The sequence below is a fragment of the Athene noctua genome, chromosome 24 (genome assembly GCF_965140245.1).
Source record: "Athene noctua chromosome 24, bAthNoc1.hap1.1, whole genome shotgun sequence".
In the NCBI taxonomy this organism is placed as follows: Eukaryota; Metazoa; Chordata; class Aves; order Strigiformes; family Strigidae; genus Athene; species Athene noctua.
Genome location: NC_134060.1, coordinates 1090687 through 1325072, shown reverse-complemented (window position 1 = coordinate 1325072; position 234386 = coordinate 1090687). Strand labels below are relative to the sequence as shown.

The 234386-nt window shown below is 57.9% G+C and overlaps 14 protein-coding genes across 23 annotated transcripts; 6 read left to right on the top strand and 8 right to left on the bottom strand.

The window, feature by feature from the left end:
- The first annotated feature begins 5582 nt into the window (after positions 1-5582).
- Positions 5583-11123, top strand: TEKT2 (tektin 2). The gene is made up of 9 exons (XM_074926184.1): positions 5583-5747; positions 6091-6216; positions 6822-7027; positions 7480-7623; positions 8191-8305; positions 8666-8773; positions 9191-9334; positions 9595-9674; positions 10236-11123. The coding sequence occupies exons 1-9, from the start codon at positions 5592-5594 to the stop codon at positions 10447-10449; spliced, it is 1293 nt and encodes a 430-aa protein (XP_074782285.1). The 5' UTR covers positions 5583-5591; the 3' UTR covers positions 10450-11123.
- Positions 11124-11210: 87 nt separating this feature from the next.
- On the top strand, positions 11211-16735 carry ADPRS (ADP-ribosylserine hydrolase). The gene is made up of 6 exons (XM_074926342.1): positions 11211-11463; positions 12512-12608; positions 13444-13651; positions 13753-13937; positions 14030-14130; positions 14620-16735. Exons 1-6 carry the CDS (start codon positions 11232-11234, stop codon positions 14910-14912), a joined length of 1116 nt encoding a protein of 371 aa, XP_074782443.1. The 5' UTR covers positions 11211-11231; the 3' UTR covers positions 14913-16735.
- Positions 16736-17187: 452 nt separating this feature from the next.
- Positions 17188-51473, bottom strand: COL8A2 (collagen type VIII alpha 2 chain). 3 transcript variants are annotated; one of them, XM_074926052.1, is made up of 4 exons: positions 51226-51473; positions 49814-50143; positions 27925-28110; positions 17188-22860 (listed from the first exon to the last, which is right to left on the bottom strand). In XM_074926052.1, the coding sequence occupies exons 3-4, from the start codon at positions 28091-28093 to the stop codon at positions 20939-20941; spliced, it is 2091 nt and encodes a 696-aa protein (XP_074782153.1). In that variant the 5' UTR covers positions 28094-28110; positions 49814-50143; positions 51226-51473; the 3' UTR covers positions 17188-20938. The 3 variants fall into 3 exon arrangements, with proteins under 3 accessions (XP_074782153.1, XP_074782152.1, XP_074782155.1); XM_074926051.1 differs by lacking the exon at positions 49814-50143; XM_074926054.1 differs by lacking the exon at positions 51226-51473 and having other exon boundaries at positions 49814-50224.
- Positions 51474-66638: 15165 nt separating this feature from the next.
- On the bottom strand, positions 66639-71640 carry TRAPPC3 (trafficking protein particle complex subunit 3). 3 transcript variants are annotated; one of them, XM_074926250.1, is made up of 6 exons: positions 71534-71622; positions 69793-69840; positions 68627-68724; positions 68307-68406; positions 67878-68060; positions 66639-67212 (listed from the first exon to the last, which is right to left on the bottom strand). In XM_074926250.1, exons 1-6 carry the CDS (start codon positions 71573-71575, stop codon positions 67093-67095), a joined length of 591 nt encoding a protein of 196 aa, XP_074782351.1. In that variant the 5' UTR covers positions 71576-71622; the 3' UTR covers positions 66639-67092. The 3 variants fall into 3 exon arrangements, with proteins under 3 accessions (XP_074782351.1, XP_074782352.1, XP_074782353.1); XM_074926251.1 differs by lacking the exon at positions 69793-69840 and having other exon boundaries at positions 71534-71640; XM_074926252.1 differs by lacking the exons at positions 68307-68406; positions 68627-68724; positions 69793-69840 and having other exon boundaries at positions 71534-71590.
- Positions 71641-73918: 2278 nt separating this feature from the next.
- Positions 73919-78030, top strand: LOC141969898 (uncharacterized). Its single transcript, XM_074926105.1, has 14 exons — positions 73919-74285; positions 74359-74519; positions 74647-74806; positions 74937-75107; positions 75185-75276; positions 75368-75525; positions 75606-75709; positions 75789-76013; positions 76148-76233; positions 76392-76528; positions 76708-76797; positions 76977-77185; positions 77308-77514; positions 77634-78030. The coding sequence occupies exons 1-14, from the start codon at positions 74061-74063 to the stop codon at positions 77919-77921; spliced, it is 2313 nt and encodes a 770-aa protein (XP_074782206.1). The 5' UTR covers positions 73919-74060; the 3' UTR covers positions 77922-78030.
- Positions 78031-81304: 3274 nt separating this feature from the next.
- Positions 81305-95365, top strand: MAP7D1 (MAP7 domain containing 1). Its single transcript, XM_074926126.1, has 17 exons — positions 81305-81458; positions 87117-87752; positions 87881-87949; positions 88591-88754; positions 89052-89166; positions 91989-92111; positions 92236-92378; positions 92501-92634; positions 92715-92974; positions 93052-93226; positions 93301-93460; positions 93672-93776; positions 93881-93934; positions 94049-94106; positions 94240-94357; positions 94433-94638; positions 94727-95365. The coding sequence occupies exons 1-17, from the start codon at positions 81404-81406 to the stop codon at positions 94735-94737; spliced, it is 2586 nt and encodes an 861-aa protein (XP_074782227.1). The 5' UTR covers positions 81305-81403; the 3' UTR covers positions 94738-95365.
- Positions 95366-96106: 741 nt separating this feature from the next.
- On the top strand, positions 96107-130888 carry THRAP3 (thyroid hormone receptor associated protein 3). Of its 3 annotated transcripts, none has more exons than XM_074926139.1 (13): positions 96107-96173; positions 100586-100651; positions 106426-106511; positions 114043-114204; positions 117884-118789; positions 120206-120946; positions 121845-122017; positions 122458-122569; positions 122807-122891; positions 125252-125436; positions 126045-126237; positions 126849-126995; positions 128162-130888. In XM_074926139.1, exons 4-13 carry the CDS (start codon positions 114068-114070, stop codon positions 128381-128383), a joined length of 2901 nt encoding a protein of 966 aa, XP_074782240.1. In that variant the 5' UTR covers positions 96107-96173; positions 100586-100651; positions 106426-106511; positions 114043-114067; the 3' UTR covers positions 128384-130888. The 3 variants fall into 3 exon arrangements, with proteins under 3 accessions (XP_074782240.1, XP_074782236.1, XP_074782237.1); XM_074926135.1 differs by having other exon boundaries at positions 126846-126995; positions 128162-130886; XM_074926136.1 differs by lacking the exon at positions 100586-100651 and having other exon boundaries at positions 96155-96173; positions 126846-126995; positions 128162-130886.
- Positions 130889-131077: 189 nt separating this feature from the next.
- Positions 131078-134449, top strand: SH3D21 (SH3 domain containing 21). The gene is made up of 11 exons (XM_074926140.1): positions 131078-131236; positions 131356-131410; positions 131506-131606; positions 131677-131775; positions 131898-132918; positions 133158-133196; positions 133300-133411; positions 133551-133612; positions 133684-133996; positions 134111-134174; positions 134250-134449. Exons 1-11 carry the CDS (start codon positions 131204-131206, stop codon positions 134286-134288), a joined length of 1938 nt encoding a protein of 645 aa, XP_074782241.1. The 5' UTR covers positions 131078-131203; the 3' UTR covers positions 134289-134449.
- Positions 134450-134568: 119 nt separating this feature from the next.
- On the bottom strand, positions 134569-137840 carry EVA1B (eva-1 homolog B). The gene is made up of 3 exons (XM_074926141.1): positions 137704-137840; positions 136058-136174; positions 134569-135959 (listed from the first exon to the last, which is right to left on the bottom strand). Exons 2-3 carry the CDS (start codon positions 136122-136124, stop codon positions 135547-135549), a joined length of 480 nt encoding a protein of 159 aa, XP_074782242.1. The 5' UTR covers positions 136125-136174; positions 137704-137840; the 3' UTR covers positions 134569-135546.
- A 267-nt stretch (positions 137841-138107) lies between these two features.
- STK40 (serine/threonine kinase 40) lies at positions 138108-160976 on the bottom strand. Of its 2 annotated transcripts, XM_074926013.1 has the most exons (12): positions 160872-160976; positions 154786-154898; positions 152655-152774; positions 151591-151676; positions 150943-151086; positions 149802-150029; positions 148923-148975; positions 145899-146014; positions 142620-142764; positions 142150-142269; positions 141112-141196; positions 138108-140467 (listed from the first exon to the last, which is right to left on the bottom strand). In XM_074926013.1, exons 3-12 carry the CDS (start codon positions 152764-152766, stop codon positions 140249-140251), a joined length of 1308 nt encoding a protein of 435 aa, XP_074782114.1. In that variant the 5' UTR covers positions 152767-152774; positions 154786-154898; positions 160872-160976; the 3' UTR covers positions 138108-140248. The 2 variants fall into 2 exon arrangements, with proteins under 2 accessions (XP_074782114.1, XP_074782113.1); XM_074926012.1 differs by lacking the exons at positions 154786-154898; positions 160872-160976 and adding an exon at positions 154389-154703.
- A 908-nt stretch (positions 160977-161884) lies between these two features.
- On the bottom strand, positions 161885-162436 carry LSM10 (LSM10, U7 small nuclear RNA associated). The gene has a single exon (XM_074926193.1). It carries the CDS (start codon positions 162434-162436, stop codon positions 162065-162067), a length of 372 nt encoding a protein of 123 aa, XP_074782294.1. The 3' UTR covers positions 161885-162064.
- Positions 162437-163127: 691 nt separating this feature from the next.
- On the bottom strand, positions 163128-174615 carry OSCP1 (organic solute carrier partner 1). 2 transcript variants are annotated; one of them, XM_074926191.1, is made up of 11 exons: positions 174488-174615; positions 172829-172858; positions 169102-169256; positions 168287-168454; positions 167590-167670; positions 166934-167037; positions 166425-166553; positions 165833-165902; positions 164998-165137; positions 164261-164324; positions 163128-163263 (listed from the first exon to the last, which is right to left on the bottom strand). In XM_074926191.1, the coding sequence occupies exons 1-11, from the start codon at positions 174597-174599 to the stop codon at positions 163147-163149; spliced, it is 1170 nt and encodes a 389-aa protein (XP_074782292.1). In that variant the 5' UTR covers positions 174600-174615; the 3' UTR covers positions 163128-163146. The 2 variants fall into 2 exon arrangements, with proteins under 2 accessions (XP_074782292.1, XP_074782293.1); XM_074926192.1 differs by lacking the exon at positions 172829-172858.
- An 825-nt stretch (positions 174616-175440) lies between these two features.
- Positions 175441-183304, bottom strand: MRPS15 (mitochondrial ribosomal protein S15). 2 transcript variants are annotated; one of them, XM_074926319.1, is made up of 8 exons: positions 183156-183255; positions 181924-181983; positions 180554-180629; positions 179665-179713; positions 178763-178847; positions 177858-177916; positions 176456-176647; positions 175441-175615 (listed from the first exon to the last, which is right to left on the bottom strand). In XM_074926319.1, exons 1-8 carry the CDS (start codon positions 183238-183240, stop codon positions 175502-175504), a joined length of 720 nt encoding a protein of 239 aa, XP_074782420.1. In that variant the 5' UTR covers positions 183241-183255; the 3' UTR covers positions 175441-175501. The 2 variants fall into 2 exon arrangements, with proteins under 2 accessions (XP_074782420.1, XP_074782419.1); XM_074926318.1 differs by having other exon boundaries at positions 175442-175615; positions 183144-183304.
- Positions 183305-183436: 132 nt separating this feature from the next.
- On the bottom strand, positions 183437-190380 carry CSF3R (colony stimulating factor 3 receptor). Its single transcript, XM_074926317.1, has 16 exons — positions 190268-190380; positions 189359-189454; positions 188787-189086; positions 188331-188454; positions 188022-188191; positions 187150-187304; positions 186809-186962; positions 186608-186690; positions 186287-186500; positions 185860-186048; positions 185512-185613; positions 185086-185232; positions 184782-184922; positions 184561-184651; positions 184262-184343; positions 183437-184103 (listed from the first exon to the last, which is right to left on the bottom strand). The coding sequence occupies exons 2-16, from the start codon at positions 189426-189428 to the stop codon at positions 183594-183596; spliced, it is 2532 nt and encodes an 843-aa protein (XP_074782418.1). The 5' UTR covers positions 189429-189454; positions 190268-190380; the 3' UTR covers positions 183437-183593.
- Positions 190381-234386: the final 44006 nt, after the last annotated feature.

The following is a 234386-nucleotide window of genomic DNA, read 5'->3' as shown; positions in this document are numbered from 1 at the left end:
AATAAAATGCAAGGAGGAAACTTGTCTTAATATTGAAAAAGCTGAATATACTGAAAAAATCTCATGCTGCTAGAACCTCGTGAGCCTGTATCTTCGCATCCACAGTTTACCCCAAAAGACCCCAAATGACTACTTCAAAAAGTAATATATAGAGGGGAAAAGCATTTCCCTGTGGGTTTTTTTTGAGTGCCTGTTCACCTCCTAAAAGGACCGTGCTGAGAAGCGGGTGGCAGTGCCTGTAACAACCGTTCCACCAGACTGTTTTGTATCTCAGCCTTGAAGCCACCTTACTTGCCCGCAGCAGACAGAGGTTCCAGTAGATCGGTGCTATTTGAAACAACGGAGCCAAAGGGGTTTGTCAGCAATATCTGACCCCTCCATAAAACACCGACGCTCTGATAGATTTCTGGTTGCAATTTTCACGCAGTTCACACTGTCGAGTGCCTGGCTACCAAGAAAAACAGCAGCGGGCAGTTGTAGAGTTCGTTTTGCTGTAGCGCTACACTTGCTCTGCTCTTCAGCTCTCGCCTACCTCCCTGTGTCCTCCCGCAGGATCGCTCTCCCTCTGCTGCCAGGCTGCAACCAGCCACGCTGAGGCTGTGGCTGTGTGGGAGGTGAACCGGCTCTGGGTGTGAGGGGTGGTGGTAGTGCGATGGTGATGAAAGCAACCTGTAGAAATCAAGGACTGGGTGGGAGCTGGGTGATGCCGGGCCAGCTGTGCTCGGCTCGAGCCCTTCAGGGAGATTGATGGGAACATCAAACATTAGCTTAGGTGTCCTGAACTGTTTGTGTTGGACTTGACCTTCCTGAGAGCAAGCATGTGCCTTTTTCTGATCAAGAACAGAGCTGGAAAAAGCTTGGGTTTGTGTTGGTTGTATGGTTAGTATTTTTCTTGAACTGTTTTTAAACTTGAAGTCCTTGGTCAGAGTGGAGTTGGTTTTGCGTTGAATCACTTAGTCAAAGCGAGCCCTGAATTATTTGGAGTTAGAACTACCCGGAGAGGAGAAGCTTTTGAAATAAGTGGTTTCTGGAGAGTAACGTCATCAAATAAACATACTTCCTGATAGACTTGCAATTTTTTAAAATAAAATTTAACCTTGATACGTTTCTCTGTTTAATGAGAATCACTAATTCTGCCTTTATTTGAATGTTGCCTGTCCAGTAATGTCTTCACTCTTCACTGTGCTCCTGCAGCTTTCCATACACTCCATCGCTTCTTCCCCCCTACCCCCCTTTGGTGGCTGTAAGGACATGAGGAATGTTGTCCAGGGAATGTCAGGGAGCAGTGCAGAGGTCTGGTTAAGTGGGAACGTGGAGGTGAGGATTAAACATCACAGATAATTCTTTGAGAAGCAGCTTGCCAGCAGCTGAGGGTAGTGATGTCTGCGTACAAAATGGTGTGGTCTCGTGGGTGTGGAAAGAGTTAGCGAAGTGGTACGAGGGGGGGAAATATTCCCCATCCTCTGATATCGAGGTACGAGTAGAGGGAAGGTTGTTGTAGACTGTGTGCTGCGCAAAAGCAGGCACCTGTGTCCTTAGATGCTAGTTGGGGCTTAAAGCTGCTTAAAAAAAAAGGATTTTCAGACTGAAATGGGAGAGCTTTTTAAATAGGTTTTATTTTGTGGAGTTTTGAGATATTGCTGAGTTATCCAGCCAGGGACTCTGGTGTCAACGCTGGCTCTGAAATGGGTTCCCTCTCTGACCTTGGGGAAACGATTCTGCCTCATTTCTCACCCTACCTTGCAAATGTGTTAACGATGATTCACATCGCCTTACAAGAGCTCGCTATTAGGTGTTCTGAGGATGAACCGTATCGTGGAAGTGCTAACTTCTTGACACGAACCTGTGCACCTTCTTGCAAGTTTTCATCTTCAGTTCATGCCGTTCTGTTTGGAGCCTGTCTTTGACCTGAGCCTGTGCTCCACTGGCATCGCAGCTCTGCCCGCGCAAGGCCGTGGGGACTGCTCCCATGACGTTTGCCTGTTGCTTGCTTTTAAGGTAATCCATTTGTTGCAAAACAGACTGTCAGAGGGCAAGTTTATTTAAATGAGAGGATTTTTTTTTTTCATTGCTGAGAATCGTGTAGGTCTTTCAAACACATTTGGCAGTTGGAAAATTAATACCTGCTGTAATACTATCTAGCAACACAAAAATATGACTGTATGTTGAGTTTAGGGCTATACTAACCCACAAATCATAGGTCCACAACCCATTTAAGTACAGGTGTGCAAAAATTAGCTATTAAAATAGTTACTAATACATTCTCATTATGCTTACACTTGCGAATCTCTTAAATATATTCAAAACCGGTTTCTTTGATAGAAAATCCATGTCTCGCCGGTTAGTGTTCACTCAGACGTAATAACAAATAATAATACCCACTGGAGCAATGCTAAATTTAAAGAACTTGAAGTTTTTTGAACCTGGTGGTGTGCCAGCAAAGTGGAAACTTCAGTAGTGCTCTTTAACCGGTGAGGAAAATTGCACGCCAAAAAAACCTTGGTGAGAGGAGGACTGCTAGAGATGAAGTTTGTCTCCTGACTTCGGGCAACTTTGCAGTGAAGAATGGCTTCTTTTGGGTACTCGGTTTTGTGCATCACTTTCCTCCTGTGGCTATAGTTTTTAGTTTTCTTTGGGCTTAATTTCTATTCTTCAGTGAAATGTTCTCATTTCTACAGTTTTCAAGTGTTGAATCTAGCCTTGAGACAACTAAATGTTTTCCTGTAGAAAAACCTGCATTTTGTGTCTGTTTTGCAGGCAGTTTCGAAAAGCTAGCCTCAGCACAGCAATAGAGTTGGCAGAACGAGGTTTTTTTGATCCGAAACGTTGATTTTACAGGCTCGTTGCCCAGCCCCTGCTGCCATGACCAGCGACGCTGGTGTACGGATCCTGCGTTTCACAGGTTAGGTGACACGCTTTGGGCTCACAGGGTACAGATCGTCCTGTCGTATTCTTGTTTCTTCCCTTGGTGTAAGCAGTTAAGCTTCCCCAGGTAGCTTATTGGTGGATAAATAGTGTTGTTGCTTGTCATGGGGGAAAAACTAGGCTGTTTTTTGGCCTGGAGGTGTCTGATTATAGATAAGAACGTTGTTTATCAGCAGGTATTACGTTAAAGCTTTCACAGTAATTGGTAGCATTCGGTTATGAGCCAATATGGGTATTAAAGTATCTTCAGGAGAAGGTGGCTCAGGTGGCATAGTGTGTGCCATAAACATTGCTAGTGATCAAGCTGTATTTGTTTAGGAGACTGCTGGAAGCAATGTCGTGCATATAAATTTTGCGTATTTAATACCATATGTTTAAATTGAAAAAAAAAAAAATTATTGTGCTGTTTGGGATTCCTTTTCAGAATAAAATTCTAATAAACCAGTCCAGTGGATTGCACTTCCCTTCTATGTGTACGTCTTGCTCTTTCTCATATGCTGGTAACTGCTCCCCTCTCGTTTTGGTGTTACCGTTGCTTAAGCAGGAACTTGAAAGTGTTCCCACCGTGATGGTACTGAGAGTTTTCAAAGCAAAAGGGAATTGTTTCAAGAATAAAGTAGAGCTGTGACTCGAGACATTGCACAAATAGATCGTAGGTGGATGGCAAACAAACTGGTAAAAGCCTTTATTTTTACTTAACCATCTTGACCATGTGTGCCTATTTGTATTGCGGATGTGGGCTGCAACCATGCGGGGTGGGAGGGAAACCACGTGTCGGGTGTGTTTTGAGATGTACTTGCTAAGCAGAAGCGGTGTCCTCTGCCCGTTCTCCCTTTCCAGACAAATTGTTCTTGCCAAAATTTTCTACCTGTTGCAAAAGTTGCTTTCTTTCCAGCACAGTAAAATGTCAACTTCTTTCACTGTTCCTTCCCTCTCGTAGGCATCTGTAACCTCTGTACGACTGTGTATAGTACACAACAGTCATCAGATCTCTACTGGCTTTAGATACCATCAAGCTGGGTGTATTGTAAACGAACCGTATTCATTTGAAAAATAAAATTTTTTTGAAATGCGTATCTGATACTTTTTTTTTTTAAATACTTGCATCATTTTAATTTATTTCCAAAGCCATGTCCGCAGGAGTGGATGGAGATGGAGGCGTTGATCTGAGCCGTGAGGCCAGGAGCCAGGTGGCATCTGGAGGGAGGTACCAGGCGTGGTTGCCACACCTTTTGCCAGAAAAGGATTTTACTTTCAGCCTTTTCTGTTTGATTTAATGTCTTTTTTTTTTTTTTTTTTAAATAAAAGGGAAGAACTTCTGAGCAGCAGTTTAAATCTTCCCGCTGCCCACAAAACCAGAGCTGGCGTGGGAGCGCGATGGTCTCCGCGGGTCCGTGTCGGGGTGAGGAGGGGTTTGGGGGGTACTGGAGTGCTGTGATCCTCGGTCTGGGACCCCCGACTGCTCCCCACCACCAGGACGCCCTGCCCGCTTGCCTTTAGTGGTTATTTTCTTGGGATTTTTTTTTTTTTAATACCAACAACAACTGGGTTTGTTGCTCTGGCTTCAGTTTGCAGCGTAACTTTCCCTGATAACTGTAGCAGAGACAAGCGGTGCTGTAGCCCCTCTCACCCCCCTGGACCCCGGGCCTCCCTGCGCCGCCGCTTCCCCGCTGCCGCCCGGCAACGGGCCGTGTGTGCCTGGCGACGGGCCCGGCGGCGGCACTGGCCCTGAGGCGGGGCCGGGAGCCCGGGGCCGGGCCTGGCGGCGAGGGGAGCCCAGCAGCCGGTGAGGGGACGGGACGGGAGGCAGGGGGGGGGAGCAGGGCTGAGCGCAGGATGGGCCCCGAACGAGCAGCAGGGCCCTGGCACGGCGGAGCTGCCTGTGCCCTGCCAGGGTGAGAGTCCCCCTACCTGGGGGCTGAGCCCCTTCCCTCTGGGGGTCGGGCCCCTGTGCCCCGCAGCCCCGGGTGCCGCCTGCCCTGGAGCAGGACTCCCTCCCCGGGGGGCTCCTTTCCCTCGAGGGTTCCCCAGCGGCTGGCCCAAGGAGCTCTGTCCCAGCTCCCTGTGCCCGGGAGGACCGGGGGACAGGCCCGGGGCTGTACTGGAGCCGGGGGGGTCTGTCTGCCCCACAGCTCCACCTGACTGGGGTTTTTTGGGGCCTGCAGTCTCTCGGGAGCTGCTCTGATCCTGCCGCGGTCTCTGCAGTTCCTGCCTGTTTCCCAGGGTTGTGCTGGGTGGTGGGGAAGACGGCTGCAAACCTGATACGGATCCTGCACAGCCTTCAGGTCCCCTGGGGCTGTAGCCCTGGGCCGAGCCTACGCAGCTGTAACAAAAGTAGAATCAGTAATTGTAATCAGCCATTTTGTCCAAGCTCAGTAACCACCGTGTGGGAGATGGTGCTGTGAGCGGCCCCGTTCCCTGCTCTGGGGACAGGCGGGCCGACAGGGCTTTGCTCCAGGCCCAGGGGCAGAGGGTGGCCCCGATCCCCAACGTGCTTCCCCGTTGTGTGGACGCGTGTGCCCGCGCTGGGCAAGATGCCAGGTTGGAGCTTGCTGCTGCTTGTCTCTGGAAGAGCTTTCCAGTCCGTGGGTGCGTCTCCGTTTCGGGTATATTCCCATGAATAAACACAGAAATCTCCCGCTCCTTTTAGCCACGTGTTTAGGGAGATGGCTGCGCTGCGCGCGAAGCCAGGACAGCGGTTCAGCGTGCGGGACTGGCACAGCAGCTCCCGTCTCATCTCGGCTGACGCCGAACGCCAGCGTTCTGCTTCCCACCGAGTCCGGCAGGAAGCCCGAGCTCTCCGCAACGAAACCAACAACCAGGTGGGTCTTCTGGCAGGGCGGCTCTGCCAGGTTTGTCAGGATAGCGGGCTGAGTCTAGATCTAGGACGAGGCTTTACCTCCATGGAACCTGCTAAATATGTACATTTACTTCTGTAAACCCGTGTGCAATGATGCGTGTGTACTGTGAAACCCCTGGGCGTGATTCTTGCCTCCATTGCACCTCGTGGGGTTTTCTGTGCTCTCCGTTCGTGTCGAGGACTATTAGACCAGCTGGCAACGTGTTGAACCCTTCTGCGGGGATACTGAAAACCAGGGACAGGCTTCTGCAAGATTCATAATTGTAATTTAAAAAAGAGTAATGGCATTTCTCCTCTAATTCCAGACGAAATGGGATGAACGTGACAACCAAACCCGCCTGGCCGAACGTATCAGCAGCGTGAACAGATGGAAGGAGACCCTGGACAAATGCCTCGCAGACATCGATGCGGAAATCGATGCCTTAGCCAAAGTATGTTGGGAAGGCAGATGGCTGGAAAGCAGCTTACACGCTCAACGTGGGATGTTAAATAATTGAGGCTTGTCTTCTGCAACGGGCAGGCCCATACGGAGTCCAGGGGGGGCTGATCGCAGGTGTACTGAGATCTGCACCTGATGAAATGGCTTCCTGGAAAGCAAACCCCTGTGTTCTTGGCTGAGCTGAGCCATTTTATGGAGCCGTGCATTGCCTGCTCATGTTTGGGAGTTTGGGTGGTTTTCGCTGGTTTTTTTTTTAAAGCTCTGACAAATAATGAGAAATACGTTCACACCATCATTCAGAAATCTTTGATTTTAGATGGAGAATAGCAGTGGGAGGTCTCTGATTCTTTTACTTACAAAGCCGGAGGCTGCTGCTCCTGGAGTCGTCAGCCCCCAGCAAGGTGTGATTCCCAATGCAGAGAGCAGATGTAGAGGACTAACGTGTTTGGCTCTCACATTTTTCATTCCAGACTTACTAAAAGGTTTCAGAACTGCACAGACGGGCAGTGCGAGGGTATCAGTGGGTTCCCCTTCCTTCCCTCCTTCCTCCCCCCCCGAAGGACACCCCACACACACCCAGCTGGCTGCTTCTTCCAGGTGAAGGAAGCAGCAGAACGTGCCCTCCAGGCAAAGAACTTGCCTTTGGACGTTGCCGTTGAGTGCCTGACGCTCCGCGAGAGCCGCCGCGCCGTCGACGTGGTGAGGGACCCTGTGGAGGAGGAGCTGCACAAGGAGGTGAAGGGCATCGAGAAAGCCAAGAGAGAACTGCAGCAGCGAGTCAACGAAGCCTTCGAACAGCTCTGGTGAGGCGCATGATACAGCTTTTGTCTGGCCTCTGCCCTCCCTCCTTGGCCCCAGCAGTTTAAAGACCACGCTGAGATGGGCAAGCAGGCCAGAGGCGGTGAACCACTCTGGTGGTCAAGGTCTCTGGGGGTTTGTAGGAGAGAGCATGTCAAGGGAGGCTTCATAAGCATCCGCAGAAGGTTTTGACAGATCTCTTGTGCCTGTGACCTGGAGGTGCTAAAGCTCCCCGGCACTAATCCCTCTGGGTCGCTGCCGCAGGGGATGCCAGAGCAGACACGGGCAGGCGGTAAGAGGTGCGCTGCCTCATCGGGGTGGGCCCAGCTCCGTGGGAGGGCAGGAGCTCATCGCTCCTTCCCCAAAGATGACTGACGTGGTGATAAAAGCTCTGGAAATCACAAGCTGCCTCTCACCTCTGCGTGCTCGCCGCTGACTCCAACCCTGCTCTCTGCAGCCGCTTGCAGGAAACTCGCCAGCAGCTGAGCTGCGACCACCGGCGCAAGGTGGAAGCCCTGGAAATAGATTGTGTCTGCTTATCCCTCAGCGTAAACTCTCCCAACATCTCCTTCAAGGTCAACCCAACGCGGGTCCCCGACAGGTAAGGAAAGAGCCTGCCCTTGTGTGGCCAAATCCGTGCTGGTGCTTGAAAGAGCCCTGAAGTGCTTTTTCCTTCCGTGCTTTATCCTGGCTTGATGGGTGCAGTTTTCGAGAGAGCTCGGAGCAGGAGTTGGCTTCTGGGATTTGTTGTGGCTCTTGAATTGTGAAGCTACAGACTTCTGGGAGTTACCTAAACTGTGAGCGCAAAGCCAGAGAAGCTGGCTGCCCTGCCCTGCCTCCCTGGCGCTGGGCTGTGGGTGACAGAGAGTAGCGTGGTGTCGGCCTTTGGCACAGCTGCTGGGGGAGCTGCTGCACATCCTCCCCGGCTTGGCACCTCGCAGCACGCTTTGGCGGTGTCCCCGCTCCGAGCAGATGTTGGGCCTCGGCGCGGGAGCCGCGGGGTCCCGATCTCCAGCTGGTGCGGGGAGGAGATCAGATGGGATGTGACCTCCAGAATTCCTGAACGGTTTTGTACTGCGCGAAGCCGCCTTGGCCTGCAGCAGGTGGTTCCTTTTGAACTGTCTTGCAAACACTCAACTTATTTTCATAACTGGTGATTTGTTCACAGATCAACTTCAGTTGATGAGTGGGAACAGACCAGCCAGTTCAACAAGGAGCGTGCTGAAGCGGAAATGAAAGCCGCGACGGGGCTCCGGGAAGCAGCGGCGCTTGCCATTGCGCAGGTGAACGAGTCCCTTGGCCGGGGCTCGGTGGGGCAGGAGTTCGGGATCCCGTGTGGGAGAAGGGCCCGGCTGTGGCCAGGGGAGGGGGGTCTCTGGTCCTCTGAGAGCACCTGCCCTCCGGGTTTAAACGGGGAGCTTGGTTCCGCTGCGCAGCTGGCAGCAGCCTCAGGCCCCCGGAGGTTGCGTTACCTGGCCACCGCTCGCTGCCTTTTGGCTACCAGGGGGAGCGTGACCCGCACAGGCGTGGCAGCTGCCAGAACCCGCCTGGTTCTGCCCATGGGCTTGTCCCAACCTCCCAGGCAGCAGCCGGGAGGGTGACGCCACCTAGATGTGTGTGACAGGGGCCTGTTCTCTCTTCAGACAGACAACGAGCTGGAGGCTCAGCGTGTCGCTACGGAGTTTGCCTTGCGCAAGAGGATTAGAGACCTGGAAAGAGCCTGTGATGAACTGAAATGGCAGGAGCAGAATGTAAACGTCGCTTTTTTGGTTATTGACCACAAGCTTGGGTGGGAATTGAATCCAAGAGGCTGTTTGTTTTGTGGAAAGCTACTTGGCCTGAGCATGGTTGCCACATGAGAACTGTTAAGTGGCACATGTATGATCCCTGCAACACCCTACCTCCTCCTGCTATCGCAACTCCTGCTCTGGCATTTCTCAGTAGCAGTGCCATGTTTTGCCCTTTTTATTTCATCCCTGTTCTCTGCTGTGGCCATAAAACACCAGCAGCACCATCCCTGATCTATGTGCAGAGGGGTTCAGCACTCGGAAGCCCAGCAGCCCTTGTTTAAAATCCTTTGCCAGCACAGCAAAAGCCCGGGATGCCCAGGGACTGTTGTCCAGTCCGTATCCCTGGGTCTCCCTCCTGATATGTGGCTTTATCCTTAGACCTTGGAGGAAACTGCTGAGATGGAGGAGGACATCCGATGCTTGGAGGAAGATCTTCAGAGAAAAACGCAGGATCTGAAAGTGGCCCACACCCGCCTGGAGACCCGCAGCTCTCGTCCCGGTGTGGAGCGCTGCTGGGATCAGGTACCGGCCTCGCCTGGTGCATTCCCTGCCCCGAGGGACTGGGGGAACTGGCCGGGGTGGGGGCTCACGTGGGTCTGGAAAACGTTGGATGAGTGTTGGAGAAAACTACAGAGGGTCTGAGCAATGGATCCTACAGTCACCTGGCAAAGCGAGGAAAAAAATGTCAGAGCTGGGCTAGAAGGGGAACGAGGGAACCGTGGCCTTTGGAAAACACCCCGTCAGCCCTGTTAACTGGTGTCACCTCCCTCCCCACTGCACAGGTCCAGTACGGGCTAACGGCCGAGGTCCAGCAGCTGGGGGCCACGATCCAAGCGCTCGGGCAGAAGCTGGCGGAGTCGCGGTGAGTCTCCTGCTCGCTGGAGCAGGGCAGCGGCCCCGCGTCGAGGGAGGGTGGTGGCGATGCGTGGCCCCAGACCTGGCCACGCTTCCAGAAGCTGCGCTTTGAGCTCATGTCTGTTGAGATTGGGAGTGGAAATAGGTCTTTGGGCTTGGGGGGGGAGCTGGGCTGGGCAGCGGGGTGCAGGCAGGGCAGGGTTTGTGTGCTGGGAAGGCAAATGGGGCTCCCACAGTCCCTGCTCGACCGACTTCAGCCAGGCACGGACAGTTCTAAAAGGGGGGAGGGGGAAAATTGGGTGAAAAGTAAAGGAAAAAATAGAATTTCTGGGCTAGTGCGGGCTCCCAGGGCGCACATCTCCAGGAGCAGCGTGTGGGTTTGCTGAGACAGACCCGAAGTGCTGCTGCTGAGCATGGGGAGTGTCTGATGTGTTCGGCCTTTGTGCAAGGGCAAACGCTGCCCGGAGGCTTCTGCCGCCAGAAAGCGAGAGGTGGGATGTTTCCAGTCCGATTTGGGAAGGGAATGCAGTGCCTGAACCCGGCTTCTCTCGCTTCTGCTTGTTCCCAGGGAGGCCTTGGATGCTCTTTACAGACAACTTCACCGCATTCAGACAGATATGGGCTACAAAGCCAATTCCCTAGTGCTGGACAACAAGTGCATGGCCAGCCGGAGAAAACTCGTGGTCCCGGCTGAGAAATTTCCCCGAGAGCTCGACACCTTCAACCGGACCACGAACCGCGCGCCCTCCCCGCTGAAGAACGGGCAGCTGGACTCGGCTTAGCGCGCCGGGGAGCGTTGTGCAAGGAGGAAGAAAAGCTACCAGTGACTCAGTTCCGTAGTAGGGAAAGCGGACATCTGTGTCTTGTTAGGATAATGTAATTCTCTTCCCTCCTCCTAGTTTGTTATATAACTGTCTGTCCCCTTCTATGATGTTTATAGCCTCTTGCGCTGCAAGGAGCATCATAAAGAGTCTGTCCCCAAGAGCAGTTGTCATCCGACAGCGTTGGAAGCATTTCGCCGCGATTGAATCCATCTGGGCTCTCGAGTGTTTTTAAGTCTTTAAAAGAGCAAAGCGGCGCTCTGGAGGAAAAAAATAAAGTAAAATAAAATGGACGGCGTAACGATGGCGGCGGGCCAGATCCGCTCCGTGGGGGCGCGGACTCGACTCTGTTCGCTTGAACGATTGAAAAAAGTAAAAAGTTTCGGCTGGGATTTCCCTGCGACTGCTAGCCCGGCGGCTACAAAGGAGCGCTTTGGTTTTGGCTTTTTGTGTTTAAAAATGTTAAAAAAATAAATAAATAAAAAAAAAAAGCGGGAGGTGATTCGTTTCTCTCCCGCCTGGTGTGAGTGTGCCTTGGGAGTTAAGGGGAGATGGCTCTCGGTTGAATGAGAAATTGAGGGGAGGGGAAAATTTATTTTAAAAAATTTAAAAAAAAAAAAATAAAAAATTTCTCTAAGCGGGGAAATGAGGCAACTTCTTCCCGCCGCCGCTCTCCTCCGGGCCGCCAGGGGGCGCTGCAGCGCCCCCTGGCGGCCCGGAGGAGAACGGCGGCGGCGGAGAAAATGGCGGCGGCGGGTTCGGCCTCAGGAACTGGGCGGGCGGCGGCTCGGCCTCGGCCTGGAGCCGGTCGATTCCGAGGTTGTTTGGCCGGGGCGTTGTTGGGTGATTGTTTGGGGGCCGTCTTTGAAGGCAGGAGCGTTGTGAAGTTACCCGACTTGTTAAACTTTCTCCGAGGCCTTGAACCGATTCCCGGGCCGCCTGAGGACGGGGAAACGACCGGCAGCGCCCGTAGAGGTGGGTGGGGAAACTCCTGGGAAGCGGAATGGGGCGGGGGGGTGGTGGTGTCGGGGCAAAGCACATCCCCTTTCCCATATTTATATTTTTTTCCCCCCCTATTCCCATATTCGGCTCCCAACACCCCACAGATTTCAGGCCTGGCCCTCAACACCCCCAGGATCAGGCTTTAGGGGGAGTGTGTGTCTCCCCCCCCCCGCCCCGCCCCGGCCACTTCTTGCACCCCCAGACCCGCTGTCCCCCAAGTCCTGCTCCTCACCACAACAAGTGGCATCTCCCCTGGGACACCCGTGGCTGCCCCCCAGCCCTGCCCTGGCGTGTGACCCCGTGCTGTGGGGTTTGGGGGTCCCCTTTCTCCCTCCCCCCCCCCCGGGGTGAGTGTGACCTTGCTGCAGCAGCTTCTGGCTCCCCCAGGGCAGCTCCTGAACTCACAGGGCTGGTGGGGAGGGATCTGGGGTTTGCTGTGCTCAGCCTGTGCTGCTCCAGTGAAGTTGGGGAACTGGGGTGTCACAGTGCAGGGGTGCCAGCAAGGAACAGTTGTACCGAAAATAGATAAGGAGTAGAGTAAGAGAAGCACAAAATCGGTGATTTAACTCTTGGCTTCTGAGCTGTGCAGCAAGCCCTGTAAACCCTTCCCGTAGGACCTTAAAGGCACCTGATGCTCTTGCAGTCCTGGCCAGAAATGCAGCTGTGCTCTCTCTTCTCTGCTTGTGCTGTTCGCTGTAAACTCCTTGAGAAAGAGACTTGTCTCGTTTGTCCGTACGTGCCTCTGGGTATCAAACGCTTTCTCTTGGCTCTTACTACTCTTGAAATGCCTTCTGTCTCATTCTTGCTGTGGATGCATCTCTCTTGCTCTGTGTCTTCTTACTCTGATGACCGTGGCTAGTGACAAGCTGCAGGTGCTAGCCAGGAGCTCCCGGTAATGTTTTAATCCAGCTACGCAGGTAACTAGGCAGTTACCTGGAGAGGAGGGAAGTGCTGACAGGGGAGGACAGGAGGAGAGTTTGTCTCTGGATGGTCGCGTTATGTTTTTCATCTTCTGTTTTAGAAACACTTTCGTACACGGACGACACAGCCATGAGCAGGTCGGTGGTGCAGTCCCTGCTGGCCAAGCGGGAGTTTGATGAAGTTGATATGGCCAAGAGGTAAGGCCTGCAGCCCCCCTTCGGGGGCCAGGCTGTTGATGTTTGCTAGCGCAGGCAAAACTTCCTTAAGATTTCTGCAATCTCTGTCATTTCCTGTGAAAAGGGACAGCAGCTGTAGCAAAGTTGCTGTTGTGAAGGGAAAAAAGAAAAAAAAAAAAAAAGCGATGGCTAATTTTGTCATTTGTTGTGTGCTTTGTGCTGCGCTGGAACACGCGGCGCCGTTAGCTTTCGTGGGGGCTCAGAGCTGCTCAGAGTGCAGCAGGATGGGACGTGCTGTATCGCAGCCGTGTGTGCAGGCTCACCTTTGTGGAAGACGGGGCTCAGAAATGTCAGAAGCATTGCCCTTCGTGTTTATTTGTTGCTATTTGTTTGTATTTCCCTTACTTTAGTTAGTGAATATTAGTGAGGTCAGCTTCAGGTTTTTTTATGATCTATTTTCCTTCTGAATCCACAGCCCGGGTAGCATTTGGTTCCACTTAAGGGAGAACATTTATTTGTTTAGAAAGCTCTTCCGCTGAACTCAAACAAAAGAGTTTCTTTGTGGTTGTGACCCATGGAAATGTTTCTAGTTTGCTTCTATTTCAAGGCAAAGCTGAGAGGGAAACAAGTGGGTTGTGAAAGGTGATGTTTATACACCTTTTCCTCCTTTCACACCGGTTTTTGGCAATTGGATTCTTTCCTGCAGGACTGAGTCACTTGAACCCTGATTGTCACTGGGTTACCCGTCTGTTAATTCGCTTTATCAAGTGGCTTCACTTCAGGAACTTCAGGAACAGGCCGACTACCCTGTGCCTTTTTCTCACCTGTGTAACTGCTGCTCTCCTGCCCACGCCAGGTTTGCTGAGGAGTACAAGAAGGAGCCCAACAGAGGTTATGGGATGGCCGTTGTCAATGTCTTCAAGAAGCTCCTGAGCCCCAAGTGCAACGATGTGTTTGAGCCAGCAAGAGCCCAGTTTAACGGGAAAGGCTCCTACGGCAACGGCGGCGCCATGAGGGTGGCCGGCATCCCCCTCGTGTATTCTGACGTCCAGGACGTGAAGAAGGTACCGGAGTTCTCGGCTCCTTTGGGCACCCGGGCTGCGGGCGTCCTGCTGCCAGGGCAGCCTCGCGGGTGGGTTTGCTGACGACGTGTTTGCGTTCGCAGTTTGCCAGGCTGAGCGCTGAGGTGACCCACGCCAACTCCCTGGGCTACAACGGGGCCATCCTGCAGGCCCTGGCCGTGCACCTCGCCCTGCAGGGAGAGCTCAGCAAGGAGACCTTCCTGGAGCAGCTCATCAGCCACATGGAAGACGTCGAGGCAGATGATAAGTCTCTTACTGACGCCCGAGCGTAAGTAGCTGCGAGGAGCACCAGCTCGGCTGTGTACAGTTTACTCTGGCTCTTAACATTCTTTGCTTCTTCATCGTACTCTTTGTTTCCAGGCTGGGATTTGAGGATTTACCGTTTTCGAGGCGTCTAAAGAAAATAAAGGAATTTTTGGAGCTCAGCAGTGTTCCCAAAGCAGATGTGTTGTTTGAGTTAGGTAAGTACCTTCCGTACCAGGAACGAGCTGGCAGCAGGACTGACTCCACACGCCCCGTTGCTGTGTCCTCCCCCCGTCACCCCTTCGGCCTGTGCTGCCGTCGGGCACAGAGCGTGCTGGGAGGGCTGCCTGTGCTCAGTCGGTGGTTCTCGGAGCCTGACCTAGTGATTCCCCCTCTGTATTGCTGGGAATGTCTTGCTAAGAAAAGCTTACTGTGAATAATGTTTCTTAATATTCTGAGATCTCTTGTCTTAATGGCTGTCGGATCTCCAGCCGGATGGGAGCGGGTAGGGGTGTGTTGCTGGTCTGTACTGGGGTAGTGGGAAGCTGGTCTCCAGGACGTGAGCAGTTCTGGGGAGGTTTCTGAGGTGCCTTTTGCACTTTGTCAGGATAAAATCAGTGATGCCGCTGTTGGAGGTAACGGGCGGTGGGAAGTTGCAGAGGACGCGAGTGTTCTGCAGCGCTGAAGGGGATGGGTTTCCTCAACAGGCAACGGCATTGCTGCTTTGCGGTCTGTCCCCACTGCAATTTACTCCTTCCTGCGCTGTATGGAGGCTGACCCCGACATTCCTGGTCACTACAACAACCTGCAGAGGACCATCATCTACTGTATCTCTCTGGGTGGAGACACAGACACCATTGCCACCATGGCCGGAGCCATTGCGGGGGCTTATTACGGGGAGGAGCAGATACCCCCGAGCTGGGAGCAGAGCTGTGAAGCTTTCCAAGAGACACAGAAGCTGGCCAACAGCTTGTACGAACTCTACTGCCAGCGGCTCTGAGCTCCGAGGGGGAGCGTGTTTTCTGAAGGCGAAGCGAGTGGTCACCTCGGCTGGTCAGGAATGTGGTGGTGGGGCCGCGCCGCGTGCAGACCCCGGCGAGCCTCCACCCGAGCCGCTGTGAGTTGAGAGCTGGAAGCACGAGCTGCTTTGGCGAGGGGGGGCACGGCCTTGGGTGACAGCACAGCTGGGGGGTGGCTGCCCGCGGCGCCTCGGACAGTGGGGGCAGCTGGAGCCTACGGGAGCGTTTGCTTGTTCATGAGACTTCTGCTTCTTGCTTTGACCGCCGTTGTGCCATCTTGTCATTACACTTGCAGGGTGGGTGTATGAATTCTCTGACTTTCTTGCTGTGTGCCGTGGCCTTTATTTCAGTTGTTAGGGGCCTGTCCTGCAGCGGCTCTGGGAGGCTCCACGCCCTCTCAGATCACCAGTTCCCACTCAGCTGACCGGGACGGAGACAGGAGTCATCGGAGAGGCTCAGCCCTGCCGAGCCTGGAGGACGTCCCGCGGGTGGGACGGGTCCTGTGCTGAGTGAGGACGCTGCAGGGCAGAGAGTCTCTCCTTCAAGGCAGAATGAAAAGTGCCGGAGGTCAGAGAGGGGGTTCCTTTGCGCGGCCAGTGGCGCTGTCAGAAGCGCCCTTGGTGCGTGCAGACGGAATCCCAGCCGGCTCGTCATCGCTGCTGGGAGAGGGTGTGACAAATTCCTGCTCCCTTGGTGCCCTCCCCTCTGCCGTCCACCTGGCTCCGTCCTGACCTGTTGTGCTCTGTGTTCCCTCATGTGACTGGCTTCACATTGCTGCAGCTGCTCTAGCTGCTCCTTTGTTCCTAACCCGTGCATCCTGCATTTTTAAGGCTGTCCTACGTATGTCCAGAGCACCAAGGGGGATTGCTGTTTAAATCTGAGGGGGAGATAGCTGTGAAACCTGGTGTTAGACAAGGACTGGATTCCTGGTTCTGCTGCAGTCAGTGACAAAAATGACTTCAGCGGGACGCAGGAGTTACTTCTCACAGCTTTAAAACTCTGTACTTGGCAAGAATGATCTGAAAATAAAGGGAAAAGTAGGTTAATTGGGGGAGAATTTATCAGCGCTTAAGAGTTTGTGCATTTGAAGCTGGTACTGGTGGCCAAGAATATTCTAGTAAATGTTGTTCCAGAGTTGTAAGTTTAAAACTTTGGCCCGGTGGAGCTGGTCAAAAAGGGGGGGTGACAGCTGGGGTATGGCATGTCTAGAAAGGGTTGAAAACTTTTTAATAATTGAAAACAACAAGAAAGAGGCAAGCAGTCATCATACGGAAGTGTTTATGAATTTGAATGTGACCGTTCTCTCCTACTTCTCTGGTATTTCTTGTGCCATGGGGAAGTGCCCGTTCCCTCAGGCACACGTGGTGGCTGCGTGCGTGCACGCGTGGAAAATCTGGCTGCCGGGCCTCCTCCCAGTTTTCCCCGTAGTCTGCATCCTTCAGGTGCCACTCTTCTGTGTGATGCTTTAATGGGGTTTTCTTCTATAACTGGATTCTTGTCCTGAGAACACGTGGAATTTTGCTCTCTTGTATGTTTGTGTTGTGCTGTGGATCTCACATGTACAGTGTCAGGTTTTTCACGTTACTCTGCCAGAGGTGTGAACGTATTCACAGAATTATTTAAAAGAAGATATTTTCCTTTCGAAGCAGCTTTATAATTTAAACATTTGGAACTCGTGAAAAGCAGAAGAGCTCCTGTTTAAAACATCTACCTTGTTTTAGGCCAGAATTTAAATGTGTACCAAAACATTTAGCTCTGACTTTCTTGGAAAGAAATAAAATCACTCAGTTCCCTTTGTTAATGAGCTGCTGCTCCTGTCTTTTCATTCCAACCGTAAAGTTGTGCTTCCATACTAAATGACAGGAGGAGCCGTATGAGAACCTCTGGGCTGTTTCTCCTCACCCCGTACTTCACTTTAAGACTCAACCTGAAACTGCTTTTTTATGGCTTCTTGAAATCTTTCTGTAGAGAGCAGAGTGGCAGTTGTTTGGCGCTGGGTAGAGACACCTTGCGTGTAGCCCAGCCTCTTGCTTCGTTCGGGGTGAGCTTTAGCACTGGGAATCCGCTGAAAAATCAGCTTTCAGGTGGCCACTCCTGCCTGCGAGCGGGCAGGGGCGGCTGCAGCTTGTGGGAGCCCAGGAGTGGTTCCAGTTAGCAGCGGGGCGAGCCGGAAGCATCGCTGGGTGTTGTGGGATGGTTTGGAGAGGCCCTTTCCCTTCGCAGGCGCTTTGCAGCGAGGAGCAGCACGTGGAGCTTCTGCTGGAGTCTGGTGACAGGCCCGGTGCTGGGTGCCCGGTGCTGGGTGCCCGGTGCTGGGAGCCCGGTGCTGGGAGCCCCTGCAGCGTGCAGCAGAATTGTTCTTCAGAGTCAGCTTATGAAGAATCCTGCCCGCGTGGCAGCCAGCCTGCTTGGGGGGCACCTCTAAGGAACGTCTCCTCTTCCAGATGAGAGATCTGGTAGGAAAACATATTTTCTTCTCTTTATTCTTCATACTTTCAGGCTCCAAGAGCGATTCCCTTGCAGGTGATTCACCGTCTCCTCTGCGCGCCGCTGAACTGTTTGCAGCCGGGGACGCCGAGGTTGGCTGGAGACACGGTTGTGTAACGGAGCAAAAAAAAAGCATCGTGGGAAAAACAGAAGGGAAAGGGAATCCCTGACACTTTGACTTAAATTCCTCAAATTAATAACTACCAGTCTGGAAGGGTCTGGATTTCATCCTTTTTTTAAAAATGAACTTCTGGAGACAGGAGTCTTTTCCTTAATGACAAGAGACGCGCGATACCTTCTTACCTAAATATCAATAACAAATCTGCCGGAGTGCTGGGAACAAGGGAGCTGGCTCTGAGAAGGAAAAACAGTGCGAGAGGTCTGCGTGCGTGGTCTAGAGCCAGGCTGGGCAAGCCCGTTCGTAGCAGGACAGAGGCACAGCTGAGCCCACCTTTTATACAATAAGTTTTATTGATGTTTTGTCAATACAATCAAGTACTGTAGTTTTAGTTCTGAAGAGAAGGCCAGTTTTCTGATCACAAAGAGAGTGCATTTTAAACCAACTTTTTACTATGACAGACAGTGCATGTAATAAGTATTTACAAAACTAAAAACCTCTATATACTAGGTTAGAAATGAAGATACTAGAGGCAAATTTAAAAAAAATAGTAAGAATTTGTATATAAAAATGCACATTGTAATGCAGTTTTCATAATTAAAAATAGACATACTTCATCCAACCCAACCTTTTTTATTATTGTGATTGAAACCAAAATCCCATGCGCTCACACACACGACAGAAAATAATCCTTTCTGCTGGCGAATATCACGTACTCAGTACTCCAGAAAAAAAAAATTCTTCCTGACAGTGTCCGGTTTAGTGAACAGCCTCCCTCATCCTGTGCATCGTTTTTTTTTTTCTTTTTTTTCCCCTAGCCTAACTCTATGTGCGTGTAATATCTTTGCCTTTCCATTACTGTGTAAGTAAGAGGTTATATAGCTGCGGAAGGTTGATTATGGGTTACGCTCTGCACGTGAAGGGAAAGTGAAATTGCAAATCAATATCTACAGCACTGCACGAGTTAATGTCTCGGCGCGGTTATAGTGAGTATTTTTGTCGTTGCGTTTTGCCAGCTAGGACAAGAAGTTTCGGGTAAGACAGAACAAGAAGAGATGGGATGGAGGTTAGGACACGGTATAAATAAGTCGCTTTGAGTAACAGGATGAAGGTTCGGCCCCGGCGCGTGCCTGGGGCGCGAGAGGCACCAGCTCCAGTTCATCGCTGCTCTCCTCCCCGGGAAAGACAATTCAGTAAAGGAGACACGGGCCCCGTGCTCACACCCTCCCCTCCCAAGCCTTGAAGAAAACATCTGAGCTTCCACTTCTAATTTTAGGGACTCTTTTTTTTTTTTGTACGGCCCCTGTTCCTGCTGGGAAATAACCTGTTACGATCAAAACCCGCACAGCCCTGACACCCCTCCGCCTTCAGGAGCTAAAACCGTCCAGTGGGATCGGCCCCGGGGCAGCCTCTCGCTTGAGGTGGTTTCATCTTGACATGAAACTTGCAGCTTTGGGTGGGGTGAGGTCCCCGGGAAGGGGACAGGCCAGTCCCAGCGGGGCCGTGCCTCAAGCACTCGCCTTCCAACTCAATCTCCTTTTCGTGTTTCTTAATTTCAGGGATAAGTGTGTTTTTACGAGGAAGCCCTGGATGGCAAGAGGCAGAAACACAGGACAGGCTTAAGGAGAAAAACAAACAAACAAACAAAACAGAGAAAGAAAATCTGTTTAAATATCTTGTACAGTCCGTCTGGAGAACAATCCCAAGTCCCGTTCTTGCTACATTTCTCATCTTTGGCCATAGAACAGGCTTTAGGAATATTTAAGGGTAATAGTTGCTCAGCTGGTGACCAAATTGTTGCTGTTTTCTCAGGGAGGTGCCTTTGCGGAGGGACATGCAGCGTAACGCGTGTGGATTCACTTCAGCAGCGGGCTGCTCGCCTGGGATGGGACGAATGGCTTTACTGTAAGTGCAAGTGGCCGTGACTGTTCTACCGCGAGAAAATCTGCAAAGCGACAGGGTTCAGGCGCTGCCTTAGCGAAGGACAGAGCAGCCGAGTGGTCAGGATCCGTGCGCACCTTCCCCAGAACCTTGTAGCTCATACTCAGGTCAGTAACATTTCAAGCATTAGTGAGACAAAGTGGTAACGACAGACAAATGTGGTTTGTTTTTTGTTTTCTTTTTTAACCTAAGTCACAGATTGGCACCTGAAATGGTGCACTTTTACAGGTACATATTGCACTAGACTTGTCAATAACATTGTTAAGTAGATAATAGCACCGTTGTAAAATGACTGAAGGGAAAGTTAGACCTAACGCTATTTTTTTCTTAATTAAAAGGTCCCCAGAGAAAGGGGGGATACCAATGCAAAAGTTTACACATCCCGAAATAGTGAGACAGTAAAAGCAAGTTGTCCATAAGTGGCACTTTCAAGAAAGCACAACTAAACCTTCTATCAAACCAGGCTAGAAGCACCGTAAGCCGGGCTTGCAGTGCCATCCTTGTGTGGCCAAGGACTAAGATGCTCCCAAGGCCAAGCAAGTCTTTGGGCTGCAGAGAAACAGGCAGGACAGAACTAGCCCTTGGACTTGCCAGTAGATGAATTAACCCGAGAGAGAGGAATCGTCGTTCATCCCAGGGGTCCCAGCTTCCCTCAGCGGCTCCGGAACAGGTCATCTGTCATCCTCCCCCATAGCAGTGCCTGGATGTGTTTATTCCTAAAGGTGCTGGGGGGGGAGGGTTAAAAATAATATTTACTTCTTATAAGAAGGTGCTTATGCAAAGTGTTCCACTTTTTATGATTGCAAATCCAACCGCACTGAATCCGGGGTGAATCCGGGAGATGGCCTCAAAGTCCAGTCTGAAAAAAACCAGGCATCAGTGAGACTGAAACTCGGGCGTCTGATGGTTTGGGAAGGGAATTTCTCAATCCATCATGGATCTTTGCTGCTGTGCAGGTTTGTGTTAGGTGCCTAGGGCCCCTGTGCTGGTTAGCAAATACACCACCCATGACAACAGCTGTATTTATTTAACTAGTACTCAGAATGGGAAACAAGGGCACTTGATTGCAGACCAGAAGGGTCTGGTCTTCCAGACGACCCTCTCTGGATCACAGAGTAGTTGACTGCGGAGCCAGATCCTTGCTGTCCCAAGCGTGTTCCTGCGTTTGATGTACAGTCACTAGGGTAAAACTTGTTCCAAATACGCTTTGCTGAGGAAGTCGCTCCCCTCCCTCCCTTCTCCCTCCCTCAAAAAAGAAAGAAAGATAGACGTCTCCTTTCTAGTTACCCTCTTGACTCATGGATCAAACAGCGTGAAGCAAGGTCCCACGACAACGGCTTGCGTGTTCTTCCCAGTGATTTTTCTTTTTTGTATTAATTTTAAAAAAACCTTTTTTATCAAAAAAAAAAAAAAGACAGTTTATGGCTAAAGTGGGTGAAAAGGAAACGTGCCCAACAGCTGTTATGTGGGGCAAAGCAGGAACCCAGAGAAGGAGGAGTGGATGTATTCCGTGGAGTACAACCCGTTGGCCTGGTCCGAGGGCATTTGTACCCAGACTTGGTCGTTCTCCTTGAGTTCAAGCACGGCGCTGCCCGAGGCCTGGTCCAGGTACCCCTTTTTGTACTCGTCGTAGGTGTAGGTGGCGGGCACGTTGTTCTTATAAAGCGCCACCCAAACGTTAGTCCCTTTGACATGCACGTGGTAGGCAAAGTAGTAGATGCCGGATACGGGGCAGGTGAATATCCCGGTGACTGGGTTGTAGCCGTTGTGCCCGTTATACAAAGTCCGGTCAAATTTGACCGGCATGCCGGACGCCGGGAAGGGCGAGGTGAGGATGGCGGTGAAGGCCGGGGCGATACGGGCGGAGAGCTCTCCTCGCCCGTACTGCGGCTTCCCCGGCTTGCCGTTGCCCAGCACGGCCCCCTCCACGCCTCCGTCGGGCAGGTGCAGCCCCGCGATGCCCGTCTCATCGAACACCCCAGGTGCTCCCGGTGGCCCAGGTGGTCCCGGTGGCCCCGGCGGCCCGTTCAGCCCCGGCGTTCCCGGCATTCCCGGAGGGCCGATGGGTCCAGCCAGGCCGGGCTCACCGGTCTTCCCCTCACCGGGAACCCCAGGGAGCCCGGGCTCCCCTTTCAGCCCCGGGAGCCCCTGAGGCCCCATGGGACCCGCGGGTCCTTGCAAGCCCGGGATGCCAGAGGGGCCCCTCAGCCCCGGCTGCCCCGGGATCCCGCCATCCCCTTTCGGCCCAGGGCCGCCCGTTAATCCTGGCACCCCCGGGAGGCCGATGAACCCCGGTTCTCCTTTGGGGCCCGTTGGGCCGGGGGGTCCCAGTGACCCAGGCAGGCCCCTTTCTCCTGGCACCCCCGGCTTCCCCGCGAAGCCGTTCGGGCCCTGGTCGCCACGCATCCCCGGCATGCCCGGGGGCCCGCTCGGCCCCACGTCCCCTTTGGAGCCGGGTAGCCCGTGCTTGCCTGGCAGGCCCATGGACCCCGGCAGGCCCGGTGGCCCGATGATGCCGGCAGGGCCCGGCTCTCCCGGCTCCCCATCAACACCGGGTTCCCCCTTATCGCCGATGGCTCCCGGCACCCCGGGCTGCCCGCGGTCTCCTTTTAGGCCGGGCAGGCCTGGCTTCCCATAGCCCGTCGGGCCCGGTAAACCAGGGAGGCCGCGGATGCCCGGCTCTCCCTTCGGTCCCATGGGGCCCTGTATCCCCGGCACCCCCGCGGCGCCCGGGACACCGATCCCATCGATGCCGGGGGGGCCCCGGGGCCCCACGGGGCCAGGCTCCCCGTTGACGCCAGGCCCGCCCGGAGGGCCCATGTCGCCCTTCTCCCCCGGCGCACCCGGCAGGCCGTCAAGGCCAGGTTTTCCAACGCCGACAGGCCCCGGGGGCCCTGCAGGGCCGGGAGGGCCCCCGTTCCCCCGCGGTCCTGGTAACCCTGGTTTCCCCACGCCGTTTTCACCCTTCATCCCGCGCTCTCCGCGGGGTCCTGGCTCTCCTTTCGGACCAGGCTCGCCCCGGAAGCCGGGCAGGCCAGGGCCGCCCTGCGGGCCCGGCTTCCCGTTGACTGAGATGCCGGCAGGCCCCGGCAGTCCCGGGGGGCCGGGCAGTCCTCTTGGCCCTTGCTCTCCTCTCATGCCAGGCTCGCCCTTGGCTCCGGGCATCCCTTTCATGCCCGCCTTCCCGGGGAGTCCTGGGATGCCAGGTTTCCCGATGCCTGAGAAGCCGGGGGGCCCGGCAGGCCCGGGCTGGCCGTGCATTCCCGGTTTTCCTGTGCCTGGCTTCCCTGGGTAGCCGGGGGGCCCAGGGGGTCCGCGTGGTCCGGGCTTTCCTGGCGGTCCTGGCTCCCCTTTGAGGTCCATCGGCAGCAGCGGTGGCATGTCTGTGGAGAGAGGAGACACGGAGCTTTACTGGGGCTGGCGGAGCTTTACTGGGGCCGGTGGTGGCCGGCAGAGCGAGCCTGGCGCGTGATGCCCTCAGAGTGTTAAAGCCAGGGCCTTCAGCACTCCCTGGCTCTGGACTCACAAGAGTGCCCTTCTCTAGAAATGGTTTTATTGAAACAGCCACAGTGGCTTCCTGGGCCACCACATCAGCAGGACTGTTTTTAGGCAAGACCTTGGCCAGAGCCCAGGGTGTTAATCCAAGCTTTACTCCATCCATCCCTCCACAGAGGGTGTCAACAAGACCAGAGACCGCCATCGGCCCTGGCGGTGGTGTTTTGTCATGACCTACTGCAGGGGGGTGGTTTTTAGGAGCTGGATTCAAACCTCCCAGCAGCCACGAAAGCACCGTGGGATTCAGTCACTCCTGCCTGGGCTCAGCCGAGAGGATGGCGACAGAGTGAGCCAAGACTGAGGATAATCTCTCCACCCCATCCCTCGAGTCCAGGGCCTCGGGAGACCTTTAATCCTTTTGGATTAAAAAGAAAACTCTTGGACTTGTACTTGAGAGACCGAAGAGGTGACTGGTGTATGGGTTAAGACATGCCCATGGTGCTGGCTGGCTCAGCTCCTGAGTCCAGCAAGGCAGAGAAAAACTCACCAAAAAGAAAAAAAAAAAAGCGCTGAGGGTGGAGGAAAAGCCAATAGCTGCAAGGGAAACGCAACCTCAGTTACGTTCAAATGAGTCAGCCCAGCTGGGAATAGGCCGTAACCACTTGACATTTAAAGAATTTATAGAGGTCTTTTGCAAACGGATATAAGAAAGAAACTAATGGGCTGAGAGACTACAAAGCTGAGGAGAGCCAGATTACATGCCCACCGCAGCTCGGTACTTAAAGCACAGACGTGAGCATAAATAACTCCTTGAGGCAGGCCCAGGCAGGGTGTTGCTTCCCACGTGACACCGAGAAGTGGGTGAGAAAGAATAAATCAGACAAACTCTTTTTTTGCGAAGCTTAAAATGAAGGAAATACTTGGCAGTTGCACAGAGATGGGACTGCGATGAGAAATACGAAGGGTGGAGGAAAGGGCCTTGACATCTTGGGCAAACTTGAACCAAATCTGCCCAAGGTAGATCGTTCCAGTTGGGAAAAGATCCGTGCGGGCAAGTTCCTGGGCTGGGCATGGATCCTGTCTGGGAGCAGAACACGGGGCAGGGGGGTCCCCGCGCTCGGCGAGCTGAGCCGGGCCTTGGGAGCACGGACACCCGCAGCGCCAGGATCCGCCACCGCAGAGATTTTCTCAGTCAACGGGAAAAGATTAGGGGAGATTTGAGACACGTGAAAAGAATAACCGTGGCGGCGGCCGGCACCGTTCCCGGTGCATCGGAGGTGGCTTTACCTTTCCTAAGCACAGCAATTAGCCCTGGCCATTCCCAGGCCTGGTGCCTGCTTGTTTTTCTTTTGGCAATGGAAACATTTTCAGAGCTTATCTATATATCAAAGCCTGGCCCACATCCTAGGCTGTAACAGAGGTCACTTGGCTGTCTTGACAAAGGAAATACTTGTCTGTCATGACATTGCCACTGGATTTCTGCAAACCTCCTGCTCCTCACCCCAGAAAACGGTGTGGGAAAGAAAGGCAAGGGAGATGTGAAGTGTTGCACTAAAGCAGATTTCTGGGGTTTGAATTCTGGAAAAAATTCTCTCCAGAAAATTATTTCAATGTGTTTTCTCCCCTAACCACCCCCCCCCCCCTTTTTTTTTTTCTTGCAATGGTTTGAAAAGAATTAGTTTTCTAGGTCATTTTGCATGGAATCAGAACAAGGATCTACAGCTGAGCCCACGAAGGAAGGAAAAAGCACACACACTCTCACACAAGGCAGCGAAGAGAAACGCCAGGCGAGAGCTGCCAACTTGCAGGCGGCCAAAAAAGCAGACGGGAAAACCAAACCGGGGACGTTAGCGGAGAGAAACTGGGACATTGCAGCCCCAGCGGTATCCAATTTCAAAAGACCATGTCTTACCACAGGCGCATGTCTCGGAGCTCTGCGTTTCACAGCAGCAGCATGGGGTTATGTGTTCCCCTCGAAGCATGAACAAAGCTGCCATGAATGCTAACGCGGAGCCAGCTGGGGCAGCGGGAAGGGGAAGGAGCGCGGCCCCTGTGAGCTCCGCCTGGGCACCACGGAGCTTTTCACCTCCTGAGGAGCGCGGACGTGCCCAGGTGGATCCTGCGGCCCCTCTGGAGCTGCCTCCAGGTAAGGCCCTGGAGGAGGGAGGCGGCAGCGCGGGCTGGCCCGCAGAGGGATAATCCGGCCCGGTGAAGGATAATCCGGCCCGCTGGGAAGCGGTTCCCACCACGAGCAGGCAGCAGCGGGTCTGGCCGACGCTGCAGGAAGCAGGGGTTGGCTGCTCCATGGCAGAGCCCGGCCGAGCTCGTTCCAGCACTGCTGCCAAGCCCTGTCTCGTGAGAGTGAGTTCCACACGGGGACGCGGTGTGGGACCAGGGTTACTGCATCCCTCGTCCCGTCCGCCCGGAGCTGCGCGGGGAGGCTCAGGGCAGGCCCTGGCAGCTGGAGCTGCCGTGCCAGGGGGTGGCAGCGAGATGGGGGCAGAGTGCAGAAAGCAGCCGAGTCTCTCCATGAGCAGGAGCTGAGGGACCTGGAGGCCTCCCGGCCGCAAGCGGCAGCCCCACGGGGTTCACAGCTCGGAGTCGCTTTTAAAAGCAGCAGGACACGGGGGTCACCTGCTCGGGGGCTGCTGGGCAGCCCCTGCCCGCTCCCACCTCCTGGGCAGCGCAGCCACGGGCAGGGGCAGGGGCTGGGCCTGGGCTCCCGGCTGGGCTCCCCCACACCTGGGGAGGTGAAAAGCTCATCTCCCCCCTGGGGCCGAGGCTGGCGCCAGAGGGGAAACACCCCCCTCACCTGGCAGAAACCCCCACCCCGGGCATGGCCGGTGCCTCATCGCTGCCCCGAGCTGGGGTGTCTCTGGCTCAGCACCGAGGCAGAATAAAACCCAACTGCACACACCTGCTTAAATGCTGCCAGTGTTGTAGTGTTTAGCAGCATCTGCCCAGAGCTGCCTCCGTGCTCCTGGGGAATCTATTTTGGGGTCAGAAAAGGTGCCTGGCACCCTGAGGGAGCCAGCCCTGTCTCTCACTGGATGGTACCCGCAGCCCGGCGCAGCCCTGGGGTCTGGCCTGGGCCCCCATGTCGGGGTCCCAGCCCCAGGGCCAGGCTGGGGCAGCCCAGGGGGGGCCCCCACAGAGCTCCCCACCGGCTCAGGGGTAACCCACAGGGGCAAGGCACGGCCTGCGCCGGCACGGTGAGTCAGCTGAGCTCCCCGAGCAGGGCAGCAGGCCAGCGGGGATTTTTCTTGCCAAATGAGAGGGAAGCAGAGATGGGAGCTCAGTGGGATCCACGAGGCACCGGCTGCCTCCGCGTGGTCCCGCAGCTGGTGGCTTAAACTGCAGCTGCCCCCCTGCCTGCATCCCCCTGCCTGTCCTCTCTTTCCCAGGGGTTTTAGGAGAGTGATGTCCGGGGGACTCTCCTGTTCTGCCCTGCCTCAGCGTCTCCTCAAACCCGTGCCTGGGGCGACCCAGCAAATCTCACACCCAACCACCTTGCAAAGAGCCTGGCACACTTGCTTCTCTCTCCGCCACGGTCAGCAAGCAGCGCAGCTCAGAGGTAGCGCAAGCTGCTCCGATGCATGGGAGGAATGGGAAAAAAAGAAGGAAAAACAGCAGGGAGATATTTGAATCCTGTCCCACCAGCAGCTGAAACGTTCCTGCACTACGCTGGAAGGTTTTGTCTCTGGCTGGGGTTCAGGGAGCAGCTTTACAACAGCTGGGAAGGGGGCAGGGAGGCGGGGGGGCTCGCAGTGTGCTTCGGCTCCAGGTTTTGCTGTGTGTTTTCTGACATATGTGCTGAGCTGAACTCCTGATAAGCCGTTCAGCCCAGCAGTAAATCAGGCACCGGCAGCCAAGACTTCTCCAGTTTCTCCACTCAGAGCCAAGACTTGGGCTCCCCGGAGGGTCCGGCTCTGTGTGAACCCGCAGGGAGGGCTCCGGCGGCTCTTCCCGAGGGCCGAGCACCGGGCTGGCGGGTCCGGGCGGCCGCGCCCCAGCCCTGCCCCGTCCCACAGCGCTGCCAGCGCGGCTGCCTCGGGGAGAGCGGCGGGGACCCCGGGGCTTGGGGTCAAGGAGAGGGCTCAGGCCCTCCCCGCCGGCCCCCTCTTGAAGATGTGTTGGTGCTGCTGCCCTGGGTGCACCTCGGGGGGGTTGGTGTGGCAGAGGGACCCCCTGAAGAGCCAAGACGTGCCGGAGAAATTCGGTCACACTCAACACTGGCTGTTTGCAAAGGCCCCGAGTTCCTGAGCGGTTCTGGGGTGTGTGCAATTAACGGACACTAATGAGCCCCCGGTGCAGGACACTGCGGGACCCTCCTGGGCATCCCGACGTGACTGGGCAGGCGCGTGGGGCTGCGGGCAGGGGATGGGGTGTAGGCAGGGCAGCTGGGGGAAGGCGGTTCCGAGAGGCGGCACAGAGCAGGGACCCCTCTGTGCGGCACCCGGCGCTCGCTGGGGAGCGGTTTGGCACGTGGGAAGTTCCTGGTCGCTGCTCTCCGAGGGAGGAAACATCTCTCTCCTGCTCATCCCTCCCTCAGCTCTGGCCTTGGCCCTTTTGCCTTTCCCAGCTGGTGCAAAACACAGACTGGGCAAACGGAAGAGGTGGAGGAGTGGCAGAAGCCTCTCAGGGAGGGTTCGGGGTTAGCAGCAGCGAGGGGCGAGATGGCAAGTGCCGGGGCTCCTGCGCCCGGGCTGCGCCTCAGAGCTCCGGCGAACGTGCAGGAGGGTGGGAGCAAAAGGCTCGGGGTCTCCTTTGTGCACCCGCTCCCAGAGGGAGAGCAAAGGGCTCTACTCCTCTGCTCAGCCTCTCCGTGCCCATCCTTGTCCTCCTGCGCTGGGTTAAGGAGATGTGAACGTGCTCTGGGCAGCAGCGCCCTCGGCCACGGCCACTCCCCAGTGTCCCGTGTCCTCCCACCCGCCGCAGAGCGCGTCCCTTACCCAGGTACTGCCCTTTGCCCTCGCGGAAGGGGGGTCCCAGGGGTCCCTTCACCATGGGCTGCATGTACTTCACTTGGGCGTAGCCCGCCGCGCCTCCTCCCGCTGCCGAGCGAAGGCCAACCGCCATCATCATCACCACCACCAGCAGCGCCGCGGCGTCCGGCAGCATCCTGCTCCCCACGGCTCCTGCGGAGGAAGCGACAGTGAGAGCGGGCACCCGCGCCCCCCGTCCCCACCCTCCGTCCCGCGAGGGTCAGCCGGGACCCCGGGAAGGATCCCGGTGGGAGCGGGGGCTCCCTCCAATTCACATTTTTCTGGACCGCGGCTGCCCTGAACCCTTTGCCCTCCCGACACGCGCCAGCTGGGAGACGCACAATAAATACACGGTTTGTGAGCACCCATTAACCACGGGCACCCAGCGGAGCCTCTCGGCGGCTGCCTCAGCACCTGTTTGTCTGGGGTTATGCCCGTGTCAGGCTTCCCTTCTGTATTTTTAACATATATAAGAGGGGGGAAAAAAAGGCAGGGTGAAAACCACAGCGCTGCTGTCGCATCCTCTAACAAAAGCCGTGTCCGCTCCGGCTGCCCCCGCTGAGCCCTGCCTGCCCCGGGAGCAGCTGGGTGGGTGCTGCACCTCCCAGGCGGGTGCTGGACCAAACGCCCCGCCGGGGAGCAGGGGCAGGGCTGCTGCGCGCCGGGATTTGATCGGAATTTCCTGAATCGCTTTTGCTGAAGCAGCAGTGAAAAATAAGCTGCAGCCTGGAGAAAAAACACCCCCCCACACACCCCCCAAATTAAAACAAAATTAAAGCAAATTAAGGGAAGAGGGGAGCCCTGGTGTGGGATTGTTCCTGATGCTACAAGTGCTTGGCAGGTTGTCAGAGGTCTCCGGGGATGAGGCAGCCTCGACCTCCTGCCCAGTAAATGCCCCCGGAGCCGGGTCCCCCCCGTGCTGCCTGCGCCGCGCCGGGGCGGGAGGCACCGGGGCCTGGCTCTGCCGCTGGCGGCACGCAGGAGCCCAGAGCTGGGAGGAGGCCGGTGGCCGCGGCGGATGCTGGCACAGGAGCTCTGCTCTGCCCGCCGTACCCACCGCGGGCACGGCCAGGGACACGTGTGACAGCCACCGTCAGCCTCCTCGCGGTGCCGAGAGGGACTTGCCGGCGTTTGTGTTTTTCTGTCTTCAGGGTCGAGAAGAGGAACGCTTATTTTTATGAAGCATTATTTGACAAGGATTTGTTTAAGGGAAAAAGAATCCCGTTTTAAGGGATTGCAGCTGTAAAAATACATTTTCTGCTAAATAAAAGAGAAGAACAAACCCCTGAATCAGCTATTTATTTGTTTTCCTTACCTGGTGTGACCCCCTGTGCCTCCATCTCTACCTCCCTCCCTTCCCAGCTCCCACCTGGGCCTTATTCACCCCGGCTCCTCTCCTCCACTGGTGCGTTTTCACGGGATGCTGCTCATTGCTCTGAGCCCCCACCACGGCAGCAGCACCCTGGGGTGCCTCAGCCCCTCGCTGCTGGGTGCTGCCCAGCGTTTGCAAATGTCCCCCCTGTCCTTCTGCGAGACCTCAGCCCTCAGAGGGACGTGGGACTGGGGGGACACCGGGGCCAGCGGGAAGGGAGAGGGAGGGCAAGGTGATGCGTCTGCTTTGGCTCCGGCCGCGATTTCGCCGCGCAACCGCGTCCCCCCCGCTCCGCGCCGAGGCGGCCGCCTGCGACCCGGCGTCTCCAGACACAGGCTCAGCTCCTGCACGTTCTCCCTGGGTCCGGACGGGTCGTTCCGCCTGTCCCTGTTCTCCCAAGGGGCCATGGGGACAATTTGGGGGAGTCTGAGACCCCCAGGCACGTGTCTCCATCCCCCAAGGAAAAGGTGTCTCTGGTGCTTTGCTGTCCCCCGCCGCGGTGCCCGGCACTGGGGCAGGAGGCCTCACGTTACCCGGGCTCTCCAGGCGGTGATTTAATAAGAATAAAATGGAAACATCTGGAGTCTCATATGATGGATAAAGTGTGCACGACGTGTCTGTGAAGAGGCTCTTTCATGCCTGAAATCTCCTGCGTTATGAAATGATAATTAATCACAACGAGCAGCCGTGCAATGTTCTCATCTCCCAGGGCAGGTTGCAAACATCGGCTGGTTCATGGTGCGGCCGGGTGACGCCTGCCCACCCCCCCTGCAGGGCCGGGGGCTGCTCCGCTACAGCCAAGCAGAAATCCCACAAGGAGCCACTTTTTTCCTGCCTGGAGCAGGGGAGATGCTTCAGGGGTTCCCGAGCGCAGCCCCCCGGCGCTGCGGGATTTCCTTCCCCCCCACCCCGAGATGCCGGAGCAGGGATGGGGCTGGGCAGCACCGCACGGCTCGGCTCCGGGGGGAGCGGGGGCCCGACCCGGGTGCAGCCGGTGCGGCACGGAGAGCCCTGGCACGGCTTCAGAGCGCGGCGCCGCCGCGCTAACGGCGTGAGTGCCTGCTCCCCTGGCAGTCGGTGAGCAGACGTGTTAAAAACCCCTGGCACGCAATGAAAGCTCCGGGAGAAGGAAAAAAAATCTCACACTTAAAGCATGAGAAAGGAGACAAGAAATGTCACCTTGTTCTCGCAGGACCGCGGGGGCTCGGGCAGCCGGAGCCTGCGCCACCCCGGTCGCTCCAGAAACGGTCTGTGGCTTGTGCTGCTCGGCCTGGCGCGCTCCCGGCGCCCTCCTGGCACTCAGCTCCCGGCCGTTCCCAGCAGAAGGGGGCTGCTGCCGCCCCACACCGTCCCCCCCTCCCCGGACTGTCCATGTCACACTCCCAGGCCTGGCCCAGCGACTTCCCCGTGAGCAACACGGCCGCACGCTTCCCCCGCACACACAACCGGGCGCTTGTTCGCTGAGCTGCAGCTGATTTATGGCCCCTGTTATTTAAATATTAATTACGGGCCTGGCAGGCAAGCACCGCGCCTGCTCCCTTCAAGGCTAACTATTTTTTAAGTCAATATATGTGATCCGCGGGGGATCTGCGATTGTGGTTGAAGGTCAGTAAAATGGAGAACTTGTTTAAACCCGGCCATAAAAGCGCGATCCGTGCGGGGCGCGGCGTGCTGCTCGCTGGCCCTCGCCCCGGCTCCGTCCCCAGCACAACCCTGCGGCCGCACCAGCCCCCACGGAGGTTTTCTGGGGCGCGGGAATGAGCCAGGACGGGACCTCCGATGCGCTCACTGCCATGGCGCACCCCGGGAGCGTGGGGCACGGGCACCTCCGCTGCGAACCGTGGCAGAAGCTGCCCCGGGGCTGTGGCGAGCGGTGAGCAGTGAGCACATTGCCCAGCGCGGGTGGAAGCAGCCGACGCGTGTGGGTGGGCTGGAGCAGCGCGGGCTTGGACGCCGCCGTGTCCCATCGAGCCGCTCCATCCTCCGGTCATTTACAATAAAAAATAAAGCAGGGAGGTTTTCCAAGCTCAACACGGGGCTGGACTGACTCCAGCGGGAGGTAGATGATTTGGTTTGCGCTACACATGCTTTAAAAATAATAATAAAACGAGTCAAAAACGAAAAGTGAGCTATTGAAACGGAGAGCGAGCACGTTGTTTCCGTAGGCCGGGCCGTGAAAGCCAAAGGCATCAGGCAGCAGCTCGGCCGAGCAGCGCCGGAGCGCGCCGGGAGAGTCTTGGCACGAGCCCGTCCTTAAATGCATGACACCTGATCCGATCCAAAAGCTGCTGTACGCGCCGCCGGACCCGGAGCCTCGCCCACCCGTCAGCAGAGGGAACAAGAAAACATTTTCCTTGACGAAAGAAAAACACCCCACCCCATCTGCAGGCAACCTCCTGCCACCCTGCAGCGCCCGCGCCTGGCCCCCGCGCAGCGCTGGGACGGCCCCGCACGGCCCCGCGCTGCAGGTGGTGGCCGCGTCCATCTGTACCGCTGCAAAGGTTGCAGCAAAATTAACTCCGAGGCCGGGTGCTCCACGCTAATTAACTCCCGCTGCATTAGTAACTGCTGTGGAGACAGGCGGGGTGGAGGGCTGACGGAGTGGCACGTGCGAAGCTCGGGGCACCCAGCGCACTGGGGGGGCTGCGCGGGGGGGACGGGTGGCAGCGGGACGCCGGGCCCTGCTCAAACAGCTGTTTGCGGGCAGCTGCTAAAGAGCTCGCTGCAAACCCGACCCGGGTATGTCTGCTCCCTGTCTTGACTCGCCTCCCGCCACGCCGGAGCCATCTGAGATGTGCCGAGAGCGAGAGCCGCGGGAACCGCACCCCGCCACACCGCACCGCGCTGGCGGGCCGGCACTGGGCCACGGCGGGGCCTGGGTGGAGCAGCCTGCCCGTGGGTCACACTGCCCTCAGGTCACACTGCCCTCAGGTCACACTGCCCTCGGGTCACCCTGCCCTCGGGTCACACTGCCCTCGGGTCACACTGCCCGCGGGTCACCCTGCCCGCGGGTCACACTGCCCGCGGGTCACCCTGCCCGCGGGTCACACTGCCCTCGGGTCACCCTGCCCGCGGGTCACCCTGCCCGCGGGTCACACTGCCCTCGGGTCACCCTGCCCTCGGGTCACCCTGCCCTCGGGTCACACTGCCCTCGGGTCACCCTGCCCGCGGGTCACCCTGCCCGCGGGTCACACTGCCCTCGGGTCACACTGCCCGCGGGTCACATTACCCGCGGGTCACGCTGCCCACAGTTCATGATGCCCACGGGTCACACTGCCCATGTGTCACACTGCCCTCAGGTCACACTGCCCACGGGTCACACTGCCCGTGGCTCACACTGCCTGCAGTTCACACTGCCCACGGGTCACATTGCCCGCGGGTCATGCTGCCCTCGGGTCACGCTGCCCACAGTTCATGATGCCCACGGGTCACACTGCCCAAAGCCAAGAAGCCCAGTCGGGGTCCAGCAGTGGTGCTGACACCAGGGTCGGTGCCACCGCTTGATCCCGCAGCCGCCGGGTCAGGGATCAGCTAAGGCGGATTAACGACCCTCCGCGTGTGCGTGCCGGGAGCACAGCAAGGCCTGAGCTCGCCGCAGGTCACAGCTCAGGGCTTAATCCCTCACCTCCAGCTGTCAAAACTCCTCGGCCGCGCGCGGGCGAGCCCTGCCTGAGCGCTGCCGACACGCCCGGCCGCGGCCAGAGCCGAGGGCGCACACGGGGGCGAAGCCAACCCCGGGGAACGGCCGGTACCGTGGGATGGGGAGACCTGGACGGGGGTCTCCGGCCCCGCACTGGCTCGGGCCCAGGTCTGGGTGGAAAACCCTGGCCCGAAGCTGCAGAAGCGCCGGGTTTCTGCCGGTGGCGCGAGGCTCAGCCCAGCTCACCGCACCCCCGGGCACCGTGGTCCCCTCACCAGGGCTGGGGTGTCCCTCTGGGCGCACACGGAGGCGAGCGAGACCCAGGGGACGTGTGTGTCCCCCACCCCAGCCCTGACGGAGGGTTTCTGCGCCCTGAGCTCCCCGATCCCGTCCTCTCCCCCCGCCAGCCCCAGCTCCACCGAAATACCAGACCGCGCAGCATTAATAGCAGGGTTGCCTGCCAGGTGCATAGTTTGACCAGTCGGATCACACATGCCAAACCACAGGTATTTTATGAGACGTTTCCTGTTATGAAGACATTTTTGTGGGGATTCATTTTTTTTTTCTTCCTTTCTTCTTCCCCTCTCCTCCTCGTCCTCCTCCCGGCGGGATGGTGGCCTTGCCCAGGGGGGCTGCAGGGACCTGTCTCTGGTAGCCAAAAGCTGGAGCAGAGCAAGAGCCGAGTGCCGGAGCTGGGGGCACAGCGAGGACGGTGGTGCCGGAGGGTCCCGTGCCCGGTGCCGCCCCGGCAGCCTCTGGGCAGGTCCGAAGCCCCTTTCCTGGGCTCTGCGCAGGCGACCAGGCTCACGCGTGAGCCCCGGTTCATGCCACGACCTGAGCTCAGCCTCTTGCGCCCGGATCCTGGTGTGAGATGGGGAGCATCTGCCCAGACACCCCGGGGAGGGCCGCGGGCTGCGGGCGCCTCAGGGCATCGCTCCCCGAGGGCCGCGGGCCGGCTCGCTCGGCCGGAGCAGCCCCGCTCCGGGGCCACACGAGCTGTGTCGGGAAGCAGCCGGTGGTGACCTGGGGTCCGTGGGCCAGGCGCCGCTTTGCCCTCGCAGCTCCTGCGCAGGAACAGCGTTTCCTGATGCAACGGGTTTTTTGCAAAGAAATCTGCTAAGCCTGGAGGGACCCGCAGAGAGCGATTCCCATCTCGGGGAATTCGCAGGCAAGTGGCCATCAACCGCAGACATTTAAACTTCCAGCCTCGTGCTGGGGTCACCGGCTTAATTATAACAAGCTGTGATCCGGGCCGGAGCCTTCTGGGGCAGGGGTGCTCCGAGCGGGCAGGATCGCTCGTGGGGGGCTGCTGCCCGCGCCGCGGGCTGGGATGTGCGTGGCAGGGATGTCCCGGCGACCTCCCGTGTCCCCATCCACGCTGTCCCCGCCGGGCGCTGGCGCGGCACGGAGCAGCCCGGTGCTGCTGGAGCCCGTTGCACCCGCGTGAGCATCGCCCCAGCGAGGGGGACACCCTGAGAAGGGGGATGCGGGTGATCGAGGAGCAGCGGGAGCTGTGACAGCACAAGGGGACCTGCTGCCGTGCGAGGTCGGGAGCCCTGCGGCGGCTTCAAAGCTCGGTCAGGAGGACCTTGCCCTAAGCTGGGCATCTCTTCCCTCTCCTCCAAGGCCTCCATGGTGAGCACAGCAGCATCTTCAGCCTCTTCCTTGGCACTTAACGATCCATCACAGGGGCAAAATTTGGGAGCTGGGATGGAGAGGGCCAGAAATGCCCGAGCGCACAGGGGGAGAGGCCAGGTCTGAACCCACGGGCGTTCACTCCTCAGGTTTTAAACAGCGAGCGGCTGCTCTGCAGGACCCGTCCTTGTGACCGTGTCCAGGAGCTTCTCCAGCCCCAGACCCCAATGCCATCGTCCCAGCCCGCAGCCCCAGCACCCGGCTCTCCTCTCCGAACCTGCCAGGATCCCCGCGGCGGCTCCGGTTGCAACAAGGACCCTCAACGGCAGCCCCTGCCCTGCCACAGGACGGACACGCTCCGTCCAGCGCGGCCTCGCGCCACGATGGAAACAGGCTCCAGAGCAGCACACGGGGACAGCAGCTCCAGACCCCGCTCCCAGTGCCCCGGGACAGCTGGTGGCACTGGCCGGTAGCTTGATCCCGGCACAGCGTTGCCACCACGGTGTCCCCTGTGCCGTTGCTTTCCCGGGCTGAGCACCGCCGCTTCTCGCCAGCGCCGCCCTCCGCCGCGCTCCCAGCTGCCCAGATACGGCGGCAAATTTGTGAGCTGCTGCGAAAACTTCTGGTGTGCAGAGCGCCAAGGAACGTCCCCCCAGCCTCCGCCCGCCAGCGAGCCTGGCTGCCCGGCACGGGGAGCTGCCTTCCAGTGTTTATCCTAACAGTCATTTTATTTTAATGTCAGGGGTTGAAATCCTGTCTCCCTGCTTTTGCTGGGTGCTTTGATCTCCATTTCCTCTCCTCTTCCAGCTTTTTCTCACCCCTCCAGGTGAGCCTGTGTGTGCCTGGCTGCTGCCCGCGCTGCTGCCTGCACCCTGCCCGGCCGGGCAGCCCGCGCTGCCGCACATCCTTCGCCGTGCGTGTCCTCCGCTGAACCCCTCCGCGACAACACGCCGGTGACACCAGCTTCACCCTCGGAGCGGGGCTCCAGCTTTTGGGGAGCGATCCCCGAGCCTGGCTCAAGAGGGCAAAACCCCGGTGGGGGCACCCCCGGCTGCACCAGCCTCCCCCCGACCCACTGCAAACCCTCCCGGTGCGCCCGCTCCTCGGCTGCCACCGCTCCCCGTCCCAGCGGGTCGGTCACAGCCCTTGGGGACCAGGTTGTCCTCGTGTCTCTGCACAGGGGACAGGGACCTGCCCGGGCACGGGGCCGGGGGGGCCGCGCTCCGCCTGTGCCCTGGGGGTCAACCCCGGCAGGTGCTGTGCCGCTGGTGGGGTCCGGGCGCGGGGCCCCCCCACCGCCGCGTCGCCCAGCCGGCTGCTGCGCCGCTTCTGGGGTTAGCAGGGGGAAAATATTGTTTATTCTTCTCTAATATCTGCCTTCTGTTTTGCATTTGCCGTTTCTTCAAAGATAGGGAGCCGCCTCTGCCAAGATTCCTGAGGAGATATCCTCAGCAATGCCGACCACGCTCCCCACCGCACTCAAAGAAAACAAATGTCAGGCCAAGAATTGATATGAAATAGTTTAAAAATGAGAAAAAGCTGCCTTAGAGCTAGGTTTACATTAAAATAAATTTCAGGAGCGGGAGCCTCGGCTGGGTCCCTCCCTGGCGGGCGGCGGCGCGGGGGGATAGTGTTACCTGGCGGGGCGGTGCCGCGGCCCTGCCCGCTCCGAAAGCTGCCCTGGCCGCGGTGGCACGTGGCCCGGCACCGGCTGCTCCCTGCCCGCGCCGCGGCGGCACGTGGGATGGCGTGGTGGGGAGGAGAGGGGGGGCTGCACCCCTGGGGCTGGCAAGGCCCCTCGCCTCCTTGCCCTCCCCGTGCCCGAGAGCGGCGCTGCCAAGCCCGGCCTGGGCTCGGGGCTGTCAGAGGGGTCCAGCGTGTGACTTTGCCGCGCTCTCAGTTGGGCCCGTGAAGAAAATGAGCGGCGGCTTCTCTCTGGATGGGGATGGCCGGGCTGCTACGGCAGCCTCAACCCTCCCCATCCCATCCCATCCCATCCCACCCCATCCCATCCCACCCCATCCCGTCCCATCCCGTCCCATCCCGTCCCACCCCATCCCACCCCATCCCATCCCGTCCCACCCCATCCCATCCCATCCCACCCCATCCCACCCCATCCCATCCCATCCCGTCCCATCCCGTCCCACCCCATCCCACCCCACCCCATCCCACCCCATCCCACCCCATCCCATCCCATCCCGTCCCACCCCCAGCTGCCTCCAGACCCAGGCCCCACAGAGGAGCTTTCCTGGCGCAGCAGCAGCGGAGCCGCTCACACATATTCACACCCCGGCGAGGGGATGGAGCGCACGCTTTTCGGGCAGTATTTTAGTTTATGTGATTTAATTTAATTTACGTGAGCTGATGCGAGAGCCCAGCAAGCCTGAGGTGTTCAGTGGAAACTCTGACCAGACGCTACCACAAACCGTGCCCCCGCCGCCGGGTTGGGTTTCGGCTGCCCCTCCGCGCTCTGTAACGACCGTTCCGGCGGGTACAAGAGCCTCTGCGGGGCTGCCGAGCCCCGGGGCTCCGCGTACCGATCCCGGCAGCCCCCACGCCGCCCCCCCAGCACGTGCCTTTCCATCGGGACAGATAGGGGTTTTGTGTAAAATCAGGCTGATTTTTTTTTTCCCGGAATTTTGTTTGGAAAAAATTCGTTCGACGCTGTCACAAGACGTTTCAACATCGCTGAATCAGCTGCTTTGATTTTTCAATTTGAAATTTTTTTAAAAATTTTTTTTTTCCTCCAGTTTCCACATTTCCTTTGTCTCGGAGCCGAAAGCCTTACAGGGAATTCCAGTGGCCCCGCTTTCCTGGGGATTACGCCAAAAGCCCCGTTTCCCGCGAGCCCTGTGGCAGCCAGTCCCATGGGGCAGCCCCGCTCCCCTCCTGCCCCGGGGTTCCCAGGTCTTGGCCAGCCGGGGGACACGGGGAGCCGCTCACCACCCCCACGTGCACCCCCTCTATTTGTCATAAACAAAGAGTTTTTGACCTCAAGTAACACCAACGTGCTGCTATAATCTTATTACCAGGCTCCTAATTTCCAGTGTAATCGAGTAGCTCATTTAATTTGCTTTAAAGGGTTCCAGATCCCCCTCGGCTGTGCCTGGCTGGACCCCTGTGCCCACAAACCGCGTTCATCTCCCGCTGCTTCTGCTTCTCCAGACGCGGCACCATCCGACAGACCCACCCAGCCTGGGGCACCCAAACCACACCGGGGCAGCCCAGAGGGAAATGGGATGGATTTTGTGTGCCCCAGACCGTCCCAGGGGAAAAAAAAATGCTTCTGGACCCAGGTCGGAGCAGCAGGAGCAGCCGGGATGGTGCCGGGAGTGACGGTTGGGGAAGGGACGGAGCAGCCGGTGGCTCCGGGGCTTGGGAGCAGCGGGGCCGGCCCTGCCTCGCCGTGGGGCGCAGAGCGTCTGCTTGGGCATCTCTGTCACCACCGACCCTTCACCGAGCAAAACCGGGGACCCGGGGTTCAAGCACCGGTGGAAATCAGTGCGGAATATACTGAATATTTTCTTAGTGGAACTCACTTATTTCTGTTAGAGACGCCAGCCCTTGGACAGACGCGCAGCCGGTGGCACTCAGGGTTGTCCCCTCGTCCCCGCGGTCTCCTGGGGACACGTTTTGCCGAGTGGGGGATGGACCCTGCGGTGGTGACGGCACAAGGGGAGCACCGGGGTGCGAAGCCGAGGACTGATGGGGAGGGCTGTGCCGGGCACTGTGGCCGGCTGAGCCGGGTGCTGAGCCGAGGCCAGGGGACACACTTATTACAAAACCTTTTGTTTAGGCTTCAAGCTGGAAAAACATTCAGCTCCTCTTTTCCAGACAGTTTTCCTCTGGGCTGTGTCATGCGAAAACCTCCCTCTGTCCCTGCTCAGGACCTGTTGCCCAAAGGGGGGCTCATCCTGCCCAAGGCTACGTGGCCCAGTGGTGGCATGACGCTGAGCCCGGCCAGGACCCCCCACCTCTGCACAGGGGCACCCCCGTGTTTGGGCACTGGGAGGCTGCCAAGGCGCTCGGGAGGGGACTGGCACCCGCTCCCACACCTGAGGGACCCCAACGCCGATCTCGATTGTCCCTCCACGCTGGGGAGGTGACCTGACCCGGGGAGCAGAGCCAACCGGGGAGCCGACCCGACCCGGGGAGCAGACCCGACCCAGGGCAGGCGCTGGCGTGTTGCTGCCTTCTAGGAAATGGTGGGTGCATGGCAGCCCCGGCTCGGGCACCAGCTGTGGGTGCCACACTGCCACGCTCGCCGGGCAGTCATGAGCTTTCACATGTGGCAATGAGACATGGGGAAAAAATTAAATCGACCTATTCATCCCATTTTTCTAGAGGACAATTATTTAAAAAAAAAAAAAACAAAAAAACAACCAAAAAGAAGAAAGAAAGCCTTCAGCTTGGGAGCTCTTGTGCGGGAACGGAGCAGGGAAAGGTCTCGGAGGCACCAGCCGGGCTGGCGCGATGTCCCCCGGTCCCTGCTCGGGGAGGGGGGACGGGCCCCCGGCCGCGCTCGCTGCGGGAAGGTTGGGGTGCACCCCGAGTCTTGGCACCGAGAGGCTGGGGGGACCCAGCTGCAGTGGAAATAACTGTTAAAGGGGGGGAGTGAGTAAAGGGGGGGCAAGTAAAGGGGGGGGCAAGGAAACAGTGGAGAGTAAGAGGGGGTGAGTAAAAGGGGTGAGTAAAGGGCAGGTGAGTAAACAGTGGAGAGTAAGGGGGGATGAGTAAATGGGGTGCAAATAAATGGTGGGGAGTAAGGGGGTGTAAGGGAGGAGCAAGTAAAGGGGGGGTGAGTAAAAGGGGCAGAGTGGAGCTGGCCAGGAACTGCAGAAGTCTGGGGGAGCCGTGGGGCTCCGCAGGGTCCCAGCCCGGCCCCCCCCAGGGCTCAGCTCGGCCCCCACCCTGGGAGAGCCGGGCTCGGGGAACCTTCCTGCACCAGCCCACGGACATTTTCCACCTCACTTACAGCAAGAGCAGTAAATCGCTGCTTTCCAAAGGCACATTGAGATGCCAGGCCGGGGGTGGAATTTGGCAGGGCCTGGGTGGGAGGACTGGGCTGGGTGCCGGGACCCCCCCGCCCCGCTCTGCGCTGGCCCTGGGCACGCTGCGGCCGGCCCCCAACGGAGGCACCAGGAGCTCGAGGTCACGGCCACCTCTGTCCCCCCCACGGCCACCCCCACCCCCCGGCAGGCCGCAGGCAGCGTCGAGCGGAGGCGGCGGGTGCGAGGAGCCCTGGGCCGGGTCCTGCCCTTCGCTCACCCGCGGCGCCGGCTCCTGCCCGCTCCCGGGCTCCTTTCGTCAGGATGTTGCGGCTGCCCCGTCCCACGGCCCCCGCAGGGCTCGGCCAGGGTCAGGCCATGGCGCGGGCGAGCCAGGCTTCCCCTGCCAGCAGGAAACAACACGCCACACAAGGCCGGTGTCCCACGGCCCCCGACCATCCCTCCGGCCTGGGCCAGCACTGCGGGCCAGCATGTGGCCAGGAGGCGAAGCCGTGAAGCCGGGGCTCTCCTCCCAGCTCGCCGCCCCGCACTGGAGCTGCCCAAGGGGCTGTTTCGGCGCAGGCAACGTCCCCTCCGCGCGGTGCGCGGCACGCAGCGTGCCCAGGGCTGCTCTGCACCCCTCGCTGGAGCGCAGCATCGGGGCCCTGCCCGCGCTGACCCCCCTCTCCCATGACACCACGTGCCTGCGCTGTGCCGGGAACATTTTGGCAACCACCCAGCCCCTGCGGCAAACCCTGGGCACGGCTGGTGCCCGCTGCCCGCTCCTGGGGCACCCGCCACACCGGGGGACAGCCAGCTCTGGGGGACACGTCCCAGACGTCCCGGTGCTGCAGGAGCGGCGGGGGCCTGCCCGGCTGAGGGGAGAGACCCGGGGGGGCCGGGATGGGAGCTGGGGAGTGGGGAGCCCTGCTCCCACACCCAGCCCCGGGGCTGCCGCTGTGAACATCCTTGGCATGGCAGCAGGGCTATTTTGGGAGCTTTCAGCACCACCCAGAGAGGTGTCCGATGCTTTTATTTATAAACCCGCTGGCTCTTGCCCAGCTCCAGCCGGCTCACATGCAGGAAAAAGCCCAATGGAGCCAAGACAAACAGAGCCAGCAGCATCCCCGCACGGTAGGAGGTAACGGCGAGCGGGCCAAGGATGCTCCAGCTGAACCACCCGGCCCTGGGCTGCCCGGCGGGACGGACACGACTCGGCCCCGCAGCCGGGCTTCGACCGCACAAGGCGGCCGCTCTGTCTGCGCAGCCGCTCCGGGCGGGCCCACGTGTACCAGGGCTGCCGCGGAGCAGGGGGGGCTGCTCTGAACTCCCACAGCCCCCTCCGAGCTTGGGTGGCCAGGGGTGAGGGTTCAGCTCCATCTGAGGGGGCAAAGGGGCTGCCCCACAGATGGGCTCCCCCCTGGCACTGGCTCCAGCCCCCAGCAGCGCGGCAACAATCAGGTCATTGTCAGCGTGCCACCGGGGAAACAAGTGTGCCAGGGAATTCAACCAACCTGGCGCTTTCCGTCCGTCCCGCTCGCTTTCCCAGCCCCGGCTAATCCCAACAGATGCCCCGTCAGCAGAGCTGTGGCCCCGCAGCCTGCAAGGAGGGACAGCAGCTCCCCGCCCCCCATCTCCCCCCGGCACCGTCCGGGGGCAAAGGTGCTGCGGTAACGCGGCCCCAGCAGCTCCCTCGGGCCCGCGGTGGGCACAGACAAAGGCACCACGAGCACCAGCTCCAGCTGCTCCGGGGACTCAGCTAATGGGGTCCATTTGCTGGGTAGTTCTTGGAATAACAAATTGTATCATCCAAAAAAGCGAAACCACAAAAGGGGATCGGCTTGCAGCCCGGCTCACAAAAACCCCTTGTCTGGAGGCCCCCTGCACCCCCCAGTCTCCCGGAGAAAACTCAATTTAACCAAAATAAACAGCACGCCCAGCCCTGCGCTCTCCCCAGCAAACCGCGGAGCGACGCGGCTCAACCCGACACCGCGGCTGGCAAACTCCTCTGCCTGGCTCACCCGGGCATCCCCGCCGGCCCCGGCCCTTCGGTGCCGGGCAGCTGCCAACCTCTCCTCCTCCTCAGGAGCTACATCCAGCCAGCAAAAACATCCCGCTCAAAGCGGGACGGTGCCCGGAGGGCTCCGAGACGGTGCCACAGCCCGGGTGGCCACCAGCGGGGAGAAGGGAAGTGCGGGAGCAGGGAAGAGCGAGCCGCAGAACTTCCCCGCAGCGGGATGAAAGATGGGGCTTGACACCTGCTAAACCCTCTAATCCTCCTCCTCTTCATCACCCTCCGCAATCCAGCGGGCTCGGAGCCCAACGGCCGGGATTCCGAGCTGGTGAGTGCGGCACGGAGCGATCCCGGCCCGGCCAGACGGACCCGTCGGCTGCCTCCAGTTTCTAACCCCCGTGGGTACGTCCCACGCCAGCGCTCGTGGCCCAAGGTCACGAGCACCCGTTTGCATCCTACGAGGACTCGTTCCATGAGACGCCCACCTGGGTCCTGTCCGGGGAGGCTGCGAGGGGGAAAGGGCTGAGGGGAGGCGCGTTAAACCCCTTTCCCGTGGGGCTGCGCTCCAGAATTACGGGGTTTTGGGGCTGTTCCTCTCACTGAGATTGGACCCCAGGGATCAATCCGCATCCCGTGCCAAGGGCCCCCCAGCAGCTGGCCCCAGGGGGGTCTTGCCGTTGGAGGGAGTGCCCTGCCCTGTCGCCAGCAGCCCGGCAGTGAGGCAGAGGTTTGCTCCTCCCTGCAGGCGCAGGGCAGGAGCGCTGGCTGCCAGCCCCGTCTGGGAGCTCCGCTCCAGCCCCCAGCACTGCTCAGGTACCCCCAGCCCCCAGACTCACTTGAATTCTTTGCAACCCGTCACCTGAGCAAGTCTGCTTGGGATTCAGGCCAACGTTCATCCCCGGACCAGCAGCCAGGGGACTCAAATGGCGGATTTGTGACGCCCCATCCCACCCGTGCAGTGCCGGGCTGGGAAACGGCCACGCTGGCCCTGCCTGACTTTTGGGGATAAATACGCCTGAACTCCCACCTCCCCTGGGAGCACCGGGACGGGACGGGGCTGCTGGAGTCCCGCACCCAGCTGTGTCCAGGACGGTCACTCCGGCATCTCCCTCCCCCCAGCCGGACGCCCGCAGGAAGCCGAGGCCAGCGCGGGTCCGGGCCACGGGCGACCCCACCGTCACGGCTCATCTGCCGCGGGTAATTCACTGCCTGCCCCGCAGCTCCCTCGCTGCATTCCTGCCCTAAGTACCGCGGATTTGCCGTGCTTTATGAAAAACGAAAAGAATGTTTTAAATGAAATTAATTCTTACGAACCCAAGATTTCATAAAAGCGCTGCCTGGGCACGGTTTGGCACAGGCCTGCTCTTGTTCGCTCTACTGGCCTTCCCCTGAGGGGAGGAAAATGCTGGGTTTGGTATAAAATAATTACAAACTCATTGTATAGCTCTGCTTATAACTGCTCGGAGGAGCTCTGGGTCTCATCCTAGCTCAGTTTATGTTCAGCAATAACATCACACGTGGTCTTTAAGAAACAGCTACAGGAGAACACGTAATGGAAAAAAAGCATCGGTGGATGTGCCGAGCAGCACCCAACACCTGAGCGTTTGGGGCAGCGTTGGGCACGAGCAAGGTCTGTTTGTGGCACAGACGTTTCTGTGCCGGCGGTGGGAAGAAGCGGGCACAGAGCTGCTGGATCTCAGCGCGGCCCCGCCAGCTTCCTCTGGAAGCAGATGAGGGAACTGATACGACGCTGCCCAGCTCTCCCTTTCATCTGTACTTTAAAAAGCCACTAAATTAAAACCACAAAGCCACCCAAGCCCTGGAGCAACTCTCCACTGTCCGGCCCCTGCACCAGGGGATGCTCGGCAGGACGCAGCACTCGCTCGTGGCCGGAGCAGCTCGCAGCCGCCCTGACCTTGTTATTTACGTAACACAAAGCGCTATTTTCTTCTGTTCACGTGTTGTCCGGGAGCCGGCAGCCGAGACTCCCCCAACGTGACCCTCAGAAGTCCGTGGGCACACAGCAGTCGCTGGGCTGCGGGACCCTGGTGCTGCTGCGGGGAGGGGGACGCCCCATCCCCAGCTGCGCCCGAGGTGCCCCGGCACGGCCCCGCGTCACCCGCGCTGGCCTGGTTTGGGATCTGCTCTCCATGCCCGGGAGCTCACCCGGGGGGCTGCAGTTTATCCGCCTGACCCTTCAGGGCCCAAGGGATCTGAAATTAAAGGCAAAGAAAAGACAAAAGTATCGCCACTGTAATCCAAACCCAGGACCTTCAGGGATCTGCCTGTGGGTTGTGAGTGCCAGACTGGCAATATCAGGAAATATGAAGAAATAGCAATAAAAGTAGGCTTGTTTCTCTCCGCTGGCTGGCTGGCTGACAGGACACTGGAGCAGCTGAGAAATACCTTTCCGCAGTCATTGACAATGCATGTTTGAGGCTGAAAATATGCTTCTCTGGCAAGAGCCCACATATTTAACCCCGGTGGGCACCAGCAGCTCGCCCCACGGGTCCGGGATCGGGGCTCGGGGGGGAGCAGCGGGACGTCCCACCCTCCCCGGGCACGCAGGCGCGGCGGGGCCGCTGCCACCGAGCTGCTGAGCAGCGAGCAGGATGCAGGGGCGATAAGTGGCAAGTGTTGAAATTAAAGCTACGCTGAAAGCAAAGGAACTGTTGCAGGTCCCCTCCGTGCCAAGCCTCCCGCCGCCTTATCGGTGCTTCCCTGAAAAAGATGGCTGTGTTGTCCTGACATTAAATATTCTCTTTGCAGCCATCCGTATCTCCTCCATTTCACTTGCAGCACCCCAACGCTCCAGCCCTGATGCACACCCTGGATTCACGCTCTCGCCCCTCGGAGCTGAGCCTGGAGAAAAGCCAAAATCTCCAAAGAAAAAATGCAGCCAGAGTTTCCAAGTTTCGTGGTAAAACCACATGATTTTGATGGGAAGCCATAAATCAGTCCCAGGCTCTCTCAGCCTCCGGTAACTTCTTAAAACAAACCTGGGCTGAATTTTAGGGCTTGTAATGAAATCTGAAAGCAGGTGAATTGGCCGCAGGCTTTAAGCATCACTGCAAGCTCTGTGCACAGAGCGGATCCTTGGCTGAATGGGCTCAGCTCTCCCTTAAAGATGGGGCAAAGCCAAAGCAGCTTCCCCCTTTCTGCAGGTGTCACCTTATGTCTTAGGGCAGAAGAGCCCCGAGCACTGCTCCATCCCTGCAGCAGCACCGAGACCTGCCCGGCCCGGGGGGCACCGACCCACTCCCCAAAGGAAACACCCTCACAATGCAACGGGCAGGACCCACCTGCCCTGGCTCCCTGCAGCCTGGGCATGGGGGATTTTGCAGCAAAACGGGTAAATCCTCGTGTGGCTGCAGGGGTCGGGGCAGCTACGCGAGGTGGTCCGGCCACAGGGTCTTGGGTTTCGGTACAAAACAAAGAGAAGGCTCTTATTTGGCTAATGTGCCTCCAAAGAAAGGCTGTATCCTTGTTTGCTCCCACTGCTGCATTGTCTGCGGATAAAGACAGGGGATAGATCTCATCTGATACCAGCAATATCATCTCATCCATCTGGACGGGGCTCTTTACAAGACCCTGCTTTAGAATTTAGATCCCTGGGAACTTGGAAGGCAGCAGTGAAACAAAAACCCTCCACAAGAACAATAAAGAGGCTCTCGGCGACGGCCAGAGAGATCTGCAGGGCAGGCACAGGCAGCGCTGGGAGATCCCAGGGGTCCGGCATCGCTGGGCCGCTGGGGTCTGCAGCAACTTTGCAGAGTCTGCTGGTGTGGGGGGCTCCTGGGGCCGCATCCTGCCCAGGGAAGGCAGAGCTTGTGCTGGGAGCGCTGCACTTCGATGCAGGAAACAGGGACTCAGTTTCTGGGTGCAAAACATCCAAGCTGGGAAAGCCCTCACCTCCGCCTCTGCCTCCACAGCAGGTGGACGCTGAGATCAGTGTCTTCCTCCCTGGCTGCTTCTTGCCAAGCCCTGTCCTGGACAGAGGCGCCTGAAGAGCCTCTGAGGACAAACATCTCCAGATGGGCCCACGGGACGGGCTCGGCCCCAGGGAAGGTCGCGGAGACGAGACCCGGCTGCTCTGCAGATTTTGGCTGCGGTTTCTGCCTGTGATCTGCAGCTTTTGTTCCGTGAACTCGACTGACACCGGGGCTGGGGGCCATGGGAGTGCTCGGGGTACAGCAGAAACCCTCGTGTAGCCTTCGGCTCCTTCTTTCTCCCACCTCATTTCTGGTAGCACCCATCTCCCACCTGCAGCCCCCAGGCTGAGCTTGGCAGCTCTGCAGGGAGGCGGCAGCCAGCGGGAGCCGTGGGGTCCCCGATGGGACGCTCCCACGAGGGCACGGGGCTACAGAGCAGAGGGTGGCCCTGACGAAGGATCCAGCTCCCGCAGCTCCTCGGGAGCAGCCGCGCGATGCCCGCGGGTGAGCCGGGCTGGGCAGAGCAGAGCAGAGCATCCCGCCGGGCACGCCGGCCCCTGCACCCCCAGACCCCGCGCAGATGCTTCCCCGGAGCGCTGCCATGCACCCGGCCGGCCAGGACGGCCCTTCTCGCCCGGATTGGATCTCAGCCCTTTGAAGTTCACGGCCGACGCGCAGGGTTGCGCAGCCGGAGCAGACAGCCCTGGGGAAGAAGCCAGGCAGCCAGGGATGTGACTCAGGAACGGCTCCGGCGACAAGAGGAAAAGGAAAAGTGGTTTATTATGTCTGTGTCGGCGTCCAAGTCACCACGCACGGGAAGCAATGGGCGGTTGAGCCCTGCCCGGGAGGGGAGAGCCCGGGGGCCGGCGGCGTGGGGCGACAGCCCTGGCTTCGCTTGCCACCCCGAGGGCTCCGCTCCCACGGGAGTGCTGCAGCACCCAGCCCCTCTCCCCAAAATGTCCGCACAGGGAACCCCTCAGTGCGGAGGAGGGAATTGCCATGAGTCAACGCTCCACTTCATCTTTGTTAAGGCGGTTAATTCGCCTCTCTAATTATCCAGTGACTGAGCGCAGGGGGGGAGCACCCAGCGCGTGCCCAGCACAGCCGAGGGAAGGGGCTGGGAGGGAGAAACCAGGGGAAGACAAACGCAGTTCGGTGTCTTTTTATCCCTCCCTCTCCTGAACTACTAGGTTTCATTGTCACAGACGTTTTCTTTCGCACGGGGGAATGGAAACTCTGCTCCTTCCCAGGCTGTGGACAAGCTGAAATAGGAGAGAATGACAGAGGGAGTGTGTGAGGACGGGAAGGGACCGGCCCCGCGCGCCCTCTCCGACGGGGTTAATGCCTTTTGCAGGTGCCGTTGCCCAAATCCCCTCAATCTGCCGCTCCCCCGGCTTGCGAGGAGCCCGGCTGCTGCACGGGGCCCACAGAGGCAGTTTTGTCACTCACATCACAGATCCCAAGAGCAGACAGAACATTAAAACCAGGCGGTTTTATCTCAACCTTCACAGGAAAGGCTGCGCCGCCCGCCAGCAGCCGAGCGCTCGGATGCACCACGCAGCGCCCGCGTCCCGTGATGGATCAGCTCTGAAAACAACACCCTGCTAATCTTCCACCCCAGCAGCCATAAAACTGTCTTCCCAGTTCCTTCGGGGAGGATTTACAGCAGCTCAAAGCATCCCGGAGTGGCTGGCGGAGGCGAGAGCCCCCCGCGGGCGCTGACCCCGCACCTGGGGCGCATCCTGGCAGCGGGGCAGTGCCCCCGCGCCTCTCGGCCCCCAGCCACCCTGTCCCATCTCCCTCAAAACTAACACGCCCCAGCAGGACCTGGCAGCCCCCCCCGAGCAGGTTGGTGCTGCCAGGGCCATCCCTGACTCCTGGAGCCTCTTGCTGAGTCCCAGCCAGGCTGCTCCGGGGCAGCACCCCCCGAAAGGCCCAGGAGGGGAAGGGGGTTCTCGACGCCGAAACGGGCTCAGCACCACGGAGCAGTCGCCGGAGGGACACCCGCTTGTGCCGGGCGTGTGAAGTCTTCCCGCAGCTCCCGCGAGGCCGGGATGCTCACACAGCCCGTCCCTTCGCTGGGCTGGCTCACGGCCCCCGGGATGGGGGGCAGACGGGGCAGAGCCCTGCCCCGACGGGGACAACCGGCCTGTAGCTTTGGTCACGGCCTCGGTGGGGAGTGGGAAAACATGAGCCCCAGGCTCACGGAGACGCGGCTGCTCTCCAGCCCCGGGGGCTTTCTGGGCATGTGGCCCACGGGGGTCCAAACCGCTGCGGGGCCGAGAGCTGGGGGCTGCCCCCTGACTCCCGGGCCCAGCCCGTGCTGGTCCCCTCCCAGGGGCTGAGAAAGCACCGAGAAACGCTTCCAGCACTGGGCAGCGGGAGCGAGAGGGCTGCCCCCGCACTCCCCCCGCACCGTATCCAAGTGGGAAACCGAAAACCCGACACAAGGCGAGCTGTGCTGAGCCCCTGCCAAGAGCCACGGACAGAAATATCCTTGATTTCACCAAGGTGTGAATAACTTTTGACACTTCTAGGGCTTATTGCCTTAAAAAAAATCCCCCAGCAGTCCCCATTCACACTCCGCAGGACTGTGTTTCATATGAATGGAATATATGAATCACTGTAAAGAATTTAAATGCTTCCCTGTACAAAGAAAAGCTCCCTCCCCGCCTCTGCTATTGCGGCCGGGCTCCGCGCAGCCTAAAACAAAGGCATGGCAGGAGACGGGGACAAACCCGCATCCCAGACCGGGCGGCCGCGGGCAGACGGGGCTGTTGGTTCGAGACGGCACATTTGGGGCAGAGCCGGGCGCCCTCCACCACCCACTTCAACCCATAACCAGCTCCCCCGGCCGTGGCGCGCGCGTTTGCCAAAATCCCGATGAGCTCCTGACAGCTCCCGGGTTCACGTCTCCCCGTGCCTTTCACGCTTCGGCTCAGCTCCTGCCTCTAAACCCCAGTTTTCAGGAACAAGCAAATAAAGAAAATCGCTTTATTTCCATTCCTCTGCCCAAACTCGCCGGGGCAATCCGCCGCCCCGCCGTTGGGGGGATCAAGTCAGCCTGGCTGATGGAAACCGGCTGATTCTTCCTGCGGGACTCTCTCTCTTTTTTTTAGCAGTTTGGGGTTTGCTGCTTCTTTTCCCCTTGGGCAATAGGGCGAGGAGGAAAAATGCCACTGGAAGCCTGGCGCAGCCTCGCTGGGTTCCCGGCGGCGACGCTTCCCCTGGCACTGCCGTCACAGCTCTGGGCACGCGGTCACGGCCGCAGCCCCGGCAGCGCGAGGGAAGCCAAGACGGGGCTCCAGGCACCCCCCGGGTTGTGTTCGGTCCCTCACAGAGCAGCGGCAGAAAACACGAGCGTGGCTGGGACCTGCCCCGGGAGCTCTCGTCTCCCACCACAGCGCTGCCCCAGCCCTGGGGGGGGGGGGGGCTCACAGCCGCCAGCCCCGCCGCCAGCTCGGTGTCCTAAATTCAGAGGATCCGGCTCTGAAAGGAGCAGCTTTGTTTCCCAGTATCCCTCTCAGACGGATCAAAACTGCATTTTTACAGAAGCAATAAAAATCCCAGGAATTCACCGGCCTTATGATTTATTAAACATGTTCCTTATAGCAAAGCTGCCCATAGATGAGAAAATATCTCCGGTAGGTTATTGCCTCGCCTGGGGCTACCGTACAGGGGGGATCTTTCCTGGCTTATTGGGAACGGTCAACCAAAAACCTGGTAGATTAACAGCAACGCTCTTAAAAAATAAATAACTAAATAAACAAATAAAATAAGCACCTTGTATTTCTCAAGGTGTTTGTGGCAGGAGCTGCGGTGACCTGCCGTGCCCGCGAATGCAGCCGCGGGCCGGGGCGTCGAGCCGCGGCCGTCCCAAAGGTCACAGCGCTCTCCCCGAACCGCTTCTGCTCTCGCAACCGTTATTTCCTAACAGCAGAAAGAAAGGTCCGGACGATGGGCTACGGCTCGGTCCGCCCGGTCCCCAACGGCGGCAAAGCCTCCCGGGGCGGCGGAGGGGGGTCGGGGAAGGGGGGGATGCCAAAAGGGAGAAAACAACCAAAGCGGAGCTGGGACCTGGCCTGGCGAGAGGGACGCGCCCTTCAGAGCTCCCCTCCGCACGGGGAAAAGCCATCCGAATTCCCGGGACTCGTGACTGAGAAATTCAAGAGATTTTTTTTCTCCACGCGTCCGAGCCCGGCGCGACCCGCGGGGGCCGCCCAGGTGCGCGCAGGGACCGCGGGCGCGGAGCGGGGGCGCGGGGGGGGCGCTTACCTCGGCGGAGCGCGGCTCAGGCGGGCCGGGGAGCGGCCGCGACGGGACGGGCCGGGCCGGGCCGGGCACCCCCACGGCGGAGCGGGGCGGAGCGGGGCGGAGCGGAGCCGGGAGATGCGGGGGGATGCGGAGCGGGGCGCGCAGCGCTGCCGGAGCGGGGCGGGCGGGCGGCGGGGCCGGGCTGGGCTGGGCTGGGCTGGGCCGGGCTGGCTGCTGCGATTTCGTCTTTTTCTTTTTTTTTTTTTTTTTCCTTTTTTTCTTTCTTTCCCCCCTCCTCCCGGAGGTCCCAGCCCGGCAGCGCTTCTCCGTTCCTCTGTCGCAGGAGGGAGACTGCGCGCAAAATAAATTAAGAAAAGTGCGGATCCCCCCCCCTCCCCCGGCCCCCGGCATGCCGGCGGGGCGGGGGGGGGAGCAGGGGTCACTCTGCCCCTTCCTTACCATCCCGGGGGGTGCATAGGGCCGGCAGACACCCCCGGACCCACCCTGCCCGCCCCGGTGGAGGGGTGCCCGGTGCTCTGGGGGTGCTGGTGCCAGCCCCACCAGCCACAGGGGTGGGAGAAGAGCCCCCTTGGCCTTCAGAGCGCCCACAATGGGGTGCTGCCCCCCCCTCTGGCACTGCCCCGGGACAGGGGTTCAACCCTTTTTCCCCTTCTTGGCCCCTCTGGCAGCCCAGGACTGGAGCAGCCAGCCCGAGCAGGAGGTGCCCCCCCCTTGACTACAGTGGGGAGGTGTCACCACCCCAAAAATCCTGCCGCTCTGAGCGGAAAGGCAGGGAAACGTGGTGCCAGTGCAGCCAGGCCCTGCCGCCTCTTGTTTCAAACCCTGCACAGATGTGCCCCGATCCGGGGGGAGCGGGGTGCCCGCAGCCCCCACCCCCAGCCCTTCCCAGCCCGTGCGCTGCCCGTTCCCGGGGCGCAGGGATGGCGGCGTCCCGCTGGCAGCCGCGTGCCAGGCACAGCCGGGAGCCCACCGGCGCTGCCGCGGCTGCTGGGGTGCACGGGCCTGGGGGGGGGTGTGCAGGGCCCCCGTGCGCCCCGGGAGCCAGATTAGGGTTGCTGAGGCAACGGGCACGGAGAAAGCCCGTCTGGATCGAGGCCGCCAGGGCGCACAAGGGTGTTTGTTTTCTGTATTAAGCGCCTGAGCAAGGGGGGGGCATCAGACGGCTAATCCCCCCTCAATGCCTTCCCTGGGCGAGCGGCCGCCGCGGGGCCAGACCCTGCTCCCAGGAATGCTGATGTGCTCTGCCCCACGCAGGCCGATGGGGCCGGGGCCGGGGCTGGGGTCCCCTCCGTGCCCCGAGCAGGCAGGGCTGGGGTCCCCCCAGGGCTGGTCCCTACCGCAGGCCATGGCGAGCCGCTTAGAGCAGCCCCGAGGCCGCTCCTGGCCAGGGCTGAGCCCGGGTGCACCGTTACCTGGCTCTGCCACCGTGCCCCGAGGCTCTCCTGCCCTCGTCCTCGTCCCACCTGCAGCCCCCAGGCACAGGGGGGCCTCCTCCAGCACCGCAGCTCCCGCAGCAATGGTTCGGCCTCGTTTAACCGGAGCTCTCAGTGGCAAAGCATTTCCTCCGCACGCAGACTCAGGAGCCAGCACAGACATTCCTCCGTCCCACAGAGCCACCGGCCGCGGCCTCGCTCTGTGCCGGCCTCTCCTGCCTGTCATCGCCCCCGCGCCTGCCCCTTCGCCGGGACAGAGCCTGGGGTGCAGCCGTGCCGCCCTGGCTGTGCCACCCTGGCTACTGTGGCCACACGCCGGCTCCTTCCCTCTGCGCCGGAGCACCGTGGCACTGGCTTTGTGCCCGGCGGTGTCCCTGCGGTGCCATCACAAATGGTGCACGTGGGGCAGTGGGGACACGGTGCTGCCAGTGGCACTACCATCCCGGACACGGCTTGTGCCCGGACACGGCTCATCCCCGGACATGGCTCGGGCCGGGCGCCGGCTGTGCTGAGCTGCTGCTGAAGGCTCTTGTCCCCGGCAGGAGAGGGAAGCCGGGCTTAGCACAGGATTTAACGGCTCTGCTGCCTCTAATCTTTGGCAACTCTGCACCCGCCTGCTGTGCCAGGGCTCCACGGTGGCCCCAGCTCCCAGGGGGGCAAGAGATGATGCCCTGAAGGCCAGCACGGAGCTCGCCCCGACAGTGGCCGTAAGCGAGCAACGACGGCCCCGGTGCCTCGGCTGCACCGAGGCCTGAGTGCGCGGGCACGGCTGCTCGTGGGGTCCCAGGCTCTCTGCCCCCCAAAAGCCCTGTCCCAGCCATCCTGCAGCTCCACACAGGAAGAACGAAAGGGAGGCAGGAGAAATAATTCAATCTAGGGCTGAATAATGCCTTTAACTTAATTTCAGTGGGTCACAGACGTAATCGAATCAGCCCGGTGCACTGGAATATTATTTCCATGTTTCCCCAAGACGGATAATTGAGTGCCCTTGGTGCTCGGCAGGAAAATGTGCTGCGGAGGTGGGAGGGGGCCAGGGGCTGGGCTGGGGTCCGGGGTCCGGCAGCGCTTGTGCTGAGCGGGGCCCCGCTGTGCCGGCGGCCGTGCGCGGCGATGTCCCTGCGGCGGGAGATGCTGAGCCGCGCCGGGCTGCGCTGCGGTGCTGGCAGGGCTGCGCCGGTGCCATCGCCCGGCTTTTCGGGGGGTGACAAGCAGGTGAGAGGTGCCCCGGGGTGGGAGGAGGCCGGGCAGCGAGCGGGGTGCCGGCACAGCGCGGGGTGAGCTGCGGCTCCGTGTTGAGCGCGGTGCCAGATCCCAGCCTTCGGGAACATTCAGTGATGGATTAAATGCAATCTGACTACCACTGTGGGAGGTTGGAGAGAATTACTTCATACAAATGCACTTCGGAAAGTATTTAGAGTCAAATTTTCAAAAGCCCCTGAACGATTTAAGAGCCAAAATCCCATTTTCCAAAGTCACTTAAACGAGCAAGAAAAGATCAGTAAAGAAAACACGCCGGCCAGGCGGGGCCGGGGCAGCGGGCGCGGGCGCAGCACCCCGGGGCGGCCGCGCTGCCGGTGCCTCGCCAGGTGCCGGTTGGAGCAGCAGCGCCCGCCCGCCGCAGCCTTCGCCCTGGGAGACACGAGGACGCACCGGCCCCCGACGCGTCCCCTGCGCCTCTGCCCCGGCCTGGGGATGGGTCCCAGTGGGTCAGCGTGCAGGGGACGGGCCCGCCAGGCCCGGAGACAGCACCGTGGCCACTGCTGGCCCCGAGCGCGGACCCCGCCGGGGCAGGAGGTCCCCGGCTGTAATGGGAGAAGGCCGGGCTGCAGCTGGGAACCGCATGGCCCCTTCCCTTACCCCACAACCGCTGCAGCCTCCTAAAAGCATCTCTAGTTCCCCGTTCAGCATCCTAATGAACCGCAAGGGCAGCTGGGACCCTCCGAGGCAGCAACCATGGAGACTCGACCCCCCCAAAGAGTAAATCCCAAAGCAATTAGCTTTGCAAGCTTCGGCCGGGCTGGTGGAGGTTCCACATTCCTTGGTGGCTGTAAAGCTCTTTACTGGGATTGTTTTTCTGCGTAAGCTCTGCCCGGGGTACACACGGCCGTGGCTCTGGCTCCCAGCGCCTTTGGTGCATGTCATAAAAAAAACACTCTCAGCACGTTGACTTAGCTAGAGCTAAAAAGAAGCGGGGTTTATACACTTCCCCCGATAGAAAGCATAAAGGATCTAAGACAGAATTCTTGCTCCAGGATCCTTTACAATTCCTGGAGGACATTTTTGGAAAGGGAAGGGTTGTATTTACTTTGGCAGCCGACTCCGCTCCTATATACATACGCATGGAAAAACTGCACTCACCTAACATTTCCACGGCTCCCTTTCCTGCAGCGAGCCAGCCCAGGTGGGAGCTGGCGGCCCCGAGACCTCTGTTTGGAAATGGCACGTTGAATTGAAAGCCGCAGAGGAGCCGGAGGTTAAACCTCTCCCTGCGGCAGCCCTGGAGGCTGTTGGCCCTTCCTGGGCAAGTGCTTGCCCTGCGGTAGCAGAGTGGAGTGGCTGGGGGAATACTGCTGCGTTTTAGAGGGGGAGGAGGAAGAGGAGGAGGAGGAGGAGGGCTGCTGGGCACTGCTGGTGAGTGGGAGCAGGAGTTGGAGCCAGAGCAGGGGCAGGAGCGAGCGATGTCTCTGCCCCCACGCTGCCGCCAGGGCTGTGGGGAGAGGAGGGACGCGGCCCCAGCGCCGGCAGCGGGACGTCCCCGAGGGCTCGGCCGTGCCCCGACCTGCGGCGGGATGGGAGCGAGGGGTGAGGTGACCCACGTCACCATTAAACACAGCAAATGCAAAACAGACACACAAATGCTGCCGCAGGGTCTCTCTTGAAAGAGCTCAGCACGGGCCAGGCACACGGCGTCCGCTCCTGTGCTGGCTGCCCTTGTCCCTTGCCCACGGCGATGGCAGGTGATGGCGACGGGGAAACCTGCCAGCGGCCCCCGCAGCGGCGCGGTGCTGGGCAGTGACTGGGGAGATTCCTGGTGAATAACGCCCCGGGCTGTATTTTTCCTGGACACATCAGTTCTGAGCCAGGACGCAGCCGAAGTCCCCCGAGGGCAGGCGGGAGCCTTGGCCGGAGCGGCCCTGGCAGCGGATGCCATCGCACATCGGGCTCCGTGTGGCGTCGGGGCAGGGAGGGGGCAGGCAGGACGCTGGGCAACGGCAGCGTCTGTGAGTGTGAAATCAGCTGGAAAACTCTCTCCCGGCTTCCCCAGCTTCACCTAACGCAAACCAGCTCCCCGAGACGGCAGCTCCGCTCGGCGGGAGCAGCCCCGGAGCCTGCCGGAGCCAAGCACCATCCCCGCGATGCCCCGTGCCCGATGTGCCCCCCGTGCCCCCCCCCCGCCCTCCTCCCTGGGCACCTCTCCCCGCTCTGCACCTCCAGCCTTTCTGTGGCTGCTGTGATTAATTCACCGACAGTGGGGTAGGAATAAATCCACTCGTTGGCACGTTGTAAATTCATCGCGTGCCGGGGGCGTGCGGTCCAGCCCACCATAAACACCCCCGCTACGAGTGAGTAAATCTGCCTCCAGAACAGAGTCCCCGGGGCCGGGGGGACCCCGCAGCACCCAGCTGTCTCCGGGGAGGGGGTGGCTCCCGAGATGAGCCGTCATCAGGAGCAAACTCGCCTGGCTGCTGTCACCCTCCCTGTCTGCATCCCTCCTCCCTGTGTCACCCCTGCACCAGTGACCGGGATGGGTGCTGCGGTCTGCACGCTGCTCCCATGGGTGCTGGGGACCCATCCCGTGGGACGAGGGCAGCCTGGCCGGGAGCTGCCCCAGGGGTCCAGTGACCTGCCTGGAGCACACGAGGAGGTTTGCTGCTCCCGGTGCTCTGCTGCTGAAACGTTTATGTAGTAAACTAGTTGTAAAAGAGAAAAAAAAAAAAAAAAAAAAGTTTTATTATCCACCAAACAGCTGCTGCTTCGTTTTATGAGGGTCATTCTCCGAGGAGGTCCGGCCGGTGGAGCAGAGGCACAAAGCCCAGGTCCTGGTGGGCTCTGGGCTCCTGGCACCCCCCAGTCCGGCTCCCCCCAGCCCCCCCGCAGCACCCGGCGGGGCACGGCCCGGGGAAGTGCACTGATTGCTTTATGATTTTTATCAGTCGCACTATTGTTGGGGCTGTCAGCGGGTCAGGTTGGGGAGGCGGCGCAGGGGCCCTGCTCCGTGGGCGCCGGCGTGGGGGCTGCGGCACCCAGCGAGGCCGGACCCTGCGTGAGCAGCTCGGGAGGGCTGGGCAGGGAGCGGGGGCCCGCGCCGGTTCCCATCACGTTCCCGGGCAGAGGAAGCCGGAGCACGGCACGGCCTCCCGTTCCCAGGGGAAGCCGAGGGCTGTGGACGTGGCATCACCGGTGCCCAGAGCCACGGGGCAGGCCTGCAGGATGCGGGGCAGGGGCGGCTGCAGCCCCCAGCACCGACAGAACCCCCCCAGCACCGACAGAACCCGCTCCCCCGCCAAGAGTGGGCTGCAGGGCTGGGGGCTGGGGGTCTCTGGCCATCACCAGGGGATGGGGTGCCCATGGCGGGGGTCAGCATCGACGGGGACGGCAACAGCGGGGACGTGTCAGCCCTTGCCCCTGGCTCTCCCCGTCCCTCGTTTCCATCCCTTGTGCCCCCTTTGCCCGCGCTGGTGGGAGCCATGTGGCCACGGCTTGTGCCGCACCGCGGACGGCCCGAGAGCTCCCGGCAGCTCCAGCCCTCTATGAAATAATTTGTTATTTTAGTTGTAAAACAGTCAGTGGCCCCTTTCCAGGCGACGCAAGGGAAAAGCCAAACGAGCCCCACTCCCGTTAATGACTGAACCATTCAGTCGGTGCGGGCAGGGACTGGCAGAGGAGCGGAGCCCACCTCCCCCTTGCCCCCTCGGCCGTTAGCTAATGGCTGATTAACTGGGGCTGCCACCTCTGAGCAGCTTTTGTGCGGGGCGAGCGCGCCGGGGCCGTGCGGGCGTGTGGAGGGGCAGTGCCAGCGTGCCCAGGTGGCATCTTTTCTGTGCCTGGCACGCCGAGGGCTCCCGCGTGGCTCAGCCCACCCGGCTCCCACCCTGCCGGTCGCCCCGAGCGTGGCTGGCTCGCCCGGTGTGGGAGCAGCCGGACCCCGGCCCAGCGCCGTGCTGCTGCAGCGCCCCGTGACACCGCACCCTGGTGCCACCCTGCGGGACTGGCCGCTGCTGGGAGGTCACACTGGGAATGCACACCACCACTGGGTCAGACTGGGAAGGCCACCCCGGGGTGAGCACTGGGCACCCCACTGGGGAGGAAGAGGAGGAGGTTTAACCCTTTCCATGCCCAGGGATAGAATCTCCCTCTCTATGTCCAGCGCACGGACACGGGTGCGGGAGGTGGGATGGCTCCTGCCGTGCAGCCGCCGCCTGAGCAGGGCAGGGTGCAGGCAGGGTGCAGGCAGGGCCAGCCCCACCCAGGCAGCAGGATGGGCACAGCTAGGGCTGACGGCCCTCCCCAGATCGGGGGGAGGCCTGCACATGCCCTATATAAGGAGCCAAAAGCCCAGCCCAGAGCCGGCCTTGGGCTGTTCCCTCTGGGGAAGGTGGGGGTGCTGCTGGGGCATCTCCTGGGGCTGGGGGAGCTGCTTCACCTCTTTTTACGGGGGGGTTTAGTGATGCTGCCCTTTAGCTCAGCGCTGACGGCCTGGGCAGGAGCAGCCCCTGGGCTTTCCTGGGCAGGCAGGGCTGAGCCTGGGCTGGGTGGCTGCTGTGGCGGGCTCAGCCGGTGGCCAGGGAGCCAGGCTGCCCAAAAACCCGCTGGGGTTTGTCTCCCCGTGGGGGCATGGGGCCGCAGTTTGTGTGTCAGCAGGAGCGATGCTGGTGGCTGCCTGCCCCGGTCCGGGGTGTGTGGGGAGGTGGCGGGTGCGGGCTGCCAGTGGGTGGGGAGCTGCTGGGATGGAGCGGGGACAGGCGCTGCCCTGGAAGTGTTGGGGTGGGGGCACAGCTGGGGGCCAGGCTGCTCTCAGGGGCTAACGGGGGTCCTGGGTGTGGGGGTCCCCCTAAAGCACGGCTTAGGGCAGGGAGCTGTGCCCAAGCTGGGGTAAAGCTCAGCAGTGCCAGCCCTCTGAACCCTGGTCCCGGCCACCAGCACCCACCGCCCCGTGGTGACCTTCTCGTGGGGCAGCTCGACAGCCGGCGGAGCTCGGCTTTTATCCCAGCCCAAAATCAACGTGGAGACTTTTCTGCAGACACTTCGGGCTGGGTGGAGGAGCTGTAGGGTGGAGAAGGGCCTTTCCCTTGATCTGCTCTCACAATAGTAAAGCTGAGAGCCTGCCGGCCTGTTTGGGCGGGGGCTGCCCCCAGCAGCGCGGCTCAGCTACGCGCGCCCGCCCGTGCTGGCCCGGGGATGCTCCGGCCTGCGCCTTGCTCAGTTAATGTGAGTTGGTGACGACTTTCTGCTGACAGCGATGTCCTGTCCTCTGGAAACCAGCACCCTGACACGTGTCCTTTCCCCTTCCCAGTGCAAATACAGGGACACGGCTGCTGTATCCCTCAGCCCCAGGGCTGGATGTACCCCACGGACACAGGTGGGTGCTGATGGCAGCTCCTGGGTGCGTTTCCTTTGTTGTCCCGTTGCTGAAGGGTCCGGGGGGGCTGGAGCAGCTGGGAATGTCGGGGCAGAGCGAGTCAGAACAACCTGGGACACTGGGAAGCGCGAACAAGTGGCTGATGGGGCCGGGGCCGGCTGCGGGAGCGGGGCTGGGGCAGGATCCAGCCGTGCCGTGGGGCACCTGAAGCCCAGATGTCGGAACCTCGGCCCTCGCCAGCGCAGATGGAGGCAGCACGTGGCCAGTAAATCAGCACCACTTGGCCTCTGCGCTGGGATAACCTCCCCCTGGCCGGGCAGGGCTGCGCGGGCGCTGGGACAGGTTCCCCCAGCTGAGGGTCAAAGGGGGTGAGAAGCCCCAGGAGGGGGATGTGGCTGGCCAGGAGCGGGGGCATTGCTGGGGGCAGGCAGGGGTGTTGACTGCTTCTTGGCATCTTCCCTGGCCCCAGGGTCAGGGAGACCTGAAATGCCCCCTCCTGTCACTGTGAGTGGGAGCCCTGAGGTCAGCAGGGTCTCGGCAGGGCCCTGCTCAGGGATCTGGCCCCCCCCAGCAGAAACCGTGTCAGGTCCATGTGCCAACAAAGGGTCTGGCAGAGCATTTCTTCGGGGTCGTTCCCCGGGACCCCGTGGGCTCTCGCAGCGGTGCCGGGGCGGCCCAGCCATCACTCCGAGTCTGGCAGTGCCGTGCCGAGCGCTCCCGGGCTGTGCAGGCAACACCCCCTCCCTGCTGTCAGGTTTTAGACACGAGTCCTCAAAAATGCAAAAAATGCAATGGGAATCAAGGTTGGCCTGAAGATTTTTGATCTTTTCGCAATTGCTGCAGTATTGCCGTAAGTACATCCAGATGGCTGCAGACCACACAGAGGCAACATGCCCCGCCGCTGCGGCCACCTTCGGGCCACCCCGTCCCACCTCACCGGGGACACTCGGGGGCCTTTGGGAGGTGCCAAGGGGCAGCACTCGAGGAGGACGTGGCAGGTTGAGCTGCGTGTCATTAGGGTTAACCCTAAGGGGTGGCTGCGGGGTGACCTGTGCCCCAGGGCTGGTGGCTTGTCCTGTGGCTCTGAGGGATGCTGCGGCGGAGCCATCGCCCTGGCTTGTACCTGGGGCAAGGATGTGACCTCCAGCAAAGCTTCGCTAAACGGAGCGGGGAGCTGAGCATCGTGCAGTCAAAACTATGGATCAGCTGCTGGGAAGCGTTGCTAAACCGTGTCTCAAAACCACTGGCTTCGGCTCCGGTGCGGTCGTGGCCGCGGGCTGAGCTGGGCTCCTCGGTGCGGCGCTGCCCGGCTCCGTGAGCTCGTTCGTTGTTTGTTTGGCCTGAGCGTTGCTATTGCTGAAACCTCGAGCAGGAGGGAAAATGGGCAGTGTAAGTTATTACAGGTTAGCGGCTGTGTCTGCAGAGACCTGGGGCAGGGCAGACCTGGGCTTGTTTTGGTGCTTTTACTGCAGCTGGGAGCTGGGGAGGGAGGGAGGGTGGGGGGGGGCGATGGGTGCCCCCAGCAGCGGGGTGTCCCGGCCTCGGGGGGCTCCCGAGGGATGCCCTGTCCCTTCACATGGTGCTTGGCTTCCCGGCAGAGCCACGCTCGGCGCACATGTTCTGGTGGGCGCTGCTGCCCGGCCCCCCCTTCCCCGGGAGCTGAGGGGCGAGGGGTGCTGAGTTAGCCGGGAGGCTCCTTTTAACCCACCGCTCGCTTTACTCCTGCTCGGAGCTGTGGTGGGAGCAGGGCTGGTGGTGCAGGTGCCTGGATGCAGCTGGGGGGGCCGGTGCAGGCAGAGGGGTGAGGGCAGGGCTGGGGGTCCCTCCCTCCCGCCCGGGCTCCTCCGGGCGCTGCCCGTTCCAAGTCCTGGTCTCGTTCCTCGCAGCAGTAGGAACGTGTTTACTCAAAACCCATGGGAACAAACCCACGGTGGCTTTTCTCAAAAAGCAAGAGCATTTCTAGGGAGATGAGAATTTCCTTTTCTGAAAGCCAGTTCCCATTAAGGAAAACATGTTTTGACCAAAAACTGACGCCCAGTTCTCTTCTCTGTGGTCTAGCCCAGAGCAGAGATAAAGTGCCGGCGGTGCGAGGCGGGGGCCTGGCCCAGCTTTGGTCCTTCCCAGCGACAGCCGTGCCGACCAGGCTTCCCCAGAGCCGGGGGGAGAGGGGCTGCCCCCCCCGCCAGCCGGCATCACCCCAGAGCCAGCCTGGCTGCTGGCACGGGGCTCACGTGGTGCCTGGTGGGGACGCGCCCGGCACCCGCCGGGTTCCTCCTGCTCCTCTCCCATCACCCAAGGGAAGTCCCGCTCCCATCCTCGCCCCTGGTCTCGGCCGAGCACCCGTGGGCCGGTGGCCGTGCTCTCCCTCCCCTCCACTGCCCACCAAACCGAGGAAGTTGCAACCGCAGAGCTCTTGAAAGCATTTTTTTGGTGGAGACCACCGGTACTGAGAGATTAAAATTGCTGTTGTTTCTTCCATTACTCAGCTTTCCTGAATTATGGGGTGTAATACTCAGGGAGTGGGAATAATTAGGGGAGAACAATGGCAGGCTTGAAGGCTTAAATACGCCTGTGTGGTACTCCCAGCCAGTCCAGCCTGCTGTCACATTTCTCTAGGCCTCCATTTTCCACAGCCTGTGCCAAGCCGTTTCCGCTCCGGGTACCCGCTCCTCGGCTTCCTCATTCCTCGGGCTCCGCTCCCCGGCCCAGCCGTCCCGGTTAACGCTCTGCTCCCCAGCTCCGGGCCAGGCAGCGCCCCGGCACGGCTCCCCGCGCCCTGCCCGGCCAGGATGCTGGAGCCTGGGGGATGCAGGAGGGCGGGCGAGGGGATGCAGGAGCTCAGGAGATGCAGGCGTGCTGGGCAGGGGGATGCCAGAGCCTGGGGTGGGGGGAGGCAGAAGCCCAGAGCAGCCCCCAGCGCCTCTTCGCTCCCCCCAGGCCCCTCCACACCGGGCAGGCAGGGGTCTTGCCGGGTCGTTTTGGTCCTTCGTGTTCAAGGAAGCTGCTGGGTTTGTCCCCTCCGGCTCCTCAGTGGCATCTTGCTCAAGCACCTTCCCGGCAATGGCTCGCTGCTGTGGGACCTGGGGGAGCAATAATGGCCGGGGAGCTTGGGCAAGAGGCCACGGTGCCAGCACTGGCCCTGTGGCAAGACGCTGGCTCCAGCCGGGGCACGGGGTGGCTCTGGGGAGCTTCGTGCCTGGCAGGGGGATGGGGATGCAGAGCCACAGCCTGGGGCAGAGCTGGTCCTGTGTCCAGCAACTTCTCTCCAAGCTCTTGGTTGTCACTGGTAGCACTAATTAAACCAAAATCAGTTTTGCTTTTTTCTGCAAAAAGACACATTGTTCTGGCGAGCACTTTCCCCGAGTGAGCTCCCATGTCTCGGCTGTATGTGCATGATGGGCAGGTAAAAGTCAACGGGATCCCGGGGCTGAGATGAAAGTCTGGGCCTTTGCTTTGTTCAGGAAAGGGATTGGTTTAAAATTTTCAAATAATTTTGCTCCTGTCTCCTTCTGGTCGCTGGATGAACAGACTAATGACAACCGGGAAAGGAAGAGGCAGCAGAGCTGCTCTCCCTGGGCACTGCTGCCGGGCAGGACGCCCCAGGCTTGAACTGCTGGAGGAAAGATTTAATCTAGAAAGTAGCCGCTCTCAGGGGCTGGGTTGCCTGGGGCGAGGAGGAAAGCCCAGGTCAGCCGGGGATGGGCTGAGGCAGCTCCTGCCCTGGGACGGGTCAGACGCCCTTCAAAAACCCGGCTTGCTGCGGCGCGGGGGAACGCAGACCGTTCAGCAGCTCCCTTCCTTGGAAGCCACAATTAAAAACTATTTTAAAAGAAAACAAACATTTCTCATCAAAATGCCTGTTGTTCCTGGCCCACAGCTGAAGGTCTTGTCGCCGGCCAAGGCTGCTCAACACCAGCAGCTTCCTGAGCTGCCTCTGGGCAAATCCACCCGCCGGACTCGCGGGGTTCTGGCTGTGTTTGGGAATCGGCCCTTGGAAACTCTGCGCCTTTTGTAGAAAGTCAGAAAGGCTTGACTGGTGCTCCCCTGCTCCCCCCAGGGTCTTTGTTTCTGGGATGGGAACGAGCTTATGGCCTCAGTGTTATGTGGGCTGTGCCCCATCCTGTGGGTGCTCCTGCACCTATTTCGGATGGAGCCCATGTCCCCGCGCCGCATCCCGCAGCGGCGAACGGCTTCTGGAGGGGAACGGTGCTGCTGTCGGCAGGATGATAGTAGTTGTGGTTTTAATTATTGGAGTTTAAGTTGTGCGGAGCAGAACAAGAAACCGAGAGCAGCAAAACCGCAGGGAGAAATGCGGAAAGGACGGTCTTTGGCCGGCTGCCCGATGGGAGGTGTGGTGGGGAGACAACCTGCGTCCCCGCCGGGTCACGGCACGGGGCCGGGGATGGTGGGGTGGCCCGGCTGATGTCAATCTCTCCTCCCGTGACTGTCGCGCCGTTGCCCATGGCCGTCCCTTCCCATCACGGCTTGGCACGAGCTGCCGGTGCCTGAACGGCTGCGTACGGAGACAAAGCACCGCACGGAACTTGGGTGCAGGGGGACACCGAGACGAGTCGTGTCCCGTGCGGGGTCCCTGCCCTGGACGCCCCTTGTCCCTGCACGTGCTGCTGGTGCCCGTCTGTGTCTGGGAGCGGGGCCGTTTCTCACGGCGTTTCCGTTCAGCCAGCACTTGAACAGACGCCTTTGCTGCAGCGTTGACTTTCAAAGAGCTGGATCAGCTCCACAGCTGGGCAGAGCATGGCAGGAGGGTGCTTGTCCTGCTTAGGAAACACAAAACAATAAAAAAGGAACAATGGAGCCTCTTTCCCTTCACCCGAAATACCAAACGCCACCGAAACGTGGCAGAGCTCCGAGCAGCGCTGCTGGGGCAGCTCTCGTGTCCCCTGGCCCGGGGAGGGGAACTGCAGATGCCTCCTCCTCCTCTTCCTCAGCCCTGGCAAGGGATGCTGCGGGAGGGCGGGTGCCAAGGAGTGTCGCCAAAGGGCTGCCCTGACCCGCCGCTGCTGCCAGCAGGCATTCCCAGCTTCGGAAACCACGTTTGGGCCAGGGCAGTAGTTTCACAGCCTTGGGGAAGGATTCTGCACGCTGCCCGGCCTTCCCGGGTCAGCTGAACGCGCTTCGCAGCCTGCCCAGGGGCTTCCTAAAAGCATCCACGTACCCAAACTTGCCTAACACAGAGAACACGTTCCGTTGGCGCCCGTGTGGTGCTGAGCGTGGGGAGATGCTCAGCCAGCGCCGGGAGCCCTGGGGCAGGGACGGATCCGTGCCTGGCTGGAACCCCCACCCCGAGCCCTGCCGCTGCCAACAGCTTTTCAATGCGCGGCTGCCGCGGGCGCTCGGGGACGTGGGGCTGGAGCACCCTGAGGGGCTGGGGCTGAGCATCCCACGCGTGCAGGGCCCGAGGGGGGCATTTGTTGAGCTGTGAGCGGCTGGTACCAGCCCGTCCCCGCCGGCACTGCCCGTGCTTTGCCTGCTGGAGGCTGCCAACACTGTGCCGGCCCTGCCGAGGAGCTGCCGGCCCAGCGCACAAGCCCTCGTGGGTGAAATATCCTTCGCACGGTCCCAGCGAGCACCCGGCACCCCGGCCAAGCACATCTGGCTGAAAGCTGTGGGAGCTGCCCCGGCAATGAGGACACCAGTCTGGAAAAGCTTCCCTCCCAGCGAGATTCCCCCATCCTGTCCAGGCTCCTCTGCCGGCACCGTCAGCGGGTGCCAGGCCGTGGGCTCTGCAGCGGGACGGTGCCCGGGGCCGGGAGCTCTGCCCTCTGCTTCCCGCCAGCGAGGGGAGGGGGCACGGGCCGGCCTGCGCCTGGGCTGAGGGTGCTGGCGGCACGGGGCGGTGCGGAGTGTGGCCGGGCACCCTCACCGCCTGCCTGCGGCAGGGCAGGAGACAAACCCCGGCCTAGCAGGGACCACCAGCCACCCTGGGGAGGTGAACGGGTTCAGTCCCTCAGGCTTGACCCCGGTAAGGCACACACGGGACCTCGGCTCCCGCCAGCGCGCACCGTCAGGACACCAGAGTCCCGCTTGCCCGCGGGAGGAAGCGGAGCTGGAGGAGGGCAAGAGCTGGGAAAGCTCCTTCCACCCTCCGCCACTAAAGCTCCTGCAGCCCCTCGGAGGGGGTCAGGCCGTGGGGCTGTGCCCAGGACCCGGGCTCTGGGCGAGGTGGAGTCCGTCTGCTGCCAGCGCGGGGTGGCCGGGGGCAGGGGGGGGGCAGGAGCAGCGGGGGGGTCCTGGCCCCCGTCCCGCTGCCCAGCGGGGTCCTGCGGCGTAGCTCCTGCCCCCCGGTCCCACGTCCCCCCCTCGACGTGCTGCTCTTGTCATCTCTAATATCACGCAGAGATAGGAGAGGCTGAAAGTCGCCGCTTTTCCTGCCAGGTTAAATCGCTCCCCAGGAATGTCGATTATTCCCACAAGTCAACTTTCCCCTCCGCGGTATGTGTCCAGGGGTCAGGCCTGGCACTACATGAAAGTGAAGGGTATTCAATAACCTAGAGCCGTGGAAAGGCTTTAGGCCAAGTCCAACCATGTTCAGGGTTTTATTGAGGCAGCATGCCTTTCCCCATTTGTTTCCTATAAACAGCACATGGTAATATTTAGTAGGTTTCAAACAGAGCTTTTTGCATATTCTCCCTTGTCTACAATGAGCTACTCGGTAGTAGACAGTTTTAATTTACTTAATGCAATTTTTGCTTTTTGTTCTTCCAGAGGGTCTGGGCTGGTTTTTGACCCAGTCGCCCCAGCAAATTACTGCACAGCTCCGGAATTCCCAGGGGCCCGGCGGTGGGAGCCCGGGACCACTCCCCGCGGGGGCGAGCGCGTTCCCTTGCCCGCCGAAGGAGGCAGAAGGACTCAGCGTGAGCTTGTCGTTGCAAAATAACCCCCTTTTAGCTGCGCTGTCAGCAGTGACACGGGGCCTCCCTCCCTCCCCCAAGACCCTCCGGGACAGGGTCCCCGGGGGCAGCCGCTGCCCAGAGGCTGTTCGGGCCGTTCTGCCCGGCCAGGCTTGGCTCTCGCCACCGGCCGGGCAGGTGACACTCGATGCTCGCCAGCTCCAGCCAAAGAGAAAAAGCCACTTGACTGCAAAAGCTGCTGCTTCCCCATCCTTGGGGCCAGCAGTGGCCGGGTGCAGCCCTGGGGGGGGGTGTCTTAGTGCTGAGCGAGGCTGCAGGTGCCCCCCCAGAGCAGGGGGGGTGCCCACAGCCCTGCCACGGGCTCCTGGGGAGCATTTACACCGTTAGATGAGCAAGGGAGGCCCGAATTCCCGTTCCTGGGGGGCCGGCAGCTGCCATTTCTCACCCACACGCTCCCACCCACAGCACCTGTGGAGCAGCCCCCGTGCCGAGCCGGCACGGGGGGGCACAGACACCACCCGGGGTGATTTTTTGTCACTATTGATCACAACTAGCACGTCTCAGCTCTCTCTCCCCTGCGGTACCGAGTCCCTGGCAAGGCCCAGGCTCGGGAATCGCTGCGCAGCCCTCAAAAGAGCAAACGTTGAGAGTCTGGTTTCCCAGCGTTGCCCACCAGCCCCCGAGTCCCACCCCAGCCACAGCCCCTCCGGGGGCTGAATTTGGGGCAGGTTTCCCTCCTCAGGCGGGCGGCAGCCAGACATTCTTGGTGCAGCGCTGCCGTCGCCCTGCCAGCCCCGCTCGGGCGCTGCTGCACGCCAGCGCCCACCTCACCGGGAAGAAAAAAGCAAGAGGAAACTAGAGAGTTGACACTGGGATTCTTTTAATGCAATTGCTTTTAAAATGCAATTAAAATGACTTATAATGGTCAGGGATGAAAAGTGACAGATCTGTCTCAGCTCTGCAACACCACGCGGCGCCTCTGCCCCCACAACCCACCGCCGGGCCGCCCTGTCCCTCTCCAGCTGCTTTTACAGCGACCGGCTGCCCCCTCGCAGGACACACGTCACACCAGGCAGCCAAACCCTCGCACCAAAGGGACTCATTTGGGAAAAAAAAAAAAAAAGGAAAAAAGGGACGGGGTGAGCCATCCAGATGACCCAATGTTCATCGGGAGAACCTGAACAGCAGCAGCACAAGCGGCAGCTGCCTCTCGCTCACCTCACGCTCAGGCATAAACCTGCAGAGGTCCTCGAGCCACCAGCTCTGGGGAGGTCAGAGCTAGCGACTTTAAGCTCCTGATTATCTCTGTGGATCCGTGCCTTCATGCTACGTAAAGCGATTTGAGAACTGAACGTCTGACTGCGTTTTCTGGCTGAAGGGGACGGCAGAGGAAGTTGATTTTCCAGTATCTTGCTTTCCGAGACATAACACGACTCCGTGTATTTATTTTGCAGAACAGCAGGTGCTGCAGCCTGCCGAAACCTGCCGATTTACCTAACACGGGAAACGCTGCTGTAGCCTCCACAGCTGTGAGAATCTACCCCAGCACCACCTCCCCGCAGCCTCACGGGAACAGACCCCACCAACACCTCCCAGCCTGGAGTTTGGGTTTTTGTTCCACACCCGCCCCGCGGCCCCTGGGCTGCGCACGCCGGGGAACACCGGCAGCGTTTCTCCTTTTCTCCATTTGAAGTTATTTGCTGCTGCTCCACTGCAATTTAATGGTCCTCCCCTTCCAAGTGGGGAGTCACAAGACTGCGGGGGGAAGAGGGGCCACAGAAAGGCCCCGGGCACACGGATCCCCCGGACCTGGCGGCGCCGTGCGCCGCCGCCGCTCTACGACAAAAGGAGCCTCTCCGCCCTCAAACGGCTCCTCCTCATCCCCCAGGCTGGCTTTGACTAGTTAACCTCAGAATCAAATGCAGGAAGACAGTTTGGTCTACAGAAATACTACGTGTTTATCACCGAATGAATTTTAAACACCTCTTTTTAAGGACAGCATTTAACAGTAAATCAGTGGGCTCTCATAGCTTGGTCTCCCAATTCTGGCCATAAGACACGGATTAGGAATTTGAACAGACTCTTCTAGGGTTTGAGCTGTAGTTCTCGCACAACCAAATGTCACAATTAGAAACTGAGCAGAGAAAGAGTCCCCAGGGGAATACGAAAAAAGACATCACTTTATGAAAAAGCTTCAGAATGAACCAGGGAAATAAACAGCAACCAGACAATCGTCTTCTACAGGAGATGGGAGTAGAAGAAGAAAACAACATCTTAAACAGTCAGTGAGTCAGTCGGAATGGACAGGGCACCTCATCCCTACAGATCCGTGACCAAAGCTCGTGGCCAAAGCCAGCTGGTCCCCTCCAGCCCCAGGGGAGAGCGGGCTGCGGCTCACTCTTCACCGGCCGGAAGGTTGTCTTCAATCCGCCTGATGAACTTCATCCTGATTTCTGTGACGCTGTCGCCCTTCAGCGTGTCCTGGACAAATTTTACATCTACGGCCATCTGCACCTGGGTGAGGGAAGAGGAAAGAAGAGCCGTTACCCCCCTGTAACAGCAGCTTCTCTACGAACTCGCGAAGCACCAGCTGAAGGACTCTGAGGGCGTGACGTGCAGTGCAGAGCTCTACGAAGAGCTCGTCGTTTTTCAAGGTCACGTCCTGCCTGCACACACGTGGTGGACAGCGGGCACCTCGCTCAGCCAAAGTCCCTCCTGGAGCACAGCCAGGCCTCCCTGGAGATCAGAGCCCAGTTAACCCCATCACCCAGCGCTACGCGTCCCGCTGCTCCGTGAACCTGCCTCAAAAATTTCAGCTGCGCCAGGTAATCAAACCTAAGTACAGACTCCTAAACCTGAGACCCAGCAGTTCTCTTGTTCCAGTAAATTCCCAGCTGGGGCTCACAGTAGTTACAGAGTGAAGATTCATCAACATTCAAGGAGATACCAGGGCTTGTACTTGGGTCATAAGATGAAGGAGCTTGGTCAGCACCCCTGGGACTCGCAGCTGCCACACGCAAGGGGAGCCGAGTGCTCCGGCAGCTCTGCTCTTCTCCTGGGACTGAATTTCAAGCCCAAAGCAAACACAGAAGTCAGGAACACAGATTACACACTAAAGTACCTGCTGCTACCTCAGTTATTCGCGTATCTATCTCACTGGAAGAGAGGCGTTGGCTCACCATTTCCAGGGCACCTCGCAGCACTCCACACAACAAGTTGGAATAGATGAGAGACGAGTGGTTGTCAGGGAGCTCAACAAAGTCCACCAGGGGGTTATTTTCCAAGATCAGGGAGAACTCATCGCCTCCAGGACTCCAGTTGGTGATGCTCGGAGTGATGCCCAGGTACATTTTAAATGCGATCTGTTATGTCCAACAAGAGCGTCCCATGAAGGAAGAGCACAGCTTTGATCTTTGTAAAATTATTAAAGGATTTTGAAAACACCTTTCTCCCAATTCCCACCAGTCAGCAGTAGTCAGGCATCTAATTCTCTTTCTCCTCCCCAAAATCTCAGTCAAGCTCTCAGTACAGTCCTGTGAGTAGCAAGTACTCTATCCTCACAGTTCAAACCACGGCAAAACCCGACGAAGCTGTGCTTTGACAATTACCTTTGCAATAACGTCCGCAGTTTCACGAAAATCGTGGCATCTTCCCACGTTGGACCGGGCCAGAAAGTCTTCTATTAGCCGAACGCCTATGTTGTAACCCCTGTGAACGCACCAGAGAGCAACAGCTACACAGTGGGAAGAGTGTGGCTTTAGAAAGACAGCCAACATTTATAAAAGAAGAGAGCGGAGAAAAAAAAAAAAAATCTGAGAAATACGAGTATTAAATAAAATTCAGTCTGCCGGGCTTTTATTCACAGAGCAGCACACCAAGACTGTGAACCCGAGCTCCTGCAAGGCTCCACTGCAGCAGATCCACTTACATTTTGTCAAGCTGCTTGTTGACGTCCTCATCGTTCTCGTAGTCCTTGCACAGCTGGGTGACCAGGGCGCCGTACGTCAGCGTGAAGAGCTCCGAGTTCTAGACAGGGGCAAAGGGGATTTAACACAGAACCGACTGAGCACGGCTGCACCCGTGTCCAGCGCCGCTTCCGTTGGCCCGGAACAGAAACCTGCTGTCTCAAAGGAATTTGCTACTTAATAAGGAGAGATCCCAGTTCGTATTTTGGCAAGGCAACCTCAGCCTCCTTGGAAAGAGAAATCCTCTTTGACTAGGAACAACTGAGCACTTTCTTTCTCTCCCTCTCTCCACACACAGAGCACTTCCCATTAATGCACCGTGAATGTGACCTGAAGAAGCAGGCCAGGAGGCTGCTCGCACTCTGTAGCTGCTCTTAGCAACCCTCCTCAGCGGCCAGTTAGCATCTCTGCTTTAAGGAGCAGCTCAGAGATAACTGGAATGACACCTCCAGGTCATTTGGTGCTACCGACCACCTCCTGGAGGGCTAAACCTGCAGCTGCCAGGGACCTGAATCTACTTCAACCACTGACTCTGCTTCCTAAATGTGCTGCAGATGGGCAACACTTGGGCTCCGTTTCTGGTCCTTTCAACAGGACAAAAAGACCGCTCCTCCATTCACAGATTTATTGCATTCTGCTACCAAGAAGCAACAAGACTCATCTGGTCCCTAGAAAGATATCTAGGCACATAATTTGCATCATACATCAAAACCAGCTCCTCGGAGCCACAAGAGGAACAGCAAGGAGGATTTCGGGTCAGCTCAGCAGATCTGTCGTGCACATCTGCTTTCTGTGCCTGGCTAGGATCAGCGTTACTCGGGCTTTCTTTGCACAGTTGCCAGATTTGCAGAAAACGCCAAGGGAAAAGGTCTCCTCTCCCAGGCACCACTGTCACCATCCTCAGCCTCAAGCAACTGTGTCAAATGCATTTTCTTTGGAGCCATTAAGCCAGACCAGTGATTAACATGGTCATTAAAGGCTGCAGAATAAAAAGCTACAATAGCTTTTCACAGAACCTGAAGGAAGTGTTTTCAGGAACAAATAAACCATCATCATTTATTTCTGCTTTCGGTTTAAGCATTCAGAGACATTACAGAGTCTAATCTCAGATTAAAAGCCTATCACCTACCATGAGATGCATAGATGCAGAAGGTGAAATGAATGGCAAATACCAATACTACAGAATGAAAGCAGCAGGCAGGCAGAAAGGGAGGGAAAAGAGACAACATCAGAGTTAAGTGACAACACTGATCCGCACTTCATTCTGAACAAGTTTACACAAAGCCAAGACAAACACAAGGAGGAATCACTCCCAACCCCACACATTCAACAAACAGAAACTGGGTTTGTTAGAAGACACAGGGAATTCCACCTTGTCATTGTAATTCAGGAGGTCAACAGCCATTAGCTACCAAAAGGCCTTAAGCTCCTTGGTACTTCTGCCCTATTTTAGCTCTAAAGAATTGACACATTCTTCGGATTTTTTACTTACAATTCTGCTTTCACCTTGGAAAGCTAAAGGTTGTGCAAGTTCACATCACTCGAGAGCGAACAACAAGGCGGAAGACTCCTGTAGCTCAACTGGCAGAGTCAGACATTTGGCGGAGAATTTAACAAACATGCAAAAAAGGTCACGCTATTTTTAAAGATTTCAGTAATTGGCAGCAGGAGAGAGTAAGGGGTGAATGGATGGAGGAAATCCAGCCGTTACCAGTCCAAGTTATTGTCATTTACTGTGTAAAGCCATGAAGTTGTCACCTATTATTACCAGCCCCCAACTGTGCTAACCCAGTGCTGATCATGGTTATCACCTGCGACGCTGCTATCCAATTAAACTGTTAGAACAAGTTAATATTTGTAAATGATCTCTTCATTTTTTGTCCATTTAATGGAATTGAAGTGCCTAATACTTTTTCCATTATTTTATTTTTTTCGTATTGCAGAATAGCGTATCGTGTATAACACTATATAACCATTCGGTGGCTACAAAAACGTCAGAATCCTAATGAAGTTACACCAGTTTCTTAAATAAAAATCCTTCTATTTAAGGAGTTGAATCCCAAGAAGCAAATCCCTCATGGTGCGGAGGGGGCAGGAGCAGGCAGCTGCCTGGCCTCTGCTGAGCCTGAACCTGTCCATCAACATGGCCAAAGAGGGGGAAGAGCAGATTTTTATCACTTGGTTTCAAATCACAGACTGGTTTGGGTTGGAAAGGGCCTTAAAGATCACCTAGTTCCAACCCCCTGGATTGCCATTGCTTCAAAAATGAACAAATTCGACCTGTTTTGACCCAGAACTAGCCCTCAGCTCTGTAGCTCTCTTCTCCACCTCTCGGGGCTCAGCTCAGCAGGACTGGTAACACGGAACCGGGGTAGCGAGGAGAGAGAGAGGCGCGAGACAAGCGTTTGCGTTTCGACTGTAAAGTTTCCGTAAACACGAGCGTCCCGTCCCTGTCTGATCTCCGATCCCGGCACCGGGCACGCCCCTCCCTGCGGTGCAGGTGACCGGAGCGCCCGGTAGCAACCGCTGCGGGGACCGGACACTTTAGGCCGAGCCCGCTGAAGGGCCGTGCCGGGCTCCTCAGCTCCCGCCACGCGAGCGCCTCGGGCCTGCGGGGCGGGCGGGACAGGCGAGGAAGGGGGCGGCCGGTGCCGGCCCGGGGAGCAGGTCCCGCCGGGCGCACCCCGCCAACCGAGGCGGGCAGAGCCGGGCCCTGCCGCGGGCCTGGCCCTGACAGCTGGGCCGGGCGCGGGGCCTCCGCCGCCGCCTCCTCCTCCTCCGCCCCCCCCCCCCCGCCCCTCCGGGCCCGCGATCTCCGCCCCGGGCCCGCCCGGCCTGCCCCCGCGGGCGGCGCAGGGCCCCGCCGTTACCATTTTCTTGCTCTCGGTGCCGCGGCCGGCTTGGCGCGACATCCTGCCCGGCCGCTGCGTCCCCGGCCCGGCCCGGCCCGGCCCGGCCGCCTCCCGCCCCGCCCCTCGCCGCGGGGCACGCCGGGACTCGCAGTCCGCGCAGCGCCGCCGGCCCCGCCCTGCGCGAGCCCTCGAACTACAACCCCCACAATGCAACGCGGACGCGCCGTGCGCAGGCGCGACGCGGCGACGACGGGGTGGGCGGGGCCACGCTTCCCGGCGTGCTTTGACGCACGTGACGGAGCGGCGCCGGCGTGCGCGGGGGGTCACCTGACCGCCGCTCCCGGCAGGCGCCGGGGCGGGCGGGGCGGGGCCAGGGAGCGCCGCGCCGCCAGGGGGCGCCTCAGCCCGCCGGGCCGGGCCGGGCCCCGCCGCCCCCGGGGCCGTGCGGGCGTTTCCCCCGGCCCTCGCCGCGCTGGGGCTCTGCCGGGAGCGGGTGGCCTCTGCCCGGCCCGCCGCTGCGGCGCTGCTGCGTGCCGCCGGTCCCAGGCGGAGGTGGGACGGGGGCCAGGCCTGCAGCGGGTGCCCGGCGGGTGCTGCAGAGCCCCCCCGAGCCCCGGTGAGGGCAGAGAGCGGGTTCTGTTGGGTGAATTAACCCCTCACGGAACGGGCTGTCGCCAGAGCAAGGGCCCGGCCATGGGGAAGGTTCGTGGGCCGGTGGGTCCTGCTTTGGCTCGGTCCGGCGCTGCCCCTGCCCGCCCGCCGCCGGCCCCGCTGCCTTGGCGGGAACTGGTCCCCGGGATAAGCGCAGCCGGTGTCCCCCGGAGCGGCCGGGACAGGGCGTCACGGAAACCAGCCCAGCTCGGGGCTCGGCACAACTGCTGTGAATCTGTCCGGGGACAACTGATCCCCCCCCCCGCCCCGAGCCCTCCCCGGGCAGTGCAGCTGCACAAGCTCCGGCCCCCGCTCCCAGACGCCCCTCTGGGATGCTGCCGGCCGGGTGTTGATTTATTGGGGAATGTCTCTGCTCTCGACGCGTCGCTGAGCGGGTGCTGGTTGCTGACCCCCCTGCTGACCCCTGCTCGAGGGCGGCTCCGGCTGGGGCGGTGCGATGGAGGTTGCGTGCCCGGGGAGGGGCATGTGCTCTGGGGGCAACGGGAGCCGTTAGCGAGACCCCCCCACACCCCGCCGGCTGCTCAGGAATCCGGCAGCTGGGTGATGGCTCGCTGGCGGCGCCGAGCAGCAGCGCGGGGGCCGGCCGGGCTCTGGCAGAGCTGCTGGCATTGCCTTACATGGCTACGTCCCCGGGACGGCGCGGCCTGCGCTGGCTCGGCTGCTGGCGGGCTGCGGGCCCGGAGGCCGGAGAGCAGCTCCTGGTGTGGCCGATCCGGGCTGGGGAGGCACCAGCGTCGCCTCTGTCCCCGGCGGGAGCAGGACGCGGTGCCAGGGGCTGCGATGTCTGTGCTCCCCCATCTCCTGCGAGCGCCGGCTCTGCGCCTGCTCTCCCCTCTGCCCCAGCTGCGGAACCCCACGGCCACAATGCTGGCGTGGCCATGAGCCCCCCAGAGCCAGGTGGCCACCAAGAGCCCCCACATGGAGACAGAGGTCTCAGCGAGCCCGGGCTGCCCCGATGGCAGGGCAAACCTCGGCTGTCACCGTGCCCTTTGCCTTGTGGGAGCGGCCATGGGACAAAACCACAGAGCAAACGTTGCCGTGTGCCCGGGGACTGCCTGACCCGTGCGTGCTGCTCCGGGCCAGCGGTGGTTCGGGAGTCACCTGGCCGGGCCTCGGGACACATGCCGGGCCCAGCCACGGCCCCGCTCACGTGCGTGTCCCCAGGCTGCGAGCGTGGAACTGGGGCAGCGTGGCCAGGAGGACCAGTAGCCTCAGCCCTCTGGGCACCAAAATTTGAGCCACGGCTGCTGCAGCTGCTCCTGTATGCAGGTGGCCACCGGAGCTGCGGTGTTGCTGGTCACCGTGTGGGTCCCAGGCGTCGCAGGGCAGACGGGCCCTGTGCTGGCATCGCGCTCCGTGGCTCTCGTTAAAGCCCAGCGCGCTAACGAAGGCCCTTGCCTCTCGTCGCCCCGGGTCCCTGTTTCGGGTCAGGTGCAGCACTGGGGTACTTCTGCCCCCCAGCCCCGAGCAGGGCCCGTGCCCTGCCAGCCCTGCCAGCCCCGCCGCAGCTGGCGTGTCCCCGGGAGCCGATTTGGCGGCACCGAGCGGCTCCACCGGTTCCTGCACCGGGAGCTGCTCGGGGCGGGGGGGGTGGTGGGACACCCAAACGCCGTGACCTGCCACCACGGCGGGGCCCGGGGCCGGGAGCCAGACCCCGGCTGCTCGGCGCAGGGGGGCGCGGCTGGGGCTCCTCCGGCACCTTCCCGGGACACCGGCGAGCACGGCGGCAGCCTGGCGGCCCCCCGGTTCCCCCCGTCCCGTCCCGCCGCGCTCCGCCCCGTCCGGCGGGCGCGGGACCGGGCTGCAGCGCGCCCCGCCCCGCCGCGCCCGTCGCCCGTGGCCTCCGGCCGATCCCGGGAAGCCGAGCCGCGCCATGCCGCGCCGAGCCGTCCCCCCGCCCGCCCCGGGAGCGGCCGTGGCGGGGCTGGCGGCGCTCCGGGCCGCCGCCGTGCTGCTGTGCGCGGCGCTGGGCACCGGCCCGGCCCGGGGGCAGCCCCCCCCGCCCTTCCCCTTCCCGTTCCGGGACCCGGCGCTGCCCTGGCACCGCCGCCTCGACGACCTGCTGGGCCGGCTGAGCCCCGCCGAGCTGGTGCTGCAGGTGAGGGGGCAGCGAGGGCGGCGGGGGCGGCCCCGGGGCCCCCCCAGCCCCGCTCAGCCTCGGTGGCCCGCAGGTGGCGAGGGGGGGTGCGATGGGGAACGGCCCCGCGCCCCCCATCCCGCGGCTGGGCATCGCGCCCTACAACTGGAACACGGAGTGTCTGCGGGGCGACGCGGAGGCGCCCGGCTGGGCCACGGCTTTCCCCCAGGCGCTGGGGCTCGCCGCCGCCTTCAGGTACCGGCACCGGGGACCCGCCGGGCCCCCACGGGGTGGGACGCCCGCGGATCCACCCGGGGATGCCCAGTGAGACGGGTCCCCCGTTGCCCGCGCTCCCCAACACCCCCACGCTCGCTCCCCGCAGCCCTGAGCTCGTCTACCGGGTGGCCAACGCCACGGCCACCGAGGTGAGAGCCAAGCACAACGACTTCGTTGCCACCGGCCGCTACGGTGACCACACGGGGCTCAGCTGCTTCAGCCCCGTCCTGAACATCATGAGGCACCCGCTGTGGGGCAGGAACCAGGTGCCAACACGGGGGGGGTGACGCTGGGCTAGGATGGGGCCACGCAGGACGGTGGGGATGGCCGCAGCTCCCCGGGGCGCTGGCTGCGGGGCTGGGGCTCCCGGCGGTGACCCACCTGCGCCTCGGCCAGGAGACCTACGGGGAGGACCCGTTCCTGAGCGGGGAGCTGGCCCGCAGCTTCGTGCAGGGGCTGCAGGGCCCGCACCCCCGCTACGTCAAGGCCAGCGCCGGCTGCAAGCACTTCAGCGTGCACGGGGGCCCCGAGAACATCCCCGTCTCCAGGCTCAGCTTCGACGCCAAGGTGAGCGCGGCGGGGCGGTGGGACGGAGGGAGACACCCCCCCCCGGCACTGACCCCTCTCTGCCGCCGTGTTTGCAGGTGCTGGAGCGGGACTGGCGCTCCACCTTCCTGCCCCAGTTCCAGGCCTGTGTGCGCGCCGGCTCCTACAGCTTCATGTGCAGCTACAACAGGTACCGAGCGCGGCGGGGGCTGTGGGGGCCGGGCTACCCGCGGGGTGGCCAGTGCCCGGCCGACCGAGTTGCCCCGTCCCCTCTCCGACAGGATCAACGGCGTCCCCGCCTGCGCCAACAAGAAGCTGCTGACGGACATCCTGCGCGGCGAGTGGGGCTTCGAGGGCTACGTGGTGAGCGACGAGGGGGCCCTGGAGCTCATCATGCTGGGGCACCACTACACACGCACCTTCCTGGAGACGGCGGTCGGTGAGCTGGCGGGCCGGGCGCGGGGTCCCCGGGCCCCCCGCAGCCGTGACGGGCCGTTTCCCTCCTCTCCGGCACGGCAGCCTCGATCAACGCCGGCTGCAACCTGGAGCTCTCCTACGGCGTGAGGAACAACGTCTTCATGCAGATCCCCCGGGCTCTGGCCATGGGCAACATCACGCTGCAGGTGAGCCGGGGGCGCGGGCAGGGAGCCGGGGCTGCCCCCGCCGAGCACGGCCGAGGTTTTGGTGTCGGGGTCTTCGCAGATGCTGCGCGACCGGGTCCGGCCCCTCTTCTACACGCGGATGCGGCTGGGGGAGTTCGACCCCCCGGCCATGAACCCCTACAGCGCCCTGGACCTGAGCGTGGTGCAGAGCCCCGAGCACCGCAACCTCTCGCTGGAAGCTGCTGTCAAGAGCTTCGTGCTGCTGAAGAACGTGCGGGGGACGCTGCCCCTCCGGGCCCGCGACCTGCCCGGCCAGCGCCTCGCGGTGAGCCACGGCGGCGGGCGGGGGGACGCCGTGTCCCAGGGGCTGCTGGCTCCGTACCCTGGGCACACAGGTGTCCCCTCCTTTGCGCGGAACAGGGCTGCCGGTGCCCACCGTCACCTCTCTGCTCTCTGCAGGTGGTGGGTCCCTTCGCCGACAACCCCCGGGTGCTGTTTGGGGACTACGCGCCGGTGCCGGAGCCGCGGTACATCTACACCCCCCGGTGAGACAGCGCGGTGCTGCCGTCCGTGCCCTGGCCCTGGGCTGCTGCTGGAGCCTCCCGGCCCTGCGCTGGGGGCCGGGGCGAGGATTGGGGCGTCCCCAAGGTGCACGACCCTGGGGCACAGCAGCCCCCGCGCCCTCTGCTCTTCCCTGGTGCAGGAGGGGGCTGGGGACGCTGCCGGCCAATGTCAGCTTCGCAGCGGGCTGCCACGAGCCGCGGTGCCAGGAGTACTCGCCGGAGGAGGTGGCCAAAGCGGCGGGGGCGGCCGACGTGGTGGTGGTCTGCCTGGGGACAGGTAGGGAGGAGCAGGGAGGGCGCTGGGTGGGTACATTCTGGGAGGGGGGAGCACCCCAGAGACGGGGTGGCTCCGGGAAGGGAATGGGCCCCCCGAGGTGGTCGGTGCCCCTCTGGCCTGTCTGTCGGCGGTGCCCTGGGTGGGGTGTAAGGGGCTGTCCCTTGGCTGTCCCCACGCAGGGACGGATTTGGAGACAGAGGCAAAGGACCGGAGGGACTTGTCCCTGCCAGGCCACCAGCTGGAGCTGCTGCAGGACGCCGTGAAGGCGGGTAGGGGCTCTGTGGGGCTCAGCCCCCCCCCCCCGGCGCTGGGGACTGGGGTGGTGATGGGCTGGAGCGCAGGGGCGGGGACCACAACCCCCCCCAGGGTGTTCCCCATCCACAGGGCACCCCAGAGCTGTCCAGGCAGCGCCAGCGCGGGGCTCTCGGTGACAGCCGTGTCCCTGCAGCCGCCGGGCGCCCCGTCATCCTGCTGCTGTTCAACGCGGGGCCCCTGGACGTGAGCTGGGCGCAGGCGGACGCGGGCGTGGGGGCCATCCTGGCCTGCTTCTTCCCCGCCCAGGCCACCGGCCTCGCCATCGCCAGGGTCCTGCTGGGCGAGGCGGGGGCCAACCCGGCCGGCCGGCTGCCGGCCACGTGGCCCGCGGGCATGCACCAGGTAAGGCCAAGTAGCCAGCGGCACCTGTAGCCTTTCTCTCCCTCAGTGGCCGAGGGAGCTGCAGGACACGGGGCCGATGCCTGCCTGGCCCTGCCCCGCTCCGCCATCCCCACATCCCGCAGGTGCCGCCGATGGAGAACTACACCATGGAGGGACGGACATACCGGTACTACGGGCAGGAGGCCCCCCTCTACCCCTTCGGCTACGGGCTGTCCTACACCACCTTCCAGTACCGGGACCTGGTGCTGAGCCCCCCAGCGCTGCCCGTCTGTGCCAACCTCTCCGTGTCCGTGGTGCTGGAGAACACGGGGCAGCGGGACGGCGAGGAGGTGAGCGCGGCCGCTCCGCACCGACGGGGCTGTCGCGGCTACGGATGTGGCCGGGGTCCCCCCTGCCAAGGGGGCAGCTGGGGGGTCCCCTTGGCACTGAGTCCCGTCCCCCCGGGCAGGTGGTGCAGCTGTACCTGCGGTGGGAGCAGTCATCCGTGCCGGTGCCGCGCTGGCAGCTGGTGGCTTTCCGCCGCGTGGCCGTGCCGGCCGGCCGGGAGACCAAGGTGTCCTTCCAGGTGGTGGCCGAGCAGCGCGCCGTCTGGGCGCAGGACTGGCACCTCGAGCCCGGCACCTTCACCCTCTTTGCCGGTGGCCAGCAGCCAGGCCAGCGGCCGCGGGCGCCCTCGGAGGTGCTGAGCGCGCGGTTCAGCGTCACCGGCGCCGCCCGGCCCCTGCGCACGTGCTAGAGGTGGGGGTGGCCGGGGGGCGCGGGGCGCTGGCCGAGGGAAGGGGCGCGGGGCGGCCCCTGTGCCGCGGGGAGCGCGGGTTCTGCCTTGCAATAAAGCGCCGGGTGCCGCTCCCAGTGGGGCCTGCCCTCCCGTCCCCCCGCGCGGGGCTGCGTCCCCTTGTCCTGCCGCGGGGCTTTCGCCCTCCTCCCCGTTCCCGTCCCAGGCCGGGGCGCCGCTGCAGCCCCACACCCCGGCCCTGCCCCACGCCGGCCACCCAGACCCACGTGTGCCCCGGCGGGTGCACGCCTGCGCCTCCTGCTCTATTTATAGCTGCATCCAGGGCCGATCCAGCGCCTTCCCCGCGCTGGGCACCGGCGGCGCTGCCTTTGTCCCCAGCCTGGGGGGCTCAGGAGGGCAGGGGCTGGCCCCTCTCCTGGCCGGGCAGGATCTGTCCCCAGGCAGGCAGCACGGCGAGGAGCGGGCAGGGTGCTGGCAGCGGGCGGGGGGGCAGAGACCCTGCAGTGGGAGCAGCCAGAGGGCCGGATCCAGCCCCGCAGCCCCTCGGGTGGTGCTGGGCAGGGACGGGGGCCTGGCAGTGACGTGGGCAGGGAGCACGGGTGGCCGGAGCTCCTCGGGACCGTGTTGGAGGGCCGGGATCTCCTTTGGCCCCAGGGCCAGAGGCCGAGGTGGGGCTGGCAGGGAGCGCGTGGGGCTGCCCAGGCCTGACACCGTGACATCAGGACACTAATTACAGATGCGGGCTGGGATAATTACAGAGCGGGCGAGGGCTGCGGCAGGGCAGGGCCGGGCTCAGCCCATTGCTGGCCCGTTTGTCACCTGCACCCACAGGAGATTGTCCTGCAGCGGCAGGGCTCTGTGGCCGGCCGCGATGCTGGCCCCGTGGCGAGATGCTCGGGGGCTGGTGGCTACCCCGGCACACTGCCGGTGACGGGCTGTACCGCGCCTGCCCACGCCACTGCCCACGACAGACCCTCGTCCCCTGGTTCCTGCTGGGCCACTGCCCCATGGCTAGTGGGGGTCAACTGGAGCATTTTAGGGGCAGGGGTTCAGATCAGCCCTCGTGGCCACGGTAGCACTGTCCTGCCAGGGCCCCGAAGCCGCCCCACACAGAGCAGCGGGGTGGGAGCAGCCCGGGGCAGGGGCAAAGTCCTGGGGCCGGAGGAGGGGGCGTGGGGGCGGGTGGGATGGGGTGTCCCGTGTGGCACTTTGCCCGGAGATGCCGACGGGGTTTGTTTGCCATCCCCATCCCTGTTTGCACCCCGCCTCCCTCAGGGCAGTGGCCAAGCCACGGCTGTAATTGTCCTTTGATTTTGGGGTGCCCGGCACCCCGCTGGCTCCCCACAAGCAGCGTCAAGGCGAGTGCGCTGCGGGGGCTGGAGCCATGGCCGGGCCCCAGCCCCCTCCCCAGGCTGTCCCGAGGGAGCTGTGGCAGCGTCGCACCCCGCGCCGAGGGGCTGAGGAGCACGGGGAGCGCCGGGGCGTGCAGCTGCTGGGGCCGGGCACACGCTTGTCATGAGCTCATCGGATTTTCCATCCGCGCGGGGCAGGGCGGCTGTTCCCAGCACGGCGGGAACGGGGGGGCTGGAGCCAGGAACCCCGCCGCAGCGGGGCTCTGCCTGCAGCGGAGCGATCGATCGATGCTCTGCCTCTTGTATAAGCCCATCGACCCGGGCTGGCACGGCAGCCGGGAGCCCTCTGCGTCGCTGCCCGCAGCGGGGGCACGACGGAGCGGAGCCGCAGGCCCCTTCCACCCCCCCTTGCCCCTTCCTCCCTGGGCCTGGCTCCGGGCTGGCCCCGCGCTGGCACGGCTGGACCCAGTGCCAGGCTGTCGTGGAGCCCTGGCATGTTCGTCTGCTCTGGGCGACACTTGGGGACCCACGTGGCCGTGACCCCACCGGGCAAAGGGCCTTTGGAAGCCGCTGGCACTGGGGGCAGGTCATGGCCTGGCCCACACGCTCCCGGCTGCGCCGTGGAAACGAGGGGCCGTGGGGCTGCTGCAGCCCCCTCGGGGGCTCGGCGTGTGTGCGAGCGGGGCTCTGCCCCCTTCCCCGTCCCGGGGTGTCCCCTGCGTTTGTGGGTTCACCGGGACACGCTCCTGCGCCACGTGCGCCCCGTCCCTCGCCCCCCCCGGGGCTGCGCAGCCCGTGGGGCCGCGGCTGGGCCGTGCAGCATTCCCGGGCGGGGAGTCAGCGGCGGGCGAGGCTGCCGGGAGTTTCGGGGGAGCTTCTGCTCTGGCTGAGCCGGGCGAGCAGCCGGCGGGCGCCGGGGGCCACGGGAAGGCGGCGGCTCGGCCGCAGCTCGGGGCTCTGGGGCGTTCGGGGTGTTCGGGGTGTGCGGCCACCTCTGCGGTAGCAGGGAGCGGGGCCGCCCTGTCTGCCGGGGAACCCTCCTGCCCACTCCCCAGCCCCTGAGTCAGAGGAACGCGCTTCCGGGGAAGAGGGCTGGGATTTTGGGAAACCTGTTTGCCTGGTAGGCGAGGGAGAGGGACGGGGTGGCAGGCGATCTCCTGGCCCTGCAGTGACATCACCCCAAACCCGGATCTGCTCCTCAACTCATCCCCGTGAATCCCCAGACGGGCGCTCTGCGGGGTGTCGGGACGGGGCCGCCCGCGTGGTGAGCGGGGACGTGTCCCTGGCTCCTGCTGACCCATAAAAGCCCCAAGTGGGTTTTTCCCCCCCACAATTGCTGCTGCCCCTGCGCATCCCCTGCCCTCGGATGTGCAGCCGCTGCGGGCAGGCCCCGTGCTCCGGCCGCCCCGCGGGGCAGCGCCGGGGGCCGCTCCTGGCCCACCCCCCGCAAGGCCAAGAGGGGCTTCGCTCCCGAGCGGGGCTGAGCCGAGGCTTCTGGCTCCTTATCGGCCCGTTCCCAAGGGGGGGGGATGTGTGGGGGCAAAGCCCTGTCCCCCGGCGCGGGGGGCGGCTGCTGGCGGTGACGAAGGCTCACGTGTGGCGGGTGGGTGGTGGGGGAAGCAGCTTCGAGGCCTCACGAGCAGCCGAGGTGGGGCTCCGGGCCGGGAAACCGACGTTTCTTGGGGGTGTCTGGAAATGGGGGGGGTGGTGCTGGCAGTGCATTGGGGTGCTGGTTACGGGGGGGGCGGGAAGGGGCAGGGGGGGGGGCGCGGGGTGTCCGCTGCAGGGCCGGCGCTTTGCAGGTGACCGGAGCATCGTAAAACGTGGGGAGCGGGAAGGGTGGGCGCAGAGCCCCCAAATCTGGGACACGAGGGGCTGGGGCAGCAAAGCTGGGGGGTGCCAGGCCTGGGGCCGCGGTGACGGGCGCGGCGTTGGAGGAGGAGGAGGAGGGGGGGGTCCGGGCCGCGGGGCCGCGGGGCCGGGGCGGGGAGCGCCGAGCGTCCTCCCCCGCGGGCCGGGGGGAGCGGGGCGGCGCGGCTGGGCTCGGCTCGGCTCGGCTCGGCTCGGCTCGGCTCGGCTCGGCTCGGCTCGGCTCGGCTCGGCCAGCCCCCTGCGCCTCCCCGCCACGCCATGGAGAGGAGCCGCGCCGGGCGGGAGCCCCAGCCCCAGCCCCAGCCGGCCCAGGGTAAGGCTCCGCGGCGGGGAGCGGCTCCGGGACCGGCTCCGGCCCCTTCCTGCACCGGCGGGGCCGCGCCGGAGTCGGGGTACAGGATGCGGCCGTGGGGGCGCGGGACCGGCCGCGGGAGCTGCCGGCGGGGGATGCGGCGGCGCCGGGCCCGGGGGATGCGGCGGCGCGGGGCGGGGGCCCGGGGGGGCGGTGTGGGAGCCGGGGGGCCGCGCTGCCGGGGCGGGGGGGGGGGCGCCCTTCCCGGGAGGGACAAAGCCCGGGCACGGCCCCTCCATCTTGGGGTGGGACGGAGCGGCGCGGCCCCCGGCCCCGCCGCCCTTGGGGAGCCCTCCCGGGGTGTGGGGGGGTGATCCGGGGCGGCGGCGCCTGCCCGTGGCCCGACTCTTCCCCGGCAGCCGGCGGGAGATGGGGGCCTGGCCCGCGGCCCCCCCGAGGCCGCGCTGCGGCGGGGCGGGGGGGGGGGCTCCTGCCCGCGGCCCCCCCGGGGTCCGTGTCCCGGTTGTGCCGGGGTCGCCCCCCCCGGCCCGGCCCGGGGCAGAGGCGGCTGCCGGCGGGTTGGGGGGTTCAGGCGCTGCCCCCCCCCGCCCCGGCGCTGCCCCGGGATGAACTCTGCCGCTCGGGGAGGGCGGCGGCCGGCGGGGCCGAGGCTCGGGGCTCGGATTTGTTTTGGCTGCTCTCCGCCGGGCGCCGGCCCCGGCCGCGGGCTCTGGCCGAGCAGCGGAGCCGCTCCCCGCCGGGGGAGGGAGGGAGAGGAGAGGCGGCTCCCCTCCCCCGCCGCTCGCCGTCGCACCGGGATTCCCGGCCCGCGGCCGCCGGGGCCGGGCAGGCGGGGAGGGATCGCTGCCGCCCCCCGGCCGCGCCGCCGCGTCGCTCGCCCTTCCCCGGAGGCTCTCGAAGAGCCCGGGCGGCGCGTCCCGCGCTGCGGACATGTTGGCCGGGCCCGCTCGCCGCCGCCATCCGTCCCCCGGCGCGGCCTGTCCGCCCCTCCCGAGGCCGCCGCTGCCCGGTGGGGAGGGACGGCCGCTCCCGGCCGGGCCCCCCCGCCCTTGGGCTCCCCGGTGCGGGCAGGTGTTGGCCTCTCTACGGCGAGCGGAGGGCGTCGAGGCCGTCGCCGGGGGAGCGCGGGCGGCCCCGCAGCACATCCCGCCCCGGGGACCGTCCCCGCCGCTTCCAGTGGGGTGACCCGCGTGGCCGCGCGGCCCCGGCTGCTCCCCCCCGTCCCCCCACCCCGTGTGCCGCGTCCTGGCTCCAGGGCCCGGGACCCGCCGGGGCAGGGCAGAGGGGCGAGGGCCACGGCAGGAGCGGGCGGGAGTTCGTGCTCATCCGGGATTCTCCGGCTCTTCTCCCTCCGGCGCGGCGGGGAGGGAGGGTGCAGGGCGAGCTGGGTGCCAGCCAGCGCCCGTCTTTGGGAGCGGGCGGCACCGGAGCTCTCCCGGCGCGGGGACGCCGGCGGAGCCGCGGCCGCGAAACCGTCAGAGCAACGTGATGCGCGGAGCCGTGATGTGACGGTCCCGTGGTGCCAGGGCCAAAATAGTTCGCGCAGCTCTGGCTGGTCAGAGGGTTGGGAGCGGAGCCGGAGCCTGCGCAGCCCCCGCCCTGGTAGGTGCCCGCATCCGCGCTGTGGGGGCTCAGGACCCGTTTTTCAGAGGTGCTGGGCACCTGCTCCCCGAGAGGCCGGCGCAGAGCCCCCCCCCTGCCTTGGAGCCAGGTTCTGTTCTGCCCGCGTGATGCTCGCAGCCGGGTTCTGGGCGCGCGGCTGGGCCGGCGGCCCTCGGCACGGGTCGCCCCAAGGACGAGGGCACCTCCTGTCGCCGGCGCTGCCCGGATGGACGGCAGGCAGGTGCTGCCTGCCCCTGCCCTCGGCCCGTTTGGGGCTGTGCCATGACGGCCGCCAAACGGAACGTTTGCCCTGGGGGTGCCGGGACGCAGCAGCAGCTCAGGCCTTTTCCTCCGCCTGTATTTTAAACCCTGGAACCCCCCTGGCTCTGGCCCCGCTCTGGCCACGAGATCCCGTCTCCCAAGTTCCCCTTGCTGCTCTCGGGTTTGGCGCGTCACCGCCGGCTGGGTGCTGAGCCACAGGAGCTCGGCGGCCTCAGCCGGGGCTGGCGTGGTTCCCCCACGGCTGCTCCCACACCCACCCTTCCCGGTGCCCCGAGGGGGGTGCATGGACCCCGGGACGGGGGGGCTGGTCCTCCACACAGAGCCCTCCCAAGCCAGCCCTGCCAGCAAAGGCAGCGTGGCCTCAGCCGGGTGGGCAAAGCCCTCCCGTGCCCCTTCCCCCTTGCCCGGCTGTGCCCTCCCGGGGTGCTGCTGCCTGCACCCCTCCTGCCCTGCTCCTGCCCGGCCCTGGCGGCCCGTCGCCGCGGCAGAGCTGCGGGCAGCACGTGGGGCACCGGAGCCTGACCTGCCCCGCCCCGGTGCTGGCGCTGCCCCGGGGCCAGGGTGGGGGTGGCCGTGGGCAGCAGCACTGCGGGACCCCCCCCGCGGGGAACGGGGTGTCATTGCTGTTGATGGCTGGGGGGGGTCACCCTGCCCGTGTGCGTGAGCGGGGCAGAGGGTGTGCGTCAGTGCTGCGCCCGGGGCTGCTTGCTCACCGTCCCGCCACCCCGGTGCGAGGGGTGCTGCGGCGGGGGAGTCCCGGGAGCTGGGTGGGACGGGGCAGGGCTCGATGCCGGAGCACATCTGAGACGTGGCGCGGTGGTGTGGGATCGGGGGCAGTGCCGGGGATCTGAGCACCCCTGGGCACCCCGCAGCGAGCTGGCGGCCTGGGGCTGGCGCTCTCCTGTCCCGACAGACGCCCGCAGAGCAGTCCCGGCCTCGGGGCCACGGCTGCACCCCTGCTCGGCACAGGGACAGGAGGAGAGGCCTCGGGGACCCGTCCCCCCCCCTCGGCCGTGGCGCTGCCATCGAGGCCGGGGGAGGCACCTGGGAAGCAGCTGCAGGGGGACGGGCCTGGGGGCACTCCGGGCACGCGGGTGTCCCCATGGGCTGCGGGGAGTGGCCTTGCGGACGCGGCGGTGGCTCTTGGGGCTGGGGTTCCTCTCCGAGCCCCATCCCTGGGCACTGCAGGGACTCGTGCAATGGCCAGTGTGGTCGGGGACCGGTGGCCGGGCACTGTGACACCAGCTGCTCCGGGTGGCTTTGCAGCAGCCACCAATGGGCTCCTGCTGTGCCTGCCAGCCCTGCCGTCCTCTTCTCCCAGTGTAGGGGGGCCCTGTCTGATGCCCCCCCGGGCAGGTACTGCACATGGAGCAGCCCGTGGCAGGCCCCGGCTGTGCCGCAGAGCGGGTACGTGAGGATACGGCAGACGGGGGGAGCTGAGGTTAAAGCGTGGCGGGTGCCCCCCCGCCCTCGTGGGAAGCGCCCTGCGGGGACGGCGGCGGTTAACGAGGGCTGCTCGGACCGGAGCGCCCCGCGGGGCCTCGATGTGCTCTCGCTTGACGGCACCGGGGAATTAGCCGCCGCCTGGCTGAGCATCCCCAGCCATGTGCCAGCCGCGGAGCGACGCCACACCGGGCCGTGCCAGCGGCGCTCGGTGCTGCGGGCGCGGGTGCCACACGGACCCGCGGGAGGAGCCGCGGTGGGTGACTGGGTGACGCATCCTCGAGGGGGGCAGCTCGTCACCCTGCAGCCGTGGCACAGCGCCCGTCCTGGTGCCAGCAGCCCTGGGGGCTGTGGGGGAGCCATGCCTGTGTGTCTCGGGGGACAGGGAGCTAATCCCCTGCGGAATGCCCCGGCCGGGGGAGAGGGGACGCCCGCGCCGCCTGGGCGCAGGCAGCGTTGGGTTTCAGGGCAGCTGCCGCGCTGGAGCAGCGACAGGGACAGATGGTGGCAGGGCTGGCCCCGGCTGTGCGCCGTGCCCAGCGGCCCTGCCCTGGCCATGGGGTGGGACGGATCCTGCCCAGGGCTGTGCCTGGGGCTCTGTGCCCGGCGGCGCAGGCTGGCAGGGGGCACCCGCCGTCCCCCCCCACGGCTCCTGGCACAGAGGTTTCCCAGTGGCCCAGAGGCGTCGGCCGGCCCCTGAAGCTCCACTCCTGGGGGTCAGCCCTCCCTGCCGGGACACGCACGGTGCCACTGCGGGTGTTGTCCTCGGCGCCGGTGCCTGTGGGGCCGCCGAGCCCCCCTGCCCGCGCATGCCAATCTGGGGCAGCCCCGGGGATCCGGGGTGGGGGACCCCCCGTCGTCAGCAGCCCTGGCACCTTCCCGGCCGCGCGCTGGGCTCACGGTCACCTCACGGGGCGCAGCGACGGGGACGCGGGATGTGCAGGATCGGGGCCAGGGGACGGGCCGGCTTCCTGCGGCAGAAAATAGCCGGAAGGCTGCCGGGGTCTGGGGTGGGGGGGTCGGGACTGGCTGTGTCCCTGCAGAGCCTGGGCTGGGTGAACCCTACTGGCACGAGCCCCGGCCTGCTGGGGGGCTGCAGCAGGACCCCCAGCCCCTCCCTGGGCAGGTAGGTGCTGCCGTGGGACGGGGAACATGGGGTGCAGCCCTGCCTGCATTGCGGGGGGGGGCTGGCGGTGCCATCCCCGGCGGCCTGGGGCTCGGCGGGCGCCGGCGCGGGGTGGGGGAGCGGCGCCAGCCCGTGTTTGCAGAGCCCACACTTTGCCCCTCGCTGAAGATTGTGGAGAGCTCTGCAAACACGGCCGAGCCCGGTGTGTGACATCACCCCGCGGCAAGCGCCGCTCTCCAGGGCCGGCGGGTGCCGGTCGCGGGTGTCCCCATGGTCGCGGGTGTCCCCATCGTCCCACGCCGCCGGAGCCGGGCACACGCCGCAGCGGTGCCTGCGGGGTGGAGCCCGGTGCCGCAGGGCGGGTCGGGCATCCTTCCCGGGCACCCAAAGGTGCGTTTGCAAAGGGCTGGTTAACCGGGGGGGGATCACGGCCGCTGGTCACCGCGGGCTGGTGACAGCCACCCTGTGCAGAGGCCACGTGCTGTGGCTTTGCGGGGCGGCTGGCACCGCGTCCCCAGCGCCGGGGGCTGTGCTGGGCTCCCCCGGGCTCCCCTGGGGCTGGCCGGAACGGGGGGGCTGCTCCCCTCGGGGTGCACAGAGCAGGCACCGTGCCCCCCACCTGCCCCACGCCGCGGCAGCCAGTGGCCCCCGCGGGGAGGGGGCTGTTTGCTGGTGGTGGCGGCGGCCTCGTGTGCATTCCTGGGCCGTGAGTTCATGGCGGCGCGGCCGCGGCAGCGCGGGGGGACATGGGCCGAGCGGTGACGTCAGGCCGCGGGCCCGCGCCCATCCTGCCTCCGGCTGCGCCGCCAGCACCGGCGGGAGCTGCCCCGCGGCCTCCGGGGAAGCGCGGGGGTCCCCGGGCCTGCGCGGGGTCTCTGTCGCCGCGTCCCCCCGCGGCGGGGCCGGGGTGGCAGCTGTCGCCTGAAGGGCGGCTTTGTGGCGGCGGTGCCTGGCGGAGCCCCGGCCGCTCCCTCTGTGCATTGTGCGCCCAGAGCCTGGCACCCGGCGTGGGGCGGCGTGGGTGCCCCCCGAGACGGGGGCAGCAGCAGGGATTGGGTGGGGGTCCCGCTGCCTTCTCCTGGGGGGACCAGGGGACCGTCCCCAAGCCCTGCGGCCAGGGACAGCCTTGCTCCCGTGGGCTGTGTTTGGGGGGGCCGGGGCAGTCACTGAGTGACCCTCCCTGCTCTGCTCTGCCTGTGTCACAGGGAAACCGCCGTCCCTGATGGGAGACAGCGTGTGTCCCCCCGCCTCACCGCCCCCCTCGCCTGGGGACACCCTGCAGGGAGGACGCACCCCCCCGCAGCACGACCGACCCGTCCCTCCAGCCGCCGCCCCCCCCGGACAGCCCGTCTCGCCCGTCCCTGCAGCCGTCACCCCCTCCAGGCCGCCCGTCTGCCCCCCAGTCGTGACTCCCCCCGCCGAGAGCAGCACCCCGCAGCGTGGCCGACCCGTCCCTCCAGCCACAACGCCATCGGGACAGCCCGTCTCCCCCATCCCTGCAGCTGTGGCCCCCTCGGCAGAGAGTGTCCCCCCCTGGTGTGACCGGTCCCTCCCGGGGCCCCCCCGGCCCCCTCTGACGGAGCACCCCAAAGAAGAGGCATCCCCCCACGCCGCCGGCCAGCCGGTCCCCGTCCACGCTGCTGCCGCCCCGTGCCCGGCAGAGACACTGCCCCGCGGGAGCGAACCCCCAGCCCCGGCTGCTGAAGAAGGGGCCCCCTCTGATGCCAAGAGCCCCCCGGGTGGCACGGCCGGGCCCTCGAAGGATGTGCCCCCCCGGAGCGACCGTCCCACCCCAGCTGCAGCCTCGTCAGCTCCTGCCACCAGCCCCAGGCCCAAGCAAGGTGGGTGCCCGGGGGGGGCCAGGGGTGCCCCGGTGATGCCGGCACCCCACGGGCGCTGCTCGGTGCCTCCGTGCCCAGCCAGGCCTGGGGGGGCCGGGCGCCGCTCTGACCCTGTCTCCCCGCTGCAGATGCCCAGAAGGCCCAGGCGCGGCACAAGCAGGCGAAGGAGCGGCGCGAGGAGAGGGCCAAGTACCTGGGTAGGGGGCCGGGGCAGCAGGGGGGGAGCGCGCGGGGCTGGTGACCCCCCTCCCCCCAGCAGCGCAGGGAGGGAAAGTGGATGGGGGGGGGGGCAGGAGCTAAGGAGCTTTGCTGGGTCACGGACAATCCCATTAGCTGCCATGAGCTGAGCCCGGGCAGGAGCTGCTGTGCTGGTGGCTCTGCCCCCGCCTCGGCACACCGCCGCCGTGCTCCCCCGGCTGCTCCCGCGGTCTGGGTGCCCCCCGCGTCGTGGGTGCCACCAGCCCAGTGCTCGGCTCCATCCCGCGCGCAGGCAGCTGCAGGCAGCCCCGCAGCAGCTCGGGGCAGCGGGCGAACGGGGCCCCTGCGCCGCGCATGGGGCCTCCTCGTCCCCGCGCTCTTTCCACCCTCATTCCCCCATTGTTTGCCGGCGCGGCGCAGCTCGGCGGGCTCCCGGCCTCCCTTTTGTCCTCGCCCAAACCCCTCCCTTGCCGGCCGGCCGCGATGCCGCCAGCCCCGCGCGCCCAGGGAGCCCGGCCCTGTGCCCCGGCTGGAGCCGGCCCTCAGCCCCGCGCCGCCGGCACGGGCACGCGTCCCGACCGCGGGGCTCGCCGGGGCTGTGCCTCGGGTGTGACCCCGCTGCCCCGGCTCCCTCCCGCAGCCGCCAAGAGGGTGCTGTGGCTGGAGAAGGAGGAGAAGGCCAGGCTGCTGCGGGAGAAGCAGCTGGAGGAACGGCGCAAGCGCCTGGAGGAGCAGCGGCTGAAGGCGGAGAAGCGCCGCGCCGTCCTGGAGGAGCGGCAGAGGCAGAAACTGGAGAAGAACAAGGTGGGGATGGGGGATCACGGGCACAGCGGGCGGGGGCCGGGGTGGCACACTGGGGACGTGCTGCCTGGGGAGATCCTGTGGCCTTTGGGGGCTGCCCGCTGTCCCTGTCCTTCACAGTGCAGAGCCTCTGTGGTGCCGGGCTCCTTGGGCACACGTGCCCTGGCCAGGGTGGGCATCGCTGCCCCGTCTCCCTCCAGGCATCCCCATGGCTGCCATAGCCTCGTGCCGGGGGGCTCCGGCTGGTCCCAGCCCCGTTCCCCAGCCGCCAGCCTCACCCCGACCCTCTCCCTCGGGCAGGAGCGCTACGAGGCGGCGATCCAGCGGTCGGCCAAGAAGACATGGGCAGAGATCCGGCAGCAGCGATGGTCCTGGGCTGGGGCCCTGCACCACGGCTCTCCCGCGCACAAGGACGGTGAGCGCGAGGCTGGGGAAGGGCACCCGGGGCCCCGCGGCTCGGGAGGCGGCTGGGCACGGCTCTGCGGTGCTCTGTGCGGGGAGGGCAAGACCCCCACTCGGCCCCACTCTGCCGTGGGGTCGTGCTGTCGTCACCACGGCCTGTGCCGGGGCTCGCCGGGGTCCCTCTGCTCTCGTGGGGCTGGGTGGAAGCTGGAGACTGGGCGTCACGGTCCCCGTTGTGCGCAGGGACGTGTCTGGGGACAGCCTGGCTGCCCGCGGGGGTGCCGTGGCCACACTGGCCGGGTCTCCGGGAGCCGGGAGGAGCCAGGCGTGGGCTGCGGAGCCGTGCGAGGCCGTCGCTGTCTCTCGCTGGTCTGTGCTGTGGCGTGTCCCCTTGTCCCCAGGCTGGGTGGGGGCAGCGCTTGGCCCCTCCAGCTCCAACGTGAGGGTGACCGTGGCTGTGTGTGCTCCTGGGTGGGCCTGGCCGTGCCGTGCCCCTGCGGCGGCTGCTGGAGGCTCAGCCGTGCCCTCTGCCCCGCAGCCGAAGCACTGAGCCCAGCTGGCCCCTCTCCTCGGGGCTCCCCGGGGACACCCCGCGGGGTTGGGCGTGTGGAGGTCTCTCCTGTCCCCTGACCGCCGAGGGGACAGGGCTGCTCTGTCGGGCGCTGGCACTGCCTGGCAGAGGGGAGCGCTGTGCCCCCGGGTGCTCTCTGCCTGGTTTGTGCCGTGGGGCAGCTGTGGCAGCCCTGGCTGTGCGTCCAGGCGCCGTGTTCTGGTTACGTTTGTCTGGGCTGTTTGTCCGGGCGCCGTGTGTCCGGCTCGTGGCACGCTCGGGGACAGACCTGTGTGCCTGTGGGGTGGCACCCAGCTGGGTCAGAGGGATCCCAGTGCCCTGGGGAGGTGCTGCTGGTCACCAGCACCGTCCTGGCACTGCCAGGGTGACCCGGCACTGGTGTGAGCGTTGTCCCGCGTCTGTCTGGACCTGCTGCCCTCAGCCCGCTCCCCCAGGCTGGCTGCTCGCCCAGTGCTGCCAAGGTCCTTGGCCACCTGGCTCCCAGAACTGCTTTTCGGGAGACTGGCGTGGCGGGGCCCGGGAGCCGCCCTGGCTCCCCGAGGATGAGATCCCTGCATGATTCCAGCACGACCCCCCCCGGGGCTCAGGCACCGTGCGGGATGACAGCACCGTGCGTCGTGTCCCCGGACACCAGCGTCTCCTGGCCCTGCTCTCTGTGCCACGTCCTCCCGCCCCAGTGCCCCAGCGCGGCTGTGCATGCTGCATGCGGGGGGCCCGGCCCTGGCCCCGGGACCTTAATGCCCTTGTGTCTTTTCCCTCCTCCAGGTGCGAGCCGGTGCTCGGTGTCCGCTGTAAACCTCCCCAAACACGTCGACTCTATAATCAACAAGCGGCTCTCCAAATCCTCTGCCACCCTCTGGAACTCTCCCAGTAGAAGTAAGAGCCCTTTGTGTTTGCCCCAGCGCAGGCTCCTGCCCGGCGCTGGGGACCCCCGAGACCAGGGTCCCCCATCCCCAGGCCCTGCCTTGCAGCACGGTGCCGGCTGAGAGAGGAGAAGCCGTTTGCTGTTTGCGGGAGGAGGCTGGAGCCGGCCGGCGGCTCCTCGAGGCTGCGTGTGCAGGCTGGGAGGAGGAGGAGGAAGAGGAGGAAGAGGAGCGGCTGGTGGTGGCAGCCCCATGGGGCGCCAGGACGGGGACCGGGAGCCCTGGCTCCCAGCCCCGGGGCAGCTCCGGTGGGTGCAGCCACAGCCACAGAGCGGGGCTGCCCGTCACCAGACCCTCCTCGGGGCCGGGCACGGGGCCGGTGCCCGCTGCCGCCACGCCCGTCCCCACCGGCACCCAGTGCCGCCGTGGGCGCGGGGCTGCGTTGGGTGCTGCGAGGTTGTTCCGGCCCCGGGCGAGCTGCCCGGGGCTGCCGGCCGTGCCGGGGGCTGCGTCCAGCGCCGGGGCTGCTGTTGTGTTTCGGGGTTGCCTGGCGATGGGCGCGCGCCGTCCCGGCCGGGTATAAATAGCCGGAGCAGCTGACGCGGGCGGCTCCTGCCAGCCCCGCGCTGGGGGCTCAGCCTGGGGAGAGGCACCCAGGGGCTCTGGGGTGGGAGCAGCATCTCCCCGAGCTGGTGCCTTGTCCCTGCTGCTGCATCCATGGCTGTTTTCTCCCCTCCTGGCAGGGGGTGCTGCTCCCGGCCTGACTGGAGGCCCCAGTGGAGAGGGGCAGAGTGGCCCCATCTCTGGGGGTGCTTCCCGTGCACCCGTGGGGTGTTCGGTGCCAGTGATGGGTGCTGGAGGGCAGCCAGTGGCAGCCCTGTGCCCGGCTGAGCCGGCAGTGTGGCCAGGGACCACCATTCCTTGGGTGCCACGAGCTTGGCCTGGCTCCCGCGTCATGCTCGGTGACTTTGGCACGGCTCCCTCGGGGTGGGGGCACGCCGCGGCATCCCTGTGGCAGGCAGGGGGCTCGATCGCACCAGGACGGGGCAGAGGGAGGGTGTGCGCCGGCGCCGGGTGCGAGGAGAGGGCGGGAGGGGAAGGGGCTGCCTCAGCAGGATTGCACCCTGGTGCTGCGGGTGCGCAGTGGCCGGGGTGTCTGCAGCGTGCGGGGACAGCGTCGTCGTCGTGCCACAGCGCCGTCCCAGCCGCCCACTGGCACCCGCACGGCCCCTCGTCCTGCTCAGCCGGCCGTGGGGGGCCGCGGGGACCCCACACACTTGCCCCGGCCCTGCCGCAAACGCTTGGCTGCTCCCTCCCAATGGGCAGCTGCGGGGCGGGGGGCCGGGGCTGGTGCCTGGCGGGGGGCTCACAGGCGCACTAAGGGGTCCTCTCCCTCCCCAGACCGGAGCTTGCAGCTGAGCCCGTGGGAGAGCAGCATCGTGGACCGGCTGATGACGCCCACCTTGTCCTTCCTCGCGCGCAGCCGGAGCGCCGTGACGCTGGCTGGGAACGGCAAGGAGCAGGGTGAGCACCGGGGAGGGGCACGGGGCCACACGGGTCCTGGCGCAGGGACGAGGGTGCCTGAAGCCAGCAGAGAGCTGGTGCCGTCCCGGCTCTGTCCCGACGGCGCGATGCCTCCTGCCCCCAGTGCCCGTGTGCCCCCGCTCGGCCTCCGCCAGCCCCCTCAGCCCCTGCCACAACCACCGCCTGCAGCACCGCTGCTGGGAGAGGCGGAAGGGGACCACCGGCAGCCCCGACGTGACGCCGCGCCGCAGGACCGAGTCCTCGCCCGTGAGTGCCACCTCCCGCGGGGACCCCTCGGTGCCAGGGCGGCCGCGGGGCACGACGCGGCTCCCGGCTGAGCCAGAGCGCCCGGCGCTGACGCTGCTTCTGTCTCTCCCCGGCCGGAGCAGAAGAAGAAGGAGAAGAAGGAGAAGGAGCGGGAGAACGCCAAGGAGCGCAGCGCCCTGTCCCGCGAGCGCAGCCTCAAGAAGCGGCAGTCGCTGCCGGCGGCGCAGCCCCGGCTCCTGCCCGCAGCAGACAGCAGGTCTGTCCGGCCGGGACCCCCGCACCCCCGCCCCGGGGGCTGCCCCGGCCCCGCTAACACCATCTCTTGCTTGTCTGCAGCCCCGGCCCCAAGAACCGTCCTTCATCCCCTGCCACCCCCAAAGCCCGTCCGGCGTCCCCCAGCCCGGCCCTCGGCTCTCCCCACAAGCCGCCCCTGCCCCGCAGCGCCCACTCCTCTCCCAAGGTGCGGGCCAGGGCCCGGGAGGAGCGGGGGGAGCAGGAGGGCCAGGCGAAGGCGCGTGAGAAGAAGGAGGAGGAGCGGGGCCTGGCCCCCCCTGCCCTCCCCGAGCCCCCCAAGGTGCCCACAGAGCCGACAGCAGGTGGGTACGAGGCGGCCCGGGGGGGCGGTGGGACTGGGGGGAGCAGGAGCAGCACTGACGCTGCGTGCACCCCACAGTCCCCCCGGCTCCTGCAGCCCCTGGCCCCGTAGCAGCCACCCCCCCAGGCAGACCCCCAGCTGGCACCACGGACCGGGAGGAGGCCGCCCGGCTGCTGGCGGAGAAGCGGCGCCAGGCCCGCGAGCAGAGGGAGCGCGAGGAGCGGGAGCGCCGGGAGCAGGAGGAGCGGGAGAGGTGGGTGCTGCCCCCACCCATTTCCCCGGCCCCCGGCCGCAGCCCCCCACCTTGCTGAGGGACCCTCCCCGCAGGCGGCTGCAGGAGGAGCGGGCGCAGCAGGCGGCGGAGGAGCAGAGCCGCAGGGAGGCCCTGGCGCGCCGGCGGGAGGAGGAACGGCGGCTGCAGGAGGAGCGCGAGGCCCAGGAGAGGGCACGGGCCGAGCGGGAGGAGGCGGAGCGCCTGCAGAGACAGGTCTGGGTGCGGGGGACGGCGAGGAAGAGCCGGGATGGGGGATGAAGGCAGGGATGCTCTCCTGTGGTTTCCCCCTTGGTGGGATGGAGAGGACCAGCCCAGGCCCTCGATGGCCGGGGTGGCAGGAGGGGACGTGGGGCAGGGCTGTGCTGTCCCCCCTGTCCCCCCTCTCTGTCCCTGGCCTGTCTCATCCGTCCCTGCCGCCCCGCAGAGGGAAGAGGCCGAGGCGAGGGCGCGCGAAGAGGCCGAGCGGCAGCGCCTGGAGCGGGAGAAGCACTTCCAGCGTGAGGAGCAAGAGCGGCTGGAGAGGAAGAAGGTGAGGAGGGCTGGGGGCACCCCCGGGCGGGTGGCGGGGCAGGGGGTTCCCCTGAAAGGGGTCCTGCCCGGCCCCCAGTGCACGAGCCCCTCTCTGCCCCGCAGCGCCTGGAAGAGATCATGAAGAGGACGCGCAAGTCAGACACAGCAGATACCAAGGTGGGTGCCTGTCCCCTGTCCTAAGGCGGCTGGGGACATGGCGGGGTCTCTGCAGAGCCCTCCCACCCCTGCCCGGAGCCGCCGCTGCCCCTCATGGCTCCCCTCTCCCTGCAGAAGAAGGAGGACAAGAAGGTGGTGAATGGGAAAGCGGCTGAGCAGGAGGATGTCCCAGGTACGTGGCCCCTTCCCACAGCCTGCCGCACCTCTGGGGTCCACGGAGCCACAACCCCGTCATGCTCCCCCCCAGCCACGCTCCTGCCCGGGGCCGTGGCTGAGCTGGGGGGGGGCTCTGCCGCCATCCCCAGGCTGTGAGAAGCGCGTGGGGCCGATGCCGAAGGAGGAGGAACTCCCCGAGACAGAGAGGCCGAGCGTGGGGACTCCGGGGGGGCCCAAGGGCCTGGCGGGCGAGGGGCTGCCACCAAGGTGAGCGCAGGGAGGGCCGGGGCGGGGCCGGGGGGTGGTGGGGCCCTGGCTGACCCCAGCCCTCCCACCCCACAGCCCCCCGGCCAAGGAGGTGGCGTCCCCGGCAGCCCTGGTGAACGGTGTGCAGCCCGGCAAGCACGAGAACGGCTTCTCGGGCACGGAGGGGTCACAGGAGCTGCTGGAGCTCTCCCACCACGGCAGCAGCCCTGGCAGCATCATCCCCTTCGGTGACAAGGAGCCCTTCCTCAAGCAGGCCGTGGTCAAGCCCCCCCAGGTGACAGGTGAGAGACGGGAGGCGTGGGGGGGGGGGGCCGGGGGGCTGCCGCGGCCACCCCGCTCTTATCGCCGCACCCTCCCCTCTGCCCACAGAGGTGCTGTGAGGGCCAGGCCCTGGCAGACGTCCCTGTGAGGCCACCGCAAGCGTCCCCACCCCGGACGCCCGCGCAGAACCGTAGCTGTTGTCAGAAGAAAAACCTCGCCGCTCCCCTCCGCCCGCCACGCGCGCCTGGCCCCGCCGCGGGGAGCCCGGGGCCGTGTGGGACCCCAGCGAGGCGGCCGCCAGCCTCCTGCGGGGACGCCTGGTTTCTCTCTTCGTTCTTATTTCGTTTCGTTCTTTTTTTTTTTTTTTTTTTTAAATATGCACCTTATCAGACTGACACCCCCACCCCTAGCAGCCTGCCAGAGCCGCCCCAGACGTGTGGTGTAATAATGTAGTTATTTAACTTGCTGGGTACAATGTATGTGAATACTGTAAATAGAGCTCGGCCAGACAGCGGGGACGCTCGCCTGGCCCGGCCCCGCGTGGGGCGGGAGGATTCGGGGCTCTGGGGGCTCGCAGCCTGGCCGGGGGCAGGTCGCTCCCCGTCCCACCCGTCCCCACGCGTGTCTGCGTGTGCGCTGGGTGCCCCCGTGCCGCGTTCCCCGGGGCCTGGCCGGCGCCGCTCTCCGTGCCGTTGTGACAGTGTTATGCATCTGGACAACCTTTGCGAACAATAAAAAGTTGGGACAACTGCCCTCACCTCGCTGCGTCCCCGGGGGAAGGGGAACCGTGCTGCTGCCTGCGGGCACCGGGCCGTACCTCGGCTGAGCTCCTGGAGGCCCCGCAGGTGCGGGGCAGGCTGGGCCCCGTGTCCGGGCTCGCTCCTGGAGCCCCCCCAGCGCCGTTTGCTCTGTCAGGTCCCTGCTCCCCCCCGGGGCCGGGCCGGGCTCATCCCGGCTGCCCTCCCCACACAGCAGCAGGCCCAGCCCGAGCTGCGCCCTCCCCGGCCCGGCCTCAGGGCCCTCGGCAGCTGCAACCGGCCCAGCGCGGGTGGGGAAAGCCAGGCGCGAGGAGCCCGGGGGCTCCGGTTCCGGAGGGCCGCGGCCTGGCAGGGAGGGGGCGGTCGCCCATGCGCGGCCCCTTCGGCGACCGGCTGCTCCGCGCCCCGTTGCAGGGCGGGGGCAGCGCCGGGGAGGCGGGAGGGGCTGGGCCGGGCCCGCGCCATCGCCGCCGCCCACCGGGGGCCGCAGCCGCGCCCGCCGCTGTTTCCCGGCCGCCCCGCTCCGCCTAGCCCCGCCCCTCCCCACCGGAAGCACCGCCCCCTCCGTGGCGCCAGGGGCGGGGCGGGACGGCGGAGGAAATGACGCCACGCGCCGCGCGGTGACCGCTGGGAGTTGTAGTCCGCGCGGCGCCGCCAGCCAACGAGCGCTGCGGGGGCCGGACTGCAGGTCCCGGCAGCCCCCGCGGGCGGGCAGCGCGCGGGCGCGAACCGGAAGTGCGTGAGGAGGAGGCGGAGGCGCCTGGCTGCTGAGGAGGCCGCGGGCGGAGCGGGGTCTGGTGAGTGCGGGTAGGCCCGGCGGGGCCTGGCCCTGCCCTCCGCCACCGGGCTCGTCGCTTCCCCTTCCTGCCTCGTCTCGAGGGTCCTCTGCGGCCGCGCCGCCCGCCCCGGCCGGGCTTTTCCTCCCCCCACCCCAGGCCTCAGCGTGGCTCTGCGCCGCGCCCCCCCCCCCCCCCCCCCCCCGCCGCCCTCCCTGACTCCCCGGTGGCCGCCGTGTGTCGAGCGCGGTCCCGCCGCCACTCCTCACGCCGGGCGAGGCTCGGACGCGGTGCGGGGCGCTCCCGGGGCCGCCCTGCGCCCGGCCCGAGCGGGGCCGCGTGGCTGGGCCGGGCCAGGCCTTGCGCCGCCTCCTCGCGTCCCCGTGGCCGGTGGGGGCAGGCCCGGGCCTGGCTGGGAGGTTGCCCTTGTGCCGCTCCGGCTCAGGTCTGGCCCCGGGGCCCCGTACCCGGACATTCCTCCCCCGCCTCGGGCCTGTCCGCGGAGATTTCCTGTCTTGGCTCGGGCCTGTGTCCCGCTGCGGCCGGGGAGGCGCTGCCCGTGTTCCCGAGGGAGGCGGTTGGGGGGTGCGGCGGGGAGCGGCAGTTCGCAGGAGTAGCAGCTTCTCCGGTCCGCAGCTGTGGCCCCGTGAGCTGGGCCTCCGCCCCCGAGGGTGTGTAGCTCTCGCAGGGCTCATGCCCCGGCGCTCAGCACCGTACGGTTCCCGGTGCAGCAGGCTGGGTTCGCTCACTCGCGTTCCCCTCTATGCTTCGTGTTTACAACTGAAGTTTGGTGGAACCTCAGGTGATGCGGTGGAATCGGCTTTGCAGTGGCACAGAGACACGTGTGAGCCCTGAATCTTCATTTTCACCAGGCTGATGAGGGCTTGTTTCCCTAACTTTTGTTGTTTTGGGGAAATTAACGTGTTTGAGATTTCCATAAACATATTTCAAAGTTTCCACAAGGTACTTGTCGCTGTAATTGCCTCCTGAATGGTTTTCTGAGTGCGTTTATGTGCCAGGAGGTGATGTGCTAAGTTTGGAATAGGCGATACTCCGTGTAGCAGCCCGGGGAGGTGCAGGTTCACTTCTGTTTGCTTGTGTGTGTGTGAGGACTGCTGCCGTGGAGTGGGTGGTGGTGTGTGCGCAACAGTGTCCTCGGAACTTGTTGGAGGTTCCAAGTGTACAGTGATGTGTCTGATGCGGTGGCAAAAGAACAGATTTGTTCATTGAAATAAACGACATGTAAAAATGCTGTAGGTTGTCTTGTAGGTGATGAGTGGAGGGAGAAGAGCCTTCATCTGCTGCTTCTGTGGCAGCAGCAGCACAGAGCACATGTGTAAGAGGCTGCAGGAGCAAATGGACATTTTCAGGATGCTCTTTCCTAAGAGCACAAACAATTCAGTCATCCAGTTACTCTCTGCAAAGGACTCCTGCAGTGTTCCTTCCTGCTCGTAGCAAAGGCAGGTAGTTCTGTCAGTGTTTATGGTGAGGCTGATGTGATGTTTAGGTGTTTTCAGTGTGCCTTTTGTGCTGTGGCTGAAGAAGAGATCGATTCTTTGGGTTTGTATTGCATAACTTGATTTCCATTCCTTTAAAAAGATGTGTTTTGAAGCTTAGGCTCTCAGATTGTCTCTAGGGGAGTATATTGTAGGGATAGGAAAAGCTTATTTAGACACAACAGTGCCTTCTCCTGGAGTGTTAAAAGTGCTTTGCCTGTGCACTTGCTCTGGCCCTTTGCAGGTGCCCAGCACAGAGTGAGGAAATGGCTGACTTCTCTAACTAATAATGCAGTTCACAATCTAACACCAGCTAAGAGGATAAAATAAGGCGGTTGTAGAGGGCTGTCTAAAATGTGTGTTGCACCGTTCCCCCTCCTGCCTGTGGAAGGAGGAAGGTGCAGGGTGTGATGCCCATGTGCTGTCTGGAGCTCTGTCTGCAGAAGTCGTACCTGCATTTCTGCTGAGTTGTGCTGTGGTGTCTTCTTCCTTTTTTTCCTTCCTTGCTAATTCCATGTCTCTCTGCAAGCTCTCTAATCTCTGGAAAACACACTTTTGCTCTCAGTGCTTCAATAAGTGCTGTCTGGAAAGAGGCTTCCTCAGACGTTGGGATTTGAGAGCAGCTGTGTGCTCCTGACCTTCGCTTCTTAACTTCTACTTTTGTTTTGATGAAAGTGAAGTTTTGTCATGTGTATTGTAACTTAAATGAGTGTTCTGCTATTAGGGTTATGGTAATATAATTTAGCTGTCTGCTGGTTTCTCCATCTTGTTTAAACCAGGCAGCTTTGTAAACTATTTTAAGAAAATAGTCATTTGGGTCAGGCCAGGCCTGTGCCCTGTGGGTTCATAGGTTTGAGACTGGGATACTGCAGACAAGCTGGTGAACACCTTCTAACATGGTTGTTGCTATCAGAAAAAAAAAAACCAACAAACATATATAGAGCAGGTGATAATCCATACAAATCAGCAGATTCTTTTTTTTTTTTATCTGCTCCCACTTTCTCTACTGTAAAAGAAATCTTGCTCTGAAAGGCCTAGGAAGTACTGAGCTGGACTGGTTAAGCCTGAGGATGCTTTTTATTCTAAAACTGTGCTGTTCCCCTCGTAGTTATATCACTAACTCTCCCAAAGAATAGTGCAGTTTTACCAGAAGCTTCTTTATTTTTTTTTTAGCTCACTTGGCTTTGTCTTTGCAAAATGACAGTTTGCCATCTCAGAACTTGTTAATTGTTTAAGCAGCTACGTAGCCCTTAAACTTTTTTCCGTATCTGGAAAAGTTTACAATATACAGACCTGTGTTTAATGGCTGTGTGTGCCAGTATAATAACGTGGGCTTTGGGTCCTGTGGTTTTCTCTGAGTTACAACGGTACAGAGAGTTCCTCTGTGTGGCAGGATTCCTGCTGTATATTTAGCCATGTAGTTTAGGCCAGGGGCATTGAAAGAGAGAGGAATAGTGGTGTTAACTGCAGAAGCTGTTCTGGCTCCCTGGGGAGCTTGCAGAGGTAATCCTGCAAGGCAGCATAAACAAACGGCTAAGGGTAGGCACTGGGCTTGTGCTGGCTTACCTCGTGCTTAGCCCATCTCTCGTTTGTGCTTTGAACTGACCCCTGTTCCTGTACTGGTAGGCTTGGTCAGCAAACACTCACTGCTGGGCAAGCCTGGGAGCGGGGCTGGAAACTGCTTTGTGGGTTTCTGTAATGGGTCCCAAGATGAGGAGAAGGTGTCAGATTTAGCACAAGAGCTCATCTTGTCTCCTCTGTTCCTGCCGGAGTCGCGCCGCAGTGGTGCCTGGGAACAAGTAGGTGCCATTTTGTTTCTGGATGACAGGCTGGGTTTTTAGGCCTGGAGTTTCTCTAACTGTAAAGGAAAATATCCTTCCCCTCTTCACAGTGAAACAGCGTTAGCAGAGGCCGAATGGTGGAGGTAGTCGCTGCTGCTGGTTTGAGAAAGTTAAGAGTTCCTGCTTAATTTAGCTTTATCGTGTCAGAGCTATGAATAGTAAAATCATGGGATTAGGTTTCATGCCAGCTGAGAATTGTGTTTGCGCTGTTTCACTCCATGGTAACCGGAAGCTGTCGCGTCCCATGAAAAAAAAAAAATAATGGCACACAGAGATGACACCCAGCCTTGCTGCTGGAGTGCTGGGACCTTGGTGGGGCGTGTGTAGTTTCCTACCCAAGGAAGAGTTTTCTGTCTGTGCCCTTTTTTCTTGTCACGTGTGAAAATACTCTGCACATTTCTCCCGTTGTATGAGAATGAGGCCTCTTCGCAAAGCCCTGCTCATAGCTACTAATCCTTTGATAGAAGAGCGAATGGACGGCTCATAATTTCAGCTCTAGATTTGTCATCTGGCCGTTTTTAGCCTGTCATGACTTGCAGCGTAAGGTAGCTCTCCAAAAGCCAGAAAAGCCCCTGCTGTAATGTGAGGGGTGCTGTAGCCTCCCCACTGCTGCCTGTGTTTCCCCGTTACCTTTGGGTGAGTGAAGGGAAGAAAGGAGAGCTTGGCGAGTAACCCCATGGGCTTCTCTGCTCTGGGAGCACAAGAGGCGATGGCTTGGGGGGCATGGGGGGTGTTAACCTGAAATTCTGTTCTCAAGGGAATTAGGCTCAGTATTAATGATGTTGACTTGTGCCTTAACATGCTGTACACGTGGTATCTCGTGGGGGTTGTGTACCCGATCATTTCAGGTTCTGTGCATCTGTATAAATTATTACAGTTAATTGTTCCTATAGGGCTGTGGATGAGATCGGTTTCCTGAGTTAAGGATCTGTGTATGCACTGTCTGATTAGATTAAGTAATTCTGGCAGACTTTTTTTACTGGGGAACGGTACTGGGATGAATGGCTAAAATCAGAATCTTTTCCTATGCTTGTAAAATGTGAGGATTTGCCAGTATGTCGATTGGTTTAAATTTGATTTTCCCTTTTTTACTTAGGTGAGAGCTCAGTCGCTTCTAATAAAGCAGTATTCAGAAACGTAATTGATGGGAGACTTTTACAAGGTACGTAAACACGGCATTGAAAACCATCTGTTCGAATAAACTTATTCCATACATCCAAGGTTTCTGTGGACAAGCATTTACCCGTTTCATAGCCCAGCAGAGTGCTGGAATAGCCTGTTGTGATGGCTTGTGCTTATGATGATAACCCCACGATTATATTTTTTTAAAGAACTTTTGATGTTATACCAAGTCATGGAAATCCTTTTCCTTCTTTTCCCCTGAGGTAATGAGATTCAGGTTAAGGTTGAGATAAATCAATTGCTGACTTGAGAATAAACATGTGAATAGTTTTTCTTTTTGCAGCTTATAAATGAAAGGTGCTGGAGCTTGTATTTTTCATAGGTTAAATGTGTGAAGAGTAGTAATCCTTCAGCACAGACTCAGTTTTGGCTGTAGCTCTACTGTGTCTTTCCGAAGATATTGCAAGGAGCCCCAGATTCAATTGTTTTTTACATTACTTGCTGTTTCTTTGGAAGCATAACTTCCACATTTTTGTAAGCGCGTTGGTCCCTCTAACAAAGGAAATAGTGGTGTGCAGAGTCTGCTGGTTTCCAGACTGCAGTGACCTGACGGGGTTCAAAACTTCTCTGGAGGTCACACTTTATTCTTCCATTGCTGCATGGGGAGTAGCAGAGTAACTTAAATCATGCACAAGTTTGAATTCTTTTGGTTAACTGATTTGTGAATAGTTTTCTTAGGTAAATTGGACCATTTCTTGCTTCTCTTGGGAGTTCTGGAACTACAGACCCCCAGCAGTTTTGTCAAGGGTTCAGTTCACATCCAAACACTGCTCAGAATAGTGTAGGGCTGCACCGTGAGGAAGCCATTAGTTTTGAGAACGATCTGATTTTTATGCTTGTCTGTTCCCCAGGTTGTGTAGGTTTGGAAGCAAAAAGCTGTTGAAATAGGTTTTCCTGGTTTGTTGTGTGGTTTTTTTTTTTTTTAATTATGGATGTTTTTCTTCTGCATTTAGCAGAAAATCCAGCTGCCTGACTTTTGTAACAAAAACATCCAGAATTCTAATCAGCTTTTTCTTGGATTTGTTTTCTTTGAGCTCCCTGTCACTAAACTGTCTGAGTAACAACGTAAGACTTTCTAAGCTTAGAGATATATAAAATATTTTTTTATCAGGTAACTAGTGTCAAAGTCACTGATTGGTGTTTATAGCTGGTCAGATTATTTGGAAAGGGATTGTTCAGCACTGCAGTCTGCAGAATCGGTCCTTTTTGGAAGAACCTGTAAATAATCTTCCAGCCATGCTGTAGAACCTGCTTCTAATTATCTGAAACCAGGGCTGGAGCTCAATGTTAAACTTCTTTAGGGATTAGTTTAATTGTGTGAAAACCCAAACATGCTTGAAGGCAAAATCTTAATTTTGAAATCATATAGACTAGAGAAAAATTGGAACTGCTGTTGACAAACTGCTGCTTCTCCTGCCATGGCAGAATAATCTGAACTTTTTTTCCCCCGAAGCGTGTTTGGCTTGTAGTGAAGTAGAACACACTGTTATGGTTTGGGTTTTTTGTTGGTTTTGGTTTTAGCAGTGTTGTCCAGGAAAGTTTTTGTTGTGGAGGTTGGTAGGTGTAGTTGTAGGCTTTAGTTTAACTTGTGTCATTAATCTCCTGAAAACATACACTGGATACTTGATCTAGAAAGAGGAATTGTTCTGCTTTTTGTTACCCTAGTGAAATTTGAACTGGATGATTAGAAATAGCATTTTAATATTCAGTCCACCAGGCTGGCAGCAGGAGCTGTGCAGGTGGCTCTTTTTTTTTTTTTTCGCCTGTAAGTGTTCTGCTGATAATCAAGAGCACACTTAATTTTTGGTGCAAAACCAAACCTTAGCTTGAAAAGGAAGAATCAAGTAGAATGGAAGATTATTAGACTTTGATTTCTGGACTAGCAAAGCCAGCGTGTGCTCTCTGTACTCTCTACGTTACTGCTGGCACTTCCAGTGTGCTCGGACATGTAGATAGCTGCGATTTTTTTTCCACTTCAAGTAAGTTCACGGCAGAATCTCGTGCAGCTGCAGTACAAAGCTTGCTGGGAAATAGATTTCACATAGCTGTCACGCATAGCAAGGTTAATCTGTCACACTTCTGGATCACTCCTTTAGAACAGGAGCTTTAGTTCACTTCAGCATATTGATGGTTGTCAAACTTAACCGATTTAGGAATATTTTTTTTCCACTTTTGATCTAATGTAGGAATTTGTGATAATAAAAACGCTATGGTCATGATATTGAATTGCTCTTCGATAAAACGGATAGATCTGTGAGCTGCAAGGGCAGAGCGGGCACCGTGTGTCTGTGCTGAGCGTGGTCGGGCCGAGGGAGGCGGGTGTCGGGGTGTGCTCTGCCCGTGTCCCCCCGCACCAGCGGGCACTGCGCCGCCGTCCCGGCGGCCTCCGCAGGGGCACGGTGCTGTCCGACTGCAGATCTTTCCAGGGAATTGATGCGTGGTATGTGAAACATCCTTTCAGGGCGCTTGCTGCAGGGGGGAGGAAAAAAAAAATAAAATAATAGCTCTTCTGTTCCTTGCCAGGTACGTGTCTAGTAAAGAGAGGTTGCTCTGGTTTGACCCCGGTGCCGGGCTGCCTTCACCGGGCGTGTTGAGCCCGGGGTGCAGGAGTCGGTGCCGAGGACCGAACTTGTTACAGCTCCCCGTGTGTTTCCACAGGAGCCCAGTAGCTCGTCTTTGGCTTATTTAACCAGTCTGGTCCTCGGTGCTGTCTGGTGTTGGAGCAGCAGTGTGGTGTCGGACATAGCACAACTCTCACTCTGTAGGTAGCTAGTTAAACTGAAACAAGATCATACGGAAATGAGCTCTGAAAGGTGCTGACAGTTGTTCATTACTGTTGTGTCTTGTTTGACACTTTTTATTTCCTGTAGTTTGGCATTCTGGCCTAACTAATACTGACAGTTCTTAACAGCATATTCTTACCCAAGTCCAGACGTAGCTCAGGTGCCACGTGCCTCCTCTGCTTCTCTGGGAGGCGGGTGAATTAAAGTGCACAGAAGTGGTGATCTTCGCAGGGTTGTGAATTACGAGACCATGTATAGGACTGGATTTTTAATTGCTTGATCAGATTTTCTGCCTCTTAGGCCCAGATTTGGGTGATTACTGTTAAGTTTATAAATAGCTAATTTCTTATTTCTGGTACTTTCCAAAAGAACACAGTGCTGACCTTTCTGTTTGTGTCAGCATTTTTCAGTATCTTTGATATCTTTGTAGAGTACAAATTGGGATGTAGGGTCAATTAGCAATAAATGATTTTTGTCTTCTGGGGTTTTAAGTCATAAAGAGGCAGTTTCTTGGCTAAGACGAAGGCTGCCACAGCTTAAATTGATGTAAGCCTTTCAGGTATCCAAATGTTAAAAAGCTTATTTTGTGGGAAATGAAACTAGTTTTTACTACGTAGTTTTGTGACTTTTTTTATAAGCTGTTTTTATTTTTAGTGATTGCTTGTTGCCACCTTGTACACAGTACACTTTGTAAGACCTTTTGTAGGACTTTTTTTTTTTTTTTAGAATTAACTAATCTTGTTTGGGTTTTGGAGCTCAGGATTATGAATTGTAGAGCTGGCTGAAGGAGAATTAATTTTTTTTTTTTGGTTCCTTGATAATGAGTGCTGTTGTGAGCAAATAAAGTAGCAGTCCAGCTGATTCTCCTGAAATGAATGTTTGTGCTAGCGGACACTGAATGCATGGCAAGACGCTCAGGCAGGAATGTTTTCTCTAATGAGGTGCTATTTTGTTTGCTTTGGGTTTTACAGGAAAATAAACTGTTACAGTTTCATTAAAAGCTGGCCAGAAAGGAACAAGTAAATTTTTGTTTTCCTACCGCTGTTATACAGAGCTTTCTACAGATGCTTTTACAAAATATTTAACCCTTGCAATTTAATGTTTTGTAAATGCTGTGTAATAAACAGAACCTTCTGTAAGGAGTTCTGCAGCGCTGTGCACACTTCTAAGGTATGTACATAAGCTGTTTTCACTTGTTTCCAAACGTTCTTGGTGTTTATGCTTAGTGTATTATAGATAGATATGAAGACAAATGAACTGCTGCTTTTGGTATATCAGACATACCTGCTGTGTTTTTCTCTCTAAGCTGGCAAATTGTGGCGCTACGTGATACAACAATCCTCGATGACATGCTTGAGATGGAGTGATTTCAGCTGTAACATTTTGTTAGATGACTTCTGTACAGGGCCGTGGTGGTTCTGTTCTGCTTTAACATCTGTGAAGGGTCTGAAATAATGATGAGTACTGCTTGAAAGACTTCAAAAAAAAAAAGAGTGGAAGATGGAAAGAGACGGTCATAAAGTAATACAGGCCAGTTGGAAACAGGAAACAAATTCCTGGAAAAAGGCATTGTGAAAACTAGAAATGTTCGTCATTTGACCCATGTCTTGGCATATAGAAATGTTCTTTACAGTGTTCTGGAATAAGAAACTCCTGGACTAGGATTTCTGCTTCAGCAGAGAGTGTTGAGCACGTTTCCTACTTTCCTTTCCATATCTGGAAGAAAGGTTAGCTGTTCTTGCTTGTTGTGTGTTGTCTTGGTTTATTTTCTTTGTAGCAGTGCTCTAAATATGAGAACAGTATTCCTCTACAAAAGAGAACTCAGCCAGCTTTTTATCTGGATGACACCTGTGTGCAATAGATTGCTGGTGTTTGGGGAATAGGCAAAAACCCAAGCAAAACCTGTGTGTTCTATCACAAAGCAAGAAAGATGGTTATGGTGTGTGGGTTTGGTTTTTTTTTTTCTGGTAGCCACTGTGAAAGGCTGAAAGTCAAAGGTCTTTGTAAGGTAAAAGGCAAGATTTCTCTCGTTCACAGATGTTTAGACGTATGGACACGACAACAGTAAAAATAAAGTCTGTGGTGTTCTTTATTTGTTTTTTTCTCAAAGGTTGGTAAGCACAATTTAGAAAACACTAAACCTTGCCATACAACCTTCGCTCTTGGGTGAGAATAGAACTTAATAGGACTGAATCACCATTTCAGAGAAAGTATAATCTTCAAATAGCATTGAAACGTTTTTTTCAATGAAGTAAACAGAAGAAACGAATAGCTTTAAACAAGTTTATTTTATGGTTGAACACAGAGCAAATGACATTCTTACTGTTAGATCAGAGGTTTAATAACATGGAGTAATTGATGAGGTTGTGTTTACTGTTGTTCTCTTTTTTAAAACTTGCACCCCTCTAGCAGTGCATGGAAGGACACTGAAATGTAATTGTAGACCTGTCAAAACAGCTCCCAGTGGACTGGTGGCACCCTTTGAAGACGGCGATATGCTGATGGATGAATTTGTCAGGAAAACAGTTGTTTCTTTTGGCTTGTGGATTCTCTTTAACAATATGCGAAAGTCCTTAGTCCTGAATCCAGTAAGACCAGACAAATGAGCTGAGAGAAATTCCTTCAGTACGGCTGTACAGATGTAATGACAGCAATTAGTATGTATATAACAGAGGTGGGATGGGGGGCAGGGGAGGTGGAGGAAGGAAGGAAGAACTCGACTGAAAATTTCGAAAGCTTGAATAACCACTTTAAAAACTACATTCTCTGTAAAAGTACATGAATTCTCAGTGAAGTGGGCGATGAATTTCTGCCATGTGCACGCTCTGTTGAAGCGCTGAAGATGCGGTGACCGGTTTGGGTACAGCACTGGATGGTAGCTTAAGGAAGCTAGACTCCTTTTGATCGTTGTGGCAGGAAGTACAACCACCTACGTACGGAGGTGCTTCAATGCGTTTTCTTCTCATTTCAGGTTTGCTTCCTGATTTCATAATTGACAAAGCTGAGACGGTGAAACCTGACTGTTGAAGGGTGCAAGGTGTGAACCTGCTCAAGCAGGTAGGCACACAACAGAAAATAAAATCTTCAAAAGTGGTAAAACTGCCTTTTTTAGGATTTGGAATATACCTTCTTGGATGCCTTCTATCCTGGGTATACTACCAGTTAAACTGCATCAGCTGAATTATTTCTTTCATTGTTAATGCTGCTGCGCAAGAAGGATTGTACAGGTCTTTAAGGAAAAACTCAGCTTTATGTCTTGGAATGTTTTAGCTTGTCTTTCCAAATAGCTGGTAAATGTAAGGGTAAAATAGAACAATTCTGTGAAATAATCTTGGATGTCCTGGAAGAGGTCGTACCTACTTCTTTTTTTATGTCCGTGTCCCATCGCCCACCCCAAACATTTGTACTTTTGCCAAAGCTTGCAGCGATCTCAGTGGCTGTAAAAGTTCTTCACTGCTCCGAATAATTGAATTCTGAAGCTGTGGCAGCTGGTGGAAGTGTATGGCAGTAAGAGACTCTTGGCAGTGCTTTTTTTCATTGCTGTGGAGTGGAGCTGAGCTGGTCTTTTGAGTTCTGTCAGGACACTTTAAAACAGGTAAAATATTAACTTTCCTGACACTGTTTCAGGACAAAAGTTTGTCTTCTGGGCAAAGTCCATTGTGGTGGCTTCATAGGAACATTTGCTCGTCCATCATTTTCACCCGAGTCATGTGATGGATTGCTGTGAGAATTTAGAAATGGAGAAGGGAAACTCGACTTCTTGAAATAGCCTCCAAATTTTAGGAAACGTGTATTTTGAAAACGAGAAGTTTCCAGGCTGTTGGTTCTCCATCTCAAACCTCCCCCCCCCCGACCTTATTTGTCAGTAGAGCTTGTATGAGTGGGGTCACAGAATCGGTCTGAATTAAAAATACTCTTGTAAACAGAACATTTGTAACCTCTGTCATGACATGGATTAAGTTTAGAATGAATAATTCATTGTATTGGCAGGATGGGAACTTTCTATACGAGCCTTTTGTTGCTAAGGTAGTAACTAGTCAAACTGCACATCTACAGAAATATCCTCAGAGACATCTATGTTAATTTTTGTTCCCGTTCCTTAGGAAGTAGAAGTGGATCCCTGCAGAAAACCGTCCACAAAAGTGACTCTTAAATTGCAAAGAGGGTTGACTGTTTTCATTTGGTAGATGCCTTGAGTTGTGGGCAATTCACAGGGTGGGTCCTCTTTGGGTAAGATCCTTAGGAACCAGGCTCTTGCTGCTTTTTCTTTGTACATGGTAAAGGTTCTCAACAGTTTTGTAAAGGCAGAAGTCTTGTAGTTCTTGACCAGAACTCATTCTCTGCTGCATTAGTCTTCCCTTTCTGAATGGCACCATTGGTAGTGTGGCAAAAGAAAAGTTAAGATCTTAAAGCAGCTCAAGAACTTTCAGAATGAGTTAGCTTGTATAAATATGAGTAAAACTGCAGAACTGATCAGCTGGTGTTGCCTGCTTTCCTTCTCAAGGACCGGGCTTGAAGAGTTCAGGTGTATGCCTTTGGGCTCGGGGGGGGGGAATCTCTGATGCCAAGGAGATAAAAGTACTGTGGCAATGTTCTCTGGTGAGAAATCAAATTCATTTCAGTTACTGATTGCTGTCAGACTTTCACAGCTTGAGCAAACCTTCTGCCTTTACTTTCCATAAACAGTGCAAGAAGGATTCAGAACAGTTGAGTAACGAGAGAAGTAAGAGCTGTTTGCCAGTTTGAGTCTTACTGTTCAGGGGAGCTTTGGCTGTGGCTTGTTTTCAGACAAGGCTGAACTTTACACCTTGGAGTTGGTGCTTGCGGCACGTGGGAATCTGCAGATTTACTTTTTTTTTTTTTTTTTTTTCAGAAATGTCCATGTTTCTTACAACAAAAATCTAAAAAATTTTATAATGCTTAATAATTTGCATTGGCAATGTACTTTCAGCAGACTGAAGAGCCGGCTGTGAGATTGACTGTTTTCTTCACTGACCAACTTCAGTGATTTCAGATCAGGCTTGCAGTAAGCGTAACTAATTTTAAATCTGCGTGGTACGAGTGAATTTAGCAAGACAATTTGGACTACACATTATTTCTGCAGACTCGGGGTGTGTTGAATTATGAGGTACGTTACACAGTGTAGTTTCAGGGCAGATAAAGAAGCTGTCCAGTGCCTGTTTTCCAGAAGGGTAACACCTCACCAGAACTTTCAAACTCAACACGCTCAGGATGAGTGCTGATATTTTTGGATGTCAGACTGTGCTACTTGGGAAGATCTGCTGGACAGTATAACTGGGTCTTTGGAAAAGACAAACCAGAAGCCGATTTTGAAGATTCCTGGCAGTGTTTCCGGGAGCGCGTGCCCTCCAGATGCCTGCAGTCACGCTCGTCTCTGCTGGGAGATGAGACCTGGATCAGGCAGCAGGGATCAGCTGTGTCCCTTGCAAGGTAGAGCTGGAGTCGTGGGAAGGCAGTTCAGTACGTGTAAGCAGGAAGGAACTGTGACCTCTGGCAGAGGCGATGCTAACGACGAGTCTCTGGCACTCTGTAAATGCTCCTACTGCCGTCCCCACTCAGGACCAGACACGTTTTGCCCTCCAGTGTTTTTCAAAGAGCAGCACCACTGTGAGCTCTGTGAGGCTGTATGGGTGTCTGTGCTTTGGGGGCACAGCATCATGTTCGGTGTTAAAAATGAAATGGTAAAGTAAGGGAGCAGCCACTGCTGCTTTCACAGTTTGCCTTTGCTTCATTTACAGGCATCTCTTTTCTTTAAAATTGGAGTAATCCATAGGACATACTATGAGAACAGATTCTTTCAGAACAGTTTTTTGCTTACCAGCTGAACACGTTTTATCAGTCAGTCATTAATTCTTAGAACAACTAAATGTGTATCACAGTAAGTTTACAACTTCAGTGTTAACACAGGGGAGCTGAAATGAATCCAGTATTTAGTTTGTTTAACCTTTTGAGAGCTGATAGAGCACAGCAACTTGGTTTCTATTCTAGCAGGAGTTACCTCACACGTTAGGAATGAATCAACTTTAAAAATATTGACAAAGATAAAAAAACCTCCCAAGACAATGCTTTTGGCACATGTCACACATACCAAACTAATGTTTGGCTAGTAAGTGCTGTGGATCAAAGTAAAACACAAAGACTCTTAAACAGCTCAAAGCAAGTGAGATTTAAAAATCTATTTTGAGGCCTTCTCAGAACTTACTGAGAGTTACTGCCACTTTTACTCTACTTGGTCAGCCAGCTCTAACCATGTGCTTTTTCATGGAAAATTATTTATTTCAGAAGAAATGCAACAGAGAAGAGCTGTGGTGAAGTTGTTTTAATTGTGTTAGTGTCTTAAAATATTTCTCGCTGTACAGAGTTCAGTGTAGATAGAGGTAGCTTACAGATGATGTGTTGAAGGTAGTTCGTTCTTGAACTACAGGGTTGTCATTTAGTAGAGAGCTATCCTGAAATTACAGTTACGGGATATACTTGTAATATAGAATGTAGCTTTTTTTTTTTTCCCTTTTATTATATCAAAGCCCCTCAGGATTCAGTTGGGAGCAGCACTTTGATTCTGAGAGGCAATTTAGATCCTCTCCCCGTGTCTTCTAGCAGTTCTTATTACCAGTTGTTTCTCACGCTTCTGTGTGTTGGTTTACTGTGCTAAATTTTGATTGTTTTGACCAACAGACTAGGAAATGTTGCTGTTTCAACATATGTATTTAGTAAATTAAAAGGGAATCGTTGGTCCTTTCACACATTCTTTCCCTGAAAAATGACCGTGAATGAGAATGAACTTTGCTTCTTCACCGGTAGCGCTTTTTGATTTTCATCCCTGGTATGATTTATTTTTTCCTAATAGAATGGGAAACATTTTTTTTTTTTTTCTGCGTACTTTCTAATGTGAAATATATTAAAATACTTAGTTGAATTAATAGAGCATCTTTAGCATAGTGAAAGGAGAGGACGCGAACAAGTGACATGATTTTTAAAATGAAAGCCAGCTTCCTGTTCTGGAAAGCACCAGCTCTCGTGGTGAAGAACAACCCACTCGCCCAGCGGTTGCTCCTGTGACGGGCCTTGTGCTGATCCTGGAGGTGCCCTGGCAGTAGCTGGAGTGTTTGGTAACTGTATATGTAATTTGGCTTCGGAGAGCAACTGAAAGGGAAGACATTGCAAGTCAGTCCACTGGAATTTGCTTAAAATGGATGCAGCAGCAGCAGTACTTGATTGGGGTTTACATACCTAAACATCTCTGGTTTTAATCAGGTGGGAAAAAAGATAAAAAGTTCTTCTAATATAGTTCCTTTTGTCTTTGTGGCTCTTATCCATTAGTCACTTTTGCTGAAAAGTTTGTTGATAACTTTTATGCAATACTCAGTTAATGCAAATTTTGTCTTTATAATCCTTTTCTTAATTCCCACAGCAATCTTAGTTTTTTTTCCCCCCCCTCTTCTAGAATGTGGGCGATGAACATCGCAGAGTGTTTCACAGATGCTGAGGTTTTGGCAGTTTGTTGTCAAAATGCCTCTTTGTTCATTTCATGTTGTGAGATGCTTTTTAGCCACGAAAATAAATCAATAACTTACAGTATGTAATCTCTGGACCCTCACAACAATTATTGATGCTCAGTTTTGTCGGAGACTCCATGATCTCGTGCACTTGCAGAGTGTTTATTTTGTTCTCTCCCAGGGCAGCAGAGGCCAAGGACTTCTGCTTGCTTAGAGCAGATTAAGGGGTCTCAAGGCCACAGGCAGTTGTGCACTGCTGTAAACATTAAAAATATTGAGTAGATTCCTACTGTATGATCCTTCGTGGCTCTCGTGTGTTTTGAGCTTCCTTAAGTAATGCGAGAGGAGGATATTTGATGATTTAAAGCTGAAGTGCTGGTTATGTATTAGAAATAGACAGTAATAAAAATCCAGCTCCTGGTTAAAAATGCCTGTGTTGGGTTGATCCAGTAATAAGTTTTTACTAACATCACTGCGGTTGAAGTGTCTGAGCAGAAGCACCTAAAATTGTAATCCTGGATTTATTACACTGCGCAGCCCTTAGACACAGCCTGGAAAGGCAAAGACAAATTTGAAATCTTTATAGGCATGCCACCTCCACCTGGAGCGGGGCTAACCTAGTGGTGGATGATTTTGGAACACGTTTTGGAAAATACAAGTTGAGGCAATAAAGCGGTGATTCATGTTGCAGGAAGTCTCAGTGACCTGCCGGTGATGCTTCTGAAAGGATGAGGTTAGCTCACCAGTCCTAAATAAGAGGATAAAGAGTATAACAGCAAGTTGCCTTTTCAGCACACTGATTAAAACGAAGGTCAGATTTCCTTGCAGCATCGCTGGCGGCCTTCGTTGTGCTAATGTGGGTGCTGTGACCTAAAGCCTCGGACGAGTTAGTTCTGTTTCTCTGACTCAGAGTGCAGGTGGACAGATCTGCAGAGATATCAGTCAAACGTGATCAAGTATGCATGAAAATGTCTCCAACTCTGACCGAAACAAACTGCAGAATTACGGGTATCAAGTCAATATTCTTGTTTGCTAACACTGGGGATGTTTCCTGACAAATGAAAAATATATTCAGTTGTAATCTGGAGGCTGTGTGTCCAGACTTCTCTCTGCTTGTAGTATCATTTTTCATGCATTCTGGGTAAAATTCCAAAACATCAATAGCGCTGTATACAGATCCGCTTTGGTAAGTCAGTAAGGTAAGAAACTTTTTCAGCAACTCTAATTTTGCTGTTGAACATGCGTAGATACAAGCCAAACTGTAAATCTACCAGTACACTGATTTATTTTTCCTTTTTCTCTCCCCAATTACTTAAAACTATGCAATATTTTACTAACTTTGAGGGGGAGAGAATGTAATTTCTTGTAGAAATTACTGAGGAATTCTGTTAAATGCTAAATAAATCGCTTCTGATATTGTGAATTAAATTTATGTATTTAAGGAGAGATTTTCTTCTCATCTTTGTCAGCTACCTCTGGAATTGCAGAGTTCAAATCTTGGTACTGAGTGCTGATGTGGAACATTCAACAACCCAAACACTTAACTCAGACTAGCACTTAGTCCCTTTCCCAGCCCACCACTGAAACCTCCAGTTTTTAGGAATGGAAATAGAAAGGAGACTGGAACTCAATGTGAGGAGGGAAGGAGCGGAGTCCCCTTGCTCCTCGCCGAGTCAGGTGCCAGAGCGTTTTCCGTTTAAGCTGAAGAACTATACTGGAACCAACAGGGATTCAAGAGCTGGAGCATGTTTTGCAGCATGATCGAGTTTTAACTTGTAAGGAATTTTGTTTCTGGCTGGATCCAGCGATTGAATGGGTCACCTGTTCCTGCAGTGCGAAGCACTGTCGTGGCTGGGCAGAAGCGGCCCTCGAGCTCTCCCCAGGCTCTGCTCTGCTGCGTTTGCTTCCACAGCCCTTCGGGGAGGGAGGTCACGGGTGGAGGTTGTTGGTAGCACGAAGGGGAAAGTTTATGGAGGTCCCTGCTGGAAGCTGCAGAACTGCACGATAGGCACTTGACTCCCTTGGGTACTGACGGGAGAATCAGCACCTTGAATTAAAATTTGTACCAACTGCCAAATGTAAACAGTGTGACGCTTCCCCCTCTTGAGTTAATCGTGCTGAATATTTTTCTTTCTCTGGAGGTAAGCGATGACGAAAGTCCTGTAGAAAATCTTGCTCGTTGGTACAGAGCTGATGTTTACAGGGGAACAGATCAGGTAGCGTGTAACTGAAACAGTGATGTGGTCAAACTGTATTCCCCGAAACATCTTCTAGGGGAGTCTAACATTTACCTGGATACGTGCCTGAAAATAACCCAGGTAATTTGTAATTATAGATACTTCCAGTCATTTAATGCTACATCGTAATCTCTTCTGTCTCTGAATATTTGGAAGGACGTCTGAATTATTTTGGCTGCAACAGAACTCCTCCCTGGATGATACACGCTTTAACTGATCACAGCAACTGCATAAACTGCACACGCAGACAGGACACGTACGTCCAGGATTGAACCCGAGCGTTCATGGCAGATCTGTGCAAATAGGGTTACAGTCATGTATCCTGGATTATCATTTTTGCTTGTGATTCCTTCTGAAAATACAGAGAAGAGTTTAGGGGGTGGATTTTTTTTTTTTTTTTATGGTAAGCCTTTTTATTTCTTCATTGTTCTTTAAGGCAGTGGCAGCTGGCTGTATTGATAGTGGTGTGACTGGAATGGACTGGTCTGTCTCTTCAGAGGTATTCTGGCTTAAGCTGGCAGTGCAGCCTCTGCCTGTTCCTGGATTTTGCATTAACTTGCTGCTTTCACCTGTAACACTTACATTTGTAATTACTCCGAGGTGAAAGCCTTTTATTCTTTTTTTTCAGATTTCCTCCTTAGGCTGAAATAAACCTTCTACTCTGAGCCCAACACCATTCATCAGTTATTAGGTGGCCACTTCAACCGTTCGTATTTCCAGTGTTAGCAAGCTTCGTGTCACTGTAGTTTGTCAGGCTGCCAGATGTTGCCCGTTCTCCCAGGTCTGCCGCATGACTTCGGTTTTCAAACACTTTTATTTCCCTGTTTCCTTCAGGTACAGCTGACAGGTGCTTGCAAAGATGTCTAAAACTAACAAATCAAAATCTGGATCTCGTTCCTCCCGTTCGAGGTCTGGATCAAGATCACGCTCCCGTTCCTTCTCCAAATCTCGCTCCCGTTCTCGTTCTGTCTCCCGGTCAAGAAAACGCAGGCTTAGGTAAGTGCGTGCAGCTCTGAAGCCAAAGGGTGGGTAACTGTGTTTTTCCTCTCTTGTCCTGGTCAGATGGTTTGTCACTTAATTCTTTTCCGGGGAAGGACTTTGATTAGATTCTAGGGCAGATAGTGTCCTGTGTCTTAGGCTGTTTCCTGCCAACCTGTACTGTTCTGAAGGGTTTTCAGTGAGCTAGGAGAATAAATTGTGGCTGTTTATCAGCGTTGTCAGGATACTTCTTTTGAGCGCTTAATGTGGTCTCTCTAGCTTGTTTTTGGTGAAAAATAATTTTACTTTTCCATGCAGATCTTTTCCTCCTAATATGAATAGTAACAGATACTCTAACGTACAGTTAAATCAGAAGGTGTTTTTGTTGGTATAGCTCATTTTGTCAGGGAGACAGTCCACAGTGGAGTTGTTGCAGCCTTTTTAGACTAGAGACTAGACTTAGAGCGGACTTCTGTACTTTGTTCTTCCTCAAAGGTATTAATAGAAGCCTGTGCCAAAATGCGTGTGGGTTTTTTCCCCATGTTCTTCTGCAGTTCTTAATTGTTGCTGTATGTAATGGGATAGCCCGTTGTCCTTTTCCTGGTGCTCAGCACAGCCAGTCTCTGAGATCCAGTTTCCTGTATTGAAAGTACTCATGGTTAATGATGTCTGAGACAACAGAGCAGGACGAAGTGCAGAAATTCACAGCTTTTTATCCTGACCTGAGATTATTTTAAGATTTGGAATGGTTTTGATCAGACATTTGCTTTACTGCTGTAAGTGAAAGAGTTTAAGTGCATGTTCCGCAGTCAGAGTGGAGGAGTTGAGAAGGTCCACAGCAATACATGCTCCTTTTTTTTTTTTTTCTTTTTAAACACCTTTGGTGGTGTTTTTTAAGCTTTTAATGTAACTGACCCCAGAGTTGAGAGGCCTTTGCAGACGTTGCACGTTTTCCCTCTCTTTCTAAAAATGAATTGAGACGAGTCTTATTGTCAGGTTAAGATACTGCTGTGAAAGGTAGGGGCAGTTTTTGTTGTTGTTTCCCTGCCCCTCCCCTCAACTTACAGGAGTCAGTTAACAGAAACGATCAGTCGGAACAGATAAACCAGGTAAAGGTAATTTCACTGCAGTTAATTTTGAGAAATGGTTGATGTGCATAATAGTTATTCTTACCTCCCTGAATTGCTTCCCATCAGGCCAGTTAAAGGCTCACGTATTCCCTGGATATCAGGATATCTGTTTTCCTTTTCTTTTGGCTAAGCCTTTTGTATCTGGCAAAGGGCGTTCCAGTTGGACTTGGTATAATGATGTTCAGCTGCTTTTTCAGTAATCTTAAATTAATAGCACGTATTCTGAAAATCATTAGACTGTAAACACATGCAACTGTTAACAATTAAAGAGATTTTTTTTGAAATGCAGAGACTCTAATAAATGTTCAGTTGGAGAGAGAAGGACATGACAAAACTAAATTAGAGGCGGAGACTTGAGTCAAACTGAGTTTTTTGCAGAAGGAAGCTGGAATGCTGGAAGATACGTGGTCATTTGGGACTATCTGCCTAGCTGCGAAGGGACTTTGACAGTTGAAAACAAAGGCACCCTGTGCAAACATGGTCATTTCCTCCATCTGCTGCTGAATCTGCTCGTGCTTTGTAAATAATTCCTGTTTAAAAAAAAGAATCAAATGGAGGGGGTTAGCACAGACAAGTCATCTTGTATGGCATTAGGATATTCTCTGAGGTAGGTCTTGTGGTATCGTGGCGTAAAAGTCCATTACTTCAGCGTACACCACAAAAATTTACTCTTCACTTGGTAGGTTTACTGCTTGTTTGAAGTTGTATTGCCAGGTTGGGAGTCTGCCTAATATTTATTGCTTTATTTTTCATTTTTACCTAATTGTAAAGTGGTGGGTGCTTTAGCACTGGAGCAGTGTGTATTAGCTGACCAGCTACAGGGGCTGGCAGAGCTGGGAGAGTTACTATTTGTGGTGTTTCTTTTGCGTAACCTCACTGTATTTTTCTAAAAAGAATTTCTTGTAAATAATCTCTGCAACTTTTGGAGTGAAATCTTCCTGCTGCAAGCCTCTCTAAAATGATAGAACAGATTTTGGAAGTGGTGTACAACAGGTCCCTTTGCTGGTAATTGATCACAAATGCAGCAGTTGTTTGAAAATGGGAGCATATGTGTGCTTCGTGCTTTTGACGAGGGCTTGTTAGAATTGGTTCTTGCCGTCTGCATCTGTGCTTTTCCTTGTCGTCGTCGTTCAAATGACTAAGTGTCTCACATACGTAGCTTAGGTTTTTTTTGGTTGTTTGAAGTAAAAGGATGAAGCATATGTTAAAATTATCATTAAACTGTTTGCTGGCAATGACTGTAGTATGAATAACCGGTTTCTTACTAAACTGTAACGTATTTGGTAGGTGGAAGAAATAAAAACAGAACTCAAGGTCTCTGGCTGCGCGCATGTGTGCTAATGGTGTAGGAATTGTGAGGGCAGTGTTGTGTTCCCTGGCGGTGGGGAGGGCTGGGGAGCGAGTGCAGAGGGGGCAGCAGCGAGCTGTGCTTTGCCCGGCTGTAAAAGTACAGGTCTGCAGGGCTGTGAGCGGTGAGTGTTTTGCAGCCTGATTTCTCTTCATGTAAGAAGGGACTGTGGAAATGGTTTCTCAGTTAATATTATTTACTAAAATTCCATTTGGAAAAATCGCTTTTCTGTTTAATCTTACTAGTTTGAACACTTTCTCTATTTTACTAAATTCAGATTTGCTACAATTCAGATTTTTCAATGGAAGTTTGTTTTTCCAGCAGCTGTGAAATACTTACGGTAAACCTGGCCTTTAATCCTGAGCTACAGTGGGGCTTTTAAACGCTTACCCATCTGGAGCTCCAAAACTTTAGTGGAAGACACTACTGGAACAATTAGCTCTTAATGTTTTGCCACTTAAGTCAGCGTTCTTACAGCTTTGTGCGTGTCCTGGTTTCAGTTCTGTTGGGGAGGCGAGCAGAGGGACACTGAGCAGGGCCATCTTGCGGCACCAGGCTGGAGAGCCAGCACTTCCCTCTGCTTCCCCCCTTGTGCGGAGCCTCAGCTTCTGAGCTGTGGCAAGGGCTGCACCTTTGGAAACTTAAAACTACAGAGCAGCGTGCCGTTTGCTCCAGTACTGCTGCTCTTGTGTCGAGGAGTAGCAATTTGTTTAACTCAGCTGGCGAAGAAGTGGGGTTTCATCTTGATTATCAGGATTTCAAAAGCACAATGAGAACTTAGGACACAAGAGAGAGATTTCTGGATCCGATCCAGTAACAGTAGCATGACGTGCATAAAGAATCTCTTTGTGGAAGAGATCTAAGATGAGGTATAACCTTGACCTTGAGCTGTGAAGGACTGCAAGTTTGAGATATTTTGTCACTTTTTCTGAAGCTGGATAGCAGCCGTGTTCATCCTAGAAAAATGAAGAGCAATGTGTACTCGTGGTTTCTGCAATGATCCTGTAGTCAAATATTTGTTTGGCAGTATCACAGATATTTCCACTGCAGTTTATTGAGGGCAAAGTGTAATGCCTCAATTGGATGAGGGTAAACGAAAGAAACTACGTTTAAAAGCTTAGAAATGGGTTTTTCAAAATCTTTTTTATAAGGCTTCAAATAAAAAGTTGTGACAGAAGAATAAACTTGAAAATACTTACTAATTTTTTTCTTTTATCAGTTCTAGGTCCCGTTCAAGATCTTATTCTCCATCTCATAACAGAGAAAGGAACCATCCGAGAGTGTATCAGAACCGGGATTTCAGAGGTCATAATAGAGGATACAGGAGACCATATTATTTTCGTGGCCGAAATCGAGGGTTTTATCCATGGGGCCAGTATAACCGAGGAGGATATGGGAATTACAGGTCAAACTGGCAAAATTATCGCCAAGCGTACAGCCCTCGTAGAGGGAGGTCACGCTCTCGTTCACCCAAGAGAAGGTCTCCTTCACCAAGGTCTAGAAGTCATTCTAGAAATTCTGATAAGTCATCTTCCGATCGGTCAAGGAGGTCTTCCTCTTCCCGGTCTTCCTCAAATCACAGCCGAGTTGAGTCATCCAAGCGTAAATCCGGAAAGGAGAAAAAGTCATCTTCCAAGGATGCCCGGGCATCTCAGCCTGCAGGAGATAATCAAGGTGATGAGGCTAAGGAGCAGCCGTTTTCAGGAGCAGTGGCTCAAGATGTCAAGGCATCTGAGGGATCAAAACCATGGCAAGATATGACCACCTATGGCACAAGTTCAGCGTCGAGAGCTTCTGTGTCTGAGCTTAGCCCAAGGGAACGCAGCCCTGCGTTAAAAAGCCCTCTCCAATCTGTTGTGGTGAGGCGTCGTTCTCCTCGGCCAAGTCCGTTGCAGAAGTCGAGCCCTCCGCTGTCCACCCCACCGCAGATGGGCTCCGCGTTGCAGGGCGGCAGCACCTCCTTTCAGGCCGGCTCTCATCAGAGCCCCTTTGAGCATGGCTCAGCGGGTTTGAGCCCAACAAGGAAGAGCCCGGTGTGCAAAAGTCCAACACCAATCAGTTCGATTTACAGTACGTCTCAGAAGGAGGAAACCACAGCTCCCGGAGGAGGAGCCTTCTCCAAAAGGCAAGTGACGCGTCCCGTGGCGCTGCGGTGGGTTCTGGCGGGCGGCTCGCCCCTGTGGGCGCTCCCCAGGAGCACCGCGAGGCCCCCGGGGTCTGCGGGCGGCCAGCTCCTTGGGCCTGGTGCTGCCTCTAATTACAGAACGAAATACCGACCTGGCCCCGTGTTGTAGAAAGTTGGAGTTAGTTTTCTGACTTGGAGAGTTCTAAAGATTGCCTAGGTCCCCTCCAAAAATGTTCCTAGCTCGTGAACGCTTGAAGCGGTGCCCGATGAGGTTGTCTGGCAGCCTGACAGTGCAGACTGGAAGCTTGCATTTCTCAGTTATTTACTTTTCAGTTAAAGGCATATTTTTAGTATTGCATTCTTGACCTGCGTTAGATACTATAAACTAGCAAAATTTAATAAAAATCTTACTGCATGTCCTGCTGCAAGCAGCCTAAGGCAGGTGTAGCTGCAGTGCTTGTGCATGTGGTTAATATGAGAAACTAAAGCACCGAGATCATCGCTGAAGTTAAGGCACTTCCATACCGAAGGCATCAGCTTCCCATGTTTCTGTTTGCTTGGTTAGCCCACTGCAGATGCGTGCGTGAAGGTGCCACTTTCTTTTAAAAGATACGGTAGCATTCACAAGTGCTTTTAAATCTTTTCTGCATTATTTTTAAAGTTATTTTTGAACTGATTCTATATCAAGGATGTCTGAAATTTAAAAAAAAAAAGAAAAAAAAAAAAAAAAAGCCGTAACTCTTGTTTGGGCTTTCCAAAGGCACCGAACTAATGTCCTTGGGCTTTACTGCTGTTTCCTCAAAGCCAGGGGTTTGCTTAATGAATGCTTTAAAACATAGTTTTGATGCTTTAAACTAGCTAAATTGTTCTCACTATAGAAGTGTTTTGTCTTCTCCCAGCAAAATAAATATTCTCCTCTGTTAACCTTTTTGCTTTTATTTGTATTCACAGTCTGTCATGAAATATTTAGCTTACCTATGAAACTTGCAGCCAAAATTTGAAGTAGCTTTTGAGGCTTTTATTTCCAGTGTTGTTTAAAGCAGAACAGCCCAGTTTGAAAGTTTTGATGTGTTGTTCTCCTGAACCAGGTTTGTAAGTAAATAAACCGATTGGGTAAGATGTTACTATTTTCCTTGAAATGAATCTGTGGGTAAGCTGTTTTTAGATGTTCTTAAGCCTCATTTCATCAGTTCTGCATATCCATTTTCTTTTTACATTTGATGAATTTATTGAGAACTAGAAGTCTTACATCCAGGCTGAGTAATCTGCTTTACATTTTAACTATTTTAGGGCCTAGAGACAGCTTTCTGTACATGCGTAGCTTGGTGTTCTCTGAAATTTGACTGCTTTCAACTGAAGTATTAACCTCTTTGATGCTTAATAAGAGAACTACTGTAATGTCTGTTTTATGAACAGGTATCTGGAAGAGCAGAAGACTGAGAATGGGAAAGACAAGGAACAGAAAGTAACAAATGTTGAAAAAGAAAAATCAAAAGAAAAAGGGAATTTCTCTGAGTTGGGGTCAACAGACGGAAAGGCAAAATCTGACTCCTACGCATCCAAAGCCGACTCCGAGAAGGGATATCGCGGCAGCCAGTCGCCCAAGCGCTACAAGTTCCGGGATGACTTTGACAAGCTAAAGGTCCCGGAGTTCCACAAGGAAGGTCATTATGGCAAAGAGGAAACGGATGAGCAGGAAAAGAAAGATAAGGCAAAGGGCCGAAAAGATTCGGAATTTGATGATGAGCCCAAATTTATGTCTAAAGTCGTAGCAACTTCAAGTAAAAGTCAAGAAGAGGATAGGCCAGGAAAATGGGAAGGTGTGGTGTTCTTGCCGCCTGGAAAAGAGAAGCAGAGAAAACCTGATGAAATGGAGGAGGAAAGCTATTCTGAAAGATCAAAAAAAGAAGAGAGGCCAGCGTCCAAGAGAGCTGAACCAGGTCACAGGGGGTTTGTTCCTGAAAAGAATTTTAGAGTGACCACTTACAAATCGAGCCAGGAAAAAAGTTCTTCCCCCCCACCGAGGAAGACTTCTGAGGTGAAGGAGAAACCAGGCACCAAAGTAGAGGGGCTAGCTCCTGGCAAATCCTCCTTTTCCATTACCCGTGAGGCCCAGGTCAATATTCGAATGGATTCCTTTGATGAAGATCTTGCACGGTAAGTATTTGCTATTTTTTGAGAAGTCTAGGTAGTGAATTTTTCCTGTTTCTCTTTCTGAGATCCTCATACACTTGCCAAGTGTAAGGAAGGCTAAATAATTTGCATCACAGTTTGCATTTTTTGGAGACAGAGATTAATTTTTTTCTGGGATTGTAATACTTGGTGGTGGGAGGTTAGAGGGGTTACCAGATTGTGGATGGTGAAAGTATACTGTGAAGGTTAAACAACTCTTCCTAATGTTTCCTACGAGTAGGTGTGAGATCAGTTCAGAATGTAAATGTTTCTGCATCAGGTTCCACACTACACCGGGCTCTGGAAAGGGAGAGGTACTCAGTGGCTTCTTGCTGCTAGAAGTTTAGTGGTACGGTAAAGTTACAGCACAGCTTAAATGACACTTGGTTCTCTGGAGTGTGTTTAACTACTCCTCAGCGTAGCATTACTGAAACTCTAGGATGCTCTGAGAGCCACCTCACCACTGCTTCAAGAAATCTTAAGACAGTAAAAAGTTATTCCAGAAAATACAGCAGTAGCCAGTAAGTGTTAATACGCTCTGCGGGGTGTTAGAGGTAATCTAGAACTTAGGAACAGCAGCAAAAGATCACAGCCAGCTAGTGGTGTTAGAACAGGCCTGTGTCTCACAGGATGTCGGGGTTTAATACCCGCAGAGCCCTCCACATAGAGAGTAACAAGTGACCTGAGTTGTTGCCGTAACCTAGATCAGTGTGTATTAGAGATTTTTAAGCAAGTGTCCTGCTCGTGCCACTGAATGGTCTTAGGTGCCTTCATAATACTACGTTAAAATCGCAGCCAGCTTCCAACTTCTGAAACAGAAGTCATCCTAAACTGCTTCCCTTTACCCTGTTTTTCTATTTCATGTGGTCTGTTCTTCTTCTAGCCCAAGTGGCATACTGGCTCAGGAACGCAAGCTGTGTCGTGACCTTGTGCACAGCAACAAAAAAGAGCAAGAATTCCGTTCGATTTTCCATCACATTCAGTCTGCTCAGTCTCAGCGAAGCCCTTCTGAACTGTTTGCTCAACACATAGTGACTATAGTCCATCACGTAAGAGGTAGGTCAGAAGTCCGTGTATGCTCAGATGAAGGTTCACTCCTCCCTTGCCCAATGAAGTAGGTTTCATGCACTCTAGTTAATGCCCAGAGAGTTGTTTCCCAGCAGATATGTCAGAGATGGGAAGAGCAGCCCCGTCGTGAGTCGTTTTCATTTAGATAAATAACTTCTCTTCTGGAAAGGCAGAAGAGGCACTCTTGTTTTTACCTGAGCAGTGTTCGGAGAGACTGTGACTTAGAATTTGTGTACTCTAGTGAATCTGTGACTCACTTGAATAAATTGTTGATTTCAAGAGTGAAACTGGAGTTTGTCAGCAGCATTGGTCAGAGCTCCTCCCCAGTGTCCTTCACGTGTGTCTGAATTTGACCAGCACTCATGTGCTTTGGCTTTTTGCAAAAACGACATTAATATTTTGCATTTTTTCCTTAAAACCCCCAACAGAGCATCACTTTGGGTCTTCAGGAATGACACTGAATGAACGCTTTACCAAATATCTAAAGAAAGGAATGGAACAAGATGCAGCTAAAAACAAAAAGAGCCCTGAAATCCACAGGTTGGTGCCATTAGACACTGTCTTAACCCTTCAGGGGTATTTCAGATATTCTTGTCTTAAACTCTGGAATAATTCAAGTATATAACTAGCTTCTGCAAAAAAAAAATGGAAAAGTATGGAGAGTTTTAAGTACCTTTGGAAATACTGGTCTGCTTTACATGACATTTAAATAACATTTGATCTAAAACCTTCAGATTCTTCTTACAAGCAAGATTATTTCTGTGTACTTTCTTTTAGGAGGATAGATATATCTCCCAGTACTTTTAGAAAACATGGATTCTCTCAAGAGGAAACGAAAAGTTCCAGGGATCCTGGCTTCAAGGTGAACTGTTACTCTGACTAGTTTAATTCAACAAAATGAGTGCATTGGGCATGAACTTAACAGTGATGTTTTTGTTTAAATTACTCTCTACTTAAGTTTGTGTTTTTCTTTTAAGGATGGGCATAATTCTAAAAATGAACTACAAAGGGTTAATTTTTATTAAAAATGTATCAACAACCTTTGTGAAGTGGTTAGACTATGGTAAATGACCCCAAAGTCAATTGAGGTGAGCTTGAGAAAAAAGAGAGGATTTTTGGAACAAGTGCCCATGATGAGAGAAGAGACTTTTTGTGATATTTTTCTGCTTGTAAGTATTATTAAATCAATTGTATACATGCGATATTTCCAACCATGTTTTCAAAAAGACATGCATGTCAAAAAGAGGAAAGTAAAACTAAATACTTATCTAAACCAAATACACTATTAAGCAGATGATAAATTTTGTTCTAACAACTTACTGTACCATTTCTTGTTGATTGCTGTTACTTTAACATTCAGCACTTGTTTGAGTAGATCCAGACCATTTGGAATTTAGTGTTTTAGCTTTTCTGAGTAGATGAATGTTAAGCCATCGCGCTCACTGTAAACAATCATAAAAATGGCTTAACGTAAAATGTTTGGGATTTTAACCTTTGTTTATTCACCTTCATACATATTTACGTTGAACGTTGAAGAGATTTTAAACAGTCCTGCTGAAACCTTACTTGTTTCATATTTGTTTTCGATTTTTTCCAAACACACTTATGGCTTGACATGGACGATGGTGAGATGGATTTGATGGGCCTGAACTCTGAGCATCAGCTTGGCAGAGTGTGTTATAAACGTGGTTTCCAAACAGCTCGCCAGCCTTCCGTGAAACAGACGTGCCCTCACAAACCCAAATAGGTGTTTGCTGTACCACATAAGGGAGCTGCTGCTGATTTTGTCACTTATCTGTCATCCATCGTGTTGGGAGCAGTTTTATTCTCAGAGTAGAAATTAAAGCTCTTTGCCTGGGGAAAGTAGAAGAGCAAAATACCAAAACAAAACGCCTGCTCTCACTCCTGCGTTATTTGACATAATTATTTAAACAAAAAAGTGTTTAGAAACTCATGTAAGTAAAAAATTTAATAGCTAGAGAATTACTAATCCTTTTGTATTTAATTCAAGACGATTAATATGATGTATGTTGCGTATCAAGTCGTACAGTTCCCGAGATTAGTGTTGTGTAAGTGCAGTAGCAGTCGCTGAGCGCAGCCGTGGAGGCTGTGAGTTGTTGCTAGCACCATCGTGTACAGCCTGCCCGCAGACCTGCTGCTACTCGGGTCAGTGTTTGTCAGAGCCACAGCCACTGTCAGTTTGCTGCTCCTGTGTGTGCAGTCAGCAGAATCTCATCCAGGTACCACTGGTCTTAAAGTATACGCAGGTAACGCAGCTTCTCATTTTCCAAAGAAACTGTCTTTATCCATTATTTCAGTAGAACTCAAAGCAAGCATTGCCAGATTTTTTAAAAAATTAGCAATGTATAAAAGGGGAAAAAAAAAAAAAAATCTAGTTGTTGAGTGTTTTTCCTGCAGCCGGTTGGTTTTTGCTTTGTGAAACACCGGGGTCAGCTTGCACCAGGCTTGCTGGGGTTGTGTGGAGAAACGCACCCTTCATCTGTGGTGACTTCCCAGCGGCGGGGGAAGGAGCGCCACGGGGACGTCTGCCTCGCAGTAAATCTTCTCGACAGACGTAGTAAAGGCTCCGTATCGCTGGGGTTGTTGGCGTTCTCCCAGATGCGCTTGGTTGCTGCATTTCATGGCCTCCATCTTGTACCACTTTGATCAGTAATCACTGTCTTGGGGATCTCCAAGCAGCAGTCAGCTTTTGCTTCTCCTTAAGTCCTGTTTCCAGACCTGGTGATTAAAATTCCTTCCACCCTGCTAGGTGATGTCTGTCAGCAGGACAGCGAGCATGCTGCTGTTCAGTAACAAACGTCCAGGGGCTGTTAGGCATTTTTGACGTGCTGTAGTTGTGATCCACAATCAGTTGGATTGGATTTCCGAGTTGCTCTCGTCTCTTGCTGGCTGTGGTGTACAGTGTGTCAGCGTCTGTGTTTCTCCCTCCCCTATTACCAGGCTGTTTATCCTAATACTGTTTAAAAGCAGAGAATAAAAGTTACAAAGCAGTGATCTTAAAAAGCAGTAGGAAAATTGAATTCTGACAAATAAAAACTTATTTAATAGTGTATTAGTTTACATCTTAAAATGGATTGTTGATTAGTATTCAGATAAATTCCTGTTCTCCAGAAGTCTGTGTAGTCAATAGCAAAGTAATGGTGCTGAGCTAGTGAACTGTAAACCTTGGTGTTAAACTCTCCCTCTTCCCTGCATTTGTAGGCTGAAGGGAAATATAAGGACGACCCTGTTGACCTGCGCCTTGATATTGAACGCCGTAAAAAACATAAGGAAAGAGATCTTAAACGGGATAAATCCAGAGAATCAGTGGACTCGAGAGATTCAAGTCACTCAAGGGAAAGATCAACTGAGAAAACGGAGAAAAGTCACAAAGGCTCAAAGAAAAAGTATGTAGGAATCCTAATAGCCATTTCCTTCTGCCTTTCATATTTCTGCTGTTAAGGTCGGAGACGACATCGTGTACCTCTAGGTGTACACCTTTTGACATAAACTCCTGCAGTGGCCTGAATTATTCCTCTGCGTGCCATCTTGATATCATTGTATCTATCTGAAACACTAAATAACTGTTAAAGGTAAATGAGAAGGCTCCGTGTGTCAGAACGGGTGAGTCACTTTTCCTTGTTCCTGTTGTGTTAGAGAGAATAGCCAGGTTTAAATGACTCTGCTTGAAAGTTAATTTAATCCTTTTCTGTTAGCTTAGCTTTCCATTTGACTAAAACTGCAGATGCATGCTTATCTCGTAGTCGATGGTGTAAACACCGTAGAAGCAACAAGTTCTGTCTGGAGAAGACTTGGGATTCGTGTTAGGGCTGCGTGTTGTAGCTGATCCCGAGCTCTTCCTTTTCGTAGTAGGAAGGGGAGAGCCTTGCGCTGACAGGGAGCGATAAAGAAACGCTTCTGTAGCAAACAAGTCACAGCGGAGTTACTGACCCCGTTGGTGGCCTCCTCGCCTCCGTTTCCTATCCCTCACCTCCGTTTCCTATCGCTGAAACAGGAAACACCGACGGGTCCGTGAGAGATCCAGATCCAGTTCGTCATCTTCGCGCTCCTCTCATTCAGTCAAAGCGGAGGAATATCCCGAGGAGACTGAGGAGAGGGAGGAAAGCACCACAGGCTTTGACAAGTCCCGGCTTGGGACTAAAGAGTTCGCTGGTCCAAATGAGAGAGGAAGAGCTCGAGGGACCTTTGTAAGTGTCCTCCACCCCCTCCCAAGTATCAGTTCCCACAGCGCCCGGGAGCGGCCGCCGGGCCGTGCTCCGCCGCAGTTAAACGTACCCGGAGGAGAGACCCACAGGCGCTGTCTGGTGGTGGATGATGAGCCACAGTATGATTTCTGCAGGTGTGGAGCACAGACCAGGGTGCTGAGAATATAGTCTGGGCAGTTGAACTCAAGATGTACGGAGCAGGATCAAGCCTGGAAGCTTTTGTGCATTAGTAATTGCTGAGCAACGCCGCTGGGCCGCGCGGGGCCGGGCTGCGCCGTGACTCACCCGCTCACCGCCGCGCTCTGCCCGCAGCTCTGGCGCCCTAGCGTGTATTGTCTGTGTCGGGTGCTTTCTCTTGGGTGCTCTGGAAATGCCTCTACGTGATCTTAAACAGCTTTATAGAAACTGTGCGATCAGAGGAGCCAGAAAACCCCGCAATGTACTGAGCTCTAATGCGAGGTGAAAGGTGCTTTGGGTGGTTAGCGAGGTGATGTTGTGTCTCTTGGTAGCCCGGGGAGCTGTCTGCGGGTGGGAGGGCACTGCCACTGCAACCATTTCATTTTTTTTTTTTCTGTGTTTCGCTGTTGCAGCAGTTCAGAGCAAGAGGAAGAGGATGGGGCAGAGGCAACTTTTCAGGCAACAATAACAGCAACAGCGGCGGCAACAACGACTTCCAGAAGCGGAACAGAGATGAGGAGTGGGATCCAGAGTACACACCTAAGAGCAAGAAGTACTACTTGGTATGTGTCTGAAGTACCGAAACGTGTATGTACGCTCCAGGTATATCTGCTCTTAAATGCTTTAGAGGTGAGAGCACCAGCTGTCGTTAAACCATAATCCACCAGGTTACGGCTTCATGTGACACTTCTGCACAAGAAGCTCCTGGCTCTCGGCTAGAGAGGACTTGTTTCTGTTCGCTGTGGAGCGGTTTGCCATTAAGTGAAATCCTGCAGGCCAGTTACAGAGCACGTGTTTCCCGGTAGTGTGGCCAGCGCAGCTCGGATCTGTTAGTCTGTGTTGCAGATGGCCTCTGTTTCTTGGTTCTTTATCCCCAGAAAGCGTCCAGCTTCCTGGGTGGGTCAGTACTGTTCCTTTTGCTGCGGCGGTGGCAGTCTGCCACGCTACCAGGCGTTAGTCTGGGAGAATCCTGTCTGACCTCTGAGAAAGGGGTAGTTCTGAACAGGCACTAACTCATTTTTTTCTCTTCCTGAGTTGGAGTACTTGAGGTCCCTAATCTTTTCATTAAATCATACAGGATTGCAGTCTTGGACCTCAAACAAGAAAGCCTTGATTTTTTTATTTATTTTTTTTTAACTGCATTTTTCTCTGATGTCATTGAAGGCAGAATTGTAATTTTTGGGGGGTATCCAGTCTGTGCTGCACTTTACATACAGAAATGGATCAGTTTGAGCCTGGTGGCGTGGCCCGTGTCAGCTTGTACCACCCGCATCCGCTTTAGCAAAGCGTTCTGAAGGCGGCGCGTTACTAAACCCCTGAGTACCAGCAGTAAGGATTGAAGCTGCCAAAGTGGTTTGCCTGGCAAGAAAATAAAGGGGAAATGCGTAAAATATCCAAATTGTGGAGTTGCAGGACCTGCCGTGGTACTCCCGGCCTAGACGCCCGTCCCCTGCCCCCCCTAAAGGTTCCGCAGGGAGCTCCCGTCAGCGAGGGCAGCTCTCCACGGGCAGCGATTGTGTCCCTGCCCTCGTTGCCTGTTTTTCTGCCCCAAACCCAGGCAGCTTTTCTTTCCAGCTGGCAGCGTTCACCGTGGCACAGCACGGCCGCCGGGTTCGTGCTGCCCCGGGCGCGCGCTGCGAGGGTTTCCCCGCTCTTGCCTCGCGGGCAGTCGCTGCGTGAGGCGCCGGCGTCGCCGCGTGAGCTGATGTTGCTGCTTCCTCCCGCGCAGCACGACGACCGGGAGGGCGAAGGCGCTGACAAGTGGGTGAACAGAGGCCGCGGCCGGGGCGCTTTCCCCCGAGGAAGAGGTCGCTTCATGTTCCGAAAGTCGAGCACCAGCCCCAAGTGGGCTCATGACAAATTCAGCGGAGAAGAAGGAGAAATCGAGGATGACGAGAGCGGCACAGAGAACAGAGAGGAGAAGGACACCTTGCAGACGACGGCCGAGTAGCCGCAGCGCCCGCGGGTTGGCGAGAGCCCTGGCAGGAGGGAAGGGGCTCGGCACGACGCTGGGGCTGGGCGTTGTCAGGGCGATCCTCAAGTGCTGAGCAGAGCCCTGGAGAGGAGCTCTGAACCTACCCCGAAGTTAACTGCATTTCCAGAGTCAGCCTCCCTAAGTGTGGACTAGAACTGATCAATCCTTTACGCTTGGATCCACTCGTGGAGTCTATCTGCCCAAAGACTTCCCCTCTGGACTGCCTAAGGTCAAGTACAGGGTGAGATCCTAGATTTTCTCTCGTCCGTGACCTGACTGAACGGTCGGTTAATCTTTTGGTAACAGGCTTTGAAGACAATGTGGATTTTGGTTTGTGCCCATCTTAACCCAGTAGTCTTGGCATTTTCGTTTCTCTTTTATAATTTGAAATAGTAAAGGTCGGGATTAACTCGCCACTTCAAATTTTTCTCCCCTGTTGTGTATTCAATTTTTTTAAATTCATACTCTACTTATTTTAGGCCTTTACGTATGTAGTAACATCAACTAAATGATAATTTTGGAAACTATTTTTGGTTCTTATAAATAAGAAAACAATGAAGCATGTGAATAAACATCTAAATGTTAACTTGTTGGGACCAAACTGCTATGATTTATTTTTTTTAAAAAAAAACACCACCTTTTTTTTATGTAACAGTTGAGTTTAGGGCCTTTTAAAAATGATTGTTTTCCTTTTATGTTAAAAGTTAACAGAATTAGCATGGTTTAAAGAAAAAAAAAAAAAAAAAGACACCCTACTTCTCACCACTGTTTGTGTACACTGTTAGGCCTGGTGTGTGCTGGAGCCCCAAACTGCTTGTAGGCATTTTGTGTATCCTCTTTGCAGCTGGTCGTGAACTCGAGTGCTCTTTCCAAGGTAACATAGTTTTCTAAGAAACTTCAGAATTCTACTAGGTTAAAAATATAAAAAGGATATGAGAATTTTTCAATATTTTTTATTAATCTTTTTATAAAAACAAAAAGGCAAATCCCTCCTGTGCTGGTTAAGGACGGCCGTTATGATCGTATTTCTTTTTATCTTCTACTTAAAAAATATTCTGAAGAAGTTTGCGGACAGTTCCCTGGCTGAGTCAGCGAGCCTTCGTAGCCGGAGAGGCATGTGCTGCAAAGACACCGCTCTCCCTCTCTGCCTTCCCCTCCCCAGGATTGCTGTGCTGTTTCCCCACACACACCGACTAGAGTTTGGTTTGTTTTGACTTGAACAGTTCCTGTTTAGCAAAGCCCTGAAGTTTGTTTATGCAAATAAAATACAATAAAAGAAGTAGTAGGTGTAACTCCGCTTTGTTTTGTGTCCTGAGTCAGGGGGCTCCTGTTTCAGACGTCCGTGAGGCCCGAAGAGCCGAGCGGCCGCGGCGCCGCGGGAGCCTGGTGGGCAAGGTGGCTTTAAAAGGAGCTGGCCCGGGAAGGAGGAGGCTCGGCCCGGGGCTGCCCGCAGCGACTCCCGGGCCGAGCGCGGGACGTTCCCTTCTCGGCCGCTCTCCAGGTGGGACCGTGGCGCTCGGCACAGGGGGGACGCGACGCGAGGCTCGTGTGTGGCCTCTGGCAGCCCGGGGCAGGGTCGGGCTCGCACGGGGGTTTCCTGGAGCCGGGCAGCACCGGGGGGTTTGTTTTACCCTTGGCCTGACGCGCTCAGCCCTCTAAAAGCGCCCAGCTGCTGGGTTTTAAGCCCCTTTGTGTTAGCGGCGGGTGGGGGGTGACAGCCCCAGCCCTTCTGCCCCCGGGGTCTGTGTTGCCCGTGAGCCGGCTCCGTCGTGCTCAAACACCAAAGCGCGGGCGCGGCTCCAGGCCGCCCGGCCCGTAACTGCTTTTCCCTCGGTCCTGCGTGACGCCCGCGGGGGGACGTAGGACCGGCCGCCTCCCGGGCCGGCGCGGGGGGGCAGCGGCCCCCGCCGGGTCGGTTAACGGTGTTGGCCAACCGCGGTTGGGACAGTGCTGTGGGTTAACGGCTCGTGTTTCCCTTCGCGCTTCAGTTTGAGCCTTTGAGCCAACCTGAGCCGAAGGGCGCCCGGTGTCCTCGTGGAGGGGCCAGACCCGGGGGAGCGCACGCTCCCTGCGCCCCGGCCCAAACCTTGACCCTGCCTCGACCTTCCCTGCCCCGTGCTGACCCTTGGGCCCTGCCCTGCTCCAGGGCTCGGCAGGGCCCAGTCAAATGCGTTTGGTCTAGGGGGACGTTCTTGCCGCCAGCCTGGGGCCAGCGCTGGCCAGGACCAGCCCGGGAGCCCTGGGCCCGCTGCTGCGCTCCGGAGGGACGTCGGTGCGGCCCCGGCCCTGCGCGCTGGCGGTTTGTGGGTTTCGGCCCCTCTGCGGTTTGGGTTTCACTTCCCCCTCCGCGCCAAAGGTGACAGACGCCCAGCGAGACCCGGGTGGCTTCGAGCTGCCGTCCAGGGCCGGGGGCGACTCGGGCCTTGGCGTCCGGGCTGGGCCCCCTGTGCGGCCCCGTCCCCTCGGCCGCGGCTCAGGTAGGGCTGGGCCACGCGTGGCCGCCTCGGGGGGGCTGGCGCTGGGCCGGGGGGCCTGGGGCTGTGCGGGAGCCCGGGGGCTCGCTGTCCCTCCCCGGCTCCGAGCGGGGCGGGAGCGCTGGGAGACCCGTGGATCCGTGTCTGCCAGCCCCCCCCCCGGCTGCAGCCCCGGGTGCCCCCGGAGGTTGGGGCTGGGCGGCCGCGGCCCCAGCAGCTCTGCCGGGGGGGGCTGGTCCCACCAGCCCTGGGCCGGCTCGGACGCAGCAGGAGCCCCCTCCCCGCTCCCGCAGGCGCCCACCCCGAGGCCGCGCTGAAGCAGATGCCCAAACCCTTCCCAGTGCCCGAGGAGAAGGTGGGTGGGGGGGTCCCTGCTGGGGGTGGCTCGGGGGGACACGGCTCCGCGCTCAGCGGGCGCTGGTCCCCGGCTGGGAGCCGGGACCCCCGCGCTGCAGCAGGTCCCCCCGCCCGCAGGCAGAGCCGTGGCTGGCGGCGCCGCAGCCGGCACCCCCCCTGCCGCCGGAGCCGGGTGAGTCGCCCCTGGGGGCTCCCGCTGGGCTCGGGGTGCTGAGGGGACCCCGAGGAGCCAGACCCTGTGAGCCCCATCCTGCCCTTCCCGCGCAGCCCGGGAGCCGCAGCTCTGCCGGGCCCTGTTCGACTACGCCCCGGAGCTGCCGGACGAGCTGCCGCTGCGGCGCGGGGATGTGGTCCGGGTGCTCGGCAAGGTGAGGGGGCGCGGGGACGGGGGGTGACCCCGAGGCTGGTCCCCGGCGCTGACACCGGCCCCGCCCGCAGCGGGCAGAGGGCGAGGGCTGGTGGGACGGGCAGTGCCGCCACCGCAGAGGGCTCTTCCCCAGCAACTTCGTGGAGCTCCTGCCAGCGCGGGTGCCCGCGGTGAGTCGGGGCTGTGCCGGGGGTCGTGCAGCCGGACCCCCCCGTGTCCGTGGGGCTGGGCCGTGCCAGCGGTCCCCGCCTGCCCCCGTGCCCCGTCCTCACCCAACGCCGCTCTCCCGCAGCTGAAGCCGGCGATGCCATCCTGGGACGCCGAGTCTGGTGAGTCCGGGTGCGAGGCGGGTTGGGGCAGCCGGGGGACCGGAGGAGCCCGGTGCGGAGCAGGGATGCGGCGTGGACCGGCACCGAGGTGCTCTCTGCTTCGACTTCCTTCCCAGCGCGGAGCCGGTTTCCTCCGGCATCACGTGCGCGGTGTGGGGCCGGGGGAGCCGGGGGAGCCTGGCACGGCACCGCTCAGCACGGCCTCGTGGGCAGCCTCGCACCCACAGGTAGGATGGAGCGGCCGCGGGGGTCCCGTGCCCGGGGACCATCCCGGGAGCTGCCGAGGAGGAGCAGGGGCTGCCGGAACGCCGGGAGCTCTGGGCGCCATCAACCCTGGGCCAGTGGGAGCGATGGAGCCCCGGGCCCTGCAGCGCAGCTCCCCGCACCCTTGGGGCCGGGCACCCGCGTCCCCGTCCTCGTCCCCGTCCTCGTCCCCGTCGCCTTCACGGCTGCAGCCGCCTCTTCGGGCGATAAAACCCTCAGCCCCTCAGGCCGCGGCGGCGAGGGCCGTGCTGATGGCAGCAGGGACCCGGGTGGCTCCAGGGCTGCTGGCCCACCATGGGGACAGGGTGGTCCACGCGCTGGTGCCCTGTACCCTGCTCTGCGGGGGCCCGTCCCGGTGGGACCCCCGGGCTCGGTGGATGCTGCCGCACCGTAGGCGGCGGCGGGACGGCATCCTGCCACGGCACCGTGCTGGCGCGCGGGGGGAGGTTGCAGTCTCTTGCTTTGCCACATGCAGAGGAAGCGCCGACCGCAGCGGGGCTGGGTGCGGGGCTGGGTGCGGGGCTGGGTGCGGGGCTGGGTGCAGGGTTTGGGTGCGGGGCGGGCAGGAGGGGCGGCTGCCCCCGATCCAGCAGCCAGGGCCCTGGGCAGAGCCGCCATGGGGCCGGTCGGGTCCTGCTGAGCGTTACGGCAGATGTGGGTGCTGGAGGGACCTGTGGGTGCAGGTGCAGCGTGGGGTGACGTCTCCCACCGTTCCTGCCTGTGGGTGCCCCCTCCCCAGCACCCCCCCGTCCCCCACACATGACCCCGAGCTTGGGGGCCCTGGCAGGAGCAGGGTGTGGGGATGGGGGGGGGTCAGGGATGGGGTGGTCCCTGGAGTCCATGTCCTAGCAGGGTGGGGGCAGAGGGGGCTGCCCTGCTCGGCCGAGGGGTCCCTGGGAGAGGGGCTGTAAGGAGGGGCCTTCCCCCCGCGCCTGACGAGCCCCTTTGCTCCCCGGCAGCCCGCAGGACAGCGAAGGACGAGGAGGGGGAGCCCCCAGGTGAGTCCCTGGGCTGGGGCAGGTCCCCGGGTGCCGGGGCAGGGCCGGGGCTCCCCGGTAGGGAGCGTTTCCTTCCCCGGTCCCCCTCCTGCCGCCTCCCCAGAGCTCCCGGCACCGGTGAGGATGGAGCCGGCCAAGCTGCCCCCCAGCAAGCGGATGGCTCCAGCTCCCCCCGTCCCCGCCAAGGCCAAACCGGCCCCCACGCTGGCGAGCAAGTAAGATGCACGTGGCCGTGCCGGGGCATCTGCGGCCGTGCCCGGGGCCGTGCTCGGTCCCCGGAGCGGGGATGGCGTCTCCCCCCGGGAGGGCCGAGCACGGCCTGGCTGCGCCTCTTCACCGCCTCCCTGTCCCCAGGCCCGGCGCCCCCCAGCCCTGCGCCCCGGCCGACGCGGAGTGGGACAGAGCGGGTGACCCAGGTGGGTGCTGGGTGCCGGCACCGCGGCCGTCGCAGGGCCCCGTGTCCGCGCTGACCCTCGCTCTTCGGCAGATGCCGACGGGTTCAACGCGGTGCCGGTCAGCACGGCCAGGCTGAGCCACCCCACGGCCGCGCGTCCCCGTGTGCCGGGCCAGCGGCCGCCCAGCCTCGCCCTGGGGAGCGGGGGGGGTCCCTGCGGGGGGGAGCAGCCCCGGGGGCCGCCCCAGGCTGGGCCTTGTGCCCCTCTCCCCGGCACGGGGCAGGCGTCCGGCCCGCCATGGAGCACAGAGGTGCCGCGGCCGGAGGAGCGACTGGCCCTGGAGGACCTGAAGGCCGAGGTCCGGACTCTGCACATCCTCGTGGACCTGATGCGAGTCCAGCACCTGTGAGTGTGGTGGGGGGTGTGGGGGCGCTGGCAGCGGCGGGGGGGTCCCCGGCAGCTCCCGGCCACTCGCCGCCAGGGTCTGGCCCCGGCTGAGCCGTCGGCGGCGCGTTGCAGGCGGGACCTGGAGGAGATGCGGCTGGAGCTGTGCCAGGAGCGGGCCAAGCGCCAGGCGCTGCAGGTGAGTCCCTGGCGAGGGGCTGCCCCCGTGCCGTGGGGTGCCCACCGCCCCCCCACACACCCCCTCTTCCCGCAGGCGGAGATCGAGCGGGTGCGGAAGGCGCTGCCCTGCTAGTGCGGGCGGGGGCTGCGGTGCCCCCCGCGGGCGCTGTGCCGGGGCTGTGCCCAGGGGGCCCTCGGCCCCGCTGCCCCCGGCCTGGATCCCCACACCCGGGCGCTGCTCCGCGCCACGGCCCGGGGGCACAGAGAGTGTTGAAAATAAACTATTTTGGTTAATGGGGTGCTGCTGGGCTGTGGGGGGGTGCAGAGAGCAGAGCCCTGGTGTCCTGTGGGGGCTGCCACGTCCCGGCAGGGGTGGCACAGGGGGGTCCCACTGTGCCATGGGCAGGGCTGCAGCCTTGGCCAGCCAGTCCTGGGGGGGGGGGTGGGGGTGGGGTGGTGACCCCACCACCCCTGCACCTTGTCCCGGGCTGCGATGCGGAGCCAGGGCCCGCAGCAGGGCCTCCTCCTCCAGCCCCCGCACCGTTTCCCAGCCCAGCCCCAGTCCCAGCACATCCTGGCCTCCAGCCACCGGCGTGGGGCTGGGAGAACATCTGGAAAACATCTGGATCCTGCTGGCGCAGGGGCCTGGCCTGGGAAGGAGCTATTTTTATAAAGCTGCTGGGGAGGGGGCAGCGGGGCCCTCGCCCCCCCGCGGGACTGGGAGCGCGGGCAGGATGTGGCCCAGCCCTGCGGGGAGCAGCCCCTGTCCCCGGGGAGCACCCACCGCCCCGAGAGCCCAGCGGGAAACATCCGCCCCGGGTCAGGGCCGCGCTGGGCCGGAAAGGACCCGGCTAATTTTAGTGGGGCCGGGGGGAGGGAATTGGCTGCGGCCGGACCCCCCCAGCACCGCCTGCGCTGCAGCTGCGGCCGCTCCGGGACGCGGGACCCCCCCCCCGGCCCAGCCACGCTGGGCTCCAGGGAGTGTGTGACAGCACCATGTTTCGGGGCAGGACCCCACAGCTTACACGGACGTACGGCCCGACCGCGACCCCCCGGCCTGGGCTCCCTCGGGTGCCAGCTCCGAGCCCACGGGGCCAGCGGCTGAGAGCAGAAAGGTGGGTCCTGTCCTTGTCCTCGTCCCTGCAGGGCCCCGGGGCTGCTCGGCGGGTGCAAACCGTCGTACCAATGGCTCAAAGTGCATCGCGGCCCACAGCCGCGGGTGTGAGTCTGGCCCCGGGGGGGCCCGTAGCCCCCGAGTCCAGCCGGCAGAGCTGTGGGACACTCCAGGCAGCGTCACCCCCCTCATCCTCCTGTCTCCTGGCCCCAGAGCGGGTCCCAGGCAGCTCCCGGGGGCGGCACGTCGTGGGGGGAGCCGGGCACGGTGCCACGGCTCAGTAGTAGTGGACACGGCCCAGGGTGCCGGTGCCGGTGCCCAGGATGTCGGGCTGCCCGTTGCGCCAGATCTCGCGGATGATGCGCTCGCGCTCCTCCAGGCGCTGCGCCCGCTCCAGCTCCTCCGCCGAGGCGAAGACGTTGACGGCCAGAGCCCCGTCCCCGGGGCCGTGGCTGTCCAGGGGGATCTCGGTCACCGGCAGCAGCGATTCGGACGCTGCGCGGTCGATGGTGTCCTCCTCTTCTTCGTCCTCCTCATCCTCGTCCTCCTCGTCCTCGCTGAGGTCCCGCGGGCGGGGCGGGGGGCGCGGGGGGGGCTGGCAGGAGAGGCGCAGCACCAGCAGGCACAGGGTCAGCACCAGCCCGAAGCAGACGCCCAGCACGAAGTAGAGCCCGAAGCTCTCGGGGTTGGCTGCGGGGAGAGCGGAGGGGATGAGGGACCGGCCCGTGCCAGCCACGGGGCCGATGGTGGCCCCAGGGTCCCCGGGGACGCAGGCCGGGCGGGCTCACCTCGGATGTGCGCGTACGCCGCCATGCTGTTGCTCAGCAGCTCCATGTCCCGCCGGCGGCTCTCCATCCCGCGCCCGGCCGCGCTCAGCGTCTCCGGGGACGGCACGTGCTCGGCATCTGCGGGCCAGAGGGGCTGAGCGAGGGGTCACTGCGGGCTGGGGTCCCTCCCGCAGCCCCCCCGGTCCCTTTCAGGGCCATGCTGGGGTGTGACCGTGGCCCAAGGGCTCCCTGCCGCGCCCCACAGGTGCCGAACCGGAGCCGTCCCCGCTCCCGCCGCCCCGGTGTCCTTCCTGCGGGACCGGGACGGACACGACTCCTCCAGCACACGGCGTCAAGCGGCTCCGTGGCGCCAGGCCGGGCTCTCCGGCCCCATCACGGGGCCGAGTGGGACCAGCACAGCCCTGCCAGGCTGCCCACACCGGCAGGGCCACGTGGGAGCTGGTGCTGCCCGTGCACACGCGCGTGTACCCCCCGGCACACGTCCCCCTCCCCGCGCTGCTCCCAGCCCCGCTCCGGCCTTGGCTGGTACCGTGGGGCCAAGGACTGGCCTGGGGTGCAAAGGCCAACAGCTCCTGTCGTGGCCCTGCAGCGGGACGGGCAGGGAAAAGCTGCCCACGGGAACCTGCCCTGGGAGGGGACATGGGTGCCCCGTGCCGGCTCCTCCATGACACCCCATGGGGCGCTGGGGTGCAGGGGTGAGCACCCACCTCCTCCCGCCCGGGGACCTGCTGGCCCCAAGTGGCCGAGCCCCGGCGCTGGTGGCCGGTCCCCACAGCCCCTCGTGACCCCCCCCGATGCTGGTGTAGGGCAGGTCCCCCTCAGCAGCGGGGCGCCACGGCCCCCAGGGTGTGGGGCAGGGCGGGAGGTGATGCAGGCCCAGCCCTGGCAGGGGACGAGCTCATTTCCCAGAAACGACTCCAGGGAGGGAGGAATGAGGAAAGAAATGCAGAAAATGTGACACATCAGCAGAACCATCCCCGGACAGTCCAGCGCTGTGGGGCCGCTGCACGTCCTGGGGCTGGGCAGCCCCTCATGCCAGGACACCCCGAACGTGGCTGGCCGTGTCCCCAAGGGGCCTGGTGTCCCCCCCGGGGGTCCCGCCGTGGGGTGGGGGGTGCAGAGCCCGCCACGGGGCTCCAGGGCCCCCCCCCGCCGGTGGCAGGGCTGGGTCCAGGGCCACGGCGCTGCTCAGCACCCGCAGACGGGCGCCCGCAGCTGTGGCCGGGTGGGGGTCTGGGGCGGCAGCGGGGACAGGGTGCGGGTGAGCCCGGGGACGGGGGGGACAGACGGCGGGAGCGGGAGCTGCGCGCTGGGCAGGGGAGCGCCCGGGTCAAGCCCCCGCCGGAGCCCCGGGGCCGCCCCAGAGCTCAGCCCCGTGTCCCCGCGCCCCGTGTCCCCGCGCCCCAGCCCGCTGTCCTCACGCCCCCCAGCCCCGCACCCTCCGCGTCCCCGAGCTCTGCATCCCCCGGGCGCTGCTCCCCACGTCGCCGGCCCCAGCGGGGTGTCCCCCGCCTCACGCAGGGGACGGGGCAGCCCCACGACACCCCGCCGCGGCCGGGCGGACTCGGGGTGCTGGGGGGGGGGGTCTGTCGGGGTGTCCCGTCCGCCCCGCGGTCCCCCCCGGGCCCGGTGGGGCCGGTACTCACCGGGGTGGCCCCGGGGGGGGCGGGAGGGCGAGCGGCGGCAGGAGCCCCCCGCGCCTCGGCTGGAGGGAGGGAAGCGAGGGGACGGCTCTGCCGGGCGGGAACGCGGCGGCAACAGGAAATAGTTCGGCGGCGGCGGGCGGTCAGCGCGCCCCGCCGGAGCCAATGGCAGCCCCGGCCCGCTCCCCCGGGACCCCGCCGGGATGAGGCCTGCCCGGGCCGCCGCTGCCGGAGCATCCCGGGCCCGTGGGCAGGGTCCGGGCCCCGCAGCCCCCCCGCGGCTCAGCAAGGGGCAGGGGGGGCTGCAGGGCCCCGGGGCTGCGAGCCCACCCCCCCCCGACCCCCCCAGCACAGCGCCCCCCCCCCCCGCCGGTCCCCGCAGGGTCGCTGCGCGCCGGGCTCTCGGTATGAAGTTTTATTGCCGACATGCAGGAGTAGTTTTGATGTAGTACAAAAATAATGTCTTTATACAAATCTTTTTCCTCTTTTTTTTTCTTTTTTTTTTTTTTTCTTACAACAGGCTCCTTCCCGCAGCACGGCCCCTCCGCCCGCACCCCCCCAGCCGCTCCTGCCGTCCCCGCACCCCCTCCTCTTCCAGTTTGAGTTAATACAAGTGTGATTTACTGGCGATGACTGGTGCACAGGAACACTGGGTATGACACAGCCTTGCAGAGGCCCCAGAATATTGCTTTAACTTTGGGAAAAGAAAAAAATAATAAAGAGATGGGAGCAAGACGGGAGAAAACCAGATGGAGAGAGCAGGGTCCCAGCTGGGGGTCGGGGCCCCAGGGGTGCTGGGGGGTCCCTGCTCCGCTGCTGGTGGCACAGGGGGGTGACGGGGGCACACCGGGGTGTGCCAGGACAGACCTACCATCTTCAAAATAAATAAGGCTAAGACTTGAGGCTACTGGCTCAGCTGGCTGGGGTTGGTGCAACTGTTCTAGTCTGTATTAGTGTTCACAATTCCCTGCCTGCCCGCTGCCAAGCGGCTCCGGCGAGGTCGCAGGCAGGACGTAATGCCCGATGCTGCCAAGGAGGTTCAGGTCCATCCCTACGTCCCCACAAAGACACCTGGGGGGTCGGCCCAGGCTAGACGCAGTCCGCGGCCCCAGCCCGGGGCAAGAGAAGGCAACGACACGCTACAAACAGATCTGCTACTGGCTCCCTGCCCGCGCTCACCGGGCTGGGAGAGCTGGCCCAAACAAGCAGGGCCGGCCCCCCCAGCCGAGGCCACAGCGGCGTTTCCCATCCCTGCTCCCACCTCTCCTCGCACCCAGGCCGAGGGGGGCAGGGGGGCGACGCCGGAGCTGCCGCAGGGCTGGGAGCAGGGGAGGAGGCAGCCGGGGAGCCCTGGGACCTCTGTGCGAGAACAGTTCATCTGGCAAGACGGGCATCCAGTTCACAAAATGAGGCTCAGAAACAATCGTTCCTGTTCTCAGCACAGGCAAACACTTTCCAGTGGCATGAGGTGACAAACCGGGACGTCCTTCTCCCGCCTCAGCACGGCGCAGGGGCGGCAGAGGCAGCCCCAGGTTTGCTCGGCGAGGCTGGGAGGGCAAGATAAGCTGGGGAACAAACACAGTAGAGACTTCAGCCAGCCCCTTCCTAATTCTAGGCAGATTATTTTGGGAAGCTTTTTCACATTATAACTCATATATTATATCTGTACCACAACTGAAGTGTGAAAATGCTAAATCAGAATTAATGCAATTTTAACTGCACCTTAGATAAGCTACTGAAAAATAAGATTAAATCATATATCCTTATGAAACTAAAAGAATCAGTGAAAGGTGGGAAAGACGTCAGAGGCCGCACCGGGCCGAGTCCTGCAAAACCTCTGAACTGCGGACGAGATCCGATCTCTGCGGCGATCGCCCGCGAGGACGACTCCGAGCCGAGGCGGGGGCCGGGCCCCCCCGCAGCCCCCGCTCACACCGGGCCGCCGGCGGCTCTTTGTGCCGCTCCCGAAGGCCTCGGCGCGCTGCAGCCCCCACGGCCACCCAGGGCTAGACACCGCAGCCAAACCGGGTGGCACGTTAAGGACAGAAAAAGATTTGATGCAGATGAAGGGAAGTGGGAGGTTTCAAGAAACTCTTCGAGAAACCCCGACCAATCTAAGCTTATTCAAACCATACGGAGCGGATGCAATCAGCCGACTCGCCGTACTGCACAGCCACGACTTGTGCCAGCAAACCAGCTTCACCCTTGGTAGTCTTCTCCTTTCCCACAGGCTTTGCTCGATCCAGAGAACAGCATGGTTAAAAAGACAAGAGAGGTAGATTACAGTCATGATTAAAAGCAGATTAGTCATCTAGGCTTCGATTTAAAAAACAGATTCCAGAAGATGCCAAGAGGTTGCTGCTTCCAAAACTAGCTTTTCCAAGTCTTCTCCCTCCAGAGCGAGTGTGAGTGCGTGTCCCTGAACAGAGCTCAGAAGAATTGCTACATTATTCTCCATCACGGGACACCGGTATTGCTGTTGAGCTGTAGTAGGCGACGTGAAAGGCAGACTGCAGGGTGGTGCTTGTGCTCTCGGGTGTGTGGGAAGCTACTTCCGAAGGTACCTCTGGGCCAGGATAGCTGCGTCCAAGGGGTTCATGGGTTGGGCGTCGTGGCCCAGGCGTCGCACCGGGGGGATGTTCCCGAACTGCCGCTTCTGTAGGAAGCTCTTGGCCTCATGCAAAGTGTTCTTCTCCTCAGCCAAGAGCAGCTGCTGCCTCATGTAGTTCTCGAACTCGTACTGTGAGCACTCCTCCGTCACCTTCACCTGCCAGAGAACCGCCCGTCAGAGCCACAGCAACACGGCAGGGTCCCACAGCTCCGACGGCCCCGAGCTACCGGGGGATAACGGAGTCTTAACGCCAGACCCCGACCTGCTGCCAGTACAGGCAGGACCCCCAGGAGCCCTCGGCGCCACCCAGCTCATCCCAGCCCTGCCAGACGCTGGGAGCCCGCAGCTGCCTGAGCCGGCCCCCACCTCCCCCGCCCAGCCGAGGGGTTTCTCACGGCTGCGGCATCTCCGAGGCCGTCCCCAGGCAGCGAGGTCACCGCCCCTCACTTCCAACAAAATACACTGGCAAGAAAACAGGATGTTTGCTCCCATCACAGAGCTCACCGGGGAGCCCGAGCCAACACCACTCCAGTCCCCTTCCTGGCTCTCCCAGCTGTGGGCGAGGGGGGAGCGAGCAGCCCCGCGGCCAGCAGCACGGCCAGCCGGACGGCGCTCCCGGCCCCAGCGGCACGAGCCTTCCCTTCCCATGGACTCGGCCCCTCGCGGAGCTGCGGCCACAGCTGGGTCCTGCCCGGCCTCCCCTCGCCGGCTCGGGGGGCCACGGGGGGCTGCTGCCTCCTTCCACCGCACAGACGTGGCACGGCGGCGCCGTGGAAGGGCAAGTAGGAGCCCCTACCTACCTCCTGGGGGTTTTCAGGGTTAGCCACTTGGTCATCGATGTCTGGCACCACTTGCAAAGGGCCACTCAGCGAGGACATGGACTGCCTGTGGGGAGAGCACAGCGTCAGGGACTGGGGCACAGCCCCGGCTCGCCCAGCGCCCTGGCCAGGACAATCCCACCTGGCTGGCCACCACAGCCCAGCACAGAGCACTGTGGGGGCCACACCAGCTTCTGCTACTAAAGGACACTGTTCAACATAACTTTGTACCAGGGAAATTGAATTTTATAACCCCCAGAGCTGCCTTTTTTTTTTTTTTTTAAACAGGATGTAGAACTCTCAAGTTTGTGCATAGGTAGGAGCGAAAACAGCCACAGCTCCAAAAATCACAGACTCTGCTGCTGACTCAACAGGCAGCACAAGAACTTTGCCTGGGCATGCTGCGCAGCACAGACAGAAGGTCACGGGCTGACAAGAGAGGGCTGCACCGAGGAAACACCAGCAGGACCCATTTCTGCTGGAGTGTGCTACTGGAATTTCATCCCAGTTGGTTTGTGCCAGGCCTGGAGTCGGATTTCCCCTCACAAGGGATCCCCACCCTGCACGTGGGTTCCCACCCGCGATGGCAGCTCCTGCTCTTCTCATGCCTGCTCTCACTGAGCTCACAACGCAGTGCTAATTGCACCCTCGCAGGACGTGTCTGTTTGGCTGCATCTGTGTGTGAGCTATTCCTGACCATTAGACTTTCTTCAAAAAAAAAAAAAAAAAAGATCAAACCTGGGGAGCCCAAGGGGGCACATCAGCGAAGGCCCTCCTGTACCCCAGTATTGCTCTGTAACGTTACTGCTTTAGAGTCCAACCTTGGTCACAAGCATTTGTACAGGCCGCTCCGGCCGTACCCATCAGCAGCACCAGTGGATGAGACGCTGGATTTAAAGTTTTTTGCAGTTCTCAGATCCCCCTCTGGTGTCCTGCTTGGCAGCAGTCTGCTGGCCGCAGCTGGAATAACACAGCCCGCGGCCAGAGACGCCATGTTCCCGTCTCTCCTCTTGCACATACCATGATGCTATGATGGAGCTGAGAGAATCCAGCACTTCAGAAGCCGTCAGACGCTGCTGCGGGTCCAAAACCAGCAGTTTTCGGATCAAGCACACAGTGTTTTCTGAGACCCGTCCATCCCTGGCAGAGAGAGAACACGCGCTGAGCCCGAGGCGGCAGCGGGACGGACGTGCGGGAGCGCAGATCAGCAACTGGAGGGGCCACCACTGCTCTGAGCGAGGCAGCCCAGAGCTAACGGCGAGGTCCCTTCCCGGTCCCTGCAGCACGGGGCCGTTCTCACCTTCGCACGAGAGCTCCCAGCTCTGCTGCGGCTTCCTTGGTGTCTACTGTGCGTGGTCTTTGCTCTAATTACTGCTGCAACCCTCGGGGGCTTCCACTGAAGCCCCTCCAGTCCCAGCCATCCCAGCAAGGCCCAGAGCACCGCCCGCACAGGCACTAGGAGCGGGGCTCCGCGGACAGGCTGTACTCACTCGGGGATGGTGTACTCGGCAGCCTTGATTTTGCGGAAGAGCTCCTGAGGTATGCTGTCGTAGAAGGGGAACTGGCCATAGAGCATGGTGAAGAGCACCACGCCCAACGCCCACATGTCACTGGGTTTTCCACGGTACGGCCGTCCTGCAAGGAGACAAAAGCAACAAACAGCCTTTCCCACGCTGCTGCCCACCGCCAGCAGCGAAGGCTCCGGAGCAGCCTCTGCACACCGTCCCTCCCAATCAGCATTCACCAAAACGTGCCAGACTATCCCACCGCAGGACGCTACAACTCTCTCAAAGGTGTGAGTAACCAAAGCGTTCGTCTCCACAGAGGTGTCCTCCCCTCCCTGCAGAGCGGGGCTGTCCCTGCAGAACGGCCCTGATGGGGCCCAAGAGCATCAAGAACCACCGGGCACCGCGCCCGCGTTCCCACGTCACTGCCCTTCGCCACCCCCCCGGACTGTCACCCTGCTGCGAGGCCTGGCGAGGGCAGGAGGGAGGGGAAGGGCCAGCGAGCACAGGCAGGGGCACGCAGGAAAGCAAGCCCGAGAGAGAGAGAGAAAAGGGCTCTTCTGGCCACGAGCAGCGCAGGACCAAGGGCAGCCTCACCACGGCGGCTGCCCAGCAGGTCTGCGGGGAAGCGCAGACTGAGACTCCCCACACCCGGCTCCCACCAAGCCCAGCGGGGGGGGACTCTGCCCACTGGCCAGACCCAAGCCCGTGGCCACCGGAGCCCGCTGGGAAGCCACGGAGGGTGCAGGAAGGTGCCTCCCCCAGGCAGAGGTGTTCCCCAGAGCTGCTGCAGCCCCAGCAGAGCCCCGGGAGCCGCTCGATGGAAATGCTGCTCTAAAGCCCCTTCAGTCACACAGCAAATCGGCCAAGAGCAGCATGTATGAGGGTCAAAAAATTAAACTCCAGTGCTGTACCACAGCACAGGACCGAGGGAATGGCTTCCTCTGACTCACACAGTGAGTCACTGCTGCAGCATTTGTTATTTGTACTAATTATTCTTTGCTTTATACGCTCAAAAAAAGGCACCTCTCCCTCCTCCTCCAGCTTTTCCTGCGGTGACATTTCAGCAGCCATAAAACATAAGCTATCTCCTAGCAGAAGACAGCTCCTCCTGGAGACCTAAAACAATGATTAAGTCTTCAGGCGTTTTAGCTTCCTCTTGCACAGGAGCATGAGCAATGCAGACAGAGGGATGCTCAGAGTCTGAAGGTGGTGGTGAAGCCTGGAATGTCCTCAAGTAACTTTTCCCTCCGTGCCTGGAGGGGAACTGCAGACTGAGCCCTTCTGGTTTTCAAGAGCACAGGATGGGGCCGCAGAGGAGCCCCATGGGGAAGGGCCACCTCGGGCGTGATCGCGCCCCAAGGTCAGGCCAAGGCAGCCCTGAGCCAAGGCTGCGCCTTGCGGGGTCTCGGGCAGGCTCAGCTGTCAGGGCAGTCAGCAAAGACGCCCGACGGGCGCCGTGGGGTGCGTGGCCTGCAGACAGGCCAGTCAATCCACCTCCGAGAGAGCTGTTACAAGAAAGGCGGGCGCTTGCAGCCGAGCTGGGCTGGCAGGGAGGGCAGCAGGGCTGAAGGCCAGGACAGAGCAGTGCCCCGGACCAGCAGGAAGGAGCCGCTCCAGGCAGCCTTCACCAGACACCAGCCACTTGGGCTGCAACTGCTCCAAGCTCCTGCAGAGCAGTTGGCTCATATCGTCCATGTGGTTACAGGGGCCTCAGGATATCCTGCAGAACAGGAAAGGTCTGCAAAAAACACACGTTCCACCTCCCCGCTGCCTCTGCTCCCTTCCTGGCTTAGTCCTGCCCAGGAGGGAAGCAGCCTCAAACCTGCCCGGCAGATCATGATGGAAGAGCTCAGCTACATTTATTGTTACTGCCTGTAAACCTGACAACAGACTTACTGAGGGGAGTGCACCGGGGCTGGAAATTTCAGGACAAGCTCCCTCTGAGGGCATTTCTGAAGTACAAGAGCTTGGGATGCCAGAAACAAGTAACTCCAATCCTCAGCAGAGGTGTTTCCAGTATTCTAGGTGTTATCCTCGCATAAACAAACGCGACAGGCTGGCGAGGATTCTGGCTTTCACAGCAGCCACACGCACAGGAGCGAGCGGCGCTGCCCAACGTACTGCCGACTTGGCCGGACAACTGTCAGTGCTGACGAGGTACCGAGCACAGTTTGAGGCACTTTCCCACCCCCGAAGGCTAGCTCGGCCCTGCGGGTGGGTAACCCTTAGGCAATGGGGTGCACAAGGGGTGATCTTGGACTGCAACGTGCAGTTCAGCTTCATCCAAAGGGAATTTTATCTGGGCTCACCGGGAGTACTCCGCAGCACGAGCTAATGCACCGTACCTGGAGTCTACAGAGATGTTTCATACGCACAGTCCCAGCTGTAAAAGCATCCTTGATGAGAAGAAAACCCCAAAACTAAGCCTTGGGTCACTGCACTGACAAACAGCACCACCAGTGCCTGCTCAGCTATCGCCAGCACACAAGGTAGCACAGTAGCAGATCTCAGAGCTCATGGAAGAGAAACCTCCTGAAGTAACTGAACAGACAGAAACCACATCTGTTTCTGAGAGTCTCACGCACTGGAAACAGTTAAAAGGTGGGAGGACATGAAGGAAAGCTGTTCTTTGCCAGACTTCTGCTTTAGGCCTCTGCTGGAGACAAGGCACAGGCCAGGCTGCTGGACACAAGATGCAGCCCAGACAGACTGCTGCTCTGGCCTGGCGACATCATTCCTTTATTTTTAAGTAACTCCTCTCAGTCGGCCCAGAAGCTGCCCAGAGGAACAACAGTTCCCTTCTGGAAGCAAGTAGCAGCTGCAGCAACTCCTCCTCTCAGTGTACAGTCTGGAGTAAACTGACAGCATGGTGGGATTTGGACCCATCGCCTCTTTGGCCCTCAAGGGATTTACCTGCGGTTTAAGTGAAGCCTCAGGAACAAGATTCAGACGTGGGACACGGAACGCCTTGTCTGCAGTCGGACTTACTTAGGAGCAGGCAGGGAGCTTTTCATTAGCTTTGAAGTTCAGACTAGCCTTAAGAAAAGAGTTACACTCGCTCCTTCCCTCCTTGCCTTCCCAGTTGGAAAAACAGACCAAGTCTCATAACTGGACCCTAATGAGGAGGCTCTCCCAGAAGGCAGGTTACATATGGGAACAGAACTAGGTGGTTTTCATTTATTGTCAAGAGGCACAAATAAATGAAACAAGCGTGAAGAGGGGGCTGTGAACCCCCACTGAGGGCTGAAGGGGTGTGCTTACCGCTGAGCACATCTGGGCTGATGTAGGCAGGGCTCCCTCGCTGGTCTTTCAGCAGGTCATCTTCGCTCACCAGGTGCTTTCCAAGACAGAAGTTCGTTATGGTTATTCGATGAGTCCTGGGGAGAATCAGAAGGCATCACTGAAAAGGCCCATCCTGCCCGAGCCGAACAGCACGGGCAGAAGTTAACAGCACCACAGAGGTGTGTGTCTCTGGGGCTTTTTGGGAAGCCTGAAGTGCTGGGAAAGGACAAGTGGAGGCAGGGGATCACCTCCAGCACGAAGGGGGGGATTCCACCCACCAGCACGGCTTGCAAGGCTCTTACAGGGCGACTAAGAGAATCTCTTACAGCTACAGACAATGCCCACATCCAGTGGCAGGCGGAAGCCTGGCTGTGAGCACAGGGTGCTCATGTAACTTGCCCACCCTGCAGCCACACAGCTGCCTTTCGGCCAGCCTCCCCGGAGCATCCTAGCCCGCAGCACAGCACCAGGACCTGCACCCGGGTGCTTGCTGGCCATTGCAGGGCATGAGCGTGTTAACGAAGTTTATTTTAATTGCTGGTTCTCCCCTACGCTGCCCAACTACCATCCCTAAAAGCATCTTCTCCACACAACATTTTCTGGAAGCTGAGGGGGAACACCCTGCAGAAGGGCTGCCCCATGCCTGGCTGCCATGCACTGTTTGCTTATGTGTCACCAGATGAGGTGCAGGACCTTTGATCAGATTCAGAACAACCACTTTTGTGTTACCCAACAATCCCACAGGAGGAGTCTGGTGGCAGTTTTACCTGATCTGCAGGGCTGTTCTTCACACCCCAGTACACAGAGCGGAGAGAGCCTAATTAACACCTAAACAACCTCCTACAGAAAAGGCAAGAGCTGCAGGTACACACAACTTCTCTGTTAAGATACCCTTACACTGCCCTATAGTACTGCCAGCCCCAATTAATGAATTTTTCCAGGGAAAGCGAGCTCATTACGAAACTACCATCGCATTAAATCTTCCACGTCGCTCATAATTTGGATTTTAATGTACAGCTTAAAGGACGGAGGAGAAAAACACTGTCGAGAAGGTTTCTATATTCTTGAAAAGCATTACACAACTAGAGTCTGAGAGAATGAATTCAGTCAGTCACAATAACCCAGAAATATTTCCAGTAAGTCTAAGAGACAAGTGAAATAAAACCAAGTGTGGGTTGGCAACGGAGAGTTGATTATTAAGAAAGGCAGACTTGTGTTTAAGAAGTGTTAGTTTCAACTGTCAAGAGACCTCCCTGGCTGAATAACGATCTGCACAATTTGTTAAGGATTAAAAAGACTAAGTGTTCTAAAGGACACCAAAATGTTCAGGGTTGCTTGGCTTTATTTAGTCACCGAAATCTGATCTAATCTGTAATCTTCCAACTACTGCACCGGCTAATTGGAAAACCTGTGAGGCTTTAACATCCGCATCTCGCGGGGGACAACGGCCAAGGGACCTTCACTAGCCCAGGGTGTAAGGGGCCCAGTCAGGACCCTGCAGTGACACGCTGCTCCCTCCCCTCCAGCAGAACGGGCCCGGCAGGAACAGAACGGCCGTGCCTGGTCAGCCCCAGCGGCAGCTCCTCTCCATGGTGATCTATTCTTACACCTCACCCACCCCTTCATATGACTCACTGCTGTAGAGGCTACAGCTTTTCCTCAGAGCTGATGGTCTTGCTAGTAAAAAGCAAAACCATCATATGTAATAGAGCGAGTGGCTCTGGCAAGGGTGTTCAAAGCTTCAAATACCTCCCCCCTCCTGCTATGGGGGCCCCTCTGTGCAAGATGCTCCACTGCACACTGCGCCCAGACAAGAAGGGAACCTCTGGGTGGATCCTTTGAAGCAGTAACCTTTGCCTACCTCTTCCTAGCAAGAAGGAGAATCAAAGCAGCAAGCAGAAGATGAGAGATTTATCCTAAAGCAGATCTACAGAAATGACTTAAACCAATTTACAGGTGGCCCTGAAAAGCAAGATGTGGGGGGAACCAAGACGTTCAATCTCAGGAGGTAAAATCTGTTTGCTTTCAAAGAGTATTAGGGAGGAAATAAAAAAAACCAAGCTGTGACCACAGCGAACTTGCATGCTTTGTACAGACTCTGGAAGCCTGCAGACCTAAAGCTTCCATTTTTTTTATTCATTCCACAGAAAACCAGACAGTGTGAAAAGACAATGAATTCCACTCATTCTTAAAGTTAGCGCAAAATATTTAGTCAGTAATGTAATACTGAAGGACACAGCAGAGTATCTGAAGCAGAACCAGCTTGCCAACTGAATAACTACACAACCCAAGACAATTAAAACCCTCCAAGGAGCCACCAAGCAAGGCAGGACGCGGCCTCTCGCTCCCGCTGAGCTCAGCCCCAGCGGTGCCACTCGCTCTGCTCCGGAGGGCTGGTCCCTCCTGCCCCCTCGACACGCGGGGGCTTATAAACTGAGGCTTGAATCAAACCAGCTAATGGGAACAAGGAAGCTATTTCAAGCACAAATACAGACTAGACAGAAGAGCTTTTGTTTAGATAAGTAAATATTTTACTGCTAGCAAAAACACAGCAGTGCAACAGTCAACGATTTAACACTGCTGTGATTATAGTGCAGGCTGCAGTGCTGGGAATTCCTGTAGCACGAGGGAAAGTGAATTATGCCAACAGAACCACTTACCACGTTTTAATTTTTTTCTTAAAAATGTATAAAAAGTATTTCTCTTGCCGGTTTCTGTATTACTATAGTTTTCAGAACTTTGAATCCCAAAAGAAATGCTGACAGGGGGTCACTAAGCCTGGTGGAAGAGTGAACTATCTAGGTTAAGCTCAATTAATTTTTGGAGATTAACTCACATAACTTTGAACTGGATTTATATTTTTGCACAGCCTGCTTCCATTTCCCTCGCTCTTTTCACACAACAGCGCTCTCAACAAGTGCTGCCTTTGATTGTGCTTCTAATAGAAAACTGCTTCAGGGAAGAAGAACAACTGCCAGAGCAGCAGCTCTCCAGCACACTTACCTTTTGTTTAGCACCATGTTTCCTAGTTTCAAGTCTCTGTGCACAATATTTTTCTGTAAAATAGATAATAGTATAGCATGAGCAAAAGTGTATTTGTTCTAGAAGTATAATACTTGGACAAAAGCACTAAGTATCCTTTGAAATCACGTCATCTTCATCTGCCGAAGTAACCGAGGTCAAGGTTCCAAGTCAGGTTGCATCCTGGGTACTTCACGCGTTTCATTTTCGATTCTGGTCACAAGGACAGAACAAGCGAATTTGCTACTCTGAACACACAGACAGACTTGACCGAACTAGTAAGAGACCTGAAACTCAAGTGTCCAGGCTCAGTAAGAGCAGTACGATGGGTGCTCCCTTCAGACACAGCTCACCGCTCTGCCGAGGAAGGACGGGTGTCCCTTGTCACAGGGTAAGAAGTCAAACATCAGCAGAATCTATTTTTGTTACAATGATTTCTAGTTCATTGATCTCAAACTCACAGCTTGAGGTTCTGATCTCAGAAACCAATTCCTCCGTTGGGATTTATTTTGCTTCAGAAGGAAATCGCTTGAAGTGCTTCCTGCATTGGATTAGCCCCTGCTCTCTGACCACCCGGTAACACTGCAGTTCACCTGATCTGCAGTCAGTCCAGCTGGCCCCTCTCCACAGTCAACAAATGCTACGTTATCAGCGAGAAACTTGAGGGCAGGGGAAGGGAAGGGAACGCTCTTTTATGGCTCGCCCCGAGGCCTTACACAGAACAGGGTTACAGGGAAACAGCTGAAACCTCCATCCGCCGCAACCCTGCCGCTGCCTGCACGAGGAAGCTTTCAAACATCTATTACGCCAACGTGGGAAAACGAAGCCTTCCAGCACTGAAAGGGCTAACAAAGATCTTACCTTATGTAATGCTTCTACCACTCGTACCACATCATAAAATATCACTACCGTCTCCCGCTCGCTCAGTCTCTTCTCCTTAATGACATAATGCTGCAGATTGATCAGATCTGCCGTTTTGTCACTGAAATCGTGAGCGCAGAGACAGTCTAACACAAGGCAAATGCGCTTCTTCATTTTTCTGACCATTCTGTTGGCTTCTAGATCTTCTATAATTTCACAAGCTCGGTCCTACAGGGAGGCAAACAAATGATCAATAGTTCAGGGAAGCTCTCTGGGCGTATGTACTTACACACGGAGCACTAGAGAATAAACAACTGTGTGATCTCAAAATAAGCAAATGCAATCCCAGCACTTGACCTTTGCCCCGAGTGGGGATTTCAAAAAAGAAGACACGTGATCTCAAAGAAGCCAGAGAAGTCTACGCTGTTTGGCTGTATGCTGTGTCAGCACAGACACCTGTAGGCAAAACCTAGAAAAACTCTACACAGTGGTACAGACCCTGTGAATAGGAGGGACCCAGCACATTATTAATGAGAACAGAAATCTTAAAATACAACTAGCAGTTCTTCCGTAACGTTAAACAGGACACAGCTGAGTTGGACATTTGACTTATTTAATGGCCTCAGGCGAAGAGTCTGATGACAAAATTTAACCAGAGAGCAAGGCAATACCAACATCCAAACCAGTAATTCCTACCAGCCCATAAACAGCTCTGAAGGCGTTTACAGCAGCAAATTCACTCCCACAACACATCGATCAGCATACCGACTAGTTTAATTTGCTGAAACAGTTTCCTGGCAATTTGTCCCCTCTCACAAGCCATCATAAAGCAGCACAGAGACTGGAAAGCACAAATTCAGCTCTAAAGGTTGATTCACCAGTGAAGCAGCTGTTTTCCTATTTGAAGGGGACGCTCCCGAGCGCCTGTCCCACCTCTGAACGTTCTCACATTTCCCACATCCCGCTTCACCCTCAAAAGCTCCTGCCACAAATGTGCTTGTTTGAAGCAGCAGCGGTTTGTCTCAGCCACACACTGGTAATTCTTCACACTCAGAACAGGGTCAGCACGAACTGTACGTGAGAAAAACAAGCCAACAGCAGTTCCTGGCATTCCCCCAACCTGGATGGTGACCAGCTGTACCTGAAAGAGCCCGTGGTGATGAACCACTCCTTCCTGGCTGTGGAGCAGGGAAAGGAGAGAATACTCCGTGTGCAGCAGCATCTTGCCCTGTCGTTCCTCCTGGGTTTCTATTCCTTTATCACCCCTTTCTTCTAAGGTGAGAATCTTCAGGAAAAGGGAAAACACCTTTACAGTTCCCAGAAAAACCCAAATGCCCCCAACCTCTCTGATTTCAGGTATTCGCATGTGTTTAACAGCTGATGTAATTGTGCTGATGTTTGCATACTTGCCACAAGCTTGTCTGAACTAACACCTGTGCAGAATGCAGAGCAGGAGGCTGATGAACACAGAAAACCTGCTCAGGTGGCTTTTTGCAAGTAGCCCAGGTGATTTTTTTTCCACTGGATCTGCCCCTATCTCAGGCCCAGCGGAGAAAAGCAGATCAGAGGGCTCCAGCAGAGCAGCACAGCAGCCACAGAGGCCTCGTCTCAGGCCTAATCTCGACACCAGATCTCTGCCTGGCAGAACTGCCCCGCCGAGGGGAAGTTCCAGCAGCGGTTTCTGAGCGCGCGCCGGTTCAGCCTGCACCACACGCCACTGCCAGGGCTCCCGACACAAGAGCTGAAGTTAAAGAGCCCTGAAGATCTGCAAGCCCTGCAGTTTGCTTACCTTTAGCTGATAGAAGTCGTCTGTCCCATCCTTTCTTGCCAAACACTGAACAATACTTGGCACGGGGGAGTTACCTAAACGTGGACCTAACAGCACAAAGCAAAAACAGACTTGTTTTCCTTCAAGCAGCAGTGACTAATTCAGGGTTACATCAGTGTGCAAGTGTCACGCAGTTACATTAGTTTAAACTAAGTTCCTTTTTTTCAGCAGACTAAGTGCGTTTCCACAAATTATGATCTAAAGAAAAAAAATGGTACTGAACTCTGAAAACCTTCTGGACGATGTTTCGTTTGTTGACCGGAGAAACATTTAACAAAAGCCCACATACGGCACAGCTGTTTTCCGAAATTCAAATTTCTGCATGCCTGAACCGTACAGCTTTTCCATTTACTAGCAACACCCATGGCAACCGCTATTACCACACCTCTGAACCCAACTGCCACCTCTGCAGGGACGGCCCAGGTACACGGAGCAGCCAAATTTCAAGTTAACCTACAGTCTCCACTCTTCAACTTAAATCAGTCGGTTTCCAATGGATTATCCATTGGTTTTCACAGGGAAGTCCCAAGGTTTTGACAGTCGTTATAACGAGTTCTGAACCAGCAACTATTCCAGCAACTCTCAGAAGCTCGCAGAGTGGTCTTACCTTAGCACCTACTGTCTGTAGTGACCACGAGCACACTGCCAAGCTGCCTACATGCTGATTTGAGAGCGTATTCCAGGCAAGCAGGGTTCAACACCTCTACGGAACTCTCCCCGAAAAGCCCCCTGGATTTGCTCTTTAAGAAGGTTTAAGAATATAGGTGTTTTGGTTTTTTTTTTTAAAAAAAAAGTAAAAGGGCTCATTTATCTTAAAAGCCACGTCTGCCTTGCTGTATTAGTATTACAAATCCCCTTCGCTTGAGCAGCTGCAGGAGCTCCAAGGGCCGCATCAAGTGAGTTGTCTAGTTCAGCATCTTACCTGGGAGCACATCTGCTTTGCCTCATTTTATAGTGCCTTTTATTTTCAGCTTTGCAACCAGTAGCTACCTTGAAAACTGAAGAAGAAAACCCTCCCTGCTTACCTAGTATAAAAGGGCCCGCTCTCTTGGCATTATTTCCAGAAATCCCTGTACAAAGAGCTTTTGCCTTAGTGGATGTTTCCCCAGCTCCTCTGTCTGATGCTCGCCGCTTCATCCTTGGCTCTTGAAAGAGAAAGAAGATCACGTTTGATGAGCAACTGCGTTAATTTCTTATCTTATCCCTCATTTGGTACTGGAAGGCTTTCACCTACTGATGCAGTCGTGTGTCTGCCTACTTGCCTTTCTCCACCAAGCTATGGCTCATTACTGATAGACCAGTTGTGGGCTGGAGGCTTAATGTGTTACTGAAGGTATAAATCAGCCTCATTATTCAAAGCAACATTTCACAGAACAGTTGTTTGAGAGACATAGTGGGAATAAGTCAAAATAATTAAAGCTTGTTTTACAGCAAAAACAAGTTTGTGAATTAACATATTCCAAAAAACTCTGGCAGAAAATGCCCAAGTTATCCTCTGTATGGACGTCTACTTCTGTGATTCAGCCTGGGGACTCTCGTGGGTTCCTTCACGGAGGAATTCCCGCCGGGCATCGCAGGCAGCTCGCCCAGAAACTCGGAAGCCTCAGGTCTGTTCCTCAAACAGCACAGAACTGACCAGAAAACAGAACAGTATCTGTCACCTTTTCCAGCAAGGGCACAGAAGATTGAACCACGCTAGTTATTGTGAGATTCAGTTAATTTATTTTTTTCAAAAATGTATTTTTAGTCTTCAAATAAGTCCCCCCTCTCTCTTGGTACCTCTTGAAGCTCTAACCTTTTTATTACATCTCCATCTATGGAGCTGTATTATTAATGCTTTACATCCAATGCAGCTGAAATTTGGAATCCAACGTACAAAACTCAGTCTCCGTGTGCAGGAATCGATGCTCTGTTTAGAATTAACACACTATTACCTGCCTTTAATGGACATTCCAATGAAAGGAAACGCCGTGGCGCCAGTACGTGTGCTCTCTTGCACTACCACTCCATGCAAAGAACAATTTAATCCACTAAATGTCAATCTCACATTTTGCATCCAAGTATTTACTGAAGGTCCAACACACCACGAGAATTCAGCACAGACAACTAAAAGCTTGACTAACTCCTACTTAGGTATCATAGAAAATCTGATTTCCAACATGCATTTTCTGCTGCTCAGAAATCTAAAGGGCATTTGTGGCAGTATCGCAGCACCAGTGCCTAAAAGGGCCAAATAAACTCAGGTCTTTGTGACCGAAACACTTCTTCCCCAAAGGAAAATCTTGCTTCAGTTTAGCAGGGAAAGAACCTCTTCAGTTTGCTGCCAGGCCAACCTTCACCGCGTGCTCACTGCAAGCACAGGTCAGCTCTGGCAAACTGAAGTTTTGTTCCCAACACACCTCCACTTCACCTTTACCTCTTGGAAAAGGGTTTCCGAGACTTTCACAAATACCCAGATGTTAAATGCTACTGCTTTAACATTTCAAAGATTTGGGGCAGGGGGGAGGAACTGAGCACAGATCCATTTTCTTACTCTGAGCAAGTCAGAACCAAGCCCCAGTAGGCTTCCCTAAGAGGTTACTACAGCAGACTGGGAAAATATTTTTGGGTTGTACTTATTTGTTTTAAAAAAGTCCCAGTGTTTCACCACATAAGAGACCGATAAATCACCATACTTTGAATGAAGTTTACCCTCTGGCAGTCCCACCCTTTCTGTGGACACAAGCGTGATCTCATTGCATTAATTCATCTAGCAGTACCTGTCACCGAGATCAGAGATAGCAAGAGAGATAAGGTGAGAAGTCTTGCAGCAGACTTCGCATCCCTGCGCCTCCGACTTCCACCAGCCCGTCCAGATCTCCAACAGAGAAGCGTTACCAGGAACGGAACGAAGCGTGGAACAGAACAAAGTCCTGAGCCCCATATGCTCCTTATTCTGTTCATTCCGCATCTCTGACCTAATGTTTGATTATGCCTTATAAAATCCTCCACTCCTTGCAACACCATCATCCCTGCTGGAAACGTATGAGTAACATTTCCACTGGAGAAACCCCACTGCACAGAAACTCTGAGATAATGACCGTTGTGCAATCCAGGCTGGAGAGGAATCGCTGCTGCGAATGGCGTTATCGTAAACAAAATAATCGGAGGACTCACGTAGTTCAGCATCAACTGTATCTTTACTCTTCTTCCAAACTAGGTTTTCCAACGTCTCAGGAGACAGGAGTCATCACCTTGGAGAAGGCTGGATGGTCGAAAGGTCGAGGACTCTGTAATGTGAAACGAGATACACTTGATGCTGCGGTTCTGGATTATTCTTGATTACGATAACGTGGGATGCACCAAAACTTCTGCAGCTTGAAACACCCGGGTGTGTTTTGGCTTTGAGAAGGCCTGAGGCTCCTGATATCTACGTGGGAGAATAAAAGGGCTCTTGAATCCAGCGCCCAAGTCACAGACACACAGCCCTGCGCAGCCGGACAAACACAAGCGTCACCAATCTCAAAGGGCATTTTGTGATGCCAGACAGACCTTCAGAGCAGGAACACGACCTCCACTTGAACCTCCGCCCCGTGGGGCTACCCGCCTGCTTTTAACGGCGTCTCAAACACACCCAAGTTAGCAACGGTGCCACAACAGAATCCTCACCACTGGGAGCAATTTTTAGTCACGGTAAGAGTTAATGCTTAAAGTTTGGGCTCGAACAGAACAACTTCTGCCAGAGGCACAGAAGGCTACACTGAATTTTATTCTCATCAGATCCCCACTGCAAGTTAGCTCCTCTCTACAATATATATTTGGCCTCTTGAAAAAAAATAATCAAACTAATTCAACTTAAATTCAGTGCTTCACCTGGTCCCATTAAAAAGGAGAAATGTAAGGATTTAAATCAGACACTCCAGAATTAAATTTATACCACCTCTACCAAACGCTTAGTTTACCCCTCAGACACTGCAGGTGTTACACACCTGTGACCCCAGCTGGTTCACTTCGCCAGTACCCATTAGAGCACCCGAAAAACCACACAAGGAACATGTGGGACATGGGAACTGAACTCCCGCCCCACCCAGAACACAGCCCAGTGTTATCCCCCGGTCCTGGGGGAGCAAGTGAAGTCCCCCACGCAAACTGGTTACACTGCAGCACAGCTGAGATTTCAAATAGCCCAAAGCTGAGAATTTACAACATTTCCATGAGAGGTGGAGAGCATCCCCTCACCCCTGCAGCAACGGCTCTGTCTGCAGGCAGCCGCACAGACAGCCGGGACCTTCCAATTCTTAAGACTAGTTAAAAAAAAAAAAGTAAATTAACAACAACAGGATCAGTCTCAGGAGAGCATCCAACATTTCTGCAAAGAACCAGAACAAAACCTTTTCTCCCTCAAAACACTTCATCCTAGGGACAGGACCATTAGATACTGGTGTGGTGGCTCCACTGCCCGCTCCCCTAGAAACCAAAGTGTAGGAACTGAACCAAACCAACCCCGCTCCCCGTCCCGCCATCTGTAACAAAAACGCTCTCTCACAGACAGTGGAGTTACAAGTTTAGCACAAACATTCAGTACTTAATTTTAATGCGATGCATGCAATATATTGAACGTCTTACTGGAGATGCACCTAAAGCTTCTTACTGTGCTAGCTCTGACTTAGAGTTATTAATCAAATAATTAAGACCTAGATGTAATGTTTTTTAATTACATAGCTTAAGGAAATTGTCTAATTCCTGAGTTACTGCATGATGTTCCAGTGCCCAGCATAACAACAAAGAAAAACAAAAGAGGAGGAAAATGACCTTTTCATCTCAGATTAAAGAACAGGCAAGTCCTGCAGTCCAGCAGCCACAGCTAATAGCTAGAGCAGGAAAAAAAAAAAAGTACCTTTGGGGCGTTAACAGGATTACTCAGCAGCACAGAAACTAGTTAAGACACTGGAGCAGCTGATACAACCCCCATGACACTTTCTGTTGTTTTATCTCGCAACAAGGGGACAAAAGGAGGTGGTTGGCATTGACGGCGTCACGGTGAGGGCCGGCAGCCCCCACGGCTACAGGCCTGATGATCCACGGGGTCGGCTGCCAGCGGGGCACCGGCAGCAACGACGGAGCCCGCCCGTGTCTGCTGGAAGGTCAGGGCTGTTGAGGACGAGCTCCCCCAGCAAGGAGCTCACACCGTTAAAGGAAACTGGGGTGCCACTGGCCCCGCCGCCGGCACCCAAAACCTGCCTGCTGCTCCTGACCTGGAAAGGCCGCAGGTGGGAGAGAGACAGGGCTGGACGGGACAAAGGGATCGCTGCTCCCCGCAGGCTCTGGGGGGCGGGAGGTGGCCCCCCCGGGCGCCCGGGGAAGCACAGTGTCACGCTGTGCTCGGGGACCATCCACCTCCCACCCCAGACCGGAGGGGTCCTGCCACGCAGCGCAGCAGCAGTTCTGCCCAACTGTCTTTGTCGGGAGAAAAAAACATTTGCTGCGGCATGTGGGGTGAAGCCGGAGACCCGGTCCAAGGGTTTTTGTCCCAGTGGCTCTGTCTGCTCCCCTCTCAGCCAGCACAGGCCTCAGCTTTTGCAAAAATAAAGCTAAAAAAAATGGATTCAAATGAGCAGTACCATTTACCACTTCAGTCACACACTTAGTATTACATATATGGGCAGTATTTATCAGTGATGATTTAATCAAAGTTCACATTTAAGCCTGGCTCGTGGCAAATTCCAGCTCATGAGAAGCTATGTTGGACGTGACCTAAAAACCTACACGAACACTAACATTAAATGAGCAAAACCCAGAGCACGGTCCAGCTCCCCGGCGCGGGGACAGGCAGGTCGGTGCTGCTGCGGGAAGCAGCAACCCCGGAGCGGTGCCACGCGCCTTCCCCGGGCAAACCCAGCGAGGGACAGCTCAGACCAGAGTCATCGGCGCTCCCAGGGACAGAGAGGCTCCGTTCCCACTGGAAAAGCTTCCCCGAGAACAGGCGGAGCTGGGACCTGCCAGGCCCGCGGAGGAGTCACCGGCCGGGGATGACAGGGCAGGTCCCAAGCCAGGCGGGCGGGAAGGAGGAGCGGCTGCAGCGGGGCGCAGGGGATCTGGGTGGGCTCCTCTCCCTCCGCAAAGCACCGGGGTGGATTCACTATATACAGGAACGTTAAGTTTACCAAAGGCTCTGGAAGTTTAAGCGTTGTGTAAGAGAAGTAATAATAATAAAAATAAAAGCCCATCAGATGACTCAGCGCTGCCAGTGCAACCCATGTACCGCTGGCTGCGCGAGCCCTTCCGGGAAGGGAAGCCTTCTCCCGAAACGGAGGAGCCCTGACTCACAGACTTCTTGGAAACGTGCGGAGACTCATTCAAGCTTCTTCCTTTACTGAGAAGCTCGCTCCAAACCAGACACAGAGTTTCTCTGACTAAAGGAGAAGGAAGAATCCCAAGGTGCCGGCGCAGCACGAGGGGCTGGGGCACCCGGTGAAGTACGAACTCGCCGAGCTGGGAGACACGAACACCTCCAGCAGCCCCTGCCGAACCGACCACTAGAAAACCCCCTTCCTCAGCCCAACCTGCCGATTAGTTTAATTCTGGGTACGTGAGCAAGGCCCAGCCAGCACTTGAGAGGCCACAGTGCTAAAAGGGACCCCAGTACCCCTTGCCTACACCCCGCATCTAGCTGCGGCCAATCCCCAACTTCTGGGACAAAAAAAGCTTCCACAGGCCAAATCATGTATCAGGGAAAGCAAATTCCTTCCCGGCCCCCCCAGGCAGCTGGGGAAACTCTGAAGCACAGGATTCCAGCAACGTAATCACAGTGCAAGCAACAAGCTGGGCTTGCTTTAAACCCTCCTGATGCATCAACACATGCGATAGCCAAGGACTCATCTCTGGGAGTTCCCTCTTCGGTTACATAAACACCAACTTCGGCTTAACCCTTTCACGCTGAAGCACAGGCCACCTCCTCCAGGAAAAATCCCCACTCCAGCCCAACATCCTCACGGCAGGGGCACCTACAGCAGGACACGGCGCAGGAGAAGAGCCCAGAAACCCAAGCACAGCACTCGGACCGCATCGCTCTGCCAGCGCACGAGTTCCTGACCTTGGGCTGCTCCCGTGAAGTCAGGAGTCGTTACCTTGAAAGTCACCGTCAGGTGAGAAGCGTATTGGATTACGAGATTTTATTTTTCATTTATAGCTTATGTTACTGTGTACACCTAGTATTCCATAAATCCACTGCAGCAGGACTTTCCTCATGCGCACAAAGATTACTGCATGACTCACACACGTGCTGACACTTTCTTTACAGCGAGGTGTGGTTGCTGTTTTTAATGATGATCTACTCATCTAGCCCTAACTAGATCGAAAGAAAATATATTTAAGTTATCTACATATACTGCCATGGTAACGTTACTATCGTTTGTAGCATGAAAGCACACTGACAGATACCGTAAGTTCACAAACGTGTACCCGACTAACAAAAAAAGACTGTTTCACATAGAAAATTACAACGGGCACGGAGCCTCCTCCAGTCTAGCAAGAGCTCCCAGCTGGAGAGCTCCCAGGCACCAGCGAGGCACACGCTGTACGAGGCCAGAGCACCGCGGAGTCTGCAGACTGATAACACCTCTCTTATTTAGGCTAAGCACAGTCGGCAGTTCAGGCAAAATCGATAGGGCTGTCCTTAATCAAACAGCAGCTGAGCGCCTACAAGGCTCCCCTCCGCGTGGTTTCAAAAGGAGATGATTCTGTAACACCCTGAGGATAAAAAGCAGCTGAACATGAGGGGGCTTTTAAGTAATGTGATTATGTGACCAAACCATTAGCGCGGATGCCACGGAGAAACAATAGAAGGATGTAGCACAAACACTCCAGCGCTGGGGGGAAACACATCCCGCGCCCCAGCCCAGGGCCGCGTGCCAGCAGGTGAAGCCTCACCCTGCCCCATCCCTCAACTCGCACCCTGCGGCCCCGGCACCCTCCGCCAGCACCCAGCCCGCATCCCTCCTGCCCCGACGGGAGCCGCTGCCCCCCGGCAGGCGTGTGGCAAAGGCACGGCAGCTCAGCCCCGCCGCTCCGGGCACCGGCCTCTGCTCCGGCTTCCCCGTCTCCCCCCAGACACGGGGTTACAGCCCGAGGCTGGAGCCCAAGACACCCCGCACACCTCTACACGGCGGCGTGTTAAGCCCGCACGCTGAGACCCCAAACTACCAAAGAACTGAACCATCGGCACCAGCGCAGCCGCGGCAAGAGGAGGGAGCAGCTGGCCAGGACAAGCCCCAGAACCCTCGTACCAGGGAGCAGCGGGGCAGAAACACGGGGCCAGGGGCTCCCTCCAACAGCAGCGTGCGCGACCTCTAACGCTCCCACGGACTGCGGCAGCGACGCTCCCGAAGGCCCAAGCCGAGAGGAACGGGGCCTGGCCCGGGACACCCCGAAGCGCCTCTCCGTATCGTCTCCGGGCTGAGCTCGCCCAGGGCGGACGGGTCAGGCTCCCGCAGCGAGCTCCGGCCGTAACGACGGTCTTACTCATCCTCTCTCAGAGGCGCAACCTTCAGCTACTCCCTGCTGAGACACACGGGCTCCTCCTCGGAGCAGAGGTGCAGAACTACTAAATCAAGCAATTCCTGCCCAGACTGAAAGAGAAATCAGCCCCGAACACAAGCTGCCCCTCAGCAAGCCCGGACCCTGTCAGTGCGCTGCGACAATACCTGCGCTGGCGACAAAGCCCGAAGCGCTGATGAGGGGAAATCACAAAGTTCTGAGTTTGACTGAGCGATATTTTTAAGCCCGGCCGGGTCCACCCGCCCCGCTACGCGAAATCCCACCCTCGGCTGGGAAGGGCCCGGGGCACCGGCAGCGGCAGGGCGGCCGGGCCGCCCCCCGCGGGGAGCGCTCCCCGGGGCGCCCTCACGGCGGTCCCACACCACCGCACACGCGTTGGGGACCGGCGCGGCGGCCGCCACCCGCGGGCCCGGGAGCGCCCGGCCCCCGCCGCCCCGCCACAGGCCGCCGGGAGGGCGCTGCCCCGCAGGCCCCGCGGGGCGGCCGGGCACCCGTGGGCTGCCATCCCGGGACCGCGCGGCGGAGCCTCCACCGGGACCCGGCGCAGAATAATTAGAACGAAGCGGCTCCCCGCAGCGCCCGGCCCCACACGGACGGGACCGGCGGCGGCGGCGCCTCCCGGCCGCGGTGCCCGCGGCGCCCACCCCCTCCCGCAGCCGGAGCGGCGCCGGGCCCCGGCCCGCCCGCGCCCGCCCGTCCCCGCTCACCCATGGCCCCGGGGCCGGCGCGGCCGCCGGCGCCTCCCGCAGCCCCACGCCCGGCCGCGGCCTCCGCTGCGCTGCGCGGCGGCGGCAACGGAAGTGACGCACGCGCCGCCGCCCCCCGCCGCCATCCCGCCTCCCGGCGGCCGCCGCAGAGATGGCGGCGGGGCCGCGCTGATTGGGCGGCTGAGCCAGCGCCGGCGGCCATTGGAGGAGAGCCCGGGGACAGGGAGGGGGGTACTTACGGCGGATTTTGATTGGTTGAGGCGCGGAGAGCTGAAGGAGGCAAGACGCGAAAGCCGATTGGCCGGGGCGGGCGGCTCCCTCCGCCGATTGGCTGCTGCTCCGACGGGCGCTGGACGCCGAGGGGGTTGGTGGGCACGCGGGAGATTCGAACGCGCCGTGATTGGAGGAGAGGCGGGCGCTTTCCCCGCCAGCCCCGCCCCCCGCCGGGTCCCCGAGCGCCCCGCCCCCCCCGCCGGGCCCTGCGGAGCGGGAAACGAGCCCGCGGCCCCTCCGTGACCGCGGCCGCCCGCGCAGACGACGCCATGAGCCGCTCCCGCGGCTGGAACCGTCCCCGGCCAGCCCCCGGCCCGGGTAGGGACGCGCGGTCCCGGGGGAGAGCCAAGCGGCAGCTGCCGCCGCTCCCGTGAGGCGCCCGGGCCCGGAGCTCCGGGGGAGGGTGAGGCAGGGGCCGGGGCAGCAGCATTCCCCGTGTGCGGGGCCGAGCACCTCCGGGCTCCCCCAGGCCGGGGGCGCTGCCCGGTTCCCGGCGAGCCGAGCCCCGCTCCGGACGGACGGACGTCCGCCTCGCCCTCTTCCTGCGAAACGTTTTCCGGACGGCGAGAGAGCCCCCCCAGCCCCCTCCCCGGGTCACGGCTCCCGTGGGCAGCGACGCCGGCAGCAGCCGGTCCCCGGGAGCAGGGACGACCGCGGCCGAGCGGCAACCCCCGGCCCGACGGGCTTTGCTCGGCCATCGGGGCAGGGACGCGCAACAGGAAACGAGCTGAGAGATCACGGACCCTTTCAAGCGGGGTTCTTCATTAAAAATACAACCCTGCCCGCCCGCGGGCACCGGCCGGGGCAGCGCAGAGCCCTGGGTCCGTGGGCAGGGGGCCGGGGCGCGGCGCGGAGGCGGCTGGCAAAGGGGCAGGTCCCTCCGGCCCGGCTGCGGGCAGGGCCGCGGCAGCGCCGGGCGCTCACTTGGGCTTGGCGCGAGGGAATTCCTTCCGGCCCTTGTCGCGGCCGCCGAAGTAGCGGACCCTGCGGATGGCCTCCAGCTGCCGCTCGATGGTGGCCCTGATGTCCACCTCGTCGGGGATGTGGACGTAGCGGATGTTCCTGCCGGTGACGAAGAGCTCGTCCAGGCGGGAGGCGGCGCCCTGCCTGTCGGTGAAGGTCACCTCGGCCAGGCGCACGTTCATGAAGGCGTCCACGTTGGTGACGCGCCCGGTGGCCGTGCTCTCGTCGCGCAGGTCCACGGTGGCCACGTGGCCGCGCAGGCCCTGCAGCAGGATGACCAGGCTGTTCTCGGCGATGGTGCGCTCCTTCACCGAGTGGCTGACCTCCATGGCGGCTGCGGCGGGAGAGGGAAACACCGTGCTGCGCCCCGCACGCTCGTGTGGACGCACACCGCCCCTCACACGCTCGTGTGGACACATACTGCCTCTCACACACGTGTGTGGACACACACCACTCCTCACACGCTCATGCTCCTGTGGACACGCAGACCGCCCCTCCCACGTTTGTCAGGACACACCCCCCCCTTGCACGCGCATGCGTGCACACCACCCTGCACACACTCCTGGGGACACACAGCACTCCTTACACACTCATACATACACACATCACCCCCTGCACGCTCGTGTGGACGCACACCCCCTCTCACGTGCTTGCGAGGACACACACCACCCCTCCACGCTCACCCGCGCGCTGCCCCCCTCCCCAGTCTCTCCCATTTTCCGTCTGCACCCCCCCGCCCCCTTCGCACACTGGGGTCCCCCCGCTCTCTCCCCCCGCACCCCCTTTGCGCACACGCACAAACCTCCCTCCCGCCCTTGCACGCTCACCCCCGCGCTCCCCCCCCGTGCTCCTTGCACACCCCCCTGCTCGCTGCCCCCCCCCGCGCCGCTCCTCCCCTTGCACACGCACCCCTTGCACACGCACCCGCCTCCCCCAGGCCCCCCCGCGCACACTCACCCGCCGGCCCGCGCTCCCCGGCGGCAGGAAGGGGCGGCCCCGCCGCGCCCCGCGCCCGCCCCGCCCCGGCCCCGCCGCCGCCTCAGAGCGAATCCATCAGCGCCAGCAGGTCCTCGCCCTTCCCGGCGCTGGGCGGCCGCGGCTCCGGCACCTCCAGCTGCCCCAGGATGCGGGAGAGCTCCGCCCGCCGCCCCGGCTCCTGCGGGCACAGACACCGGCCTCAGCCCGCCGCCGGCCAGCGGGGCGGCACTGGCGGCACTGGGACCTGCTCCACCACCTCCTGACGTGGGCCTGCGCAGGGATGGGCCGGGGACGCTGGGACGTGCCCCACCGCCTGCTGATTGATCGGTACTGGGCTGTACTGGGCAGTGCTGGGACGTTCCACGCCACCTGCTAACACTGACCTTTACTGGGATGTGCCCCGTCCCCTGCTAACACTTTTACTGGGCTGTACTGGGGAGTACTGGGACGTTCCACACCACCTGATAACATTGACCTTTACTGGGCTGTACTGGGAGTTGCCTCACCCCCTGCTAACACTTTTACTGGGCTGTACTGGGCAGTGCTGGGACGTTCCACACCACCTGCTAACACTGACCTTTACTGGGCTGTACTGGGGAGTACTGGGACGTTCCACACCACCTGCTAATATTGACCTTTACTGGGCTGTACTGGGATGTGCCCCATCCCCTGCTAACACTTTTACTGGGCTGTACTGGGGAGTACTGGGATGTTCCACACCACCTGATAACATTGACCTTTACTGGGCTGTACTGGGAGTTGCCTCACCCCCTGCTAACACTTTTACTGGGCTGTACTGGGGAGTCCTGGGACATGCCCCACCGCCTGCTAACATTAACCTTTACTGGGCTGTACTGGGGAGTACTGGGACGTTCCACACCGCCTGCTGACGCCCGTGAGCCCCTTTCAAAAGCGCAGCAGGCGACGGACAAATGCCCCAGTCACAGTTCTCCATCCCATGCAGCTAAAATCTTGCTCTAATGTTTGTCAGGTTTCAAGTTCTCTTATTAAATTGTCACCAAATCCAGGCTTGGCAGAAAACGCTGCCATTATTATTTAAGAGTTTAACCGAAATAGGAAAAATGCGGGGTTTTAAGTTACTACTCTGGGTGAAACTCAGTTCTTGGCAAGGCAGGAATGATGAGAATTAAAGATCTGAAATGGACTGTACGTACCTGCGTGGCTTCGATGTTGACAACCTTGTAAGATAATTCCTCTGGTCTAGTCAATGCAGCGTGTCTTGATTAAAAACATGAGAAATGTGCTTAATCTCATGACGACATACAAGTAAATTATAAAAATCGCATTTCATGAGGCTCCTGTGGGCAAGAAATTTGGACAACGTCCCTATTCCTACTAGGTGAATTAATGTACTGACCCCAGATTGGAGACTTCTTCCCTGTCTTGGATTTTTTATGCTAAGTGTAGAACAGCAGGAGTATCTCTGCAGCTGAGATTAAAAACGGGTAAAAACATCCTGCAGAAATCACGTAACCAGAAGTGTCCCTGCCCGCGTGCTCCCTGCCGGGGGGGCTGCGGTGTTCTGTCAGGCTCATTGCCTCCATCAGCTGTGTTCTTATCTCTGAAAGACGTGGAGGGGAGAGCTACGAGGGCCGAAGGGCCGTGTCTGTCCCGGACAGAGCGTCACCAGTGTCACTGGGAGGGACACAGGGCCGTGCATCGCAGGAGACAGCAGCAAGGGGAAGGGCTCTCCCCGCTGACAGCCCTAACGAAAGGGTCGAGCCAGGGAAACCTCCTCGTTTGTTCCCGTAGGGACCATCTGAACCCGAGTAGCCAAACGTTAAAAACCTGCTGTTCTGTCCCTGAAGCTGCTAAGGGCCAGCTTTAGTCCCCAGGGCCGTGCCCGTGGCACCCCATCACACCCCCCAAACCCAGAAGGACTCGAGCGTACTCTTCCTCCTCGTCAGTTGTGAACAAATTCAGTCGAAATCCTGTCTCGCTGCCACCGGGTTTCTTGATCTCCAGCCCTCCCAGCAGCCTGGCCAAAAAGTTCAGTTCTTCTTTAGCAAGAGGGTTAGGGACTATATTCTCCTGCAGAAAACAGCAGTGGGTTCATTGGTCAGGTTACCAGGGAGATGAGGACTGTAATCATTTTTGTGTTTTCTGATATTACATAAACGTTCTTCAGAGCGATATAAATATACTTCGTATTGTTAATGGTACAGATTGTGCAGATAGCTAGTAATTATCAGCTATATATTTAAAATGGTTGCTTGAATTTATAGACCCAGGACAAAATAATTTTCCAGCTAAATTGAACAGCTGAGAAATCTGTAAAACCAGCTTTCTGTTTTCTGAAGAGATTAAAATAGGAAGCAAGTACACCATTGCATAAGGCTGTGTGTCAGATTCTTCAGGAAAACGTGCCCTTCCCCTAGCTCAGAAGGGACCGTGGAGGATTGGATGGGGCTCTGAGAAGAACAACAGAACGGGTTCCCCTCAGGTTACCCTGTAAGCGCAGACTAAAGAGATGGTTATTGTTTCCCTGAGAGAGGAGCTGAGCAAAGGGGAAGGTACTGCAAGGATACAGTAAATGATTTGGAGACGACGGATGTGGGCGTTTCATTCAGTGGCCCCATCTAAGAGACAAGGGAAGCAGAATGTAAAATCTGGTGGATGTGAAACTGCTCAGAAGAAACGCTCCCACCACGTGTGACCGGCTGCAGGACTCCCCGACACAGACTAGTTAGCCAGTTAACTAGTGACAGGAACAGAGCAACACTGACCTTGGCATGGGATGCCAAGTTCTTGGATGATCCTGACATGTGTGTCTCTACTGGCCGACTAACACTGTACCTAGAGGGAAAAACAACCTGTTACCGGTGTGAGATACAGGAGCTGGAGGAAGCAGCACAGCGTCTGTGATTTTAGGATATTTTTCTGAAGACTGTAAATAGCTGAAACGAGAAGTTACAGTTCAGTTTTAAGGAGTACCGAGGCATTAAAACGTGCGAGCGACAAAGCCGTAAGAAAGAACACAGCTCTCTTTAAATGGAAAAACTATGGAAGACAAACATGGAGAAATGATTTCTTGAATGCTGTTAAAATTAAATTACATTTCGCATACTACACAGTACCAGGTGAGAACACTCTTTACTCAGCTCTACTGTAGACATAAATCAAACTTTTGCTCTTTTCCACAGCCCTTTATACCCATCTGTCCACACATGTTCTGTTTCAGGACATCACTTCGTAAAAAAAGTCAAGCTGATAACACCAAAAGAAGCAAAAATACGCAACACAGACAACGCCCTTCTGAACAAATCCATAACCATAAACATTTACTTCATGTTTCTATGTAGGACAAAAAAGACTTACATATTTGTTCCAAGTTTGAGGACTCTGTCTCCATAAAGATCAAAAGATCCTTCCCTTTGTGGAGCAACATAATTTCCACTAGTGGTGAATTCAGTTCTTTTGACTTCATCTCCATTGTGATTAAACATCCTTAAAAACAAGTCATCATGGAAACATACTTAGTAGCTGTACCACTGATTTTCAGAACTGACTTCCTCTGCTTACTGCACAAGAAAAAGGGGAATAGAACCCTAATCTGTATGTTGGTAAATGCCTATTTTATAGGATAAATGACTAACAACTAATTTAACGGAATAGAGAATGCCAGACACAGCTTAGTATTTCCCTGCTGGGTGAGTGAGACCCAAATCCTGCCCTTCAACTAGTACTTCCTGGAGGTTCAGCTGTCCATGCAACACCAGCGACGGTCTCAGCTCGCCGCCTGTTCGGCCCCTGGAGCGGCTGTTCCTCCGTCAGCCGCCCCACGCGCAAGGTGCTGCAACCCGGGTAGGCAGCGGCTCAGAATTCACCTGATGAGTCCTGGGACTTCTGTACCCCAAGGAACAGGGCCTGATATTGGCAGCACAAAACGACCATTGGAGTTTTGCACTTTATCCTTCAGAAAGATAGAGACCTGCAAAAAGAATATTCCACCTTTGAGAAAATCAATTATCTACCTTCTGATCCGAATTTTGAAGCCTGACCTTGCAGCCTTCCTGCCTAGACTGGGGCAGGTTTCCTAGAGATTTTGATGTAGATAGCAAGACTGTGATACAGGCCAAAGCCAGCAACATAGAACTGTGGTCTAGAGGACAGGCACATTGACCTAACACTAAATTTAAAAAAAAAAAAAAAAAAAAAAGTACTGTTCATGCACTTGAGTATGATTTTTTAGATTTTTTCTGTATTATTTAGAGAATATGAAGCCCCATGACTTCGAGCTCAGAATCTGACTTTCGTATCAAGTTGCCACTAAAAGGAAAAACATTTATCAACCATCAGAATTTCATAATGTTTTAGAATTATTATTATTATTGTAGTAGATGTGCTCAGTTTGTGAAATTTTGAAAACTGAAATTACAAGCACATCGAGATGACTGAAAAGTGTAAGTAACAAAACCAAACCTACAGTGTAATTACACAAGCTCCCTTCCATTCTTCCTGACTCGTTGTATTGGGCTCTTACCCTTATGTGCATGTCCTGAAAAAAAACGAGGAGTGTTTGCCTGATGAGCTGAAATTCACCATCGGAGAGAGAGCTGTAGGTCTGGAAAAGAAAAACCATCAGGTAACGCTCTGCAAGTGCACCACATCCAACCCAGGGGAAGAGGGAAACGAGCGTATCGGAATGCTGCTGGCCAAAACCCGTACGTGTGTGGCAGGGGAAGCAGAAATTATAGAAGGGGGCTGCTGGTCATTATCAGTAATTATTAGCTGTGACTAAGAGCCTGATTTAATTTCTGCTGAAGTCAGTGAGGACTCTGATCAGGCTGAATAAGCAACATGTTGATTTAAATTGGGCCAGGAGTAAAATTACTTGTAGACACCCCCCTCTCCAGAAGCCCTCTGGAAACATTTCATGAATTCCCAGAACTTTTCACATTTTGTGAAACCAGTTCCCTTTCACTGGGACACTCATATTCTTTGTCCAAAGAATTAAAGCAGTTACACCAGCAGAAGTTGAGGCGGATTTGTTTCCCTCAGATTAAAAAGAGGGGAAGGTTATTTGGATGGTTCTCTCAGGTTGAGCACGTATCAACCTCCACACTCGGTAAGGCACTTACTGATGTGGTAACTAGTCTCTAAGATTAGCCTGAAAGAGGAAAAAAAAAACCAACTCCTCAAACCACAGTGTGTCCCACCAGTTTTCTGAGGATCCTTACTTCAATCAGCTGTCGGAAAGTTTCATCCACCTGGTTCAGAATGCCAGGGGCATCACGTATGAAATCCTTGATCGCGTCCAGGTGGTTGAAGGTGACCAGCAGAATGTCCCTGGGCCGAGGGCACAGCAGCACTTGGTATTTGAAAGCCATAGTCATGAGGTCGTACAGCTGCAAAGGAACGCGGGGAAAATTTGGTTCCGTCGTAACAGAACGCGTGACGCTGCTTAGGTAACTTCACGTTGATGTAGAAAGGGATTTAGACACAGGCTAGCACCTGCCTTTGGGAAGAAGCATCATTTTTGCTTCGTTTCCTAAGAAAATAAGATGTCTGCAATACATCGTCAGCCCTCGGGCTGCTCTCTCCAACTGCCTTTAAAACTACAGCCAGTCCCGACACCACGAACACTCAGGTAAAACAGAGCCTACGGGGTTTTTTTTCAAAATGATCTGCTGGATATACTGTCTGCAGGCAAAAATTCTAACACCTGCAAAAAAGTGTCAATACAGAAATATATTTATACACACCCATATATGGATATATTTTTTAATATACGTTAACAAAACCTCATCAAGAATGCTTGCTGAACCTCTTAAACATCTAGCTATTGAAGCAGAAATAGTTCTGAAGTACCTGCTACCACCATGGATTTCCCCAAAGCCTCCCTGGCCGGGAACCATTTTTACAAAGCAAAGGGGAGGAGGGCTCTTACAAAACGACAGTGCTGTAAAGCCACGCGCTAGTTATCCCAAGCAGAACCTCGAGAGGGGCCGCGCGGAGGCGCCGCACAGCCGGGACGGGTCGGTGCTCCGGTTACCTTGTCCATGCTGGCCTGGTTCAGCCTCATGATGGAAGCATGAGCCAGCCGGTCGTACACCGTCCGCAGGGCTTTCTTGGAATAGAGTTCCTGTGGTTTAAACAGCTCTTCCATAAATTTTTTATTGAACATGGTTGTGATGATGTCATTCATAACTGCAAAGACAAAGAGCCTCTGTTTTTTGCGTCAGACACAGCACATCCACCTGGTTCATTCCACACGGAGAACTTGGGACACTGACGGCTGCGAGGAGCCACATGAATGCTCACCTGTGAAAACCAGGTACAGAGCCACAAAGAAAAAAGGAGGAGGAACATCGCCTCTTCATGTCAGCATTTCCCTCAGTCCCACCCTGGGGTAAGCGAGCAGCTCGACTCCTGCTGACTGTCCCCACGGGCAGGAATGCTACTCGAGCCGTAGGCAACAAACCCTCTTTTCCAGTGGGAATAAGACTGGTTTTGCTGCCTCGTTTTTACAGCTATGGCTAGCACTTTTCGCTTTCTAAATAGTTTTGTTTAGAGGCTATTCTGGCATGTATTATCTATAAAAGCTACAGTTCTGCCTCCTCAGAAGGCTGTTCCGCACCGCTCTGGATTTCTGCAAACTACAGCTGGCTGACTCTGCCTGTTCCCTCTTCAGCCTTCGACACTATTAGCCTATTTTTCCTTCTGAACAGAAGCTCCTGGATGATCCAAGGCTCCCTGAAGAATTTGTTACAAACGGATTAACACTGACAAGTATTTAAGGAAGCATTTATAACACTGGGATCTATGTCAGGCCATTAAGGACTTACACAGCAACATCTGCGGATACCAGAGCAGTTCAAAGGCACAGAACTCTCAACTTCCTTACACAAGCTGCGGTTTGTTATGTTTAAATTTAGACATGGAATTGTTATGCAACTTAAGAGCACGTAGAGATCAGGAGTGCTGAGTGTAAGGGCTATGCTCTGGTTATCCAACTTTTAATGCAAAGAAGAATGATTGCAGTGATTCCAGCAGATTTTGTGCTGGATTTGATACTTTTATTAAATACCTGATCCGTTCAACAGAGCTATCATAAATAAGCATTTATTTCTCTATCAAAAAAATGTTAAATAAAAATTTCAGTTCACAAAGGTTACTGTACAAGCATGAATCTTCCTAAGCAGATGACTATCACTGAAGCTCATAGATGCCAGCTGACTCTTATGGATTGGAAAAATCTCAAAGAAAAAAATAAATAAATCGTGGTAGTGATTAGCTGTGTGAAATACTGCTATCATTGTTCACTGGTGGGTTAGACGCTGGCTTTTCACACCTGTGGTACTGAAGCTACACAAACAGCCAGAGGGAAGTTCATTATGTCTCAGATGAGCTCCCCGGGAGCGGTGCTGGGCAGGCGGCAGGCGCTGGGAACCCCCACGGGATAGCGGGTGCTGGGCAGCACCTTCTGATCCCGTTCCCTCTCCTGGCTTAAACCTGATGATTACAGGTTTTCTCCTACACTGGCGACACACGGCATCCACTGCACTGTACCTCACTGGGCTCACTAGTTCCTGCTCCGAGTACCCAAACAAGACAGAGAGATCTCACTCAGCTTCTGAGCAGCATGGATTGCAAATACACCTAATTACAAATGGGAAAAAAAAAAATTTAAAAATCCCTCCTCTTCCTCCCTTCTTTTCAAATAAACTCTCCATAAAACAATCCCTACTTACAGTCTGAGGCAAAAATCCTCGCTTTTTTCAGTGGAGGAAATCAAATATATTGGTGTTAGTATGCGTTAGTTTATATTTCATTTTGCAAGTAATCAATTATGACAAAAATAAGAACTTTTGTCTTATACTGCTATCAAGAAAAATATTTTTAATTTGCTTGTGTATGTTGCCCACACAGAGGCTTCTCCTCTGTCTTTGGAGAGTCGCTAAGAACCAAAGCTGTCAGGAGACAGACAACGTCCCAGCGTGCCGACCGTGGCTGGCGGATATTCTCAATGGAATCGCAGATCTGCGTTAACCACACGCCCAGCCTTACACAGATTATCTTCTGAAATTAAAACCTCTTGTATTGACTATAAAAAGAACTCAGAAACACATTAAAAAAAAAAATTACGGTAAAGGGCAAATCTCACACGGTATGTTTGATAACGACACAGCAAAGAGATCTTGGAGCACAGGGAGTCCCTAGGGAGAGACTTACACCGTTCTAACAGCGGGAGATAACAGAGAAAGGCGTCAGCTCAGGGACAACGGCACGCCAAGCAACATAGCATCCAAGCAATTTAGCGGAGAGGGGTTTCATCAGCAGGGATGGGGAGAGGGAAACCAAGTATAGACAATGCGATGGACGGAAGAGAAGCTGAGGGTTTACGGTGGCTTTCACCTACACGTGCCATGTCACTGGTAACAGACACATTCCAACGAGTAGTGCGCTGCCACGCAACATGGCTCGGATGCATGACATGAGACTGGAGCCTTGACGCCTGGATGACGCTCGTGCTTCTCGGAGGACACCGAAGGCAGCAGAGGGAACGTTATGAGTTCAAAACAGTCACACGTTCTACTTGCAGTGGGTTTATGGTTCGTAACCAGGCCAAAGGCAGGCGAAGACGCCTCGTCACGGCTCCATCTGCAATAGCTGGTTACTCTGTCACCCTCCAGAGATGCCGTTCCCCGGCAAACATTTCTCTCTCACGAGAGAAGCTGATGGGTCAACTCTGTGCCACTACCACCTGAACACCATAAAGCAGGCTTCCATACAACTCCTCATCGTTTTGGGTGTGATAAAAGAGGAATCTTGGATACTTCTGGGATGTTAAATGCTGTAAAAGTGTTCTTGGAAACAGCACATAACGGTAGCAAAAAAAAAAAAAAGGTGAGGCAGACTCCAGGATATCAGTTATTTACCTTCAGTAAATATTCAAAACCTACAAACGATGCTTATTTTGAAAAAAAAATTAATCATAACCCTGATCTCACTTAAAAAAGGGCTGCTCCAAAAGACGCTGGCAGTTCTACTCATATCCACCTCACAAAAAACCTGCAATAGTTTAGGGGATTTATTTTGCCATGCCCTTTGCTGGAGGCCACCACGTCAAGGCCGAGCCCAGAGGAATCGCACGCTCACACCTGAGCTGCTCCACGGCAGAGCCCGACGCCTCAGCTCAAACTCGCCCTTGGGGATAATCTCAGCCAAGATGAGCTTGGCTCAAGTGTGAGCACCTGCTCCTTTGGGATTCGCTCTGCTGCAAGGGTGCTGGCCACTGCAGGGAGGGGTAAGCAGCTCGGATGGAAATGCCTTAAATCCTTCCTGGAGTTCACCGGTCAAAACCCTAAGCAACGAATTACAAAAACGCTTTGAAAAATGCAGTATACGTAATATTCCTGCATTTCAGCAGAAAAACAACCTTCACAATGCTCACACAATTATATGCTTGCATTACCACGATGCTGGAAAAATACAAATATCATTTTGGCTAGAAAGACCGCTCTGATACCAAGTTGTGATCTATTTACAGTCTTGGTTAAATGAGCAATTCATTTTTGAAGCTGTACGATTTTGAGATATTGTCTATTTTTTCCTAAGATCTATAATGTGCATTTTAATGAGCAGGTGAGTGGTATTATTCATCCTTGACACTGCCTAGAAGGCTGCAGGAACAGCATACAGTGCGGTCACGTACGATGAGCCTCATGTGTGCATGTAGGGGTGCTCGTCTACTGCATGCAGCTAGAAGATTACAGTACCTCGTTTCCTGTCCACATCTGTCCATTCATCTACACGAAGCATATAAAACAAAAACATCAGTTCGAGAAGTAAGAACAATAGTTTCAAGGAGAATAAAAGGAAAGAAACTTAAAAAAAAAAAAAAATAGATCTAACTAATGGACCGTGGTTTTTTCATCAGTATTCAGGGCGTAACCAGAACGAACTCTTCTGTTACTTGACATCTTTCACTTTCAACGAGCACACAAAAGACAACACCTTGCCCTCCCCTTGGAAAAAAATATCTTCTTGTATCAACGGAGATAAAATTTTACCCTTGGTTGAATCTTAGCATGTTTTGCACTGAGCCTGCAAAGTTTTCAGCTGCTTTTTTGCACTTACAAGTGAGCAGAATGTGAGTGAATAGTTTTAAGCATTAACACCTCAATGTGGACGAATCAATGTCTCAGTTTAAAACGACACCTGATTTTTTTTGGAAGATAAAATCCACGTGTGGATAAACTAGTACGGATCTAATTCTCCTGCTGAGATATTCCACCAAGTATGGCTAATTTAGTTTAAACTCTCAACTTAGACCTCTATGAACTGTAGTAACATTTGTCAGCTCATGCTCTGAAGAAACAAATGAATAATTTAAAAAAAAAAAAAAAAAAATCACACTTCTGTGGTGAAACAGTTGCTGTTTAGCATTTCTTTATCCTGGACATGCAGGAGAAGAAAAAAAAAAAAAGTAACAACCTCTTCAATACTGAGTTAACACCGAGCTGATTATTACAAAACCCGACAGCTTCCTGAAGCGCGTTCCCCACCCTACGTCTGGAAGCTGCAAGAATTTTTAAAAGCAAAGCAGTTTTAATTTGCAAGTGGTAAACAAAGAGGTGCTCAGCTGTAAGCTGGGATTTTTGTGCATGCATGTGAACGTACAGGGCTCTACTTTTACAATAATTTTGACAAAATGCTAGACTGACAAGATTTTTGTAGAAGCCGGACGAGGGTTTCAGGAGCCATATTTATGTTATTTGAAGTTTTTCTTAATTGTGCGTACTTCTGCATAGGCTTTACAAAATTATTCCTGGAAACCACTTCCAATTGCGAAGCAATCTGGTCTTCCTGAAAGAGTTCAGGACCTGGACTGAGATGCCCGAATCGTGAGTTATTTTGATTCTAAAAATAATATTTCTGAAGCACTGGAACAAGTACAGCAACACAGGAAAGTATTTCCATTTCTGCCTTGGCTGTAAGCATTTCACGAATTAGCTTCAATAGTACCCTCAGGCGGTTATTACCGCGGAAACTTCACGATTGACAGAAACTTTATGATTGACTGAACAGGCTTTACTTCCAGCTGAAGCCAAGGAAACCACGGCCAACTCCCGCGACAAGAGGAAACTGCCCCAAGGCGCCTTTCGGCGGCGGACCCCGGGATACTGGTACTGCCCGGGCAGCAGGACCATCCGGATCTAATCCGGTGTCCCGCGCACAGAGCCGGTACCCCGGAGCCCGGCCCTGCCCGGGGGTCGGGCACCGGCAGCGATGGCAGCGCCGCTCCTCCGGTCCCCCGGGGCCACCCCGACATGGCCGGCGTCTCCCCCGCGCTCTGCCCGGCACCGGCCCGGAGCGGAGGGCCGGGGTTGGGCCCCGCGGGGTGGGGGCAGGCCCGGGGCGGGCCCGGCGCTCACCTTTGCGGGCCTTCTCTCCGGGGATGCTCTGGGCGCGGAGCCGCTGGTCCAGGATGTAGAGCATCTCCCCGCCCAGGTTGAGGAAGAGCAGCGGCAGCGCCCGCGCCGACATGGCGACCGCCGACCCCGCCGCCGCCGTTGCCCGGCAGCCGAGCGGCCAATCGGGAGGCGCCGTCTTGGCCGGTGCGGGGCGCGCGCGCGCGCGCGAAGCCCCGCCCACCGCGCGCGCGCCAGGGGGCCTGGGAGGGGCGGGAGCGGAGAACGAAGGAAAAGATGGGAATAGTCACGTTAATGCGGTTAAAAAAAAAAAAAAAAAAAGAGCTCGGGGCGGGTGGGGCCTCGCGCGGTAACGGGGGAGCGCGACTGGGGGAAGTTTTGCTGAGAAACCGTAAAAAAAAAAAAATCGGGGAAGAAGGCGCCGCTGTGACGGCACCGGCGCTTCTCCAGGTCAGCACCGGGGTGAGAAAATCACCGAGTTCGTGAGCGACGGAGGGATGATGCCAGAGAACGAATATAAACGCGTCCGTCCGCCGGGAAGTGACAGATTTGATTATTAACACCATTTCCACAGCGGCAGCGCCCCGAATCCACCCGCGTTCTGCGAGAAGGAACTGCACCTCGCGCTAGGGCCAAGGCCGCTTTGGTCCCAAATAAGCAGCATTTCACCTCCACCTCGCTCCTCATTTGTCGCCCCGCAGCCCAAATCCCCCCCAAGCACGGGGTCAGCGCTGTGTGGCAGCTCAATCCTCGCGGCCGGGCAACGACAGGCGACGGACCCCACGCAGAGGCGTCCCCCCGCCACGAGCTGGTGCCGAGACCCCCCTGGCTGCTCCTCCCGCACAGACCGAACCCCCCAGCACAGCCCAGTGTGTCAGCTTCGAATTAAACTTCTAAACCACTTAAACCACTCACTGCGCTTTCCCTGGTGCTCGCCACGGCGCGGAGCACGCAGGCGCGCTGGCAAGGAGGCTTTAGGCCTGTAGGTAGTTATTTATTGTTAAAGAGAACGAGCCGTTACACGGGCGGCCCCTCGCGCTGCGCCGCCGCCTCCTTCGCGGCTCTCGCTCGTCGCTCTCTCCTCTCCTTGAGCCTCTGCGGCGCCTTCAGCTTCTGCACCTCCTGAAAAACCTGCGGGAGGAGCGTGAGGAGGTGAGGGAAGAGTTTTAAGCATTAACAAACACCTTAATGTGGACGAAACCATGTCTCAGTTAAAACACCACCCGATTTTTTGGAAGATAAAATACATGTGTGGATAAACTAGTGTGGATCTGATTCTCCTGCTGAGATATTCCACCAAGCATGGCTGATTCAGTTTAAGCTCTCAGCTCAGAGACAAAGCTGTGTGCTGCTGAGCGAAGCTGCTGCACCACCGCAGCGCCACACCGTGCCACAAGGCACCTCCCCAGGGCTCCTGCCAGCCCTGTTTGCAGGGAACCCCCCGGGGTATCCCGTTAGAGCCTCCCAGTCTTTTGGGTGTAACTTCACTGGACTGAAATTTAGTACGTACAGACCGAAGGCATGTCCAGCTTCTTGATTCTGCTCAGGCACACTGAGGTACGCTGCACGCAGGAGTTACACCTACGTATTTAGAGCAAGTGAGAGTACACAGGGGGTGTACCCAATTTCTGTTCCAAAGCTGCCGTCAGATTTATTTGTCTCACACATTAGTTCCTATACCAGGCTTTGAGAAACAGCTGGTTCGAATCATACATTTCTGAGCAAACGGGTGGTACAATCTGAAGTTCAAGCCCAGCCAGTGCGACACCGCCCACTACGAAACCATCTTTTGTGGAGCTCTTTGCTGAGCTTATGCAATTCTCTACAGACATTACCACTGTCTCCTCAGATTCAAAGCACGGATTAAAAGGATTTACCCGTCACTCTTTCCTAACTGTCTTAATTGTGCCCTTCTACAAAGAGATTTTTTTCCTGCTCCAGCTACGTGGCTCTCTCCAGATGGCTCCCTACCTTGATGCAGAAAGCCTTCTTCACGAGCCAGCGCTTGGTCCTCCTCCTGTTGTAGGGCTGGGGCAGGGTGTACTGGATGTTCAGCTGCTTGCAGGTGTGTTCAAAGGTATCATAGCGGACACGGCGCAGATACGTGAGGAGTTTCTTCCGGCGATCCATGGCCATCAGCATGCGACGACGGTTACTTTTATCCTGCAGAGGACTTAACATTCACTACACTGCAGACAGATTACCCTTCCATTCCAATAAATTACTTAGAGTAGACCAGATTATGGCTGAAAGGAAACAATCAGGTTAAGGACAGTATCTTAGAGCAATTTTTCTTGGCAGGTACTGCAAGCACATTAGGTCACTACAAGGAGATCCCAGAAGACTTAATTTACTTTTCACTGAAATTGCTTTCTTCATTCTGTGTCTGCACCTTCCTCCCCGACCCTGAAGACTATTTTCAACTTGTATGCAGTTTCAGGTGGTGGCAAAAGCTGCAATAGCTTGGAGGTAAAGGCTGTAGGGAAGGTCTAACTGCCTAAAAACTCTGCTTCCCCTGAAATGTGTTCTTCCAGGAATAACACAAAAGCATTTACCTTTGTTTTTCCAGAAATTAAATGTGAAAATAAAATGTGACTTGGCTCTATCTGGCCATTTTTGTTGTTCTTTGGAAGAAAATACACATAGCTTGAGCCATGCCATTCAGAGCAATCCCCCGTGGAAGGAACTGCCCGACCCTACACAGCGATTTGTGTAAAAAGCAGACTTCAGCCAAGTAATTTCAGAAGGTTTCTTCTGCTGAAATATTTGGTACAACTTCTGGCTTCTTATAAAAACTGAATTCTATTCTTCAAGCTGTTAGGATTAACAAATAATTATGCACTTTTTTCCAATGCAGTTGACTAGTCCGTTTCCCACCTTTTGCACTGCATAAAGAATCTTGTTCATAAACTCACAGTTGTGATGTTTTGAATTTGGGCTCTGAACCCCCGTAGCTTTAGGCAGGAAAGTGTCATTACGATGTTGAAGACAGTCCTGGCCGCTAAACATTTTCACAGGCAGAACAAAGAGAGAATACAGCTGCCAAAGGGATAACATTCATTACATTGAAAACTAAGTGTGAAGCCACATCTGCAGCAAGGATAAATTTAGCTAAACTCTGCTCAAAAGTACCTGCTCAGGCACTCCCACCAATCCAGGAACAAAACAGAACAGACTCCACATTTCAGTTGGTGAGAGCATAGCTCTGAGCCAGCAGTTTCCCAGGCTGGCACCACGGAACAGTTATAACTATTTTATGAACCTTCTCAGGAAAGCCATAATCCCCAGAATTAAAATCCTTTTGTTCTAAACTGAGAAAACAACCTCAACAGCTGCTGTCTCAGACGTGTGGGCTCAGATTACTGATGGTTACCTTGGGATGCTTCTGAAGATGTTCCTCGTAAGTGCGTATCTTGGCAGTCAACACAGCAACTATAAAGAACAGATACAAGAAGCCGTGTGAGAGCAGCAGCTTTCCAGGGAGAGACAGTTTCATCTGCATTCCCTTCCAAGTGCCAGCTGCAGGCTGCTGTTCTTACGGGCACCCACTGCGGCAGGGCCAGCGCTCCCGCACAGCCCTCTGGGCAAGTGCAAAACAAACCACAAAACACAACCCGAGTCAGAACTATTACTGTTATGAAGCTGCTTAATTAGAGGTTAAAATTTTAACAACAGATCATATGAATTTATCTGTAAAATGCCTCTTGCACCCACTGGTGACTTTATATTCATTTCACTTCACCTGGTTTAAGCTTTGGATGAACAGACACCAATTAAGAGGCTCTTTCTAGGAGCAGCAGCCAGCAATTTGTGATTTCAGGCTCTGCAGAAAGGTGCTGGTGGCATCCTGAGGAACTGAAGGCCTTTATTAATGATAAAGGAGTGCAGCTGGGTCAGTGGCAGCGTGGCCCCCACCCCTGTGCTGTCCCTACACCAGGCCTCAGCCAGAGCTCTCTGATGCAGAGGGAGATTTGGGTTCCAATCTCGTAGCTCCTTTGGGTAACGAACACAGCGCTGTGCTTCACGTCAAAGCACTTCAAGCAGAGTAACACACGTGCTGCCTCTGGAGGGTGGGCATGGAGGAGGAATTTGGGACCATCCAGGAGACACCTGCGACCTTCCCAAACCCTGGACAGCCCCAGGGCACGCTGCAGCGACCTGCTGCTCCTGGAGGAGATTCTCCTGACACAGCAAACCTGAAGTGCTGGGGTGGGAACAGCTGAATGAAAGCAGAGATGTATCATCTGCCAACAACCACCTCCTCCTTTTTTAACGTACCTTGCACCTCAGAGGACCCATTGTCGTTGGGAGACCTCCTGACCTTCTCCACCAGCTGCTGCGTCTTTATTTTCATCTTCTCCTTCTGTGGACAACAGAAAAGAGTTTGTCACCTTCTCAGGAACACTAAAGGTCTGAGACACCCCAGCTCTCCTCCCAAATGCCCAGACAAAGGCTCTGTAATTACTAGCTTTACTCAGCGTCCATCACAAAAGGTGTAAAAGGTGCAGCAAAGAAGGGCCTGCTGCTGGCAGGGCAGTGCTCAGAGCACAGCAGCGAGGCAGCACGAAAGGTCTCAGGGGCACAGAGACTCGCCGCTGTTCAACCCGAGAGTCCAGGCACCCCCCTCGCCCCAGGATTACAGAGAAGGGTGCTGAAGAGGCCCCGCTGCTCTCGCGGATGGAAAACAGAACTGAAGCTGATCTCACACGGCCGTGGCCTTTGCTTTTTGCATAGTTTTAAGCTTAAGTGGTAAGCAGCAAGAAACGGTAAGATCTTTGTGCCACCTCATGATTTGCTTATTTTGCCTTCTGGGCATATAAAAAGGTAAAAGAACTTTTGTTGATGTGGAAGAACATCTGCTGTCTAGTGAACTATTTTATAGAACAGGCCAACGATCAGCAGTAACATAACACAGCTCATCTCCCCTGTGATTACCTAATATTTTCTTCTCTCGTTTTAGTATGCAATTATTATCGTAAAGAAGACTGCATGATAAATTTTAAGAGCATGCAAGACTTACCACTCATGTATTTAATAGCCCCAGATTTGCAGTCACCAAGCAACACTTACAGTAAGTGAAGGGCATTTAACAATATAGACAAGTCTTGCACAAATGTGCTCACTAAATCTTCTGTTGTGGGGTTTTTTTTTTTTTTTTATGCAAATAGAATGTAACTAACCTGGCTTGCCATTTCCAGTGACAAGAGTCTTTTCACTACATCGTCAACACTGCAAGGAGATTGCAGATTAGTTTATCAGACAGAAATTAAGTACATTTAACAACGGAAATGAGGTTAGGTTTTCAGAACACATTAACTTTTCTCAACTTTAATCTACTCTACAGATTTACAGCAACTCTCCTCCCCTCCCAAACCTCTCAGCCATAAACTGTTTCTTGCATTCCTAAGAAAAATCATGGCTGAGATTACAGAAGCATCGAGTAGTTTTGCTGCTGTGGGAAGTGCAGCTATTTCAAATGATGATGATGAAGTCCTATCAATTCCAAAAACGTTACGTGCAAACTGGGTGCCAAAGATTAACCCCCAAGGGAGTACACGAGGGCAAAATAATGAATTTTGAGACCTGATCCTTCAAAGAGCTGTGAAAATCTCAGTTACACCACTGGGGGCTCTCCACGCACCACACATGAGCGGTTCTGGCATCAAAGCACAAAACCACTAAGCTCCAGGTCCAAATTTCAGAAGCAGCAATTCATTTTGAGCTGTTTACCTACACACTCTCTAGCACCTGAGTTCAAGACAGGCATAGATGAATTCTAATATTTCAGAATTATTTCTTTTTTCTCTGGACTACGAAGTCCACAGAAGATGTGGGCAATCACCACTTAACCTTACATTAAACAAACAAAAACCTTACCAAAGCCTAATCAGTGACTGCTTTTGCAAAATTGACTTTCAAAACAACTTTGCAATTTTTGTGCTGAATTGCACACCAGGGACCACAGAGCGTGAATTAATTACTGTGCAGGTGAGAGCTTCCATGCATTGTGGTTGTGTGCATAAGACAAATCTCTGAAGAGAACAGTCCTTCCCTTTCCTTGTATCATACCTATTTACTACTGGGACATTGGTGTACTCTTTCTTCAGCATTGTGGGAGGAAGATCATCCAAATGGCTGGGGATGTCTACAAAGAGAAGATTAACATTTGAGGAAGAGCAGTACAAAGTCAGAGCTCTGAACATGCTTGCAAACTACATGAGAGGAAACAAGTTGCAAAGAAAATAGATAGTATGCTCCAAATAAAAAGGAAGAATTTAAGAAGTCAAGTTGAGATGGCAGCAATTGAGTGCTTAAAACTGGGCCCAGTCTCCGGCCTTCAGCGCTCTGCATTCACAACGCGGTGTAAAGAGATCAGTGATCTCTTGCTAATGACAGTTGCTAATTTCATAGAATCACAGACGGGTTTGGGTTGGAAGGGACCTTAAAGATCAGGTAGTTCCAACCCCCCTGCCATGGGCAGGGCCACCTCCCACCAGCCCAGGTTGCCCAAAGCCCCGCCCAACCTGGCCTTGAACCCTTCCAGGGAGGGGGCAGCCGCAGCTTCTCTGGGCAGCCTGTGCCAGGGCCTCACCCCCCTCACAGGGGAGAATTTCTGCCTTAGATCTCACCTAAACCTGCCCTGTGTCCGGTTAAACCCATCACCCCTCGTCCTTATGTTGGTGCCCCAGAGCTGGACCCAGCCCTGCAGGGGGGTCTCCCAGAGCGGAGCAGAGGGGGAGAATCCCCCCCTGGCCCTGTGCCCCCCCTGCTCTGGGGGCAGCCCCGCACACGGGGCCTTTCTGGGCTGCCAGCGCACGGTGCTGCCTCACAGGCAGTTTTCCACCCCCCGACCCCCCAAGTCCTTCTCCCGGGGGCTGCTCTCCTCCCCTCCTGGCCCAGCCTGGGTTTGTGCTGGGGTTGCCTCAACTGCTGAATTTTTGGAGCTTGTACGGAATTATTTCTAGATGCACAGAACCACAAAAAGGTTGTCAAAGGGACCTTATGAAGTATGATGAAGTGGGCCTGTCATCATGTGTCTATCAAGCCTTGAAAAGCTCTGAGGACGGATATTCCACAGCCCCCCTGTGAAGCACGTTCCCACACTGCACTGCCTTCCCAGTGAATCCTTTTTCCTTTTGTGTCCAGCTGGAACATCTCCAAGCTGCTGTTTGGGACCACTGTCCCTCATCGTATCACTGGCACTACCAGGAAGAGTCTGGCTCCCTCAACCTTGTAATTACCCATCAAGAAGCTGCAGCATTGCAAAATCCTGAGATAGGGATTATATTTCCTCCCTCTTCTCATGCCGAGCTCTGCATCTTTAAAGTGAAAACCACTAATTTCTCCAAACACCCTCTCTTCCTGCAGCATTGGGGTACAACTGTGGTAATGCCAACAATAAAACATTCTGCCACGTGGTCCCATTAATCCTGACATACCTTTCTTCCTTCTCACAGGTCTGGCGTACCATCTGGCTGTCTGAATAAAGGGACGGCAAACTTGATTGGAAGAAAAGAAAGATTTATCAGACTTGTGTGCACTTTTTTTAGCTAGGTACACATTAAATACTGCTCAGCCTGTACTAGAAAACTGGTCAGAGCACTTAAGACTCCAAGGTGATCAGTGGCCAGCCAGGTCTGCTGTCCCAAAGGACAGTGGAACAGCTCAGTGTGGTTCTCACACAGGTGCTAAAACAAATGGGCAAAGTTGTGCAGCTTCAGGGGGATTTGATCCCAAAGATGAGAACAGAGCAGCAGGAAGAGATTACAGACACCAAGCAGAACGCAAGGCCTCCCCAGCTGAACTGTGTTCCTTTAGGGGGTTTAAACTGATGAACTAATTCAAGTAATTTCACATGTGAGTTAGACGGGCTGCTCTGGGCTACCCCAGTGGCAGAGCACAGAGGCAGCAAGACCTAGGGACAACCTGTGACCAGCACAGCTCGTTACTGATGAGAATATTCATAATCAGCCTGAACTGAGCCGTTCTTTGACCCTTCAAGAACAAACTCTTCCAGCTGCTCTTTCAAGGCCCCTGGAATCAACACCTGCTTCAGATTATTCCCCTGTGCTGCAAACACGTTTTCAAGTGCAGACTTTGCCAGACCACGTCCCTGCCCGCAGATGGAACTGGCCGAGCACACGAGCTCAGCTCCGGATCTGTGGGGCAGCAGAGCTGGGCGCAGGCTGCCGGTGCGGGCGGCGAGCGCAGGGCCCCGCACGCCGTCCCACACGGCCGCAGCCGGTGCAGAGGCCACGCCGGGGCTCCAGCCCGCGCCTTGGCCCAGCTCACAGCACCTGCGCCCGAAACCTTCGGCCCCGGAGCCGCCTGAGCTGCTCCAGCAGGTCCCCACCGTGCGCAGGGCAGGGTCGGGGGGCAGCCCCCAGCCCTGCCGTGCCTGCCCGGGGCCAGCCGGCCCTCACTCCCGCTCGCCCGTCCCTGCCCTCCCCTGGTGCCTTGAGGGAGGCCCCGGCGTCCCGCCCGCGCTCTGCCCCCCCAGCAGCGCCCCAGGGTCACCCCGTCCCCTCCCAGCGCCGCCTCAGGCCACCCCCGACCCCGAGGCCATCCCGGCCCCCCGCCCGGGCGCCTCTCCCCCTTCCACCCCCCCTCCCCGCCCGCGGCCTCTCTCAGCGCGGCCCGAGCTCCCCGCGCCCCTCACCGGCCCCGTCGCCGCCGCGGGCGCTCCCCAGGGCGGCGGCCCCGCCGCGGGCCGGCCCCGCCAGGCAGCGGCCCAGCGCCGCCCTCAGCGCCAACATCGCGCTGCCCTCACGGCCCCGCCGCCACGGGCGCCGCCATTTTGTCCAGGCGCGACTGTCGAGCGCCGAGCGCGTGGAGGCCGAGCGCGTCGAGCGCCGAGCGCCCGGTCCCGGTGGCGGGTCCGCGCCTCGCCGGGCCCCCCCCGGGCCGCTGCCGCCGCACAGACACCCCGGGCCGTTCTCTGCGCGTCCCCCTTTATTGCGGGAAGGAAGAGGAGGGGCGGGAGGGGACGCACACAGCACCGGCGGAGGGAGCCGGGCCCCCGTCGGGCAGCCTCAGGCCTAGGCCCGGCCCGGGCCTCCCGTAGGCCGCGGGGGGGCCCCGGGGCTGGGTCCGTTAGCGCTGCCCGGCTCTAAAACACCCGGCAGTCGTGGAGCTCCTCGGCCCCGCTGATGCGGAGGCCCTGCAGCAGGGGGAAGGTGGCGGGCAGGTCCTCGGGGCAGCCGCCGTCCCCCGGGCAGCCGTGGGGGGCGGCCCCGTGGAACCAGAGGTTCTCGTAGGCCTTGGGGCTGGGGCTGGGGTCGAGGAGCAGGGGCTGCGTGGAGCTGGAGCGCAGGTAGAGGCGCGGCCGGACGTGCTGCTGGCCCTTGTACCCGTCGCCCACCACCCGCGCGTACTGGACGGTCTCCCCGCTCCCGGCGGGGCCCTGGCGCCTCTCGGCTGCGGCCCAGCCACGGTCCGGCGTGCCGGGGCCCTCCTGCCGCACGTAGGGCTGGGCCAGGGCAGGGGGGCTGCCGGTGGGCTCGGTGGTGGGCTCCTTGCCCCGGGTGGGCGGCTGCTTGCCCGCCGCCCTTTCGAGCACTGTGACGGTGGAAATGGTGGCCAGGCCAGGCTCCCTCACGCCGGGGACCTGCAGAGGCTCCTGGAGGAACGGCATGTGGTCACGGCCTCCCTGCAGGGTGTGGGGCTTCCTCTGCCCTCCCTGCCCAGCACCACGCGAGGGACGGGACGTGCCCTCTGTGCCGAGCGGGGACCGGGTGGGGAGCGGGGGGCCGGGGGGAGCAGCTGTCAGGGTCTCACCTGCTGGAGCTCTGCTGGGACCCACTTGCCCAGGCTGCTGTTGGCGGGGTCGGGGACGCTGGGCCAGAACTGCTGCTTCACCCTGGCAGCCACAGGACGAGGGAACTCAGCGAGGGGCCTGAAACCGGCGGCCTGGGGGCTGGCCTGCCTTCTGCTGAGCTCCCAGCGGGATGCCACAGCTCCCCGTGTCCCCCCCTGGGGCTGTGGCCACACCACTGCGGCCGCTGGGGACAGGGACTCCCAGGGCGGCTCGGCCCGGTGTGGGGCTGCTCCAGCCCGCGGCAGCTCTTGGTACTCACCGCCCGTTCTTCTGGAAACAGATGAGCAAAAGTATGAGCAAGACAAAGGTCAGCCCCAGGGTCAGGAAGAGGAACTGGATTTCGATGTCATCTGGGAAGTGGGCAGGGGAGATGGTCACGGGGGGAACCATGGTGGGGCGCCTCCGGCCGCGCTGTGCCGTGAGGTCAGGGCGGGACTCGGGGTCTGGTGGGTCCCCTCCCGTCCCTTCGCCCCCCCTCACCGAGCACCGTAGTCACCAGGGTCAGGCTGGTGCCATTGGTGCCGCCGGCGGCTGTGGACGCCATGATGTGCACTTTGTACAGGGTCGATGGCTTCAGCTCCCGGATGACAAAGGAGCTGAGAGAAGGATTCACAGCGGCGCCTGGGGAAGTGTGGCAGGTGTCAGCACGGCAGCTGCCCCTCACCTGCACGGCCCCTTGGCTTCCCCCCACCCTCTCTGATGGGTGCACGGGCTCTGCTGGTGTCCCACCCAGCACCAAGGCGGGCTGGCAGGCAGGCCTGGCGCTGATGCGGGCAGGACTCACTGGACACTTCTGCGGTGCTGTTGGCCCAGAAGATGGTGTAGCTGGTGATAAAACCGTTCTGCATCTCCACCGGCACCGGGTCCCAGCACAGCTCAGCGTTGGACTTGCTGATGCTCTTCAGGTGGAGCTTTGGGGCGTAGGACGGGGCTGAAATGGAGCAGGACACGCTGTGCAGAACCGCTGCCTCGGGGTGCAGGGGATGCACCCAGTCCCGCTCCCGAGGTGTGGGCGTCAGGCCCTGCCCCACACGGTGTCCCCGTGCGGCTCGGTCCGGATGAGAGCCCCTCCAGAGAGAGCTCTTCTGCACAGCCCCTGAGTTAGGGGTACGTGGGGGAAAGGCCGTCTCCCCACTTTGAAAGGCAAAGGCTTGGTGTTGTGGGGTGACCCCCCCGGGGCCCCGAGGGCGGCTGTTGGCAGCACACGTACCCTTCTGCTTAGAGTAGGCTGCGGTGTGGGCGGGCGCCCCGATGGTGTCCTTGTAGAGGGGGTACACCGAGATGTTGTACCGCTGGAAAGGCTCAATGCTATCTGCAGCGGAGAGCAGAGGGGGGGCCGGGGGTTCGGGGCTCTGGCTGCCCCACACCTGCCCCACGGCGCCAGACCCCCGCCCTGTGCCGCACCCCGAGAGCGGGGCAGAGGAAGGGGGGGTGTGTGTGGAGCGGGCTCAGGGCAGGGTTTGGTGCTGGGGCAGTCAGGAGGGGTGCCAGCCCCCCCGTATGCCCCCCCGCAGAGCCGGCCAGGAGGGCAGAGACCCCCCGGCCGCCCCCGGCTTACCCTGGATGAGGGCTGCGGTGGCAGCCCCGTCACGCTCCATCTGCCAGCAGACGCCGCAGCCTTTGGGCTCCGAGGGCACCCGCTGCCACTCCAGCACGTAGGCGGCCGGGGGGGCTGGTGGGGCCTCCCAGCGCACCCAGAGGCTGCGCTCACCCCTGGGCATGGCCCGGAGCCCTGCCAGGGGCTGCCCTGCACGGGGACAGCCAGCCGGGATGACGGGAGCAGGAGCAGCCCTGCCACATCGCCCCCCTGTGCCGCCCAGGCCCTGGCTGTGCGCCAGCCTGGGACCCCCCCAGTCACACACCCAGGGGGGTGTCTCCCCCGCGGCAGGACGAGGGAGCGGCACCGCTTTGGGAGCTGCCGGAGGGGCAGAGCCCCGGGGGGCACACGGAGGTTTTGGACAGCCGGAGGTTTGCGCTGGCCTCACCTTTCCTCTCCAGGAGGATGACCTCGGTCGCTGCCGACTCGCCGGCGGCATTGTAGGCTGAGAGATAGACCCTCCTGGTCCCCGCCGGCGCGGAGAAGTTGCACTGGGTGTGGGTGGTGTTGCAGACGGTGGGGGGGTCCCTGCCCCTCCTCCTGGGGCTCAGGGTGACGCGGTACCCCAGCACTCGCCCGTTTGCCTCCTGTCGCCGTGGGGCCTGGGCGCAGGCGGGGGGTGTGGGGGTGCTCGGTCCCCGCGGGGACGCTCGGTCCCCCAGGCGATGTTCCGGCAGCCCCCACACCCCCACCGCCCGCCCGTGCTCACCTTCCAGCGCAGCTGCACCTCCCGCAGCCTGCCCGCCCCGGCCGGCCGAGCGCTCCACCACGCGTCCAGCTTCCCCGTGGGGGCTGCGGCAGGAGGAGGGCGGGCGGGGAGCTGAGAGGGGCGAGCGTGGCCGTGCCGGCGCGGCCGTGCCGCCTGGCCGGGCAGAGGGGAGCCCCCCACCCCGGGTGACTCCCCACCCACCTTTCTCATGGGTGGTGTAGTTCCTGCCCGGGCTCCACTCGCTCCAGTAGCCCCGTGCCGAGCCCCGCCGGCACCGCATCTGGAAGTGGTACCGCGTGCCGAAGAGGAAGCCGCAGCGCTGCGTGGTGCCGGCCTGGCCGACGATGTCGGTGACCTGGTGACAGCCGGAGCGAGGGCTCTGCTGGCTCCTGCCTCGAGCAGGGGCCAGCCCCGATGTGGGTGCTGCGCAAGGTGTGCGAGGGGGCACCTTGCTGTCCCCCTCCGGCGTGGGGACCCGCCGGTCCCGCTGCAGGAAACCGGGCGGAGCTCGGAGCGGAGGGTGCCGGCTCCTGCTCACTCACCAGAGCCCAGGCCGGGTCCTCGGGCGCCCGGTAGCGCAGCTCGCACTGCAGCTCCATGTGCGCGCTGCTGGGGGCCACCTCCCAGGCCAGGGCGACGCAGTCGGTCTGGAAGGGGATGGACTGGATGCTCCGCAGGGCCGGGGGGTCCAGCTTGGCTGGAGGAGGAGCAGGGAGAGAGCTGGAGAGGTGCTGCGGGGGGCAGCGCATGGGACCACGGCCTCACAGTGTCAACACCACGGGCTGCAGCCGGGGCGCTGGCCTGCCCCAGGCGAGGGATGGGGAGAAACTGCCCCGAAATATTTAAAAGAACAGCTCGTGGCAGGGGATGGGAGCGGGTGTGTGCCCCAGATGCTGCTTGGCAGCCTGGGCCCCAGGCAGGGCTAGCGCCTACGCAGAAAGAACGGACCCTGCACGACCCGGGGCCTGGGACACGGCCAGGAAAACCCCACGTTTGGGTCTGCCTGGGGCTGGGAGCCCAGCCCGGCCGCGGGAGGGCTGAGCTGGTTCTTGGGCAGCCTTCCCCCAGGGCCAGGGCAGAGAGGCCGAGTCACTCCATCTGGGAAGGTTCCTTTTCTGAATAGCTTATAGGAGCTGGATATATTATTAATAGACCTCCTGAATAAATGGGTAATCAATTGCTGGAGAGAGCTGTAGAGTGCAGCAGGTCAACTGACGGCTCATAACCCGCCAGCGCGCGCTGCTCAGCCTGTAATGCTTTGGCACCTATTCATCCCGGCGAGCAATTTGTCACAGGGACCTGCCCGTAAGACATGACCTAAAAAGCCCGACGTGCATTACTGGTGCTCTGATACCCCTCTCTCACCGCTGATGAGCCTCCCTGGCCCCCACACAGCGCTCGGGCCGTCACTCACCCACGTCCATGGGGTCGATGCAGAGATGCTCCGACTCGGCCGTGCCCAGGGCGTTGGTGGTGGACACCCAGATCTCCATTTGCCGGTAGAGCTGGAGCAGCCGGCGCGGCACCGTGCAGCGGCTGTGGCCGCCTTCCGGGGTGCAGCCCGTCACTGCCTGGGCTCTGCTCCTGCGGCAGCGAGAGGGGTGGGCTCGGGGGTCCCTCCGGCGGAGGGTGAGGTTTGCCGTGTGGTTTGGTGAGGGGTGAGGGCCGGGAGAGGTGGCCCAGAGCCCGGACACCCGGGAGCGTGTCACCCCCCAGGGCTTACCCGGCACATTTCAGCACGACGCTGGTGGGGAGGTGGCTGTCAGCTCCCGGGTCCCACTGGCACGTCAGCCCGTAGTCGCTGAGGCTCAGGACGCAGCTGAGGTTGAAGGGCTTTGCAGGCGGGTCTGGGAGAGAGCGTCCAGGAAGAGCCTGAGCGAGGCACCCGTCCCGGCCGCGGAGGAACTGCAGCCCCCCCATGCCCGGCCGCTGCTCCCCAAAGCTCCCCTGCCCCGCAGCCTGCCCGCGGGGCACCAGCACGCTGGGACGTGGCTGGGCACAGCCCTGAAACAGCCTCTGCCAGCCATCGGCCCCGGCTGCTGCGCCCGCCCCGGCGGCTTTGCCCGCTCGCCCAGGGCAGAGACGTCTCGGGGAGGAGGTGTGAACCCTGGCGCCAGGTTGTGCCTCTGTGAAGTGCCCGTGTGCGCAGGTGGGTGACCCGTGGGGGCAGCAGACTTACAGCCTGCCCTGATCTCGGCCATGCCAACGCGCTGCCTGGTCCCGTTCCACTCCACCCAGCACCACAGCTTGGCCTGCGTGCGGTTGAACTGGGGCAGGGTGAGGTTGGACACCTCTGTGCCCCCCGGGCCCCGGTGCTGACTCCCGGCCACGGGCTCATTGTCCAGCATCCAGGTGATCCGGACCTTCCCCTGCTCCAAGCCGCGGCAGAACTTGCTCTGGATGGTGCAGGACGCCGCGACGGCCGAGCCCAGGGCCACAACGGGTGAGCCCACGACCACCGAGGCGCAGCCCAGGGTCCCTGCAGGCAGGAAAAACACGTCACATCCTCAGTGCCCAGGCAGGACAGGGGGACGAGCCTCTCTTCCCTTAGACGGGCCCCCCAGCAGCTGGGGAGGAAGAGCCGGGCGTTGGGCAAGGCTGTGGCACACGCCAGGCCCCATCCTGCCAGCGCCCGCCGTGCTGCTGGCACTCCCGCCCGCCGCGTGCCGTGGCCATGGCCGGGCCGGGCGCTGGGTGCAGGGGGGCGGCTCGGGACACGCGGCTGCGGGACGGGCTGTGGGCACCACTCACCGCCCGGGCGGAGGAGCAGGAGCAGGGAGAGCCGCAGCAGGAAGGGCGTCCCGGCACCGCGCCTGGCCATGGTCTGCTCCGTGGCTTTGGCATCACCTGGAACGGAATGGAGACGGCAGCTCGTCCCGGCGGGTCGGGAGGGCGCTGGACGAGCTGTCCTGCCACCGTCACCGACGTTTCCCGGAGCAAAATGTCCTTTTGCCGTCAGAGGTGGCCTCTCCCCCGCAGCCCTTCAGCAGCGATGACACCTCCGCCCCCGGGTGCTGCGGCAGGCGCTGGTGTGAAGCGCAGTGGTGAGGTGTTCTGGGGGGCCCCGGCACAGCCTGTCACCGGCTCTTGGCCCCTGCACACCCCGGTCCTGGGGCGCGACGCCTGGCCGCAGGCGCGGGCTGATTTTATCTCAGGTATCTTCAGCCTCTGCCGGGCAGAGATTTGTGGTTTCAGGGAGGGTTAGTGCTGGGGTTTGGGGTGTCAGAGCTGATGAGCTGAAAGAGGGAAATGAGTGAAGGACGGCAGCACCGCGGGCTGGCCAGAGCTGCGGGGGCCTGCCTGCACCCCCAGCCCTGCGCTGCACCCCCAGCCCTGGCTGCCTCTCCTCTGCCCAGCCGACGGCTCATCCTCTGCCCCACGTTGGTCCCAGCAGTGGCCTCAGCAGTGCCGGGCGCTTGCCCCGGGCAGGGCTGCCCCTGCCGCCCCTGCTCTGGGTGCCCGCAGCTCCTCTCCCCCCCGAGCCGATGTCCAGGGGCAGACGAGGGACTTGAGAGTGGGCAATGGGGGAGCAGCCCCCGCTGAGCACACGCGGCTGTCCCAAGCAGGGGACAGGGCAGAGCAGCCCACGCAGCCACAGACAAGGTGCTCAGCCGGACCCGAGCACCACGCAGCCCGTCCTCACCTCGCCTCCATCCCTACCTCTCCTCCATCTCCACCTCTCCTCCACGCCCGGTGTCTCCGGCCGCCGCTCACCGCCCGCTCCGAGCACCGGCCTCCGGCTCCCGGCGGCTCCCCGTGCTCAGCCCGTTTGCTAACATGCTGCTTTCACCGTTAGTTCCTCAAAACCAGTGCCGTTAATTGCTGTGACTCTCTGAAGAAGGTGATTACAAAACACTTCCCTGAAGGCTGCGACCGCCTCACTCGCCGCAGGAAGGAAAGCCCAGCAGCGCGCACACATCCAGCGGCGGGGAGCAGCGCCCGGCCCCCCACCCTGCTCGCTCCACCAGCCGGGATGTGGCACAGCTGGTGCCTCGCTGCGACTCCCCTGGGGCCACGGGGCTGGGCTGGGGGGCGAGGGACTCGGAGGGCAGGGGGCAAACCCAGCCGTGACTGCCCGCGCAGGGTGGTGCTGCCTGGGCACAGCTCGCGGCCCCCAGCCCGCTCTGCTGTCCTGGCCGGGCACACACCACGGGGGACTGGGCTCATCCCCGCATCCTCGTCCCGCCGAGCTTCAGCCCCCTCCAGGGATGTGCCCGCCAGCCCCAGAGCCTGGGCACAGCCCCGCTGCCCCTCACAGCTGAGCCTGGGTTGGCTCCGAAAGCCCAGCCCTGGGGAGAGCTGCCCTGCGAAGCCCCATCTGTCCCAGGTTGTCCATGCTCACACCGTGGAGCCCAGCTCACCCCAGCACGAGGGGACCCGTGAGACGCCCTAAGGGCAACCCAAGACCCAACCTTCCCACTGGTGCCTCCCCGTGCCCACCATTAACCCGGGTTTTTCCAGCAGCTCCTTGCCCAAGGCCCTGCCCAGCCTCCCCGGGGAGCTCACAGCTGGGATGTCGGGCAGCTCTGCCCACCCGTGCCAGACCCACATCGTGGGACGGGACCAGAGCACGGGGGTAAACAGAGGATTGCGCAACCCGCCACGCACTCGCAGCCTTCGCAACGGAGGTGGCTGTTGTGCAAACAGCTGCTTACTACGGGATTTGTAGCACGCGTTTCACCTCCAGCGGCGCGTTACTCAGCGCTCATGCAACGCCCTGCGGCGAACAACCGTGGGGCCAGCACAGACCCCCACCCCGATGTGCCCAGAGGCAGGGTGGCCCGGGGCCACGGGAGAGCAGCCTGGGGGAGACACGCTCCCAGCATCGCCTCCGCAGAGCCGGGCTGCTGGCCGGAGGGAGGTGGCCAGAGGGACAAGGCCAGAGGGAGGTGGCCGGAGGGAGTTGGCCGGAGGGAGGTGGCCAGCCACCTTGCAGCCCCGACAGTCTGAGCAAAAGGTTTTTTCCCCCTAAATCTCTGCTGCCCAGGGCCCCAGCCCCCTGCCTGGAGAGGTCAGGCTGCTCACCAGGGCTGTGCGGGGTCACAGGTCCCCGGGCTGGGGCACGGGGCCGATTCCCACAGCCTGGGGCGGGGGACCTGCCCTTGCAACATTTCCCTGGGGTGTAGCAACCCCCAGTATTTTGGGGCGGAAGCGGGCGGCTTGCAGGCTGTTTACCAGCCAGAGCAGGAATATCTGCGGGTAGCCATGGCGACGTGGGCATCTCCGTGGGAACCGGCGGCCAGGCAGAGCTGGACACAAACAAGCGCTGCCCTCCCCGCGGGGCCCCGCGTCCTGGTGTGCGGAGGGGACCGTGCACCCCAGCCCAGCACACGCCTGTCCCCACGCTGCCCTCGCCGAGCTCTGCAGGGAAAGGGTCTGTCCCCGAGGAGGCTCTGAGCCTGCCCATCTGTGGGGGCACGGCTCCCCGTCCAGTGCCCGGCGCAGCGGCCCCTTCCCGAGATGGAGCTGATGTCCCCCATGACAACGCTCTCGGTTCCCCTTTGGCTCTGAGTCACTCTCACAAGCCCACAGATCCCGTCCTGGGGTGGGACAGGGGACGAGGGCAGGCTGCCATCCCTGCAGGGCCCGAGCCGCAGGGCCCGGCCCGCTGGAGGGGCCTCGGAGGGGCTGGGGCAGGGGGATGTGTGGCGGGAGGCTGCCGGGGCACGAGGGCCAGCGCGGTGACGGAGGGTCCCACGGGGTGAGGCCATGGAAGCACAGAGACGGGCGGTGACACGGGGTCGTGGTGTGGGACAGACTGGAGAGCGCAGTTCAGGGGGAGGGTGGGTGCTGGTGGCCTGGACGAGACAAGTTTTGGGGCGAGCAGCGGGGCAGGGGGCTCCCGGCTCGAGGTGCAAGAGCCCCTGTTCCCGGGGTGCCCGGCAAGGGGAAGGCAGAAAGGGGAAGCGGCCGCTGGGATTTTCCTGGGTTGCAGCGCGTGGGATGGGGACCGATGGCGCCGGGGAGCGGCCAGACCCTTGGGCAGCTCCAGCCACGATCCGCAGGTCGCGCTGGGGGTGACGGGGACGGATGCGGAGCCTTCCCAGCGCGGCAGCGCGGAGCCTCCCGCGCCCGCAGGCAGCGCTGGCTCTGCCGCCACCGCCCCGGCGCGGAGCGGGTCCGTCACAGCAGAGCGTGATGCGGGGTGGGGGGCAGCGGGACCCCCCGTGTGCCCCCGCTGCTGCCGTGGCACCCCGGGGCCCAGGGCAGCCCCACTACCCAGCACCGCTCTGCCACCGCTCCCCACGGGAGGTGCCGGGGGGCTCTCAGCGGCCTCCGGTTCTCCGGTGTGTTATCGGTGCCTCTGATCTGGTCCCTGCTGGGCAGATCATTGCTATTAAGCAGAATAAAGTACGTTACCAGCTTGTATCAGCTCAGCTGTCAGCAAGAACCGGCCTCCCTAAAGAGATTTTCCCTTTCTTCTGTTCATTCCTCGAAAAAATAAAATATTGCCAGTCATGTAAGATGCGAGATCTCAGCGCAAAACCTGCTGCAGTCTCTAATGGGTAAGGAGAGGTGTTTAATTGCTGCCCAACATGATTAATTCAAACAAACCACCTTGTTCCGCCGTCAGCGGCGGGGAGGGAGCAGAGGGCTCCAGGCCCAGCGCCCCGCAGGCTGGCAGAGCGGGCAGGGAGGAGACCCTCGGCTTGGGACGGCGGCTCAGGGGACACAGGGGGGGACACGGGGAGCCCAGGCTGCCAGCATGGAGCTGCCCCAGGGCGGGGAGCCGGGGTGGGACCCTCCTGCGTTCGCAGGCTCCGGTCACCAGATCCCCGATCCCCGGGGGTTTCTCCACGGTGCTCGTCCCCGCCACGTGCTGCCGCCACCACGCAGCTCCTCCCCAGCGAGGCGGCTGCAAACTGGAGAGAATTGATTCCAGGGGTCTGAGAGGCTGACCTTGAACAAGGTTCCTGACACATTACTGTAATTAATGAGGCAGGAGGATTAATTTTCTGTGTTGTGGGTTTCTAGGGAGTCCCTGGTGGGCATGGGGAGGGGGAGGGCAGGGTGCGAGGGGCAAAGAGCTGCCTGCGCTGCCTGCGATTATTCACCTCTAATCTCAAGACAGCCAAGGGGCTGCAGCTCCAGCACGGGAGAGCGGTTCTTTGGGTCGAAGGGCGAGAGGGAGAGATCGGCCCTGGGACCACGTAAAACCTGCATGTCCCTCAGTTACCGGCTCTGCTGCCCCGTGCCTGCAGCAGAGGAACCTCCCCGTGTCCGACAGCTCGGCCCCGCGCCAGCCCCTCACCCCGACACACCCGGACATTCCCACTCCTTTTTGCCGAGACGCTCCAGAGCTCAGACGTGTGAAGCCTCTTCTCCCTGTGCCATTGCGGAAAAGCAATTTCCCTTCCACGCCGCCCCCCATCAAACCAGCCGGGCAGGGGGGGTTTTCGTGCCTGTCCCCGCCCCGTGACTGCGGTGCCAAGCAGCACGTTTGGTCCCAGCTGCCAGGGCTGCAGGGCCGACTTCTGACACTTCCCCGCAATCAGGCTGCGAGGCACAGCGCTATTATTTTTCTGCTCTAATAAACACCCCTGGCAATAACAGAAAAAAAAAAATCAGCTTTTATCGGGAGAAAAATATATCTGGAGATTATTTACTCAGAGTCAATAGTTGCAAATGGAGGCTGTTAGCCCAGGCAGGCGCTGAGAGCCGCTCGCTGTGGGAGTGGCCGGATCATTGCACGGAAACGGGGCGAAACCCTCCCAACAGATCCCCCCCTTGCTCCCGTTCTCTAAATCCACCATCTGGGCTGCGCTCTGCAGCACCCCCAGCACCCCCCACCTGTTTTACCCTGCCACTCGCTGCACGGGCTGGGCCCCTGCAAGGCCCAGGAGGGCTTTGGGTGCTCAAGCTTTGGGGTGGGAGCAGCTGCGGGGCTGGAGCCTGGCCTGGAGCCTCTCGTCCGCCAAAGGGTCGGGTCTGCACGAGCAGGAGATTCATGGTCAACTGAGCTGCAGCTAATCACAAAGGGCAATCAGACGACTGCTTCTCGAGGGCTATAAACATCACCGATTTAAATCCAGTGACACACGGAAATAGGAATCCAACCAAGCAGCCTCCAAAAGTGCTTTAGTCCCCATTATTTTCATTAGCTGGCTTGTAATTTGATTTGTCCTTCTCCTGCTGCTGGCTTTTTCCATGGCCAAGAGGAGTGACAAATGAAACGCCCTCAAACTCACGGACCCCGACAGTGTCCACGCGGGTCAGGAGTGACGCAGCTCCTCCAGCTCCCGAAAAGCAGCTGCGTTTGTGCCCTGCGAGAGCCCGTCCTGTCCCTGCCGCGCAGCGCCGAGCCCCAGGGCTGTGTGGGGCTGAGACCCCGGGCTGTGTGGGGCTGAGCCCCCAGGGCTATGTGGGGCTGAGCTCCCAGGGCTATGTGGGGCTGAGCCCCAGGGCTGTGTGCGGGGGGACAGAGTTCTGCGGGGGGGGACCGAGCCCAAAGCCACCAGAACCAGGCAGGGGCCGCCCATCCCTGCTCAGGGCCGGCCTGATCCCGGGAGCAGCGTGACAGGGCCGTCACCTCCGCTGCTGTTGTCACATGCCTGGGCTGGCTTGTTTTCTGCAAATTCCAATTAATTTCACCCGATTTTTCCGACAAGATGGATTCGGTCTTTCCCCTTCAATCCGCTCTGCTGTGAGGCTGCAGCGGGGCAGCCGGAGGCGATGCCGGGCCGGTGTCCCTGCAGACCTCACTTTTCTCTCCCCTTTGGTTTGCTTCCCTCTACCCGTTCTCCCAGGGGGGGTCAGCTGAGGGTGCTGCCCCCCAGGAGTCAGCAAAGTGGGGGCTCGGGTACCAATCCCCGCTGCGGACTGGGGCAGGGCAGCTCCCCGGGGCCTCTGCGGTGCCGCGGGGGTCCCCCGGGTCCTCGAGCTGCCGCAGCGCCGGGGGGGCCACAGGCCCCTGCGATGGTCCCGCTGCGGAGTGGAGCCTGCTCAGCCCTGAGCGCGTGTGGGGAAACCTCCGAGGCCCCGGCAGCGTCAGCGCTCTGCCCAGGGACCCGCTGCCGCGGGCGGGAGCGAGGGGCCCGGGGGCACCCGCGTCAGCATCGCCCACCTCCGGGGGCTCCTCTGCTCCCTGCTGACGCGGCCCCCCGTTAGCTGTAATTTCCTTGAAAGCTGCCAGGCTTCGCTGGGGCACCTCCGCAAATGAAGAGAGAAGAAAACAACCGGGTCTGCATTTATTTCACTAGAAATTAATCCCCCCCTTCTTATTTAAAGGTATCAGTGAATGAGGCCAAGTTGTTAAGTGACAAAAGAAAAATGATTCTTGCCTTCCAGGGTTATTAAAATCATGTTCTACAATTTTAGCAGCCACAAGGAAGCCCAGATAATGACAGATGATGATAATACATCTCCAGCACAGCCTGGTCTATAATGATACTGCCCATATCTCTTGTATTACCACCAATTACTCAGCGTATAAGTATAATGAAAATGTACATCCATTCTGGGGAACGGCATTTGCTGCCTCTGAATCCAATTTCTGCCTCTCCCAGCCGGGGAAGGAGGCGGCTGCAGCCCGCTGGCCCCGCTGAGCCGGGCCCCGCTCTGGGCTGGGGGAGCCAGCGCTGTCCCGGGCAGGGCTGGTGCCGCGATGGGTGTGAGGTGCCCTCGCCGCGGGCACGTGGCGCAGCGGGGACGGGAGCGCCTGTGGCCGCACGTGGCCTGTCCGGCGGGGACACGCTCTGCAGCGCAGGACAGTACAACGGGAGGTGAATCCTCTCTGCGGCGCGAGAAGGCGGTCAGCGTCCCACCCGGCTGGGGCTGGGGCCACGGCAGCCCCCGCCGAGCCCCTGGCAGCTTCCTCTGCTGCCAAAACCCACCTTCCCAGGCCCCATCCAGGTGCTGAGACAGCATCACCTGCTCAGCACAGCATCATCCTGCTCAGCACAGCATCACCTGCTCAGCACAGCATCATCCTGCTCAGCACAGCATCACCTGCTCAGCACAGCATCATCCTGCTCAGCACAGCATCACCCGCTCAGCACAGCATCATCCTGCTCAGCACAGCATCACCTGCTCAGCACAGCATCATCCTGCTCAGCACAGCATCATCCTGCTCAGCACAGCATCACCCGCTCAGCACAGCATCATCCTGCTCAGCACAGCATCATCCTGCTCAGCACAGCATCACCTGCTCAGCACAGCATCACCCGCTCAGCACAGCATCATCCTGCTCAGCACAGCATCACCCGCTCAGCACAGCATCACCTGCTCAGCACAGCATCATCCTGCTCAGCACAGCATCACCTGCTCAGCACAGCATCACCCGCTCAGCACAGCATCATCCTGCTCAGCACAGCATCATCCGCTCAGCACAGCATCATCCTGCTCAGCACAGCATCACCTGCTCAGCACAGCATCACCCGCTCAGCACAGCATCATCCTGCTCAGCACAGCATCACCCGCTCAGCACAGCATCACCTGCTCAGCACAGCATCACCCGCTCAGCACAGCATCATCCTGCTCAGCACAGCATCATCCTGCTCAGCACAGCATCACCCGCTCAGCACAGCATCACCTGCTCAGCACAGCATCACCCGCTCAGCACAGCATCATCCTGCTCAGCACAGCATCATCCTGCTTAGCACAGCATCACCCCGCTCAGCACAGCATCACCCGCTCAGCACAGCATCACCCGCTCAGCCAGCAGCAGCCCTGAGCCCAACCTGGAGGCCGAGGTGCCACCCAACCCCCTGTGCCAGGCTCGGGTGGCCGGAGGCAGCCGTCACCCACCCGTGGCCGTGTGTCAGGGCCACCACCGTGCCCGGTCGGGTAGCCACGTCCCACAGCAGCACCTGATCCTGTTAAAGCGGAGTGGAAATTGCCCAGATAACGGGGTGACCATCTGATTACACACCGGATCCACTCCTGCTGCAGCATCTGGAAGCTCGGAGCAGGCTCTCTGTGTAAGATTAATACCGAGATATATTTCATCTGGATTCTATTATCTTTCACTTTATTCAGGTCAAAAAGCAGGAGACAACATATTTTAAGATGAAAACATAATCTTTTGGAAAATTGAAAATACAGACCCTTGTTTGGGTAGAAGTACGTGCGTGTGCTCACTGCCGGGGCCCCCCCTCACCGCTCTGGAGCCCCCCAGGGACGGTCACACACGGGCCTTGGCGCGGAGTGCCGACTGAGAGGAGCTTTTGCCAAAAAAAAACCCTCCGGAAAAGCTCCGTGTGTGTGTGCAGCAGCACCCAGCAGCCTCATCAGTGCCCTGCCCGCCCTTCCTGACACCCACAAGATGATAAACCCCACCACGGTGGGGCCAGGTCCCTCCATAAATGTTCCTCCTTGGAGCAGAGCTCCAAAGCCTCCAGGTAGCAGAACGCGCCTCATTATTTCTTAAATTAAATGCCTTTATTTTTTCACAACTTGGTGTAATATATATGTGTATGTTTAATACATAATTAACTCCCCTCCACGCTCTAAGCTCCCCTCTTGCAGAATGCCCATTACCTCCTCTGAACGGATTGCATTCCGTAGCCCAGTTTTGCACGAGTTATTAAAGAACATAGGTGCGTCTATTAATTATTTCATAAATATTAACGAGCCCTTAATGGCTGGAATCCTCGAATAACATGTTCCCAGGGAGTTAATTTTTTTTTTTTAAGAAAACTGTTAACTACGCTGACCGCCGGGCTGGTGGGAGCCGACACGTGGCGGCGGGGGGCTGATGGCAATTAGGGGTGATGCTGGGGAGCGCGTTGGGCCAGCACGTGCCGCTGCGCTTGGTCCTGTGAGCGGCTCGCGGGCACCGCGCGGCTCAGCCGCGCGGTGCCCGCGAGCCGCTCACAGGACCAGCGGGAGGGCACCCGTGGCGGCTGCTGGGACGGTGAAATTACCAACTGAAACGGCCATTTCTTGGCCTCGCTGGGGTAAATCCTGCTGCCGTCACCCGTGTTACGCCGAGGAGGGCGGGTGTCAGAGGATACAGAGCGAAATCCGCAGCCGAGCTGGCGGGCAGCTCGTTGGGATGCCCCAGTGAGACCTGCAAGTGCGTGTGCCTGTAAATCAACGCGCTGCGTCGTGTTACCCAATCGCCAGAACAGGGCGGGGACCCTGGCACGGAGGGAAAACCCTGAAATAAAACGTTACCTTGTCCTCCTGCGAGTCAGACCTAAACTGAGGATGGAGCCGGGATGTGGGCGATGCTCGGGGTGGGTTGTGCCTCCCGTGAGCACGCAGCGAGGTCCAGGCTTCCTCGGCCAAGGAGCTTTCAGAGAGCCCAGCACGAGGGCAGCCCCTTCGCGGCTGTTTAAATCACCTTGGGTCTGTTCTCACTCCTTAACCAACCCAGCTGCAGCAGCGAGCAGAGTTATGGAATAATTATCTGGCATTAGCAGCAATCCCAGCAGCTGGTAATGCCGGCAGTATATCTGCTGTCTCCCTGGGGCGTATTTAGTCGGCGCTTTCCTTTCACAGAGATATACGGAGACGCTGCCGTTCAGCCCAGGAGAAGTTACGGCCTTGAACAGCTCAGAGCTGAGCCGGGGACAAACCGCGGAGCCGGGCTCGGGTCTCGCCCGGGGGCCTGGGGGCTGCAGCACCAGCGAGGACGGGGCCGCATCCTGCACCCGCCCTGGGCTGCAGAGCCAGTGTCCCACCGCGGGGGTGCAGGGGTGGGACCCCTCGGGCAGCGAAGGGTCACCCCAGGCCGGGCTGCCGGGGGGGCTGGTGTTGGGGAAGGGGTGATGTCTTTGGAAACCCGGGATCACGCTGATTCATTGGGGCAATTAAAGCTCTTTCCGGCCTTTCCTTAGCGGCGTTTTGGCATTTGATCCTTCATGAGTTACAGCGCCTTCTTCGCTGGGAGAAATTTATAGCTGTGAATTTTGCAAATCCCAGCAGAGCGTAATTATCTTCTTCCAGAAGGCAGGAGACCCAAAGCGCAGCTCCCATCTGCAGGGCAGACGCGTGGGGGCTTGGGCTCCAGGCAGAGGGTTTCCAGCCAGGGAGCCCCGGTGAGTTCCCCCAGGTCGAGGCTTTTGGGAGCGAGAAACCCGGAGTCACACCTATGGGGTTTGCCACGGTTTCCTTCCGCCCTCCAGATTGTCTCTGGCTGCGGGGAGATCTTGTGGGCAGAGCAGGAGCACGGCCCCGGCAGCCCTGGGGTGCAGGTCTGGCAGCCCCCCTGCCCCGCCGCGAGCCCCGAGGCTGGAGCGAGGGATGCTCCTGCCCTGCCTCGAGCTGCTCCTGCATCCCCGAGCCGAGGCCGCTGCAGCTCTGACCGGCGTTTTATCACCGCGCTCAGGCAGTAACAGCCTCGGCCTGGCAGCGCACCCCAGGAGCGGCTCCGGCATGAATATTGATGGAGCAGCTGGATGCGGGGGGAAGACACACGCTAATTTAATCAGGGTGACAGGAGCGGGGCTCCCCGGAGGTGCCACGCTGCCGTTTCCTGACATTAATGCTACTTTGTGTCACAAGGCATTTTTTAACGTAGCTTGCCAGTAAAATAATCAGCCTTCTCTGGGGGTAAAGAGGAATTTGTTTCTCATCTATTATGATACAGATGTCGCTCCTCAACTGTCATTAGCGCACAAGAGGAAAGCCGGGGCAACACGCCTGGTATTTTTAGAAGTATGACATGGAGGAGAAACAGACTCTTGTCTCTCAAAGGCAATAAATAACCTCTGTCATGCACCATCCCTCGGGGGACACAGGGCTGACGGGTGCTGCGCAGCCCACCCAGCCCCGCGGGGTGCCCCGGGCCCTGGCCTTGGCTCTTCCCTGGGCGAGCGGGGGCTGACCCCTGCTCTGGCGGCTCGGGGTGGCAGAGGAGCAGCATCTGGGGAGGTCTGGGGGGTCCCAGGGCCGGGGCCGAGGCAGGAGCATCGCTGCCCCAGGGATGCCCGCAGCCCCAGAGGGGTTGCTCCGTGGGTCAGAGCCCTGCGTGAGCCCAGCACGGCCGAGCCTGGCCCACAGGCAGCTTTAACGACAACAGCCCTCCTCAAGGGTGCAGGAAGCGGAGTTAGGGGACTGGTTTGTGTTGATGAGATTCAGATATCCCGAGAGCCTGGCGGGGGCTGGGTCCTTGTCCAAGGAGGAGGTGCTGGGGGCACAAGCGGGGCACGATGGACCATTGAGTCCCTGGCCCCGGGACCACCGGTGACACCCTCGCTGGTGGGCGATGAGGGGCAGAGGGGGGGTGCTGGGGCTGAAGGGGCAGCAGCGCTGCCAGCGGGGTGAGGACAAGCAGCTGGGGAGAGCGTGTGCTCGAGGCACCCAAGGGACACCACGTTAATAAGGGACAAGGTGTCAGGGTTTAGCTCCCAGCTCCTGCCCCGTGTGCCCAGAGCAGGTCCTGGGCTCGACCCCCGGGAAAGGCGTCGGGACACGCCGGGGGCGGCGCAGGGACACGCGGCTCCGCGCTGCCGAGGGACGCCCCGGCAGACGGACGGGAGGGTGACACAGCCCCAGCGAGCAGGGGGTGACACTGGGCACACCCGGCCGTGCAGGGCTCGCCCCCACCGCCCCTCGGCCAGGACACAGGGACAAGGCTCTGGGTCGGGGGTCCCTGTGGCCAGGACCCCCATTGCGCACCCTCATTCCAGTCCCTGAGGATCGGGGTAACCTGCGGGAGGGCACAACCGGGCCCCGGCAGGGACGTGAGGCACCAGAGCAGACTCAGCTCCCGGCAGCATCTCGGGGTAGCGCGACTGCCTGCCCGCCCAGGGGCAGTGGGCTGGGGGAGCAGTTCAAAGCGCCCCCAGATTTAGTGAGTTTTGAAGCCGTCTGCCCGTTCTGCTCCCGACCAGAGATCTGAGGCAGTTTATCAATTTATTTACTGAGCTCCGCAGCTCACCTTCAAAGCCTCTTGACTCTGCAGTGTGCAGCCCTGCTCAATTCTGCTCATGCATCTTTAATCTCAAGTGAAAAATGAGGGGTGGTTGGTTTGTTTTTTTTTTTTTCCTTTTCACTGTTTGGTTTCAGAGACTGAGATAACAAAATCAAATCTCCTCCTCAAGCAGACACAGAGGGGCAGCTGCAGCCGTATCATCCACCGGGCTCCGTGGCACCAGCGCCCCGTGCCCAGGGCGGCCCAGAGAGCAGGAACCGGCCTGTGCCCTGCACAGGAGCGGTGAAGATCTTCCCCATCACAGTCATTCAGGCATCAAGAAGCCAGACAAGCACTTGAAGAGCATTAAATCCACTGACTGGACAAAATGCAACTTCACCTTCTGCTCTTAACGGGATCTGAATGAGGAACATCAGGGGAAGCACCCGCGCTTGGATGGGAGCGCAAGGACGCGCTGTTTTGTTTTGGTTTTATTTTATTATCATTTTTTCCCAAGAGGAAAAAAATTGCTATGGCAACTTCTGCAACAGCCGAGCTCCTGGGAGACGGGCTGCAAGTGAAACTTGCCACTCATCATCTGACAATGTTAATCTGCCGGATTTACATAGTAATTAATGTCAAGAGGCAATCTACAATTTGAGCAATCAGAGTTTCTGCGCATAAAGTCAGACTCCGCAGACAGCAATTTATAATCGTGGAGAAGAACGGCATTTAACCCCTTGTGGGTTTTCCCCGGGGAGCAAAGGGCCCGGCCCTCCCTCACCCTGAGGGGCCCCGGGGCTGTCCCGCAGCACTCGCTGCAGCTCCCGCCACCCGCACGGCCTCCGGCTCCCAGATTCCGGCTGATTCCTCACCTTCGTCTGCTGTTCCCCGAGGAGAAAACTCCTGCTCGGGTCTGGCCTTTGCTGCCCAAGGGACATTGTGCCTTTTTTCCTGATGCAGCCCTTAATAATCACAGGATCGTTCCTAACGAGGCTGCCGTTAGCCCCCCGCGCCACGCGGGGCTCACCCTGTCTCCCCCAGCAGCACCAGTCCCCCCCAGCTCTGGAGCCGAGGAGGAGCTGCTCCAGCCCAGGGCAGCCCCGCTCTTGCTGCCCCCACCTTGCCCCCCCAGCCATTCCCATCCCCAAGTCCAGGCTCGCTGGGAAAGCCGCAGTCGGAGCCAGAGCACTGGGGGAGGCGGCTTTGGGAAGGGGCAGTGGGAGACCTGGAACTGGGCCCTGCAGAGACAATTGGGGGATCCAGGGGGACGGGGCCGCTTTCCGCCCCACGAGCAGCGCCGTGTCGGGGGGCCGCTCCCGTCCTCGGCTGCAGCCTGGGACGGGCTCAGTGTCCGCCTCCCGGGAAACGCTGCAAATCCCCGCGTTAAGCTGTTCCTGCAATCTCCTCTGTGAAGAATAAAGCTCGGCTGAATCCCAGCATCCTTTCTTCCTCCATCCTTTCGGCTGGAGCCAAAAACTTCAGAGAAGGGGAAAAAAAAAAAAAACCTCTAATTGATTTCTTCCGTATTAACAAGTCAATCACTAGGGTGGTTTTTTTTAATGACTCATAAGCAAGCTTGACGTGTCTGTTAATTAAATAGCCATCCTAGCTCTAATCCGCTGAAAGTTAATCATTTGGGGAATTAAAAGGTGTCAGCACTGAATACCTCATTATTGCGAGTGCTCGCCTGCCCTTGGTGGCGGGAGCAGCCGGCGCTGCTGGGAGCCGAGCGCGGGCAAGAAGAGGCCAAGGGTGAGGAGCCAACTCTTGGCCACCGACGGCCCGAGCCCCACTCGCCTGCCCACCCGCCCAGCACTCGCCCCCCCCAGGTCCTCCCCAGCACCCACACACGGCCCCTGGGCCCTTCCAGGTGACAGTGACGCTCCTGCCAGGGCTGAAGCAGATGGAACGGGGCAAAGTCAGGGGTAACAAACTGGTCATTTTTTTTTTAAAGCAAGCTTGGTGCCTCTGCTCAGGCTCTTGTGAGTATCGTCTAACTCAATATTGACGAAGCCACTACGGTTTAATTTACCGGCCCAGCGCACACGCCCCACGCCGAGCCCCGTGCACGGAGCCGGCAGCTGAGCGACGGGACGTGGCGGCGCCTCGGCCGGGCGCCCTTGCCGGGGAGCGCAGCTGCGGGGCAGAGCACTACCCCCGCGTTATCCCCACGTAACGCGATTAGTGTGGCGTTATCCGGGCACTAACGGTGACAGAGCACGTGCGTGCTCACCCCGCGGCTGCTGTCACGGAGCCAGACCAGCCCCCGCCCCGCGGTGCCGCCGGCAGGGACGGGGACAGGTGACACCAAGGGGACAGGTCACACCAGGGACCCCTGCGCTGCTTTTTGGGGGTGGTGGGGACCTACCCCAAGAGGAATCCTCCTCCCCTTGGTCCGAGCGCTGGGGGCACCCCTGGCCAGGGCTGGCTGCCCCAGGCCGGGCCCAGCCGCTCCATCACTGCCCGCAGCCCGGACAGGCTGGGGGCACACGGTGTGGCCCGAGGCCCGGCTGCTGGATCCTCCCAACCACACTGGAGAAGCTACAGAAAAAGAAAACCACCATGGAAAGAAAATAAAGAAAAATGCGTCCATCTTCTGGAAACCATCTTGTCTTGGGTCAAAACCTTTAGATGTAAAAACCCCTCTGCAGGGTGTCAGTGGGCCACAGACTGTGCTGGTCGTGCAGAAAGACGGTCAGAGGAATTTACAAACCAATTAGAGGCTCCCGTGTATTAAAATTTTATTATCTATTCCTCAAAGACAATTCTCCTGCCCCCAAAACATCCTGACGCAGCCCAGTTGCTCCCTTGCCTTCCCAGCTGCTCGCCCCAAACCAGATACTGATTTCTCGCATTTCCTGCTTTTCTCACCAGTTTATTAAGCTAAACAACAAGAGGGAAAATAGGATAATTCTGGTGGTGAATGAAGGATGCAGTTTTGTGTTGCTGTGTGCATTGCATTAATCATTTAGTGACATGCTGGCTACTGGCCTGATGCGAGATAACGAGAGGTAATTAGTTACAAAAACTAGGAGGTGGGCAGATTGCCAGTTGTTTACAGGCACCGTGGCGATTGGGGCAGCCAGGAGAATTCCCTTTTCCGAGGGCTCAAAGCTTGTTTTAAAACATCTGATTCAATTACGGAGCAAAGGCCGAGCTCCGAGCGGCAGCGAGGGACGGACGGAACGTCACCAGCATCCCGCCCCGGGAGCACGGATGGGACCTGCCCCGACCCTGCTCGGCGCTGGAGCTGCCGCCCGGGGCCTCCCCAGACACACCGGGGAGGGTCACCCACATGTGACAGGTTTCCCCAGGCCGGAGGGGCTCTGGGGCACCCGCCAGGGCCCTCTGCCCCCAAACCCCCTCCCGTTTCTAGAGCCCGTCGCGGCCAGGCCGGGCAGAGGCTGGGGCACGGCGAGGGTCTCCCATCGCACCACGGGCACAGCCCCCCCGGACCAGAGCTGAGCTGGGGCAGCCCCGCTGCCTCCGCCCCTGGCGGGGTGTCAAGGCCCATAGAAAGTGTTTCCTTCCCCCACACAACACTCACCCCACGCTGCAGCCTCCCTCTGGCCAGGGCAGGAGGAAGAGGAGGCAGCAACAGCCGGCTCCGGGGAGACCTGGTGCTTCTTAGGGGCTGAATTTAAAGATTTTCTCCTCCCGCCCATTCGGGCATTTCACTGGCAACACCCGGGGCACAACTCACACCTGGAAACCTTGATGGTTGTTAGAAACGAGGAGCTGCTGCGGGGCGCTCCCTGCCCAGGCCACCCAATAAAATCCTGTTCCTTGTCACGCTGACACATACCGACAGGTTGCCCTGGGCATCCCTTTGCAAACTGCCCCCCCAAAAAAGGGGCGAAGAAAGCTGCAAAGCACCCAGAGCCCGGGTTTGCTGCTCTGAGGGACGTCGTGGGAGCGCAGGGGCCACCCGCTCAGTCACGTCAGCGTGGGGCGGCCGCGAGGGCCCACGGCCACGGTGTCGCTCTGGCCGGACCAGTGACTGCACGTGCTGGGCCTTGTGCTCGCGGGGCGTCGTGGGGACGGCAGCGCCCTCAGGGATCGTCCCCCCCCTCAACGCGCTCCGCAGCCACCGCCGCAGGGACCACTCGATATTTTCCCCTCGTAGATACGACGGATGTGGGCAGAAAATATCAGCTGCCACTTGGAGAGGGGTGCAGAGGCCAACTCCATTAAAGCTGCTGGAATTGGTACATTTGACACAACACGGGCTATAACTTAAAGCCAGAGTATGAATAATAGAGCTCTGCACTCAGACCCACGAGTGAAATATATCTGATTGTTATATTGCCTTCTGCACAGAAACAATCTGAAATCAATTCCCCGTGTGTCTGGCGAGCAGGCGCCCGGCCAGGCTGCAGCCTTTACCCCCCCCACCTCTGCTCAGCCCCCCCGGGCAGCTCCTACCCCAGACCAGGAGCCACCAAGTCCCCTGACCCAGCCTGAGCCTCGCATTGATCGCTGTGTCCTAAGGCAATCTGCACGTCATTAAAAATAAAAGCTGTGCTGTGCCGGGGCTGGAGGCAGAGCTGGGGTCTGCGGTGAGCTGCGGAGGCTGGGGCGGGGGGACGCAGGGGCTGCCCAGCCCAGGGGGCACAGAGATGCGGAAAGGACCATCTCTGCCGTCCCTGGGGGGGCCCCTGGGGACGGTGCTGGAGCCACAACCCAGGGTCACCCTGCTGGGACCAGGGGCCAGGGGGCTTCACCTGGAGGCGACAGCTCCAAGCAGGAAGGGTCAGTTTGGGGACTGCCTGTGGCTTTGTGTTTTTGAGACATGGATGCTCCCATGTCACCCCCCAGCCGTCACCACCCCACAGGGCTTAGCAAGAGGCTGGCAAATGTGGGGCTGCCCATTAGCAGAGGTTAATTAACAGAGGCACATCCTAGGGCTGGAGTGCAGCAGGGACCAGAGGAGAGTCCTGGTGTGGGAGAGGAGGACAAGCAAAGCCCCTCAGCGGGGTGGGGAGGCACCAGATTCCCCGGCACGGGGGTTGCACAGGTTGAGCCGCCGCTCCCGGCGCGCGGAGGAGCCCTGGTTCAGCCTCTCACGGCCCAGGTGCTCGAGGAGGGGTTGCAGGGCCGGGTTTGTCCGGGCTCCCGGCACCGTGGTGGGACGGCGTGGCGATGGCCGGGGAGCCGCGCTGCCACGGTGCCACCGGTGCGGGACCCGGCCACCAGCACCCTGCGCCACCCTCCATCGCGTTCGCTGCCGCGCTGGTTTTTACGGCAGGAGACAGGACTTATCCATCTTGTAAAATGCCTTTGTCAGAGGAGCTGGGGAACGTCTCAGGAGGTGCAAGAGGTGGAATCAGAAAGGATGAGGTAGAGGTGAAAAGCACATGACGTTTATTAACTATAGTGAGGAGTTAAAGCTTGACACCCATCCCCTCCACTTAGGCTCGGGGAGTCCCCGGGGAGCTGGCGGCGGCGGCGCGCGGGGAGCACAAACACTTCCCCTGCCCGCGAGCCAGCTCCTGCCTGTGGCACCCCTGAAGGCAGAGGGACAAGCACAGGTTGAGCTGAAATTAATATGCCTTGAAAAATGGATTTCAAACCACCTCTGACCACCAGGTTTTTCAGGTCAGCAGCTGAACGGACAAAATCCCTGACCTCGCCCCGATGCGCTGCCCCTTGCCTTGGGGGCTGGGAACCTGTGAGGGGCCCTGGCTGGGGCTGCCCCTGCCCAGCAGCCAGCAGGAACACCCTTCAAACTGAAATTCACTGTTATTTGTTCAAGTAATTGTTTACGTTGTTTAGTTTGTTTGTTTACACTAATTTGTTTATTTACTTTTGCCCATTTCCTGGATTTTCTCTCTATTTATTTCCTGGATTTTCTCTCTATTTATTTACCTTTCTTTGCTGAAAGCCCAGGTCTCAGGCAAAGTCACCCCGTTTCTGGCCTGGTTCTGGGAGGGGACACGTCCGTGGGTCTGGCTGCCGGGACATGGCTCAGCACACGCGCTGTGAAGGGGACGGTGCAGCCTGTCCCGCCGTGATGGGAGACTGGAGCCCGATATCAGGCAGGGAGGGGGCAACGCCAGGGTCCGCACCGCGGTGTGGGGCGTCACGGCGGCGTGTGGCAGAGGGCTGGGACAGCCCGATGGTGACAGTCACACTGGGACGGCCCGATGGTGACAGCCACGCCTCGAGCGTGGCCGCTGGGCGAAAGGATCGGCCTCCTGTACGAGCGACGGAGCAAACGAGATCAGCCCAACACAGCTCGTCCTTGTTTAACCCAGCACTGGGGGCTGCGGAGCCGCCGGGGTGCCCGCGGGGTATGTGCTGGTGCTCTGGCAGGGTCCTGAAGGGAGGGAGCAAGGGCCAGGGTGACATTAAACTGCAGGAGGCATCTCACCTCCTGATGAGCCCCGGGCCCTGCACCCCCCAGCATCTTCCGGGGAAAATCTCCAGGAGTAATTGCAAAATCCTCCGGTGCATCAAACGCAGGATGCAATGTTATTAACTTGCCAGCCAAGAGCTGGCAGAAAAGCAATCGTGGCTGTTTCCCCAAGACTGAGCCAGGGATAATTGAGTTGAATGGGAAGGAATTGCTGCTCTTTGTTGTCGGTGAGGAGATGGTCTTCCAGTCCCTCCATACTGATCTCGTTTTGGGTTATTCAAACTGACTTTTGAATTAGGAGATAAAGTCGTTTAAAAAGACTCCAAAGCTCTTAGAAAAACTTTGAAAATCTGTCTCTTTAAACATAATTCTCTCCTGGTGTCAGCGCTTAAGCTCTGCAGTGTGTGTGTTATGAATGCCTGGAGAGGAGAGATGCCCAGAGAGCCAGACGTGAGCTCACCCCCGACACCCCGGCTCTGGCCGCGGCTCTTGCTGGCCCATGAGCCCTCTCTGCAGGCCCCTGAGCCCTCTCCACCAGCCCACGAGCCCTCTCCACCAGCCCGTGAGTTCTCTCCACCAGCCCACGAGCCCTCTCCACCAGCCCGTGAGTTCTCTCCACCAGCCCACGAGCCCTCTCCACCAGCCTGTGAGTTCTCTCCACCAGCCCACAAGCCCTCTCCGCCAGCTCACAGCCGGGTGCAGTGGTGGGGGGCGCCGTGGCCACCAGCCCAGGAGGTCTCTCTGCCCGTCCCCCCCCTCCCACAGCGAGGGCAGCCCTGTCCCGGGGGGGAGGTCACTGAGGGATCACATAGAAAGCACAACGTGTTGGCAGAAAATCAATGCTGAAATATAGCCAGCTTGACTCCCTCATTTAAGTAGCTCTTTTAGGACTGTTTTAAGGTGAAATTATTTAAGGTCAGGGAGGTTAAGTACACAGTGTAATACTGTTGAAAATATTCCTCTGTTTGAGCTGTTGTGCCCCAATAACGGAGCCTCATCCCCAGTGTTTGTCTCGATCTGCAAACTAGCTCATCCTGAGTGCAGCAAAATCCGGGGTTCTCCTTCTACCCAAGCACTGAGACACAAAATAAAACACAAAAAACCTGCAACACTTGCAGTAAACCCACGAGAGATGGCAGTGCTGGCGGCGGGATTTTGGCCTGTGCTTCACAGGAGCAAATACATCAGCCGGGTAGAAACAATAATCTTATCAAAACACAGGCTTTGCTTCATAAATACGTCGAGGCTGGAGTGAAATACAGCCCTGCAGGAGGAGGGACAGCAGTCAGCAGAATATTTCAATTGATTAAGATGCCAATCACAGCAGGGCTGCTGTCATCTCACAAAGCACAAACAGCAACAGGTCCCAGCTCCTGCCAGTGCAAATGAAAACCCTTCAACAATCATGTCTGTGGAGGCTGAAGCTCCTCCAGAGCTCCCTCCCTTCCCCTTCATTAACTGCGACTGTCCCTCAAAGCACCCACAGCCAGGCGGGGCAGGGGCAGAGAGACTGGGGGGGTTCGGGGGCCTGTTGGGGCTGGGGGCCACGGCCACGGGCTGGGGACAGCCCGGCCAGAGAGCCCAGGCCAGGGCAGAGTCAGGCTCTGGGTGCTGGTAACAGCAGGTAAATGTATCTAGCCTGGGGAGAACGAGAAACACTGGAAAACACCTGGAAACCACCGGATTATTAGAAGAAAATTGATACCAAGCTAGCACAGGATGCTGAACAGATTAAATGCAGAAAGTAAAGCTGTTGGGTTCATTCATATAAACCAGCCATCAGCAATGAATCCCTGGCTGGCTGCACTGACAGCAAATAGCTTATTGAAACAGCATATTTATTTTGAGTCTATTAATTTTTTTGGATAAAGGAATGCTGCCAAGATAACAGGTTCTTCCTCCCACTAAAATAATAAAATACATATTCAGAAAGTTTGGAATTAATTCCTGTGTATTCACACCTTAAGGTGCCAGCATATTTTTCACAAAACCAGCTTGGAATCGGAAACCTCGGCTGTGCGGTGGGCGCAGGGGCTGCGGGTGCTCCCCGGGGCAGCTGGGGTCAGGCAATGTCTGGGCCAAGCGTAGGGGCACTCGCGTCTCAGAACTTGGGCTGCAAGAGCCCTGATTGCCCCCGTCTGCCCCATGTGGGAGTCCGAGGGGCCCTGGGCGCTGCCGCCGCGACGCCGGGCCGGGGGTCCCCAGGTGCCGCAGCCCCCGGCTCTGCCCCGGTGTGGTGCTGGGTGGGGAGGGGGGCAGAGCCCCTTGGCCCCTGCTCCGTCCCACCCTGCAGCACCTCGGCTGGGCCGTCGGGGCCGGGGGAGGTCAGGAATGGGGGGAAGGTGCTGCCGCAGCAGGGTCAGAGGCGCGGGGAGATGGGGAGGAGCTGGGCCCCCCGCTGCCAGCACCCCCAGTGCCGTCCGCCCCGTTTGATCTCCAGCGAACAGTTTGTTTAAAATCATCTCCCCTTGCTGACCGCGCTGTTACGGCCTCAGACAACCCTCCACACTGATCCTTCTCCTTTTCCCCATTTGTTTCCCTGCCGGGAGTTGATGGTGGCGCTGCCGGGGGGGGCAGCACCCTCACCCCGCCAGCTGCTCGTCACCCACACGATCTCCCCTCGCCCATGTTCCCTTTACCTCCGTGGGTCCTGTACGCGTGCGTATGCAGCAGGACCTGCAGCTCCCCTGTCAGAGGGAACCACTCTTCTTCCCAGGGGAAAAGGTTTTTCCTCTCCTTTCCTCATCTGCAAAGTCACGTTTTTGGGTTTGTCACACACCTGTTTACTCACTGAATTGGTGTTTTCCTCATCCTCGTTTGCTACAGGTTAATTTACACGTGTTTTTCATCTCTGGTTAAATAAAACATTCGCAATGACAGAAATAAATAAAAATCTCAACAGAAACAGGTACCAGTCCCAATAAACCACGTGCCCAACCTGCTCGGATGAGACCCGTCTGCCCTCCAGACACCCAGCACCATCTCCCGCCTGAGCCCAGGGAGAAGCCGCTGGAGTTTGCAGGCGCTGCCCCCAGCCCAGCGCTCGCTCTCGAGGCCGCCCCGCTCCCCTCCATGTCCCCATCCCTGTCCCGTCCCTGTCCCGTCCCTGTCCCATCCCCGTCCCCGTCCCGCGGAGCCGGGGGGCTCTGGGTGCGGCCACGGGGGGATGCGGGGGGCCGGGCTGTGGTGCCTGGCTGGGGGTTGCACTCTGCAGTGAACGTGCTTAATGCGATAAAAACAGACAAGCACAATTTCTCTTTGTACTCGAGTCCACCTCCGTTTGGCCTGCGTGCCTGCCTGGATATCACACACGTATTTTCCTGATTAATTTTCAATTAATGGCCTCAAAGTCTTTCTGCCTCAGCAGTGGTAGAAAATTTTTTTGTGTGTGTATCAGCATGAAAAATAGGTCTGAATTAACATCTGCTTAAGCTCTGGTATGTAATTAGACTGGAAACCACCGCCCAGGGGTGGGTAGAAAACTCCTTCACGTTGAATAACCCAGCAGAGGGAGGAGACGGACCCTCCGTGGGCGCGGAGCCAGGGGAACCCCCACGCCGAGCCCCACGGCCCCGCGCTGAGCCGCCGGCGGTGCTGAGCTGCTGCCCCGCTCTCCCGGCTCCTCCGCTTGCAGGATGAGGCTCTTTGTCCCCAAACCTGCCTCGTTTTGTGGCCTCGGTGGGACTCTCAGCTGCTCTGGGACCTTTACAGCCTCCTGCAAAGTCAACGACAGCAAATCCAGGGCCTTGGTTGAATTAATTTTGCTTCAAACCCAACAAAAACTTGCAAGAAAAAGAATTAATTATCCACTAAGCTCTAAAGATAATAAAGATAAAAATTAAGCTTGGATTGCAAGACAGAAAATAGTTCCTCTCCTGTTCAAATATAAATTAGGAGCGCATAGAAAGGCTACACAACTCAAAATTCATTTTAATTTCTAAGCAGCCATACAATATTCATAATCACATAAGTGATTTCATGTCTCACCCCCGAGAAGCCTGTGCTGGCACAGTCGGTAAATAGCTCCAGCGCTAAGACCTGGTACAGGGAAGAGCTTCGCAGGCTCTTGCTGAACGGAGGATTTTTCTGAAAGGGTAAATCCTTCCTTCGAAGCCCTTTTCGGTTCGGAGGTTTATTCCCAAAGTCAGCCTGTTCAAGACAAGGTTAAGAAGGAAAAGCCGCACGGGTTCAGTCCCTGCCCCTTCCCCGAGCCCCCGGGTCCAACCCTGCGCTGGGGTGCAGGGGCGGGGAGCGGGGACCCTCCCGGCACACAGACCGCCCAGCGCCGCGCTGAGAACCGTAACGAACGGTGAAGTTGATGGGACGGTCTGGGGAGAGCTCGCTGATTGCAGCATTTAATTAAAAAGCACCGAGGAAAAACCAGGCGGGTGAATCGACCTGGCCTGCAGCGACGGGTCCTGCCCCACCGCAGAGCCCCCCGCCCGCAGGCTGCTCCGCCCTGGGCCTTGCACAGCCCCCCAGGCTGTAAACTCTCTCTACCAAGTGACCCGGAAAAAGAAAGGTTTTACATGGGGCCCTGAGCAACGACAAGCCTTTGGGCAGATTAAACAGGGAATTGTTCAGGCGGTGGCCCTTGGGGTGGTTCGAGAGGACAAGGTGGTAAAAATGGGCTTTACCCCAGAGCTGGGGAAACGGCCCCACCTGCAGAGAGACTCGGGGTCGATCCCTGCGGTTTGGAGTCGGGGATGCAGAGGGTCAGAAGCCCGCTCCACTCCAACTGAAGAGGGGAGACTGGCAGCACACGAGGGGTTCAAGGTGCTCGGGCAGGGCTCGCGCGGAAGCGCGGCTCCCCCCGGCACCCCGACAGTCGGGGAAGGGTCCCCTCCACACACCGCCGGGGCCATGTGGGGTAAGCGGGTGGCGCGGTCCCGCGTCGGGCTCCAAGAGGCCCCGCGGCTGCCCAGGAGGGTGGGAAGTGCCCGCGGGTTGGGCAGAAGGCGGCGGTGCTGCTGCACCCGGGCGTGATGCCTTTGGGAAAGCAGCAAGACTCCCTGTCAGCGCGCTGGGTTTTACGTTACTTGGCAGCTGTTGCCTCCCTGGGTATTTACGGTGCCCGACCCCAGGCTGCCCCTCTCCCTGCCCAGGACCTTGTTCTGCCAGCGGACACTCCAGCGGCTGCTCCCCGGTACCGGGGGCTCCTCATCAGCACCCAGGGGAGGGGCCCTGATGGGAGCAGCCTCGGCGAGCGGCGCTCACCACCCAGGACTATTTAATCTTCCATCACACCAGCAAAAATTTTATCTAGTTACCACGGCAGTTGCCCTCTGAAATGAGATGAATTATCGATTTTTGTCTCCCTCCCAGCCCAGACGTTTCTCATCGCAGCCTGAGCAGGAGGAGAGCGGAGCTCGGCCGGGCAGCGCTGGGGCCGCGCGGGGCCGGGGGCACTGGGCAGACTGGGGGCACTGGGAGCGCTTCCCCCCTCACTCCTACTCTGGGCACTCGGGTGGCATTTTCAGATCCCGCTGGTCTGGCTGCTGGTGGGAGCAGCGCAAGGCAGGCGCCTTGGGATGCTCCGTTGTCGGGGGGTGCCACCGTGTGCCGAAGCAATTTGTTTCTGGAACAGTATGAAAAGAAGAGGAAAAAAGACTATCTGCATTTTTGCCACGTATTTTTGTAAGTGTTGTGCAGGGAGAAAATAAATGTGTGTAGAACAAATTAGTTTGTCGTGAAGAAGCTTGTCGCTAAAATGTTAAGATGCAGATAACGCAGGGAAGGCTTTTGAAACCAAATGCCCAGCTGCACTGACAAGGCGATTTTCGTAAATGCTGTTCAGAACAATTTAAACAATTAATTTTAGCATTTAATGGGCACTTGCACTATCTGCTGGAGCAGAAATGAGTACGTGTTTTTCATTACCTGCCACACTTCCCCTATTCCTCATCTTCTCACCACCGTTCCCTGGGGGCAAAACAAGGCATATGTTAATTGAAATTGCGGCACAGCTGCAAAAAAAGTAGGGAGAAAAAAAAAAAAAAAAAAAAAAAAGGTGGATTTCAGTTTTTTGTCGACCCTGTTTTCCACAGAGGGAATGTGACACTCGATATTTACAAGCAGAAAACTGTCAGGGGATACAGAGGCTATTTGAGAATGAAAACAAACAAACTGCAGCCACATGTTGTGCAAACAGAGATGGAAAGGGAACCTGCTTTATTTTTGCCTGTTAATCAGCGTAAATTGGTCCGTTGACCCTGGGGAGAAGGGGAACGGGGCTCAAAGCTGCAGCCCCCGAGAGCAGGAAAACCTTCACTGTGCCTTTCCCCCACTTGCTGCCCGTCGCAGGGGGTCAGGGTCGTGCCCTGCACCCCGGTGCCCCGGTAGCCCAGCGCTGTGCCCCGGGGCTTGTTCAGCGCCGTGTTTCTCGACGCCGTGGCCTTGAGCGTGCCCTGAGCCACGGCAGCTGCCAGCAGCAGAGCTCGAAGGAGCTTTTTGCCCGCACACTTTCCCTCCTGGCGAGGGGCACAGCGCAGCTCTGCCTCGTTACTGGCCATCGTTGCCGGCCAGCGGCCTGCCACCGGGGACTCTGGGGCGGCAGCTGCAGCGCTGGCGTGTCCCCCGCGGAGGGTGCAGCACCCTCTGCGCCCCATGGCACCCACAGCCCCAGGCGGGCGATGCCCAGAGGCTCCGGGGAGCTCCAGCCAAGATTGAGGGCCGGGAGGTGTTCGCTTGGGGCTGCGTCACCACCTCCTGCCCGCACCCGTCCGCTGCTCCCAGCAACAGGGCACCAGTAATTCTGTGGCTCGCTCCCACAGGATGTTAACTCCCACGCAGGTGGATGTCCCCGCCAGCCGTGCTGGTCCCCACCGTCCCTGCCCAGTCCCCGCTGTCCCTGCCGGCTCCCCACTGTCCCTGCCCGGTCCCCACCGTCCCCGCCGCCGCCGGACTCGCTCTCCGTAGATGGCAGCAGCAGCCCGCGGTGCGCACGGTGTGTCATGTCTCAGTGCTGCTCAGTGAAACCCCGAGCACACGTTGCCCTGTGGATGCGAAAGGTGGGCTGCAAAATGGCTCCTGGCACGAGCAGGGGCGGCTGGGAGGGTCTCGGGGAGAAAAAGGGCGACCGAGGAAGGAAGAAAGCCAAATGTTAGTTTTGTGTTCAACTGCAATTGCCTTCATTTGCTTCTTTCAGCAACAAGGGGCAGGCTCAGGAGTCCTTTTGCTTCTGCCATTTGCTCACTATCAAGATAGCATGCCTCCTTGATCTCAAAATGATTATTTTTCTTGACAAATCCTCCTGCTGCCGCTTTTCCTATTAATCTCCCTCTGTCTTTTCAAAGAAAACAGAATTACAGAGGCTGCTCAGAGGCCACTTGCTCATCTGTCCTTGAACCAGGCTGGCAACCTGTTGTTAGCAGAATTGAGTAAATAGCAGAGAAAGGAATTTCTACAAATATTCTCACAAATATTTGAAAGCAAATTTTCATCCGGCAGCGCTCGCAGCTCCTTTGTGCTCCCATCCTGGGAACACTGCAGCGTTTGCCCTGAGCAAGCAGAAATACGGGAAGCATAACTTACGCTTCTGTCGTCTCAAAAAGAAAGGATTATTTCTGGCTAAAAATATTCCGTTTGAACAACGATTAACTGGTAATTAATTTCAGAGTTGGAGGAAGGGGGGTGGAGGTGGCTGAGTCCTGCAGAGCCGAGGTCACACCCTTCGGCTGCCGCCCCAGCCTGGCCCCTGATGCTCGGAGCAGCGTCGGGTCCTTGGTGCCGGGTCGGCTGGACAGACCTTGGGCATCCTTGTCACCGTGCTGCCAGCTTCAGCACTCCGCCAGAGCCTTAAAAAATGGAGCTACTTGGCAATTCAGACAAGACAGGCATCCGGAATTTGGGATACAGGTTTAAAACCCCCTATTACTTTCTGCTGAACACTTAGGAGAGCCTAATCCAATTGGCCATATGGTCCTGGGCTCCCTCCAATCTAATTCACCCATCCCTTGGGCATATTGAAAGGAAAAGGGGGGGGACGGGAATTGAAAAAATGTAAATCACATTTTAATAGACTCATAAAAATACACAAAGTGATGACCGAGAAAACTTATCAGATTTTATGGGCATGTGGGTTGCTCGACAGAATATGGAAACGCCACTCAAACGGCAAAGCTGCCCTCACAGAAAACTTCACAACATAATCCAATTTATGCCGCTTGCTAGACAGAGCAGCCGGAGTAATTCAAGTCGTCTGCATCACTGTCACCTCTGCTTCCCACGCGTGTCACTCAGGGCAAGCGCGAGCTGGCGCGGCCCAGCATGGCCTGGCACGGCACGGCACGGCACGGCACGGCACGGCATGGCATGGCACAGCATGGCACGGCCCTTCCATAAGGCTGGGTGGCTGCCTGATGGTGAGAGAACCCCGGGGCGGAGGGTCCCAGCACCCCTGGGGTCAGCCCAGGTGCGGCGCAGGGCAGGAGGGTGGCGGTGACGGCTCCAGGGCAGCGGCTTCTCCAGCCACGCGTCCTGGTGCCCACCGTCCCATCCTGCTCACGAGAGAGCCAACAGGGGGGAAGGAAGGTGTTAAAATAAATAGGGAGAAGGTTTATCTCAGGTCTGCAGGGCCCCCAGGTCAGTGCAGTGCGATGGAGGGGAAAGAACCACTCCTGCTCCCGTTGACACGCGCCGACACCCCGGAGCCGCGGCCTGTGAGGATGGGGCTGGGCCCTGCTCCTGCTGGGCCTCATCCTGCCCCGCTCCCCGGCGAGACACAGCCCCGGTTTGGGTGCTCTGCCCACGGGCACGCCGGGGATGCGGAGCCAGAAGAGAGCTGAGGGCGGGCTGGGTGTCAACACGGCCAGCGCAGGGGTGCAGGCCCCTTCCCCTGGGACAGCCGGTGTGGGGAGGGATGCCCCAGAGTGACGGATGCAGCCAGAAATGAATATGCAGGAGTATTTGGCAAATGCCTTGCGACACCATTCCCGAGCCTTCTGCCGGCGGTACAGCTGTAGAATGTTCTCACCGACGGTAATTTAGCCAGTGACTGTTGTTGGGAACAAAGGCAATGTTTGAAGCTTTGACAAAGACGGTTGTAGAGGAGAAAATAGGTGTTGTGCAGGTGGGTTGGTAAAGTTCACCCCTCTAATTGCTCTGTAATTGTTCTGCCTTGCAGTGGGGTTCTCTCTCGAGCCTGTTTGTGCTTGAACATGCTTGCAAAGAGCTATTTTGTTGGAAGAATTTAATTTTTGCCATTATGTTGTCCAGCACAGTCCAGCTCTGGGTACTTACCACCAATTATCCGTCTGCTATAAAGCTAATGTTGACACAGAGGTCCTCAATGCATCGACTCTGGGAATCTGCCAGGAAGGCTGGTTTCAAGCAGAATAATTAGTGGGCATGGATATACGCCTAAGATGCCCTTGAACTGATGGACTGTCTTTATTCACTGGGATGTGATCAATTCTGAGGTTTTTCTTTTAGACAAGCCCTTGAGCTTAATTCCATTCTGTACAGTAAGGATTTCTTGTCTGAAATTCACTTTGCATCAAGAGAGCCCTGTCTGAGCTCCCCCATTAGCTATTCTTTCCCCTCATCCGAGAGTCTTAAAGCACTTTACATGGATTAACTAATTAGCTCTCTTCATAACCCAGGCTTTAAGTTAATTTCCCCCTGCACATTATAAGGACAACGTCGACGAGCAAATCACGCTCCCCCCAGCATTTTTCACCTATCGCTGCTGCAGGTAACACTGGATTAGAGAAAAAGGAGCCTGAACTCCCGGGGAGGTGTCGCGAAACCCAAGGAGACAGAACCCCGCCGGCGCAGCCCTGCTCGCCGCGGGGCCTTTCCTGCCCCCCGCGTTTCCCCTGCTCCGGGCCGCAGCAGCTGGGCAGGGGGGAACCTCCTCCAGCAGTTCAGGGGTGAAGCAAAGCACCTGGCAGAAGAGCAGCAGGAAAAAGCCAAGAGGGGCACGAGAAATGAGGGAGAGGAGGGCAGGGAGGAAGATCCAGCGAAAAGGCTGCGAGGGAATCGCTTCGGCAGTAACGGGGATGCAGGCTGCCATGGAGAGGCTTGCCAGGGTGAGGGTTATTTAAACTGCAGCTGGAGGCGCAGCCTGGGAGGAGTTTTAGAGGCTTTTAAATCCTCTCAGTGTCCCGAGGTCCCTCTGCGGCCTCGGGGCTGGCCCCGGGCACAGGGTAACACAACTCCTGATGCCGCTGCTGCTCCAGGGCGGCTCCTCCCAGCCCTGGGGGTAACGCTGTGCAGAGGTTTCCAGCTGAGCTGTAAATTCAAAACTTTCCTTCGAGCTGAGTTGTGGAGCTGGAGGCTGAGGGGGAAGAAACCTCCTTTTCCTACAGTCCCGTGGAGCTGGTGAGAGAATGGCAATTCTGAGGATTCAATTGAATGATAAAAATAAACCCTCTTACAGAGGGGATGTCATCTGCTCTTGAATTCGGCAGTTCTAAGAGAGATTACTACAGGCTTTTGTATTTCTATTCAGGCCCACTGATTCCATCACTGCTACCATGTCTGCAGGACCCTTCCAGAGGGATGGGAACGGAATTACTCAAAGTCAGACGGTGCTGCCTGACTGGGGCTTTTTGCTCTGGATGAGGGTGTTCAGGCAGGTCCAGTGCCCAGGACCCTGCCCCGGCTGGCACAGCCCCCTCACCCGCTCTGCCCACAGCCGAGTCCTTGCTGAAGCCCCCCGGCCCCCGGCGCCTCCCCATGACCCGGCAGCGAAGGGTCGTTCCTGTCAGCAGGGCTGAACTGGAAATCAGGAAACCCGGTTCTTTCCCATTACCTCGTTTAGAAATAACAGCCTCCCTTCCGCAGGGATCTGTGGCTCAGGGCTGCTGCGAGGAAGCAGCATTATTTATTTCCCACGTGTGCCGGGAGTGGGCAGAGGCACAGAGCACCCTGCCTGGCTGGGTCACGGCTTTCCCTGCCAAAACGTGGCCCAGGCTGACCTGGGTGGGGTGTCTGCGGCCGGTGGGAGCGCTGGGTGCCGACCCGCCGGGCCTTCGGTCCCCACTCCCTCAGGCTTCTGCGACATCTCCCAGCCCTGCCCCGTCTCCCCCTGGGGTGCTGCACTCTCCGCTCTGACCCTCTGGGTCTCTGAGGGCCCCAGGCAGTGAGAGGCAACGGCTGCTCCTTCTGCTGAATAGGAGAGCTGGAGGCAGGGGAGACAGAGCGGAAAATGTCCCCTTGGAGCAGGATAGAGGGTTGCCAGGCTGGGACAGAACCTGTGAGTCCTTCAGTGACATGGCCACGGGCATGGTGTGTGCAACACAAGTGGCACTTGGGTTTAGGCTCACCGAAGGGACTTGGAAGCTCAGCAGATCTGTCCTTTTCCCAAGAAGACGAGCAAGGCCGTGTCCTTCCTGCTCCCACCCACCCTGGTCATTTTTCAGCAGCAGAAACCTGTTTCCAAGAGGAATCTGCTCTAAGGACACTGGCTGGTTTCTGATAGAGCCTGATCCAAACCACCCGACACCAAAGGCACGTTCCATCAGCGTCACGGAACCTCGCGTCGGTGGGGAAGCAAGAGGCAAGATGGTGGCTCGCCCGCGCCCAGGAACAGACAGAGCTGTGGGCTGAGGCCCTCACAGCTTCCGACAGTCACTGCGTCGGGGGCACCGCGCCGACATCAGCGGCGTCTGCTTTCAAGAAGAGGTTTGAAGATGAAAGTTGAAAGGACAGAGAAATCTGTCACAGAGTAAAGCCCTCACAGGGTGTTGTGTGCCAGCCCAGGAGCTGCCAGCCTCCTCGGGAGGTTCTTTGTGACCTGGGGGGTCCCCGAAAGTCAGCGTCTCCTTTCGTGTGGCCGCAGGGCAAAGGCCCAGCTGGGAGCACGCAGGCTCCTCCGGACCCGCGGCGACCAGGCAGAGGGACCCCGGGCACGGGCGGTTCTGGTGCTGCGCTGGTCCTGGCTGCCTCCTCCCCCCAGCCCCCGGCTTCCCGGCCCCGGGCATCGCTGTGACACGGAGCCTGCGCTCCAACGGCTGCCCACACGCAGGGATGAACATTCCCGTTTGGTATCTGACTGTGCAGCTTCTGGGCTTTCTTTGGAAAATGTGCCTTAAACATATGTAGGAATAAGGGCAAGGCAGCAGGCTCGAGGGGCAATCGCCTTCTGCGGGCAGAACTGGGGGTGACAGTGTCCATGCGTGAGACACCCCAGCCCGCGGCTGCCGGAGGGAAGCAGCCGGGGGAGCCGCGCCGCAGCAGCCTGGTCACAGGGCTGCACTTTTATGTCCAAATTACTCCTGCTGCCGTTCACCTGGAGCACTCTGTCTGGCGCAAGCGGAGGAAAAAACTTTGGTGTTTGTGCTTGCCTTGCCTCTCTCCTGCTATTCCCAAGGGCTGTGATTTTATGTTTGTTTAGAGGTAATTTCACCGGCCCCTGAGTTTACAAGCCACTCCAGCTCCCTTGTACGGAAAGTTCAGTACACTGTGTACATGGAAGGGTTGTTTACTACTGCTTATACAGTCTGGAGGCAACAGGAATAACCGCTGCCATATATTAAATGCTGCAGTATAAAATAGGAGGAGAAAATTAATCTTTTATTTCTTTCCTCTTATAAACTCCTACTCATGTTCAACTGCTGTTCTTGTAAGTTATGAAAAGGTTTATTTTTTAGTAAGCATGTTCCACTTTAGCATCTAAAAAAAAGAGCAGTGTGTAAAGGGAGGATACAATACCTCCCGGCAGCTCCTGGAAAGGAGTGGGCACAAAAGAGGGGACGACATTTATCTGAAGGAGGAAAGGAGTGAAATTAAGAGGTGGGATTTACACTAAACAGCAGGGAAATGCGCTGACAGGGAGAGCCATTCGGCACAGAAGAGTTTCTAAAGACAAGGGCTGTTATGCTGGTTGTAATATTTGGGGAAAATTGATAAATGGTCGACTGTGGGAAGCTGGCAGGGACTCTGGACCCCAAACCGCAGGGACTGGCTGTGCCTGGGCCACATCCCGAGGGACACGCACAGGTCCCCCAGCCCGCTCCCGGGGCCGCTCTCCCGGTGCAGCCGTGGTGGCACATACCCGGGTGGGGAGACCCTGCCCTGGGTATGAGGGCAGCCCCACGGGAGGGGAATTCTCCCCGTTCAGAGGGTGGAACCTGCTCGTGGCAGCACACAGGCTTGTTCCTCCCCGGGAGGCAAACAGAGCTCTGTCTCGTTAATGCTGCTTTTCCTCTTGGCTGCAAACCTCCGTGGCCTTGGGGAGCCCATGGAAGATGAGAGCAGCGACACAAATCCCCTGAGTTTCCGAGGGTTTCTCTCACAGACAAGTGGATTCTCCCTGACGAAGCCTTTGGTGGTGGTTGCTCCTCTGGAGACAGAGGCTAACGCAGGACTGATGGCCAGAGCCCTGTGGAGCACTCGCAGCCCGGCTGGATGGGAGCAGGTGGTTTGGTCACAGCCTCATCATTTATGTCTCTAAAAAAGTGACCTTTCCCACCTGGTCGGAAGGGCCTGACTGACAGCACGGGGCTGATGGCAGCTGTAAATCTTGGTCTAAGAATGAGTTAGAGATGGAAATTTGTTGCTGTACCTCCAGCAGGTGGTAAAACCCATTGTAAATCTCTGAAAAGCTTGTCAGGATGCTAATGGATTGATCTCCCGATGCTTAAATTTCACAGCTTCCCTTTCTCCCGAAATGTCACTTGGAGGACTCTCGGCAGAAGGACGTGGGGATAGGAGGGAGCCCCCCCGGCCTTTGGGGAGCTCTGACAGCGGGGACAGCCCCGAGCTCTGGCACTGGGGGGAAGAGGCGTGGTCCTGCAGCTGACCCCCAGCCTGGGGCTCCTGCTGCAGCGCCCGCCAGCCCCTGCTGCCCCGCACAGCCCGATGCCTCGGGGCAGGCGTCTCCATCTCACGGCCTGGGGGCTGTGACCGCCTGGACGGACACACACCCCGCTGGTGCCGCTCTGCTCTTCCCTCTCCTCCTGCGCTGCCTTGGGGCGCGGGGCCGAGGCTCTCCCGCAGCTCCAGCCCCACATCTGGGGGTGCAGGGTCAGGCCTCGCCGTGCCCATCCCGACATTCCTCCCCGCCGCAGTCAGCAGCGCGGACCGAGAAGGAGCGAAGACCAAGAACTCAGGCTGGGGGGGCTGCCTGCGGCACGGGGAAGGTGTCGGCTCCGAGCCTGGAGCCCAGGCAGCAGGAGACAAATGGGACGGGGAACGAGTGGCATTAATGTGCCCGCAACCGGCATTAATTTTACCTCTGCCTTCATCAGGTGAACAGCGCTGCGGCAGCACCCGCCCTTAGAGAAGAAATGATGATCCCTATTCATCTTCTCTGGCGTCTCAGCTCTGGAAGCATTTTTAATTCAGTTTCTCCATTTTTCCCCCCTTTTTGTCTTCCTAGTTGTGAGTCCCATTAAAATCTGTCTTGTTGGCTGCTTTGTAAGAACCCAGCTATGGCAGGCAGGGGAGAGGTATTTCAGGTATTTCTCTTCTGAAGGTCTGTCCTGACTCAAAGCAAGTTAACCCGTTGCTATTTCTAAGATCCTTCTGTTGTATTTTATTTCATTGTTTTGAATAAACAAAAGGAAAAGGAAGATTCTGTTCTTGCTACCGTTCTGACATCAGATTTGCAAAATTAAAGGGCTGTTGCTTTATTTAGTCTTCATGCCCCTTCTGTAAAATAAGATGTGGATTTACATGAAAAGTTAAAGGGGTGTTGGGAATGCGCGTGCGACCTGGGGGTGCATCTTGCTCCTCCCATGCTGTGCCCAGATTTCCCTGCGAGTCCTCCCTGACGGGGAGGGGGCGACGCTCCCGCGGGACAGCCGGGCCTTGGGGACAGACGTACCGAGGGTGGCAGGTCTCTGCCTGGGGGGCTGCTCGCTCTTCACAGCAATGCACAGGTAGGTTCACCCCAAGCTAACCCACCGCCCAGCTCAGCCAACCTTGCTTGGCACAACATTTCCTAACTCATCTGTCACAAATAATTGCTCATTATACGCGTTGATGTCCCCAGACTCTGGGTGTTCTGAAGCCCAGACAAAGCACAGCCCACGGAGATAAAGGAAACGGGTAGAAGAGTGCAGGGGGTGTCACAGCTCTTCCAGCCACTGCTCAGTGGAGCCCAAACCCAAACTGACCTGGGAATCTCCTAATTTTTATCTCTGTAGGAGCAAAATTATTTTCCAAATGGGAATACTTGAAGTTGCTCTTCGGCCCCCGGCACTGTCCTGTGCTCATGCCCGAACGCAGAACCCACCCAACACGCAACGTCTCACCCCCTCGGCACTGACTGTTTTTACATCAGTTCCAGCTTTCCGGGGAGGGGGAGCTGGGCCGTAAGGCTCCCCCGCGCCCCGGCCATCCCCCCACCAACCTGCCGCTCCCGACGGGCGCTGCGGGGCTGGAGCTCCCAGCTCGGGGCCGGGCGCTGCGGGAGCGCGCGGGTTTGGGGGTCCCTGCTGGGGGGGGGGCAGCGATGAGCCCCGCAGCCCGGCAGAGTTCACAGCCGCCCGTGCGAGGCCGGTGGCAGCACGCCGGGCGCAGGGATATCGACTCGTGTGATTTCCAACCCAGTGTTGCCTTTCGGGCTGAGCCTGCCTGAATTAATTTTCTCCAGACCTCCTGCCATAACTCCTGAGAGCGAGCGGAACGCAGCGCGTCCCTGGGCTGGCGGGGGGCTCTGGGGGGTGAGGCTGCCCAGCAGACGTGGCAGGGTCGCAGGAGGGAGGCACGGCAGCAGCTCGGGCAGAGCAGCAGCAGCAGGACACGGAGGAGGGAATAAAACGCAGCCATTTAAAAGAAGGAAACTTTTTTCCTAAATCTGTTTCTAATAAGCAGCCTGACTTTTTGCCTTTCCGCTCGCCTCCCCAGTGCCTTGTAACGCTGACAGACACTGACCTAATGATCCATTTTACAGTGTTAATGCTATTATCAAACTGCTGTCGGCTGGGAGCTTTTAATTCATTAACTTGCTTTTGCTCTGGCGGGGCTGTCTGGATTTTCAGTGAGCAAACAATAAGAAACAAAATATTTAACAAAGTCTTCCAGAATTCCAATATCATGCCATTGATTTTGAGTCACTTGGACTTCGATAGTTGAAACATTATTGGTTCCTGTTATTAAGGATTGGGGCAGTGGAGCTATGAAAATCTGCATTGCAAATGAGTAAATATTAGAGCTGTTTTTTTCTTATTGTATCTGGAACTGCCTTCCTTTCCAATAAGCTGTTTCACCACAGGAGAGTCCAATCAATTAAAATAAATTCAGAGTGGAAAAATATCAGGAAGAAAGACACAAATGGAAGAGATTTGCCGGCGCCCCTGAGGATCGCGGCAGGGAGCTGCGGAGCTTCCCCGTCTCCCCAGGTTTCGGTGCGGTTGGGTCAGGCTCAGCACTTCGGGTCAGGACGGACCCAGCTCCGTGACGGGCGTCCCCGCGGCGCTGAACCGCAGCATGAGACCGGGCCCCGGAGAGCAGCCGCTCCCTGCCGTGGCCGTGCCATGGGGCCGCTGGGCAACACTCCCCTTTAAGGGTGTCCCTAAACCCCCCCAGTCTTCCCCGGGCATGGAAGGGGCCACCGCCCCCACCCCTGTGACCAGGGGAGGAAACCCGAGGGGGGCCGGGGCACCTTTGCCGGTGCCCCTCTGCGCAGCTGCTGGTTAGTACCTGGGCTGGGAAATCATCTTCAGATGGAGGGAAAACAAGCTGTCAGGGATGGCTAGACGCTAGCATGCAGATTGTCTTCTGCACAAAAGGAATATCATAGCATGCAAATGCCATTTGTATTGTGATCATTAGCTTGAGCTGTGGGAGGTGCCTTATATCAGTTAAATTCTTCCAGGGGCTCCCACAGAGAAGAGAACTTCTTAAGTGCACAGTGGCATTTAAGAGATTGCTGCCTGCTCCGAGCAGATGTTCCAAGGATTAGATAGCTCAGTTTGCAAGACAGCTTCAAATTAAAATAAAAAAAGCTACAATATTTATGGGCGGCTCTGCACGTGCTGGAAATCTGAGAGGAACACACGATGTCTGGTAGCTGGAGGTACAATCAGAAACTACCTGCAAACACAGAGCTGGACTTCAAAGGGGGAACAGCCAGAGGTCGAGGCTGGTGCAAGGATGGATGAATTAGCATACCGTGAATATTCACAGTCCGTCCATTTAGGTGTGGATGCTGAGAAGCAGCTCTGACTGCACACACATCAGTCACAGCTGGCCCGGCCGGGCGGCAGAGCACGGGGCTTCTCGGACACATTTGTGATGGACAAAGACATTCGCAGGGTCTCTGCCTGCTGTTCGGTTTTTCAAAAATTATTTTCCGTCTTTCTCCTTGGCCGCGCAGGTTGCAGACAGAGGCTGAGAGTGCTCCCGCTGCCAGCCTGCCTGCCCCCCACCGGCCCCACCGGCCCCCCCGGCTCCCGCCGAGCTCTGCCCAGGCCCAGCTCCGGCACCGGGGCTTGTCCCGCCGCCCCGCGGGCCCAGGGGCTGGACACGCCGCACAGCCGGGCCCGGGGGCTCGGCCCTGTCCCCAGCCCAGCAGTGCCCTCGCCGGGTGCTGGGCCCGGCCCTGAGGAAGCAGCAGCAGCACAAACAGCCCTCTGGCAGCTTTTCCTCCATCACTGACTTAATCTCAGGCTCAGGCTCAGATTCTGCCCCAGCACAGCCGCTCTCCTCACCCCACCTGCTCCTCCTCTCGCTTTCCTTCAAAGCTGCTGACCTCGGAGCTGCTCGCTCCTTTCTCAGGAGGGGTTTTCCTGGTACATCCTTTAGCCTCTCGCAGGGGGCTGAGCTCTTCTTTCTAAGGCTTCCTACAGGAGGTTCTGTGTGTGTCTCCGTGCTTGCAGGAGCCGGGCGCAGGCTGGGCCGGGGAGGGTGAGTTCTAGTGCTAAAGAGGAGGCTGGGGAGGAGGAGAAGGGGCAAAGCCTCGGGGTCACTCCTCTGCGCTCCCTCGAAGATCCTCTCTAGAGGCTCTGCAAGTGCCTCCTCCCTTTGATGGAGAAACCTCTGCTCTGCCCCTGCGGGCGGGCGCTGCCGGGGCTGGGGGCCAGAGCGGGCAGCACTTTGTATTGCTGCCGAGCCCGCTATAGATGGCAGCATTGACGAGCCAGAGGCTCCAGCTCCGCAGCTGGGTTTATCGAGGTAATTAATATACAAAATACAATGGAAAAGATGAACTAGGTAATCCCGAGCACAAGCTCTCCCCTCGCTGTAGCTGTATCTCAGAGCTCTGGGAGCAGAGCTGCCCCCAAGGCTGGGCTCTCCGCCGGGCTCCTGGGACCATCCATCTCCTCTGCCCCAAGGTTTGGGTCGCTGGCGCCTTCCCGTGTGGGTTTTATCACCCAAACTCCCGCCAAGAGGCAGCACTGGAGGGAGGGACGGGACCAGGATGGAGAGCTCTCACTCATAGGCTTTTCCAGGCCCTCGCACCTCCAATATTTATAGTGACTGATGGTAACTCAGACACGGTTTGTGATTCAACCTGATGAACCTGAAGCCCTAAATCACATAAGTCTGCCAAGTGAAGTACTTTAGCCTTCTGCCCTCACCACCGTAAACAGAGTACGTCCCCAGGCTCCCGGGAGCACTTTAATGAACTGCCTGATGCTGCCAACAGACTTTCTAATGTTCTGTGTCCCTCTGTGCAAGTCCCTTGCCCCTTTTCCCATGCTTTCTGCAATGTTTTCTTGTAATTGCTGCCCTTCTGCTGGGGAAAACTACAGAGAAGAGCAGCTGGGCAGGCAATGGGCTTGCTAAGTGCTACGTTTCTGCAGTTACGGCAGCGTGATGCCGAGCTGGGACGTGCCCCAGCGGCGGCTGTGCCGGAGCAGACCCTGTCCCAGTGCAGGCTCTGGGCTGCAGGGAGCTGAGGGGAGGGGAAGCTGCCCGGCTCCATGTGGAAAAGGGGGCAGAGGGGATCCTGTCTGGAGGGAAGGACCCAGCCAGAGGGGCCTGGGCAGGCTGGGGAGGGGGCACGGGCAAACCTCATGGAGCTCAACGAGGCCAAGGGCAAGGTCCTGCCCATGGGCCGGGGCAACCCCAGCACAAACCCAGGCTGGGCCAGGAGGGGAGGAGAGCAGCCCCCGGGAGAAGGACTTGGGGGGTCGGGGGGTGGAAAACTGCCTGTGAGGCAGCACCGTGCGCTGGCAGCCCAGAAAGGCCCCGTGTGCGGGGCTGCACCCAGAGCAGGGTGGGCACAGGGCCAGGGGGGGATTCTCCCCCTCTGCTCCGCTCTGGGAGACCCCCCTGCAGGGCTGGGTCCAGCTCTGGGGCACCAACATAAGGACGAGGGGTGATGGGTTTAACCGGACACAGGGCAGGTTTAGGTGAGATCTAAGGCAGAAATTCTCCCCTGGGAGGGGGGTGAGGCCCTGGCACAGGCTGCCCAGAGCAGCTGTGGCTGCCCCCTCCCTGGAAGGGTTCAAGGCCGGGTTGGACTTTGGGCAACCTGGGCTGGTGGGAGGTGGCCCTGCTCAGGACAGGGGGGGTTGATCATTAGATGATCTCTAAGGTCTCTTCCAACCCAAACCATTCTGTGATTCTGTGATTTATTTATTTTAATTGAGAACCCTGGTGGAAAACAAGCTTTGCTTCCAGAAGCAATTACATTCCATCTCTTAACTGGATTAGGTAACTTGATAAAACTCCAGTGGAGAAATATTTGCTCATATTTAATCATTTGTTGACTTGGCACCTCACGAAATAAAGCAAAATTAAATAAAAATGTGTAAAGGGCAACCCGCTTGCTGATAAATCCTACCCACTCTGAGCAGTTTATTACAGGAGCAACGATCCATTAGCTCTATACATAAATTAGAATCAGGCATTCAGTTTATGGAGTTGCAAATTGTCGACTGCTGCCATTATGTCAAAAATATGCTGTGCCAAGAGTGAGACATGATGACTGTCTGTATTGTCTGCCCTCAGCAGATGAAGCCCAGGCAGTTTAGGGTTAGGCACTATGAAAAGCAAAAGGAATTCAAGCCCTTTCCGTTTTGTTTTGTTGTTGTTGTTGGGTTTTTTCTGCTTGTCAAAAGAAAGCAATCAGCGTGTTTGCATGTTAACGTGGTCTGAAGACATGTAAGGAATGCTCGTGGTCTGAAGACATGTAAGGAATGCTCTACCAGCGCCCTGCGCCTATCGATCACTGCCTTTTTGTTATCTGAGTCCTCGTGTGGGAGCACAGCCCCTGAAACCAGCTCAAGCCATCGCTGTTCTCCCTGGGTGTCTGTGCTGCTGGAGCTCCTTCCTGCAGGCGAGTCACCACCCCAGGAGCTTTCCCTCAGTTCCGAGTCAGAAAAGAGAGAGTGTTGCTGTTCTGCTTGGTGCTGCCACTGCTGCGTACATGCTGGTAACGGGGAGATAAAAGGCTGGGGTGTTGCTTGTGGTTCGCAGGTAATCATTATCCAGCTCTAATGATAGAAAACCAACAGATCTTGGGGGAATTACAGCAGGAATCAGTTCAGCTAAGCACTGACATCATTAGCCCAGGCAAGGCTGGCTTTCTTGAGCCTGAGCTGAGGCTTTAGCCTGGATGGGATCTCCAGGCTCACCAAAATCAGAAGTAGATCCCAAGCAAGTGCCAGCCCTGAGCGCCGAGCCCGGTTGGCCTGCGACCATCACCCGCCCCCCAAAACCTGTCCCGGGCGCCGGGCACACGGAGCCCCCTCCCCGCTGCACCCCGCTGAAGGCTGCTGCCGCGGCCTGAGGGGCAGAGCACCCAGCGGGGCTGGCCGGGGGCGCGGGGCCCTGCCTGCCGGAGCACGGGGGGACCTCCCGGGCCATCCCCAAAGCTGTCGGCGCCAGCGGAGCCACGTCTCATTAATTTGTCGGGGAAAACGGGGAGGCTGTCAGGGTGCACTGTTCAGAGGCGTTGACGGGTATCTGGAAGTTTCATTCAGCAAGTAATAAAGGCCAAAGACTGAATCTAATCCCAAGGTGACGATTTCTGCTGGCTGGGAGGGAGGAGGCATCTGGAGGTGTGCTGGGGTTCCCCAGCAGCCAGGCTGGGCTGGATGGCACTGCAGGGTCAGATCCTGCCCTTAGCCCTGACCCTGGGCTCCCTTGGGACCACGGGCCCTGGGAACTTTCCCGATGAACGGCCGGGGACAGTGCTGGGGCGGGGGACTCTGCTGCTGGCTCGCAGACAGCGTTATGCCACGGCCCCGTGGGTATATGGCAAGGGAGGGGCAGGTCCGGAGCAGAAATAAGTCGCGTATCTGCTGTCTCAGGGATGCAGGACTGCTGCGTGGAAGGTGAGCAGAGAGGGCACGGGGAGATGACGACACGGCTCAGGGGCCGTGGGGATGTGGCTGGGGGGGCAGAGTCTGCCGGAGCGGCTCCCCCCGCTCAGCCCCTCCAGGCTGGACAGTCTGCGGGGGATGAGCACTGCGGGGGGATCCACCCTCTGAGCAGTGGCAGGGAGTCATCTTAGGAGTCAAAAGAAATTATAAACACAAATGTAATCTCACAGAAGTAATGTGCTCTAAGAGAAAAAAACCACAAACCTTTGGTACCTGCTGGGAGCCTGCACACTTTAGCTGGGATAAATCCATTCACGCGGGAAGGTCCCCGTCACCACGCGGCAGTACTTTGTTCATTAAAGGCTTCAATTCTAATTTAGTTCAGCCCACACCGAATATACTTAGTCACGAGGGGGCCGAGTAACACAACAGGGCTGTGTTTAGTATGTTAAATCTTCACTGAAAGGCAGACTCGAGCAGTTCATTTATTCTATGGAGGTTTATTTTCTATTTTATTGCCCGTTTCACAGGGTGCACTTGCACCACGGGGGCTGTGTGCCCGGGTGCCCATGGGTGCACGCACGCACAAACCTCCACGTATTTATTTGGCTACAGACTTCCAGACGGAGCTGCAGTGAAACAGCAGCCGCACGGGGTGTTTTGAATGTGCTTGTATGATACTCAGCCTGAGAAATACCACCCACAAAACCGCAGCGTCTCAGAGAAGGTCTGGAGTGGGCCTTGGGCAGCATTTTTGCCGTTGCCATGGTGACCCAAAGGATTGCCCTACCCCTACCTGTCCTGGACCTTAGCTCAGCTCACGGGGGTGGGGGGACTGCCCGGGATTCCCCAGAAGAGACTGTAAATTCCTCTCTAAAGTGATGACTGTGAAGAGCAGCTTTTGGGAAACTTTTCCCCAGTTTCACATTTCCTAAAGATCTGCCGTGGGTTCTGAGGATGTTTGCGCTCAGCCCTCTGCGTGTCCAACAGCACGTTGCGTCTCCTTTGTGTCTGTGCAACGGCCGGCGAGCGCAGGAGAGATGTTGGGATCAAAACACTTGGTGCAACCTGGTGTGGGCTCACTTGGCCGGCCCCGATCGCTCAAGCCAACGCTCTTCAAAGTTTTAAAGATCTGGAGAGGGCGCTGCCAAAGGGAAGGATTATACAGATAATTTTCTCTTCTTTGGACCCACAATGCAATGCCATATTTTAAGCTCCCCTCCAAGGCCAAACACCCGCCGTTCTGGGGCTTAGCTGTCCTGTTGGCTGAGGGCTGCAACAGCTCACGGTGAGCGAAGAGACAGGGCTGGGTGACCCTCTCCTTCCACATGTGCTCATTTAAAATGAGGGCTAATAACCCCGTCTCACCTGCTGCATGGGCAGAAGGAATAAAAGAAAAGAGGTTCTGCTTTATTTATTCTTCTTAATATGAAATTCATGCCCTGATTGCCTTTGCTCTCTCCAGCCAGGCTTCTGGGAGGTAAGAGATTCAGTTCATGAATCTGAATTTGGGGAAGCTTCGTCTTTTGAGCTTTCTGTTCAGGGAAAGTTACTTGATAGCCAGGGAGCCAAGGGGGAAATACATTATTGAAAGAAAAGCTTCCTTTTTAATCTAAAATTCAGCAGGATCTTTGAGCTGAAAAAGGTTATTTCCAAGAGTCTGTCCAGCATATCTTGAGGGCTTCTCCTTCCCATAAAATAGCGAGTGGGAGGGAGGGGGGAAAGAGCCTCGGTCAGAAACACAGGCTGCTGCCTCTCTCAATTACACCGGCATCCCATCTCCTGACAAGGGAATAGCAATTCCCCTCACAAAGAAGTGCTTGGAGGCTGACTGTAGAAAGAGGGGAAAGTAATTATGGCTTAACTGTGCAAACAGCGCCTCCCGGGAGCAGCCTGGCAGAGTGCAGGGGGCTACTCACAGGAGTAACGTGTGAGTTAGCACACTTCCCACTCAGGAAAGCACTTAAATAGGAGCCTCGGTCCCCTTGAACTCCATTTGTTGAATTCTGTTTAAGAGCATGTCGCAGCCCAGAAAGGAGAATGCCGGGATTTCTGGGGAGGGATGGATGCTTCGGAGTTTGCACTTGAGGGGATCGTGGGTGGCTGCCAGGAGATCCATGAAGCCCTGCCAGACGCACGCGTTTTTCAGGGGCTTGGTTTCTCCTGCTGCCTCGCCACAGAAGAACTCGGGACTAAGACCAGGACGAGATGCCTTTGTCTGGTGAGATGGTAAACCAGGTAGTACCGTATTCTGGACTGCTGGAGCAACAGCCCTGCCCTGGGTCAGCCCAGCCTGTGCTCGTGCCTCACTTCGCTGAGCCAGGGGCTGAGCAGTCCCCGAACAGCCAGGACTGTATGAGACGGTCACTGGCAAATTGCCCACTCTCTGCCGGGAAGAAAAGCCCCCACGGTGGCTGGAACCAGCCTGTAACGGTGTTTTGAGGAGACAAATTCCCCAGGCCTCTCAGCAGCTCCCAGGTGAGGCGATGCGCACCCCTGTTCCCGTCGCCCCGCGTGGCTGAGGATGGTGGAGCTGGTTCCCTCGGGAGGCAGCGGGAGAAAACCTTGCAAGAGAGTCAGATCCATGCTTGGGAGAAACCTGTTTTTCTCTCTGACCTGGAAACAATCCAGCTTTGCTTCTGCTCCCAATTTAAAAACATTCTCTTGCCACGGTCAATTATTTTAAATCCTCTCCATGGGCTGTGCTGTGCTCAAGGAGCTGGCAAGAGCAGGAGCCGCGTGTCTGTATCTGCACAGGGAAACGGGGAGCGACAGGCTCCGGCTCCTCTCTGGGGATGCCATTAGGTGGGATCTATGTGCAGGGATGGAAATGCTGTAATTCTGCTGTCAGCACTTTTCTCCGCAAGCATTCACACAGCTGACACTCCTCTCCACCCTTGCAGAGATCCTGGGGCTCGCTGTATTAAAGGGAGGCCTGTGTTCTTGCCACTTAGATGACAAATACTAAATGAGACATTTTTGTTCCAAAAGATGCATTTTTTTCCTTTTTGCTTCTGTGTTTGCCACAGGCTGTCAGCTGCGTGGCGTCCCACGCCCTCCCGGCCAGCTCGCTCCCCGCTCTCTGGATGGCATCTGGGTTCTGACGTGCCCCGTGCCTGGCGCTGAGCGGTGACACCCCGACTTCAGGGACTTTTCATGCTTGTTGCAGCGCAGGCTCGATGCCTTCCGTCTGTTCTGAATGACTGAAACGCCATTAAGCTGGGAGGAAACATAAAAACCTCTGCTGGCATTCAGAGAAACCCAGTGACGCTAATAAGGTGTTCAGAGCAAACGATCTCTTCTACCTGGTTTTACTAGGAACAAAACCTCAAGCCCTGGGATTCAAACTCTCTGGCAAAACTAATTATAAGATATTAGTAAATTTAAAATATTAGTTACGCAGAGAAGTCTTCTAAACAATATTAATGTTGTTCTTTCCTCTTTGAACAAAAAGTATTTAAATGAGTTCATTTTTTACTTTTCTGGTATTTGAATGTCTGTGCCGATGGAAGGTGGGGGGCTGGCAGCCCGGGGAACTGGTGGGATTCATGGGCGGGTAAGTGGAGACTGGGGGGAGGCGAGACTTTCTGCCAGGAGCAATCCCTGCTGCCGGCCACCCCGCGGCCGCGGCGGCGAGGTTTAGGGACAGATACAGAGACCACCAGCACTGCTGTGGCAAATGAGGGCGAGGTAACCGATGGGAGTTTTGTAAGGCACGGCGGTTTAGCTCTGTTTCCTTCTGCCACGGGAAAACACCAGAGCTCCACTTCTAACTGGTCGGCTCAGGTTTGCTTTTAAAAAGGCAGAACTAGGGTAGATCTCAGGGAGGCACCTCTGAAGACCTTCCAGAACATTTTCTCCCTCTGGCAGGTTTCAAGAGATACGAGGAAAATCCATTTCGTGTTACCCAATGGAAACAAACGGGCTCCACGAGGGGTGTGAGGCAGGTCCAGGGCAGAGCTCACGTGTGCCCTTCCTGCCGTTATTTCCGTGTCGTTCCCTGGGAGTCCCAGCGCACGGGAGCCGAGGGAGTTGGGGTGCTCTCCCACACCATCCATCCCGTTGGCTGCACCTTCTCCTTGTTTTGCCACGTGAAGCTGTTGCGTTCGGAGCCATATGGTCCTCAGCAATCAAGGCTACTTTCCGCCTCATTTCTTTTGCAACCTGCATCGTGATTCCAGCATTAAGCTTAGAGCTGCTAATTATTATCCACTGCAATATGGCAGACAGCATATTATTTTGTAATAACTCAGGACAGTTCCTCCACGTTTGCTCCGCTGGCAGGCGGTGTGCTGGGTGATGTGCTGAGGATTCTGGGCTTCCCTCACTCTCAGGACACCAGCACACGCGGCTCCACACGCTTCTCCCCTCCCGCTTGGCCTCGGTGTCACTGCTGCATCCAGAGCTCGACCGTACACGTTCATCCTAATGAAGACCAGAATCTTGTCTAGCACCTGGTGCTTTGGACAAAGAACCAAATTATAGTTCCTGCCTACCTGAATTCCTTCAAATTAGTTTCGTGGCACCGTGGCTGCCTGCGCAGGAAAGGCAGAGCAGGAGACCCTCAGCCACGGGGTCTGCCCGAAGGCCAGGGCTGAGGGGGGATCCCCACCTGCAGAGATCATCTCTTCGCTCACTTCCTCAGGGTCTCCTTATCTCAGTTCTTGCCCTGCCCCCTGCAATGTCGTTTTCCAGTACTCTTTTGTTCAAAAAGGAATCACCCACCAAACCCGCAAAAGCCTTTATCCGAGGGGAGGTATCAGTTAATATTGGTTAAAATAGATTTTTTTTGAGCACGGAGTGTTGCTTTTTTTTTTTTACACCTAAACTGCAAAGTGATGCCTTGAAGGTGAGATTAGTTCATTATTTATAAAAGTAAAATCCCTCAGAATGTATTAAATATGAAAACATTCTATCGGGGTGTAAGATTTGTGAGGATTAGGCTCTGAAGTCTAGACATTTATCTCTGAACGCATTGCATTTGCATTCATTACATATCCTGCTGTACCTCTAAACATGAAAACTGATCTGCAGAACAGATGATCAAAGCAGGGAAATGCAGATCAGAAAACATGCTGTGTTCACTTAGGAACGAAAAAGTGTTGTAAAAAAAAATAATTGTCTGATATTCCAGTACATGAAACTATAATGTAAACCCCCACGGCAGCGGAGGGGGAACCTCGGAAGCAGCTGACACTTGGTTTGGAGACACTGCCAGAGGTTCTGAAGTTTTCCCAAAGCTCCTCGAGGCCCCTCAGCGGCGGGAGGGTGTGGGGATGGCAGGGATGCCCCGTGTCCCCCCCGGTGACAGAGGCATGGTGCCCGAGGTGCCATCCTGCCTCCGCCCGCGCCCCCGAGCTCATCTCCCTGCGGGTCCTCAGCCCCAGAAACTCCCGGGGCTGTCCCCTGGCCAAGGCAGCAGGTAACCGCGGGCAGAGGCCGCTCCAGCCC

Bases quoted from the DNA above. Each gene is read 5' to 3' on its own strand.
- TEKT2 (XM_074926184.1), top strand. From the start codon at position 5,592: ATGGCTGCGCTGCGCGCGAAGCCAGGACAGCGGTTCAGCGTGCGGGAC. The intron at 8,774-9,190 runs GTAAACGTCGCT...CTTTATCCTTAG, and splicing joins TGAAATGGCAGGAGCAGAAT to ACCTTGGAGGAAACTGCTGA. The intron at 9,675-10,235 runs GTGAGTCTCCTG...GCTTGTTCCCAG, and splicing joins CAGAAGCTGGCGGAGTCGCG to GGAGGCCTTGGATGCTCTTT.
- ADPRS (XM_074926342.1), top strand. From the start codon at position 11,232: ATGGCGGCGGCGGGTTCGGCCTCAGGAACTGGGCGGGCGGCGGCTCGG. The intron at 11,464-12,511 runs GTGGGTGGGGAA...CTTCTGTTTTAG, and splicing joins GACCGGCAGCGCCCGTAGAG to AAACACTTTCGTACACGGAC. The intron at 13,652-13,752 runs GTACCGGAGTTC...TTGCGTTCGCAG, and splicing joins ACGTCCAGGACGTGAAGAAG to TTTGCCAGGCTGAGCGCTGA.
- COL8A2 (XM_074926051.1), bottom strand. From the start codon at position 51,472: ATGACAGGCAGGAGAGGCCGGCACAGAGCGAGGCCGCGGCCGGTGGCT. The intron at 28,111-51,225 runs GTAACGGTGCAC...CTTCCTCCGCAG, and splicing joins GGGCACGGTGGCAGAGCCAG to GAGCCGTGGGGAGCAGGATG. The intron at 22,861-27,924 runs GTAAGGGACGCG...CTCTCTCCACAG, and splicing joins GGGCAAAGGGCAGTACCTGG to ACATGCCACCGCTGCTGCCG.
- TRAPPC3 (XM_074926250.1), bottom strand. From the start codon at position 71,575: ATGTCGCGCCAAGCCGGCCGCGGCACCGAGAGCAAGAAAATG. The intron at 68,725-69,792 runs GTAGGTGATAGG...GCCCCTGTCTAG, and splicing joins CTGCATCTATGCATCTCATG to AACTCGGAGCTCTTCACGCT. The intron at 68,407-68,626 runs GTAAGTGGATCT...GTGCGTTCACAG, and splicing joins AACAAGCAGCTTGACAAAAT to GGGTTACAACATAGGCGTTC.
- LOC141969898 (XM_074926105.1), top strand. From the start codon at position 74,061: ATGCCGCGCCGAGCCGTCCCCCCGCCCGCCCCGGGAGCGGCCGTGGCG. The intron at 74,286-74,358 runs GTGAGGGGGCAG...GGTGGCCCGCAG, and splicing joins CCGCCGAGCTGGTGCTGCAG to GTGGCGAGGGGGGGTGCGAT. The intron at 74,520-74,646 runs GTACCGGCACCG...CGCTCCCCGCAG, and splicing joins GGGCTCGCCGCCGCCTTCAG to CCCTGAGCTCGTCTACCGGG.
- MAP7D1 (XM_074926126.1), top strand. From the start codon at position 81,404: ATGGAGAGGAGCCGCGCCGGGCGGGAGCCCCAGCCCCAGCCCCAGCCG. The intron at 88,755-89,051 runs GTGGGGATGGGG...TCCCTCGGGCAG, and splicing joins AGAAACTGGAGAAGAACAAG to GAGCGCTACGAGGCGGCGAT. The intron at 93,935-94,048 runs GTGGGTGCCTGT...CTCTCCCTGCAG, and splicing joins CAGACACAGCAGATACCAAG to AAGAAGGAGGACAAGAAGGT.
- THRAP3 (XM_074926135.1), top strand. From the start codon at position 114,068: ATGTCTAAAACTAACAAATCAAAATCTGGATCTCGTTCCTCCCGTTCG. The intron at 122,570-122,806 runs GTTGGTGCCATT...ACTTTCTTTTAG, and splicing joins AAGAGCCCTGAAATCCACAG to GAGGATAGATATATCTCCCA. The intron at 125,437-126,044 runs GTATGTAGGAAT...TCGCTGAAACAG, and splicing joins CACAAAGGCTCAAAGAAAAA to GAAACACCGACGGGTCCGTG.
- SH3D21 (XM_074926140.1), top strand. From the start codon at position 131,204: ATGCCCAAACCCTTCCCAGTGCCCGAGGAGAAG. The intron at 131,607-131,676 runs GTGAGGGGGCGC...CCCCGCCCGCAG, and splicing joins TGGTCCGGGTGCTCGGCAAG to CGGGCAGAGGGCGAGGGCTG. The intron at 133,997-134,110 runs GTGAGTGTGGTG...GGCGCGTTGCAG, and splicing joins CTGATGCGAGTCCAGCACCT to GCGGGACCTGGAGGAGATGC.
- EVA1B (XM_074926141.1), bottom strand. From the start codon at position 136,124: ATGGAGAGCCGCCGGCGGGACATGGAGCTGCTGAGCAACAGCATGGCG. The intron at 135,960-136,057 runs GTGAGCCCGCCC...CTCTCCCCGCAG, and splicing joins GGCGTACGCGCACATCCGAG to CCAACCCCGAGAGCTTCGGG.
- STK40 (XM_074926012.1), bottom strand. From the start codon at position 154,638: ATGATGGTGTTGCAAGGAGTGGAGGATTTTATAAGGCATAATCAAACA. The intron at 150,030-150,942 runs GTACAGCTGGTC...GCCTCCCTGTAG, and splicing joins ATCACCACGGGCTCTTTCAG to GACCGAGCTTGTGAAATTAT. The intron at 140,468-141,111 runs GTAGGTAGGGGC...GTTCTCTGGCAG, and splicing joins ACCCTGAAAACCCCCAGGAG to GTGAAGGTGACGGAGGAGTG.
- LSM10 (XM_074926193.1), bottom strand. From the start codon at position 162,436: ATGGAGGTCAGCCACTCGGTGAAGGAGCGCACCATCGCCGAGAACAGC.
- OSCP1 (XM_074926191.1), bottom strand. From the start codon at position 174,599: ATGTCGGCGCGGGCGCTGCCGCTGCTCTTCCTCAACCTGGGCGGGGAG. The intron at 169,257-172,828 runs GTACTGTAATCT...TTGTCTTTGCAG, and splicing joins AGATGTGGACAGGAAACGAG to TTATGAATGACATCATCACA. The intron at 165,138-165,832 runs GTCAGTGTTGCT...TGTTTTCTGCAG, and splicing joins ACTTGGCATCCCATGCCAAG to GAGAATATAGTCCCTAACCC.
- MRPS15 (XM_074926318.1), bottom strand. From the start codon at position 183,240: ATGTTGGCGCTGAGGGCGGCGCTGGGCCGCTGCCTGGCGGGGCCGGCC. The intron at 180,630-181,923 runs GTATGTCAGGAT...TTCTCTTTGTAG, and splicing joins ACCTGTGAGAAGGAAGAAAG to ACATCCCCAGCCATTTGGAT. The intron at 179,714-180,553 runs GTATGATACAAG...ATCTCCTTGCAG, and splicing joins AATGTCCCAGTAGTAAATAG to TGTTGACGATGTAGTGAAAA.
- CSF3R (XM_074926317.1), bottom strand. From the start codon at position 189,428: ATGGCCAGGCGCGGTGCCGGGACGCCCTTCCTGCTGCGGCTCTCCCTG. The intron at 189,087-189,358 runs GTGAGTGGTGCC...TCCTGCCTGCAG, and splicing joins CCTGCTCCTCCGCCCGGGCG to GGACCCTGGGCTGCGCCTCG. The intron at 188,455-188,786 runs GTAAGTCTGCTG...GCTCTCTCCCAG, and splicing joins GGCCGAGATCAGGGCAGGCT to ACCCGCCTGCAAAGCCCTTC.